The 285,973-nt window shown below is 41.4% G+C and overlaps 23 protein-coding genes, 1 long non-coding RNA gene, 3 other non-coding genes and 1 pseudogene across 44 annotated transcripts; 14 read left to right on the top strand and 14 right to left on the bottom strand.

Annotated features, from left to right (window-relative positions):
• Positions 1-20,198: 20,198 nt before the first annotated feature.
• LOC117229555 (sodium- and chloride-dependent glycine transporter 2-like) lies at positions 20,199-48,240 on the bottom strand (annotated as a pseudogene).
• Positions 48,241-63,190: 14,950 nt separating this feature from the next.
• Pglym78 (phosphoglyceromutase 78) lies at positions 63,191-64,833 on the top strand. The gene is made up of 3 exons (XM_033486202.2): positions 63,191-63,406; positions 63,867-64,364; positions 64,436-64,833. The coding sequence occupies exons 1-3, from the start codon at positions 63,307-63,309 to the stop codon at positions 64,600-64,602; spliced, it is 765 nt and encodes a 254-aa protein (XP_033342093.1). The 5' UTR covers positions 63,191-63,306; the 3' UTR covers positions 64,603-64,833.
• Positions 64,834-65,059: 226 nt separating this feature from the next.
• LOC117229639 (ras-related protein Rab-24) lies at positions 65,060-66,607 on the top strand. Its single transcript, XM_033486234.2, has 4 exons — positions 65,060-65,467; positions 65,808-65,896; positions 65,984-66,258; positions 66,324-66,607. The coding sequence occupies exons 1-4, from the start codon at positions 65,354-65,356 to the stop codon at positions 66,455-66,457; spliced, it is 612 nt and encodes a 203-aa protein (XP_033342125.1). The 5' UTR covers positions 65,060-65,353; the 3' UTR covers positions 66,458-66,607.
• On the bottom strand, positions 66,455-68,990 carry LOC117229623 (mitochondrial S-adenosylmethionine carrier protein). Of its 2 annotated transcripts, none has more exons than XM_033486214.2 (8): positions 68,843-68,990; positions 68,555-68,683; positions 68,131-68,287; positions 67,808-67,917; positions 67,465-67,705; positions 67,230-67,368; positions 66,912-67,154; positions 66,455-66,846 (listed from the first exon to the last, which is right to left on the bottom strand). In XM_033486214.2, exons 2-7 carry the CDS (start codon positions 68,621-68,623, stop codon positions 67,043-67,045), a joined length of 828 nt encoding a protein of 275 aa, XP_033342105.2. In that variant the 5' UTR covers positions 68,624-68,683; positions 68,843-68,990; the 3' UTR covers positions 66,455-66,846; positions 66,912-67,042. The 2 variants fall into 2 exon arrangements, with proteins under 2 accessions (XP_033342105.2, XP_033342112.2); XM_033486221.2 differs by having other exon boundaries at positions 68,555-68,610; positions 68,843-68,985.
• A 347-nt stretch (positions 68,991-69,337) lies between these two features.
• Positions 69,338-71,825, top strand: LOC117229598 (man(5)GlcNAc(2)-PP-dolichol translocation protein RFT1). The gene is made up of 8 exons (XM_076520703.1): positions 69,338-69,478; positions 69,676-69,878; positions 69,962-70,148; positions 70,215-70,499; positions 70,557-70,688; positions 70,762-70,893; positions 70,970-71,470; positions 71,545-71,825. The coding sequence occupies exons 1-8, from the start codon at positions 69,419-69,421 to the stop codon at positions 71,701-71,703; spliced, it is 1,659 nt and encodes a 552-aa protein (XP_076376818.1). The 5' UTR covers positions 69,338-69,418; the 3' UTR covers positions 71,704-71,825.
• On the bottom strand, positions 71,710-73,035 carry Lamtor5 (Late endosomal/lysosomal adaptor, MAPK and MTOR activator 5). Its single transcript, XM_033486422.2, has 4 exons — positions 72,857-73,035; positions 72,450-72,511; positions 72,262-72,376; positions 71,710-72,094 (listed from the first exon to the last, which is right to left on the bottom strand). The coding sequence occupies exons 1-4, from the start codon at positions 72,889-72,891 to the stop codon at positions 72,031-72,033; spliced, it is 276 nt and encodes a 91-aa protein (XP_033342313.1). The 5' UTR covers positions 72,892-73,035; the 3' UTR covers positions 71,710-72,030.
• Positions 73,036-73,597: 562 nt separating this feature from the next.
• LOC117229650 (cytoplasmic aconitate hydratase) lies at positions 73,598-81,912 on the top strand. The gene is made up of 15 exons (XM_033486271.2): positions 73,598-73,726; positions 74,444-74,536; positions 74,619-74,785; positions 74,852-74,997; positions 75,239-75,632; positions 75,719-75,890; positions 75,973-76,190; positions 79,363-79,522; positions 79,613-79,833; positions 79,920-80,076; positions 80,146-80,381; positions 80,467-80,603; positions 80,672-80,819; positions 80,899-81,065; positions 81,201-81,912. The coding sequence occupies exons 1-15, from the start codon at positions 73,720-73,722 to the stop codon at positions 81,451-81,453; spliced, it is 2,676 nt and encodes an 891-aa protein (XP_033342162.2). The 5' UTR covers positions 73,598-73,719; the 3' UTR covers positions 81,454-81,912.
• LOC117229722 (F-box/WD repeat-containing protein 4) lies at positions 81,659-84,555 on the bottom strand. Its single transcript, XM_033486408.2, has 7 exons — positions 83,846-84,555; positions 83,250-83,528; positions 83,023-83,173; positions 82,780-82,943; positions 82,553-82,681; positions 82,313-82,460; positions 81,659-82,243 (listed from the first exon to the last, which is right to left on the bottom strand). The coding sequence occupies exons 1-7, from the start codon at positions 84,043-84,045 to the stop codon at positions 82,088-82,090; spliced, it is 1,227 nt and encodes a 408-aa protein (XP_033342299.1). The 5' UTR covers positions 84,046-84,555; the 3' UTR covers positions 81,659-82,087.
• Positions 84,556-84,710: 155 nt separating this feature from the next.
• On the bottom strand, positions 84,711-92,616 carry LOC117229681 (major facilitator superfamily domain-containing protein 6). 8 transcript variants are annotated; one of them, XM_033486323.2, is made up of 11 exons: positions 92,478-92,616; positions 87,305-87,878; positions 87,074-87,211; positions 86,702-87,000; positions 86,308-86,638; positions 86,048-86,238; positions 85,822-85,958; positions 85,628-85,743; positions 85,272-85,517; positions 85,064-85,210; positions 84,711-84,960 (listed from the first exon to the last, which is right to left on the bottom strand). In XM_033486323.2, the coding sequence occupies exons 2-11, from the start codon at positions 87,315-87,317 to the stop codon at positions 84,890-84,892; spliced, it is 1,689 nt and encodes a 562-aa protein (XP_033342214.1). In that variant the 5' UTR covers positions 87,318-87,878; positions 92,478-92,616; the 3' UTR covers positions 84,711-84,889. The 8 variants fall into 8 exon arrangements, with proteins under 8 accessions (XP_033342214.1, XP_033342224.1, XP_076376815.1 ...); XM_033486333.2 differs by lacking the exon at positions 92,478-92,616 and adding an exon at positions 90,509-90,921; XM_076520700.1 differs by lacking the exon at positions 92,478-92,616 and adding an exon at positions 89,887-90,026 and having other exon boundaries at positions 87,074-87,214.
• On the top strand, positions 91,223-97,260 carry Tsf3 (Transferrin 3). Its single transcript, XM_033486305.2, has 15 exons — positions 91,223-91,358; positions 91,796-91,904; positions 91,963-92,096; positions 92,174-92,301; positions 92,455-92,599; positions 92,658-92,815; positions 93,152-93,270; positions 93,361-93,506; positions 93,725-93,971; positions 94,221-94,369; positions 94,538-94,690; positions 94,772-94,867; positions 94,937-95,055; positions 95,125-95,280; positions 97,007-97,260. Exons 1-15 carry the CDS (start codon positions 91,268-91,270, stop codon positions 97,187-97,189), a joined length of 2,133 nt encoding a protein of 710 aa, XP_033342196.2. The 5' UTR covers positions 91,223-91,267; the 3' UTR covers positions 97,190-97,260.
• Positions 96,008-96,905, bottom strand: LOC117229731 (isoaspartyl peptidase/L-asparaginase). The gene is made up of 3 exons (XM_033486436.2): positions 96,747-96,905; positions 96,432-96,660; positions 96,008-96,372 (listed from the first exon to the last, which is right to left on the bottom strand). The coding sequence occupies exons 1-3, from the start codon at positions 96,903-96,905 to the stop codon at positions 96,008-96,010; spliced, it is 753 nt and encodes a 250-aa protein (XP_033342327.2).
• LOC117229644 (cytoplasmic dynein 2 intermediate chain 1) lies at positions 97,211-102,046 on the bottom strand. The gene is made up of 16 exons (XM_033486248.2): positions 101,919-102,046; positions 100,922-101,602; positions 100,738-100,854; positions 100,487-100,659; positions 100,187-100,334; positions 99,983-100,123; positions 99,780-99,920; positions 99,402-99,710; positions 99,149-99,321; positions 98,856-99,075; positions 98,625-98,776; positions 98,407-98,555; positions 98,273-98,331; positions 98,039-98,193; positions 97,827-97,959; positions 97,211-97,762 (listed from the first exon to the last, which is right to left on the bottom strand). Exons 1-16 carry the CDS (start codon positions 101,928-101,930, stop codon positions 97,640-97,642), a joined length of 2,886 nt encoding a protein of 961 aa, XP_033342139.2. The 5' UTR covers positions 101,931-102,046; the 3' UTR covers positions 97,211-97,639.
• A 590-nt stretch (positions 102,047-102,636) lies between these two features.
• On the top strand, positions 102,637-103,719 carry LOC117229595 (uncharacterized). Its single transcript, XM_076519452.1, has 3 exons — positions 102,637-102,975; positions 103,052-103,256; positions 103,486-103,719. Exons 2-3 carry the CDS (start codon positions 103,061-103,063, stop codon positions 103,620-103,622), a joined length of 333 nt encoding a protein of 110 aa, XP_076375567.1. The 5' UTR covers positions 102,637-102,975; positions 103,052-103,060; the 3' UTR covers positions 103,623-103,719.
• Positions 103,292-104,644, bottom strand: LOC117229736 (uncharacterized). Its single transcript, XM_033486450.2, has 2 exons — positions 104,350-104,644; positions 103,292-104,211 (listed from the first exon to the last, which is right to left on the bottom strand). Exons 1-2 carry the CDS (start codon positions 104,605-104,607, stop codon positions 103,849-103,851), a joined length of 621 nt encoding a protein of 206 aa, XP_033342341.2. The 5' UTR covers positions 104,608-104,644; the 3' UTR covers positions 103,292-103,848.
• Positions 104,645-110,593: 5,949 nt separating this feature from the next.
• Positions 110,594-114,674, top strand: LOC117229565 (uncharacterized). The gene is made up of 4 exons (XM_033486119.2): positions 110,594-111,218; positions 113,354-113,593; positions 113,847-114,028; positions 114,099-114,674. Exons 1-4 carry the CDS (start codon positions 111,110-111,112, stop codon positions 114,306-114,308), a joined length of 741 nt encoding a protein of 246 aa, XP_033342010.1. The 5' UTR covers positions 110,594-111,109; the 3' UTR covers positions 114,309-114,674.
• On the top strand, positions 111,798-111,869 carry TRNAH-GUG (transfer RNA histidin (anticodon GUG)). The gene has a single exon. It is a non-coding gene; the product is annotated as a tRNA-His (tRNA).
• TRNAR-CCU (transfer RNA arginine (anticodon CCU)) lies at positions 112,283-112,355 on the bottom strand. The gene has a single exon. It is a non-coding gene; the product is annotated as a tRNA-Arg (tRNA).
• On the top strand, positions 113,678-113,750 carry TRNAM-CAU (transfer RNA methionine (anticodon CAU)). The gene has a single exon. It is a non-coding gene; the product is annotated as a tRNA-Met (tRNA).
• Positions 114,396-115,048, bottom strand: LOC117229573 (uncharacterized). Its single transcript, XR_004492588.2, has 2 exons — positions 114,935-115,048; positions 114,396-114,828 (listed from the first exon to the last, which is right to left on the bottom strand). It is a non-coding gene; the product is annotated as an uncharacterized LOC117229573 (long non-coding RNA).
• A 655-nt stretch (positions 115,049-115,703) lies between these two features.
• On the top strand, positions 115,704-118,271 carry LOC117229547 (uncharacterized). The gene is made up of 3 exons (XM_033486100.2): positions 115,704-116,306; positions 116,554-116,698; positions 116,812-118,271. Exons 1-3 carry the CDS (start codon positions 116,125-116,127, stop codon positions 116,863-116,865), a joined length of 381 nt encoding a protein of 126 aa, XP_033341991.2. The 5' UTR covers positions 115,704-116,124; the 3' UTR covers positions 116,866-118,271.
• A 2,780-nt stretch (positions 118,272-121,051) lies between these two features.
• Positions 121,052-127,160, top strand: LOC117229525 (uncharacterized). The gene is made up of 5 exons (XM_033486067.2): positions 121,052-121,336; positions 124,607-124,741; positions 124,932-125,209; positions 125,331-125,564; positions 126,083-127,160. Exons 1-5 carry the CDS (start codon positions 121,261-121,263, stop codon positions 126,551-126,553), a joined length of 1,194 nt encoding a protein of 397 aa, XP_033341958.1. The 5' UTR covers positions 121,052-121,260; the 3' UTR covers positions 126,554-127,160.
• LOC117229541 (adipose-secreted signaling protein) lies at positions 126,954-130,231 on the bottom strand. Of its 3 annotated transcripts, XR_013033063.1 has the most exons (6): positions 130,072-130,231; positions 128,304-128,421; positions 128,075-128,212; positions 127,797-128,001; positions 127,569-127,722; positions 126,954-127,490 (listed from the first exon to the last, which is right to left on the bottom strand). XR_013033063.1 is itself a non-coding variant. In XM_076520698.1 (5 exons), exons 1-5 carry the CDS (start codon positions 130,082-130,084, stop codon positions 127,666-127,668), a joined length of 531 nt encoding a protein of 176 aa, XP_076376813.1. In that variant the 5' UTR covers positions 130,085-130,231; the 3' UTR covers positions 126,954-127,665. The 3 variants fall into 3 exon arrangements, 2 of the variants coding, with proteins under 2 accessions (XP_076376813.1, XP_033341979.1); XM_076520698.1 differs by having other exon boundaries at positions 126,954-127,722; XM_033486088.2 differs by having other exon boundaries at positions 126,954-127,722; positions 127,797-127,983.
• Positions 130,232-133,757: 3,526 nt separating this feature from the next.
• On the top strand, positions 133,758-135,496 carry LOC117229778 (general odorant-binding protein 56a). Its single transcript, XM_033486573.2, has 5 exons — positions 133,758-133,915; positions 134,700-134,775; positions 134,851-134,942; positions 135,129-135,234; positions 135,322-135,496. The coding sequence occupies exons 1-5, from the start codon at positions 133,868-133,870 to the stop codon at positions 135,399-135,401; spliced, it is 402 nt and encodes a 133-aa protein (XP_033342464.1). The 5' UTR covers positions 133,758-133,867; the 3' UTR covers positions 135,402-135,496.
• A 363-nt stretch (positions 135,497-135,859) lies between these two features.
• On the top strand, positions 135,860-138,854 carry Srp72 (signal recognition particle 72). Its single transcript, XM_033486550.2, has 8 exons — positions 135,860-136,141; positions 136,255-136,372; positions 136,517-136,772; positions 136,833-137,312; positions 137,405-137,767; positions 137,841-138,145; positions 138,228-138,440; positions 138,509-138,854. The coding sequence occupies exons 1-8, from the start codon at positions 136,042-136,044 to the stop codon at positions 138,642-138,644; spliced, it is 1,971 nt and encodes a 656-aa protein (XP_033342441.2). The 5' UTR covers positions 135,860-136,041; the 3' UTR covers positions 138,645-138,854.
• Positions 138,839-145,719, bottom strand: LOC117229749 (uncharacterized). Of its 4 annotated transcripts, XM_033486506.2 has the most exons (8): positions 145,579-145,719; positions 142,862-143,008; positions 141,921-142,048; positions 141,712-141,829; positions 140,679-141,615; positions 140,369-140,609; positions 140,062-140,298; positions 138,839-139,979 (listed from the first exon to the last, which is right to left on the bottom strand). In XM_033486506.2, the coding sequence occupies exons 1-8, from the start codon at positions 145,656-145,658 to the stop codon at positions 139,915-139,917; spliced, it is 1,953 nt and encodes a 650-aa protein (XP_033342397.1). In that variant the 5' UTR covers positions 145,659-145,719; the 3' UTR covers positions 138,839-139,914. The 4 variants fall into 4 exon arrangements, with proteins under 4 accessions (XP_033342397.1, XP_033342406.1, XP_033342417.1 ...); XM_033486515.2 differs by lacking the exon at positions 142,862-143,008; XM_033486526.2 differs by lacking the exons at positions 142,862-143,008; positions 145,579-145,719 and adding an exon at positions 142,407-142,850.
• A 103-nt stretch (positions 145,720-145,822) lies between these two features.
• On the top strand, positions 145,823-165,678 carry LOC117229786 (uncharacterized). Of its 3 annotated transcripts, XR_013033062.1 has the most exons (6): positions 145,823-145,948; positions 146,070-146,133; positions 158,080-158,469; positions 163,797-163,883; positions 164,582-164,662; positions 164,752-165,678. XR_013033062.1 is itself a non-coding variant. In XM_076520695.1 (5 exons), exons 1-4 carry the CDS (start codon positions 145,862-145,864, stop codon positions 164,632-164,634), a joined length of 291 nt encoding a protein of 96 aa, XP_076376810.1. In that variant the 5' UTR covers positions 145,823-145,861; the 3' UTR covers positions 164,635-164,662; positions 164,752-165,678. The 3 variants fall into 3 exon arrangements, 2 of the variants coding, with proteins under 2 accessions (XP_076376810.1, XP_076376811.1); XM_076520695.1 differs by lacking the exon at positions 158,080-158,469; XM_076520696.1 differs by lacking the exons at positions 158,080-158,469; positions 164,582-164,662.
• On the bottom strand, positions 146,667-149,686 carry l(3)73Ah (polycomb group ring finger 3-like lethal (3) 73Ah). The gene is made up of 5 exons (XM_033486563.2): positions 149,456-149,686; positions 148,575-148,868; positions 148,360-148,505; positions 148,144-148,287; positions 146,667-148,070 (listed from the first exon to the last, which is right to left on the bottom strand). Exons 2-5 carry the CDS (start codon positions 148,849-148,851, stop codon positions 147,945-147,947), a joined length of 693 nt encoding a protein of 230 aa, XP_033342454.1. The 5' UTR covers positions 148,852-148,868; positions 149,456-149,686; the 3' UTR covers positions 146,667-147,944.
• LOC117229741 (fibroblast growth factor receptor homolog 1) lies at positions 150,350-247,295 on the bottom strand. Of its 3 annotated transcripts, none has more exons than XM_033486484.2 (11): positions 246,051-247,295; positions 175,141-175,283; positions 156,676-157,026; positions 155,865-156,242; positions 155,287-155,468; positions 154,014-154,149; positions 153,447-153,935; positions 152,858-153,356; positions 152,634-152,774; positions 152,444-152,549; positions 150,350-152,238 (listed from the first exon to the last, which is right to left on the bottom strand). In XM_033486484.2, exons 2-11 carry the CDS (start codon positions 175,223-175,225, stop codon positions 152,131-152,133), a joined length of 2,475 nt encoding a protein of 824 aa, XP_033342375.1. In that variant the 5' UTR covers positions 175,226-175,283; positions 246,051-247,295; the 3' UTR covers positions 150,350-152,130. The 3 variants fall into 3 exon arrangements, with proteins under 3 accessions (XP_033342375.1, XP_033342354.1, XP_033342363.1); XM_033486463.2 differs by lacking the exon at positions 155,287-155,468 and adding an exon at positions 154,458-154,645 and having other exon boundaries at positions 246,051-247,294; XM_033486472.2 differs by lacking the exons at positions 155,287-155,468; positions 246,051-247,295 and adding exons at positions 154,458-154,645; positions 197,497-197,876.
• Between the last annotated feature and the right edge of the window lie 38,678 nt (positions 247,296-285,973).

Below are 285,973 nucleotides of genomic sequence, written 5' to 3'. Positions count from 1 at the left end.
ATACTCCATATCCGATATCCCATATCTTATATCCCATATCCCGTATCCCATATCCGATATCCGATATCCAGCATCCCGTATCCCGTATACCGTATCCCGTATCCCATATCCCATATCCCGTATCCGATATCCCATATCGCATATCTCATATCCCATATCCCATATCCCATATTCCATATCCCATATCTCATATCCCATATCCCATATCACATATCCCATATCTCAAATTCCATATCCCATATCCCATATCTCAAATCCCATATCCCATATCCCATATCTGATATCCCATATCCCATATCCCATATCCGATATCCGATATCCCGTATCCCGCATCCCATATCCCGTATCCCATATCCCATATCCGATATCCAATATCCCATATCTCATATCCCATATCCCATATCCCACATCCCATATCCCATATCTCATATCCCATATCCCATATCCCATACCATATCCCATATCTCATATCCCATATCTCAAATCCCATATCCCATATCCCATATCCGATATCCCATATCCCATATCCCATATCCCATATCCGATATCTCATATCCCATATCCCATATCCCATATCTCAAATCCCATATCCCATATCCCATATCTGATATCCCATATCCCATATTCCATATCCCATATCTCATATCCCATATCTCAAATCCCATATCCCATATCCCATATCCCATATCCCATATCCGATATCTCATATCCCATATCCCATATCCCATATCTCAAATCCCATATCCCATATCCCATATCTGATATCCCATATCCCATATCCCATATCCGATATCCCATATCCCATATCCCATATCCCATATCCGATATCCGATATCCCGTATCCCGCATCCCATATCCCGTATCCCATATCCCATATCCGATATCCGATATCCCATATCTCATATCCCATATCCCATATCCGATATCCCATATCCCAAATCCCATATCCCATATCCGATATCCGATATCCCATATCCCATATCCGATATCCCATATCCCAAATCCCATATCCCATATCCGATATCCGATATCCCATATCTCACATCCCATATCCGATATCCCATATCCCATATCCCATATCTCATATCCCATATCCCATATCCCATATCTCAAATCCCATATCCCATATCCCATATCTCATATCCCATATACCATATCTCATATCCCATATCTCATATCCCATATCTCATATCCCATATCCCATATCCCATATCTCAAATCCCATATCCCATATCCCATATCCCATATCCCATATCCCATATCTCAAATCCCATATCCCATATCCCATATCCCATATCCCATATCCCATATCCCATATCTCAAATCCCATATCCCATATCTCATATCCCATATCCCATATCCGATATCCCATATCCCATATCTCATATCCCATATCCCATATCCCATATCCCATATCCCATATCCCATATCCCATATCCCATATCTCATATCCCATATCCCATATCCGATATCCGATATCCCGTATCCCGTATCCCATATCCCGTATCCCATATCCCGTATCCCATATCCCATATCCGATATGCCATATCTCATATCCCATATCCCATATCCGATATCCCATATCCCATATCCCATATCTCATATCCCACATCCCATTTCCCATATCCGATATCCCATATCTCATATCCCATATCCCATATCTTATATCCCAAATCCCATATCCCATATCCCGTATCCGATATATCATATCCCATATCCCGTATCCGATATCCCATATCCCATATTCCGTATCCCATATCCCATATCCCATATCCCATATCTCATATCCCATATCCGATATCCCATATCCCATATCCCATATATTATATTCCATATCCCATATCCCATATCCTGTATCCCATATCCCATATCCGACATCCCATATCTCGTATCCCATATCCCATATCCCATATCCCATATCTCAACGACAAACACTGACTAATGAGAAGCGTGCTCGGCTGGCGCGAGGCGGAATGGGTGGAACTTGGCTTCTAGCGCTCGTTGGCTCAGCCGCCCCGCGCCAGCCGAGCTCACCTCTCATTGGTCAGTCTTTCTCGTTAATAACTCGTAAACGAAGCCGCGGATCGCATTTTCGCTAAGGAAAAAATTATTTAAATCACCTCAGGAACCCCTCATTTCTCGCTTGTACAATAATTTCGGGACACCCTGTGTAAACGAGAATCGCGACGGCTTTAATATTCGGATGAGCACGACTGTGGCGTCGGTCATTGAACAGTTTTACTGTTCGAGACACGCCTAATGTCGGCACTTCGATCATTAGAAACATTTCGCGTCGACAAAAAGTAAGTTCATTTTCACAATTCCGTGTATTAATTAATATTCGTTGCACGCGAATGTTGTGCGAGCAAACAGGCGCTCACGTTACGATAATGCAGAGTGTTCTATTCGAGGCCGGAGTTTTTTTACATAAAATAGTTGGTCGAAAATGCGAAATTTAATTTCGCAAGGTTTTTGATTTGAAAGGAAAATCGATGGGGATTGTAATCGCGCTCGATTATAACTCGGTCGACCGAATATGATATCGTTGGTGCCCGTGATACGCCGAAATCGAAGCTTGTCCGGAATATTATATTTTTAATTAAAAATATTCGATATGCTTTTTTTCCGAGCGACCGAACGAAAATGCGCGCGGCCATTGAAACGGCGAGAATAACAAGGTTTTACCATAATTTCACGCGTAAAACACATAAAACGGATCTATTGTTTTCGGGCGAAATCGGTGGAAGAAAGAATCGTCACTGTCAAAGCCTTTCGCGGCGCCCGTCCGTGTTCCTTTTTCGGGATCTATGCTCACGTTTCGCCGGCATAAAACTATGTATACTTTCATTGTGGGGTCGAGTGACACGGCGATACCATTGTGTCGCGTTCACTATTAAAATCTACCCTGCTCGTGTTTCAGATCGATAGCCATCTCCCAAAGATTCGAATTTATCGGACGGCTTCATTGACGCTCGCGCGTGTTTTATAATCCCGCAATTCCGGCGACTCGATCAATGCTTATTTCGAACAAGTTTCGCCCGCCGCGAAGACGATAAATAATTATTATTCGCTGCTCGAAATGCTTGCTGGAAGAAATTGATACCCGTGAAAAATATCGATAAAACCTTCTCAACGATTCTTGGAACAGTTCAATCTGTTTACTAATATTTTTCTATTGCAATTATAATTAGTTATAGGAATAATACAATAATTTCGCTTTACACTGTTCAATTTTCAATCAATACTTTTATTAATTAAACAAGGCATAGAACACGTTTTCCTTTTATAAGACGTCTGCAATGACTAACGCGATTTAACTCGATAAAACAATACAACAGTTGACAAAATAATCGCATCAGATTATTTTTAAAAAATAAAGAAATATGAAAAATAAAAAGCTTTGCCAGATTGATTTTTCTGTTCAACCTATCCGCTGTAACTCAACAATTTCTTGCCGGTAGCTGAGTTCGAAGATTATCATAGATTTTAAATTTCCCGATCAGCTTAACCTTTGACATACCATCTTATTCGCGCAGTTACTGCGATTAGAAACCTTTCGATTGCAATAATTTCCTCGAAGGGAGAAAGAATTTATGCTCATTATATGAGCCGTTTATTTTGAAAGTGGCATAAGTCACTTTTTCAAAAAAATCGAGTTAATGGTAACGCTAATTACAATTGAACGGTATCTTTTCATTAAAAAAAAAAAAAAAAAAAGTGACTTATGCCACTTTCAAAATAAACGGCTCATACAGAGATTAGAATTTTATTCCAATTTTAAAGGGCAGTCGTCGCTAGAAATGTTCACGACGAGTCGCGGGCTCGTCGAAGTACGGCAAAGGGATTAATTAGAATTTCGGAGACACGGCGAGCAATCGAAAGGGAGCAAGTCATTTTTAAATATTAATGCATATTAGCGCAGAAACGTGTACATGCAGAGGGGGGATTTGCGGTGTCGCGGATGATAAGGCGATCGCTGCCGTTGGTCGTATACGTGAGCCCATTGTAGTCGGCCAGGGAAAGCACAGATGATGGAAGCGATGTTGCCGTGAAAGGGATACCCGATAACGAAATAAATAATCTTAATTGAAGTTTCGGGTACACGTCGGAGCCCAAGAGCACAGCCGAATCGTCGCGCTGAAATCCGAACTTAACTTTTCGACTTGTTCGGAACAACGAACCGTGTACTTTCCCTCGGATTACAATTCTATTGCAGCGTTTCAATTCTCTCCCTCCTTCGTACCCTTTCCGACCTAATTTCGCGCAAACTAAATCGCCATTCGAAATCGTTATATACAGTACAGACGGAAAACCGTGGCGTGCGCGCACACACGCGAAAAAGTACGAGCCGGAACAACCGAAACTTCAAACGAAAGTTGTCGCGCGCCCGTGCACGGTTACGAACGGAACGGAACGGACTCGGGACACTTCGAGCGTAAAACCCTAAATTCATTTTTCATTACGATTCTTTTATCGCGATGTAAAATTTTTCATGGCCGCTGTTTCCGTCGTTCCGATTCGTTCCGTATATTAGATCTAAGACGATAAAAATGGGAAAACGCGAATCACATAAGCGAAATGTTTCATCACGAATTCATGTCGATACTCTGCGGTCAGAGTTTCGCGGATCGCGAGCACAACGACGCCGATCTTTTCTGCATTATGTTAATTACATATTAATTATCGACTTGTTTGGGGTTATCCGTTTCTCGGCAGTGCGGTCTACTTTCCAACGTTGCATCAAGTTGGCGCATATAAAACGTTGGAGTTTCTTCACATGCGAACGTTTGTCTCCCTGTTTTCGCGATACCTTTGTTTTCGGCATAAGCTCGTTTATGGTTGCACTGTCCATCGCCGGAGTCACGTTTCAACAAAGAAGATTTTCACAAAAGTGTTCCATTTTGTCATTTGTTTTGAATTTCGTAAGGATATGCAATTCGACCGATATTCGTGTAATTTTTTTTATACGGGTTGTTCCGTCCTGGACGGATCAACACCGAACAATCTGTCAGGTCACTCGAGGGCCTACGGGGCCTAAACTACGACCCCGAGAAAAAGTGCCTGACAGACCAATAAAATAAACCGAACCCTACGGGACAAGGTTCAATATTTCGGATTTACAACAACGACCCGCTGTAACGACATTTTTATACCGTTTACTTTACAGGTTAGTACCGGTAAAGTAAAAAATAAGGAAATAGTTTTATTACTGCACTTTAGCCGGAGACCCAAGGTGGTCTCCAACTGCCTTCCGTCGACTTGCCCTCTTTTCAAGGTCCTAGAGCAACGTCTTCGGAAGTGGCGGCAGGTTGGGGATGAAGCCAATCAGGCTCCAAAAATGGGCCGAACAAAATTGACTCCACCCCGAGCAAGTCAACCTGCAAAACAAAACTTTTTTGTCGAGACCGAGAATCTTTCGGTAACTCTCACGAGAGATGGTCAAGCACTCTCACACAACTGTAAACCTGGACCTTCGTTAACACGTTCCGTGCCACGTGTACCATCGATGGTACACGCTTGCATGTTTACTTAGTGAACTGAACAAATTGTTTACAAGAAATTTAGAACCGAAGAATCAATTTCCACCGCAAGAATGGGCGTTGATAAGTTTTTGTTACGTTGTTATGTGTACGAGAATTAATAATTGCACGTAATACATCAAGTTTTAGTAAAATATCAAAGTGTGAAGATGCGAGTAAAAAAAGCTCGGCACGGAACGTGTTAAATAAAGTGTGTTGCTTTGCATTACGACATAGTTTAAACCTTTTTTACAAATCTACTCCACCGCCATTAAGTTGTCGTTGGAGGCGCAGCATTTGGAGGAACAACTTTCAATCTGCGCATCGTGCGATATATTCGTACGGCCATAACACGAGTATAATAATGCTTGATAACAATTCTGTAACAGCTACACGCAACATAAACAAGGCATTTGGGGAGAATACAGCAGTTTAAAAAATTCCATATCATAGTTTATTGATTCTAAAGATCAGAATTTCTTTAAAAATCAGGCATCAATGCGTCAAAATCTCGTCGGAAAAGGTGTGTCGAAGCAAATGGAGTATATTTTGATTGAATAAACAGCTTTCGAAAAAAGATATATAGTTTCATATATTCGCTTAAACATCCGACATTTCACACGCACCAACCTAATATATTGTATCCTTGATCTGATCGAACTTTCAAAGAAGCATCCCGGCAGATATTCTGTCACCGCACGCCGCGCTCTTCGACAACGCAGCCAAAAAATCCGGTCGCGAGTTCGCGAATCGACGAACATCCACGACCGAAAAAAATCGCGCGATTCCCTCGGCAAAGAAAACCGCCTCGAACGAAACATTTTCTGCGCGTGGTCTTGCCAACTTCCGGGCGAGTTTTCGGGGAAAAAATTGATCCGATTCGCGGAACGTGGCTCCTCGAGCGCCGCCAAAAAATCCGGTCGCGAGTTCGCGAATCGACGAACATCCACGATCGAAAAAAATCGCGCGATTCCCTCGGCAAGAAAACCGCCTCGAACGAAACATTTTCTGCGCGTGGTCTTGCCAACTTCCGGGCGAGTTTTCGGGGAAAAAATTGATCCGATTCGCGGAACGTAGCTCCTCGAACGCCGGCCATGGTATTGGCAACACTCCCTGGTCCGAAAAGGACGCCGGGCAAGACCAAGTTCGAAAAACGGGCTCGGAGCCAAAAAAGATTGAGCGACCGTGATGCACGGGTTTATTAAACTGTATGGAACGGACGGGTCGCCCGGGAAAATTCGGGTCGACGGAACGGAAAAATTGTGCGCTCGTATATATATGTCTCTCTGTGTTTGTGCGCGCGTGTTTATCGTCGATCGGGCGACGGGATCGCGAGAAATCGGTGATGGGGGGGACCAACGACCGGGTGAAATTCTCATTAGCGCCGTAGTTGCAGGCCGCATTCCCGTCGACTGTACATTCCCCATAAGACGGTATACAAGCGGCCGAGACGGCCGCACGATATTGGAACGGCGACGGCGTCGGCGACGGCGTAGGCGGCGAGGACACGAAATTCCTCGTAGCGGAGATGTTCCATCGCATTAATTAGGTGGAAACACGGGACGTTGCCGCGCGACATTCGCAACTTTTCGAGGGCTGCTCGATACGAGGGCCGCAGCCGGTGATCGCGGGGCCGGGCGTCGCGACGCCTCCCGACGGCGACGGGTTTTCCGTCCGGATTGATGCCGCGAGTGTCGCGGAAACAACCGGAAAGCCGAACGAGAGGAAGCGAGCGCGCCCCGGAAGTGGATCCGTCGGATTTTTAATAAGCCACGCCTCGAATTTTTCATGCGTCGGGCTCCGCGCGTCGGCGAACACACCCTGCCCGCCCGTTCCTTTTTTTCCCGTTCGTGTACTTTTAAGTACGCCGGAAACTTTCCGGCCACCCTTTCTCTCTCTCTCTCTCTCTCTCTCTCTCTCTCTCTCTCTCTCTCTCTTATTTCGAGAAGCATAGTTTAATACAGCGGAACGCTGCGCGAACGCCGCCGCATGGTGGTTATTCTCCGTTTCCTTTTTATGGTACTCCTGTCTGCTTTAAAGCCTTTTTACGCTGTAATTGCATAGTTACTTTGGGATCATCTGGATTGAAAAGTTAGAGAACACGGGCTCCGGTTGTTCCGAGTTTCGGAATGGCCATGTTTCTCGCACAGTAATAAGCAAACTTATCGACGGAACGCCACGGAAAAGGGCAACTCTTTTCGTTAATACGCGAACGTATTAGTTCGCCGGAAGTGCCGCGCTCCGGAAGCCAGAGCATTCTGTTCGACACGACGCAGAAACATTCCGTGGGCGGACTTTTCTTAATTAGTTTAGCTAACGAAGTTGTTTTCAGTCGCAGATCCGCTTGGAATGTTCTCAGCGTTCTCAACCATTTTTTGCGTTGACAAAGTAGGTCGGTGACCGGAGATTACAAGTTTTATTTTCGTTTAAGTTCGCTCGAAATCCATGGACTGGAACGTGTAACGCTGTAACATCCTGTTGATGCTAATTAATAGACTTTATGGATTTTTATGCGTTTGTGAGAAAAATGAATCGGTCGAATAGAAAACTGTGAAGACGTTAGGCGAATTAAAGGTTACTGTTGTATCGCATTGAAGTTATTGCTGTTGTTAGAAGAGGAAAGACATTTGCGTTTAGTTTGTATATTTTTCAATTAACTTGGACAATTTTTATTTTGCATAAAGATCCGCAGTCTACTCTTTATAACTGACATACGGCTTTTAAAGATTCGTTTATTTAAACAATAGTTACTTGAACGCGTGCTGGCTGAATATTCGAAGTCGATTCTCTCGACAACGAAGCCTCGAATGAAAAAAACCGAGATCCATTTATTTAAACAATAGTTACTTGCGTGCTGGCTGAACATTCGAAGTCGATTCTCTCGACAACGAAGCCTCGAATGAAAAAAACCGAGATCTATTTATTTAAACAATAGTTACTTCCGTGCTGGCTGAATATTCGAAGTCGATTCTCTCGATAACGAAGCCTCGAATGAAAAAAACCGGGATCCACTTATTTAAACAATAGTTACTTGCGTGCCGGTTGAATGTTCGAAGTCGAGTTTCTTATTTTCGAGTTGCTTTTTTTTCATGTGGAATCGCGATTGTGCTATCGATGCCCTGTATAACACGACACCCTGTATAACTCGAATGTACTAAATACGAAGAAAACGTTCGGCAAATATCTGTGTTACCGAATTGATTAATAGCCTCGATTGCGTATAGTGTATCACTACTTGGCCGGAGCACAAAGGAATTAAAAATTGCATTCAACGTAAGCGGAAAAGATAAGGGAAGGAATTGCGCGCCTTGAATGGTCAGTTGGCGTGAGGTTTCAGTTGCGTGTGTGCAAGATTTATGACCCGTAGGTGGACGCAAAGGTAGGTATCATAAGATTGGTCTGCGCCGCCTTCCTCCGTTTTTTAACACTTCCACTTTTCACTTCTTCTTTAAGACCGCCAGACAGTGTCTCCTGCAGAATTTAGTGGTGACAATGACCAGACGAGCGAACATACGATCTGAAATTTGGTCCATTCTTCATCATAAATCTTGCACACAATCGATCTGAAACCCGGCGGGAAGCCATCTTTCCACGTTTCTCGAACGATCACCTGTACATTCGGTGTCTTCGAAATCACGACAATATACTGTCCGCCCGTTATTTTTATCAATTCGATTAGAAATCGTTCACTTGTTTAACCTCGGAGCGATAACCTATCGAACCTTCTCTCCTGATGATTGTTTAATTAATATCGACGTAAAACTTTTATCGCGTAAAATTCATTTCCTTCACCGGCCCAATGATACCGAATGCTGAATGTGTCGATAGAGTTTTCGAGATTATATTGAAAGGATCGGAGAGGTAAAGTTGTTTTGAACCGTTCGAAATACCACTGTTTAACATTAATGATACAAGGCTTGACAAGTTTCGGGACCGTGACCGTATTTATTAAACAGAAGTTCCCGTAAGATAGCGATCATATTGGAAGTTCTAGACATTATGGCCATCGAAAGCTCCCTTTATGCTGTTTAAATAGTGAAACAGCTTCGGTGGATAGTCGATGTTGACATTAAAATGGTAAATTATTTTATTATAGTCTTGACTACTTCCTGTGAAATTTATTTCAGGCATTTTGTGATCGAAGTTGCATTTTCTATTATTACTTCAGCCTCGACGATTTTCTGTGACGTTTACTTCAGGCATTTTGTGATCGAGGTTTCATTTTCTATTATTATTTCAGCCTTGACGAACTTTTGTGACGTTTAATTCACGTATTTTGTGATTGATGTTGCATTTTCTATCATTACTTCAGCCTTAACAATTTTTTATGACATTTACTTCACGTATTTTGTAATCAAGGTTGCATTTTTTAATATTACTTTAGCCTTGATTAATTTTTATGACATTTACTTCACGTATTTTGTGATCAAGGTTGCATTTTTTAATATTACTTTAGCCTTGATTAATTTTTATGACTTTTACTTCGCGTATCTTATGATCGATGTCACATTTTCCATTATTACCTCAACCTTGACGATTTTCAGTGATGTTCGTTCACGATATTTAGCGACTGAAACTGCATTTACTGTCGATAAAACGTTCGACGAGCAGAAGAAAAAAAAACAGCAATTTGTACAGGGAACGACGTAGCTATAAACGGAATAGGACAGCAAGAAGGCAGCGTGTATACAGCATCGTCACCGGCAATTCCGCCGTTAAATCGACTTAACTTTCTAACGCGCGTTAAATCGCTTTAAACCTGTCTCTAATTAGACGCCGTCTGCATGCTAGCGTTAATACGTCTCGAAATCGATATTACAAATGGAAGATTTCATACGCGCAGCCGGGGGCTAGATAATTGCCGCTCGACACGATTATCCTCGCATGTATAATTGTATTTAACAGGCAATCCGTACGGGATTAACGCACAAAATGTATTAAATACCGGCGTATACGTAAAACGAGAAGATTTTCTTTTTGTAATAATGAATGGCTGCTCGGATGATTTAATAAATCTCTTTCGCGCGCGCGCGCCATTTTCGTTTTCAGGAATACGTCGAAATTTTCGGCCGAATTTTCGGCCGGTCCGATGAATTTTAAATATCACCGTAATCGTCTGGTAATTCGGAAACGCTAATTTTCGCTTTTTAAAGCTGTAATTCCGCGTGCCGAAATATTCCACGCGCAACGATATCATCCGACGGACTCTAGCCGGCTGTTTGCCTTTCATCAAAGTTCGGATGACAGTGAGCCGAGAGGCGACTTGTGACGACGAGTAGTTCGAAAACACATTAGGATCGAGAATCGAAGGTGCGACAAATTGAGGACATCCTATAATGTTTCCCCCGAAACGATGCTTAGGGTGCAACCGCGGGATTGAAACCACCTCACGGCGGCTCCGCAAATATTGATTTTAGCGAAAATTGGTTCGGGTAAACGCTTTATAGTTCAAAGAAACCCGTACAATGCTTCGCTCTCGTCATATCTTCGTGGCAGAGCCGCGCTCTGAAAGCACGCGTCCCCCGCGAATGATGATCGAAGGATCCCGGATTATTTTACCGGTCCGGCAATGCGAGACTTCAACGTTCAAAAATTGCTCGCAGCGTGGCTTGCATCGTTAATTGTAATCGCGATTCGCCGCGAAATTTATATTCGATTCGGGCGAAATCGAAAACATTCAGCGAGCGAACGTTGTTCCGAAATAAACGATGTTCCCGTTAATGAGTCGCTTCTCTGCGAAGAATTTTCCGTGGAAACTGACACGAATGAAAGGGTTGTCCTCCTAAAAGGAGGAAAAAACGTCGCTCGTTCGGTTCGGCAAGCGATCAGCTTGTTTCTCGCGCAAGCTGAGCGTTTCTCATTATTAATATTACCCGGAACGGCGGGAGGGAGGGGGCGGAAATAGAACTCGACGAGCGCGGAACTTGTTTACGATTTAATTTCGAAGTTTGAACGAAAGAAGAGTTCGCGGTTTTTTAGCGAAGCTATTGGAAAATATGGAATGAACTGGGCGCTGTAGCTCTTCGTTTCGGCACAGCGCGCGCCGCGGCGCAGCTAAAACATATTTAAAACTTCCCGGCTGTCTTTTAACGCGCGCGGAACTCTTAATTGTTCCTCGAGCCAGCTCGAGCGAACCGCGCGCGGAATATTTCCGCGAAGCTGGAAGACAGCGCAGGCGTGATCTTTCATTTATTCGTTGTTCGTGGACGACGAATAGGTCGATTAACAAATGTCCGCGAATAACAAATGATTAGACTTATTCGTTATTTCGAGCAACGTTCGCCCGACACCGGTCATAAATTTATTTTTTTTTTATTGAAACCTAATAAGAGCATTGTACCGAATCATTTGCATAGTTTTCTGACCGCATTGGAAGCCATCAGACTGTTGATTGATTTATAAAGCTGATAAAATCGGCTGCGAGAATTTATTAATTTTGAAAGGATTGTTCAATCCACTGCTCTGCTTGTAATTATAACTACACTGCGGATCTCGATGCAAGGTAAAACATTTCGAACGCGTTTGCGAGAAATGCGAATCGAATGGAAATAAATCGTATCTTTCGATCATTTCGATAAGTCGAGAACCAGCGGAACGATATTATTAAATTCTTCGCGTGTCTTCATAATTTCATATCTGGGCTGCACATTTCTCCCATAAATGCATAAAATCCGCGGTCTAATTACAACGATAAATTCTCTTGCTTGCAGGATGGTAATTATGACGTAGGAAGATCTGTGTCGCGACTTTGAGCGCAAAAAGTGGCATCTCGGACAGAAAATGTTTTGAGATTGAAAAATTTTCGACGGTTAACACGCATCCGCGCGGGTGCCGTGTGCGATCGACATCAAAGGAGCCGCTACGGAATCAACATCAAAGAAATCAAATTCAGTTTATTTTCTGCCTCTGTAAATTCATTCTGTAAAAAAATCAACGCGAAACTTTCATTCAATTAAGTTACCTAAAATATTCCGTCCTGCGGGGCTGATTCCTCCGCCGAAAAGTTCGATCGCAATTTTTCACCGATCTGGTATAATTTCCAAATTTTATTTTATTCGATTCGCAAAACGTAGAGACTTTAAGATGATAATCGATGTCATACACAACCTTAGCTTGCAATTTACGGGTGAAAAAATTGTTAACGATTTAATTTCTTAATTTTAACTTTACTTTAACTGCTTTGCAGTACTCATTTAATTAAATAAAATGCTCTAATTTTCTGAAATCTTCGAGCTTTCTCGCGCGGTCGCGTCGAAAGGTGCGTCGAAAAAAGAATCGATAAATAATATTATTAATGATCCCGGGCGCAGCCAGTTATATTTTCGCGGAAAGGGGCGACTCAGTTCCAATTTAGTAAATTGCGACGGACTTTCGAATCGAAATGACCAGGCCGGCGCAGAAAAAGGTGAACAAGTTACGAAACAGGCCACACATTCGGTTGGCCATTGGACACTTCCAGCACCTTGATGGACGCCGTGGACGTGGGGGTGTCGTCGCCTGTGCCCTTTTCCATGGCCGGAACCCCCTACGGCCGAAGCAAACTCCGATCCCTCGGTGAACAATTAAAACGAAAAGTGTGTGAAATTCGTAGAACAACCGGCGGCCGGCCGGAGACCGTCCAAACAATTCGGCCTCAACTTTCCAGACTCGTCGTTCGAATCGGCCTGGCAGATCGTCAACTCGATGAAAGATTCCATGGATTTCGCCGGGGATTCTGTACGTAAATGATTTGCGACCGCCAATGAGAATATCGGAAGCGTTCGGATTCTGAAACGGAACCGGGCCTTAAATGGTCCACGATCACGGAATAATTCATGAAGTGTCCGGTCCGCCTTATAAATGCGCGCTATGGCTGGACTCTATAAATCTTGCCGCCGTTAATCCGCGATAGCGCGGAAGTCAAAGGGTTCCGACGCAAACAAAGTGATCGGAGAACAGGTGCTCGCATCGGAGAATCCGCGCGCGCGACGATGTTTCCGAAAATTTGATTCGCATAAGCGGCGAAGAATGACGAATCAAATGCGAGACGCCGTCGATGCAAAATGCGCGATCGAATGACAATTTAACGGGACAAAGAATTCGTTCGAATGAGAATTTATTCGAGGAAGGAAAATATTCGATTCGAATTCGTGAGGAAAATATTTGATCCGAATAAGAATGGTAGAGTAAAATTACAATTCTATTAAAAATTGCATTATAAAGAATTAAATCGAATAAATCAGTTAAATTTTATTCTTATAAAATTACGTAAGAGCGAACACAGAAGCGAATAATTATTCGCGTTATCGTGCAAATAATTTAACTGTTCGAATAAATAGATCGAATAATTTATGTCGCGAGCAACGAATAATTGTCGTTCGAATGAAAAATATTCGATCGGAAGGAATTTATTCGGATAATTATGTTAGATAAATGTTTCATCGATACAACGGGGAAAGTAAGATTTCACGCAGAAATTCTAAACAGGCGGAATAAATGTTTTCTACGCCATTGTCGCAGACCGATGTCCCGCGGCCCTCGCGAATTTATTACGCGGACGTTTTCGTCGAATCGAGTTTACGAAGAATTCGAAGCAAAGAAAATTTTGATCGGATGGAAATTGGGTGCTCGACTACGGAGTTGCCGCGGAACTTTTAACTTTAAAGCTGATGAACGAGGTCAGGCCCTGTTATAAAATTATTCCGCGGTTTGGGAGATGCTGCCGGTATTTTTGACATTGTCCGCAGCTCGACGCTGCGGCGTTTTTATACGATCATTAACAGGCGCGTGAATTCAGCATTTAAAGAACTGCTTTAAACTCGAACATTTTGATTAAATAACAGATTTCAAGTGTTACACGTGCGTACGAGCACGTGTTAGAATCATAGCGACGTAAGTGACATTTTCGAAAATGTTCACTTGTGTACGAGAACGTGATGCATACGTGCCAAAATGTTAAAAAGACGAGTGAAACGAATCGTTACTATAAATCGACTTAACTCTAAATTATCTCAATAATAAATTTGCCGTGTGAACAGTACAAATCGCTGTTCCAATTCAATACTGTGACATTTTAAAAAATAACGTGACTTGGAAATATTCTACTATTTCATACCAAATAGTACTGGGCTGGCCAATAAGTCATTGCGGTTGCATTGCAAAAGCTGTATTGCTACCTATTGGGAAAAACCGCGATGACTTACTGGCCAACCCAATATTATCTGGATAATGCATTACTGACGTATCTTTAAATGTATAAGGCAAAAGCATTAATCATCATATCCCACTGTTCCATTTCTACGTTCTTTGCTTGTATCCGGAGAAATATTGAGATGTTAAAATATCGATATTTACATAGATTCTATTTTTATTATATTTATTTATATTTATATTTATTTTATTATATTTGTTTTATCATACTTATTTATATTTATATATATCATATTTATTTATATTTATATTAATTGTTGCGCACGGCACAAAATTAAAGCGCCGGAATTCGGGAGGAGACGACACGCGATTTATTTGATTTAGACTCCACAATCCTTTGATTTACAAGCTTTTGGAGCACGGCTCCGTTCGGCGTATGCAGTGTAGCACGGCTACGACAGAAGTATAACAATTGAAGCACGGCTTCGTATAGGCGCAAGGGGCGCTAAATTAAACTTGTCTGTAAGCGATAACGATACTTGGAGAATCTCGCCGTTATCACATTTGCGGCAGTATATATAGACACCTGGCCGATGCTCAAGGTGACGCATCGTCAGGTGTCGAAAGCCGGTCATTGCCTCCTAAGGCAAAAACGCTGCATGTATACATTAGGCCGAGGCGAGCGTTTGACGGTCGGGCCAACGCACGTCGATCGTGTTATTGTCTTGCCGCCTCGCCGTTTATTCGACAAAAACGGCGAGACGGCGTACATCGAAAGTCGAGCGTGCGTTGACCCGCGGTCCGCGATTCGGCCGAAACATTAATTTTATTTCATTTTTTTCAATGTACAAGTGTACAAAAGTTAGTGGAACAATGTTTCATTGTTTTCGAAAACCAAGTTATTATTGGAAAAATAAAACTTTAAATGCCATCTTCTTTAAACTTCGTTAATTAGACAATATCTCAGTATCGAATTAGAGCAGTGAGACAATTAGAAGACAACGACACTCATTGTTTCTCACAATGATAAAACTGTCACTCGCGCCGCTATGATTCTAACCCTTTATCCTTTACTTTAAAACCATAAATGGATTCACATTGATTTCGTGCTTTCCAGTTGTCGTTCGAAGTAAATGAAGGAACAGGTACAGCGGCTAAAATAACGTGCTATTTCGATCGCGATGAGGTACGACTATTTTCGTCCAAATGTAAATAATATTTTCAGACGATACACTGTTATATCGGTGACAAGCCGTGTGCAAACACTCCTCGGATTGTACGAATTCCGCGCAGGCTAAAATATTCTCGTTTCGGACGATCGAATAATAGCGAGTTAATTTTGACTGGTTATTTTAAGAATGAACTTGTCTGTTCGTTTTTCGCGAGATCGAAACGTAAAAATACGGTCTCCGATGAAACGAGCAGTCGAAACACAGAACCGTGAAAGCATTAGAAAACACACAGAAATATTGTTAGATAATTTCCCGCCTAATCTGGTCCCGGTTTCAAAATTTTCACGTTGTCGAAAGATCCATATATCTGGGTGTTTCATTATTATTTTTACGGTTATTTTATTATACCCACGCATGTTCCGCGTGAACGAAGCGAAATGGTCGCTATTATCTCCAAATATGCAGGGCAACATGCGCTTCAGCGAGCCTGCGAGAATAAAACGTTTCGTAAATACAGAGTGTCCCATAATTATTCTGAGGTCATTTGAAGAAACTTTTTCCTTAACGAAAATGCGATCCGCGGCTTCGTTCACGAGTTATCGACGAAAAACAGTGACCAATGAGAGGCGAGCTCGGCTGGTGAGATCGGCTGGCACCAGGTGGCCGAGCCAATGAGCGGAACTAGGCTTCGCACGCTCGTTGGTTCGCGACGCCTCGCACCGCCTCGCGCCAGCCGTTCTCGCCTCTCATTGGCCACCGTTCTTCGCTAATAACTCGTAAACGAAGCCGCGGGTCGCATTTTCGCTGAGGAAAAAGTTTCTTCAAATGACAGGAACCGCTCGTTTCTCGCATGTGCAATAATTTTACTCTGTAGAACGCGTTGCACTCGCAACTTTTAATACGGTTCTCGATGCGCCCGCTGATTGCGAACGCATTAATAATATGTTATTAAAGAGCGGAACGGTACGATAGCAAGGGAATGTTTAATAAATCGTTGAAGCACGCGACCGCCGCGGTGTAATGAAACGTCGAGTTCGGTTGGACGCAAAGGAATCGGGATCGGAATCGGAGAGCGGCGTGCAGGGGATCGAATCAATAACGTTAATATCGGCAGAAAAGGATCACGGTTTCGGAAAGCAAGTGGCTCGGCCGGGCGCGCTACTTTCTTCACGGCGAGGAAGGCGGTTGTCTCCCATTTCGTTTGGCGGGTCATATCTCCGCGAACCGCACAAGTAGTTCGGAAGAACTGTGCTGGGGAATCGGGGGAGGGGGGAGGGCGCCGGGTGGGAGAGAGATAAGAGTAATAGTAAATTTATCGGGTAACACAAAGCGGAAGTGGTCAAGAACGGGGCAGAAAGTACGGCAGAAATAGGTTCGATCCGAACGATGGAGCGCGGCCGAAACTTTTCGTTTCAAAGTACGATTACGTACGTACCGTGGAAAAACTTGTATTAAGACGTTCGAAGTTCGCGGGATTTTACGGCGAATGGGGGCAACTTTTAAAGCGTTGCCCGCCGAACACCGCGGGCGAAACCGCCACTGGACACTGCGCGGCTTTTAAAAAATTTGCAATTCGTCGAACATTGAAATATTACCGCGATATAAGGAAAGTTCGCCGCGCGGCCGCAACGAGTTCGCATATTTCTTGCATAAAAATTTCAATGGCTTTATTCCGGGCCCGGAAGCGAACCGCGCCGCGAACAATGGAACACCGTAGTCCGGTGTACACGTCGCTCCGAACCCGATCCGAACAGCCCCGGTTCGTCCATTTCGAACGGCTCTCAGATATTTTCAGTTTTAACGAACATTATTTTCGTACCGATAATCAGCTCCTTTATCTTCCGTCAACGGGATAACACTGACGTTTGCATAATGTTTCCACGTAACTGTAGAAGAAGCTCGTGTACGTAAAATTGCTCGCCGGTTGCCTTCTATTTGTTGTCGGGCATAACTAGCTTTACGTTTATCGTTTAAGACATGTTAGATGCTTTAAATGTTTTAATTCAAAAATAATGTTCTATTCGATAAATATAATGTTAATTATGCCTGCGTTATTTCGGCACAGAGTATTTAAATCGTCCACGTAATTGCTCATAGAGTTTCTTGAAAAAATATATTTTCATTTGCTGAATAAATTGTTACAAGTATGAGAATTGTTATAAGCAGACCGCGGATTTTTTAGCAAAATAATAATTGTCTTCATTAATCACAAGATGTAGGAACTACGTAGACATTTACTTCTTTTCTCGATCATTATAACGAATTGATGCTAATGCAATAATATATTCAAATTGTACACATGTTTTTGCTATTTTCCATTTAATTTATTTTTTTTTGTCATAACTGCATTAAATCCGCAGTCCAGTTACAAGCGTCGTCGCTAGTAAAATCGTGAGAATGGTCCTGTCGCAGGTCAATGTGTTTTAAAATACAAAATGGCGCTCGTGTTTTACGCACGATACCGTTTAGTATAAATAAAGCATATTTATCTCGATGATTTTCCATCGCACAGCCATCGGTCCGAACGCATTCGAACTCGAACATCTTGAACCGGTTACGAAAATACATTTCAAACGCGATCTACATGCAATATGAAATTTGCTGCGCCGATATCCGATCACCGGAGTCAAGCTACGAAAATATTTCAACGTTCATTTCCATCGTTCGATTCGCCCCTTTAAATATTTTATGGAAAGTGTCGCCGAAAACAGGGAAGGAAGAAACCGTCGATAAAAACGACGCCACGGAAATCCGGCCCCGAAAACGTATTATAACCCGGCACGCCGCTACGATTACGGCCACTTTAAACTTGAGATTAGTCCGGCATAAGGGACGATCGGACCACCCTCTGTCAAGCCAAATGAGACCCGCACACCCGGGAGCACGCCTCAGTAGACGGATCCCACCCCCAAGAACCTATGGCATCGTTTAATTACTCGCGCTATCGTCGCACATTGTGGCGCCGCAATCTTCATCCGGGAAGCTTATAGCGTCGCATAAACGTGCGGATACAGCGTTCACGGCAAGTTCGGGGTATCCAGACAAACGTAAAATATCGAGCAGTAAATACCGGATAGCCTCTTTACTATCGCACCGAAAAAACCGGATTCCTCGCGGTAGCACGGATTTTACGGCGTTCTGTCTTTTAAGAGAGATTCGAGCCAACGTCGCAGCCGATGAGTTTCCTGACAAACTGCTGTCTGATGAATATGCCAGGATCGGGCGAACCTAATCGGCGATGCGCGACGATGATAGTACGGGTTCCGCGAATCTAAGGAAGCTGGTTATTTTTTGAATCGGCTGAAAATTTCGTCCGATGATGTGTTCGGCGATGAGCGAAAACCGCTTCGAAAATCTCCAAGTAAATGACATTTTTCCCCAAAGTTCGCGGTTGAGTGCATTTCGTATTTCCTGATATGTTAAATAAATGTTGGGTGATCTGAAAATATGTTGGTATATTTATAAATTCATATTGTTATATTTCGAAAGAAATATTCTACAATATATTATGTATACGTATTTCTGAAATATAATTAACTAATTATATATTTATAAATTGTTGTTTGAACAGTTTATTTAAATTGTTGGTATATTTATCAATTGTTATTTGAACAATTTATTGGACTTGTTGGTATATTTATAAATTCTTATTATTATACATGAAAAGAATTATTCTACAATATATTATGTATTCATATTCCTTAAATATAATTAACTATATATTTAACAGTTAACTGTTTAATAATCCTTTACAAAATTTCTCTATACAATTACTAAAATCTCCTAATTATCCAAAAAGTTCCGAAAGCTTCGATAATTATGAAAAATTCGCCAAAAAATGGACAAAATTAACCCAAAAAATTAGCAAAAATCAGGAAAAATAGCATTTTTCTCTCTCTCTCTTTACAAATTTATAAAAAATAATCTATATTAATTTATAGAGAATAAAAGAAGCCAGTTAAAATAATCAGAAATAAATAAAAAATTTTATAGCGAATCGTCCCGTACTCTATTTACTATTCCGAAGATCTATTTATCTTCTGCCACGCTGAACAGCCAAATCTCCGACAATCTCGATCCTCAGAAGAAAGATTTGGCATTATCAACATATCGCGAGTAATTCGCGCAACGTTTGATCAGCGCGACCGTTGTTTATCGCGAAATCGCGAGCCCCGAAGAGCATTCCGCGGCGAGCATTCCCGCTCGCAATGGAAAGCGTGTCGCAAAAACAGAGAGCGATTTGCATAATAATCTCTAGTTTGTCGAGCATTATTCCAGCTGATATTTCGATTCAGCTTGTATCCAGCCGCCTCCGCCATAAACTCCGTGATTTGATGGCGCGCAATTGCCGGTAATCGTTCGGCCCGAATTAATGCGCTTATATTCCTACGTAACGATAGTAATTCACGGAGATTTAGTGGTGTCATTATTGGCCACCGTGACAAACTTACCGGTCCTTTCCGCGACCGTCCGATGAAAAAAAGAAAGCCGCGATCGGGCAGCGAGGGTCGACAGTGCCCGTTTCGGTATTCCGATCGCGTTCGCCCAGTCAGGGAATATGTACGTGCCATAATAACCGAACCGGTACGTACATACTTGATACACGTGCGCACCGCACCCTCGGGCCGGAATAAAAAAGAATTGTCTGGTATTTCGTCCGCGGACGCCTCCGGAGGGCACTGATCTCTCGGTACACCGGCCAATTAGGAATTCCGATATTTTCAGCTCGAAAGAAAACGCCGTTCCCCGGTTCTCCCCAGAGCGTGATTGTAGCTTAAGTGGCCGCCGCCGGCTTACGTGGAAATGAACAATTTTTCGACCCCTTTCGCCGATTCACCGCCGGTTTCAATGCCGACCGGCCCGCGATCGATTGAAATTACATACGCGGCTCGTAAACACCGCCGTCCTCCGTCCTGCGCCACCCTTGAAAACTTCGCGCTCCCTTTAAACCCATCGCGGACAAGAATTTCCTAAAATATGGAACACATAAAGATGCACTCCTCTTCGGTACCATACAGAAATGCAGTCTACGCTACGGATAAACGACGAATGTAAAAAATATATACGCCGTCGCGCGGCATCTTTTATTCGCTGTCACGCTTGGGTCAAAGTGTCGCACATCTTTTTCTTCTCGAAAAAGCGACGTTGCATGAGAAGTATTAAATTAACGATTAATTATGTTCTAGAACGTTCAAATTGTATTCTCAACTTTTTGGGTGTCAATGCAGCATTGCTACTTCCATAGCGATTTGATAAAAGTCAAAGCGTCTCACATTTTTCCTTGTAAAAGCGACGTTGTCGAGGAAAAGATTAAATTAGTAATTAACGGTGTTCTAGAACGTTCTAATTGTATTCTCAATTTTTTGGGTGTCGATGCAGCATTGCAACTTCCACAGCGATTTCATAAAAGTCAAAATGTCTCACATTTTTTCTTGAAAAAGCGACGTTGTCGAGGGAAGAGTTAAATTAATAATTAACGATGTTCTGGAACGTTCAAATTGTATTCTCAATATTTTGGGTGTCGATGCAGCATTGCTACTTCCACAGCGATTTAATAAAAGTCAAAGTGTCTCACATTTTTTCTTGAAAAAGCGACGTTGTCGAGGAAAAGATTAAATTAGTAATTAACGGTGTTCTAGAACGTTCGAATTGTATTCTCAATTTTTTGGGTGTCGATGCAGCATTGCTATTTCCTGAGCGATTTGATAAAAGTCAAAATGTCTCACATTTTTTCTTGAAAAAGCGACGTTGTCGAGGAAAGAATTAAATTAGTAATTGACGGTGTTCTAGAACGTTCGAATTATATTCTCAAATTTTTGGGTGTCAATGCAACATTGCTATTTCATGAGCGATTTAATAAAAGTCAAGGTGTCTCACATTTTTTCTTGAAAAAGCGACGTTGTCGAGGAAAGAATTAAATTAGTAATTGACGGTGTTCTAGAACGTTCGAATTATATTCTCAATTTTTTGGGTGTCGATGCAGCATTGCTACTTCCACAGCGATTTAATAAAAGTCAAAGTGTCTCACATTTTTTCTTGAAAAAGCGACGTTGTCGAGGAAAGAATTAAATTAGTAATTAACGGTGTTCTAGAACGTTCGAATTGTATTCTCAAATTTTTGGGTGTCAATGCAACATTGCTATTTCCTGAGCGATTTAATAAAAGTCAAGGTGTCTCACATTTTTTCTTGAAAAAGCGACGTTGTCGAGGAAAGAATTAAATTAGTAATTGACGGTGTTCTAGAACGTTCGAATTATATTCTCAAATTTTTGGGTGTCAATGCAACATTGCTATTTCCTGAGCGATTTAATAAAATACGCGTAAAATACAATTACCAGAGAAGGTAATATCCGTGATATCTACAATATATAATATTATATCCGGCGTACAAATGTAATAATTTCTAAATACCATTAAGCTCGATAACAATTTCACAGAAATTATTACACGCCGGTAAATGCTGGCTCGGCGGAAATGGAGGAGACTTTCATTAACACGCTGCTGTGCAGATCTCTACAAAATTCTTTTATGCCTAGAACATCTAAAAACGGCCGATTAAAAATTCTTTGTGATAATTAATAGACTGCATATTTCGTCCATCAATAGCAAAAATAGATTGCAAATACTGTAACATCGATTGAATAAATCTCGCAAGAGAAACCAAAAAATTTCCCTTAGCATTTTAAATTAAAAAAAGAAAAAAGAACAGCCCGTCGACAAGCAGCGTTCCACCGGTTCGCCTAATCGCGGTTCCGCGATACCGCGGCATCCGGTCCGGTTCCGCGGCGAAATCGCCGAAAAACGATAAAGAGGAAGCGTAATGAACGCGCGCGAGGCAATCGCGTGGCGTTATCGAAAATTTCCAAGTTGGATTGTTTATGAAAATTGGATGACCGATGACCGCAACACGCGCGGAAACTTGTCGGAGGGCGAGCGCGGCGCGATAACTCAGCCGGAGATCACGCTCGATTGGCCGCGAAACAAAGCCCGGCCCGGCCCGGCCGGTTTCCGTTATTTTTCTGGCCGGGCCGCGGCAAAAAGCAGAACGTGATCGAGCGGGGCCGCGGTTCTTTTTCCCTCGGCGATCGATTCGAGCGGTGCGCGGAACAGAAATTATGTTATCGATTAGATCAGTTGTTCGAAATCAGTCGGCGCGCGCGCGCGCGCGGTCCGGTAATGGACGCGCGGCGGAAGGAGTTTGCCGATCGAGTGACGCGATCATTTATTTCGATACGAGCGGCGATCGCCAAAGTGGAACGTGACAGGGGTTCGAGCGACGTCCCTTTTCGCGGGACGAGTAAAAAGAGCCGGGGTGAAGGGGACCATTAACCGGCCCACCTGTACTTTCGCCGGTTTTCCATGGTTATTACTGGCCGCTGTCACGTGTGCCGGCGCGAAAAACAAGTTAACGTTTTCGAAGATCGATGGCCGGGCCTGTCGCCGACTGCCGATTCTCGAGAAAGTCGAGCGACCGCTTTGCGAGAAATTAATCTGAATTCTATGGGGACTGGTCGATCGCCGACGCTTCGTCCGCCGGAAGTCTGTTAATTCGATGAATGGCCGAAATTCGAGTGGCAGAGACAAAGGCTGACGAATGCGATTTCATTCGATGTATCGTGACCGAAACGCGAGCTCAATGGGAATCGAGATTCGGGCAGGAATTCGCACCGAAAATACTTGGTTCGAAGAAAATGGAATGCAACCCTGAATTCGTACGAACATGTTCTTACGAAATCGCGTAATAACGAGCACGATCGATGATTATTCGCGTTATTGTTCGCATAATTTCACGATCTTTGTTCGAACGAATAGATGGAATAATTTATGACGAACAATGAATCGTTTTTATCCGAATAAAATATTGGATTGGGAAGAATTCATTCGGATGATTATCTGATGAATATTTAATCGACACAGTTCTCGGACATCTCTGGAAGAAAAGGATTAGCTACAAGCAGGCAGTTCTACCTTTGGCGGCATTTTTTGGCGGATATTCTGTTTTATCCGTGCTTTCCATCGAAAAACCGCGGTCGTACAGAGTATTTGCAATTATAGTTATTATGTAACGAGGCTATAGAAGTGTAACATGATTGCGTTCGAATTGTTTTTAACGAATTTGCGGTCAACGAACCGAATTAATGCTTTTCGAGTTACAGTAATGTCTCTGTAATTGACGCTGAGATTGTCCATAAAAATGGACAGATACGATAGAGGAGATACGATTATCCGAGTCTTGCGGTTCGTTTTTATAGTTAGGAATTGTCAACAACTATAAGAACGAGTTGCGGGGCTCAAGTAATCGTATCTCCTCTTTCCAAATTGTCCATTTTTGTGGACAATCTGAGCGTCAGTTAGGGAGACATTACTATAATGCTTGACCGATGAATTTCCCGGCGAGGTTGATCTGTAAGTATACGAAAACAACGATGAAAATTGAAAATTTCGGGCGAACATTTGGAACAGATCGATCACATACGCGAACATGATTGGACGAAAATACGGAGGGGATTTAATAATTAACGGTCAATTAAAAGTTCGTCCGATAAATTGGACCGAAAAGTTGAATTCTCCGAGCTTAGGAGAAGTTACAATTGCATTTTCACGCGTGCGCTACGGAATAAATAATTGCCTTATTTTTCAATCGCCTGTACGTCTTTCATTCTCTTACACTTCTTCTTTCTTTTTTTCATTATTGTCTACGGAAAGCGTCCCACGCTTTAAAGAAACTTTCAAAGAACGCCGAGAAACGATAATTAAAGGCGTCCTGGGACAATATTAAGGAAGCGATTAATTAACAAGAATTCTGCTGCGCCGGGTAGCGCTTAAGGTTTTGCAAAAATCGTTCGAGAAAAATGCGCGAACGAGAGAACGGTGTCCAGATGATCAAAGCATCCGAGATGAAGTTGAATCAACAGCAATTATTCGGAATACACCGTGTGGACATTTCGGAATCGTTTCTGATTCGCCAGTCCTCCTCGATCTCGGTTCGCTGGGAAGATTTCACTGGGAACGTTCCGCGCGATACGTGTGTGTGCGTCTCTTGGAATGGATATATGAATTATTGAAAGTAAAAGAACGAGGCTTGCAACTCGAGGCAGAGAAAAGATATTCCAGGCAATGAGAGTTGCGCGATGCATCACCCTCTAGAAAAACCGTAGGAAAGTGAAAAGAATGCGAGCAGCAGTTGTCCCTCATTAAAGCGATCATCCCCCCCGGGCGAGTGTCATTCCAAGCACGCGTGAGCACAAAGGATACGCTGCGCGTCGATGCAGTTTCGCATTTGCAATTGCGACGCCAGAAATAAAACAGAATTATAACACTGGGCCCGAAATGCCTGCCCTGGATAAATTCGAATTATCCTGACCGCGGAAAATCGAATCTGATTCTCTCCCCTCTCGACACCGTTGTTACTTATTAATTATATTAATTCAAGATCGTCAGCTTATTCTGCGAAATTGCTGGCAAAACCTCCGAATTGTAAATTCGACACCGTAAATATTATCGGAGACTCGAAAAAGATGCGCTCTTTCTCTCTCTCTCTCCTTCTCTCCCTTTCCATCTCTCTCTCTCTCTCTCTCTCTCTCTCTCTCTCTCTCTCTCTATCTCTGTCTCTCTGTCTCTCTCTATTTGCAGAATATTCGAGTACGACGACCTCTGATCTCTCAAAATTGAAAAAGTGGCAAAATTGGTGGCAAAATTGTAAATTCGACACCGTAAATATTATCGGGAACTCAAAAAAATGCGCTCTTTCTCTCTCTCTCTCTCTTTCTCTCTCTCTCTCTCTCTCTCTCTCTCTCTCTCTCTCTCTCTCTCTCTCTCTCTCTCTCTCTCTTTGCAGAATATTCGACGACCTCTGATCTCTCAAAAATGAAAAAATGGTGGCATAATGTTCCCTCGCGGAATAAATAATTACTTAATAGGTCGTCCGCGAAGGAATATACGTATATTCGCGGTCGACGCGCGATTTCATTCCAGCGAAGGAAGCCCCGCTGTCGAAAGAAATTTAATACAGAGAGGCAACAAGCAGAAAGGGATTTGATATTTTTTCACGCAGTTCCCGGCTGAACGTGCGCGGTATCACCGAGATATGAAAAAAAAAGAAAGAAGAGAGCGCGCGAGCAAGCATTATGCGCTTTACATGCCATCTGCAGCCCGCAAGAAATAAAATAGGTGTGTATGCGTGTATATATATACCGAGTGTCGCTAAAACGGCCGCGGCGACGCAACTCGAAGAAGAGCGACGCTACATTGAAAAATAAAATGTATTCATGAGCTTCGTTTCCGGCTGAAATAACACCGCCTCGGGTAACTTTATGTGCTTGAACGCGATTGAACACGGGTATCTACAAATAGCCGATGCTCTTTGCGGCACGTTAATGCGTGTAGAGGCTGGCCTGTAATTTTTCGTAGAAGTCCGAACGCGGAATTTTTACAGAGACGCGGCTCTAATTTTAAAGTGCTTCAACTTGAAAATTTGATTCGCGACGCGCGCGTATCCTCGCTTATAAATCGATACAGCGCATGAAAGGAGCCGGCGAAATTCTCTTAGCAATAGATCTTTACGGAACTCGTCAGAACGACGGATCACTAATTGTTTAATTTACGATTATTCGTATCGTAAAGATTAAAGATTAGAGATTTACGAGTTATTTATTCAATTTATATATTACTGTATATTTATACTGTCACTATTTATTTCTAATTAATTTTATTTATTACCATTTATTTTATACTATTGCTATTTATATGTTACAATAATACACTTGTTAAAAATCAGAATAAGTGTCCTATTGTTACTTTTATAAACTAATGTAAAACAGCTGTTTTTCGTGCTCCGTAAATCTAGCGTTAAATACAATGCTCCGAGATGCAAGATTAAAAATCGTCTTTGTTCAAATCATTTTTCTTATCAACAATGCACGCCACGTTCTTTTACTCGATCGCATATTAACAGACGTTATAATACAGACGAGAACAGTAATTTCGATCGCGTTGCGGCGTTCCGACGACTGACGACTCTAAGTAGAAACAGTGAATTATGGTCAGACACGGTGTACCAGCCGTAGTCGAAAAACTCCGTGTACCGAACAATGTTACCATTTCTGTAATACCCTGTATTTATGCACGCTCTATGCATCCTGCAGAAACAGATTTTCAGTCTTGGATTTATTGTTAAGGGAAGCGAAACCGCATTATCGTTAACGTGATATCGCAGAAATAGTGGGAAGGATAATCTAATGTGATCGTTAGTGTCGGTGCAACAATTTGTTACATCAACATTCCCAGCGGCGATCCAATTTTGACAATAACTTGTATTTATGAACACCGAAGCTCGAAATAAAAGTTTAAAAATACACCAAGCCTTGTTTTATCTGACAAAATATATTCTAGCATTCAACAACGATCATCGAACTGCTTAACCCTATCAAACCGATCGTCCAATAAAATGAGATAGTTAATTTCAATTTAATTAGAATTTTAAAATAATAAAATTATTGAATGTTAGCTTTCAACAACGATCATCGAACTGCTCAACCCTATCAAACCGATCGTCCAATAAAATGAGATTAATGAAATAGCTAATTTCAATTTAATTAGATTTTTACAATGACAAAATCATTTTTAACCCTCCGCTGTCACACTTCCTACACAAAGCACGTACGTATTACAATTTTCAAACAATTGTCACTCGATAACTGTCGACACCATCGAGGCCCAAAAATTCGAGAATACAATCTGAGCATCGAGGAACATCGTTTCCCTAATTAGAAGTCGATATCTCGCTTCCAAACACATTAATCGTTAATTTCACATCCTCGAAGAATAAAATACGCATCGTTTCGGCAGCTTACTTTGAATAAATGAGAACAAATAAATAGAATCACATCTAAAACTCCGCGAATCGTGAAGAATATTCTAAGTTTTCTTACAAGGCAAAAGACACGTGACACGTCCGAATGCTTAAAAATATCCAGCGAAGTGGCGAATCGACGGCTAAAACGTTCGAACGAAGAGCGACGGAATATTGATTAATCGATTAATGAGATCGCGCGTCGGGAAGAGTTTCGACGAAAATACGAAATCGTCTCGCCTCCGTCACTTGCAGAAACAAATAAAAGGATTCCCGGATCTGTCTGGACGGTCGGTGGGCAAAGGGTTGTTCGCAGGAGAAATCGAATTGGGTCAAAAATACTCGAGGATCGCGGGAGACCCGAGACAAAAGGAATCAGCGAGGTGCTTCGGCTGGGTAGGCGGGGGCGTACCAAAGTAACCAGTGTCGAAAATGTCGCGCTTAATAAAATAGTCGATCGATCAGGCCGACCTAGCCGTAGTCTAGCTGCTCGGACCCTCGACCGTCGGAGGACAGAGATCGAGTGGGAGGGACGGATCGGTAAAGTGTGTTACTACAGAGGGCCTGGATAACGACGGATCGAAAATCTTCGCCGGCAAGCAAGACCCGCTCGTAATGATGAAAATTGCAAAGGCACACCGTGAGTGAGGATCATTACTCGGCTCTTCGCCCTGCTCGGCTCGGCTGCCCTCGGCTTCCTCCCCGCGGCTCTCCCTCCCCCCCCCCTCCCGCCCCTGCTCGGTGATCCAGATTCCCGCAAATTCGCGTTTGTTAAGAGTGAAGTGCGCGCAATGGAACATAATTATTTAGGCTACGATTTTTTTCAATGGCCCCGCGCGGCACTCGCACGACCGCCGAGGGTTGCGAGGGCGCGCGAGCGCGCGCCACCCCGCGCGCGGCAGATGGGCTGGCGCGCCGAGTGCGAGGTCATTTACTAAACGAGATGCAGGAAAGCCGGTGGGGCCGGAGGGGGGGCGGGGAAAAAAGCGCGACCGGCGGCCGGATAAAGAGACTAAAACAAACGGAAAATCAATAGCGGGAATACGAGCATCGCGTTAAATACCCGCGGACCCGGAAGCGAAACCGCGAGATAATGCCGTCACTGGAAACACTCCGGAAGGCGGGAGGATTGTCGTCTTAACCGCGGAACGGGCACCGTTAAAAAAAACGGCTTCGAGCAGAATCGGCGGGTTCCCGAACACCGGGCACCGGGACTGTTTGATCAGTCGGCGAGGGCTTGATTGCACATATAATTGTGATCGGCCGATTTCACGCGCTCCCTGATCGAACGCTCCGAACAAACACGACCGACGAGGGGTCTTCGATTCGGCCGACGCGCTGCGAGAAACTTCGAATCGTTAATGATCGTGTTTGTGGCCGATTAACGATAGATTTGCGGAGCACTGGAATTTTATGTTAGTTCGGAATTTAGCGACGATGTGACGTTTATTCCGATCTTCGCGCGCGTGCGATAGGTGTTGTAATATTTGCCGCAAGCAACGTGTATTAAATACAACTGAATAATCGTAAATTAACATATTATTATATATTATTTTGTAATAATTATATTCTATATTATTATACTTGTGTTATATTATAGATGTAGCCGTCATTTTCACGGGGCTTCCGTAAATTTGGTATTTAAGCGTTTAAACAATTTCTTTCGCTCGCCGATTTCATTAAATCGAATTTCAGATAAGAACATTCTTGTTAATTAATGCGATCTATTTGCAAAATCTATTTCGAATTGTTGATCAAAGTGTTTCGTATGTAATTGAGCCATCTCACAGAAGTTTTCCGCATCACGAAATCATCATAGATAGTAAAAAACGTTTTAAATAAAATATAATACAACAGGATCGTGAAGGTGATAACTGTGGGATGACCAATTGCTGTGCCCTTAATTAATTTCGCGTTGAATTTAGAACTACAATTTAAGTAACTGTTTGTTTATCACATTCTTTTACTAAAAAATAAACAGAATGAAAGATAAAAAAAGATTTAGCATCCCTTATTCGATAAATAGAAAGTCAATTACACCCGAAAACAAAGCAAAGGCGCAGCAATTGGTCACACCGAGGTAGCCGGCTCCGCTGTCCTATTAGGTTCGGAATAATTACCGTGCTTAAAATAGGATTTCGTACAAAATTGTACTCGTACAGATTGTATAAAACAAAGATCGTTGATCGCGAAATTACCGTAATTAACAGCAGTCTTACCACGTCCCCCGAGAGAGAATGAGTTCTGAATGAGTTCGATCGTGATTGCGATTAACATGGCGCAGCGGCCGATCCTTTTCCTCGAAAATGTTTTGCTTGAAAATGTTACACGAGCGGATTTTTTGTCCCGAGCGTTTAACACGCCGCTATTACAAAGCTTGCGTTACAGCGTTGCGTGCGGCGCGTATATTGCACGTTTTCTTCCCCGTTCACGATTCAGGCAGGCAGTGAGAGTTACCTTTCCGAAAAGTTTCTATCGGGGGGAAAAAGTAGTTTGAAATTCGATCATGTTAGAGAGCACTTTAAGGAAAATTTACTTAACGGCTTCTACTTTATGTATGCTTGTAATAATGCCTTGTGGAATTAAGCTGCCCCGGCTAATTATACTACGAACTTTCATTTATCAAATCAATTACGCAAGGACGCCCGCGTGGCCTCTAAATTTGCGAACTTTGAAAAATGAATATCCACTATATATGTAGATACGTTCGGAAGCTTTCTGGAGTATCAGGGAACAGATATCAATCTGTACGAATCAGGTTAGCTTCGAGACGACTGTGCTATCGATTTTCTCGTGTTAAGTGTGCCCATAAATCTTGTTACACCAACTCTACGATTTATATTATCCATATGATCACTTCAACCTATAAATTATAGTAACTGGAGCAGTCAAATTGGTCGAAAATAGAAACTAGAGAAACTTACAGAATTATCCTCTATTATTCCCAATGCCTGATATGCGTGTATTCGAGTGTAATTGATTTTATATTTATCGAAGAAGACGTATTAAATTTTTGCGTTCTTTAGATAATAGTAAAGATTGAATGTCAAATATATTACCTGCAAAATTAAACAAAATAAAGAACAACGGACATTGAATATATCTTATTCGATAAATAGAAAGTTAATTACGCTCGAAAACACGCATTTCACTTATTGAGAATATTCTAATATTCTGTAACCTTTTCAGTTCATATTTCCGGCCACTTTTCAACATTAAATTAAAATTAAGTTAACAGTAATCAGCTCCGCTTCCTTAGTCAAGTTCAAATCGATGCTACAAATAAAATAATACTCTACCAAACCAACACCGTATCCTCGTAGAACATCAGAAACCACCCCACAGAAAATCACCTTCTCCGTATACATCGTGCCACCATCGCAACGTCCACGGAACGCTATGAATTCGACCGAACCGTCTAATTTCAAAGAACGGTTGCCCGCCAAAGGTACAAACGTCGAAACCGCGTAGAACCGACCCCGCCTGCTTGAGAATGCCGGTTCTCCAACGGATCAGCCAAAATATCATTCCAGTGTTCCCGACACGACGGGAACATCCGCAGTCATCGCGTAGACGCTGTCCAGCATCCGGCCGCGCGCGATGCCTCGCGAGATGCTTAATAATCAGCGAATAACTCGGCGCATAGTTGGGCCGATCGTATCCGAAAGACGCGGCTGCGAGAAGACAGACACGGGCGCGAGAAGGCGCCCCGACAGAAGGCGCTTGTTAAGGCCCCCGGGGCCATGGTGGATGCGACGACTGCGATCCACTTAGCAGACAGGTGATAGGCGCGAGCACGGGCCAGCTGAGCCACCAATAACCGCGCGGTAAACAGCCGAACCGCATTTGCATTTCGGCAATGTTACGCAGGAATTTGTTGCAGCCGTAACAGCAAGCCGGCACGCCGACCTCGCCGATACCGATCAATAGTATCGGCCAAGAAGCGGTGTTTCCAGTCCATCAAGCGCGCGAACAGGTAAATACCGGGCGTCGAACGGCATCGGTAGACCGAGGAGCCAGAGCCAAGTGACGCATATCCCGGGCACCACGTAGCTCTCGTGTTTTCGTAAATCTGGTCGCAGCTCCAATATGGCGGTGTTTATCGCCTGCACGCCTGCGAACTGTGTATCGTAAAAAGTAACGACCGACCGTGTTACTACGGGATTCGATGCTCGCCCGCCGGGGTTTCTCGTTACCCTTTCTCCTTTTTACAATTTTTTTTTGCAACCCCCGCACCGCCGCGACCGCCGCCCCTCCCCGCCGTACTACCCGCCACCGTGCCCGGCACCGGCGTCCTTCTTTTTTTTTCTCTTTCGTTTTTTCTTTTTTTTTCTTTTTTCGACGCAGTCCGTCTTAATTACCCTTCAACGTGCTGGCTGCAGGGAGGACAGAGGAGCATGTAAAAAACAAAGGCTCTTTCGCTCCCTTTTCCCGGTGGCCAGCCGCCGCCACCCCGTTCTATCCGCCTTTCTTCCACCCCCGGAGCTCGCGCCGTCGCTCGCTCGTCTCCGTCTCGCTCGTTTATTCTCTCCTTCTCTCTCTCTCTCTCTCTCTCTCTTCCTCTCTCTGTCTCTCTCTCTCCATGCTCTCTCATTCGAAGGAAGAAAAAAAGAGCGGGAGCAGGGGGAGGGGAAGGAAAGACGAGGACGAGAAGAAAGGTGTGGATTTCAGTGGGACGGCAAACCATAACTCTTTCCATGATATACGAGCCTCGAGGCGAAGAGACGAGAGGCGATGCAAAAGTAACACGGAACGATCGTCTGGCTACTTGCGAGCGCATTCTCGCCCGCAGCTCTTTTGACGAACAGAGAAACCGGCGTTCCGGTTCTACGGGCCACTTGAATGCCGCCTTCTCAGCCGGTTCGGTAGCACGAAAAATTCCTGCGTGGCTCTTCCTCTCGCGCGGAATAACGCCGTACAAAGAACAACGGCGCGCTTTAAAGTTTATACACAACGGGCAAAATACGGGGCCTTTTTCTCGTTTTCGACGTCAACCGCGCCCTTTCTCCTACTCCTACTCCTCCTCCTCCTCCGCCTCCTCCTTCGCCGCGCAGACAGCCTATACGCCATCTGCAACCCTTCAACCCTGGTTCGTACGTTCGACCTTTCCCACGAACCGTCGACGCGTTCCGTTTCTGCGACTCGGAGAAGGTTGATTTGTTAGGCAGCGGAGCCCGTTACTGTTGCCTAACCTTGACCAATTGCTGTGCCCCTGGTTCATTTCCTGGCTTAATTAATGCATTGTACTCGGATGTCGTTGTATCGGCGACGCAATATATTTATGTCAAGGGGTAGCGTCTCTTTTTAATTAATATTTCCTTTTAATTTGCATAATTAAAAGCGCAAAATCTTTTATTTGTCAGTTCATGATGTTTTTTCTTCCGATTCGACTCTGTGTAACGAGATCTCGATCTTTGCAAAATCTATTTCAAATGCAAAGGGTTAACTTCGTGTTTATCGAGATAAATTGAGATAAATTATCGGTCGAGACTTTTTGTATTTGAAGGATAAATTAAATTAAAGGATAAGAAAATTTATATGTATCTTATTCGATGAATATCAAGTCAATTATGCCTGAAAATGTGTGCCCAAAGGCACAGTCACCTTTTGCAGTAATCGGCTCCACTACTGCCCTATTACTACTGTAAAAATTGTGAAAAAAATATTGTAAGTCTTACAAGAGGCAATTTTTATTAATCGCTTTTAGACCTCGGTAGATTTATAGTTTTTAGCTTGGTAGGTTGATAACCCTGACGTAAAATTTTCTTCGCAGTTACTGCGATCAGATATTTTTCGATCGCGATGATTTCTTAAAAGAGACAGAAAATTGATGTTCATCGTGCACCTAAATTTACTCGAATACTTAAATATCGATGACAAGAGATTAGAATTTCATTCCAATTTTGAAGGACCGAATAACATCCATACTTAATAAACTAATACATTTTAATAACAGTAAACTTCCATATTTAACGATGCCGTAATTAATTATCGTCGACGAGAAGTAAAATTCTACGTGGCACTCGCTTTCTTAATGTACAACGACGGGAAACGGGTATTTGCATAAATCTCCTTAATCCATTTGCTAAATTAAATAAAGTCTTCGAGTTATAACATTTTTAAGTAGTTCGCTAACGCGTGAATTTCGTTGTGAGGTACGGCCGGGCAAAAGTGGGTTGCGGTTTCGCGTAGCAAAGTTCGAAAGGAAATTTTCGCCGGTAAATCAGGCTTTGCGAAAAAATTGTGTTCCCTCGCAGGAATCGGTCGGGGTGTAATTTCGCTTTCTAAAACCGGACCCGGATTTAACCCTTTGGCGGTCGAACGACGACCGTAAGTAAGGCGCCGCTACGACTCGCTGCGACATTTTTCAACGTAATTTTCATATCGTCCGATTTCTCTGCGTTTAATAAATCGTTCGAAGCGTCGCGCAACGACAGGATAAACAGACGCGGATCTACAACATGGCGTTCTCGATCGCTCGAACAGGCATTGCAAACGACCCCAAAATGCCGATGTGGGGTCGTGAAAGACAGGACATCGACCACGTACCATGGCAATGCCCGTTATTCGAAAACCAGCGGAACCAACCCCGTCAGAAAATTACGCAAAATGCGATACTCTCTGCCATTGTCGTGCACGGCGTTGTTACACTTTGTAAACCCACTGTAATGGTAATGTAAAACCATAATATAAATCTGTTCGTGGCGCAGTGCGATTGTTTCTGAAAAGCCACGAACTATATCTGGCTGAAATGTTGTAAAAATATGTAAGCTCTCGGCAACGTTTTGTACGTACGATGCGATGTGCAAAATAATCTCGGGAGAGATTGAAATTGCTCGAAATAAGAAATGAAGAAAGAAGAAGCACGAAATGAAAACAATTGTCGAAAGTATAAATACCGTAGGTCGGAAGAATTGTCTCTTGGTCTCGGGGTTACAATAACCGAGTGTAAATGGTTCGTGGTATTTCTAGCAGCAGGGCGCTCTTCCTATCATGGCCGCTTTCTACCTTCCCACCCTCCTCTCTCTCTCTCTCGCTCTCTCTTTCTCTCTCCCTCCCTCTATATCCGTAGTTTTGCTTTGCTTGCGCTAAACCGACTAATCGTCACTCGCGGAGAACCATTCCAGGAGCCGAATCACGCTCCGAACGAAATATTAATTAGATTCGTTACGTAGGCCAGCTTAAAGTGCGAAATTCGAGGAGCCTGAATCCACTCGCTTTAAATTATTTCACTGTTTCGAAGCGGCGATTGTTCTTGCGCAAACACGCGCGACAAATCAACCGAAATTATGCAATATCCAATCATCTTGCAATCGTAACACGAATTCAACCGTTACCTTGCACATACGATTTTACAATCTACCAAATTGAAATGATATTCTTCTAAAATCGAAGCAGATTGTCCCTTTATCGAAATCAAGGGATGAAAACGAACGAAAAGACCGCTGCTCTAATTCGATAACGAAATACAGTAAGTCCTCCCCAATTTTCCTACAGCTTGGAAACAAAAATGGAGAATTTAGGAGAAGAAGATATAATTATAAAAAGATATAGAACAATTATAAGAACAAGATGCGAGGCTCGAATAATCGTGTCTCCTCTTCTCAAATCGTCCATTTTCGTTTACAAGCTGAAAGAAAATTCGGCAAAATTTACCGCACGTCTACATAACGAAGTTTAAAGAAAAAGGCAATTAAAGCTTCATTTTCCCAATAAAATGATGATCGATGCTTTCGCCTTGTACGCTCGACGATATGTCAGCACTGCATTATCTTTAAGAACGAAGAAGTGCAAAGGTTTAAAAGATCAGCGGAACGAAGTTGGATAAAACTTCGTCCTCGAGTGCAGAGACGCCCGAGACACTTTTCCCGGGCCACTCTCTGAGTCCTCGAGCATCGTCGCTTATGCCCCGAAGACGCGGTGCGCGCACCCGTGACCGGGTATCGTCGTGCTTTATCGATGATAAAGGACAATAATAGTAATAAGAGACAAGGAAGTCGGTACGCGTCGCCATACGACCGGAATAGCGCGGCGGATGGCCTTATGTTTAGCGACTTGGTTTCCCTGGCGACGGAAGTAGATTAGGCGAAGACCGTTTTACTCGCGGGTAAAGCCTGGACAGCGTGGCTTTAAAGGGCAACGCTCCGCAACTGCATCGCTCATTGGGCACATTTCAGCTAGCACGAGACCCGAAGGTAAGGATTTTCTAACCGTGCGAGCACCGCGCAGACGGCTTCGTTTCGATTAACAAATCGGACCTGTCGCACGGTAATACGCCCAGAATGCATCGGTGGAATTCGGCAAAATTTCGTTAGGACGACGGATGAGAGATAAAGACTCAACGAATTGGAATTTAATTGGATCCTGACGAATAAATGTCAGACGGAATACAAATTTATCCAAATAACAATCCAGATAACAAAAAAATATTATATATTTAAATATATTATATTATATTATATTATATATTATTATATATTATATAATATTATAATATTATATTATTATATAGCTTATAATATATAATATTATAATAAATATATAATATATATATATATATATAATATTTAGCTAGTTACATATAAAAAATATACTAAATAATATAATATATGTGAACAATTAACGCGGCGTTTTTCTCATATTTTATAAGAAGATACGCGATGCATTTAATACAATAAATACCAATACATGTTAAAAAGAATTAATTCGAATAATTTTTACTATATAAATTTTAGATAAACTTCAAATAAATATGGCAGAAAGATCCGCGGCAATAACAAACATCGGGGGTATACGAACGATCGAGAAACGGGTCGTCTGCGGCGCCGACTGAAAGCCCGAAAATTATCCGGCGCGTCTGCGTCATCGTTGTGCCGCAATAGTTGTCTCGCTGGTTCGCCGTGATTGCTCGCATCCGCGAGCCGTTTACGCGCGCGAGTCACCGACCTAAGCCGCGTATTAATATTTCGCAAACGTCGGCGCCGGATAAGGCCTGGGTATCAGGGCGCAGGTTTCGCGACGCAACCCCGTCTCGCCGTCAGCCGTCGAACGACGTCGCAGTTTAACAGTCGCGTGTGTACGTGGCACGGGGGTAGCGCCAGCACGAGCGCCGCGGGACGTGCTTTCACGTTAATATAAAACGCGTGCGGCGATAAGAGGAACGGCGACGGCAGTTAGGTGACGAGGAAGAACGATTAATGGCCACTAGTAAAAGTTGGCCAGACGGTGCCGCCGGGCGACGAATTATGTTCCCGGGGCGTTTGTTCATTCGACTTGCACAACGCGCGCGCGCGCGCGCGCGTTCGCTCCCGCTGATGATATAATTTCTACAAGCGGGCGCGATGCAACGTGCTGCGAATCGTATCGCCGCGAACGGGGACCTCGGACCCGGATAATAATGCTAATTACTACTTTCAGCAATATTTCGAGAACGTGGACGCGAACCGGTGCGCGGTTCAACCCTTTTTCAGGGGTTGGGAGGCTTCGACGCGTTCGGAAATTAATCGTACAACGACGGCAGATGGAAAGTAAACGTTTGGTTGATGTCAATTTTTCTGGTTTATTTTTGAAGCTTGATGTTTGAAGATTATTTGAGACCGAGATGAAAGATTCGATTTTTTGAAGATCCAACCCCTTAACCACAGTTGGACGGTTAGACAGTTTCATTTTATAAAATTAACAATTTTATTACCAATATATTTACTTATTCGCTTAATATTAATATATACTGTATGCACGATAAACGATTGCTGCTGTAGAGAACCAATTTCGCGACTCTTTTTTCATCTTATTTTTATAACAATGCAAACAACTTCGTGTAGGATTCGCCTCAAAATATTCTAAACATCTCGAAATTTGAGAATACGTTTCCGTTTTCACCAAAATTACAATTTAAATAGCCAATGGTCACCACTTTTTACGACGAGTATACTCGTCGTGACACAAAACGCTGCCGCTTCTCCGTGACGAGTATGCTCGTCGAACACAGCTCAAAAGCGGCATACCGGCACCGATGTACACCGACAAAGCCGGTTTACCTTACGCCCGACGACGAGATCGGCCGAAATGAATTATCGGACCGCCGCGCCGCGGCGGTTTTCGAGCGTGTGCTCGCCGCGGGTGCATCGCGTCTGCATCGCGTGCACGCGTTCACTGTCGAAAATACCGCCGGCAGCGAGCCCGGAAGCCGTAGCTGAAGCATTGTGCTGGGAATTACATCATTAGAAACTCGGCATGGTTAATTCGTTCCCCAGAAATTCCCTCGTTACGGATGTGTTTTCGTCCGCGATGCGGTCGAGCTGTTCGGCCGCGTTCCTGAGACCCGCGGACCGCCACCTTCGCGGTCGAAACTGCAAAGTGTTATCGCCAGGCTGCGAAGTTTTATGCGAAATGCAAATTGTCCGCATCGCTTCTATGGGACGTGAGTCGAACGGAGGTACACTTCGCCATTTTTAATAGTCTTGATAAATTGAGAACGGTGCAACAAGATTCTGCGATTCTTCTGAAAATATGTTAACGAACATTGATGGCTGCAATTAATTGACTGCAGATGTTTATGCAAAATTATTAAATTATTTGGGTTACAAGTACAAGATACAGGAGCACAACGTACACATTAATTTCTTTGCGAAATAATTTTAAGAAGTTGGTAACGACGCAACAGTATTTTTAAACACCTTAAATATTTTCGCAGTTTTGTAATTCGTCTTCTGATTTCTGTCTTAAATGCATAAAATCCATAACCTAATAATTACAAATGATTGTAAGACATACTTAATCATATTTCTATGACAAAAAGTTATAATCTCGATTGTAGGAATTCTTAGAAACTCGTCTGTATAACAATTCGCTGCCCTAATTCAAAACTGAGATATGTCTAAATAATAATATTTAAAAAAAAGGCACTCAAAGCCTTAAATTCTAAATAACAATTTATGGATACAGTGATTAAATATTTTTTCCTTATATATAATACATTTAAAGACATATCAGTATCCATGTACCATTTGGTATGAAATGATATAATTTAATAATTTTTTTTTTTAATTTTTTAAATAGAACAGCGAACTGTTGCTGTAATTATTACAGCTAGAGAGCGTTATCAGCGAGCCGCATTCGATGCCGAGGGAAGTAAAATACTTGAGAGGCAGCATCAGCCCATACATTAGCTTGTCCCAGTGTTGACCAATCGGGGGTGATGAACTAGAGAGGACCCTACTCGGCACCCTCCGGCGTGACACCTGTATCGAGGTTTTATTTAGGGTCTATTCAGGCTGCCGTCCTGCCGGCTTCTTGAATAGTTCTTTGCTGAAGTTTGAATGAGGGTACGTGTTGCTTCAATGATTCACGTCACTTAAGAGCTTCGACTAAGGGGCCGCGAATATCATTGAAATATTGGCTTTTCAGGAAAAGTTTCGTGCCAGATTTCAATATTAATCAAGAAATTCTATGTTAAATCCGCGCGCGTGCAGTTCCCATGATTTTTCTTATTTTTCTTGCGAAAACTCGAAAAGCGTTCGCTTTTGATGCAACCACTCGAATTCAGGAATCAAGATCGAGCGAATGTAAAATTGTAATTGTAACATACGCTAATTAACTAGAGAGAAACGGATTTTACCTGCAGAAATGTGGGAAACTTAGACAAACGTAGAATAAACAGAAAATTTGTCTTCTTATAGTGCAGGATGATGATATTTGTTATAAAATTTTATGCATTTATTATCAATTAGTGCAATTCAAAGCAGTGGACTAAACGTTCAAAATAATTATTAAAAGATCTTCGTATCCATCCGAACGATTGCTAATTTTTATAAAAATATCCACAGTCTATTTACAATATAACTTTGTAACAAAGTAAATATTATACAAGATATTGAAATGTCTATTACATCCTCTATATTTCTAACGCTAGATTTACGGAGCACGAAAAACAGCTGTTTTATATTAGTTTATGACAGTAACAACAAGACACATTTATCCTGACATTTATTCTTTCTTACTTTAACATTTGCAATATTTTAAGTAACATTAAGAAATTGCGACCCGTTATTTTTTCCGTAAATCTAGTGTCAACAACATTTTTTTATCGTGTCGTCCAGACTCTGAAACAATTGTCTACCGCTACGAAACATTCTTTTCATTTATTAAACGAAATGCCAGCCACGCGTAAGTGTTTCGTTCGGCGATGCGACGTTCGATCGTACGAAATTCAACTTCACGATAAGTGAGAAGCAATCCATACCTAATGCGTAATATCGAAACATGCTTGAGAGCCGGCGAAATAATGCAATCGATTGGAAGGAGATCTTTCTGCTATCTCGAAGGTTTCACGGAGAATAATACGATACGGTTGGATAATCCTGATTTTCAGACCGTTCGCTCCGCCGACCGCCTATTGATGAACTTTATTTTTCAAGTGACCATACCGAGAGAAATCAGGGGATCCCGGGGTCGATGGCTCCCGCGGGAGCTGAAAAATAGGGGCTAGAACAATTTGAGAATCGGAAGCTGCAGCTCTCGCCGCCGCGCGAAATCTACGGTGAATTCTGCACACGCTGTGGAAAAATCGGGACTAATCCCGTATGTTTCAACCGAACTCGGCACATTCGCGGAACAATTTACACTAATTTTTCGCTCGGTTCTTCTACGAATCACAAATCGAAATAGCCCATTTCCTTTTTTCTTTTTTTCGCGGATTTATTCAACTCGAAATGGCGTACAGGCCTTCTCCGTTTTATCGCGTCTCGTCGGGCTTTTGCATGCTAAATGCAACGAGTGACAAACATTTTAAAGAAATTTCAGCGTTCGTACTTCATTTCTTTATTCAAACAGAACAAAGATCGAAATAGTAATTGTACGTGACGCGATCGTAACGATTTAAAATCTGCTAAAAAGTATTTTTAGCATAGACAAATTTTCGATAAATATTCGTCGAATTCGACTGACGATAACTCCGCGAAAAATCATCGTAGCGCGATGACTTTGCTTTTAAATTGAAGCTTGAAACCTCTACTTTAAGACAGTCTTTCTGGATTTTAAGGTCTGATGTATCCTTGTGACTGTAACCCTTTCAATGCGAGGCCATGTTTGTCATTTCAAGCTGAACGAAATTCGATTAAAAATTAACGAAACAAAATTGTGATTAATTCAATAGCGTAAATGCAAAGTGCCTCGTGTTATTAACCGGGAGACTGTATTATCAATGCTTTCGGAACAGTTAACCCGATGATAATCCATAGATACCGCGACACACGTGAACGCGAATTTTATATTTTCCCGGGACGGACAATGCAATTTTCATTTCGATTTCGTATTCGCAAATGCAATGTCTATATTGCGCGTAAACCGGCCGTTTGTTTATTAAACGGCCCTGTTACAACAGGACATTAATAAACTGAACATTAACAGATCGCAATATTTTCCGAAAAATAGTTGATGCGTGAGCAACGACTTCCACAACGGGAAACACTGCTTTATTGCGCCCGAATGTAACTTTAATATTTTTGCGATTCGGTCGCAATCATGTTTGATGAATTCCCTTGAAATTGACAAAAATATATTTCGTTTAGGAGACGCGAATACTATTCTGTCAATGCGTTATGCATTATCTATGATGTGACAACGAGGAACATTATTTTTATATTACTCGAATCGATTTTTATTTATTTTTTTTATTTTATTCCGTCGGGCCGGCAAAATAATTTCATAAAAATGAAGCTCCATCAATTATTGCAGTTGAACCAGTACAAATAAAGAAGATAAGTGAAAATCAATACTATAATTTAATTTATGGCTTATTTATAATATATATTACACAATATAATCTATATTATATATTATATATATTAATGTATAATATAAAATTTATAATATAATTTATTTATTTTAACACTGGCAGTTTTCTAATAGCCCTCCTGAAATCGTAACTATGATAGCGATAACAATTCGGATCCATAATCCAATAAATTATTTAGATGAATATAATTGAATGAGTTCCTTTAAGATTAATAAAGTAGTCGTTAAAAGATCTGTCAACAATTTATCCGTCGACATTATTCAACGTCTCCTTAAAAATCGACGATGAGAAGTCGAGCACTTTATAATAAATTGCTCGCATATTAACCCATCGACACTCTCTAAAAGCAAATTATCTAAAAGAAAATAATTGAGATTATTTCAGAGACAACAAGTTACTGTGAAATCTTTCAAGCCAATAAAAATGTGTTGTTCCTGTACCGAGATGACTACAAAATTTTAGATACTTGGATAGCGGAAAGATAATTAAATCGCGAAATTGAATTGCAATGTAATTGAATTAGCCACGACCCGGTCGGCGGCTAAACTATTTACAGGCTTCCGGTAGCTGAATTGTTTACCCTTCGCACTCGAAGCCATGTTAGCTTCAAATGAAAAATATTTTCTCCGAGCCGCGGGTATTTCGATCTTATAAAAAGATCGCTTTCAATATTTTATTTTTTTAAATATAAGCAAATAATGCGAAACGACAATTTAAACGTTATTTCGAGCCGATCGAGCGCGAAGGGTTGATGCAACATTCGTGAAAAAGGAAAAATAGCTTTCCTTTGCATTTCAGAGCGGCGGGGAGCACCTGAAAGTATCAGAAAGAAAGAAAAACTGGACGGACCGCATCGACGGGAGAATTTCCTGTTACTTTGAAAACGTTTCTGATCCCTCTTACCTCGTATCAGCAGCGCCGCGAGCATGACGTAAGGGAAAAGGGCGCGCCGAAGTGGACGAGCTTCCCGACGGAGTGGACACCTTCGCGTCAGGCGCAGAAAGCAGATTATCCAGGTCAGGTCGGGACATCCTAACAATTCCCATCTTATGCCTCCGAAAATTTCCCACGTGGCTCCGTTGCTAGCCCGGCGACGCGCAGCCCCCGTATTCGATCAACGATAACATCCGATCGCGATTACATGTTTTACCTTTCTTCGCGACATTCTCCCTTATCGGTCTGGCACGGGCGCGAGAAAGCCTGTCCCCGTCATCCGATTAGAGTGCTACGCGCGCGGGTGTTAAGCGAAGGAGAACGGGCGAACGATCGAATCACGGCTGTAATAGTTAAGAAAGAAACGATATGGAAATGCATTCGATTATGAAAGTGCATCCGAGCGGGGTTCCCTCGGAGTCCATTAATATTTAATTGCGAGTCTCCGCGCCGACGCGCCCCCAGGAATTTCGAGGAGAATTTCTGTACGACTGCAGAATTTATTTTCAAAGCGCTTGCCCCGGTCTCTCTCTCTCTCTCTCTCTCTCTCTCTCTCTCTCTCGTGAATCGAAGAATTCTATTCGCGACGCGATCACTTCGTTTTAAGCCCGTTGCCGGCTAGGATGTGGCGCGTTCGAGCATAATCGAGATACTCTTAGCAGTCTGATCGCACGTAAAATAATCATAAATATGAGATTTTAAAAAATGAGAAAAAATAAGATGCAATATAGTGACACTGCTCGAAAGATTCGACGATTTTCTTTATGTACAATGTACCACAAAAGTGCATTTCCTGCATACGAGTCGCGCGACTCATTAGAAAATTAATAATACAAAAATCCTGATTGAAGCGAGCGTGTAATAAATATTATCGCACTTTAGAATAATAAACGAATGGACGAACTGTGTCGGGAAACGAAATAGAAGAGGCTCTGTTGCGATTCTTTTCCGAAGATTTTCAGCACAGCGTCGCTTCCCACCGAAACGTCCGAGGGATGAAGTTTCAAGACGCTCGAATTTTTTTACATTCTTCCAGACTTTTCGGAGACCGCGGACGGCTCAACAGTTTCAAGGTTCCGCCGAGTTGATATAATCTCTTAAGTCTTTAAGTATTTTCAAAATCTCCGAAAGTTCCGCGCGCTTTTTACATTAATACTATTTTCGTAGATCCCGGCCCGTCGCGCCGTGAAATTGCATCGAGCCGTTCCGACACGATTCCCACGGACACAGAAGATTCGTTCCGGAATATTATGTGCGCGGGCAGGCTCCAGTTCATAAGCATCGCAGCGAATCCAGTCAGTAGTGCTTCTTGTCCACCGACAAAAAATTCATGGGAATTGTTCACAGTTCGATAAGCGATGTCCTGCAGCTTCTTAATGACGCGATGCAGTTTCAGAAAGTTCCGTGCAACGAAACTTTCGCAAAGGAAATTCTGGACGTAGTCCAGCGTTGCAGTGCTAGCTCGCACTCATAGTAAATATCATCACGTTCATGTAAATGACTTTTAGTTCGGCCAGGAATTGTGCATTTGCATCGAGAACGCTATTGAGGTCTACTTAACTTCGCGACGCGGGAGAAAATATTTTTCTAGCGCACGTTTTGACACGTCGCCGACGATATTTTCCACCGGCGATGTATTCGGCGTGATTCTTTAAAGCGCCAATTTGCCAATTCGAATGGGCGGATATTAAATAATAATTCGGATCGATGAAAATAATTCGCTGGAGTTACTCTGTATCGTCATCTTGTGATATGATCTGCGTTAATAAATGATACGCTTGTATAATCATTGTGAAATTTAACGCTTGTGAACAGGTGCGTGCCGGCAGTTAATTTATAGTTAATTTATACTCGATGTATTATAATTAGACCGCGGGTCTTTATGCATTTACGAGATTTATGAGAAAATAAAATGCAATACAGTGGCACTGATAAAAATATTCTACGATTTTGATCTGATATTCTCGCCGTCGAATTGCAGCAATTTCTCCCGGAAATGCCAAATTTCGGGATGCTGTGAATTTCCATGTGCTAATTCTACGCTTATGTAATTTATTGCTAGGTCGATACAAAGAGAGCTACAAAGTACGTGGCGTGTGATTTCCGAATTGCCTTCGAATCGTGTCATGTGTTCTCCGAATTGCCTTCGAATCGTGTCACGTGGCCTCCGAATTGCCTTCGAATGGTGTCACGTGGCCTGCAAATTGCCTTCGAATGGTGTCACGTGGCCTGCGAATTGCCTTCGAATGGTGTCACGTGGCTTATTTTTTATTTTCTATAAAAACGAGCCACAAGGCCCGAATAATCTTGACTTAGTCTTCCCAGATCTGCCGATTTCAATCGCGACTTCCGAACATTTCCGAGAGAAATCACCGTGATCGAAACTTTCGCAGACCGCGTCGATGCGATCCATGCAGCTTTTATCGTGATAGAATATCGTCTCCGGGAGTCGTTGTTCCGGCAATCTATCTGTTACAAGCCGCTGTAACAATCTGTTCGACGATACGGCTTACGCGAGGTGTATTCAATAGCGTTATGCCGGTTACGCGGTGATGAGAAGGAAACATCGGACCTCTGGAATGGCTATCGCCTCCGTTGGAACGAAACAGCTGTCGTTTATAGTATACGAGACCTCGTCGAGACAGAGGTTCGATTTTACAGGGGATAGTTTAGCTTATGTATCTGCTCGCGTAGGCACTTGGCCGCCGTCGCCCGAGAAACGAGACTAATTACGTTGACGGTGTTTCGTTCCACCTACTACCATTTATTTTAGTGGTGCTCCCGATCATTCTAACGACCTGTTTCCTCGCTGATCGATACCATAGTGTCGGGGCAATACGCCGGTATATAGTTCTTTCGTAGTCGCTAAACTCGACGAACACCTGCTGAATTTTATATAGAGGGTGTCCCATAATTGTTGGCACGACGATTCTATATTTCGTAAAGGATACTTTCGAATTTGTTTAACCCTTCGAAAATACTATAGAACGATGTATACTAGAACGATGATACTTCGTCAAATCATGATTTATGCTTCGAACGAACCAAGCGTGCTCCGTTTGTAATTGCACAGTAGAAAGAAATTTCGAAATTTTACAGAAAGGAAAGAGTACATTTAACAGAATAATAATAATAAAAAAAAAGAAAAGAAAGAAAGAAAAGAATAATAATAGTGCGCAGACTTTTGTAAGCTCCCGTGCGTAAAATATATTATTGTGCAGTCTCTTTTAAATTGTAATATTGTCGCAAGTGTCGCAATAATCGTGGAAACTTCTGTGCGAAAGGAATATATAAATAGATATAGAAGAAAATAGAAAATAAATAAAGAAGAAATAAATAAATAGAAAAGAAATATATATATATTATTCCGCAATAACGCAAACAAAATTCCGTCGAATAATTGAATGCATAATTGAAGTTGCTAACAGCGTTATGACTGTTAATTCTCCCTTGTCCATTTGCCCGCGATAATGCCGTGCTAATTTAACATTTCATAATTTATCGTGTTATTTGTGCATTGAATTCACCGCGGAAATTGCGCAACAACGGACAAAAAAAAGAAAGCAATATTATTCGACGTTCGCGAGCGATGTAATCCCGTAATAGAGAATGAAACGCGTATCGTCGTTGTAACTGAAATAGAGACATCGATAACGCAATAATGCCGTCCTAGTTACGAACGTTCGTTTTGTCTCGCCTTGAGACAATATCGGAGAAAAATCTGCTGTTATCGGACGGATAAATTTCCGTAAATAATCGAGCGTTTTGTGCGCGGTGCGCTCGATCAATTTTTTTTTCGCCAACCGTTCGATATATTCCGGAATAACGTAATCGTCGGACACCGTCGTCGCGATTCACGCGAAATATTTCGATCGTTTCGATTACTTTCGTAATCGAAGCTTCCGGTGCTCGTCGCCGCTTTATTTTTCGTTAAAAAAATTTCTATCGCTCGCTTTAACGGGGAGTCCAACGGGAGCCGCGGTCGCTGTAATAATATTTCGTTCGCCCCGATTGCTTGAACCGTTGCCAACGCGGAAACCTTACTTCAAAGCAATGATTGCCAACAATCTTGGGAACCGTACTCGCCCGATATTGTGGTGTATCTGGAACTTCTCCCGCGGAGAAATATGTAAAAATCGAGCACGACGCTGCACTCGAGCTCGAGCTCGGCTCGTGCCGGAAATCCGGGAGCTTTAACAGCGTTACGACTTTAATGGATGATCCTCTATCAACTTTATCGACGCTTTTTCGAAAAACTTTCGCCCCCGCCCCGCCCCCCGTCTGCGCAATTTCGATCGTTCTCCGAGCACGGCGACGCAACTTCGTGTGAAAAAGGACAAGCTATCCCGCGGTGCGCGGTTTAATTGATCCTTCAACAGGTGTCGAGCACGATTTCATTGAATATAAATCATTCTTTGGGAGAGAACGCAATTCCAGCTTTGGTCTACCTTTCGATTCAGATTCTGCGAAGCGTTCCGTGTCTTCCTGTTTCCGTCAGAAGTATGTTCTTTCTTTTTTTTAAAGGCGACGTTACATATGGTGGCAGAATCGGCGCGATGTATTATTATCATTCTTTAACGCGACCCTTTCTTAGGGAAATACGAAGATCAAGCGGGATTTTATCTTGATATTGTTATCAAGATTCATTAATTGTCCACTGCAACGAAGCGGCTCTGTATCGTTTTAAAATTGCACCGTTGCACATGAAATTGCATCGTTGCGCCGATTCTAGCAAATAAAAAATCATACCCTTCAGATGCAGCTTTTGGTGTTAGCTGTCCTGGTATTTTTGCAAGAGGAAAGCGTCGATTGTTATGACTTTTAGCTTTTTTCAATTTTTAATTTTCAACTTCGAACATTTTTTTGAATCGAACTATTGGATGCATCATATTTATCATTTATGAATTATATAGATATTGTATACATTTTGCATATATTTTGTTATATATACATCTATATATATATATTATGACATTTCTATATTATTTTATACATTTTTCATATATCGTTTATCGAACAGAAAAGTATGGAGCGACGAATGCTAAGACAATTGCATTCAGCAACATTTTTGTATTACATCAGGCTATGTAAAAAGCTCATTCTGTCGCGAAAAACTTAATTTATACGTTTACAGGTATTTAGTATCTCGAGCGAACTATAAGCTAAGCAATAAGAAAAATCGTGGAAAATTGAATTCTTAGTCGGTAGAATCGCGATTCGACCCGCCGCGCGTTGCTTCGAAGCAGAGACGCTGGAAGGATATCCCTCGATTCATGACAATTCTTTTTCACATCCGAGTCTCACGGCATTCCGAGAGTATATTTATTTGAGAATCTCTTGCAAGGCTCTCGCCGCGTAGAGCGCTATTATATTTTCATTTCGTCTCTCCGGCCATTGTTTCCCCCCCTTAAGCATAAACTCTATTTCGAAACGACATCCAACGAAACTCTCTCAGAAATTGAAGTACAACTTCGCGAGGAACGTAGAAACTCGTCAATAAATTCCTGCGCGGCGTGTTTGCTTGTTCTACACGCGCGAAGAAATTGAATTTCGTAGAACCCGTGGCCCTTCGGTCGCGGTTGAATCGTTTAGAACAGTTCCTGGAACACTTTGAATTTTATTGCCGGCGATAAACCGTATGCGCCGCGCGTAGTAATACGTTGGCATTCGCGACGAGACAAGCCGGCTGCAACGAGCAGACAGGAACGTCGCGAATGAAAAATTAATAAATTGCGAACAAAGATCGACAGATAATTGTTCCGCTTTGTAGTCACTGCTCGAATCGAACTCGTTGCCATAACAGGCCCAGCCGAGCTTCGGCATAAACGGGACGAAGATGCGAGCAAGATAGAGAACGCGATCGAGGGCCAATCAGATGTCCATTAATTTCTCGATCTCTTATCGAGCAGTACACCTATTCCACTCGAAGCTATATCAAAGTTTCTAAATGCTTCGTTAAGCTACTTACGACACCTCCCCCGGCGAGATAAAATTATACGCAACCCAATCGAATCTCGATTGTCTGTCTTTTCGATCGTCTCGAGCGCGCGGACTCGACTCGAGCACCAGCGAAATCCCGAAGATTATCGAGGACTTAAATAATTATTAATTGTATAAATTGGAGTGCCCAGAACACTTGCGCGGTGCTCGCTCGAAAGAAATGCCAAATCTGAGAATACTAAGTCACGATTCTTCAAGCACGATTTGAAGGTAATTCGGAGGCCATGTGACACGATTCGAGGGCAATTCGGAGACCACGTGACACGATTCGAAGGCAATTCAAAAACCACGTGACACGATTCGAAGGCAATTCGGAGGCCACGTGACACGATTCGAAGGCAATTCACAGATCACGTAACACGATTCGAAGGCAATTCGGAGACCACATGACACGATTCGAAGGCAATTCGGTGTCCACGTGACAGGATTCGAAGGCAGTTCGGAGGCCACGTGACAGGATTCAAAGGCAATTCAAAAACCACGTGACACAAGTCGAAGGCAATTCGAAGACCACATGAAACGATTCAAAAGCAATTCGGAGACCACGTGACACGATTCGAATGCAATTCAGAGGTCACGTGACACGATTCAACGGTCACGAACCTAGTACCTACCATGTACCTTGTAGCTCCGCGAGTTTTCTTACCTAACTCGCACCCAAGCAGACCATTTTGTATTGTCTTCTGGTAATTCGATGTAGCAGTAAATTACATAGACATAGAACTAGCATAGGGAAATTCACAGCTACCCGAAATTTGGCATTTCCGGGAAAAATTACTGTATATTGCAAGTATATTGGAACCTCTACGATGAAGAAAACTGTTAAAGAATTCTGATTTTCAAGATTCGAGTGTTACTTAAAAAAGATTGGAATGTCCGTAACATAGAAATACTTTTAAGCACCTTTTGAAAATCGTGAAGCACTCACTCCAGGGTTCGTTATCTGTTCGCATAGAATGAAAATACATTTTGATTATAATCACCGAGAGATCATTTGCCTTCGGGTAGTAATCGAAACCCACGAAACAGAACTTGTTTGTTGAAATTGACTCGGCTTCGTCGGTATATACACGTATATATGCCGAAATTGATGCAATCCCTACTCGCTAGCGGGCCGCGGATAAGTAATTATACAGGGTGAAATTCATTTCCGCGTTTTCGCGTGGCGCTGTCGCGAATTAATTGAAATTTATCAAGACCCCCATTGCGGCTGATTAACGGCTCGAAATACGGGCCGACGTGGCGCGTCGAGCCGCGGGGGTTGCGACCGATGGAAAGGGTTAAAACACCGTTGCGCCGTTCTCGTTTCCAATCTTTCATTAGCGGCTGACCCGGCGGAACAATGAAGCCCCATTCGCGTAAATAGGAGAAAAAACACGAAACACAAGGGGACCGAGGCAAGTAAAATAGAATAATTAAAAGCCAAGTGTTCTGAGCACGAGGGGGAGGGGCGGCAGCCGGGCGGTCTCTTTCGACGTTTCGCAAATAAAACCGGCGAGACGGGGCGAGGGACGAGGCGGGGCGAGGCGAGGCGAGGCGAGGACGGCCGTATCAACAGGCATAACCGCACACGCAGCCCAGTCCAGGGAAGATTTATTAAATTTCCTGCACGCGCTCGGTCACAAGCTGCCAAACTACGCTTAATTATTCGAATTAACCGTTTCGTCACGTGGCGCACCCACGCGCGCCCGTTATAACGTTCGGTGGTCTCCGTCCCGCTCTGTCCCGGCCGTGTTTCGTTTTTTTTTCTCTCGGTTCTCTCGTGAAAACGCGGCCGTGGACGAGAATAAATCATTCGCCGCGTAATCCGGTAGTTCGTTTGCCGTCTCCCATCCCCCACCCTGCCCGCCCCGGTTACTGTATGTTCAGCGAACTCAACCGGACGTTTTTCCTCGTGGGCCCGGTTTGCGCGCGGGCGCGCGTGTACACACGCGCCGTAGTTTACATGTACACAGAGGCCCGGTCGCAGGCCGTGTGGCAACACATACGTACCGCCGCCGCCGCCGTCGCCGCTGCCATTACGATATACAAGGTAAGGGAAACGCCAAACATTGCCAATGCCAACGGCATACCCGATGCAGGATAGAACAAACTCGATAGGGTTGGCCCGGACCGCCGCGTTCTGGATTCTGCGGCGGGTCCGCATTGGCGTCGCCGACCGCCGGCGAAGCCCTTTTCGCCTGCCAATAACACGGAGACCACCGCGTCATATTTGCATCGCGCGAATTATCACGGCCCGGCCCGCGAAAGGTAAGAAGCCACCGGAATCACGGGATCCGACGTCGTCGTCGTCGTCGTCGTCGACGGCGACGCTGTCGCCGTCGCGGTCGGAAGAACCTCGTGGGTGAGGGGAGGCGGGACGAATCCGCTGGCTGTTGCGAGGACAATACGGAAACGGCGAGCATAATGCGGACAGCGGGAATGCAAACGCGCCACTGGAGAACCGCCCAAGGTATTTACGTAACGAGATTAAGGGAACGGCTCTCGAATCGGGCCAATTTATCTCGAAAGTCTAACGGTACGAACATTGCCGGTTTAATCTACTCGTGCCATAACCCGCGGCCGGATAAGATCCGCCGCGAACGCGTTGTTCTTTTCCCGTTGGACATTGTTGCCATTGTTCTGTCGCGGTACGTCGTCGCGCGCGCGACCACGATTATGACGCTCGCCGGACGCTCGCCGCTCGTCCTGGGATTCGCGGGGATGTATCGGGTCCGGTTTACCGTCGCAGTGTTACCGCGAGCGTTTTTGTTTTGTTTTGTTTTGTTGTTGTCCGCTCGGAAACGAGCCGGGGATCGATTGTTTATTGGCGTAGTTTGTAGCCGTCTCTCGGCGCGATGCAGCGACTGAGATCGGTGTACGAAGTTGCAGGCATTTTTTGGTGGTTGCGCGGTCATTTGTTCGAGAAATGTTCGGAGGTCGGAATTGAGACCGGCAGATATGAGAATACTAAGTCGCGATTTTTTCGGGCCTCGCGGCTCGATTTTATAGGAAATAAAAAATAACCTTAACTTTTCTATTTTCAATTTTTTCCACGATTTGGAGGCAATTCGGAGGCCACGTGACACGATTCGAAGGCAATTAGGCCACATGACATGATTCGAAGGTAATTCGGAGGCCACGTGACATCATTCGAAGGCGATTCGGAGGCCACGTGACACGATTCGAAGGCAATTAGGCTACATAACATGACTCGAGGACAATTCGGAGGCCACGTGACACAATTCGAAGGCAATTCGGAGACCACAAGAAACGATTCGAAGGCAATTCCGAGACCACAAGACACGATCTGATTTTTCCTATCTGATTCACACCCGAACAGACCATTTTGTGATATATTTTCCAGGAATTCGAAGTGGTAATGAACTACATAGGCGTAGGACTAACACAGGAAAATTCACAGCAACTCGAAATCTGTCATTTTTAATTTTCTTAATTACTGTATCTTCATAACCTTTACATTGGGTTGGCAACCAAGTTCCCAGCGTTTCTTTTAAATTCTAACATTCAGCATGTCATTAAACGTTTTTAGCATAATGTTTTAAATCGTTCATAATGTTTCGTTCTACCGGAATCTATGTTTCGTTTTTTCGTTCGAGTTAACTTATATTAATTTTCAGATCATCCAAACGGAACGTCAAGCTGAGAAAAACGAGCATTTTCAACGCCATCTTCTTTTTGCTTGAAGATCTTGTTGAACGTTGCAAAGAAGTTGTAAACAAAACAAGAGAGAATACATTATTGATTAATTAGTTGTTAATTTTTACTGAAGAATAAACTTTTAACCAATTTTAAAAACAACGAGAACTTAGTTGTGCCAACCCAATAAAAACCATAAATATACCGGTACAACGTCATACAAATATATTTTTACCCTTATTCAAATTCTCAAATCGGTAAAATAAAAAAAAGTACTTTAATTCGCATTGCGTCACGAACGTAACATTATTATCCGATAGCAAAATAGAATGGAATTGTTCCGAATAAAAACCACGTAACATCCTCGTTCAAATTTCAGATTTCATCCCCGTCGCGCGTACATAGATGAATTATACATATTCAGCGTATCGTTGCAGCGAGAATAATCTTCCGTATCGAAAATCTTGATACGGGTCCGCGGTGATCCATTATCAGCGTGCCGCGTCGCGATCCGGAATCAAGAAATACCTCGGTGGCACGGACTTTCCATCGGGCACGAGTCCTGCCAGTCTCTCGGTTTCGCCCGTAAAATGGCAGAATTTCGCAGCGGGCCACGATATTCGTATCACGCGTATCAAACGTCCCAGCGGACACGCGTCCATACGCGCGACACCTGACAGTCCATTGTTTGCCAATGAACGAATTTCCCGTGTCCGTGTTACGCTCGCCGTTTCCCAGCCGACTGGAAACCGGGTGTAAATGGAGCGGGGACCGGTTTGCTTACCTTCGGAGGCGGTTCCTTGGCGCAGGTCACGGTTCGACAACGACGCAAAGGGAATTGACGATGATCACGAAGCCACGACTTCCCGTCGCAGGCCTGCTCGTCTTTGAAATCGCATCCGCGGTCGTCCGAACGGCCTCGCGACGGCTAGACAATTGTGTACAACGTTGATTCATATATGTATATACGTGGTGTCCCAAAAAATGTCTCACAATCCGGAAATGGGGGGTTCCTGAGATCACTTGAAGTAACTTTTTCCTTAGCGAAAATACAATCCGCGGCTTCGTTTACGAGTTATCGGTGAAAAATACTGACCAATAAGAGGCAAGCACGGTCGACGAGTGGAGTTCCGCTCATTGACTCGGCCATTTCGCGCCAGCTGATCCGGTCTCGTATTGGTCGCGGTTTTTTGTTAATAACTCGTAAACAAAGCCGCAGATTGCATTTTCGCAAAGAAAAAAGTTACTTCAAATGACCTCAGCTACCCCTCATTTTTGGCTGTTGAAATAATTGTGGAACACCCTGTATATTTATATGTATATATATTATATATATATTCATGTAAATATTTCGAAGAATGCGACTTTTACGTGCAATAAAGTGGATTTCGGAGGAATTGTTTTGATTAAAAAATTGTGAAACGGTGTTAGAATTCTCGAATTTACATCCGTCGACGCCGCGGCGCGAGAGTCCTCGACGCATGCGTCGCCCACCCCATTCCCTGCTCCGATCCGGTGCGCGATAATAAGATATTAAAAAGCCGGGATATCGGATCGACCAGAGGAACGGATATACCCTAGCGACGATTTTATCGGCGAGGACCGGGATCGCGGAAACACCGGCCATTCGATCATCTTCTTTCGAGTCCCATCGAGCCGGCGATATACACTCGTCGAACGTCAATACGCCAGTCAACCGGCGCGGCACGCTAAACATTGTTTGATCAAATTCTGACAACGATGTTTGAACAGCACCGACGGTATTAATCAGAGCAAAACTAGCGGCGATACGATCGATCCCGCCGCTGATGAAGAAGACGGCCGGGGCTGGTAAAAATTCGTATCTGCCGCGATTGTTTAACAAAACTCCGTCGAGCATCCGTTTGCGGAGCAAATGATCCTCCGCTGATTTCACGAACAGGTTATATTGCTGCCGGCAGATTCGTTGCGCTCGTCTCGCGGTTTTGCGAGTAAATACGTCTTTGTTAGACGTTGATTGATCAAACGGATAACGTTGCTTTTTCTTTTAACAACGAGACCGTGCGTTCCGGCGAAATCTTATTCGAGCTGACGGATAAGGGATGAACAGCGCCGGATACAATCTCATTCGTTAACGAATCAAACGATTTTAAGATTTAGAATACGATTTTATTCGAATAAGAATTTGGGTAAATATTATAGAATATACAGTGTTTTTTTTCGTTCATAGTTCATCGATTTATTTCTTCCATTTTACTTTTCACAAATGTTGTTGAAATTGAAGAGGTTGAGATGTGTTCATATATGTGTTCTTATAAATATATTTTTATGAACATATTCTTATAAATATATTCTCATAGATATATTCTTATAAATGTGTTCTTATAAATATATTTTTATGAACATATTCTTATAAATATATTCTTATAAATTTATTCATGTAAATATATCCTTAGAAATATATTCTTAGAAATATATTTGATACATCGATCATTGATAATAAATAGTAAATATTAATTAGTAACGGCAGACATAGATGTCCATAATCGTTTTTATATTCGATTACATAATCGCTCGGATCGAGAACAACGCAGTCAAACGATAACCTGAGAACAAGCCGAGGCCAGCGCGCGATGACCATTTTTTAATCGATTTCGGAAGTTCGTCCAGGAATCCTGCATTTCTGATTATACCTGAAGTAGAAAAGGGCCGTCACGGGCAGACGCGTGAGCCGATTCTTATTCAATATCACGCGGCCCCGAGAAATTGTAAAATTCGATTGCCCCGGATTTTTCGATTACAATTCCGTTTGCTGAAATTCGAATTAAAATCTGCTCGCTGAAATTCGAATTAAAATATACTTATTCGAAAACGAACGAAACAATGGAATAAGAAAATTTCCCGGCAACCCAGAGAATCCAAGAAACAATACTTAATAAACGATGATCGTTTTCGGGAACGCCTGGGTTCGGCTGCCTTCCGATCACGGTCCCGATCGGCAAGAAACGATCCGTTAATTAACTCGCGGAAAATGTGACGGGCGACGACACCGTTATACTCGTCCGCGCGATAATAATTCCGGACGATTTCCCAGACGACCGGGGCTGTTTGAAATTCCGAAAGTTGAATGCCGAGATGGAGGAGCGTCGGAAAGGAAAAGGGGCGTGCTGTTTTATCGCGGAAATGCTGAACGTAAAAAAAAAAAAAGAAAAAAGGGAAAAAAGAGAAGAAGAAGAAGGAACGGCGGGGAGGGGAAAAAAAGAGGAAGAAGTTTTATATCCGGGAGAACAAGCGGCGGATGATCTCGCTATCTCTCGATCGCGTATGCACGAGTATCGCGGGAAAGGGGGAACGATTTGAATGGGGAAGGTGAACAAATCTGCTCTACGAGTTCCGGATAAACGGGACGATTTGCAAACTTCTTCTCTCGCGGCACACGCGCGCGGAGCCCTCGGTGATTGCGAGACACACAAAAGCGGCTTATCGTTTGTTTTTTCTTTTTCTTTTACAAAAAAAAAGCAGAGAAGAAGGAGAAAGCATCCCGCAAATTTTTGAATTATAAAGCAATACGCCCTGTAAATGCGTCGCGCGCGGTGAAATACCTCGAAGATTTTCTGTTTTAACGTTCCATTACCCTGGTGATCCTTTGCGGCTTTATTTGGTTCTTCCTTTTTCCGCGGCCGCGCTTCCGTCTTCCGCCCTTGTTCTCGGCCAGAAGAAATCATTTGCACTGATATATTTTCATTGTACCGGTGTAAATATCGTCGTGATACAAAATTATTCTCATTCCGAACGAATGAAAGAAAAATCATATTTGTTACGTCACACGTTCAGTCGTCGCTGCGGAAGTCATCCGCATCGATCCGGAGAAAACGCGTAACACGGGGTAAGAATTTTCAAATGAAAATTGCAGAATTTAGTGGTAATTTAATTTATAATTTAAACTGTGTAATAAAAAAAAACATCGAATGAAATTGAAGTGCGATAGCCCACGTCTGCCTAAACATATATATATATTTTAATTATATTATATAAAATTATTATAATATATATTATAATATATTATTATTAAATTATTATTTATTATATTAATATTATATTATATTATATAATATTAATTATTATATATTATTATATTATTATTATATTATATTATATATATATTATATTAATAATTATTATTATTATATAATTAATAATAATATGTGTATATATATGTACAGATATACAGGACATAATTTTCCTTCCAGAAGCAGAAGTAACGGCGCCACGAAATTGTCACGCGGGGAACGGGTGAAAGTCAACGTCACGTGTAAATTACGTTCGTCCCCGTCGACAGGCAAATTCGGCGGGTCTTAAAATATCAAAACACGTTTCGTACGGAGGATAACATCCGGCCAGGTGGTGCCGCGCACGTATTACCGCGGTAGTGACTTATGCCAGCCGAAAGGATAACTCGATAAAACGGTCGAGAGGGACGTTTGTACCGAATAAAACTTCCCTCGCGCACGAGGAACTTCTATGACAATGATTCGTGCACAGGCGAGCGGGTTTACTTTCAGCCGCGTTTCGCATGGAAATCAGTTAATTTCGAAGCAGTCGGTCAAAAAGGCGAGAGAGCGGCAAGTGGGGAAAAACGAGGAGAGAAACGAGAAAAAGGAACGGCGGGGAACAGAAACGATCAACCAGAAATTGTATTCACGGAAGAGCGTTATTGCGAACGTTTCTAATGCGCCGCGCGGTGAGCAAAAATCGTGGAATTGTTGTTCGATTTCGGGACCGATTGTTCGGTCCGATATATCGTCGATCGACGGGGAACCTGTATGGCCCAATTACTGGATCATCGGCACGATTGTTCGATATGAATCGTTGTTCGTTGACGAGTGTTGAAAATCGAGTTACAATTAAACGCACGGCAATTTCTCCCAGAAATCCGCGATTCTTCGAGCCTCGCGGCTCGTTTTTATAGGAACTCGGGGCAGTATAGTAATGCTAGAATAAAAAAGATGGCTTGACTTTTAATTTTTAATTTTCTGCCACGATTCGGAGGCAATTCGGAGAACGCGCGACACGATTCGAAGGCAATTCACAACAACCTGAAATTTCTGGGAGAAATTGCTGCAATTCGCAAACTATTTACTAGGATATCGGCTGATTTGCTCAATATACAGAGTGTACCATAATTACGTTAACACTCGAAAAGGGGTGATTCTTAGGGTCATTTGAAGTAACTTTTTCCTTAGCGAAAATGCGATCCGCGGCTTCGTTTACGAGATATTAACGAAAAACACTGACCAATGAGCGGCAAGCTCGGCTGGCGTAATCAGCTGACGCGAGGCTGCGGCCGAGCCAATCAGCGGAATTGACTCGCCTCGCGCCAGCCAAGCTCGCCTCTCATTGGCCACTGTCTTTCCTCAATAACTCGTAAACGAAGCCGCGGATCGCATTTTGGCAAAGGAAAAAGTTACTCCAAATGACCTCGGGAATCATCTCTTCCCATGCATTAACATAATTACGGAATACGCTGTATACTATTATTTATCGACAAATGTTAAATAACATTTGTTATACCTTAAATACATGAATGATCCCTAGCCGAATCACTGAAAGAGCGACTGCTTTCTGATTTGTTCTCCTACAGTTTTCGATGCTACAAAAATATTTCCAACGGTACAGTAAATTCTCTGAAATCGTTTCTCAGCTTGTAAACGAAAATGGAAAAATTTGAAAGCGAAGATACGATTATTCGAGCCATGCGGCTCGGTTTTTATAGTTTGTCGAGAATGGAACTTCCGTCAACAACGACGGAGTCCGTTGACCGTTGCCCGTTTTATTGCCGGCCGTCGGCAATCGTTGGTCGGTCGCGAAATGTTTTTCCGGTCTGCGAGACGGTGCTCGAAAGCCGGTGCAGATGCGATCAATGCTATCGATAAATTAACCGTTAAATTCGCGGAACGCGGCGGAGTGAGGCCGAAGTCGCGGCGAACTCGCACTGCGAATGAAATTAACAGAAGCGACCACGGCGGAAGGGACGCTTTTGGCAAACTTGGTAAGCTTGCGTCAGGGTCAATATAGCCCTGCGCTACGGCCACGGCTATCTACGTGGGCTCGATCTATATGTACACCGTTTTAAGCTCACAGTTTCAAACATTTGGGCCCGGGTGATTATATTACAAGCTAGTGTACCGGTGCATCGCGCCGGGCCGCTCCGCTCTGCTCTGCTCCGCTCTGCTCCGCGCCGCGCCGCGCCTCGCTCTCGCCGATACGGTGCACTCGAAACAGTCGACGCATCACTGGCTCTGAGCTCCGTTTGATTTACAGCCGTGGTCATCGTTATCGAATCATTCCAGGCAGTGGCGATGCGCGATCATTCGTTTTACATTCATATTTTTCCTGCCGTTCGCTCTGTCCCGCGGCACGGGCACGGCCTTTCAGAATTGAAAGCACGTACATACATGCCCGGGGACCATTGCACGCGCGGCGAAAAAAGGAATTTTCGAGCCAATTCGGTTCCCGCGTCCTCTCCACGGTCCACGGGAAAAAAGGATTCCCCGAAACGATGCTCGTATTCTCCTGTTTTCGAAACCGGTCGCGCGCGAAGGGCTACTCTATGTACGATGGGGTGTCGGGGCGGCGTTCGTCACGGGAAAATCGTTAATTCCACTTCGAGAACCGAGTTATCGAATGAACCGCTTTTCACGGCGCACGGCCTGTTTTGACTTGGCCGATTCCTAGGCGAACTTGGCTAAAGCGTGCGGCAACGTACGATCAGATTTCCGAGCTGCGATTTTTGTTGCAACGAATCGTTTCGTCCAACGTAAGGGGTTCGTTCGTTCGTTCGTTCGTTCGTTCGTTCGTTCGTTCGTTCGTTCGTTCGTTCGTTCGTTCGTTCGTTCGTTCGCCATCGATTTGCCCTCGCTTTCCGGCAACATTTGCCCTTCGTTGCGTCCGGCGACATGAATTTGCGGCTGATAGAATTAGGTTCGCTGTCCCGCGTGTCGTACGTGATTCACGGTTACGGTAATGGCCGGTGTTTGTTCGGAACGTACGCGATGCGAGACTGACGTACGATAAGTAAAAAGACGTCGAACGAAGCGATGGGACACGTGGAAATTTCTCGTGATGGAGATACTGTTTTATAAGTGGATCGATGGAATATTTCGTTTTGATTCTGTTGTCGGCAGATTGCGGATCTTTGAGTCGAATAAAAATGTCACAGTTTAATCGCGAGGAACAGGAATTAAACAGAAATGTGTTCGTTTATTTAGCGCTAGATTTACGGAGCGTAAAATAAACAGCTGTACTATACAGGGTGTCCCAGGTTTTAATGTTTAAACTTTGTTGGTGTATTCTATGGCACAAAGAAAAAAATGTTATGTAAACATAGGTCATATCAAAATCAGAATAAATGTCTCATTGTTACTTTTATAAACTAATATACAGGGTGTCCCAGATTTTAATGTTCAAACTTTGTCAGTATATTCTATGGCACAAAGTAAGAAAAAAATGTTATGTAAACATATGTCATATAGAGCTTTATTAAGAAGTTATAACAAAAATTCAGAATAGGAATAGTAATCAACTTGCTGTTACTACGAGCATTGGCTTGGATAGATCAGCACATGCCGTGTGTTTATGTAAGCTGTGTTTATTAATACATTTCGAAATGTATTAATAACCGTTGTTGACAATACATGATTGATATCGATCGAAGATTTTTTTTTATTTTTTATTTTTTTTTTAGTTGATTACTATTCCTATTCTGAATTTAATAATATATAATAAAGCTCTATATGACATATGTTTACATAACATTTTTTTCTTACTTTGTGCCATAGAATATACTGACAAAGTTTGAACATTAAAATCTGGGACACCCTGAATATTAGTTTATAAAAGTAACAATGAGACATTTATTCTGATTTTGAACGAGTGCGATTGGTAATATTTGCCGCAAGTAACGCGTACGTAGTAGAAATCGCAACGCATGATCGTAACGGCTGATACAACGACACCTGAAATTCAGATGACACGTCGATCGTTGTAAGCTTTCGACATGTCGACGGAACGCGAAGAGTGGCAAGGTGAGATTCCAGATAGTCTTCTCAGTTCAGCTAGAAAAGCCGGGAAGTTGCAATTAGCGCGAGTCGAGGTATTAAATGTCTCGTTAATTGGATACTAATCTACTGATAAGGAAACTTACGACAACTTCGCTAGCAAGATTCGGTTCGTGTAACCACAACTTCGTTCTAGCTGCGCTGAAATACTCGAAACAGAAGGTGGGATAGCATTGTATCATTAGTTCCTTGCGGCGACGCTCGGTTCTCCTCTGCCCGTTGTTCTATCGACCAGATTTATCTCGTTATGCGTACACGTCCGACGATATCTAATCCGATGAAAGAAGACTACCTGACGCTATCAATGCGCCCTTTCGACGGCATTGTGTGCCTCGGGGTGCGCGATTCAACGGTAAACCTATCGTGGTCAAAATTTGTTCGGGTACAGTAATTCGAATAGTAGTAATTTCTCTAGGAAATGCCAGATTTCCGGTTGCCGAGAATTTTCCCGTGCTACAGAAAATTATTAAGAAAATGTATAAATGTCTATATATGGCTGGAACCATTTTCATAGTATCAAAAACCGTTGCAGAAAAGATCAGGAAACAGTCGCTTTCATATATTTATATATTATATATTTATATATTTCCATATATTTATAATATAACAAATATTATTTAACATTCGTCAACAAATAACAATATATATTGAACAAATCAGCCGATGTTCTAGTAATTAGTTTGTGAGTTACTACAATTTCTCCCGGAAATGCCAAATTTCGGGTTACCGTGAATTGCTTTCGTGTCACGTGGCCTTGGAATTGCCTTCGAATCGTGGCAAGAAATTAGAAATACAAAGGTTAAACTTATCTTCTAACTTATTTTATGCATTCGTATAAATATACATATATGTTACCGTAAAAACGAGCCGCGAAACTCGAAGAATCGCAGCTCAGTATTCTCAGATCCGCCGGTTTCAATTCCGACCTCGGAACATTTCTGGGAGAAATTGCAGTGACACGATCTTCTGGTCGCGATGCTTCTACCAAATTGCACACGACGGAATATTTGGAGCACGGTGCTGATTGACTTCCGTTTCTTTTCGGTCGCAGCTCGTAATCCGGCCGTAGTTACAACGTCACGGTCCGGGATTGCGCGAAACCGTATCATTCATAATTTGATGTCGCGCCGGACGCATCCGCCGTTACAATTTATTCTCCGCTTTACTTTCCCGCATTCTCGTTGCCGGCGTATTTTATTTGCATAACGTCGTTCGCGTGGGCATTATACGGCGCCGCGGCAAAGCTTCTGCCGGGCTTCGCCGGCTTTAGCTTCCCTCTTGACTCTGCTTGCACGGTGAAAAGCCAAATGGCACGCTCGGCCGGGGAAGGACCGATCGGGAAGAACGCTTTATGCCCCGTAGACCCGGTGCTTTGCCTTTCGCGATACTGTTACGCGTTAATAAAAGTGGCCCGAACGGTAATCGCGTCGGAGCCCCGGCCCACGAACACGTTTTGTGCCCGGCCGACAGTTTCGTCGGCAAACATAAAACCCTGTTTGCACGACGAAACCGCCGATCTAATCAATAATTAAAAGAAAAAGTTCGAATGTTATCGTTACTACCATCATCCCGCCTCCGGCAGCTTCTCTCTTATTTGGAGCCGGTTGTTACCGCTGTTTACTGCGACCGTTCCAACGGAATTCGAACCGACCATTGTCTGGGAATAGTGGATTAGCGAATTGACTTTTTACCAATAAAACGCGTCGCGCTGGTGCGGCAACGCGTTAGCGAACACGCGCGGAGGATTCGCGACAGTGAAATTTCTATTTCGTTTCGTGGAGAAGATCGCGATTTGCTTTTGACGGTTTTGATCTGTGTTTGGGACTAAAGGAGAGAGAACTTCCTGGATTTTTTTTACCACGTAACAGTGATATTTTTAAGAAAAGCACTGTTCACCTTTACTTTAGAACGTCTGAAGAATATTTACTAATTTTTACGGACCAGAAATAATAAGTAATTTAACCGTGACGGCCGTTTTAATTTTCTAGTGTGCATGACACCTCGCGTGTAACATATGAAATTTTTAAGCAAGGTGTACAGTGAAGGTGTACAGTGACCTTGATTTGATCGTGATTTGTTCAATACTTCGAACGCGGCTCGCGGAGTCTCGAACTTCGCGCCGTCACCTCTCATTGGTCAGTGTTTTTCGTTAATAACTCGTAAACAAGCCGCAGATTGCATTTTCGCAAAGGAAAAAGTTACTTCAAATGACCTCAGCTACCCCTCATTTTCGGCTGTTAAAATAATCATGGAACACCCTGTATATACTAACTGAGGCGGATCGGTTACTTGCGGGAAGGGTCTGCTGGCGGGTCCGGAGGTAGCCGCCACATGCTAATGTTAGAAAATCGGATATAGTAATATAGAGTATGTAGAGAATCCATTTCCTTCATCGTAGATCATTGTCAAATTCGTTAATATAATTTACTATTAATCGATGCCACAGACTTAAGAAGTCTGTGACAGAATGCAGGACAAATGAAGGATCCCGAACTGAGCAACAGAATCTGTTGCATCGATGATATATAAAAAAAGCGGAACGATAACATTGTTCAACATAATTAATTGCTTTTTGAATTTTGATCAACTACTACGTCGATTAATTATAGTCCGCGGTGTTATCATCTGCTTTTTTTCACGCGATATCGATGCAGTAGTTTATACTGAACAATTCTGTGCCCTGGGTTTATTGTTTTGTGCTCTAATTTAACAATAATTAATGTTTTCAGCGACCCTGTATTCTGATAGCGTTGGGCGACTGTGGCGCCTCTTGTGGAGGAAAACTGAAGCTCGGATCGGGGTCCGTACAGCGTCAATTAGTACGGTGGCAAAACGCTCAAACTGTTAACCAAAATCGATTGTCGGTAACTTGGCTAGCAGTTTCAGCGTTTTGCCGCTGTACGGACCCCGAACCGAGCTTCAGTTTTTCTCCACAAGAGGCGCCGCTACGGTGTCCTGTTAGAATCTGGTTCACGAGAAACATTGGAATATCGCAATTTATATACTCTGTGGTATGGGTTTGCGTGAAATTTTAAATAAAGCGCTCGCGGTATCGGATACAGTGACAGGTGGTGGGGGTCTGTGGCTGAAACAGTCGTGTAAAAGTATCGAAGGATCATTGTTCGTGGCTCGAGCTTCTCGTTTTAACAGTATTACCTCTTGTGATACAAAAATGTCGAAATACACGATTGTAATGGTCCGTCACGGCGAGAGCGAGTGGAACAAGTTGAACTTGTTCTGCGGATGGTACGATGCTGATTTGTCTGACAAGGGTAAGTGTTATCGGGATTACGAATGTGAAGAGGATTCTTCAAGGGCAAAAGGTCGATCTAGCAAAATGTCACGAAACGTTAGGTTCCTTTACCCGAAATATTTTTATAGATATTACACGTCAGTACATTCAAGGGTTATTTGCACAAACGTTGGTTATAAAATAAATGGTTACAAGACTTTCCTGAATGCAACGACTATCGGAAAAATGTTTTCGTAAGCATTTGTTTTTTAAAAACATGCAATCATGCTGACCTTTATATTTTGGGAGCGATATTTAACTTGTTAATAGAGTGAATTTGTAATTCTGTACACTTACGAGGACGTAACTGAAGACACGATCAATGAAAATATGTAAAAGAAAAAGAGACAAATTAATAGAAAACTATAATAATATAATAACACAAACGACAAATTAATTTAGTTTCTTAACAGATTAACAATGTATATTTTTAATACTAGGTAAAACTGAAGCAGTGTCTGCGGGTAAAGCAATAAAGGAAGCAGGATTGACATTCGATATTGCACATACGTCGGTACTGACTAGAGCACAAGAAACTCTGAAGTCAATTCTTAAAGAATCAAACCAAGAAAACATTCCTGTTAGTAAGACTTGGCGTTTAAACGAGCGTCACTATGGTGGTTTAACTGGAATGAATAAAGCAGAAACAGCGGCAAAATATGGCGAAGAACAAGTACAAATCTGGAGGAGATCGTTTGATATACCTCCTCCTCCGATGGAAAAAGATCATAAATACTATGAGACAATAGTAAAAGACCAAAGATATGCTGGTGAACTGAAAGAAGAAGAGTTTCCTAAATTCGAGTCCTTAAAACTGACAATTGAAAGAACATTGCCATATTGGAATAATACAATTATTCCGCAACTGAAGGAGGGAAAGAAAATCATTATTGCTGCTCATGGAAATAGTTTGCGTGGCATTGTGAAGCATTTAGACCGTAAGCTTTTACACATATTGAACATATTATAACATTTATAAGAATTGTAATACCAATGGTTTTCCTTTCAGAAATGAGCAATGATCAGATCATGGGTTTAAACCTGCCAACTGGTATTCCATTTGTTTATGAATTAGATGAAAACTTTAAACCTGTTGTGTCCATGAAGTTCTTAGGTGATGAGGAAACTGTGAAGGCTGCAATTGCAGCAGTTGCTGCACAAGGGAAAGCCAAGTGAAACTGAATAACTATGAAACAGAAACTTCGTTATTACTATGAAAAATATTGACTAGTTTATAGTTTGATCATTGTTGCAATATTTATTTTCAACATTAGAAAGATCTTTTGCAGTAAGGGTTCGAAATTCTATATACAATCATAATGTATGATACAAAATATTTATTGAAAATCATTATAAAAAGCATCAACAAAAAAATGTATAAATAAAATGTAATTATTTCCCCTGGCATTTTTCAAATTAAGTACTGAAACCTTAATTATTATTATTTGTTGCACTTGTAACAAAGTTACAGGTGAACGAAGAAAAAAAGGAATATGTACATATAGAATGCCCGCGAAAAGATGGTATATGCAGTAGGTAGATGGGATATCTGGTGGTGGGGGATAAGGATAGATATGTGCAAGTTTCTCTGAACGATCTGTATGCACTGTGTACCACGCTATCTATGTTACTTGCTGCCATCTTTTCACGGATGTACAGTACATTAGTAACAAGTAAGCAGGAGTATGACGCAGCGCAAATAGATTACACCGACGAATAATGTAGCTTTTTTCAAGCTACCCTGTATACAATTTCTGGGATGATTAGTTGATGCGTACTCAGTAATTTACTATGACTAAAGTGAATAAAATGGATCATTAAGCAGTATGCAGTTATAGAGCTTCGCAGTATATCTCGTACTTAAAATTGTTATTGACAATTGCGATAAAGATAGAAGTTATACTTTTAATCAAAATATCAATGAACTATGGAGAACGTTGATTTAAAAATTGTTTTATTGGGTGACAAAAATGTAGGAAAAACATGTCTTGTGACGCGTTACATACATGAAACATTTAATGATGAAATTTCCTTTAAAGGTGTAAGTACAATATACTGTTTTGTTTATCTATAGATTTATTGATAATCAAGTAATTCCATAGATGTTGAAATAATTTAACATCAGATGCATGAAATATTGATTGATTTAGTTGTTTATTGCTTTCATAGCAAATGTTAAATTATAGAAAGCTACTGTATTGAAATTTTGTAGAAATTCATAATAATTTATTTTATAACGTATTGTACTAATTTAGGCTATCTTGTTTCTCTTAGTTCGTGATGTGAAAGGAATATTCTAAGATAAAATCATTAAAATGTATGCTTAAAGTCATGTAAGAGGTGAATATCAAAACAAATTAACTCAGTTCCACTTTCCTTAGACAATAGGCGCCGCATATTCATCTAAGAAAGTAGAGTGTAATGGACTTTCGATTGTCCTAGGAATATGGGATACAGCAGGTTGCGAAAGGTAAACAGTTTCCATAACTCTATAAAAACTAAAAAATTACAAAATGATATTTGTAGTTATTTTATTAGAAATTTTATATTCTTGTAGATACGAGGCAATGACGAGGATGTTTTATCGTGAGGCTAAAGCTGCTATAGTATGTTTTGATGTTACAACAGCAGTTACCTTTCAAAGGGCAAAATTTTGGATCAGAGAACTCAGAGCAGTCGAAGAATCATGTAAAATATACATTTGTGGCACAAAAAATGATCTCCTTAAACCTGACGAGGTTCAATTTTTGGAAATGAGAGCTATAAACAATTATGCTACGAGCGTGAGGGCTAAATTGTATATAACATCCAGTAAGACCGGAGAAAATATTGGTAAGAATCGATGTTAGGTACATATTATTATGATCAATGTGGTATTAATTAATTTATTATTGTAGCTGAATTGTTTAATGTAATCGTGCAAGATTTTGTAGCAACTAATCCTGTTAAAGAAACGAAAGAAGTAGTTACCTTAAATTCACCAAGCAATCATGTTAGGAACAGGTTTAGGTGTTGTTCAAGGCAGACATAAAAGTGTTAGTATATTTTAAGTGTTGTCATTAATTTCAAGTAAGTGCACATTGTATAATGAATTCTAATACATTATTTCATAAACATGTAAAGATATCTCTATATTTAAATATCTTGAATATACTTTGAAATATATTCTCCATTTTTTAAATATTGCTTTTATTTTATTATAACGCTTATATGTATATCCAAAATAAATAACCATTAATTAAGTTTATACTTTCATCATGTAATGTAGGAATGTAATTTCAAAATATAAGTCTCAATCATTTAGATTTAATGAAAAATCAAAACTGATCCAAAGCCATTACCAATTATCTGTAGTACTTATTTAGTATCTTTGTGCAGTGCAAGAGAATTTATTGAGATAGAAACCTTGGTGCCAGCATACTGCAATAATTAATATTGTTATTTACACAGCTAAACCATTGAATATTTTATTATACCGACATTACCTTTCACTATAAAACTCTTTTTCAATATAATTTCTTCATCATCTAAATTCATTGTAATATTCTCAGCTATACATCCAACAAGAATTACTACATTGATATGTATGTTGTTTGTTGCTTGATTATTTGCAATATTACGGTGGTAGCGACGTTATACAAATTTCTCGAACTTTCTCATAAATGCCAAAAAATAAAAATCCACTAAGTGTAAAGCCAACCACTCGGGGAAGGAAACCTGCGAAAAGTCTGGAAATATGCGACGTCGACAAATATTATATGGAAAATATTGATATCATTCAAACAAAATCACTGATGGCATACCCTTTTATACCACATGCCTTGTAAACTTCCTTCAACATTGTAGAGATTTTTACTTCTGTTTTTTCTGCAGAAGTATTTGACAACATTATTCTAGTCTTCGCGACGTCTAAGGGTGTCGTTATAACCGCGGATATAGCCACTTGAAAATTAATGCTTAGATAAATATTTCATTGCATGCAATCAGAGTTTGGCATTTATCCATCATAACTTTTAATTAGACTAATTTTCTTATTACCTGACAACGATCCGCAAATGGCACCTTCTAATGGCATACAGTCTCGTCCCTGACGTTCTTTCCAATAAAGTTTTAAATATTCCCATAGTGGCATTTGAATTAAACCAAATGGTAAATCACGGAGAACAGTACTACCGTAACCGCGGTATAAAGTTCTTAATGGTAATTTATGTTGGTCACGTAAAAGCGCCTGTTTCCTTTGTTTTACTACTTCTACTGGAACTCGAATTACACACGCGCCCTGTTAGCGAAATCTCTGCGTATTTAAATTATACAAATTGATCGATACTTTAAAAAAAAATCCAAGTTTAAAGGTATGCAAATTAAAAAGAATATATTTTACCGTTTCTCCCAATGCCGCGGCGGCCATATGTATAAACATGTGGTACTGCTGGGGTATATGGGGTTGAAAAATTTCTTTCAATCCCTCGTAAGTCACAAAAAATACCGCAGCTAAAAATAATGCATTTGTTAGTGAAAAATGATCGTTGTTAGTTCAGAATACACATATATCTGAAGACAAATATGTACATCCTATAAACATCCAATGTGAAAAAATCGTAGGATTCGAATGTGATCGAAGATATGCATTGTATATTTGCGAATATTGAAAGTAATTAAGGTGCATGTAAACTTTTGTAAGTGGGTTGCATAATTAAAATTTACCCGATGGAGCAGATCCTATCATTACAGGGGCCAGCCCTTGATAAACTCGTTTAAATCCACCAGATTGAACAAAACCATGTTGGCTTTGTAAACGTGTTTTGAGCGTGTCCAGTGGAAAAGACACGAAATCACAAACGATTCCCGCGACAGCACCTGACTGTCGTGTATATAAAATTATTGTAACAATATTTGCATAGCATAATAAATAACCCAGATTATTTAGGGCTTTGATCTTAAGCGATTATTACTTCTACTATAGTCTACACTCGATCTATTTTAAAGTCGTTTACCTATACTCTAATCAATCATGGAATCGAGTTCGTGCAGTCACCATGCAGATTATGTATATCAAATTCGGAACACTAGATAACAAACTACTTTTAATTGTTATCGGAAACTAGTACATAAAATTTCGTCCACTTACAATAAATGATGTTAAAAAAACATTTGTTGCTCTTGAGGTCTCTTCTCCAGAATCTTCTTTATGAAGCATTTTTGGTTAGTAAGATATTTGCTTAATTAGTTAACATTTTCAGGTATCGATGTCTTTATCCTAAATGCAGCATTAATCACATCATCGAATGAAATGACAGATTATTTTTTGAGCGAACGATTGACTACAGCATTGTAGTTTTTTAACAATTTAACGATAATAAATTGTTGGCGATATGTATCATTAGAATTTTCATTTAAAATTTTGTATATTTATTACCCATATGGACGAAGTTATCACACGAAAGTCGGAAACATGTGTAAATTCTCACGCGATGACATCATTCCACTAACGTAAGTTCACTATGTGTTATCTATGTTCCGTCTTGTCGTCTGCTTTCCGATTGTGCTTGACACTCACGAGACCTAACCTACTCCTGCGTGCTCAAAGGACTACATATATATAAATATATATATATATAGATATATATAGCTTTTATACTGTCCTCTAGGTTAGGAATTAGGATTTAGGATGAGATTTTTGTTTTAAAAACGTTTTCTCACTAGTCCAAATAGATGAAGCGTGAGAATAGAGAATTACTAGGTACTCGAGACGTATATATAGGAAATCGCAACGCAATTACGTCATAAAAACTGTTAGATGCAGTATGAGGAAATTCTTGGCTTTTGTATTTGCTACATTTCGGTCAGTCGAGATCACGAATGACATTTCGAAGAAAATGATCGATTCGATGTTTTAGGAACTATTCAGGTGTTCACATAACCTTGAAATTTCATTGACACCCCTTTCGGCGGGAATCTCGAAAGATTTTGTATTCTCGCTCAGTCTGTAAAAATGTCTCAAAACATTTTGAAAAGCAGCTTGGAAAATGCTTCCTTCAATATTATATTTCAGGTATTTTGCCAACATAGCAAATCTTATCACTCTTATTCTACCAACATAATATGTTATTTCATGGTGACTGTCATTTCATATTCAATAAAAAATTAGTGTCGTACTTACAAATCGCAATTATGGCGATTTATTTACTTAATTGTTTTATACTAAGCTACGTTCGAAAAGCAATTAAATGGTCTCCCTTTTTTTTGTAGATACTATGTCGAGGTGTTACATTTGTTTTGAATGCATTTGTTGTTCGACATGTTGGTCAAGCAGTTTTGGGTGTTATAAATGTAAGGCTCCTGTTATTGGAGTCAATGATCTTGTTCTTATCTCGAGAACCATTTATGAAAGCATGCTTAACTAATACAGCAGAACATAATTGGGCACAAGTTGTTAATCTATTATGGATGACGTTAGTCTTTATAGTTAATTTGCTATAAAACAGAAAATCTTTTAAACCCGATAAAGAGACATTTTATGTAAATCTTTTTTCAGGGTTCCTATATGTTGTGTAATGTCTACAATATTTGGATACATATGGCTCTACGTTTTATCAACATCCGAAGAATTACCAGCTTATTATATGTTTGCAGTTTGGGCAGTTGCTCTGTCATGTATTATTGAATTATCATCATTAATTGTTCAATTGGTTGCTAGCGCATTTTTATTTGTTAAATTGAAAGTAAGAGTATGTTGTAGAAATAATGTTATTGATTTAGAACATTTTAATAGCTACTTAATATTTCAGATTGTTCTTGACACTATCATGATTGCTATTCGTACTTTAACATTTGTTCCATTAATACTTTACAATCCAGATAATGCATTATTTGCGTTTGGAGTAGCTCAATTAGTTGCAGCAATCTTTTATACTACTAGTCACTATGGATATTTCCATTACTACATCAAAAATATTAATAAACATAAGTTAAAGCGACGAATGTCATTGAAAGACAGTAAGGATGAGTATGTTGTAAGAGACTTTCCATTTAAAACGGTAATGGATTTCCTACCTGGACAGTTGGAAAATAAAGTATGTGCCAAGATCTACCTTGTTTTTGTTCTGAATATATAACTGTCTATATTTCAGGAATCATGTTTAGATAAAAAGTTATCTATTCTTACATGGAGCTTCTTTAGACAAGGAATTCTAAAACAAATTCTGACAGAGGGAGAAAGATTAATTATGACAGTGATGCCAGTATTAACGTTTACTGAACAAGTATTTAGCACAGAATTATTATTTTGTTATAAATTCTCTTATTAACATTAATCTTGTTTTCTTACTTCTACAGGGAACATACGAAATTGTGAATAATTTAGGTTCTTTAGCGGCAAGATTCATTTTCCGTCCAATAGAAGAAAGTGGGTATTTTTATTTTACCCAAATGATTAAACGAGATAAACCAATCAATGATCAAAATCCTGTAAGTAAATAAAAGACAAAAGTTCAGTGAACATTGATTTAATACGGATTAAATAAGAAAAGTATATGTATTTTAGGTAAAAATTCAAGAAAGTGTAAATGTTCTCACACATTTATGTTCAGCTGTTACTTCTATTGGTCTAGTTGTACTAGTATTTGGTCAATCATATTCAAGTACTCTACTATGGTTATATGGTGGTGCAAAATTAACTTCTCATCTACCTACACTTTTGATGAGGGCACATTGTTTAGCCGTTTTACTATTGGGCATAAATGGTGCCACAGAATGTTACACAAATGCTACAGCTGACAGTGCTACTATAAACAAGAGCAACTTAATTATGATCTACGAATCGATTGCGTTTTTGGTCGCATCATATTTGTTTGCAATATGGTTTGGACCAGTTGGTTTTATTCTCGGAAATTGTGTGAACATGAGCTTAAGAATTTTGCATTCTACTGTCTTCATTAATAGAAGATACAAAGACACGGCATACCGTCCGTTACATGGATTAGTGCCAAAGCCTATGTTTTCTGCTTCTCTTTTTATAGCAGCTTTAATCACCAATCTGTCTCATGTAAAAGAAACAGTTTTTTATACTGTATTTTTTATCAATATTCTGAACTATATTTTAACATTTCTTTGTTCTAGGCTTACTTTTTCCCCGGTGAGAAAGTTCTACACCTAATTACTGGAGTGATTATGTTTATAATTGTATTAATATCATGGATTTACGAGCATCATGACCTAATCAGGCTTAGTACAAATAAATGGTACGAAAGAAGAAATAGACATAAGAAGAGTGACTGACCTTAATTATGTTAAAATGCTGGTTTATTAATATTTACATACAAACTTATTTACAAGAGTGCTGCAATGTGGAAATTATATAAATTTTCTAAAGTTTAATAATTATGTATTTTCTATATTGATACAGTTCAGATCGAGCAATTGCAAATATTCCTATCTCAACGAAATTACATTTAAATTATTTACTCAGAGGCTCTATATATAAATATATATATATATATATAGATAGATGGATAGATAGATATACAATTAACAAAATAATTCTAAACGCAATGAGATTTAGCTTAAATATAACCAGTATTATTAGTTTGGAAAACAATCATTTCTTTACATAGAGATGTCCTTATAAATTGCACCTACCACGGGACCTTGGCGTTGTATAAGGCACTTCCTATAAAATTGTTTATAATATTCTTTTGTATTCCTAATTCAGTACAACTTGTATAGACTTGTTTAGTTTCAATATTGCTTTAATAAATTCTTAATTAATAATTTAAAATTCAATGTAAAATCCTTAGTATTAATAATATGAAGATATTAAATTATTTTATGTATTACCTGCTATCATTTTGAAGGGCTACGATAGCAGTTGGCGAATCTGCCTCCAACTTTGCAACTTGATCAGCAATAGCTGCAATTATTCCTGCACTCTCTGTAGATGCATCTCCTTTAACTTAAAGAAGATTATGATACTTTTATTATTTTATGATATATAGCTTTGAATATCATACACTTAAAAAAATTACCTCCCAAACATAATCCTGTATGATCTGCCAAGATACAACCAACAATACCCTCCATATTATTTCTACAAAAAGACAAAATAAGGTTAACTTGCTATATACTATATGTGTCCTATGTTCTGGTTTATCCGGTTAAATTAATTTCTATCGATTAATACAGATCAATAAAACATATTTTCCTTTAACAGCTGATATTAAAAAGTTTTTTGAAATTGCATACTATAATGTGGGAAAGACGTGATATTTTCATTATTGTTCTAATATAAATAAGTGAAAATTTTATTTTCTAACTGAAAATTTACAGTAGTGTAATTGTTTGCGAAAAACTGCATTATAAGCAGACATGTAAACATTCGTTTATGTACTTTACGTTGAATGAATAATGTAAATTCTTTCGACATTCAACTTACACGTCATCGAGTGTTTTTTCTAAACTTTTTTCCATTTTATTGCTGTAATTGTTTTATTGGATACACTTTCCGAATATTGATAACTTGTTAAAAACAATTTGACATAAGGAATTCACCGTACACCGAGATTTGACAAATATTGTTGCAACAGGTTTAATCGATGAATTCGATATATCATATCGAATCCCATCGAGAATCGTTCGATACATTGTAGTCTGTAACCAGGGTGTCAAAAATATTGTATATATAAATTTTACGACTATGTAATATGCAATACTATACATATACGTAAGTATGTGTATACTTACTTTCTAAGTACAAGGTAAATTAAGAAAATATAATGGCAAAAGGCTTATACGCCGAAACAACATTTTTTATACAAGTAATTAGGATCTTTAAAAATAATTAATTCCATATTTTCTATTAACAAATTTTAATAGAAAATATGAGCAGCAGAGTAAAAAGCAGAGTAAACAATGTAAATTCTCGGATGAATGAATTATTTTTATAGAATCTGTTACACAAATATGTTAATACTTCAATTCTGTACTTACGTTCATTTGTTAAAATTATATTCATGAACGTATAGAAACGTTTATACATATCGTGTGTCTGTATAAAAAAAGAGTTATATATCTCTTATTATTTTAGTTTTTCTTTTACTTATCTCTTATTATTCTAGTTGAAAGAATAAGGGAATTTAGAATTCCGTAATTTAAACGAAATTTGTAAACTCCTGTTTGTACCACCCTATATAAACAATATCTACTTCGTAACCTCGCAACTCGCAACTCGCAATCACAACTCGCAATCGCAACTCGCAAGTAAGGAAACTGGACGACGTGACTCGTACAGTAACAATCATGGCTGGTAAGTCTAACTATCTGCGTTTGTTTCTCCTTAATTATTTTAAGAAAATGTAGTAAATACAAGTATAAATAATGTACTATGATCGCAAAAAATTATATTAATTCAATTTCTACTTATATAAAAATGTAATGCGTTTTATTATTCATATTATAATATTTGTATAATGTTATATTCGAAATGTCCCAAATTTAAGAGGTACCGGATGAAAGATCGTCTTAAATGATATGTTTTTACAATATTCTTTTTATGACAGCATATAAAAATATTTTATTTTCGAGGATTTCATTATATACTTTCAATAAACATTCATGTGTAAATAGAAACGTAGTTTGGCATCGGTCATAATACATTTATGACACCTGTTATATTTGACAAGTTCATTATTCAATTTTATTTTTCACATGTTTTAATTTTATTTATATTTGAAATATGTGAATGTAATAATATTAATTATGCGGATACGAACTAACTTCTTCCATAGATTAATTTCATACATACGTAAATTTAGTTTTTAATTTCAGTTAAATTATTGATAATTTCTTTTAATTCTTTAACAAACAATTTTCGTACTGATATATTTTTTTAACCTATTTACATAAAAGAAATACATTAATTTATTAACTGTATATTTTATTGAAATTTTTTTTATCATATTGTTAAAATATAATTAACAATTAAACAATTTAATTAAACTTTTCATACTTTCTGTATTTTTAGGAGACAATCCATATAATCATCTGCTTAAGTCTATTACCATCGAATCCAAAGATTACAAATACTATGACATCAGCAGCTTTGGAAAGAAATATGGTATGTGCATGGAAATGATCTGTTGCATTATTTAGTATCACAAGAATTATAATCAATTTATACAAATGGTTTGTCTCTGTAGACAGGTTACCGTACTCCATCAGAGTTCTTCTAGAAAGTGCAATAAGGAATTGTGATAATTTTCAAGTAAAAACAGATGATGTTGACAAAATCTTAGATTGGGAAACAATTCAAGCTCTAGATAATGGGGCAGAAATAGCTTTTAAACCAGCCAGGGTGATATTACAGGTATATGAAGACATATAATAAATTGTATGAGATGTATTAATTAAATTTTTTAATATCTGTAATTAGGATTTTACGGGAGTGCCTGCAGTGGTGGATTTTGCAGCTATGAGAGATGCTGTTAAAAGATTAGGTGCTGATCCAGATAAGATAAATCCGATTTGTCCATCAGATCTTGTTATTGATCATTCGATACAAGTTGATTACATTAGAAGGTATTATATACTCGTTATAATATATTTTCCAACCGAGGTGAAGCATGGGAAACACTTATCGAATTATAGAAGATATGAAGTTTTGTTATTTCGTCATAATATAACGATATTATGTAATAAGGTTACAAACGTTCTAATTATAATGAGTGAAACGATAATAATTCGACATTTGAAACACTGATAGTGGCTACAGTAAACAAGGAAGATAATAGTTTTGATAATGATATCATCCTTTTTTTAGCCCTGATGCTTTGAAAAAAAACGAGGATCTTGAATTCGAAAGAAACAAAGAACGGTTTATGTTTTTAAAATGGGGTGCCAAAGCATTCAAAAATATGTTGATTGTTCCACCAGGAAGTGGAATAGTGCATCAAGTCAATTTAGAATATTTAGCCAGAGTTGTATTCAACATAGATAATTTGCTGTACCCTGACAGTGTAGTTGGGACAGATTCGCATACAACTATGATAAATGGTCTTGGTGTACTTGGTTGGGGTGTAGGCGGTATTGAAGCTGAAGCTGTTATGTTAGGGCAAGCAATATCTATGTTAGTACCGAAAGTTGTAGGGTATAGATTAGAGGGAGTTCTGAATCAATATGCTACTTCAACCGATCTTGTTCTTACAATTACAAAGGTAAAAACATAAAATACAAGTATCTTGCTACGAGTGTGCTGTAGACAGTATATGGTTTGTAGAATAGTATTTCTATCTACTTGTAGAATCTACGTCAAATTGGAGTTGTTGGAAAATTCGTAGAATTCTTCGGTCCTGGTGTATCTCAACTAAGTATTGCAGATCGAGCTACGATATCAAACATGTGCCCAGAATATGGTGCTACAGTTGGATTCTTCCCAGTTGATCAGCAAAGTTTAGCATATCTGAGACAAACAGGTAGATCTAGTAAATCTGTTTAGGAAACAAAGCTGTATAATTGTATGATTGTTACAAACTTATTCGTATTCCTTTTTGATAGGAAGATCCGAAGATCATATTCAAAGAATTGAGAAATATCTTACCACTATACGAATGTTGAGAAATTTCGACGATGAAAACGAAAACCCCATCTTTTCCGAAGTAGTCACACTGGATCTAGGAACTGTCGTTTCCAGTGTCAGCGGTCCTAAAAGGCCTCACGATCGCGTCTCCGTGACGGATATGAAGACAGACTTCAGGAATTGTTTGACTAACAAGGTAAAAATTTAAATCCGCCGCAGTTTTTAGTATGGAAACCGTTTTGATACTGTAGTGTTAGCAATGATACATAGACAATATATATGAGGGTGTAAAGCTGGCTGAAGATAAGTCAGTACTCATATGGGACAAACATAACCCAGTGACGTTCAATTATTACCGTCACACTGGATCAGGTTTATCTCATGTTGTACTTCCAGCCATAGGCGGTGCAGAGTCCTAAGCGTGTCGAGGTGCTTCCAGTTAGCGATGGTAGAAAACGAAAGAATCCCAAGTAACTACTGCTGTGATATGAGTCCTAGCTGATGACACATCACAGCGATAGTTACAGCGGATTTTTCCATTTCGAAGCGATTGCTGTACATGCATTCAAAGCGTGTGTGTCGCTGTCCTATTGTTGAAAGAATGAAAAAGGAAAGATTTTACCTTCTCAACGAAGCTGGTCGGCACGAGGATATGTCACGTGCATTTTGCCTTGCTGATCTAGCTTTATGGTCTCTCAATTCACCATACAGTTAGATCACCAAAGAAAAATAAACGGGACGTTTAGGGAGGTGTCGAAGCCGCAAAATCCACGATGATCAGACTTACTATCATGGACGAGTATTTCGATCTAGTCACGACTTCATCCCAGCGTTTCACTAGACGAATACTTCGTCCATGATGGTAAGATAGGAGTAAACTGTTGTATCTGTTCTGATGATTAGAGGCAGACATTGGATGGAATCCCACCCGGTGAGGAGTTATTGAATGCAACCGCACTGAGCAAAATTCCATCCGACAGCACTACCGATGTCTTCTTTGTCAGAGTTCCTTGATCAAATTGTGTATTGCAGAATGTAGTTGATGCGTTTATAGAAAATATTCTAGACTACTAATAGACAACAGTTGATTAATACAGATAGGAAATACAGTTATTCAAACGAATTAAACTACGCGTAACTCACATTGTAAGGGCCGTGTTCACTCGCAGCACTGGTAATTGCACACTGATGATCTTCCTCGTTCGTCAGGCCGCATTTATACATACCCTGGCCGCCCCCACCCTTCGCTCAAGTACCGCATAAGTACTTGACGGGACAGACCTCTGTCCCTACGGGATGGGCCTCTATCCAGTGACGTTTTACGAGGTTCCTAAACCTAGTTGATACATCTCAGGTAGAAAAGGACCCCCCATGGCTCAACCAAGGTTGCTGCCGTTGTCGTTTTGCAATGGTTGCAGTGACAGTATCCGTTTAAATATATCCGTTTTTCAATTTAAATTCTAGCATGCAATGTTCATGCGCAAAATATTAGGTTGCAAAATATTAATTGTATTTCTATTTTGTTTAGGACGTGATTATTTAAAGTATATACAATATATAGTAAAGCATACAAAATATGTAGGTTTAATAACATAAATGCTGGGCATGAACTACATATCTGTAAAATCTATTAAAATGACGTAGAATGAATAGAGATTTGTGAAAATTGTACAAGGGTTATTATACTTCATGAAGAAGAACTGCGACGCGTTCAATCATATTGGAAACAAAAGTCGTGAGAACGTGATGAAGCAACAATGAACGGGACGATTTTAAAAACAAGGGATCGATCGATTTCTATTGAAAGATGTTCAACATCGGAATCACGTTACTGTGCTATACGAATATAACTGTATAGTTATGGCTATATATAATATAATAACTATATATAATATGCTGCACGAATGAAGACTAAAGTTGTTGTTTAATGTTGAGAATAGACCAACTCTCTGTTGGCATTCTTACAAAATATTAAATTCGTTAAATATTTTTTATGCAAAAAATAATAAAAATTGCATAATAAAATGTATAAGCATATGAAAATGAAATCGATTAATTTTGTTTTAAAAAATGCATCCATCATTTTTTTACTTCATAAAATATTCGTACAAAGGATCTAAAAAACTTGTACACTTAATGGTCGTAGTCTAAATTCAGATAAATTTAATTAATAATCCATTTGTTAAATTGAAATGATTGAAAAGGAAGAAAATATTTTGTGAGCCGTCAATGGAATGGGAAGTTATTGATCATGGATTACGGAAATGAAGCAATTTTACATACTTGCCAACGATCGATCGATCCTGAATTTCACGAAGAAAGCGAGCGACTGACTTCGATCTAGCCACGAACGTCGTCTGACCTCGCTTGAAATTGCTGATATGACAGCTGTTCGTTTTGCAAACCTCCACAGATTTTGTTGCAAACTGTTACTTTACGAACAGAGCTATTTCTCCTGTTTCGTATTGCAACGATCGGTATTGCTATCGCATTACCATATCGTTCCGAGTATTTTTCGTTCGCGAATTCTGTACGATCATTCTTTACAAATTGTAAATTACAATTTTCATTCATGATACATACATATATGTATATGTACATACTTTTGAAAATCTCAAATTATTGTGATGGTAAATGTCTTCGAGGCATAGCATCCTCTATTTATAGTTGTTATCTTGAAATTTAAAAAAATGAGCAAATAACAGTACTCGATGCCTGCAGAAATAGCGAAAGCAACCCTCATCACGAGGAAATGACAGGCCGGTGACGTCGACGGTTTTAACTGTCCAAAACAATGCCTGTAGGCTAAGGGGTAGGCTTTAGAAATTTGAGGTACCGTCCAAAGTACATACCTGCAATGACCTCCCAGCGAGATCTTCTGGAGAAATACCGATTCCCGATTTTTCCACGTTTTCAAAATATTTACTGGAATATTTTTGAATATTTCTAATAAGATTTTTTAAAATAAATTGTTACTATTGTAAATGCATGAATTAAAATCTATACAAAAAGCGTTGCAAAGATTCCATTGTTTTTGCGCTTTGAGTGACGTATGTTGAAATAAGCTAGAAACTGCTGGTTTCATGCACAATAGTGCATCCTCAGCGAATCACTTATTGGACAATGAGATGTATGTAAAATGGTCGTTGACACTGCTGGGTCAAGAAACTTTCTGCTCACGAAAGAATTTACGTGTACGACGCGTGAAAAAATCTTTTATGCTTGAAAGTATGTGTGAAATATTGTCTACTCGTTTGTGCAAATAACACGATTTTTAAAGAACAAAGTTTTTAATTTCACGGGAAATCGAAAAGTATGATAAAGCTGACTGTATTTATCTAAGACAATGTATATACTTTCGTTTCAAGGTAGGATTCAAGGGATACGGCTTAAGCCCTAAAAAGGTGGACTCCGTAGGTATGTTCGAGTATGAGGGAAAGGATTATAAACTAAGGCATGGTTCCGTAGTTATTGCCGCTATTACTAGTTGTACTAATACTAGTAATCCTAGTGTTATGCTTGGAGCAGGTAAAATATCATTTATAGAAACTTCAATTTTATTTCAAATCTCTTGAATATTTCATAGAAACCATTTTTATGGTGTTATTAAAATTTTAGGTCTTTTGGCAAAAAACGCGGTGGAAGCTGGCTTAACCGTCGCACCGTACATAAAAACATCCTTGGCTCCAGGCTCGGGGGTAGTTACTTACTACCTGAAAGAAAGCGGGGTGACTCCATACCTGACGGCGTTAGGATTCGACAATGTTGGTTATGGGTGTACGACTTGTATCGGTAATAGTGGCCCTCTTCCTGACGCTATTGTAGAAACCATTGAAAAAGTAAGAATTTCAAAAATTCTATCGCACATTAATTTTACTGAATTCGTTACGTTCAATCTGAAATGTTTTTTTTTTTATTAAATCAGAACGGACTTGTGTGCTGCGGCGTACTTTCCGGCAACCGTAATTTCGAGGGTAGGATTCATCCTCACACGAGGGCAAATTACTTAGCGTCACCGCTGTTAGTAATTGCTTACGCCATCGTTGGCACGGTGGACATAGATTTTGAAAAAGAGCCATTAGGTAAACGAACACGCCCGAACAAAGTATGAGTCACGTGTATGGCCTTGGAATGATATTGAAAATTTCCAGGTCGCCGAGCGGACGGCAGTCCAATATATCTTCGAGATATTTGGCCCACCAGAACGGATATTCAAATAGTAGAACAGAAAAATGTGATCCCGGCTATGTTTAAAGAGGTTTATAGCAAAATAGAGCAAGGCAGTTCCAGCTGGGCCAATTTAATAGCGCCTGAGAACATACTGTATCCATGGGATTCACAGTCCACGTATATTAAGAGTCCGCCATATTTTGATGAGTTACAAAAGGTGATTTACAACGACGGTCTATTGAAATTATACATATGTTATTTTGACATAAAATTAACTATAAAATTGTTTTGTATACGTTTAGGAATTACCAAAAATGAAGCCAATAAAAGGAGCACATGTTCTTCTGAATCTCGGCGATTCTGTTACAACGGATCACATCAGTCCAGCTGGAAGTATTGCTCGTAATTCTGCAGCAGCGCGATACCTTGCTGGTCGAGGGTACGTTTCATTCATAGTTAATGGACATTGTCATCAATATTTATTATACATTATTATTAAATTGTTAGGTTGACACCGAAGGAATTTAATTCTTACGGATCACGTAGAGGTAACGACGCAGTAATGTCTCGAGGCACTTTTGCCAACATTCGTTTAGTGAATAAATTTGTCGGCAAACCTGGACCACGTACAATTTACATTCCTACTAATGAAGAGGTTCGTCATAAATTTATGAATTAAATAGATTTCCAGATAAATTACATGTTTATTGATACAAATCTTAATTAATTTTTAGATGGATGTTTTCGATGCCGCTGAGAAATACGCAAAAGATCAAAAGCCTTTAATCATTCTTGTCGGTAAAGAGTACGGATCTGGATCTTCTAGGGATTGGGCTGCAAAAGGTCCATATCTTCTTGGAATTAGAGCAGTTATAGCTGAATCTTACGAGAGAATACATAGGTAAGCATTTTTTAAAATATATATATATTAATTAAATTATTACTTAAATTACTTATTATTAATTAAATTATAGAATACAGAATTTTTAAGAAAATGACTGAACAAATTTTTGCTTTCATATTTGTAATTTTCTAGGTCAAATTTGGTAGGTATGGGTATTATTCCGTTAGAATACCTACCTGGGCAAAACGCGGATTCCTTAGGATTGACTGGACTCGAATTATATGATATTCCCATCCCTGAAGATGTTCAGCCTGGCCAGAAGGTTATCGTTACGACAAACGATGGGAAGAAGTTTGAAGTAATCGTACGGTTTGACACTGAGGTTGATTTAACATATTTCAAACACGGTGGTATTTTGAACTATATGATCAGGAAAATGCTCTGATATGCATAGCAGACGACAGATGAAGTCTGAATTATTCTATCGAGAAATGTTACTTAACACAATACTTAACTTTGGGTTTGGACTGGCAGCATAAAATGTCTTAGTATATCCATATCCTTTATACTTAGTAAAAGAAGTAAATTAGAACGAATACGATATCGCATCCTTATTACGAGACGTTAGTGGATAAAGAAATAACAATGAATTTATGTTTGATAAATATATATTTATTTTTGAATATTACAAATTCTATTAGAGGAAATAGTTTTATACTTTGATATATTATACAAGGAAGATTAACGTCGTGTATTAGCAATTCGATTAGTTACGATTTACACAGTAAATAATGTTCAAGTTTCGATCAAGTCAAATTTGTTTAATATTTTCTAACAGTCTTTGAAATGAGCTGAGGGGAAATGAATATTTGTTAATATAATAAAATATCTATAAATTGTTTCATTGTGATTCACATTTTAACCTTAGAACTAAATCTTCCAGATGCTTTATATTGTAAAATATCTCATTTTCACGAACCCTGCTATATTTTTGTACAATACCAAAGCCTTTCTTAAAGATTTCCAATGCGCGATCGATTATGCAATTCAACTCGTGCTCACCTGTGTTGCCCATAGTCCTATCTAAGAATGGCTCTGTAATTAGTCTGTTTGTATGAATAACCCGAGAATGCAAGTTCAACTAACTGTTTATCCGTGGCTCCATATAAATGAGCACTGTCAAAAGCCAAACAATAAACAGGGCTTGACATTCTACTATGGTTCATAAAGTAGAGCTGTGAGAAAAATATAAGTATTTTTTATCTGATGAACACTATTTGAAGTATGTATATTCTGTTACTGACTTGCAAATAGTATTTCTGTCTTTGATCCCATAGAACAGCCTTGCTATTGAATTGAGTTCCAGTAACCATTGTATTGTAATAATCTGATGATATACAATATACAATTGCAACCGTTGGATCAGCCCATGAACATACACAAGTTCCAGTCCTAAAGAAAACGAAAAACAATAAAATTTAATAATGTTATATACATAAATGCAAAATTTTGTAGCAAGGCATAAAATTTATTTGTTGTTATACCTCAAGTCCCATTTTCGAATGTAAGTATCATATCCACAAGTGAGCAGAATTTGTGGATTGTCCCAAACCATGTCTAATACCCCTGCTCCCCTCCTCCAATTGTGTTTTAATATATCAGATTCACTGTAACTAAAATGTTTTTATTACACTATTGAATCTGAAAATATATGTTTATTAAGCAATCACTTATTAGAACACATTTATGTTATATGGAAAGTGTAACATACCATTCGAGATCAAAAATATGAAGAGAAGTTTTCACACTGTTTCCAGCCGAACCCACAGCAACCTTTTTACCCGTTGGATCTGCAGCAAGGGACCAAACCCTATCTGCAATGTTCAAAGTAGCCAGAGGTACATTTAAAATTCGCTCTCTTAAAGGTCCCCAAATCTAGATAATAATTTATAATTTGATATTGGATTGCAAAACTGATGATTACAGTTACGTTTATATTATTTGAGAAAATTACCTTTACTATTCCATCCCCAGAACCTGATACAATTGCATCACAGGTTTCATCCACTGCATTTACATCACATGTATGAGCTTTAGGAATACTACAATAAAAGTTTACGTTTTCATCACATCTTGACTTTGTCCAAAACTGTATACTACCATCTCTGAAAAAATTGTTCAGTTTTAAAAGACTACAACGATATTCTTCTTATTTTTGTTATTGACATTTCTATTGCGTACCTGTGACCAGTGATGATACATTGTTTTCTAACAATGAATTTGCATATATCACTCCTAATATTGTTACTAACTATAATACGATTGTTTTCTGGAAAACGATGTGTACGTCTGAAACCGCATAATTTATTCCCACCACTCCACCATAAAACATTCTTGGTCAATTGTATCCATGGCATAAGTTTTGTTTTCTGCGCCAGAAGGACTTTCTTCTCAAATCTACCATACTGCCAGTTGTTTGTAACATGCCATTTTTTACGCAAACATAGTAATGGATTGCACCTATAATTCAGCAATAATACTCGTGATCAAAAAATGAATACTATTATAAAATCTTATTTTGTTGTTTTATTATACATAAATGCATAAGAATATTTTTACTCAACAAATTTGTGTTTTGTTGATTACACGCATAGAGGGAGGTTTTTAGTTATCTATTAATTAATATGGACACTGTCTTGTAAATTAATGTATACCACGATGTATAAGGTATATAAACGTAAATAAGTAAAGAGGGATCATTAAATATGAATAAGAATTCTATGAAAATTACAATATAGTTGAGAGGACAAAAGAAGATGAACTGTAACCTAACAGACCTGTCGCGAAATTTCTCCGATGTTTGATTCGTCGCGACCGGCTGTTTGCTTTTCTTGATCCAAAGTGTATCGCTTTGTACGATATCATAGAATCGTTTGCATACTTCACTAAGTCGTACCAAGTCGAATGCATGACAGTAATTGAAAATTAAGATCAAAACGTCAGACGGCAAAGTGTCTAACCGCCACGCATCTGCCATTTTTGTCAATCCAATCCAATCACGTGTATGTATGTAGCGATGGCAATGGTAAGGATGGTGAAAACGATATTTTTCAAGTCAAATATCGATATTTTGTTTTATTTTTGTAACGATATATTCTACTATCGATACGCAGTTCATGATAACGAAATCCATTAATTAGATATAACGTCAGCTAAACATAAGTCTCTAAATAAGTCTCTCTTATCTAAATTCTTTCACTGACATTATAAATAAAATATTTTACATTTTATAATTGTATTATTTATTAATTTCTTTTAAAAGTGCACGATTTTCGTTTATATTTAACTTGTAGATAAATTTTGATTTAATGACACGTATCGATATATTTTATTCCCGATATCATGTGTATCGACATTCTGGAAATTAACATATATCGATACACTTCGGACGTATTAACCATCACTAATCACGTGACGACCGCGAATACAACAGCTGTTTAATGTTACGCAAAATGTCATATGTAGACAGCTTTCCGTTCATCGATGACTAAGAAAGATTTGTTTTGCAATAGGCGTGCAGAAGCCATCGTATTATGAGACCGACAAATTTACAGTTATGCTGTCATATGATAAAAGTGATTTTGATTCTCGATTGTTAAGCTTTTTATACTTTCCTTGTTAACTTCGTAATAAAAATTTGCGTTTTCAACGTTAGTTTCATTTATTTTAAAAACGTTTCATGATGAAATTTACTACGTAAACAACATGTTACGTTATTTGTCATAATTAATAATATCTGCACATGTTAATGTATGTTAGAAATATTCATAAAAAATTTCATTTTCTTTGGAAATAAGTTCCCGATCACATCTCTCCTATTGTCACGTTTCTGCGGCAACGCATGCATTCTTCGCTTCCTCAGGCGATTTCCATTCCACAGTGCTTTTTGTTTCTATAAATGACAAAAAATAATACAAAATTGTAAGAAATAGAATACAGTTTGTTCAATGAAACTATATACAACTCGTCTGTATAGAAATTTGTTTTATTTATACCTGGCATTGTATGCTTTAGGTACAGCAAATGTAAAATGAAGTACATTAATGCAGCCACTGCAGCAAGTGACGAAAGCAAACGTAACGTTGTAACACCTCCTAATAGTTTGTATAAAATGCCACCTACCAAACTACCAATCGCAAAACCTGAAATGAACCAATTGTTATACTACACATGTAAAAATCGTTGAACAAAAAATTTGTTTACCGAATCCATCATCCATGCCAGCTACAATACCCTGAACAGTAGCTGATGTTCCAGGTGGTGCAATCTTACTTGCATATGCAACTATTGATGTGTAACACAGAGCATAGGTGGGACCTTGCATAAATAATTCTATAGGAATTACCCACCATGGTGTAGATGCCAATGATATTAAACCCAGTCGTAACGCATAAGATACGAAACAAAATGTAAATGTATATCCAAACCCCAATTTCTTTAGAATCTTACCTGTAAAAAAAAGATTTATATATACATATATGTATGTACGTAGATTACATATATTCCTACGATTTCATAGGAATATATGTTTGTATAAAGTATATTATGTGAAACAATACCAGACAGAGAAAAGAATATTACTTCACCACCCAGGGTTTGTGCTGCAACAATTAAACCTTCAATCAATTTAATTTCACTCATATGTCCAGTTACTAAAGCCAAGTCTTCCAAATACCTGTTGAAAATGTATTTATAACGTGAATCAGATCATATATTCAATTTCAGAATGATATTGGAAAATGCAAATACTTACCAAAATAAAAAATAAATTATAAAACTATCTATAATACCAGCAATTGTTGCAAAACAGAGAAAAATAATTATAGGTTTTAACTTCAAAAGTTGAAAGACATCTTTTAATATATTTCCTGAACCAGACATAATTGGTAACTGTAAGAGGCATCTTCAATAAATTACTTTTATTTGAAGAACTTAAAACAGAAATGAGTCAGTTCAAAAATATTTTATCAGATACTCACTTTCAATTTCCTACAGCAAAGTATGTCAAAAAACGAGAAAATAAATATTAGTAGAAACGCGGGTGTGTAAACTTTTATCATTTTTCCCTCGGACCAATAATCTACCGCGTAACCGGCCAGAAAAGCGGCAATTCCAAAACCTATTGTTCCCCATACACGTTGTCTACCGTAGCTCATTTGTCCGCCTTCCCCTAAAAATCATCACAGAAGTATAAGTCATTGAACTAATTCTGTTATAAATATTATTATATAATACATACCAAGTACATCAAAACAAATTGCATCACTTATACTATTACAAACATTAAAGCCAATGTTTCCAAGGGACATTAAAATAATAAAGCCCCAGAAAGTTATGGAAGTATAAAGGCAATGCTTATCATTAAAATTATCACAGCTAACTTTGCAATTATCACTTTTAGAACAATGCGAAACAGCATTTGTGTCTGTTAGGCATGTGTTATTCTCAGTAAAGCTTACTTCTCCTTCAATTTCTTCAAACTGTATAAGCACAGAAAAATTATTGTTGGTACAATTCCAATGGCACGTTGTATACTTTGCTCCCATGCACAAACCTGGCTGCGTGGTGTCCTTGAATAAATATAAAATTGTAAGCACATATTTGAAAATCAAATTTGATGTAATAAAACGTACCTCTGGTGAGCAGTGTTTCAATGAAGCGCAAGACATATTTTCAAACATATGGTTTGGCAAAATTGGTTCTGGAAGAGCTGGCAAGAAGTACATGCAAATGAAAGAAATGCTTGTTGTTGCTAGTATCATTATAAAAATTGTTTTTCTCCAAGAAACAAAGTAATCCACTAGATATCCAAAAGCTGGTTTGGCGATTAAAAATAAAATCGGTAAAACAGCTGTAATGCTGCCCATGACTACTGGCGATACCCCAAGCTGTTTTCCATAAACTGGGAAAAATGGCAAAATTGGACCCATTGCTGCAAAAAAACACAAATTAGTGCAATAAAGCAATATATAATATATCATTAGATCATATGTAGTTATATTTACCTGCCATAAAGAAGAAATAGTGTGCCTTTACAGGCAACTGTTTATAATTTAGCTTCATTTTTTCTCTTTCCGAAGTAGAACAGAGATATCGAACGAAGATGCTCCAATTGAATTCTATTTGACTAATCGTCTGAATGTCTTCTGGAATGAAAGGATACAGTAGAGTAGATTAATGTAGCAACAGTAGAACAAATCGAAAGATACGTTTGCTTTTTACATAAAAATACATACATTCAAGTTTCATGAAGACTGAAACTCGTCAAGATAAAATATAATGTGCCAAAAAAAAAGTAGAGATACTGTATCATACATAAGTATGCTCTTACGACATAGATTATTGATATAAAAATATGTTTACATCATACGATAGAAAATTTTGAAGACGTCTGAAATTTTTAGACGTATATGAGGTTCGATTTATGCTTCGAACGCAGGTTACGAGCTGTCATTTTTGCAGAGAAACATTTGCTCTGTTGATAATTGTTGAAACAACGAGTGTTTTCTGCACATCCATTATCGTTCGACAATGGCATTTCTCTGTGCGCAAAATCTTACTCTGCTGCATCAGAATATATTAAAACAACGTGGAATGAACATACGTGTTTTTTTATAGCAAACGCTCGTTGGAAGTCGGGTCGAGAGGTCGGAGGGACTGTTTTGGATACAATATGTGTGAATATGTGTTCGTTAACTTTCTCGTGTACAGCTGCACCAAGCTGTGTACTATTGATACATAATATTGTATATTTCAAGATTCCTTCGTCCTTGCATCGGATCCAGATTATCGGTCATTCCTCCCGCATCCCTGCAATCAATTGAATAAGATAGTTTCAGACATAATGATTCGACTACACATACCTATTGCTAAATGTATTACAGTATTAAATTTTTTCAACGTTATACGAAAGATGAAAAATGCATGCATACATATGTGTACCTATGTATTAGTGGAAGTATCGGAATCTGACCGACACACGACGCATCTGTATCGCTTAACGAATATTATTCAATTTAAATAGCAGATATGAGCAGCACAATGCGCAATATATGTATACGCCTCTATCAATGCTGATTAAAATTATCTTGTACACAGAGGATCTCATATTTGATACGCTGCTGGTTTCAATGGACAAAGCGTCTGCTTTGTGCAACATTGATGTTTCGGCTCGAGCATAACTTCTGACAATGTGTCGAGTTATATTCGCATAATAATATTTTAAGTAATTTGTTCGTTATGGTACTAATGATATCGATTAACAATGATACATATAGTAGTGTTTAAATACTAAACACATTATGAAAGAAATAGCATTTCGTTGCTTGAATAATATTTCAAAATTAAGTCGTATGTAAAATTAAGATTCTCGCAACTGCCAGTTTGTGAAAATTGTATAGTCTTGATTCCAGCAACGAGAGGACATACGAAGGAAACGTCATCGCAAAGAAGTGCGAGGACACTGCAGAAAAACAACTTTATTACTCACATGCACATACTTGACATTATGAGCACGGTATATCATGTATTAAACATTTTGTATTAGCAGTATTTTTAAATTTTTGAATTTGTAAGATTTCATGTCATTTCCAAAGTGAAATTTCTTGAAAACATTTGTCATATATGTAGAAATGAGATTATCGTAATCTGTCATTTCCAAAGTGAAATTTCTTGAAAACATTTGTCATATATGTAGAAGTGAGATTATCGTAATTTGTAGTATTATTTAATAGCTTTCCACAAGAGAATAATCTAGGACAAATCGTTTGCGCCGTGAAATAACTCCAAAATGACAGTGTTAAAGATGTAAGAGAACTAAAACCTCGAATTGAGGTTTTATCGCCATTGTATCCATTGTCTCTCTTTACTGCACCCTTAAGTGCCCTCCGTTTTTCCTGGAAGAGAAAACACCGCGTTGTCGAGCTGCACGTTGCCAACTCTCGACATTTCTATCTTCGAATATTCTCACAATAATTTTATACAAAATTTTTAGCAATTATGAAAGAGAAACATTCTGGTAGTTTTAGCGTTAAAAATCGTTCTATTCAATGATGGGAGAAACCAAGTTGTAAGTACCTTGATCATTTTCGAGACTACATATTAGAAATCTTCGGAAGATCTACTTCTAAAAACAGAAAGAATGACTTCCGCGCAAACAAGACAATCATAATTTCAGTATCGTGAAATCGTGATTTCACATTCGAGCGGTTTCGTGAGAAGGCGAGTACCGTAGACTCATCCGGAAAGTACGCGGAAAAATGGAGAGTACCGTATCTGCTATAGCCACTATGTTTTCCTGCATTCCATTTATTTTGCAGAGATTCTGCCTGATGAATTGCTATTCTATAAATTTATATTTCAAATGGTTCCATAATGATTGTATTGAAAATCCCCGGATCAGAGTTCCATTTATATCATTCATCGGTGTTAAACATTCAAAAACCATGCGAACCTTGTTATAACATTAAATGAAAAGTTCACAATGTGCTCAAGATTATTTATGGGAAAATTGTATAAACGGATACAAGAAAGTAGTGTCCCGATTAATCGAGCACATCGTAAGCTTGTTATAAACAATTTTGATTTTTTCTTTGCTTGAAAATTCGTGGAATCCGTTAAAATATAAACGTGCACAAAAGGCTTTTTACATATTCACGCTGGGAAAGCCTGAAGGATCTAAGAGCATTTCACGCTAGATAAGAGAGTTCCCCTCATGGAAGGATTCTCCAAAAAAGATTCGAACCCGTTCCCGTCGGTCTCGGCCATCCACGCACACGTTCATTACGTAGTCGCCTCCCACCAAGTTAATTCCGGTTACCTAGTGGTCTTTCGGCTGCATCAGCAGCCACTGGTTGTGTCAGATGAACTTGTGGAAGTCCTCAGTCTCCGTGAACTTGTGCGGGAGCGAGAACGTCGAGAGAACGCCGGGTAACCCCCAGACGCCACCGGTTGGATCCGGTGATCAAGGGAGTCGTGATCGAGTCGCTCGATCCCGCGTGATCCGCCGACCCATTTCCCATCAACGTACATTCCAGTTATCCGCCTTCGAGCTCGTCGGCGACTTCTGTTCTGTCCCCTTGCTTGTTATTTTAAAACGCAGAAATAAGACGAGCGCGCGCTGTGGCCGTGTGTGGGAATTTGAATGCGAAGGTAACGGAGCCGGGGACAAACCGAGAAAGCAAAGTTGTCTCGGCAGCCGAGGATTTTTACACAAAATATCTACAACACGGCGACAGACATCCGGCCGATTTTCTCAGCAATGTAGTGTACATGACGCGTTAATTAGTCATCTCCTGCTCTACAAATGTACGCCGAAACAGTATGTTAGTGTGTGACTGTTGAACCACAATTCCACATTTCACAAAAATTAACAACACGCTCGCTACTAGTATCGCGTATGTGTAAGACACATACGGAGATAACGGTTCATTTGCACTTACCGATACATTGCGAGTACATTGCTGAGAATTTTTACAAAATATTCGCGCGCGTATTGATACTATCGCGAAGAACTTCTGCGCACACATCTCAAGATTTTTAAAGAGACCAACGCGAATGTTCGCTGCGGCAGTAGAATTTGTATTTGTTGACACCGACACAAGAAATTTCTATTAATAGTCGCGTGCATCGTGACGATGTGTATTCACAAAATATCCACCAGTCGTTGAATATTCACGTTGAATCCGTGGGAGCTTTTGCATCGACGAAAATATTGAAAGACTGTTCGCCGACGGCTGCGGTATATTCGTGTTGGTCTGCCGGAGACTTAAATTAAGTCTGATCGGCCGGCCGGTTCGGTTATGCTCGTCCTTTTAATTCCCCCTTTTCTTCGCACGTGATCTTCAAGGATAGGCGAAAGCGAGTGCTTACCTAGCGGTCTCGGTCCTACGGACCCCCCTTCGTGGCGAAACAAGTTGTATCTTCTGTATTGATCAGTTACTGGGGATCGAGAAGTGAATTAGAGGCGTATATGTGCAAGAGGAGAGAGTCAGGCCGGCTATCCGATTTGCGTGCTCGTAACAGGGGCCGTGGACGTATTAAAAAAAACGTTTATCTCGTCGTTAGTAATGAAGCGATAGCTGTGCTTGTGGAAATGTGAACTCACTGATGTCTCTTTCTCCGTGAATATAAATCCTAGCGTTTGAGATGAATAAAGGCCTTGTGCCCAGCGTTGTGTTAAGATTCAGAGTTCAATAAGGATGCTGCGGGACTGGACGAAAATGAACGACCGTTTATGCGGTCTTTTCATCCTGCTTGTGCTGTTTAGCCAGCATATCGGCTCTGAAAAATGTGAGTAAATGGTTTTAGTATTCTTTCCTTAAAAAGTATTTAAAAGTCTTTCCGACCTGATCGTAACTGGAACGATGTTAAATATTTATCAAATTATTAAGCATTCTATGAGAACAATTGTTGCGTCTACGTAATTTAAGGAAGTCTAGACATCGTGAATGATCATCGTTACCTTTTAATTGAATTCTTCTGGCGAACATGTTACTTGTACTCTATACGGAGCTGCGGACCTAAGCCAGAAGCAGCTATGTATAGATTCAGACTTAAACGCACAAATGTCTCGACGTATCGTATAGTGGATATTCTTCGAGCATTGAACTTGCCGATGCACTATAGTCGACACCAGACACGATTAGATCCGTTAAATATGCGATTTCCCCTCGAGTGGTCCAAGATTAATGGAATTACGATGTAAAGCGGCGAAACGAAACTTTCAGTGAAACTATGCGTCGTGGAAAGCGTGCACACGGCGAAAAATATACGTCAGTTTTGCCCGCAATTGAACACACCGAGGAGCATGATAGAGTGTGTCATTGGAAATGACAGGTGAGTGAAATCCATCGCTATCAATCAAAGCTCGACTTAAGGGATTTAAATTGTGCAGATTTAATTGCCTGCGGCGACTGACCACGAACACAGCTGATTTAACTGTTTTGGAACCGGAAGATCTAGTCGCTGCATCTGCATACAGGGAATACAACATTCTAGTCACCAACGAGCTAAGATTATTCCAAATGGGTAATTGATAAGATAGCAATTAATGATCATGCCACTGTCTACGTTCGTCTAAATGGACAATTAACATTTCTTGGTAGAAAAGGAACGCTTCAAAATGGTCGTTCTAGTCAATAAAGATGTGAAGAGTATATGGAACATTAAGGGCAAACGATTTTGCCACCCTGGACTCGACACCACCGACGATTGGACCAAGGCTTTCTCAACGGTTAATATCGCTTGGATGATCTATTACCAACACAGTCGCATCTAGAATCTAAAATCGTTCGTCACATATTAAAACATGATTTACTGTAAATAGGTACACACGCTTAGATGAAGAACGTCTTGCAAGGTAAATAATATTCGTGTCTCGTTACAGTATTTTGACAAGTGGATAATTACCAAAGAATGCGATCCTGAGAAGACGCTACTGGAGAACAGGATCTACGGGTTGTCAAGTTTCTTCGAAGCAGCTTGTATCGCCGGCCCCTGGTCCGCGGACACCGCGTTCGACAACAAACTAAGTAAGCGTATCCTGACACAGTGTCACTTGCTTTTCTTCACTATCTTTTTATCTCGCAGAATCAAAATACCGGAACCTGTGCGGCGCGTGCGACAATCCTCTGGGCTGTTACTCGAGTGACAAGTATCACGGTCGCGAAGGTGCTTTATTATGTCTCACTGATAACGCCGGTGATATCGCATGGGTCCGATTAGACGATGCTCTCGAGCACTTCAAGGTAACTGTATAGACTGAAACCGTTAATGTTTCGTCAACTGTAATTTGGTAATTGATGGAATAGGGTGTCCTCTCTAATTGAAGGGCTTCAAATGTCTCACTTTTTACCGACACTCAAGATCGCGCGAAGGCGACGATGACCTTGAGAAAAATTGTTCGCTTATCATGTTTGCTTCCGTAAACGTAGAGAGTTTCTAGAGAGATATCTAAAGCGACGAAGTTGGGCAAGACACCCGATATATTATCGTTTGTTTGGTTACCTCGTGTCTGTACAGCGGATCAATTTCACGAACCTAACATATTCGTTACGGATCAGTGACACTGTATGATCATATAGGAGGGACAGATCAATAAGGAGAATTTCAACTACCTTTGTCTCGATGGTACTACGAGATCCATGAAGAGTGCACCATGCGTGTGGATCACGAGACCTTGGCCTGTCGTCGTTGCCAGAGCGTTAGTATAATTAACCGCGGAATTCAAGGCTGAACTTGACACGTTTGTTATCGTATTTATCTAGGCAGTTACATATATATGTTCTTTCAGGGAGGTGGCTGAGAAGGTCGAGAAGATGATGACCTCGTCCACAAGTCCTTATTCGAGCATGGTCCTGCATGACCTGCTGGAAAACTACCGGACGACGCCGGTGAGCATTGATACCCTAGAAACGCCAGAAGACTTCTTAGTAAAATGTAATTAATTCATGCATATTCTGTATCGAATCGGTAGAGTGGCAAGAAAGTACAGCCAGGGTACACTAAATGTATACAGCGAGATACCTAAGATATGTTAAATTGAGCGTGTCAAATGCAATTATATGTGTGATCTATAAGACGAATTGGCTGTACTTTAACAATAGCGTTGATTAACGCCGGCACGCTCTGATTGTAGTAGACGCATACAATTGCAGTTAGCGGTTTCATGAGCGCCAACAACCGCGCAAAGTGTCGGCCATCGAGAAGAGTGCAATGGTGCGTAGCCTCGAACTTAGAGAGCCGGAAGTGCAGGTGGCTCAGGGATGCCGCCTTCGTTTACGGCGTCGAGCCTTCCATCTCTTGCAAACAGGAGACGTCGAGGGCGGCGTGCTTGACGGCGATTAAGAACAATCAGGCGGACATATTCGTCGCGCAACCTGAGGAGCTGTACAAGGCCAGAAAGTGAGCGGAGAACGTTCTTCTTTGAGAAAGCGGTGACCCCACGATATGTAGAGCAGTTGTTTTCGATCTTCGAACCGCTAAGTCTTCAAAGTCGATTCATAAGATTCTTCCACAAAATCTTTAGCATCAAATATTTTTAACGAATCGTTGAAAACAATATCGTTTTGTTTGTTCAAAACTTAGACTCGCGTGGTCCCAAAGTTCTTCGAGGCACACTTTGAAAACCACTGATTTAGAGTACCGTTTCAGGATGGGGCTGAAGTCGCTCGTGCAAGCGGTACCCAAGAAGACCAATCAGTTCGACCGAATCGCCGCGGTAGTAAAGCAGGATTCACGGTTCAAGAGCATCAGGGATCTTAGGGGAGCCAAGGCATGTTTCACGGGTTACAGAGATGTCGGTAAGGATAAGCTCAATTTCCTTCCTTTTCACCTCTGCGCGTCTCTACTTAACACGGTAAAAATACTGGTTACAACTAAATAAATAATAACTAATATAAACGTCAGTCTAATATTCTAACGCCGCTTGATGTTAATGTTACTTTTAATGAAATATTCTTCAACTGCAGGCTGGTATACCTTCCTCTCGGTTTTGAAGAATATGACTGGAGGCAGACCAGAGTGTTCTGATCTGGAAGCGGTTGGTAACTTCTTCGCGGAAGGCGTTGTGCCTGGCTTGGCTGACAGTCAAGAGACAATACCTAGTAATTTATATTCTTCAGGTAAGCAAAGTGAATGATCTAGTCATTACATGAAGACAGTGACTGCAACAGTAATTAAATGTCGGATGTAATTTATAACAGGCACTGCTGGAAACGATTTAAGCGCCTTACGGTGTTTAGAGACTGACAATGGAGACGTGGCCTTCGTCAACCTCAAGAACGTCCAAGAAAAAATAGGTAAATAAATCGGTAATAATACAAAAATATGAAATAACCGAAGCCACCAAAAATAAAAAATTGTCATAGGTAACTTAAGATCGGATTCTCGAGACGATCATCCAAATAATAGTGGCTACCGCACCCTGTGCTTCAAGGATACGGATGAAGCAGACATATGCACACTTGCATGGTCTCCACTGAACGCGGTAATTCCAATTGTCAATATTTCAATGCAATTAGAATTGTGAAACGTATGAAATAATTTTTAATTTCAGGTGGTTGCACACGAAAACTTAACGGACATACGACGCGAGGAGATTTACTCGATGCTGCTGGAAATGAACGATCTGTTTGGTAACACGTACAAAGGCGAGGTACCAACGTTCTCCTTGTACGGACCATACGACTCGAATAATAGTGTCATATTTTCGGTACGTAAAAAATGCGTAAACCATAACTGTAAAATGAAAATCAGTATACTTCCAAATTTCGAATTTGAAATTTCGCACTACTCCGTGCGACCCCAGTGCGCCATCGCGGAGTTACAACGAACACCGATGATGTAGTTGTATCAGTGTATTATATTTCATCGGTCATATTTATATATATTGGTGTTTGATACATGTTTATACTTTAAAAAATTAATCATCATCTCCACTGGAGGTGTCACACATGCAGTCCAAAGGCCGCTCAAGTACGGTTACTTTTTCCGAGAAGCTTTCGTTCTGTACAATACCATAATATACATAGCCATAACGGCAAAAGGCCCAAGGGAAGTGCATGCTTTTGAATCCGATGGACGGATCACCTTTCGCGTTCACCGCAACGGCACCTATATGGGATTCGCCGGTCTCCATCTGCAGATTCTCCAATTCCGTGTTCAAAGAATAATTTATGGTCGCATCTCGAGGCAATCTTTCACATATTTTTCGTGCTGGCGCGTAACAGTAGATGCAAGTGTCATTCCCAGAAACGGAAACGCAGCCATGTTCGTTCGCGAACACTCCGCAGCCAATCACCGTGCCTGTTGCGGTCACGTAGCCAATCGGCTTGCCAGAGTCTCCCGCCGTTGACGTGCCGCTTGCTAACCGTCTTTTTCGATCGTACGCGACAGCGCCGACAGCAGCAATCTACATTCGTGTTTTTTCATATAGTTAATTAGTTATTGGAACGTCTGGACGAGATGAAACATGCCTGCAAATTGAATGGTTCGCCCAACAGATCGTCCGAGTCAACCGAGAGATCGTGGTAAGGTTGTTCTTCCTCGTCCGGTCGTATAACAACGCAGTCCGGGTCGCATTCTCTCTGTTTAGCTCCTTCACATTCATCTTCGGCCGATTCCAAGTGACTCACACGATTTGTACATAGTTGAAAAGCTTCTTCGCCCGAATCAAGCAACATTGACGATTCTGGGACATTCAAACTACCCGGCGCGAGAATTGGTACTCCGTTATCCAGCGCGAACTTTTGCGCGCCATTTTCAACGATCAGTATATGTTCCGTCTTCTCCAATACCATTCTTGCTACGAGGTTGATTGTTTCTATTACACGTTTTGATATGTTGTAGCAAAGATGGACAAACCTAGAGCTATAGGATGTTCTATGTCTCGGACAGCACCCACGCACCCAGCGTTTTCTGGAGTAATTATAGCGGCATCTGTAACGACCTCGTCGTTAACGTCCATTGATCCTCCTTTCGCACAATTGAAATACGGCACACTTTCCATGTATGAAATCGCTTTCTCGACTGAATGTACCGCAGAACGACCATCGATAAGATCTTTGTATGCCTCGATAGCTGCATTTTTAACCTAACAAATGCTAGCAGTTATTTTCTCGGTTATAATGTTGCTTTATTCAAGTAACAAATAATTCTTGGGAAGACATTTTCCGTCACCTCGACAAGCATGGGATAACGAATTTTCCGTGGAATTTTTCCGGCTCCCCCATGAACCACTATGACCGGGTCCACATGTATTTGAGGTTTTTTCTCTAACGTAGATTCAACTGTGATTCTTGCCAGGATCTGATCGATCCAAGAACAATAGTCACACATCGTTTAAATGTGTAGCAATCGTGTTATAAGTTCAATATAAATTTTTGTAGAACGACACGGAAAATGAGGTATTCAAAACAAATGCGATATTTTTTTTGCAGGCGGAAACGCAATACCTACAAATGGACGTTCATCAAATGCACACCCAGAGCTACAGAGACATTGTTGATCGTCTTGTAAGACAATCTACTTGCAACGGCTCAAGAAATACAAGTTATCTGTATGGTTATATTATTTCTATATACATTTTGGTTTACGTTCTAAAGGAATTATTGAATGTTTAAATAATAAATATTCTACCATCATTCTATCATTGCAATAAAAACTTTATTCAATAAATCTGTGAATAAAATAATATTCAGTGAAATAAATAACAGAGATCTATCTTTTATTAATTGCACATTATTTAAACAGTTCTTTATATTATAAAACAATGATTTGTATACAATTTATGAACGTATTTATCTTTAAGAACGTGAATACTGTGCAATAAATAATAATACTTTTGTACAAATCGTGGCTTCTGTTCCTTAGATTGATATCATGGATTAAAAATTGTTACTGGACGGATCAGTACATTTCCTAGGACCTTTTCTAGTTTGCAATACAATAATATACTTTGTATGTGGTGTTCAGAAGATTGTCTTGGATTAAATACCAAGTAAATATGCTCTAGTTACTTGCAGAACATAAATATACATTGGAAGTATAAAATAATCATTTCTTTCGATTCTTTACAAAATCGCAACATATCGCATAAAAGTATTCAATTCTTGCAAATAATCTTCTTTCTTAGAGTTACAGAAATCTGGTTTCAATTTATATATTTCTACATTTCCGGTTTCCGTTCCAAACGCCTAAAATACACATTATTGTATACCATACTCGTAAGAACTGTAATATACAGATAGTTGAACATACCAAATACTGATGATTCATATCTTTTTCAGTTTTACAAGGTGACAATTGCATACTATTAATGGATCCAACTTTCTGCATGCTTACTGTATGCTTTGGAGATATGTCACTGTGACTTAAATCCCATATGTGTATCCTAAAACATTATTAGTTGCACGAATTATATACTGTTTGAATTAGTCAAAAAAAGTCTCTGTTTCGTTAAACGCTATTACCGCAAATTATTGTCCAGCACGAAAATAGTGAACGGTTTTGTTTTTGACCACCGTAGGGACTTAATACTGTACGTGTTATCTTCATCTCTCACTTGCAAAATTGGTTTTTCAATATTCAAACAATGTAATCGAATTGTACCGTCGTCACAACCGACCTGTGATGGAAACAAAATTGTGTTAGGATGATTTGCATTCAATAAAGAGGAATGTGCATGTAAGAAAAATGACGCTTACCAAGAAAAATGACTGTTCAAATGGACATGTTTCTATGCAGTTTATGTTCCCGCATGGACCTACAACACACATTAGGTCAAATTAATTAATAATTTATTATTTAGAAGTCATGAGTGGTATACATGACAACTTACTAGTATCAAACTTTTTATACATAGAAGGACTAGCTTTGTTACCAATGCAGGTAGCATGCAGAACATTGCTACTGTTAGTGGCAATATAGAAATTGTTGCTATCAACACAATCCACATGCATATCAATAAAAGTAGCTGCACTGATTCTTCTAAAGAGTTAATGGATGTTAGTAAGATAAATACAAGCGAGTACATATAGATCGTTATAAAATATTTACTTTTTCATATTATAACATGGTAAAAGCAGTTCTTGACTTCTAACGAGTCTTATACTACCCCAATAAGACAGTCCTAAATCATCGATATTTAATCCCATGCTGTGTAAAACGCTCCATATAATAAGAGAACCTTTTTCATTTAAGCTACATATCTATTATATCAGGTAATACAAAAATATTAATATTTCAAGCGTTGTTACCGATCAGCATTGAAAATAAGTTTAAACAAACCTGAATGGGTACGAATTTATTGTTACGTCTTTCGTACGACTTTTCTTCAAGTTTAGATAATATTTGTATTGCAACTATTTGCGAATTATCAGTAATTATTTCTGTATTCGCTGTCGTTGTGTAAGTGGCTATTCGAATTGTCCAATCCAACTCATTGGCCTTATCTGTAACTTTTGGATGCCACATTTCGTCTTCCTTCAAATCCCAAAGACTAATCGATCTGTTGTGTAAAATCAATATTCATTTAACTAAAATGTAAAATATGATTTCACGCAAGTAAAAATGAGAAATACCCATCCTGCAGTCCAGCAAATACAACATTATAATTTGTTAAGTGAAAAGAACATGCGGTAATAGGGCAGGCTGAGTAAAATAGCTTAATGGGCATCGATGGTTCAGAAACGTTCCACACGCATCCAATGCAACAGTCTGTTATATAATCTTGCTTGCTAGTTGTCTCAATTTCCTGTTTACCAAATTATTCTGTATTAACCACTTGCCACGTTATGTTTTAATTTTATGTTGATATGTATTATTAATTAGTACCTCCTCGACTGGAGAATGGATGGTTAGCAAGATCTTACTCAAAATATTCGAATAATGAATTATTGTCACTGCTCTGCCAGCCAAAAACGTGACTGAATCCACAGAAAGTTTGACAAAACCGTCGCTAAATTCTATTTCTTCCTTGCTTTTGAATACATTTCCACCAGATCTCCTTTCTTCCAACAGTGATAACATCACTCTTCCAGCTCGATTTACGAAATCGTTAAGTCTTAATGTATCAAAAGATGGAGACGACAAAGATTTTATAGAATCTAGGTCGTCGATATCATTGCCAACACCATGTTGATCCTGCAAGTTACAATATTTTACTATTATTTAGTTCTATCAACAGAAAACTGTATAAATGATAACACAAACCAGACGAAACAAATCCAAATCCTTTTTAGTTCGCAACTTGCTTCTACAAGTTATTGGAAATTGAGTCCACTTATTTTGAAATGTGGCCTTATCCGTTTGCGTTTCTACGTCTATGTTGTCTTCCCCAGTTTGCGTGGATATCTGTAAAACAGTAAGTAGAAAAATAAAGTAACAAAATAATTATTATTAAGTAATCGACATACTTGCTGAGTATTCAGTTTTCCATAGTTTCTAATGAATTCCTCATATGGTATAGGCAAACACTCTAGCAGAGACCATTCCATGACATCTAATTTAATCATTTCCAGCAATTCTTCACCTCTGCCTATATTTTTTTTTGACTTCTAAAGGCAACAATTACCATAGATTATTGTCAAAATCAATTGATATATTACTATAGATACTACCTTCACTTTTGGAGACTGTTTGGTTTTACGAAAATCAATAAATGAAATTTGCGATAATGGCGGAGACTTTGTAAAATCACCGGAACGACTGTCTTCGAAACCTTCGTCGGATAACGGTAACGATTTATTTTCGCATAATCTGTCCTCGCTGTGTAAAAACAAAAACTTTACTTCATTAATCAAATAAATATTACACGAACGATTATCCAATAAGTGTGCAAATGTTTAATGATTAAATGATACAATGATAGAATACAAGCAATTTAATTCTCTTGAAACTTTATGCTTCTCAGAACAAACCTATAAGTTTTGTTAACTGGTTGCCTTAATTCAAGAAGTGAAGATAGCTTGGGATCGCTCGAAATAGATTCTATCCTTGCCGCTCTCTGCCGAGCTTCTGTAAGTTCATAATGACCAGAATCATGCATATGCTCTTCCTCTTTTTGTTGGTCGGCGCTATTCACAACTTTATGCTACAATAAAATAACATTTTAAAGCAAACGTTTTCGATTTCCATAATCTTCTATAATGGAGTAAGTGATGGTATATACTTGTTTAGCAGTATGCATTTCAATGGGATCCAGTGGAGAATTACTATGAGTGCTTGTTTCCTCGCTAACTTCGCTCGTCTCACTGTCTGTGCACTCTTGAAAATCGGATTCGTAGTCCTATAAAATGTTTTCTTTTTATTACAATGTTCAGCCAGAAGAATTTAACTTAATTAATGTACCTTACCTCAAAATCATCCTCATAATCATCTTCATTGCTCGTCTGATATGTGTTAGTGTTAGGAGATCTCCTCTTACTTTGATCTCTCACCATATGACCCGGTCTGCTTGTAGCTGAATGCAACATTTTTATTTCACTAGGACTCAATGTTCTAGAGAGTTTACGCTGTCTGGACTTAGACCTTGATTTATTTTCTTCTTCTTTTGGTATAGATCTTGTATCTTTACTGACTGATTTAGAACTAAGCTTTGTCGAATGTGATGGTGGCATATATATTGTACTCGTTCCTCTTTTCTCCGAGTAGGTACTCTGTACTCTTCCAGTAGATGATCTGCTTTTTACGACAGTACTACTGCTTGATCTTTTCGGAGGATCAGGTACCATTTTAGATGTTACAGATGTTTTAGAGGCACTAACATTTAACTTAGCAGTAGAAGACAAACTTTCCCTTATGGATTTATTTTGTGACGACCTAACTGTTTGCTTTGTACTACTTTTACTCGATTGTATATTTTGCATTGATCTTGAAAGCCTGCTGCTGCTTCCCATTCTTTCAGACTTTTTCTCTGATTTTGAGTCAATTTTTTCAGGATTCTCTGACTCTTTAGGAGATGTTAAAGATTTTGATTTGGACTTACTGTTTGATTGTAGCACATCTTTGGTGATCGAAGCCTTTCTAATTGCACCCTGAAATGTGGATTCAAATGTTTTAATTGATTTCGAAAAGTTTAAACAATATTTTTATATAATAATAACAACAATCATGATTATGATACATGAAATGGATATATGTGTAAAACTGTTTTTATATGTGATTATCGTGACATTTTAACAAACGTCAATAGATTCGAGGTTGACAATTATAGTGACCGCTAAAGTTTATGTTTTAATACCTCGCGATATAAAAATTCAACTTGTGCGTACAAAGTAAATAACGCGCCTATTTCACGGCTAGAGAAGTAAAAAATTAAAATGATTTCTTTCAAATACAACGCAATAATACCTTGTGAGACATTATTCTTTGATTGATCGGTGTTGACAATTACGATGCCACCAGCCACCATGCTGTAAACTACATACTGTCATCATTCATCAATCTAACAGCGCTACGCGTAGCTGCCTGTTTAACTATAAGATGTCAACAACTTTACTATCTTTTATTGGTAAAAAAGCCAAAAAATCGAATCTGTTGTTTCATACCAAACAGGAGACTTCTTTCGACAGGTGGTGCCACTGTGCTAAACCCATTACCAACTGTAGATCATTTTTAAATCGTTAGATGGCAACACTGTACATAATACAGGGCCTCTTAAAACATTAATTATGGCAAAATTAGGCAACCAAAAAGTAAACCAAGGACACAGAACTGTTCAGAAGAATCTGTTGCGTCGATATTATGCAAGAAAACCAAACGATAACAACACAAAATATAATTAATTAACATAATAGTTAATCAAACTTCAAAGAGCAGTTAATTACGTTTGGCGATGTTATCATTTGTTTTTTTATACGATATCGATGCAGTAGTTTTTCCTGAACAATCCTGTACCTTTGGTTTATTTTCATGTGCCTCAGTTTTGCCATAATTAATATTTTTCGGCGATCCTGCATTGTGCATATGATGGACATTTAGTTCGAGCGTTTTGCCGCTACGTGGTGATAGTGCGCCTGCGCCCGTAAAGAAGCTTAATTACAAAAAATCGTTACTAGCTGTAATTATGGCAATCTATTATATAGGCTCGATGAGTAAAATCATTAAAAGTTCCTTTAGTCCAAATATATATATTAATTTTGAAACACTGGTTGCCAAAATATTTGCAATATAAAATCTGATAAGACGACAACGAAACGTTGACACTTTGAGCGAAAAATTTAAGAAATGAATTTGTAAAAATGACTTCACAGTAACCATAAACCAATCATAAATATTATTTGTTGAGGAGGAGTCCCTTCATTTCGTATTTTGCCGTAAAGAATCGCAATTAAAAACTCCGAATTCCGTCGAGGAGGAGCTGTCCGGAAGTTGAGGAATCAAGAAATTCGATGCAAAAGAAAGTTTGGTAAGATTCAAAAGACTCGACGAAAGGAGCTGAATAATTTGTGACGAATCTTTTTATTTTAATTCATGATAAACAGAGATTAGGAATGCGGCCGAAACATACGGAGTACAATCTTGGACGACTGGACCAGAAATCGACTGTGTCCGAACTTGTGTACAAATATTTGAGAAAAGTATCGCATTCAAATAGCATTCAGAGGCAACGCAACAATGCATGCCAGAAATTTCGTAAATCTAAGAAAAGGAAAAGGAGCATACATTTGCGCGATCGTATGACCGCAGGTATTAAGTAGAAATAGACAAACAGTCTATGCACGTTTCATATTTCTTTAAAAATTTAATAATAATATATTTTCAAAGCAATTTATATCGCGTTCCAGGTGAAAATTACTGTTTCTTTTTTTAAATAATGTTCGTACACAAAATGTTTCTGTTTTCTGCGGAGATCGTACGAGCTTAGAAATTGCGTTTCTAACAGCTAAATTGTTCCTAATACGTTCATAATGTTTAGCGTACAACGATGCAAGAAATTACATACGGGATGCACTTTCATTGGCCGTGAGTTCCGGATATCTAATACCAGCAGACCAAACCGGAAGGATCCTTCGACTTTCACCATCTTTCGAACTACATGGCGGATCATCTTAAATTGTTGTTCGACGAACAATCCTTAACCGAAGATGACCAATTATAAATATCTATGAAATTACAAAGAACGAAAAATAAATTGAGAAACAGAACACAATGTTTTCCTTTCCTTATGATTTTGCATCGTTCGTTACAATCTATTTCCAAACCAATTAACGGAAGAAATGAATTTTAGAAAATTGTTCGTGGACAAGTAAAAATATTGCAAGAATTGTTGATTAGTCGTTTAATTATTCTTCCGCCGTTTCCCTTGCCGCACGCATTCCGCCTGACAGCGTTTTATCCATCGTTTGAGTTCTTCATCGCGCTCGTCCTTTTTCTTTATCCGCAATTGACTCTGATGTTCTCGATGCTCATCGTCAAATCTATCCGATCCTTCGATTACAGAGTCATCTTCCTCTCTATTCCCTGATGTTTCGTCCTTCATCGTCGCTTGCTGTATCCTCGCTTTGCTATTTTCTCCATTCCCGTTTCGTTCTTGAATTCTCGCGCTTCTTCTCCGAAAGAAATTGGCTGGGGAATACGAATGTGGCAATCCCGCTTGCTCTTTACTAAGGAGATACGTTCTGTCGGCGACATCCAATTTCACCTACAATTAAAGAGGTATATAAACGAGAGCGGTCTCATTAAAACGAAAGGAAAGAATACTTCTGTACATCCTAATTACATCATTGTACTATCGTTACGCACGGAACAATATTTTTCCTTAAATTAAATTTTTCCTTACACCCTCATCATCGGTAGTATCATCCTCTTCTTCGTAACTACGATCCTCTCCTGTTTCTACATCTAGAACCCTGGTTCGCCTAGGACGAGCTCTTCTGGAAGACGACCTAGGACGTGCTTTCTTCAATGCTGTTTCTTCGTCAGTGGATTCTTCGCAGATGCAATCGTCCTCCTCTTTCTGACGACGCTTCGGCGGAGCCTTCGACGTTGAGGATAAAAGACAGTCGTCACGTTTGTTCGAGCATGTGACTTTGTTCATCGAAATGGCGCCCGGTCCTACCAGGTGGTACTCATTCTCCAACAGTTCCATCACGAATCTGTTGTAAAACAATTTTATTAGGGGGACCGGAAAGTAATGTCGTTTCTGCGCACGTCAGTATTCCTTCTTTTTTGCATACTAATTTTTGCATACTAAAAATTTGCATACTAAATGAAAGAAGGTTGTTGATAATGAGGGTGATTACATCATTGATTGAAAATAAAAACTAGTTAAAAATTTATCTGTTTGAATTTAATGTAAACAAACGACGTAACTTTCCGGCCCCCCTAACACAATGGTCGTAACATTTAGATACTAGTTCCAATTCGCTAACAATTCCGGTGAAGCAACTGTCAACTTTAGTACAATCCGATTAATAATACTGCAATTTTACTGTTACGTTGGAAGTAGCGCAAGATCCGTGAACCGTGGGCTCAGGATAAGGAAAAGACGGAGCATTAGGGTAACACTGTTGCATCAGCAGAGGAAGGCGTTACAATTAACAGGGTGAACCGCGGGCGGAAATCGGTCGATAGATGCACGGGGTCTTCGAATGAGATAAACGGTTTGCAGTTGCCTTGAAACGCGATCGTGTCTCACGCGAGACACATTTTCGCCTGCAACGCGTGCTATTATTCCGCCGCTTTGGCTGACGTAGAACTAACCCTTGGGAACAGACCTGTTTCAGCGCGGTCCGCACCTGAGCGTAAAGGTCACCGTCGTCGCGATAATTCGCCTCGATATAACCGACTATATCCTCGACGGTGCACGTGGACAGAAACGCATCCTCCTCGTTCTGCAACGATCGCATCGCCTCCATCACCCTCAACGAGAATCTCGACGAGTTCTCGGCGGTTCGCATGCAATCGCAAACTCTCTGCAAACATTAATTATCCAATAAAAATCGTGATCACTGCCGGCGAAATATAACACCGAGAATGACGTGTGATCCTGCAACGGCGTCTCGCGACCCCGGCTGAGTTTTTTTTTTCTGTACGTTGACTTTCACTACTACGTTGCAAATATGAAAGTTCCTCCGAATATTTGTATCGCAGAGGAAGCAGCAGATATCATTGCGGAATTGACAGCTTCGTGAAAAATTAAACGTTAACAATCTCTTGAATTGCAACGGCAATTTTATTCCTGAACGAACAAGCTATCTCGGCCGGCAGGGTCTAATCATATCTTTTAGAAACGATTGGAAACGCGTTTTAGACCCTGATGGAATAATCTCCTTCCTCGCGAGGTGGACAAGAGTTCGATGTGTCCTTGTTTATAGCCTCTTCGTCCTCTTCGAGGATTTTGTCGAGCATCCTCGTCGCCTCCTCGTCCGACAATTCTCTTGGATCGGGCTTCTCCATGATCGGAACGACGACGATGACGTCGACAGAACTTTGATCGAACAATTTCTCCGTTTTCCGCGAGTCGCATGAATCTGCAGACTGTCAGCACCGATGACGCTTCGATATGAATTCGAGTGCTGTTCAGAAATTGTGCTCGTTACATTTGTAATCGGATGTGCTCGATCGAGAACCGCCTTTGTCGCGTTCTTTTCGGGATTCACGAATACACATTCATCACGCGTTTGTCGTTATCGAATACGGTTGCGAGCGGCGTGGATCGACACATCAGATCGGCCCATTTGTTAAGACCCTATCGGCACCATCTCGCCTTCATGTTATTACATGAGCTCGGGAAGTTTTCGGTCTGTGCGACTGTGTTTACCGCGCGGCTCTATCGATTTGCAATTGAAATAACGCTGGCGCCGCGGTCAGGAGGCGGTGTGTTGGGAAAAAATATAGGAGGAGCCTCTGATCGTGGGACGGGGGAATGTGTTTGCGTAAAATATTAATCGGAGCCAACCGCTTGGACGATGTCCGCACGCGGAAGCGTCCTCTCTCTTTTCCAATGGACGCTGCTTCAAAGCGTCGCGCTGCAAATTGCTGGAAATTATCCGACCACCGTGGTATGCTTCAACGATATTAGAATGAAATTACACGGTGTCCACCATCGATCACCGATGTTACTTTCTTTCTGCCCGTCTGTGCACGCTGGAATTTCAGCTTTCTATAGGATTCCTCTTTCACCTTTCGCTCGGACATACGTCGCAGTTTCTTTCCAATGCGACGGCTTCCCAAGAAATTTGAGGACAATGGCGGACACGATCCCCTACACATTCAATCGGTAGTTAATTACGGTCCGTGGAAGTTACATAATTGTTTCGCCCGACTTCGAGTATTTGAAATCTCACCTACGAGCCCTGGGGACCTTCGCCGGCACGCCAGGATTAAATACAAATTCGTTGGTCCCGAAGTGGATTAATTGGAACAGCAATTCCTCAACACCTAAAACTTAATCATTTAGGCTGTTTGGACCCCGCGTACGGTGCGGAAGGCATGCACAACCCTTCATTTCCCAGGCTGTCGGCGAATTGCGGCTTACCGCGCCGGCACGGTTCTTATCCGCACTCGTCAAGGCAATTTTTGGCTCGTCGTTGTTATCGTACGGGAAACAGCCTTCTCCGAAACGCGAGGAAAAAAAAGGAAAGACGTCTGGGCGCGTTCTACTTCGTGTTCTTCGTTTTATTTTCCCACGAAGTCCGGGAAACCTGCAACCATGTACTTCCTTTCCAAATGAACTTCTACCAATGTGAGCTGCTATCTGGTCATCCTGCAATGAGCAACGAGCATTTTCTACATTTTCCGATCATGTTCCTGCATTCATCTTCTAGTTCTCGCGACGTTCTTGCATAAGATCGCATGATAATTGCCGGTATCGCTGAATACATTTGTCCACTCGCTATCGAATAATTTCACGGGATCGATGACTAATTCGAAGATGTTAAACGGAACAAAAGAACAACAGTCTCCCGGACGGAAAGGGTGAATCGCGCGGAGGAAGCGCAAACGAGGTAACCGAACAAGAAAACCGCTAATCGGTACACCTGACACCGAACGTACCCCTAAGGGGGAGGGGGTGAGGCGAGACCGTAAATAGACGAGCGGGCGAAGCAAGAAAAAGTTTAATCGCGTCTTTTGCAACGTAGAGCGGCGAGCTAGCAAGAGGGCTTAGGCAGGGGTCGGCAGGGGGGGTCGTGAGGCGGTAGGCAAGGGGGTCGAGGCGCGTCCTCGTGACGACTTGATGAGATAACTTTGCTCGTGTTGTGAAACAACCGGGCGTCGCGATTCGTGACTCCGTTTGCAGGGGTGCAAAGGGAGCTACGCGAAGGAGGTGAACCGGGACGTAGGATAAAATTAAGGGGCAGACACGCGACCCCCTCGCCACCCTGTCGTTCACCGGTGTAGGACACGGTGTTGTGCGTGACACCCGTTGTTCGTGTTGATTTGCCTTCCAGAACGGAGAACCGAAGTTCCTCGGGACGAAGAGAATACTTGTTGAGGCGGCACCGTGAATCTTCGGCGGCAGAATTCCTTCGTTTCAAAGATTTTGGTCTGCGGGAAACGTAGAATCTCCCCTTTGTTGTTCTAATCTTTCGGCTACAATCTGAAACAGTGGACGAATTGAAAGATTCGGGGTCCAATAATAATAATAATAATGATAATGCGTGCACCTGGCTGACCTACCTTCGAAGAACCGCGAATAAAAAGAGAAAAGGGCGCGGAACTAGATGACGGGCCGCGACAACAGCGTTCGGGTGTGCAACCCGTCGTTTCCAGGACAGCGATTAGGCGGATTAGCTGCGAGGTCGCGTCTCCTCACGGGGGCTCAAGGGGTTTCCGGGGCTGAGGAGGTCACATGACGTGATGTCACGTTACCCGATGGTCGCGAACAGGTGTCCAGGTTCGCACGAGCAGACCAAGCGAGCGAGAGACCGACGAGGCCGGCCGATCGCGGGGGCGTTTGCTATCACGAATCCAGCCACATAATGATAACGAGCGTCCGACGAAGCGACGAGAACGCTGCTCGTAATGTCGGGACAATCTTGATGATTGCTCGCCCCTTCCTTTCGGAAGGACGCTCGATCGAGCGATCCAGCGGCGGTTTACTCAATCCTTTTACGATCTACGATACCAGCGGGTAATTACTCCGCGAGAAAATGGCTGATCCCGATAAGACCTGAAACGTTGAATTACATTACACAGGCATTCAATCTAAAAGATAAGAACCGGCAAAGATGTCCGTCTTCCTATTTTTAAGTGAATAGCTTTGGATGAGCCGAAAGTTCAGGCATTGTTTAACAGTTTTCAAATACCTGCAATCCATAGCTAAATCCGTAGCTTCTTAATATTTTACCTTCTTGTCATATTATATAATAATATATCAATATAATACAGTCATTAAGAAATCTATTAATAGGCTTCCATAGAATGTAATGAGAATATGCTTGAATATTTTTGGAGACTCTAAGAGGAGATTGTGATGGTGAAAGATTTATGAAAAATTAGTTTATGCAATCGTAGCTTATGAAGTGGACATTTAGGGATCTCGTAGCCTCGTTTGCTTCACTGTGAAAAGATCGTGGGTTCTACATTAGCCGAAAAATCATTCGTATCGTTTCTTGTTGCGGCACACCTGCCGAACTTACCGGCAGCTAACTGTTGTTCCTAAGACACCTGTACTGCGGCCTCGTGAGATCTCGGCCACATGGCAGAGGCGCATCACCCTTCACTACCAAATTAGATATTACGATAACAAATGGCGTTATTTAACCCGCGATGCTCGCCCACCCCCGTCGGCTTAAAGAACAGGCAATATACTCCAAATTGCTCGTCCCTTTTCGAGACACGAAACGGGACATGCGGCAACGTAAATCCCCGTCGCACCTGCAAATTTTCCGTGTATAATTACAGATATGTAATTTCTTCGAACTTTCGGTATAAATCACAAACATTAGTTTTGTTATTCCTCCATTCCGTTCCGCATGGAAACTTGAATCGAGCCTGCAAGAGAATGATATAGAAAATGTTCACAATATCGTATCTGCAATTTTAAATGGTTCATTATCTTTCTACCTTGCTACATAGTTGTTACATTGTGTTGCAACCTGCAGGAGGTTCGTCTACATCGTAAAACAATCGATCGTTCAGTCGTTAATTAAAAGCTTGGACGGGGCATACGCGACTGCAACATTGATGAACCCGACTAAAAAAAACAATTCCAAGCCTGCCGCGTACTCATCAATGTTGCAACCCCCTCCTCCGCTTCAATGTTGGTCGTTGTCGTCTAATTTACTTGGTAATAATTACCGACCCATTAAACATTCGTGGGCGGCAGAAACGTGTCAGCTGTCGATTGTCCCAGAGACATTAGACACACGTAGCTTTCTGTTTGGCTGGGTGCAACATCCCTGTGTATGGAATTATAAATACAAACAAGTGAACATCGTGGTAAACGTTGTTGCATGCAACACCATTGCCGTGTTCTAGACACATCCACTACTTGCTGTATTATTTGCAATTTGAAAATTGATTCTAGCAACGATTCCCTTTGCGAACGTAGACTTTTATTATTGAAATAATTTAATTACTGCAGCTTCACTGACTCTACCACTATCAATAGTTTCAAATACTCTTGCATATGATTTCTAGGTTGCTACAACAGTTAGATGCATTTAATTACTGTTGTAATATATGATTAAAATTTTCATTTGCTTATTGTTTCAAAAATGTTGCTCATCTCTTCGATCAGCAAAAGTGTTCTAGAACGATTTTCTTCGTCATTCAGTCATGCAAGACGCAAAAAGCCGGGCGACCTGTTATCACAACGGATGGCAGATTAGGGTCGTGATACGCCTAGGGTGAACAATTGCTTTTCCACGGGATTGGTCAATCCGCCTGGCTTTTGCCTTCGTTGACCACTTGAAGCCCGGCCCGGTTGCTCGCCCCTAATGCTCCAGGGGCGGAACAACCGTTCCGCTTAACGTTGCGCATGCACCGAGGGGCGGGAATCACCCCTCGCGACGGCGAATTGGAAATTCTTCTGGTGGCGAGGTATGCGGCAAAGCAGCACGTGACGCGAAACGTCAACAGGCTCCAGAAACATCGACGAAGACAGTTCGCCGCGAAGACAAGTTGTACTCTACATTGAAGAACGTAACCGAAGGCACCCTTCTTTGAAAATTCTTTGATACCTGCGTCATAAAATACTCTTCATATCAATCTTACAAAATTTTGAATTCGATAAAGACTGGAGAAAGTAGACAACAATATTACTCTGTAATTTGGCAAAGTTGTGTCGGCGAAGATTTTGTTGGACTCTTTTTCTCGGACCGAAATAACTGGACCCAGTGGATCAATCAGCATGCAATGGAGTCAGACATTCTTCAAGACCATTCAGTTGCCTCTCAAGATACTGTTATTGTGAAATCGGGAAAATGGCTTCGTGATTTTGTCACTAAATGGATAGCTTGAAAAACATTTTTACCGCGTAATTCGAACGTTTCCAAAGAATTGGTTGTCTTTCATATTTTATAGTCGTTATCTTTGTTACGGAATTTTGTGGATCTATCTGTGGCCTAGAATTTTAGAGAACTTTAGAAGGAATGACCTCCCACGCACCCGCACGAACGATCTGCACCGGAAGCTCAGTTTCCAGCGCGTTCTCTGCGTTGCATCTTCTAAGGAGTTACAGCTTGTTCGCGCCATCCTCAGGTAATTTATTAATTTTATGAATAGACAGATTCCACATATTTCATATTACTTCACCTGAAATTATGTATCCATTGTTGTTTCCGTACTTTCATTTTTTTTCTTTATTTTATCGCTTCTTGCATCGCATAAATATTTATCACGTTTTATTGTCAATTCATTTAACGTTTATATTCATTTATCTGTAATTTCACTGAAAGTTGCAATCAAAACTTATGAAACTTATTTACGTTCGAAATGCATAAATATTACGTAAAATTTGTTACCATCTGATGCGATGTTCATATTGATATTTCTGCTAGTTCGCTGGAAATCAGACAACAATTTTAAATTGTTTGCATTCTGTGCTTAGTATTTCCAATCATATACTTATTAATCGTTACATAAATGAGAGTTCTATATTTTTTAATTCAGATTTTTTCGTGTTGGTTTTTCAATTTGATATATCTGGAACGAAATTTTACATCCGTTTAAGTTGTAATTACGTGGCACGAGAACTTAAAGTCACGGACAAGTGAACAAGTTGGTCGCTACTATCATTGATGTACGTGAATTTCCAAGTGGTTTCCAAATCCTCCAGTAGCCGTGATCGTCTAGTGGTTAGGACCCTACGTTGTGGCCGTAGTAACCCAGGTTCGAATCCTGGTCACGGCAATGTGCCAATTTGACACATTGTCACGGTGGAGGTTTATTTTTTTCAATTTTTTCATTAGTCTTCTACTCTTGTATCTGTTAACAACATAAAATAGAATGAATTAATTATTTTATGATTTTTATTAACATGACTATATAATTTTTAGTAAAATTTTCCATTACGTACTGTTTCTGTTAATTTGACATACCACGCATTGTTCAGAACTAGTTAATATTATTGCAAACATTAATTATAATAAACAAACAGAAGTTCTAAATTAAAAAAAATACTAGCGCTCTGCAGAACATTCAGTATTTGCATAATTTTCTTCTTATTAAATAAATTGAATTCTTAGCCGATGTTTGAATGGCGATTGAACAAGTGACATAATAAATAGTACTGCGAATTAGAAAAAAAATATATTCAAATTGAATACCCCTGGTGGGACTCGAACCCACAATCCCCGGTTTAGGAGACCGATGCCTTATCCATTAGGCCACAGGGGCTGTTGGTACTCAGCATCTTCAAAATGGATGGAATTCAGCTCTGGCACAATAAAAAAGCAATAAGTTATTTTACAGTCACATTGTATGTCTAAACATAACGAAATTGGTGAAATTTTTTAATTTAAAATACGATGTTCTAATAAATACTAATTAAATTAGTCCCCATTTAATTAGTACAAAGGTATAAAGCTGCTTGCTGCACTTTCTCCTGAAATGTGTATGTGCAATTAAATGTTAAGAATCTGACTTCCGCGGCGTGTTATTTATTTGATCACGCAGCCACTCATGTACGAACTCGTGCAAGAGAAACATTTTTGCAGTTTTTTTTATCTTGATCAAGCTTCTCTTGCCCGTTAATCTCAAACGGTCATCGCCTTTATCAAACTGCGTAGCAGACATATAAAACACGCTCGAGAAAGGGAAAGTGAAGAAAATATATGTAGATGCATCCATGGAGCATGTGCTTCCTGAAATCTTCTGATTTTATCCTACCATAAATTTAGCACATTTTGAAACATTAAAACTCGGACTTATTGTCCGAGAGCAATAACAAATCAATATTTTCAGAACCATTTAAAAGAAAGATACGATAGTATACAATGTGTCAATGCTTAAACTCAAAGCTCGGATTGTGGTGTCTAACGATAACAGTCTCAAGTTACGAGAGGACCCGAGTTTTCTATTTGGAATATCAAATGGTTCCAAAATCAGTGGATGTAAACCTCTAAAACTAATACACGTATATGGCTTTTCTTCTATGTGTGGGTTGTCATAGTGTGCGGCGGCGTCGCTCCCTTAATTAAAGAGTTTCCTGACGCGCCGTGTAATACTTTTCTTTACAATTATTATAGTGTACGCTTCATTTTACATCTATTTCCGATAATAATGAATATACAACACTTATGATTTGTGTCTCGAAGGCTTCTTTAACTCCCTTGCCTGAATAACAAACAGTAAGAGTATTTTATAAGCTGTAAATAATCATATTTAATTATCAGACCTGTGTAGATACGAGCCGTACAATTCCAGAGACTATAATTTGGGGGAGCCTGACATTCTAGCAAGTTCTAGTGCAAGAGATACTACGATTAGACGAACGCCATCTCCACTATCACCTTCAGCGTTGTCTTCGAGTTTCTCGCTTCCGGGTTCCCTACTTCCACCACCATTTTTATCAAGCGTGCCGCCTTTGATGCAATCTATAAGCGTGCCACAACCGTTCTCGAATGTTAATGCTGGTAAGTTAATAAATAAATTCATCGATATACTAAAATTAAGAATTTACCCCTTTTATTTAAATTTAAAAAACATCGCTTTCAACAGCCTCGGTAGCGCAGATGGCAGCGCGTAAGTCTCATAATCTTAAGGTCGTGAGTTCGATCCTCACCCGGGGCATTTATTTTTGTTTCTTCCTAAAAGCAATAAAATAATTATGTATATGAAAAAGACGAATTTTTAACGAATATCAAAATATATGTTTTGATAAAACAGGTGGCATGGTGACCCGTCACTTTTTGGGTACAAACGGAATCACGAGCGCGCAACGACGACCCAGGAGTGAAAAAAAGCCGATTCCCGACGATCAGAAGGATGAGAAATATTATGAAAGACGCAAACGTAATAATCAGGCCGCGAAAAAGTCTAGGGATGCTCGAAAAATTCGGGAGGACCATGTGAGTCGAAAATTAGGAAAATGTATGATGCGTTTCCACGTGTACCACTAATAACATTGCTATTTTATAGATCGCATTACGGGCGACGATGCTGGAGCACGAGAACGCGATTTTGAAGGCACAGATAATAACACTTCGAGAGGAAGCGCAATCGTTGAGACACATGTTAATTAAACAACAAACGCCAGCATTACAATCGATCCAACGCTCGATCACGTCTATAGCACCTGTTACATTGTCACCACCGCATTCTAAGCCGACTTTGGATTGCCAGATCTAAAATTAATTCAATCCAAATAAAATACAAGCGAATTTTCGTTTGCGTGAAGTACGACGATTCATCGGACACGTCCCTGTGACGAAAATGTTTCCAAAACAATGGTTTCATTTATTATTCGTACTAGCTCATACGTTAGCACTGTTAACAAACTCGATTATAAGTCTACAAGTCACAAGTTGAGAAATTTGAAATTCGCACGTAAAACACGTCAAGAACGGCAAAAACTGGTGTCCCTCGAAAATGTCAGCGTGACATTTTCGGACGAATTTTCATTTCTCGGAATTATATAGTCAATTTGTAAATAGTTAAATGATATATTTATTTTATAACTGTTGACGAATAAATAATCTACGCATTACGAATAAATTAGTCTTATCTTTATGTAGCTAGCGCTCGAAATAGATCACATTGAGAGTGTCTCACGAATATTTCTAATAAACAAATACATATATCTATGTACTCGGTTGATAGCAAAACACAAAGTCCACTTGCAGTAGTAATATCATTAATTCCTGGCATCCTGTAAAATACGATTTGTAAAGAGATACCACCTATCAAATTACAATAATCATTATTTCGAATAAAAATGGTAATAGATATTGATTTAAAAACTTTTTGTACCTAACCTTTCGAGTTTTACATTATGCGACAGTGTCGATCGAATATTTGAAATGTCAAGCAATGCAGAAATTAACAAATATCTTAAACAAAACAATGATGTTTCTATATTTATTTCCTTGTGTATGCATTGGTACTAATATGTGCCCCCTCTCTGCTACACGATCATGGTTACAATTTACTGTAGCGCTAGTGTAGAAAATATATGCTCCGACAAATGGCGATAAGAAGGAAATTCAAATGTAAAATGGAACGTTGAGGTATAGTTTATAGATACATGCATATTTTCGTTCAAGCGTAATAGTTTAGAACAGGTAAAGAAATAACATGAGAGTTCCCACGAAAAATTCCTCGACGAGAGTTTAGTTTGCGAGACTCTAATTAAGGGATACAAGAGAAATCACGTAGCCGCTCGAAAGATCTTCTCCAATTTCGTATACACAAGATGAATTGAAATCTCGAGTCCTTTAGATCAAGAAGTCATAAATCCTCAGTTAAGGACTCCTCTCTTTCTTTCTCTCTCTCTCTCTCTCTCTCTCTCAGTACAATATCTCGAAAAAATCCCCAGCCTCTTATAAAAGTCACTAGCCTGATAAAGTCTGACAAAGTTTTTCAGATATTTTTCGAAAACGATAAGTGAGCAATTAAAACTAATTGGTGAGCATTTACGGGTAATTAAAGAGTAATTTTTTGAGCTATGTTTCATTAATATTGGTTTTTCATGGTGAGCCAGCTTCACGCGAGTTAGCTGGATAAATTATAAAGTTTGCATTGGCCAGCATGTAACGGCGAAGTATCAATGGGGGCCCATTTATTTCACATGGGAATCAGTGTTCAGTTTTACTTGGTTATTTAACAACTTACTAGAGAAGGAAATAGATTTAATTTGGCGCAATAAAAGCGATTTGTTCACTAAGTTTGTATGGTATCAAATACATTTCAATCAGAAAAATGTACCAATGAGGTCGATGTGTACTACCGCAAAGAACCAGGAATATCTTTGTTAGTGCCTTCGCAGGGTTGTTATTGCATGCATTCAGATGTTCGAAGAAGGGGGCCTTAGCGTTTGGCGGATGTATGCACCTTCCTACGTATTTTTGTTAACCCGGGAATTCCTGTAAATTCCCTGAAACTTTCAACCGACATTCACGATTTTGTTACATTGTTTTGTGGTTCGCATAAGGATCAATAACGAAAAATGTCGTACGCAGGTGCAGCGTTTGTTGCGCTTGGTGTTGCGTTTGTATCATTTTTGATGTATTATATGAGTGGAGAACGAGAACAAGAACAACAATACCACCAGTCATACTCCAACGGACGAGAACGACAAATATCCAATTCGTCGTACAACGACAAGAAATCATCTTGTTACGGAAATTCGTATGTATTTTCTAAATTTATTAAGTGTTTACAAAAGTTTGCCGAACAGAATAATCTTTTGTTTTGTTAATTTATTTATTTTATTTATACCTTACGTACCTATGAAAAAGAGGTTACAATTTGGTTAAGATGCAATAAGGATCTCCTTAAATTTGTAAAGTTCTGTGAATAAACCTGAATTGAAAGCAGTAAAATTAATTGAAATTCTTGCTGCTTTTTCTATGTTCTCGGTGATTTCGTCGATTAGAGCACAGCAAATGAGAGATAAGCTACGAACAGAAAACTGTACAATATGTTTAGAACCATTGTGTATTGGGTTAACAGCCGCGTTGCATTGCAATCATATGTTTCATACTGAATGTATTATACGTTGGAGAACTGACTCGAATCAGGTAATTTCTAGCTGTAAGCTTGTTCATCTCCTTGAACAATTAACAATATTTATTATATGTCTTTGTATTTGAAAAGTAGATTAGTCGATTAATTTGATTTAAATATTTTACAGCAATCTTGCCCGATCTGCAGAAAAAGATTTACAAGTCGAGACCCGGTTCATTAAGACAACACTTATTAATTAGTGTTGGATGCTAATGACGGAATAAGTGTTCAAGCAGTGCAGCTTTGATGACTTCTTATAAGTAGCTTAAATAACTAATAAGTCTCTAATACAGTTTAAAGTAATACTAGGTAATTACTACAGAGAGATACAGAGCAATTGAAAGATTAATAAGATTTATACCAGCAAATTTCGTGTAGTATAATCTAGTAAATTTTGAAAAATACTGTGTGTGTATAAAAGGATTGAGTTTATTTATTTTTTGCTCCCGTGGTCTTAATTATTGATGTTGGTAAAATAATTTGACAAGAAATGTAGTAAATAATCCTTTAAAATTAACTGGTAATAGCGTGATGGTCGGATTGGTATCGAACATTAGTACAGTGTTCCTGTGTTACAAAAGAGGATGATACAATTGAGTTTGTACAATAACTAAACTCTTACTTTTTGATATTGTAAGTTGTTTATTCAATAAGTTTTTAGTCAGAGAACAAGCTACTCAAAGGTTGGAAAAAGGGGAATAAAGGTTTATGTAAAGATTTTATGTGACGCAAACTTGTTTCATGGACTTAGCTATGAAAATTATTATAGACTGCTACATTTTTATTATATTGGGAATGTTTTCTTTGTCGCACGCAATGAATATGTGTCAAGTAACAACTTTAATATGTAACATCATCTCAAACCTTTAAAATTAAGTCATATCTATTTTCAAAAAAACGCTTTGTTATATTTTTGCAAATTTCGTAAGTTATTTTAAGAAAATCATCATGAAGAAAATTCTTTGACAACTTCCTTTTTGGCAAAAATTAATTATAACATATCTGTAAGATTAAGTTAACAATAATTGTATATCTAATTTTAAATATAGGAACATAGGAAGTTTGTTAGGTATAATAACTATAGGCAGCGGACTTTATACATGTACGACAAAACAGTGATATAGATATTGTGTGTCCATCATTACATGAAAAAATTATTATCTTCAAAATAATATGAAAGTTTTGCATCTATGAAATTATTTTTACAAAAGTGTAACAAAAATTGACCATATATTATTTATACTGTTAATAATAACATTTTTCCCACTTTCGAGGGTACGTCCTCAAATTGTGTTCATCTATCATACAATAAACTAACAGAAATGTTCAGCTTAGTAATAGACTAATATTATCGACATTCATCTTTCGTAGTTAACAGGATTATTGCACGATTTACTTTTTAACTGTTGATCTGAAACTATAATGTAAACTAAATTATAACTTGTACAGTTTGCAATATGGATTACAAAAGAATAAGAAAATATAAATTAAGACTATGCTCTGTATGCAAAACGAACTCTGTATGAACCAGTTAAGTCGCTGTTGGAAATGTTTAAACGTTAATAAATATGTCCTTTTTTAATATCACATCAAGTAATTATTTATCAAGAAATCCTTGTATCTTGGCCTGCCAATACAAGCAATTGTATTATTTTCGAATAACCGGGAACCCGCGTCCTTGACAGTGTAAAAATTACGGAAGAGAAAGCGGAGCTGCGGTAACTTTAATGGTATAACAGTAATTTTACGTGCCGTGAACCGCTTACGAAACCGTGCTTTAGTTAAAACAAACAAAACGAGAACCGAATCAACATGGCGAAACAACGACGTGGAAACGTATGACAGTAAATGAACGGAAAATAATGGGCGCGAAGAACGGTGTGCACACTTGTTGCAAACATACGTGCAACCCGCTTTCCATTTCACTCATCACATATGGTTTCCTCGAATCCCGGCTCAACAATATCACGAACTATCCATCACAATTCTTCTTTTCCATTTTTGCTAAATACATTATAGTAAACCATAAATTGATTTTCATTTTCTAAATGAAAACATTCTTCAATTTTCTTATTTTGTTTCTATTGATACTTTCAACGGTGTTTCGTATATTCTTACTTCAAACCATTTAATTCATCCATCTCTGACATAGACGTCCGTAGTCTAATTATATCGGCATCGACTTTCTATAATGTGAGTGACTATAATAATAATAATAAGATAATAATAAGAGTTAATAATAATAATAATATAATAATAAGAGTTAATAATAACAATAAGATAATAATAAGAGTTAATAATAATGATAAGATAATAATAAGAGTTAATAATAATGATAAGATAATAATAAGAGTTAAATAATAATAAGAGTTATTGCTTTAGACCGTATAACGCGACCCTTGAGCGAAGCTACCAGATACTTTTTAATCATCGAACACTTCAAGAAGAACACCTTAATCAATTCAGAAAAGCCAGGAACGGTAAATCCTTGATTCGAGCGTTCAAATTGCGAATGTTCAAAAGCTAGATATGATTAGAATACTAAATCCCAAAATACAGAACATCTCAACATAATTTATAGTATCCTGACAGCAAATAAGTTCTAGCAATCTATCCTCTCTAAACGTACAGCGAGCTCCTCTTTGTAGCGAAGCCTGTATTGCCAATCATTGGCTAAGTGCAAGCGCACTTTCAGGCGCACTTTCCTCGAAAACGAAGCCTCTAACGCAGTTCGATCATTCTTGACTTTCATTTGATTCCGATCCATAAATTGTCCGACACCGTTAGTCGACGAATGACCGACAGTCTCCCACAGATTAACCCATCGACTGGCAACTACGAGATATCTCGTAAGAAAGCGTCTGTACCAAAACTGCCAGCTACGAGATATCTCGTAGTGGGTGCTGCAAGTTTAAATTGGCTACAAATGGCTATTTGAGTTAGGAACTATTAGAAAGGATGAATGAAAAATGTATATAGTACAGAATGTGCATATTGATTATCAATAAAAAAAAATACTGTAAATGCCATTGCAATATTATATCAGTAACTTAATATTATTATATTTTGTAAAACTTCATGTTTTTTTTTTTTCTTTCAAATAAAACCGGGGCACCCAGGGCGAGACGCGCTAAATTTGCGTGGCAATCAATGGGTTAATCCAGGGGTGTCAAACTCACGGCCCGAGATGAACATTTTTGCGGCCCAGTCAATATATCCGACGCAAAGTAAAAATAAAATAGAAATGTGAATTAGAAATGTTGAAAGTAGTCTCGGCCAATAAAATTTCTCCCGAAATAGGAGAGATAGTATCAGAGAAGAGATGTCAAGTATCAGGACGTAAACAATAATTTAACCCTTCTAGTGCCATGCGAAAAAGAGGTGCCTATGTGAGAATAACCGGCCAAATTTCACGGTTTTACTAGGCTTTGGGAAAATGCTCGTAAAAACCAAACAAGAAACAATATTTACATGATATTCAAAAAGCAGTAAATTAAGGACGAGATAGAGAACAAAACAATGACACTAGTTTTTCTATATTCATTGAAAATTATATAAATAACAAAGGTATAAAAAATCATAGAGAAAGTAAAAGTCCAGTTCTCTCTCTTACAAAACGTATTTGCACATACAAAAAGTCATCTTTTCATCATAATTCTATATAGACCATTTATTACAAAGTATGTACCTTCCGATATATTTTGTAACAAGATAAATAATATTACACAACAAACAAAAAATAAGTGGAAGGTACATGGTAAGCGCCGGACGGATTATCTCTTCCGAAATACGTAATTGTTATAGGTGATATAACATTGCTGAAACAAAATTATGTTGTCATAAATATATTTGTGATAAAATTTTGTATAATACTTCATTATAATAACATAAATATTTATATTTATATATTGTAAATGTGTAAAATTTTGTTATTATTTATTATATATTATATTATATTATATATAATATATATATATTATTTATTATATTTTATATATTATATTATTTATTATTATCCGGCACTAAAAGGGTTAATTTTATACATGTTTATTACAATGTACTAGTCAAAATAAAAATATTTGTTTCTATGAACGTTGATTTTTTTTGCGGCCCACCTAAACTTAAGCATTGTTTATTTGGCCGAAGTTAGCTTTTGAGTTTGACACCCCCGGGTTAATCTGTTCTACGCGCGGCCGGACGGCGGTAACGTGGGCAGCGGGGTCGAAATATCGAGCCGTTAGAAGGGGTTGGCTTGTTACGGTGGCATTTTCCCTCGTAACAGCGTGCCGAGGATCGCGGAAAGGTAAGTGATGGTAATGTTTGTCCGGTGAGCGGCGCGGCGGAACCTGCGAGAGAACCGGTCAGTTACCCGAGAAACACTCCGGCTGGTAGCAGGACGCCGATCGTTAACCTCGAAGCGGGTTTACCGGTGATCAAACGGCGACGGCGGCGGCGGCGTAGGGATGCAAAAGTGGCGGGAAAATGGCGCGTCGACGATAACCGGGCCTTAAAAATTCAAAAGTTTCACGGACTCGCCGACCCGCGGTCGTCAAAATGCGCGTACGCGTCGGATACGATGCAGTGTTTGTTGACGGTTCTGTGTATCGTTCATGTGATCGCCGTTTCCACGGAAATCGTCGAGGAGGAGCGAGGTAAGGGACCCCAAGATATCGGGTTCGAATGACCGCCGCTTTTTAAACATTTGAACTAGTTGCGCGCGCAATCTAACGTTCACAAATTTCACGGTTTATCGTTTTGGAGCCGACAGAGACAACGAATACGGAAAATAACGAAATCCGCGATAAAATCGCATCGCTCCTTAAATACATGGCCTTTCGAATATTCGGAAATGTTGCAAATGCGCAACATTGATCTGCTACGTTACTTGAACAGTTCCGTTTAGTCTTTGCGCATTCGCTCGAAGCCCCGCTGTTATGAAAGTTTCGCATAAAAAATATTATTACTTTCGGAGCGGCCGGTGGATTATCGAAGTTCGAAGATACGAGTAACGATTAAGAATCGTTAAAGCCGTTTTATGTTGAAAAAAGCGACCTCTCGTCGGATATTATTCTGAGAGGTTCCACTTAACGTGAGCACGCTATAAAGGAGCGCGATGGTAGCAATAAAGTAGCAGTCGATGCTAAAGAGCTCGCAACCGGTCGCAAAGCTATCGGTCGCAAAGATTATCGTTTAAAAATTGTTCAGTACCGCGTTAGCTCGAGAAACGAAATCAACGAAATTCTCCGCGTTAAAGGAGTTCGTACCGCGGAGTCTTCGTCGGTCACGCTTTAAGTTCGATTAATTAGAACGTTCCCGATGACTGGCTGCGGTTTTTCCGATTCCGGTTCGCAATTTTTGTTCTCGCGTCATCCAGTACGATCGCTGGATGACCAAGACGGGCTCGTGTGGCTGACATCGAAGCGTCTCGAATCGGGACGCGATCGCTATGGTGACCGTTGGAAGCTGAGAGCCGGTGGATTAACGGTGAAACGGTTTGGTCCAACGGCCACGCGAATTACTGCCGTGAGTTAGCACGGGCCCCATAACGAGACAACAAACGCTCCGGGTTCGGCGAAATCGGCCGATCTATTTTCAGGGACAAAACACCGCGGCCCGTGGATCGCTGCGAGGCTGAAAATCGATCGTCCCATTTCTCGGACCGGTTTCACGATTGTCAGCCAGCCCGAAACAAGTTTCCATTAATCTTCGATTTCGTTCGCTCAGGGACGCTCCCGCTCCACCGTCGCCGATAATTAAATCGATATTCCTGACCTGTCGATTAATTGCCGATTCCATCCGTCCTTCCGGCGAACTCTGCGCCATTGGGGAATCGTAACTGGAACAAGATCCGAACGATATTTCAAAACAATTGCAGCAAAACTGTTAAACTGTCCCTGTTGAAATCCTCTCATTAGACGCAACATAAATAGCCGTTCAGTCAAATCGATCGCTAGAAAATTAGGTTTTTTCCAGCGATAATAAATCCTTTTTTTTCCACAATGAGATCTTTCGTTCCTTGACCCGATTCCTTTTCGCTCTAAAGAAAATTTGAGGAAATTCTAAAGCATTCGTTGCCGAATTCCGATTAAAAATCAGCGTACACAGCGCAAATCGCAGCTTGTATAAAAATACGAAAGATTTAGTAGAATGGTTCGTGGATTCGCGTGAGCAATTACAGAGGATACCGTAACACCGTCGTTCTTTCGCCCGTGCGTTTTATCTCGGCGAGGAATCTGATACGCGTTTTTTTCACGCCTCGGGGAAAGATGTCGCCGGTAATTACGGCACGGTCTAGGGTAACCAACGAAACAATTAACTCTGGGAACAAAGCGGCACCGCTTTGAGAAACCCGTTCCCGTTAACCGACGCGCCGCGCGATCTTTAATTGCGGAAGCATAATGGGCGGCGTGCCGTAACACCGAATATGGCGGGCGTGCCGTCGTCGGTAGCACATGCATAATAATTATGATTTCGACGACGATGAATGGTCGGTGGTGCCGCGTACACGTGGACAAGCAACGGTGAAAGCGTTTTATTGAATGCAACGTTCGCGAGCGAACTGTCCCTTTTTTTTTTCTCTCCAGCACTGTCATTCTTTGTGTCGCTCGGATCATACACCTTGACGACGTCCATACGTGTTATCCAATGGTCGACCTATTTGAGACGTGCTCGTAGGCGGTCGGAATTCGAATTAGGTTCGCGTGTACCCGATCAGTCGATAGTTTCTTCTGTAGTCACGGTTACATTATTAGTCATGTTATGTACTTTGTTTTCGTGAGAATTATCGATGCTGGCCACTCGAACGAAGTTCGATGTATGCGAAAAGAAGTGACGGAAAATACGTAGAACGAAGAAGTTATCTTCTGTAATCGCGGCGAAACTAAACACACGATACAATAACGATACAATGCAGGCAAAGATACCGCTCGCGTTTTGTTTGATCGTTCGCGCAAGATTAACCGAGGACTCTCGTACGCGAACGTCCTTACTATCCTTAGAAGCGATGCTCATACTTCTGTTGAGTGTTGTTTAAATAATATTTCACGTCGATGCGCGTCGAGCGACTTTTGTGGGCCAAGAGGCGTCCATAGCAGTCCAACGTTCGCGCTCAGGTGTTCTCGGTTCAAGGACAATGCGAGGATCGTGAAAGGTCACGCTTTTGGTGCCGGTTCGCTCGGTCACGTGTCCGCGGCACTCGGCAGTCAGATCGAAGTCCGTGGATCGGCCAAAAGCGAACCGTATCGTGAGAACGATGCAACGATTCGACGCAGGTCGCCCGTTCGCAGGCTGCACGTGGGTGCATCCTGGCCACTCGAGACGCAATGAAAGCAGAATCCCCCAAGGCTTTTCGTTTTTTCTACCTAAATCTATGTACCACATACGACGCTGTCGCGGAGGAACAGGCTTTCTAATAAACATATTATATTATTGCCGGCTGGCAGTGACGTTCGTATCGTTGACCGTCATTATCGTGCGCGATATACCGTGGTTATAAAGGCGCGTTTCTCTTCCACTTAACCGGCTCGATTCCAATATACATTCGTACGAATCCCGCTGCCGTACACCATACCGCGGCCGTTCGAGACGTAATTAGTATATTTCAAGTAATCCTCGTCCGATGATCATTCAAAAGCTCGCGCGCGACGCGAGCCGGTTCGGAGAAATCAAACGCGACGCGCGTGTTGCACGAACGACAAAAATTTCGCTGCCGCGGAAATGGCAGTTTCAACTGCCGGGACCCGTTTGTACAGACAGAAGAGATTGCATGTCGCATGTTCCACCGACTTTTAAGCTGTGCTGCTCCTAGAGACGGCGATTTAGCATTTCTCCGGTTAGGATCGCGCTGGTTGCTTACATACATTATTCAAGATCACCGGTCAGGCTTCGGAGAGCAAGATACATTAATCGCGCGTTAATTACAGTCAAGGAATTGGTACGAGACTGGGCGCCCCTGGTGTGGCTGGCACCTGGCGAACTGTTCCTGCCGCTCGGGGTGCCTGACTTCCTCGACAACATGGAGCCCGACGACGACTACCTTCGCACCAGAGTCGACGTAGGTAAATGAGAACGAGGTATGATCGTGCTCGCACTGTCCAACACCGATTTCGATGACCGGTAGCTACGACGATCTATAAAAAAGAAATCCTCTACCGGTCGTGGAAGAAAAGGCAAACAGGGTGGAGATCCGTTGGGGAGTGCGATCGTAGAGATCAGGTGGCGCCGCTAAAATCGTTGAATGATCGACAGAGGAGCTGTTGGGCAATCGGTCCTCGTTCCTGTACGGCCGGAAGCCGACAGAATCGGTGCCGGTTTACGCGCTGATCAACAATTGCGAGGCCGCGGACGCTCCCGTGGACGCCGCGAGCTCGAACACCGTGCGATCGGCCAGGAGGTCGCGGAGAAAGGGGGGCGAGGGCTGGGCGCCGTCGAGGAACTCGATCCAAAACGATTTCGGGTCCCCGACAATCCTGGCGAACAATCTTCCGGGGAAAGCGTGGAGGAGCGAGCCGAAGTCCGGCGGCGAGGTAGGTTTCGAAACCATCGAGTGAAAACTCGAACGGGACGACCTGTCTCTCTCTCTCTCTCTCTTTCTTTCTCTTTCTGCCGCGTCCTGACGTTTGCGGGACTCTGCGTGTGTGTCCGCAGAAAATCGTGGATTTCGAGAAAACGACGAAAAAAAGGACCAGGTCCCGGAAACTGCGCTTTCACGTGACCTATTGGATGTTCTATCCGTTCAGCGAGGGAAAGGCAGTCTGCGTTCTGGATCTCGGATTTTTTGGTACCTGGCCGATACCCACCGTAGGCGGCATGTGCCTGGGCATGCTGAAGGAGTACGGCAACCACGTGGGCGATTGGGAACACATGAGTCTTTATTTCAAGGTACACGATATAGTCGACGTTACGAAGATCCTCGTCGCCGGGTCGATCTATTCCGACGACGATAACGATAACGCTGTTTTAAATGGGCGAAATGATTGATCGTTCATGGTATTTATCCAATTTTCGAGACGTGTCTTGAAAGTGTTCCTCGCAAATCCGTGTCAATCGATTTCGATGGGAGGAACGTATGATGTCATTTAGTTGACGCAACGATTTACCGTTCATAGTTTCATGATTATCCTTTAAAACGCATCTTGACGGTATTGCCGGCAAAATTTGTTTCTTTGTTGTTTCTGATGTATACGCATGCTCATTTAATCAAATCGGCGGGAGTGACTTTGTTCCTTTAGGTCAAAATAGACCCGGGCTCTGGCAATGGAGGGCGTAACAGTTTTTTGTTCCACATCCGAGATGAATCGACCACGATGCTCATAATTCATATTAGAAAGTGTCTTCTGCTCCTCTCATTGGCTTTCAGGTCTTCTGCACTCGCTCAGCTTCCGTTCGAACTGTTCCAGGACGCCAATTATCCTTCGGCGATGTACGTGTCCGCCCACGACGCTGGCGCGTATTATAGATACGATCTGCGGAGCGGCACGTTCGTCTACGAGAGCCAGGAGACGCGAAAGGGCATCTTCCAGAAACCCATATTCCCAGAAAGGGTATTCACCGCTGGCGGTTCTCATCCAATACTGTTCAGCGCGCGCGGATCCCACGGACTCTGGACAGCACCAGGAAAGCATAAGTTCGTCAGGCTGCCCCGTTTGTACGACGAGAGCGGCTTTGGAACTGCCTGGCCTACGTGGAAGAAGATAGAGCTGCTCCTCAAGGAAGAGAACAGCATCCTGCCCGGCTGGATGAGCTTCAGGGGAAAGTGGGGTAACCCGAAGAGCAACTGTCATCCCTTGGCCAGACTTGGCTTCAATATTTGCGAGTTTGTCGATGGACCTACTGGCATTCCTATGAAGAAGACTAGCTTCCGGTGCTGACAATGAATCCCCGCATTTACTAGGTGTGTCTTTGCGGGTATTGAAAATTAAGTGGACTTGTCTGACAAGGGAAGGAGCCCAACTTCAATTTTAACAAGCCTTTGCAATCCGATCAGTACCTCATGATCAATTAAGAAGATTGTAAAATTAGTTCCCGATCCGTGGACTAAAAGTTGTTTGTATCTTGTAAATTGTCAGGTAATTATGACAGTAGAAAGATGCAAAGACTGGTTAAAATCGGAGTCCGACAGAGAGTTCTTTCCCTTATGAGCATCACCGTGTATAGTAACAGATAGGGATGCTTCATTCAAAATGGTGCTACCTACTACATTAGTATATTCACGCTAGCAAAGGTTGGTCGAAAAACGTTGATCAGAGCTTAAATTAAAAATCGACAGAGTCCGATATGCAAGATAATCGTTTAATAAAACGCCTCGTTCGTCGTTAAATTCGTTCATTTTTCAGTGATTGGTTCTCGGCTTAGCAAAGATTTAGAAAAACAGCGTCGACGCTCGCGGCTTCGTAATTGGTATTTGATTAGTGGTTCGTAAAGCCTACGCTCGATGTAAAATGATAGTAAAATACAATCTGGCTTATTATAAATAGATTCGTGAGTGGATATATCGTAGATATAGTATATATACTTTAGGCAATACGTGATACGTCTCGTTGAAGAAGTTAATAGTAGGTGATCGCGATACTTAGCGGTAATTACATATCTCGGTGTGATCCATCGGAAAGGCCGATCAGAGGAACACATTAATTTTCCTAGATCGTAAGGGTCGTTTCTGTAATAGACTTCTGCGACATCGACACGACAGAACAACGGGGTTGTGAAAAGCTCGTCGGTGAACGCTGCGCACTTGATTCGCAAAAGTTATACCGTGCAGTTTGAAGGTGAAACAGCGGATTGCATTAGGCTCGTCTTGGGCGTATCCTACGTTTTAAAGATAAAGAGTCATGGTAAACGTGATTGCTTATATCGACTAATTATAGCCATTCCCTGATCACCGACCAAAACACACTATATCGATTAGGCCGTCCCCTGTTGAATGCTTCATTGCCAACCGGACGCGCGATTTTCCTTCACGAACCTGGCCGCTGGCTTCCGTTCAAGGTTGGTGTTGGCCGTGCGATCTCAGGTATTCTTTAATTTTTGTACCCAGCACCTGTGAAAAAAGAACAACTCGACTCTTAGATATGCGGAAAATATCATTACGTTACGCGAGATCTACTCGGAGACCTCATCTTCCTCCGGCCTCTCCACACCGATGCTGTGAATGCCGTTCCTCAGCAACGGGGTGCCCTTGTCTTTCGCTAAGATACGTGAACTCAGCTGGATTTTCAACGGGCTCCCGGACTTGCAGCAGCTTATTTGCACCTCCTCTTTCAGGATCTTCTCCTTGTGGGCTAGGAACTCTATTTTCAACCTGTTACAGAGGAAGACCCTTGAAAACTTCTTGACCACAACAGTTTTGACTGTTTTATGTTATTCATGAAGTACATTGATAAATGTCTTACTTTAAGCCATCTTTCTCTTGTCCAAAATCAACGATGTGACAATTGGGGTTCTTCACTCCAACAATTATGGCTGGTGCTATGGCTTTTCCTTCGCTGTGCTGACATATATTCCAAGGGATTAGAAATTCCACAAGATACCTGTACAGAAATTGGGATCATGTTAAACTTATGGTTAGTATTATAAAGATAATGAAATAAAAGGGGTAAGAATTTTGTTTGGGCGTGTTACCTGTGATGAAGCTGTAAAAATCCGAGATACGCGTCAATTTGTCCATGTCGTTGTGGTTGTATCATAATATTGTTGTCTTTTACGAGACTGCTTCCTCCACTGAAGTGCACGTGATGCTCTGAAAAAATTTTGTTATTAAGGAACAAATTTTTCTATAATTTTGTAACATTTAATATTAAAGTAAAAATTGTGCTTGAGCATGTAAGTAATAATTTTCATCACATTCAAATGTATAGAGAACGACGAAAAAAATAAGCTAATTCGAATTAGCGCAGGAAAACTAACTCGTCATTCCTGGAAAGTGCTATTTGTGTTTTTCGTTAATGCACTTACTGGAGATATGTACTGTCAGATATAGAATTCATTAATACGAGTTGGCAGCTAAAAATTAAGCGAAACGATCTGCGTTTGTTTCGGTATTTGTCGTAACAATGCAACTGAATAGTTTCCTACACCATTGTAGATTTAATTAAACTATTAATTAGATTATTATTTTTATCAATTAAAATTACTTAACGTTACTGCGTAAATACCAGATCTCTATCATCTATCAAATAATATTTCGATATAGACAAATAATTATAAAAGAATGATAAAATAAAATTGTATTACTAGTGTTTTAAAGAATGAAATTCATTATAATCAAAAATGTCGAATTTTATTTAAACAGAAAACTTATTTTAAAATTGATTTCTGCATGGAAAATCGCCACCTAGCGATTGCATGAAGAATTAGACAATCCCATTAAGGCGGGAAAAGGAATCAAGAAAAACCAAGCAGATATCATCTTTGAATATTTAATCGAAAGCTTCTCTAAACTCAAAATATCATTTGCGTGTATTCCAAAATCACTAATGTAATGTTTAAACATATTTATAGGAAGCACGATAGTGCTTTGGTCTAAGAAAATAAGTCTAGCTAACTGAAGACCTAAATGTCCAATGTTATAATCCCGGATTGGAAACAAGAAACACATCCACGCTGTTTATATAAGTATAGCGGCATATAGAAAAAGATCAAGTGTTATGTGATAGTTTACATAACGAATGAGAACACAAAAAAATACTCATAAAGATCGATATTAAAATAAAGAAATATTCAAATCGAATATATCGAATGTAACAATTCCAAAGTATATCTTTATTTTGATTTTCCAATTGTTTAAACTCCAAACGTGTGTTTTACATTGTTGCAAACTCCCGTTTCGTTCGAACTTTTGAAAAAAGAATTGTTCAAAAACTAGAGATGACAATAATACACGAAATGGTTTCACATTTTGAAACGTCGGAAAATATTACCGAATGTTATCAGTATTGTCTGGCGTTGTTTCATTGATTACCTATCAACTGGCGGTCACACATTTGCTTCCGAAAGGCTATTGAATGCATTGACACGAATCGATCACGGCGTAATGATGAATAAACGCGGAAAACAGAAAAATCGAAATCTCCAATGAAGAATGCAAATATTTTCGTGACAGCTGAGGTGTTCAAAGTGGCGCGCTTTCAAATGACCCAATTACTAGCGTATCCTAACCTAGTACGTCACAAGGAACCGGTCTCGATGAATTGATAAAGACCCGAGCGTTTTATTAACCATTTTCGTTGAATACGAGTCTGAATCGTTTGCATGCTTCATCAATTTCTAGCTGTCGAACTTCAACGGTGATGATATGCGCGAACCAAGTGTCACGATGTTATTTGTCAGTATGATAAAATGATCGAAGGATTGCGGACGATAGTTACATGTTCTTGGAATAATTCGTTACCTTTATCTCCCATGTTTCGTAAGGCAATTTGGCAGTTGTACTTTCATGCTAGGCGAAACTACTTAATTTAATATTCCGTACCGCAATGTTAACTGCACTTCTATATGTCGGCGGTGTGCATCGCCAGTGCATGGTCGTTCTAACGCATCGAATGGTTGTGGCCGTTGACACCGGTGGCAGCACTGGCCTTAATTGGAAATATTTCGATTTCAAATTAGGTTCGAAATTAATATCTGAAAACTAGATCATGATCCTTGATTCTGTATGTCAAATAATTTGAAAGTATTCGATATCACAGATTCGGAGAACAAATTCTGTAAAATCGCATCTGCATCTAAGTTATCGATTACTTCGAAAAAAACTCGTTGATAAAGATGTTTGCTTTCTAACGTTTCGTTCGTATCTTTTTTTGTGACATTTGGTTGCGATAGACTAACGAAAAAATTAATGAAGCGAAACGCTCGACCTTTGATCTACGCCAACGTATTGAAATGAACATAATTGGAAAAGCAGATACGGAGATTTCTTCCAGTTAAAATATTGATAAAAGTCGAAGACACATAATCTTACGATTTCTTTCGATCAGGACTGTATGTATGTGTGCATGTACCAACATGGAAGTTTCTAATAAATCATCTTCATATGCTTTCATTAAATTATGCGCAACCCTCGGCTGCCTTGTTTATTAGCAATTTCCTGTGAGACGATGATGGTCAAATTATGAATAATCGTGGCGTCTGGCGGTCATTGTTGCTCTTCTGGATTTGTTTTTTTTTTTTGTTCATTATATCCGTATTTATTAGTCGACCGAATAAAAAATTCATACTAATCCAACAAGCAGGGTCTATTTCTCTTTCTCGAATGTTGCAACATAAAATATGACGAATGTCGTGGAACTTTTTTATAGAGAAGAAAAAAATGGCAATTTAATGTTGCAGATGATTGATTAATCACCTTTTGAAGTGGCTTTATGCTTGAATAATTAAATGGCGTCCGTGCTCATGTGGAAAGTGAAAGACTTGACAGTATTATGCTCATTCATTATTAATCTGCTTGAGTAACTGGAATCCATGAAATACAATTATTTATTTTTCCGTTAATTTGTTGCATTAACAATTAAGATATTTATTAACTTCGCTATAAATATTTTCAGATTATTATCGATCCCGTTGATCAATTACCCACGATCATTTTACCACATTATTCTGCACCAACAATTGCAACATGAGAAAATAGAAGATTGAGTCATAATAATCGTTCTTCCTTGATCGTTTTCGAAAAACAATCTTGCCACTATACTGTAGCGGAAAGTTCCATGAGAACGTTAGAAGTACTTCATAAATTATTCGGATTCATGTTCGCCTAAGTAACTGTTTGATATGCCGATCGCGTTTAGAAGGCAATTTGTAATTATAGTGTAACGCCAACGATTAAACGCTCTCCACGTAATTTACCGTCTAAATATTAATCTTGAGGGAGTCGCACGATCCGTATCCGTTTTAAAAGATTCAAGTTAGATCAAGCGACTCGATTTATTCTGAGATGTTAGAAAGACCAGTTTCTCAGACAATAAAAATAACATTTTTACAGAAACTGCAATCGGTTGGAGTTGCAAAAAACGTAAGAAAAATCTTTTCTTTTAACAACAACTTTTTTTAACCGAGCCTGGAACGAATATTTAATCGCCGTCACGGTAATTTATAAACACGCTGAAAAATCCGAATCGGCTCGACGCTATTCGCATCTTATCGGTAATCGAAAGGCGTGCAAGAATTTTCAATCAAATTTCGATAGTAAATTTTACTGTACTACGCAACATAAAAAGATGCATGAAGATATCGTTTAATTAGACAGCGGAGGAACGGATTGGTTGATGGTGGGGGTCCGTGTTTCACGCGGCGCGCACTTTATTCGTCCGCGGCTAATTAAAGCGTATAATTGTTTCTTGAGAACCGCCAATAATCCTTCGACGATCCTTCGACGGGAGTATAAAATTACGAAGTTCACCGTGACCTTCGCCGGACGCAAAGATGAATTCACGTGCGGTCACGTATCTGCAAATGAAATTCGATAATGTGCACGCGAAAAGAAAATGGTAACAGAGAGCTGACAACGGTCATCAATTATTCATGCTGCTTGCCCGGCGTGCAATCTTCTCGTCCTTTTTTTTTCGTCGTGTTTACTTCGCCGAGAAGAGATGACCGGTCTGTTTGAACAATGTTGCAACAAGGCCCCGTGAATTTTAAGTAGGGTCGATGGAACGCAAGCTGCAGAAAGGTGTGATATTTCGGGGAACCGTGATTTTATGGAATCCCAACGTCCCTTTCGAGCATCGTCCCTGCGACGACTACAAATCCTTACGGCAATTTCCCTACGGCAAATCCCTACAAATCCCTCCGGTTACGCCTAATCACGCATTTACGGCGATATCTCGTACTTCGTGCAATTTGTGTTGGAATTTATTATTGAGTCTTGTAATTATTATTATTATATAAATAGTATATTACTATATAATAGTACTTATATTACTATATAATAGTATATTATTATATAATAGTATATTATATAAATAGTACACCATGTATTGAACATTTGACGATGGATTTGATGATAAATTGAAATGGGTTCTAGCATCTTCGAGAAGATTAAACTTATTTTTAGCAGCGCCTCATCTAATATTCGATCTAGTAGAGTTTTCCAGCGATTTGAGTAATCTTAAACGGCACAGTTAAGTGGTAAACATCATCGTCATTCGCCGCTTCTCGAACAAGGAAGAAAAAAGAAGTATTCGATCGAAAAGTTGATCGAGCTCCACTTCTGTCGTTGTCGTTCGAATGTACGATTGCGATTAATGGTCGTCGCTGACTTAAACATTTCCATTCTAAACGGTTTGTGAAGTATGTATCGGGCATCGATAGAACCGATTAAATTATTTAAATGAAAACCTTGTGCGCGTTTCCACGAATCCAAAGAAATATGATTCAGCATCTTCGAAACTACATTTTCCTATAATTTATTTATCTTCGGAGGAGATAATGTGGCTAATGGCTGGACATAGTAAACAGCGAGATAACGAGAGTCTCAAAATAGGCTCAAAATACGCACGAAGAAAAATAATATGTGTACACTAGATTACGTTTTATTTCGGTTACGTTAAAATCGTTTCCACTTTTTCTACGTCTTCGCAAAAGATATCGGGGAGCTGTGATATTTCGTCTCTATCGGAAGATATTTTATTCTTCTTTTTTTTCTTGCCTTTTAGAATACATTAGTCGCATGAAATTTCCGTATTCGTCATTTCTTATTTTAAAATTTCGTTTCTCGAACGTGTACTTTCGCTCGACGCTTAAGCATCATCAGTCACGGTTTTTATTTCCCGTAGCTGTAATTTCAAAATAAAAGATTGTTGGATCCAACCGATAGATCATCCATTGGGATTCTCGAAAGGAATATTCGGTTTTTTCTTGTTCCTAACGGGACATGGATGGGTAGGTAGTATCCCCGGACCATTGTCAAAATAATCCATCGTGCGTCCTTTCGAGCGGTCAACGGTTATACAACCGTCGAATATTATGGTAGGCAACCGGGAGGGAAATGTCGGGATATCGTTGACCAAAAAACTCATGCTCCGTCTGTTTGCCGGCCGATGGAAGGAGAAACAATGACACATCGATGGTATATGCCCGCGTCGATCCTATCTGGAACTATAAAAACGCCTGGAAGATCCGATGTTGTGTACAGTTCTCAGTGAACATCATACACCAAACTTCGAACGGACGTCCCGACAGTTGCAAACATGAAGGCCGCACTTATTGTTTTCGCCCTCTTCTTCGTCAGTGCTCTGGTGAGATTTTTTTAAAAAATTCGTTTTTTCCTCTAAACTTCTGGAAATGCCGGCGCGTCGACTGACATACGTACCGAATTTTCTTTTAATTTTCGTAGTTATAACACTCCGCTATTTTTATTTTCGTTACGTGGGTGGTCATCCGTAATTGTTGTCCGATTATTATTAAATATTTTTAATCGCCGATATTCGTTTCGTTTCAATCAAATTTTATGATATCGGGACAACGAGCCCCCCGGTTACCGGTGATCTGCATCCAACAAGTGCAAAATATTTGTGGCAATATTTTTTAATTTGTGGTAACTTTTGATAGTATCTCTCTCGTATTCGTTAAAATTGTTTCTCTTGTTCCCCATTTTGAAGTTTTCGTTTATGTGCTGAAGTTAATACGTTTAATAATAATAATAATAATAAGTTTTCGTGCTGAGAAAGAAATGCTTCGAAGTCGGTTCTCAAAGATGATACACGATGATATATATTAATTATTTGATAACCCCGAAGATCAACGGTACACGTTACACAGTGCGATTACATTCTTAGAATAGTTTTCTGATTGCTCGTGTAATTATTGGTGCTTTATAGTGATTACTGGTTTGTCTTTGATTGGGTGATTACTTGTGGAGTTCTTGAAAAACATAATTCATACAATTTACTGACAATAATTACGATGATTATTTCTTCAGAATTCTTTTGCTAATTCCATGTCTTGATATTGAATAAAATATACTTGAGTGAGTTAAGTAGTGTGCTTTTGCAATATGTTTATAACTTTTATTGTTTCTAGGCACTCACGGACGAACAAAAGGCTAAACTAACGCAGTACAAGAAAGACTGTATTACGGATACCGGCGTTGACGCGAGTAAGTCCAAAAATTACAACTTAAATAATTTATAATGTACTAACAAATAAAGAAAAAATTATATTTACATTGCAGAAACGGTAGAGGAAGCGAAGACCGGCAATTTCAATATGGATGACGAAAAACTGGCCTGTTTCTCCTCCTGCATGTTGAAAAAGATTGGAATCGTAAGTGCAATGATATATTATTTATTTTAAACCTCCGTGATAAAAATAGTAAATTAGAGCAGAAAATCTGTATGAAATATACTCTATTTTCTGTTCACCTCCACGATCTTCTCTATTATTATATTTTTTATTTTAGTTGACAATGAATAACATAACATGTTGTAACAAATAATACTTATGTAACAGATGAATGCAGACGGATCCTTGAACGAAGAAACAGCCAGGCAAAAGGCACCCGCTGAAGTTACAAAGGAGCAGATCGATGACGTTATCAACAAATGCAAGGACATCAGTAAGTAGAATATTTGGAATTATATTGTTGCAATGATGTATTAATTAGATTAATATACATTAATAAATCTGTTATTAATTGTTTTAGCTGGCCCCAATGACTGTAAGAAAGCTGCCAATCTAGTCAAGTGCTTCAAGGATAACAAGTCCTTCAGTGTACTTAACTGAACAGAAGAACTTTGTGCAGTGGCGATTTACTGATATTTCATACAAAGATTGGAACAATGCTTATAGATATGAATGAATAAAATAGTTGTCGCAAACTTTTCGTTTCCCTTGTTTTATTCTCGCAAACTTTTCATTTCCCTTGTTTTATTTTAATTAAAAAAAAAAAACACTACAAGCTGTAATGAATCCCGAAAATATTAGCAATTATTTTATATTATTCAAATTTGAAGCTAGTGGCGCCATCCGCGGCGATCCGTTCAAACTGATACACAATTTAAATTTAAAGTGACACGTCAGATGGCACTTCAATCCACTTTTCAAATGAAACTTTAATTTTATTGAATAATTTACTATTGTGGGATATCAGATGAATCTTTTCGCGCAATATCATCATATGATAGCACATTAAGCTATCTAACAAGTGTAAAATATTTAACTTATCATAAATTCATAATATTTTACGTATTTCTTCATAAGAATATAAATATTTCAAAATTGACCTATTCCATTATCCCATTTAATTAATTTAGTACGTATGAAAATAATGAAATGGAAATTGAATTCATATGATAGCAGTATATCGTGATTCCATGTTTATTCCACAAACTGGTTCCACGTTGGATATGCTAAAGTGAGCAACATGGCCACTAAGGAGAACAATCTGTCAGCGTTGTATGCGGAATTAAATAAATTAGGACAAAACGGAGAATACGAAAGAGCCTTGAAAGTCGCGAATAAAAGTAAGTAATTTATTGAGTCTATTAAAGGAATCGTTTTCTGTTAATTTATAGTAAACATAACCTGTGCGCCGTTTTATTTAAATACTGTGTACTCATATTAGAAAATTATTTAGTTCTAGGACTCGCCCAAGATGAACAAGCTGCGTTCCAGTGTAAAGTTATTTGTTGCATTCAACTGTCAAAGTTTAATGATGTGCTGCAATTTATGGCTAGAAACCAGAAATTGGTTGGGTAAGATTGTTTATCTTGACATCTGGCTACTCATGTACCTAACTCTTCCTATCCTCATCATTTATAAACAAACAAAATTGCTTTTGCACTATTGTAATCACCATAGATTAAATTTAACAACTGAACAAGTACCTCTTTTTGCAGGAACTTAGATTTTGAGAAAGCCTACTGTTTATACCGATTGAATCAACTGCCTGAAGCATTGAAGGTGGTGGACGCTGTTCCTAATCCTTCTTTAAGGCTCAAAGAGTTGAAAGCACAAATACTGTATCGACTTGAGAAGTATGAAGAATGTTTTGGTGTATATAGAGACATAATAAAGAATTCTCATGATGAGTATGAAGACGAAAGGGAAACAAATCTTGCTGCTGTGATCGTTAACTTAGCAACAGAGGACTCTGTAAGTGGTCAATTAAAGTTAAATATATCTAATTATTTCATATACACGTTTTCCTTTCAGAATTTGGAAGTTCCTGCCTTAAGGGAAGACACGTACGAAATGATATACAATGCAGCGTGTAATTTAATTATACAAGGTAGCAATGGAGATAGATCACTTTTAATAGAAGCAGAAAAGAAACTGAGAGCAGCTGAGAAAATGTGCAAGGAAGGTCTTGAGGAAGATGGAGTAGCTGAAGAAGAAATAGAAGATGAATTAGGAATTATTAGGGTTCAGCTTGGATGTTGTCTCCAACTTCAAGGTCGCGAGAAAGAGGCCCAGGCACTCTATACTTCTGCTTTAAAAGCAAAACCAGACGATATAGCTTTGGTAGCAGTTGCAAGCAATAATCTTGTCTGTCTCAACAAGGACCAGAATGTTTTTGACAGCAAAAAGAGGATGAAGAGTGCTACGCACGACAGTTTGGAACACAAATTAACTTCGAGACAAAGACGGAACATTGCTTACAATCAATGTTTACTTGCTCTATATACTGATCAGGTCTGTTTTTTGGAAGAAGTCACCTGAAGTATACGGATAGTCTGCAATGTTTAATATGTTATATTAACAGTATATTAACTGTATATTTACAGGCAGAACAGTGTCAATCGCTTTGTAACAAGCTTGCAAAGGACCACCCAATACTAGCCGCTGATGCGATGTTTATTAAAGCCGTTCAGCTTAGTAAAGATGGCAAAGCAAAGGAAGCCGCGGAACTGTTGACTCAGTATGCGGTTGGAGAGAAAGAGCTACAGATGAAACTGGTCTGTGTGCAACTTCTGCTCAGCCAAGATGAGAAACAAGAAGCGATCGAAATTCTCGAAAATTTGAATGACAGAGACAAGTCACTGCCCGGAGTAGTAAGCGCACTTGTTACTCTTTACATGGCCAACAATAATCGTGAAAAAGCGTCGAGTGCCCTAAAAAATGCTGTCAATTACTATAAGAAAAATAAGGTATACATCATTTCACCCTTCTCCCATTCTTCTCTATTGTTTTTAATTTAATTGTCATTTGGTGGATATTTAGGAAACCACCGATAATCTAGGAGAGTTCTGGCGGCAGGCCGCTGATTTCTACCTTCGTGGTGGCGATATCAAAGTAGCCGCGGACATACTACAAGAAATGGTGGATGCTTCTCCTTCCGACACTAAAACATTGGCCCAATTGGTGGTCGCATATGTGCAATTCTGTCCTGAAAAGGCGCAACTGTTGTCTAAACGATTACCACCTCTTCATGACCTTGCAGAGAAAACAGATGTGGATGCTCTGGAAAGTAGTAATTGGGTAATAGGTACCAAGGTTATTAAGAAGAAAATAGAACCATCGCCAGGGTAATTATTATTATATATTATCTATATCTGTCATATATTTAAGGTACTATTATCATAAATGATCCATAAATTTGTTGTTTAGAAAACCTACTGTTGATGCGACGAAAAAGAAACGTAAGAAGCGTAAGCGCAAGGGTAAATTACCTAAGAATTATGATTCAAATGTAACACCTGACCCAGAACGATGGTTGCCCAGACATGAACGTAGCGGGTTTAGGAAAAAGCGCGACAGAAGGAATAGGGATATTGCTATGAAGGGTACACAGGGTACCGCTGCTGGAGCGAGCGACCTCTAGTACGTATTAAATATTTTTTGTCATTTATAGGCAGATGATTTTACTAATTGACTATTAATTTTAACAGTGATATCACCAAAATGCCTACGAATGCTAAACCTTCCCCTAATCCGCGACACAGTCCAGCTGTGGAGACTTCCGGCCCGCGACAACAACAACGCAAAGTGCAACAGAAAAAGAAAAAGAAAGGTGGAAAATGGTAATCATGGATGCTCGCATTTGAATTGTACTTTAGCAAGTCGTTGTGGTCTATACATGTAAAAACTTTTTATGTACAGTGCATTTTACTGCCATTTTTAAAATAATCCTGATCGGTTGAGATTTTGAATCTACATATAGTATTAGATGGAACACTGTAATTGAATTGCAAGAGTGAGGGAAAATATATGCGATACCGTATGGTACATAAAATATTTTTTATTCTTTTTTTCATTTTGTTTCCTTTGTTAAATTCTTTTGTCAGCGAGCTGACAAAAATTTCGGCAATATAACATACAATATAGGTAACATGTTCCTTGTGTACATTGACTAGGATTTGGCGATACATATCTTTATTCCTCTGTTGGTAACAATTGTATATAAAAATACAATCTGCAGTTCTGTGTTCTCCTTTTTTCTTGCATAATAAGTCTGTAATATGTGTAGATATTATGATTGTGCGTCAGAATTTTAACATTCATATAACAGAAATATATATGTATACAAGTGGCATATATATAATTCACAACTACAATAACTTTTACGTTGCACAGACAATAATAAAATGCCACCTCGTATTTTCATTAATAGTTCCATAGTGAAAATCATAACTCTGTGAAGACACGTTTTGATTACATATCACGGTAGCAAAATCGATGTATGCGCATGCAGTACGCGTGCATGTATTATAGAGAATATTATCGTATTATTTTCTACGATTTCTAACTTATTGTCTCGTATTATCATTGCACAACACAGCATTGTTTATCGTCGTATATATAAATTTCTAACAGAGGCAACTGTCGAGGTAAGAATATAACCGTATCGTAAAACGTTTCTACATCTGTTTCTATAGTTGATCTAATAATAAACGGGACTGAAAACCGCCCTGTCTAAGTATATATCACTTAAAATACTCGATACCTTCTCCATTAGAAAATAGTGCAACAGGCACGCTCGCATTCAACTAGTCTGGACAATTGTGATATGCGTGTATATATAACATGTATAAATGAAAACAAACGCTGGAAAAACTCATTTACCAGTCCTAAGTGAGTATGATCAGTAATCGGTACCTCTGCATTGCCGCACTCATCTATTGGCAAAGGTTACCCCAAGTGTGTTCCCGAAACCAATAGCCAAATCAGTACTCGACAAATGAGTTTGTCAAAGATGAAAAATAGATGAGTAAGGCACAAATGCATGTAAATGTCGTAGCATTTACATATGATGCAAGTAATTCTCAATGTAACATTACATTACCAGCAGATAATGCTACTTTTCGGGAATTATGCCTTCCCAGACGTCTTCCCGTTGTTTGTTCGCTAATCTACGTTTTTCTAAAAAGAGATTATATTTTTCTTTTAACCATTTTATCCCCAGCTATTGAAAGCTATTCAAATATTTCTAAATGGCACTTACCTTTAGCCTCACGTAAAACATTTTTCTCATGTTCACGTTCTTGTCTAGCTGTAGCTAGTTTTACACCTAAAGCACCTGTGACCAATCGCCTGGCCAATGCAGCACAAGTTTCAGGGCGACTTCTGTAAGGCTGCAGAAATTCTGCGCTTCGTCTTGCTTTAGTTTTACTTAACGCCGTGGCTTCGCTTAATGGCCTCGTTTTAACAAACGGATGATCAGACCCCAGTACTTCAGCGGCTAAAAGTACAAGAATGTAAGTACACGGTAAGTTACCCTAGGGCGGTCGACAAAGCATCATTTTAATTACCAACAAGAGGGCTGCTAAAGACACCGAGACAATGCGTGTCGTCTACCCACTTCAATTCGAAGCCACCATTCTTAAAAGGACTAAAAACAGCTGCTAGATCGCTAGTCTTAAACTCTGATGGAAAATTGTATATCTCAATAACGTGAGCAAATTCGTCGCTAGATACTTCGATGTGTTTAGTGAACGACTTGTAATCGCTTTTCGGCTGTTCTATCATAACGTCGCCAACCGCTGAAGTCAACTAAAGAACAAGTGTCTTTAAAATAATTGTCATGATTATTTGCTAATAAATAATTATCATCAAGCTTACCTCTTCTATAAGAGTCGGGTCTAAACAATCGCCGTTGTCGTCGAACAAACTATCCCAGTCGCATTCGTCCCTATTCATCTTTTTAATCGGAGGAGATGGCGGTGGTGCTGGTTTACTTTTCTGTCTCTCGATCTTTTTGATTTTCTTTTCCGGTGGTATTGCAGGCGGGGGAGTAGTTTCCTTAACAGGGAGCGGCTCTTTCTGTTCTACATCCGAGATAATTAAAACATCCGACACCATCTTGTGACCTAACATTTGCGTATTCTTCTTATTCGTTATCTTATCCTTATTGGAAAGTTCGTCATTCTTTCTATTATTATTCGACGTAGACATTGTAACAACATTATCCATGTATTTATCAGATCCTTCTACCTCATCGTTAATATTAACTTCGCTATGTACACACACTTCAACTGAATCTAAGCTAGTCTTATCCTCGCTAGAACTACTAGACGTTTCTTCTTCTTGAACAGTATGCGGTTGAAATGCATTGGTTCCGTCACATTTTGCATCCGGAACAGTGGAACTATCTGGTTTGTTTGGCACGTGCTCATTTTCACTATTCAGCTGTTCCGTTTTTTCTTGATTACAAGATTCTACGTCAGACACGGTCGGAGAACCCGACGAGTCGGTGTCCTTCGTGTCAGTCTGAAGACGCTGGCTAATTTCATTCTCTAGATTTCTCGGACATTTATCGGAGTTGTTCGATCCCTTTTTCACACATTCCACAGTTTGCCGGGTATTATCAGAGTCTAGTTCTTTAACGCTTAAATTCGACTTTGATTGTCTGTGAGGTGTGGAGGACGACACGGTATTTTCCTTGGTTGTTCGACTCGTGCGAGTAGATTCCGAAGGTTGTGGGCTTCCTTCAGTGTCTAGGCTCCTACGAGCTCGTGGAACATAAACGGCACGGTCTGGCCTCCTTTGGCGAGTAGCTCTTTGTAAAGTGTTTCATAAAAGTATGAGATATTAATGTGTTCTGAAATCTGTAAGAATTACCATAGAAATTGAAGAAAAGATTAAGATAACTTACTTTCCACTAGAAGATGAGTCAGTGGATTGCACTTGAACTTGATCTGTGTTTGTCTGTTCACTCCTAGCCCTCCTGGCAGCTGGTGGCCTGTATATCTCAACTGCTGGCACTGTCTTCACTAAAAATCGCCGCGAGAGCGTACGAAATTATTTGTCAATTTAATGTGTTTCGATTATATCGTTAGAATTTGAATGAAATACAGAATTTACCTGGCCTCTGTACTCGTACACGATCAGGCGAAGCGGATGGCGATCTTCGGCCATCAGCACCCATCTCTAGCAGCGTATCAGCGACCTTCGTACTCGATTTACACTGAGCACCATTCAATTTCGGATCCCTTGAATCATAAAAATAGAAAATTAGACGCTGACAAACTTGTTTGGTGCCTCCTCAATTGTAGGCCAACGTTCTTCGAAATGTTAGCCGGTCCTATGATCACATCCGGGGAATACGTTACGCGACCTTGAGCCTGTTAGTTTCACTTTCGTTTGCCTCTGCTACGTCGTAAGAATGCCACCGTGGTAAATTCGTTTCGCAATTATTCGCAAGCATTAACAATTTTCGTGGTAGTTATGCTCGATGTAAAATCAACACCTTGCCAGCCGGTAGTTGATTAAAAATCAAAGTTAAACAATCGAGGATTTCTTAATAAGTTGATCTAATAATACATCTTTACTATACAAACTATTCCTTACAATGTATTTAAAAAAATTCTCCAACAATGTCACACAATTTATATCGGAATTAAGAAATTAATTACACAATAGTCACTCACTTGATCACCAATAAACATCACTGGTTTTTAGAAGGATATACATAGTAGTTGATTTTTAACTCGAACGATCGAAGTAATTAATGGTCAATCATCAAACTATGATTGATTGCTGATTCAGAGTATTTAACTCGTTAGTCGTTAATTGTTAATAACTCCGTTGAAATCGTATGCGATGTACGCTACTAGAAAATTATGCACACGAAGTTTACTTTCACTACACTTTATCGCTTTGACGAGCGTTTTCTCGTGCCGGTCATTATCAACGAATTACCCAAGAGAACTTCGGAATCATTTTCAAACGCTACCAGTCGAATGGTACAAAGGATAAAGTTCTAGTTTCTTCGTGGATGTTTGTGTCACTGAACACCTTGATACCTTATCAAGTCACTCTTGTAGCACACGACGGTCCGTCTGTCAAGGCCCTGACCGATCGAGAACGTGTGCAGGTCGTCGAAACGGTCCTGCACCAGCTGGTGTATGATGAATCTCCGATAGTTGTTTACAGGTGGAAAGACGAGTACCCTGTAAAAGTGAAAAGAACGCGTTACGACCGCGGTTGAAAGTGAGACCGGACCGAGGACGGCCGACACGGTGAACGTAACCGCCTTGCCCCGGGCCAGTTCGCCGTATCCCGCCAGATGAACACGCCGGCTTGGACTTTTACATAACGCTTTGCGCGTTTTACTTTCTCCTTCGTTCGTTTCCTCAAATCGGATTCATCCTTGTATTCCCCGGTACCGGCGTTTCGGCCGCATTCCGGCAAGTCGCACAACCTCGTTTGCATTCCGCATAATCATCGCATTCGATAACAAGCCGGCGGTCGTTACACGTTCGACGCATCAAACGGAAAATTCGTTGGATAATCAAACGCTGTTAACAGTTGCACGATCAAGGCTATCCAATCGGCAGGAATCGATTGAAAATGATGCAATAGAATCTACGGAACAAACAAGCGCAGCTACCCTAGTCTACGACCGTCGCATCCGGCAAGAATGGTGTCGAATTACGTGTACCGTTGGAGAGCTTGATTACCGTTCCAGGTAAGGGGACTATTATTATGACCGGAGTAAAATGGAAAACTCGTCGGTCTGTACAGTTAGAAAGAGAGCTTGATTACCGTTCCAGGTAAGGGGACTATTATTATGACCGGAGTAAAATGGAAAATTCGTCCGTCTGTAACCAGGAAATGAGATTTTACTACACGTAACGTAGAAAGTTCCTCGGGCATTATTCAAATAATGTAACTGAAAAAGGGGCAAAACGTGATGCGTATTTCGTAATAGAGAGCAGGAGAAGTTGCAAACGTTTCGTACCGCTGTGTCCGTAAATTGAACGGTTCCAGGCGGTAAGAATCACTGTAGCATTACAGGTACGTGACCTGTGCCACGCGTTGCACCTGTTAGAAGGCGCGAGCTTCGTCGTAATAAGATGAAAAAGATGCGGGTTTCGCGGAGCCTTTTTGTGCATCGTAAATAAAGGACACACGAACGAGTCACGTTTTCGCCGTACGCTGGCGTTCCACACGTTATGCGATAGGTAAATGATTGCATGCCATGACCGTTCAGGTGGAACGGACCATGAAGCATTACAAATCGTTCCCACCCTCTCCGCGAAAGCCGGTAAAAAAAAAGAAATTGGCTCGAGAAAAACGGCTATCCCCGGCCTGTATCGTTCGCTCGATATCTCAAATGCGATCATCGACGACTAAATCGACGAGCCTTGAACTACAAAGAAGAAACGCAGAGTGGTATCTCGTAAGCGTTGCGTTCGATTCACGTAATCAAGCGTATACGTGAGCGACATACGGCGAGGAAGCCGATAGAGATTAACAGTCACCACGCGCAGGGTCAGTTTTCAAAATAGGATCGACAGGGGATTCCCTTCGCGCGTGGTTCCAGTAATTATGCAATGTTACGCGATGCACACAGCTGTCCACGAAATTTGCCGCTTTCTTACATAACACGCTTTCGACCGTCCCGCGTTAACCTGTTCTGCGTTATCCACAGATCTGCGCGCCGTTAATAGGCAAATACACACATCGATGGCCTTCGCTGGCTCTGTTTTGTTTTTCCGCCGACGGCGGAAGCGACGAGTTCTCTTCCACGAGAACTTAACCTCGAGCATTGCGGATCATTAGCCTCGTTCCCGCTGATGAGGATAATAGGTTCCATTAAATTTTGCATTCCGCGCGAATTTTCCGCGATGGTCGAACACCGGAGTGCCGTTGCTTGTCGAGTGCTACTTAACCAATATCCATGACATGAAAAAAGAACTTGACCGTCGACAGCAACGTAATCTCACGGTAAAGAAATGATCGACGCGCGATTTTGTTCGATTTGCCTTCGGCACATTGCCAGTGGGTTCATGGTTCTTTTATGTTTCTCCAAATGTTATGCAGATTGTTTAAATATAGCATCGTCCGGGGACGGAAAAAACATCGACGTCTAGAATACGCAGGTGACACGCGAGAAAAAGAAAAGACAGCTACGTTGGATCCAGCAAGGTAACGGATCCGTCGTCGTCGTCAAGATACGTGCTACAAGAGTCAGCGCTTGTCACAAAGATAATTACGATTATTAGTCACGTCTTCTCAGTCTGAGATATTTATAAACGTAGTAAGAGTCGGTGAAAGAAGTCGATAAACTGTTGCCCCGTTTGCAACGGTTATATGGCATCTTAACAGTTTCCCGAGATCCAACGGGTTGCCTTAATTGCTTTCCGATTTGAATCAAATCGCGTGTCAAGGATGCAAACGGGAAACACATCGAAATCGTCTACGTCACTTCGACGCAGACCGCTGGTATTCGCGTGAGAATATCGTAAATCGTCGCATTGGCATTATCTGCGACGCGTACCTTCGAACTGTTTCGTGTCAATGACAAACGTAAACGTCGGGTATGCCGTTGCATTTTTTTCGAACAAACGGTTCAATGATTCCACGAGGGAAAGCTTAACGGGTCTCGCTGTTGTAAACATTGTTTAGAAAACGAAAGTTGTGGACAACGGTCGAAGACACGCAGTAAAAGCGTTGCTGGTCTAACCTTTAAAGGCGCGTCTCGCTACATCCAGAAACGTGATCGTTTGGCACGTACCTTTTCCGTCTCTTGTCCCTTGAAAACAGAGTCACGTCGTGCTCCACGTCTTCGGAGAAGAGGCTGTCTTGCAGGCTCATTTATCGGCGAAACTGCGCGTGATACACGCATACGAAATATCACTGGTTTCACGAGTCACATTCATCGGTTATTAATTGAATAAATCGCGTCTGCCGTGCTGCTGGACAGCAGCAACGGTCTCTAGTAGTCGCGCATTGACCACAAACTATTTTAGTATGCACGACGCATGCGCCGGCTTGTTTAACCTGTTCAACGTACACGCATGCGCACTGGCTCGCTCATTCGCCGCCGGTTGTGTAAAGTTGCGTGTTGTGTTATGTCGTGTCCTGTCTTTTTACCATTTATGAAGGTAATTATTGATGATTCCACGTTATAATTATTGAATTTTGCGAAGGCTCTCTTAAGCAGCACGTTTATCCTGAATTTCGTGTCTTTCACTCGAGGTAATTAAAGTTGTGCTTCGTTTCCAGATCCGGAATGCGCCTCGTGCGAAAAATTGGAATGTCAGTTCGACTTCGAATGCAGTCTTCATTGGTATGATTGAAATACAATTTTTTGACATACTTAAATTGATTTCTGGCACTGTTAAGTGTCTTAACTCGCGGGCTCGTTAATTAGTGTGCATTTCGGTGATATGTGATAGGGTCGTTCTACAACATTCGATCGAAATTAGTGTTGTATCGACCATTCACCGTAACGACGATCTATTAATTGTCGAACGTTAGATAATCTATCGACCGTTTCATAAATTCTGATTATCCTATGTAATCACTATATTCAGATTTGTAGTTTTAGTTAACGTTCAAATGTCCATTGCGTGGTTAGTGCTTGTGGCGGCAAGCGCGGTTTAAATGGAGCAGCCATCTTTGTTTCGACAATCGCAATTTGCGAGATATCGAATTTCCGACATATTGAATTCGGGTTGGAAAATGCGGTACATTCGAATTATTATCGTTCGATGTGCACCATAAATTTAATTTTCAACCGATGTGTTGGTGAAACGAGTTAATGGAATTAATGTGATTATAATTGAAAATGTGCAGTTTCGTGTTAAAGAAATTTACTAATACTGTACAAAACATATTTATTTAATAATTTATGGAGATACACACATAGTGTACAACGTACAAGCACTAGCATTCATGAAATGCTGCTACTTTGTAAAGTCGATTTCACTTCATTTCCCTAGAATGTTTATATACAATCACACAGTTGTCTCGCTTTACACTGTCCGATGAAACAAGTTCATTCACTACAAAGCGACAAATGCCCCGCGTTCCGCTCAACACGTCGTTGTTCTTATCAAATCCTTCGAGAAAATATGTCACATCTGATAAAATTCATTTTGTAGCCCGGTATTGAGAGAAATTCGGGGCCGGTTAGAATGTGTACAGTGCGTAAACATACAAAGTTAAAGGGGCCCCAGACCATCCTTGTCTGGGCCCGATTTCTCTTTTTTGTTTCCATTTATCCCTTTTTTTCGTCTAATACAAAGCTGCGCCTACCCGCAATGTTACTCGGAATTCTGTCAAAAATATTCTATATATACAATCGGGGCATGTATCAAAAAACAATTCACGTCTTACGTTTTACGAATAGAAGGGGCGACCTTGTCCTATCGCCGATTATAACGAAAATAAGCAACTAACTTCCATAGATCCGTGGAAAGTCGGTAACAGGCGATTTTGTCTCACGGAACAAATGCTTGAGAAAGATAGTCACGGAAGATTGATACAAGAACACACAAGAGCACAGTGCATCGTCTAATGCTGCAACTAAATGTTTCTTGAAACACGTTCTGCGACACTGCGTGTAAACAGACATATTCTCTCTCCTCACTGTCTCTTGTTTTTCTTTTCCTCCCGTCATTCTCGTGCAACGTGTCGCATTCCATGCTTGATCTACTTAACGCTACTACAATTACACAAAAACCTCTATTCGAGTAAAAAGTAACGCACCGAATTAATAATAAAGAGTCGAGTTAATGTAACTCACTTGTGACAATATGCAAACGATTCGAATCACTAGCTATTCGAAGAGAACAAAGGAAGATATAATCAATTATGTATACTGACGGGATTCCTATTTTTACAAATACGTTGTGCTAAATGACTATTGGTATTCTGCATTAAAGTGATACGGTAGAAAGATATAAGTCTAAAGCCATTTCCTTTCATCTTTCTGTTGCAAGAAACCGTCTCCACATTTTGTGAATTCAATCTGAAGTTCCTGCTGTGTGAGAGCACAGAAATAAGTACTACAATGAGCATACACGAATAGAACTAGGAAACGTATAAAGTAGGTACAGATTCTTTGTGATTTCATCGAACACAGAAATATTAGTCTTAGATGTCTATTCGTGGTCTATATTGTAGCCTTAGGGGTGGGTCCCGGAACCTCCATCTCGTCACGTAAACGAATTTTAATGTGTGGTCCTTACCTAACAGTTCGTCATTGCACAAAATATCAATCTGTAACATGTACATTAATAAGTTAACGACATCTGGGGACAACCGACCTTGTTACAAGAATCTGTTTACTTACATCCCGATATTTTTCCATCCCATTGAGAACTTTCTTGGCAATAAACTTTTTCAAATGTGTAATAGTTGCTTGGGCAGAACACCTGATGAATCTCCGTTTTAGAGTCTTTAAACTTGTATTTATACATTCCAAACACACATTAACCTGAGGAATAAGAATAGATTAATTGAAACGGTAATAAATTAGTAAAAGTGCTAACGATTCATTCAATTGTACCTGTTCATCTGCACGATGATAATCTGATTCTGCATGTGCGTCTGCTGTGGTTTTCTCCTCTTCTACTTCTCCAGCATTGGGCAGAACATCTTTCGGGCAAGGTAGACCCCTTGCTCTATAAAATTCCCTTTCCCTTTTAATTTCATCTGGAGCGAAACATATTTGATTACACGCATATCACTTTGTTTATCCTTGGTGAGAACAGAATTACTAACTCTCTTGAAGATCAGGAACTAGTTTGTAGACAATATCTTGCATAGTTCTGTCGAAGCTTATATATTGTAGGGGATGCGATTGATGTATCACTATTTGACATGCTGGACACGTGTGCTTGTCTTCTAAATGTTTCACTAGGCAACTTTTGCAAAATGTATGTAAACATTCTGTGACAGTGGTGGCATCTATCAAGTAACCCCAGCATATTTTACACGTTATGTGACTATTCAGTGTTTTCAACTTGATTCTCCTCTCCATGGCACTGATAATCACCATTTAATAACTGTAGCTACCTATATCAACATACACATCACTCAGATATCACAATAGTGTCAGAATATTTGACACTGGGTATACTGAACTATTCGATTTAGGAACATTTCCATATATCCTCTCATAGTTCAATTCATTTATACAAAGGTATTTTAATAAATCAATATAATGAAATATTCATCCTTTTTGATGCTCTTTTATTCTTAAAAAGTGCAACTCTTAGTTTTGCTGTATCTATATTCTCATCATGACTTATTTTTACCAACTATAAAGGTTATCAGATGGATGTTCCACAATAAAAAGCTGATAGTTTTAAATTAGAACGAACCGCGATCAAAGGATTAACATTTTAGCAGATATTTTTCAGTTTACGTCGCTTTTATTTAGACAATTTATGAGTCAATGTTGACAAAAATGTTGAGACGAAGTAGTGTTGTCTCAAACGATAAAAACTCTGAAATCATCGAATTTGGGAAAACCCTCCGCGTTATCGCACAATCCGGCATTATCTCTGGTCTTCCACGAACAAAATAAAATCTGGATTCCAGCGACTGACAGATGGAAAAAAATATAGTGCTCCGAAAAAAGTGGGTTATCGGATTCTAACCTGAAATGTCGAGTGGTAGCCTACAACGGCAACTGTCACTCGTGCTATTCGTTTGGAAATTTTGTGTGAACGGTCCGCACCATCCTCCGCATCTTCCGTGGTGGGATCGTAGTTAAGTGGAAGAATAGAAAATTAAAGGTACCACTAAAAACTTGATAAAAACAAATTAGTGTAAATGTGGCTGATGACAACAAAACGAACTGATCCGAGCGCCATCGCTCTTTGGTTAGTCAACTTTTCTCTGGACACGCGGTTCGGTCCCGTGGTGGGGGGGTGGCTGATTTGATTGTGTGTATCCTCCTTCGATCAATCACATGCAAAATAAGCTTTATTCGATCGTTTATATTCATTATGCCAGTTGTATATCTTGTTTAATACCGAGCGTAATTTACTTCACTCGTGTTTATAGCCGTTAGATCGACGCCGATCGTTGGATTACAGTGTAACTCAATTATGCACGCTCGTTATCGTGACTTTGCCTACAAACGAAAGATAATTAGAGGAATTTATTAGTTGCGGGATTGAAATATGGTTTGAGATAATAATCAAGGCAAAGCTTGCAAATTTATGATGAATTTTAACACTTCAACGTTCCCATTTAAAGAGCCGCTATTAGTACAGGATGACCGCGTTTTAGCCAAAGAAAAAAAATGATGAGAAATAAATTATACGCGTTATCGTTAAAATCACTGTTTTATCTGATTCTTAATCAATTTTTGCATAAAATAATCTACACGCCGAATTGTTTCAACTAGCGTTTAAACTACACAGGCAAGAACGTTTTTTGGGGCGTTTAAACTTAAATTGAACTTTTAAGGGTTAAATTGGAATTTAAGTGACGGTCCAATTGAAATTGAAATTTGAACGGTGTTACCGGAATGAAAAGTCGTGCAGTACAGTTCGAATCGTTTTTTATTCGAGATGAAACTCACATTACAATAATAATCCAATATTTACGCAGAAACTATACATACATGTCTACCTTGGTAAATGCTGGTTTACTGGCTACCATTAGGTGCGCTGGGTAACAAAAAGTAGCTTTTAAATAAACAAGTCGGTGCTATATGTACAAAGGGTTAAGAGAACTCGGCGCGTGATATTTTACAAAAGACCGACTCGGGATTCGCCGGATATAAAAGAAACAGAGAAGGCCTTCTAGTGTCCTAAGTAACAATATACAAGGAAATAAATTATCTACTACTAAGCACCTAGTCACGCATGCACCATTTATACAAACGTCGCGTGCGGCGGCAGGCGTGGACGATGATTAACCGATTTTCGTTCGCGTGCAAAATGTTCTCGTAGAAAAAAAAATTATACAATTAATGATCTCGTCAACGTCACCTCCCCTCGAAGAGCTATACATCGCCCGCGTTGGAACGTCGACAAGCCGATCCAACAAGAGAAATATGTATATGTATAACCATCAACACGTCGGCTCGCCGACACGCCAACGCGCACCAAAGTTTTTTTTTTCCTTTCCTCCCTTCTCTCGCCCTTACGGTCTAACACTTTTTCTACAAAAGAAAACAGATGAAGACGATAGATAAAACCTATAAAAACGAAACATACGCGGTTCGCTGCGCTCGAAACTCGCGGTCGTTGTCCACCTAAAAAGGTCGCTATCTTACAGAGAAACGTTCCATGTTTCATCGATTTGACTAGTTTACAAAACACGTTTTGTTCTTTCGCCTCGAAACACGTGTTGTCCCGAAGAATTCGAAGTCCTCCGGCTGTATATATCGCGTCCTCCTTCCGGTTTTTTTCAGTTCTTTTTCTTTTTATCTTTTTACAAAACGAGCCCTGGCCGAACTTCAAACTTCCGCCATCATTCCAAGGCACTTATCAATGGCACGGTATAACATGTAGAAATTGGACGACGTTTCACGCGCTCTAATAATTCATCCGCCACCCCGTTCGCGCTTAGAACATGATCGCCCTGCGGGGCGCGCTGTTCTGGCTCCATATCAAACGGGAGCGACAAGATCGTGTCCCCTCGAGGCACTTAGAAGGAGCAAGGCAGTTCATCTTCTGTCTCCGGCGTCAGTTGCGTCTCGAAGCCGTTGCCCTGCGGGACAATCTAGGACGGTTCCAGGGCAAAGAGTGCTCGTACTTGGTCTAGACAGACGACCCCGGCGGTGTCTGGAATCTGCGAGATCCTCGGACGACGGTCACACCGGTGGTCCGCGTTCGACAAGCTATTCTATCCGCCTGGTCGCTTCGGACGCAGTTTAGGGAGCGCGTCGAAGTCTTTCGTGGGGTTCGTTCTTGCCCGGACGAACCTTGAAACCTGAGAATCGTAGAAAAATATCTGGGAACGACTGCGTTCCAATACTGGGACCGTCCCGATGGCGACGGTCTTGCATCGTCGGGAGCCTAACTTCCCAGGGTGCAACGATACAGGGATAATAAATACAGTGTTCTTCGTTAAGAAAAATCAGTCTCCTCGAAAGGCCGGAGTTGCTTCTCAATTGACAATTGTGTTCTTCCCTTAAACTCTACGAAAAATACGCGCTAACAGGTCAATACTGATTTCGATTATTTGGCGTGTTCGCTGGTCGATCCAGCGGTTTCCTCGATCCTTTCCCAAACGTCCTTTTCGTCGTCGTTTTCGTTCGTCGATCCTCATGGATGGTTTTTCCTCGGTGAAGCCCGTAAGACCGCGTGCGCTAAGCTCAGAGCAGATACGGGAATGTTTCTTCACCGTCGTCGTCCTCGGCTTCGCTGGACTCTTGGCTGGACGGCGGGGTGTCCAGCTGAGGTAGTCCGAGGTCCAGGTATTCCTAAAATTCAGAAAACAATCGATTTAGGGATAATAGGTCCCCGACCTAACTGGGACCTAGTTTAACCCCCCGCGTGGCGAACGTGGTGATTAAGAAGATCAGCCTAGTCGATTGATCGCACAGGATTTTAATCAGATCTCGGCTACTTCCAACCTGACGAGAAGTAGTCCCAAAGTGTTCAGCAAGTTCAGAAGTGTCTGCTTACCTCGTTCGCAGTTATCGTTAGTATCCTATCAAGATCTTCGACCAGTTCCCCGAACATAGGTCGCTCGTTCGGCTGATAGCTCCAGCAGTCTCTCATCAGCATGTATCTGTAATTCGACATCGGTTAATGAGTACGTTATTCCGAGGTATATATATATCTCGAAGAGAACCGTGAAGTCGAGCGCGCTTACATTTCGATGGAGCAGCAAGGTGGTTTCTCCATTCGATGACCGGTTCTCAGCAAGTGGAACAGCTTCTCCACCGAGGGTACGGACGGATAGGGGGTGCCACCCAGCGTCATGATCTCCCACAACAGAATTCCGTACGACCATCTGCGGAAACAATCCTTTATGGAACGATCCTTCTCGTTGAGCGATGTTTTTCAATACACATGTCCGACAAAGACTACACTTACACGTCGGACTGAGTGGTGTAGACCCGATGGAACAGAGCCTCCGGCGCCATCCATTTCACCGGCAACCGGCCGTCCGTGGTCTTCCTGTAGTAGTCGTGGCAGTGGATGTCTCTGGCAAGACCGAAGTCAGCGATCTTCAGCACGTACTCGTCGCTGACGAGGACGTTCCTGGCGGCCAGGTCTCTGTGAATGCACCTACGGCTCGCCAGGTACTCCATGCCCCTGGCCACTTGGTACGCGAAAGAGACCAGGTCCTTTTGCGTGAGGGTCTTCTTCTCTTTGGCGTCTTGGCCTATCGTTGGCTCGTACCCCGAGGAAGGTCTATGGTCCCGGAGGAAATCGCGCAGGTTCCCGTGAGGAGCGAACTCCACCACCACGTACAGCGGACCACCCTGCGTGCACGCACCCAATAGATTGATTATGTTCACGTGCTTCCCGATCATCTTCATCATCTCCATCTCGGAGACCAGGTCCATCATCTCCGCGTCCGTGTGGCCCTCTGCAACGGATTCGTAAATCAATCGACACGTTCTCCGCGCTTCCGAAGCTCATAATGACAACAACAAAAAAACCAGTTCGAAGTTGTTACCTTTCAACATCTTAACAGCCACCACGTTCGGTATTCCAGGCTTGCCGGTGTTGGTCTGCGCTCTGATCACTTTGCCAAAGGCTCCCTCGCCAAGAGTGTTGCCCAAAGCCAAATGCTCCCTGGGCAACTCCCACGCGCTGTCAACAGGAAGCTCGTACTCGGATATGCTGCCTCCGTTGCTGTCCTCGGCGGCGACCGTCGACTTCTGCTTCTCGATCTTCACCACCGGCATCAGCAACGGCTCCTGAACGTTCTGCGCGTTCACCAGATTCTGCTTCTCCACGATCACTTTCTTCGTCCATTGGGTGACCACCGCGGCTCTGGCTGTTTCGATCGCCAGCAGTTTCTTCATCTTCTCGCGCTTCAAGCGATGGAAGATGTAGATCACCACCACGACGCCCACCGCGAAGAAGATGAACAGCACCGCTGCCAGGATGTTCACGAGGATCTGCGGCTTCGCCGGGATTGGCTCCCGGTGATCTTCGAGAGCTGGAAGAACACGATCGGATATAGTCGTTCGTCCGATGGGAACGGATACAAGATTTTCGAAAGTATTTGATCGCTCACATTCGACTACCCTGAGATAGGCGCTGCTGAAGGTCTCGCCCAGCGTGTTCTGAGCGATGCAGGTGTACCAGCCTTCGTCTTTCTCGGTCACGTTGTACAGCTTCAGCACCTCCGGGTTCTCCGCATAGTGTAGGTCCTAAAGACACAACGTTTCATTCGAAATTATTGCAGGCTCCTCCGAGGATCAAGATCGAACCACATTCGAACGGAAGAATAGTTAGCATTCTACTAGGAAGCTCGAGGACATTTACATCGCGACGAGAGACATTTCACGAACTAACGAACAGTTTCGAACAGTTTCGTTCAACAGAGATTCGATGGAGAATTAGTCGGGAGATCGTGACGGTTGTTAGGGAGACAGACAGATTAATCTCGACAACAGAGGATGATGCGCAGATAGGGGCTGAAGCGGTATATCATGCGTATAGTTCTCTACGTGCCCACCTTGACCTCCACCCGGATACTTTGATTGGTTTTGTTCACAGTGTCGAAAGAAGTGTGATAACCGTGATACCATTCTAGGTGACGGTGCGCGTCGGAGAGGACCTTGCAGACCATCGTCGTGTTGTTGCCGATCTGGACGGTCGTGTTTCTCGGCGCCGTCGTCAGTATCGGCCGGTGTTTCACGCTCTCTACAGGAAAAAATAGACCCAACCACCGGTTTTACCGAAGCTCGAGAATCGTGACAAGAAGAGAAAGTTGGGAAAAAACGAGTCCTTCGGGAGCGAATTCATTCATTGGACCCGAGAGCCTTGAACCGATCGATGAATTCGATCTCGACGAACGTCTAACACATTGTAAAGACAGGCCTGCACCTTAGAGGATTACTAGAAGAACCGTCGACGTTGAAGCTACCAAGCAAACGGTGTCACGGGATCCTCGGAGATAGTTGCATCGAGGATTCCGAGGCGATACATCATTCATCTTTGCTTGAAACTTTGGATCAAGGATCGAAATCGATTGGTAGCTCCAACGGGAAACGACGTCGTTATCGAAACACAATGTACAAGATCGATGGTGGTCACAGAGCCGCCGGCAGTCCACCTGGAAATTATGGTACAAAAGAAAGATCGTACAGCTCCTCCACCATGATGGTTAGTCACTAAGAGATGTTTCGGAGTGCAACAGAGAAGCGCCAACCGGAAATCCCCGTGCTGTATTTGTCCACGATTATAATAGAGTGTTTTCGCGAGTTGGTCGCAAGGGCGCGGCGAACTTGACGAGGATACAGGCAAGAACCTCCACCAATGAACGGTTTACAAGTCGCCTGTACCTCCAGCCGAATCCCTTTCGGCAAATTCTCTTGGTCGCCCGGGTACTCGGCCACTCTCAGCCATTGTATATACGGCTCGAGATCGGACACGATCGGACACTTGAAGGTCACCGTGCTGTTCACCACCGCCGTCACGTTCTTTGGGAAATCCTCGTTGATGTACGGCTTGTGCGGAAAACGCTCTACAGATGCGGTCAACGGTTAGCGGACCCGATCACGGAACCTAGATTAGGTTGCAATGCATGCTGGTGGTGGTGTTTCTTTGGTTGCCGAAGTTATTGCTGAAGTTGGAACGTTCCGTTCGCGAATCATAAACGATCATAGTCTTCGAAGGACTTGCAGATCAAGCGGTGAACCAAATAAACTTCAACCAACATCGTCGCAAGCGCGACAATGTTTCACACACGTTGCAACCTAGCTATCTCCTAGACATCGTATCCTCTAAATTGTGGCATCGATATGTCGCAGTGCTGTCCAAACTGTCTGAACTATTCTTTACTAAGACATCGACCTAAACAGCTTCATTTTCGTGGACAGCACTGATACATCGTGGCGCAACGAAAGATGGCTCTGCTCACCGACAATGTCGACCTTCGAAGTCCGATTGATGCAGCCGAGGATGTTGCAAACCACGCAGGTGTAATTCCCGCTGTCCTCAGGGACCAGGTCCTCTAGCCTAAAGGTCCACTTGGTGATGACAACGGTGCCCAAGGTTCGCTTCGGTATCTCGTTGTTCTTGTACCAGGTGATGTTGGGTCTAGGGTTGCCGAAACTGGGACACCTCAGGCGAACCATGTTGCCGGCTGGTTTCACCACCATGTTCGGCATCTCCACGTTCTTGTTGAACGACGGTGCGCGTTCCGGGACGGTGTTATTGCGCTCGCCTGCGGTTTCGTTCTCAAGGTCGCTGTCCACGTTGTCGCTTTCCAAGTGCAACGACCTGGTCTCTGGAAGATCTGATAAGAAGCCGATAGCTAATGTCAATATCGAAGGAAACATTCGGCCAGATCCTGAATACAGATTACGAAAAACTTGAAGAGATAGCCGCGAGAACTGGATAGTTAGAAGAATAGTTTGAACAGATTGCTGATCGAGGCCTTCTGTATTAGTAAATCGCGAGATTGATCTTTGATCAAGATTATGGAGAAGTTCAATTGCATGTTGATGGAGCTCGAGCGATTGGATCACTCGATTAATTTACTCATGACATGCATTTAGACGGTGGTGGTCTTGAGAAGTCGCCAGTAAGAAAAATAACCGATGCAAGCTGATGACCATAATTGAGTTTGCGGACAAGTCACAAATTATGAAATTCTTTGCTTCGAAGCCCGGACCGGATAATTTACGTTTTCCCGTTAGATCTTTAATGGTTCGAAAAAAGGAGCTCACTTCTCGCTTCGTTTTCCAGCTCGTTCGTTTCCTTCTCGGCTCGACGGGCTCCCATGATGGTGCCCAGTTTGTCGACGTCGCGCTGGTAGCCGTCGTTCTGCAACTGCTCGATTCGTATCGTCACGTTCCGCCATTCGGCCGTCGCGTTCGATTCGACCAGGCAAGCGTACGAGCTCGCGTCTTCGGGTTCGATATTCTTGAATTTCAAGGACTGCTTCATCAGCCGTACCCTCGGCGACGGTGGCCGGAATATTTTGTTATCCTTGTACCAGGTCGTTTCCCCGCTCATCGAACATCGCAGGATCAGCTTCTCGCCGAGCGACACCACCACCATCTCAGGATGCTCGAGATCTGAAATTAGAATTACCATTATTCCCGTGAGATTGTATGATAGGCCGAGGGAGAATAGTGAACACAGTGAAAGATAGGATCGAGCATTGCTGGCAGAAGCATAAAAATTCATTGGGAACACAAGCCGAGAGAACCTAAGCCTGTCGCTAAAAGATTTAGATCGTAGCAGTTTCCAAGATACCAAGGCTCATTTTAAACGGTGTACGAACACTTTGTGCATCGACTGTATCTGAAAGGTGAGCAGATCCTGCGATATCGGGAAAACGTGTAGACGTCCAATTATGTTGAACGATAAAAAGGAAAGGCCTGCCCAGGAACTAACGACTGTATCTGACGTTACGAAGATAAACTGAACTGGCCGCCGCTTGGCAGACGTCCGCCTCTTCTAATTCGATTCTTCCGCGAATCGTTGTTGCGATACACCCTGAAATCCTCGCAAAGAAAACGTCTGTGTTTTATTCAACGTCGAATTGAAAAACCGGCGGAGTGAGAAACTCGGCCCTTTTTTTCCACTATCGAAAGCTATCGGACCTCCCAGCCCGTGCATCTGCCAGTAATTATTTCAGCATAATTACATTCCAGCAACGATCACCGATTCAATCTGCCCATTCAACTGGACGTTATACCCTTTTACGATAAGCTCTTAAGTTTTTTGTTCTTCCCTATTACCCTTTAGAAAATATTACTATTACTCTTACTCTCTAAAAAAACGCTTTATATTCTTGCATTTTTATCCAAATCAATTAATTTTCGTATGAATTCCTGTACGAGTAAATTCGAATAAAATTTTATTCGAACAAATGTTTGTCTAGATGAATTTTCATTCGATTGAATATTTATTTGAAAGTGTCGCGAATGAAATTTTATTCGAATACAGTTTTATTTAGATAAATTTGTATTCGATTCAATATTTATTCGATGGCGTTGAATACAATTTTGCCCAACTCTGTGGGGACTATAAGACATAAAAACTTATATATATATACAATTTCTGCCAACAGAATCGTTTACGTATATATATGTCAACTAATACGTAAACGATTCTGTTGGCAGAAATTGGTGAACGAAAGGTTCGCCGACGAACCCAACTTGACCCTGAGGACCAAGGCGAAGAAGGATGTCGCGAGACGAAGAGAGCTCGACACCGAAAGCGTGGCCGGCCGGTCTCAACGAAAATCGAGCTCGCCTGGCCATGGAAACTCATTTTCCCGGTCCATTCATGAATTCGGCATCGAGGTGTCGCCGTTTGGCCTCCGGCCAGAAGCGAATCGCGACACTGTCCCTTCCGACGTTCCATCTGGAATCGTCTCGACCCCCTCGGGCCCCTCCTGTCGACGTCGATTCGCGTCTTCCTCGTCGTCAGAACGCGTCAGACTAAATTTAGAAGCCTGTCGAGGGTGTTCTCTCCGGTCTGCTCATGGTTTGCGCACCGGTTGCAGTTTGGTAAGCCTTGCGAGCCAGGTCCGACGTTTTTTCTTCGTAGAAAACGGCATAATCCACGCGGGTCAAGTAGCACAGTTATAGAAACGGAATTCGCGCGTTCACATTTCCGATTCGCGAATTGGATTTCCGTTTGTCGATTTACGACTAGATCGCGGTGCTTCGTGCAAAATAGAAACTTTATATAGAACAGAATACAAATAAAACTGTCTTTTCTTTTAACAGTAAACGTACCACCGTAGGTCGAATGATTCATATATTTTATTTTAAATATACTGAAATTATGAAGTAGCTTCCATTGGACATCGTTGTAAAAACTGAGAGAAATTTAAATAAATTCAATTTGGTCATTTGTGAAAGGCGACACATGCAGGGCACTTTAGATCTCGGTACGTTTAGTGTTAAACAGTTCCGGAATGGCGATAACAATGTAACAACGTACTTAAGATTCTTTTAGAATTAATGAACGCATAAAATCCGCAGTCTACTTATAACACAGACGATTCTCGACTGCAGATGAATTCGTTGCAGACGATTCAAGGCAGTGAGGCTTACCGACGGTAACAAATGGTTATTGTCGAGGAAGCACGATTAATACTTCATTCTGAAATATCGCATGCATCAACGTTAGGCGTTACAAATTCGCTGTTCTGCATAATCGCAGGCTATCCAGAGCCGAGTATCATTGAAAACGCAGCACCAATGAATCAAGCAATCAAATATTAAATTATAGAGCGAGCTTTATAAACTGTGAAATAGACTCCGTTCGTTCGCTTTCGCGAGGCGGATTAAACCGGCGCGTCGGCGAGCATCATTTCCATATCGTCTAGAACTCTCCGTTTCGTGTAATTAACGGACAGAGACGCGTGTTTATCATCTAATCGGACACAGACGACTGAATTCCATCTCGCCCACGATTTCCTGGTGTCTCGGTGTTCCCCGAGAGTCCTCGGCCGCTTTAATTTCCACGCCGGTCTCCCCAGATCTTCCACGGACGGTCTCTTAATCCGGTCTTTAAACATCCTTAGCAGCCCGCACAAATGACCGATTGTCCCGGAGTGCTGCTCCCGACTTCCGTCGATCGAGTTTATTGTCTTTCGCCGCGAGTTCCGTTCACGCTTCTTTTTTCGGACACGCGGCTGCGTCACGTGCCAGCTTCGTACGCTCGCCAGGCTCATCGAACGACTACTATCGTCAGCAGATACCGATTCGAAATCGGACAACGGATGCGGTCCGTGTCTTCCGGTAGACGATCGTCTTCGTAGACCAACGCTGTTAACGTTGCTAGCCGAAGTACATAGTTAGGAAAAATTTGATGTTCAACGATTTCTACATGTTCATCGAAATTACGTTTTCGTGCATCGCTTTTGTAATACGTACATTCATTTTACACGTTTCGATTCATTCTAGATCTTTCTAACTAACAAGTACATATTTCTGTCTTCTATTTAAACTGCCAAACGACGAATAATTTTTTTATTGAACTCTCCGCTATCACACCACCTGTACGAAGCACGTATACGTCATACGATTTTCGAACAATTGTCGCTCAAAAACTAATGATACCATTGGGATCCAAAAATTTGAGAATATCATTTGAACATCGTAGAACGTCGTTTTCTTTATTAGAACTCGATATCTCAATTGCCACGCTCGATTTCGCATCTCAATTCATTGTTAATCTCATTTCTTCGAAGGATGCAATGTGGGTCATGTAGTTAAATGATGCACAACTCTGTCTGCGTGCTGAACAACGAGTGTACTTTTTTACGCGTCTCTCGGACGATATTCCACATTATCTTCGTGCGTGCAGCTCGATTTTTACGGTGAAAAGTACTGTAGAAATTTTAAAGCGCTCGACCTCTTGGAAAACATTTTTGTTCCTCTATTTCCGTGGGCAACGACGAACGATGGCAGGATGAGAGCACATATTCCGTTCCAAAAAGCAAATAGCCGAGACAGGCAACGAGAATACTGGCTCGATTCGTTCGGGGGAGCGTCGGCCATTAGCTAATGGTAGCATGAGCGCGAGTCTCCCTCGTTTGACAACGCGACCGAGCTGCGCCGGTCGTTTATTTGCTCGTGTCTCCGGACAAACGTGCACCTTTTCACCGTCGCTATTCTCTGCGACCCGTCGACTCTCCTCCTGTTTTCTCTTTGTCGACCGGGATCAAAGGGCTACCTGTTTACGCGGGACCAAAATTCGAATTCGAATTAGGCTTCGTTGGATCGTTCCAATAGAGGGACCGTTCCTCCATGTCTCGACTGCCAAGTGACGCAGCTTTTCGGTCGGAGCGTTTTTCAAATTTAATTTTTCTATTTTCTCCGACGTATGTATTTCTTTCAACGATATTTTAAGAAACGTGTTGCGTCATTATCCCCTTTAATATCTTTGCTAATACCGCAGGCATAATGTGTTCATCTTTGTCTTCGATATTTAGTTCGAAGTGGCTCTTTCTATAAGTTCAAAGAAAACTTTGGCATAAATTCTTTGAGACAGTGCTTTTCTTCTTCTTCTTCCAAGGTGCATCATCGATGCATAAAAGCATCGCCTGTAACATTCGCTGACTCCAATCATCATTGTCACGCTGAGAATGAATCCCTGACTCACTGATCCATATTCCTGCTGACCTATAGCTGGACACACAGTTCTACAATGCAACCGCTGTCACGGCTAATTACAGACTGATTTACATCCGAGGCATACAAATGTGCGCCGAGGCAATAAAATCGGACACGTTAACGAGCGCGATAGAAAATGTCTAGAATAATTATCGATAGAATTAAGTAAGCCACCTGCTGTTGGGACATGCGAAAAATAAAACCGAATCGAACAGTTCTTTTCACCGAGTCGTTTGAAATGTCTCCGGAGAGTGTTTAGAACCGGGGCCGCGTTCTGCCTGGTAGCCGGCGGATACAGCGAGGCGCGCGATAATGATTTACGCGAAACGGAGAACTAGAAAAGTAGACGGTCGTCGTCGACCAGTCCAATTAATCCTCCGCGGGAGCCGCGCGTTGCTTTAGATAGTCGTTCGCTACGCGTAATTTATGAACGCCGGTTTTCACCGTATCCAGAAGCACGCTCCTGGCCCTGTCTCGAATTCTATTCGCAGCGACACGCCGGTCCGAGACTCCGCCGTGTGAGAAAGCTGTCGATAATATTGTGTCGCTGGCTAACTGATACACGGGCTCCGAGGCTCGGGGCATTAATCCCGTCCAATAAATCTCCGGCGCTCGTCGGAAAAAGGCCCGGCGCGATGTGTTCTCGGGCCGGGGCTTGTCGGGAATAGCACGCGCCGCTCGTAAATTAATTTCAAAGTTTTCGCGCGAGCGGCGAGCGAGGCTTCCGCGAGGCGGTCGCGAGCGGCGGTCGTGACCGGTTCTCAAAATATTTTCCGCGGCGGCGCGAGAGCCGGTCCGATTTAGAATCGGGCGCACCGTCGAAAATCGATCGAGATCACACGCCTGGATCGCTTGGGGGCAAGATCCCTTCCAGCTTCGACGAAAAGTTTCGCTTAGACTCAAGTTGTTAATTATACTACTTGGCGTTCACGTTGTATAATCGTGGGAAGCGACGAACTTATTTTATATTTATTGGCTTGAGACTTGTCGAACGTACGATCATATTTAATACTAATTGTAATATTAATTATCGTATAATAATTTTATAGTTATGTTAATACCCGGGAAGGGTGATTCCTGAGGTGATTTGAAGTAACTTTTTCCTTAGCGGAAATGCAATCCGCGGCTTCGTTTACGAGTTATTAACGAAAAACACCGACCAATGAGACGCGAGCTCGCCTAGCGCTAGGTGGGGCCAAGTCAGACTGAGCTGGCGTTCCATTGGCCAGTGTTTTTCGTTAATAACTCGTAAACAAAGCCACGGATTGTATTTTCGCTGAGGAAAAAGTTACTTCAAATCACCTCAGGAATCAGCCCTTTCCGGGTGTTAACATAATTGTGGAACATCCTGTTTGTAATTAATGTACAAAACTCTAATGTTTATTTGTACGATTTGTATAATCGCAGAATAAAAAAAATAGGAGGATCCACGGTGATAATTTGGAAGGTAGAAACGAAGGATAGTTGCAGGTGTAGAAGCACGGAAGATGGATTGCTCGGAAAGCGTGCCAAAATGATTTCGACTCGCGGGACCGGTGGCCTAACAATAATGGCACACGTGTTCACCGTCCACCCGACCAGAATAAACAACACGTAATTGTTCGGCGATCGGACCGAATCGAACTTGAAGAAACGTTTCTAAAATCCGAGCGAATTTCGTGCACCGAGATCGGCGTCGAAGGGATTTCTATTTCGTGGGAACCGTTGAAGCACCGATATACATATTATTTTTATAGCGCGAGTTACGCTGCCAAAAACTGATGCACGCTCCACAATATTACGGCAAAGCGAATGCTACGCAGACCTCTGGCCCGAAGTGTAAAAGAAACAATCAAAATCGGTGGAGTTTACGCGATCCGCCGCGATTTCCAGGCACTCAGCGCTATGTTTAGAAACGGCATAGCATTTCGTTAGACACGGAGTCTGACCAGCGCACCTTGGCAACTATTTTAATGAAGCGAAAACAAACCCGTGAATTAATCAACTCGAGCTCAACGCGCGCCCGACGCGGGACTTTTCTATTCGAAATGTACGCGGACGAGTTTACAGCGTGTTTACACCGAGACCGGCTGTCCGCCCGATGTCCGTCGTGTAAACTTTTTAATTAGTCATTGCACCAACTGGCCGCGCTGTGTTTCGTTCATTTTCGGCTCGCTCGTTCGCGACTGTTATCGTCGATTTTCACAGCTCTTCGATTCACCGAAATTCTTGCTATTGAATGTTCGATGCGATTTTAGCATCGAATACTAATTAATTACAGTGTTAGGACACAATGAAACAATTTATAATTACGACACAATGAAACTTACTTGTGTAGGCTGCGGATTTTATGCATTTATGGAAAAAATGGGGTAATTGAAATATGAAATAATGTGAAAATGAGAAACATTTTAAAACGTCGATCATTTATTAGATTGCGTCGTCGTGGCTATTTTTAATCTATTAAGATAATCTATTAAGATCTATTAATCTTCAAGGTACAATAAATTTTGCATAAATATATCATGCGTTCATGCGGAAAAATACGATATGAGAGTGTGAGAAAAGTATCGCAGAGTTGGGCAAAAATTAATCCGATTAATTGATTAATCGATTACTGCCAAACCTCTGGAGTTCAGAATCTCTCGAAAAACATTTTCGAAAATAATGATCAATTAAATCGGTCGAGAGCCGGGTGCACAATTAATCGTTTTTAATTGGTCTTACAGAGGACGGTGGCGACAAACTTCTCCGGATCCAGGGAACGGACTGCAATCTGGATCGCCGAGGAGGTCCGGGGGTCTGCGTGCAATTCGGTGAGTTAGCGCCATTAAATCTCTCATTAATCAGCGAAGAAGGGGCGCGTTCCGCGCGATGACATTTCCTCGAAGTAATGAGAACCGATGGCCGGGCATCGTCCAGCCACGCGTCGAACGACGAGTCCATTTTCGTCGACGCTGCGTGACGAATGGTCGGTCGGTTTAATCTGGTCGCGGTGCTCCGTCCGGCTCCGTCCGAGAGCACCGGCGTTAATCTCTTCAAACGCACCGTGAACCGAGTCCGGTGGTCGCGGACCGCGAATCACCGTCCAAACAAGATGTTCCACAGAAATTATGGCACCTCCGTGCCACTCGTTTCGCCGATGAGAATCGTCGTTTTAAATATACTCTGAACTGGGGGACCATTTACGCGGACTGGTCACTTCGGTGGTCCCGATTCCGAACGCGAGGCAAGGGACTTTAATGGGGCTCGAGCATGAGGCAGTTTGTGACAAATTAGGGGCAGTTCGAGTCATCGTTTCGCTCGTTTTCAATTTTTTTGTGCGATCAAAATCGTTGTTTCAAAAGCGACTGGAATTCGGGAGCAATTAGACCTTCTGGGAAGCGGATTATGTGTAGTAGACGAGGGATCTTGAGGAAATTTGAACATGATATAGTTCATGCCAAATTAGGGGTAGTTTAAGTCATCGTTTCGCTCAGTTCAATTGTTTTAACCTATGACAATTTCTTTTTAAATATATTCCGCATAGGGAATCAATTACGTGTTCAATCATCTGGATTCTGGTAATGGTACAAGGGATTTTGATGAAATTCAAGTATGATATAGTCCTTGTTAAATTAGGAGTAGTTTAAGTCATCGTTTTGCTCAGTTAAATTGTTTTAACTAATGACAGTTTCTTTTTAGATATATTCCGCATAGGGAACCAGTTATGTGTTCAACCATCTGGATTCTGGTAATGCTACAAGGGATTTTGATGAAATTCAAACATGATATAGTTCGTGCCAAATTAAGGGTAGTTTAAGTCATCATTTCGTAGTCACATAGCAGTCCAACCTTCCAGACTTTTTTTACAGATAGTCTAATAATAAATTTAGGTCTATGTAAATTGACAAAATCTTCACAAAATCTTTAATCGGTGAAAACTGGCAATAAGTCTAATCGGCTCGTATAATTTGACAGAAATTTTGTGTCGAACGATTTGTGTCCCGCCGCGTCGAGTTTTCAAAGCCGCGCGAACTATTCGCGAGAAAGACGGGGTTCCGAGGAGGAAAGGCGGGTTCAGAGAATGGCTACGTGGAAATAGCGTTCAGGGACATCGTCCGCGGTCCGTCGGAGTATCCAACCGCGTAAACAACCCTCCAAAAATATTCGGGACTTCTGCACGCAACTCTTTCATCTCGCGCAAACATCAACAGCCGCGAGGAACGAATTGCTTCCTCGACTCGCCGCGAAAACTTCGCTGTGCTGCCCCCCATTTTAGCGTAAACAGTTATTTTTAACGATCCGCCTCGAATAATATTCGCCGCGCAAAATTCCTCGCTGAAAAATTAGGATCTCTTTGACCCCGACGGAGTTGCCTGTACGCTATAACGCTCGTCACATTTAAAGAGTTCCCTTGATGGGGGTGCGTTGAACTTAAAATCGGGAAACATCATCGAAAAGTAGAGGTTTCAAGCTTCAATCTCGAAAGAAGATCATCATCCTACGATGATTTTTCACGGAATTGTCTTCGGTCAAAGTTGACCAATTTTTATCCAAAAATGTTCTCATTTTCTTTAGTAATTTATTTTAGCAAATAGGTGCAATAAATTCGGATGTGTTCGCAGATAAGGGTTGAATTACGAATCGAAAACAATTGCAGTCAATTTTCACGAAATTCTTAGACAAACATAGCGTTACGCGTTGTTAGAAACATTGTCTGACTCCACGAAATTCGAGTAAAATTAAAAATCTCCTGAGAATGATTTTCTTATCCTGCTGGCACGCGGTGAAGTTAATTTCCACTATAATTCTGCTATCATCCTGTGCCAGAGATTAATTCGTCGGGGCACGTGCTATATCTCAACCGAGTTCCAGAGGCGAAGGGGGTGTGCTCGAAAGGGTAATAGAATTCGACGATGCGCGCGTCGGTCTCGTATTACTCCGATATCCGACGCGGTCAGATCGTATCTTGGATTCTTAATCCGACGACGATCTGATCCAGAGGAGTCCGCTTTTCGCCGATCTACCGGCTGGTATTAATCTCTACAAAGCGGGAACTCGATACTGCCGAACCCTTTCACCGTTTTTTCCGTCCCGGAACAAGGGGCTCCGACGAACAAGTCGTCGCTCTGATGAAATCATTTTCTTGCCTCCCGAGACCTAGCCGACGATGTGTCGGTCTCGAATTCGAGAGGATTAAGAGCCGCGATCGGCGTATCACAATACCCGTTGGATATCACCGAGCGATTGTGCAAACCGGAAACTAGATATTGGAATCGGGAATGCGTTCTTCTCGTTGCAAAACGAGAAACCGATTTCCCAGTCAGCTTGCTAGAATTTCTCGTCGGTATCGCCGGGCTTAAATAGCTTCGCATTAATTCTAGAATGACACTGAAACACGTGTACTTTGTTTTCTTACCGTGGGATCAAAAGCGTGTCTACTTCTTGCAATATAATTTACAACCGCTGGAACACTTTTCCTCGGCCGACGACGAAGATTAGAGCATGCGTCTGCGTTCTAGTCGCGTTTAATACGGATTTTACAGTACAGTTTTACGTACAATTTTATAGCGATTCGAAATTCATATAAGACAAGGGTGTAAAACTCAAAAGCTAACTTGGGCCAAATAAACAATGCTTAACTTTAGGTGGGCCGCAAAAAAAAATCAATGTTCATAGAAACAAATATCTTTATTTTGACTAGTACATTGTAATAAACATATATAAAGTTAAATTATTGTACACGTCCTGATACTTGACATCAAAAATGTTCATCTCGGACCGCATGCGGCCCGCGGGCCGCGAGTTTGACACCCCTGATGTAAGATTTCAATGCTAAAATTTGTTCCGTCTATTTATTTGTTCTCTCTCGTAAAATGATCGTAGAACGAGAAACATATTTTTACCTAGCCAGCTGAGACAAAATTTCTCTTTTCGCTCTAATCGACGCTCTAATCCTAAATCAAATCGTTAAACTCTAAAATCGACTTTGTTCGCTTCAGGAGCTATCGAACACGAAGATCTAGTTTATTATTTGGATCAGTCATTCGTGTGTCACGGCAATCGAACGCGTCGTGTCGTCATTCAGATAAATACCGCGTCAAGTGCATCGAATTCCAATTAGCCACGAGATTACTCTGTATCGAAGACAATAATCGGATACTGTCTGTTCTCGCCGGTTGTTTTTCCGTTTCGACGGCTAATCCTTCTAATGAAACAGTCGTCTGCGCGCATTCGCACGGATGATATATTACGCACGATTAACGGGGGGATCACCGGGGGAGCATCGTTCTTTGTCGAGTAATTCGAGAATTTGGTCGACGACACGCGAATCATCGGAGCATCTCGTAAACAACGGACGACGTTCGATAAGAGCTCGATAAGACTGTGAGAACCGTATCGGGCACACGCTGTCTTTCCGCGTGAAAACTAATTTCTTGTCGATAATCGAGCCTCTTTTAGTCGACAAATGAACGCGAGCGTCCCGTTTCTCAGCACAGCAAATACTCTGCAATTATTCCTCGGCTTGCAAACGAAAATGGACAATTTAGGAAGAGGGGGGGGATATGACGAGGCATTTAAGAAGAGGAAACGTTCACTCCGTCGACCGCGAGAAACACGAGTTAAATAGAACACGTTCGCTTTTATCGTCATACACGTACTAATTTCTCTCGTGAATGCAGAAAATCCGCAGGATCGGTTTCAAGCTAGAAGCAACCTGATTTAGATCCCGGGCAGCTGGGAGTAAGATCGTTCGAGGATATACGGGCTCTAATCTGGTCTAGGCTCCAATTAGATGGAAATCTCGGCGGTCGGTGTTAGAGACCTTTGAGAATGCGTAACTCCGTCTGAGCTTCGGTCGCTAAAGATAGAAAACTCGATCTAAGCCGCGCTGGACTCTAATAACGAGTTATAGGAGATCAGGATGCTCGGCTCAACTCGGATTAATATTTCAGCGGCCGTGGGCTTTTGAGAGCGCGTATCGCGCGGCCTCGCCCAACGATAGAGACCTTAGGAAACACCGTAGTTCACTCTAAACTATCATGTATACACCTTAAATAACAAGTTCTTGGAGAGCGGCTAGTTTGTAGCAACCGGAGACGACTTGGCTTCGCCAAAGCCTTCGGGCTGGAAGCATCGAAGGAGATCGCCTCCGGAGCTCCGTCGACCGGTGATTGAGACCTCAAGGGACACGCGGTTAAACCTAAATTGGTGTTTAGAAGCCTCAGATAAAATGTCCCTAACGGCTTTGCTCGCTCTGCCGCGGTCGCAGACGTAGACTTTTGTATCCTCTGGCTAGACACCTCGAAGATACTTAACTCGGGCTGCGTTTTACCGTCTTAGACAGCGATAGTGACCTCGAGGGACACGCAACTCGATCTAAATTAGTGTTTCGAAGCGCAGATAAAATATTCCTCAAGACTAGCTCGGTCGTTCCTGGAGATACAGCATCCGGAGACGTGGACTTTTGGTGTCCTCTGGCTAGGAACGTCCAAGATTCCAGACACAGGCCACATTGTAGCCTCCTAGAAACCGACAGAAACCTCTCAGGGGACGTACAGTTCAATTTAGATTAATGTTTTTAGGAGCATCACGTGAAATGTTCCTGAAGGCTAGCTTGTTCCGTAGCAGCCAGAGCCCGAGATTATGATAGATTCTAGCTAGGAACTTCGGAGGTCACCTGTCCCAAACTGCGATACACAGTAATGTCTCTCTAATTGACGCTTAGATTATGCACAAAAATGGACAGTTTGGGAAGAGGAGATACGATTATTCTTGCCTTGCAATTGTAATTGTTGACAATTCGTAATTATAAAAATTAACTGCAAGGCTCGAATAATCGTATCTCCTCTTCCCAAATTTTCCATTTCTGTGGACAATCTAGGCGTCAATTAGAGAGACATTACTATACCGACTTATCCAGCAGAATCGAGTGAAAAGAAATCCGATTAATGATTATTATTCGTTAACTGTTACACCTAATTTCTCGTCACGTTGATTATTATTTCTCTTTGCCCAATTATTATAAATCAGTCGTAACAACCGACGTAATCGTTCATCATTGATTAGTCTAATTTTTGGGGCCAACTCTGTCGTTCAAACTCTTAGGGAACTTGCTGTTCAGTCTATATTAGCGTTTAGCAGCCTCGGTTAGAATGTTCCTAAAAGCTAGCTTACTCCAGTCAGGTTATAGAAGTCAGAAACAGAGACCAGACTATGCTCCGGCTAGACATTTCGAAGACACTCGGACGAGGTATCGCCGTGCCATCCCATACAGAGCTCGATGGACGATCGAAACTGGCGCTTAGAGCCCCTAGATAAAAAAGCCGGTGCTAGACCGTGAGCCAGAGGCAGAAGAGGACGTATAAGTGGCAGTTCGGACGAACGTCTCCGGATAGAGACATCGGGTTGTCTCGTCCCGGAGACGCTTCGGACGTTCTAATTAAGATTCCGCTGCGGCTCCGGGTCGCTCGGTTGTTTGATATAAAAACAAATGCACCGGCGGATAGAAAAAAGGCCGGCGAGGGAGAGTCCGCTGACAGATAGAAACGTTCAGCGGTTTGACGCCAGTGAATTCGAGTCTTTGCTCTGGCTGCCAGGTACAAAACGAGTCGAGCCGGGAGGCGAGGCCACGACGGGCCCCGACGTCCCCGGGCTGCATAATTATACCTTAAAAAGGATGATCCCTTCGGGCAGATTAAGGGACACCGCTTAAGACCGACTGCTATCTTAATGAGCGTATGGAGGCTCGCTCCGGTTCGCCCGACCACGCTACCACCCGATGCCAGACAATCGTAATTAAGCGTCGGCGGGTCAAGTGTGCGTGCACCGGCCCCCCTTTCGCGTATTGCTGGAAGCCAGATCGCGGGACCAGTGCCAGATTACAGTTGGCGTACTTCTTGGGTGCCTCGAGAAAACGCTTCTCCCTGGGAAAACGTCATGGGAAAAGCCGCGGGAAATAGTCGAGTCCTTGGATCGAAGTCCTGGGATATCGAGCGGCTGAAAATCGCGGCGGCGTTCGCAGAGATGCCGACTAGAGATTAATTATACCCGAGCTTGTTAATGAGCTTGTATTCGGCAAAGCAAAGATGATTTCTTATCGCTGGATACACGATGGTCGAGACGTTTGAGTCGGACATGATGTATTATGCGTGCCGCGGCTCTAAAACAGGCGTCCGAAATATTTTTTGGCCGCGGCTCAAAATCAACGAAAATGTGACTATTAAGAAGACGCCTCGGGTCAGCGGTATTTTCATCTTAGAACGGTCTCTTAGCGAATAATACGATCTATATTATCGAGAAATCAATTACAATGCGCTTTTGAACTCGAAACATAATTCTCCTCTGTTCCAGTCGGAAGTTTCGAACAGCGAAACTTTTCCTTTGTTCGAGTTTCCTCGGTTCGAACAGCGAGGCTTCTCTTTTCTTTGATTTTGTTAAGTTCGTACAACGAAGCTGCCTCTTTCCTTTGATTTTGTTTAGTTCGAATAGCGAAGTTTCTCTTTCCTTTGATTTTGTTTTGGTTCGAACACCGAAGCTACTCCTTTGTTCGAGTTCGGTAAGTTTGATCAACGAAGCGTTTCCTCCGCGTTTTGATTTCCATCGAGAAATCACTCTGCTCGAAACAAAGTCGAAGCTAATTGTGAGCAGAATTTGGAATTCGAGGTCGGAGTTTTTTTTTTAACAAGCGTTCTTGAACTTGGACGTTCGAGTATGGTCGAGAGGCGGAACGTTTGAGTTCGGATAGGGAACGGAGACAACGGCAAGATCGTCGCCTCCTGACGAAATCTTGAATGTGTCGGTGATCCCCGACGGGGTCAGGGCGACGGGGGACGGGCGAGGGGATGGAAATCGCGGTCCGCTGCCATCTCTTTCATTGTCCAATTGGTAATATCAGCCGCTATTACCCTGTTGAATACATTTAATAGACAAAAGATTGGCAGGGGCTCTCATTTCACCGTGTGATCACGGACACGCGGCCCGGCCCGGCCCGGCCCGGGCCCGTGGAAACGCGGTCGACCCGGTTGAGAATATCATCGACGGTTCGCTAATAACGGGCGAGCCCGGCTGTACATATGGCATTCAATGACCGGGCAATTGGACAATTGAGCTCAATCATAATAATATACAAACGTGCACACCTATGTGGATTTATATGTATATACAATATATGCTTGCATACGTACACACGCGAGCACTTATATTTATATAACGTCGCAGCCCTAGCATTTCGGACGGTTATCAATGAACCGCGTTTGCCGGAAAGTAAATTTCGACTGTCTCGTTTCACTGTGACGTTTTCGCCACGGTGAATCGGCTGTAGTACATCAGTAGTCGCGGTAACTTCACTGTCCATTGTTTTACTCGCATTTTGAACAATTTATCAGATACAGATTATGATAACGGAAACATTCTTTTGAGAATTGGTATAATAATTTTCAGCGGTGTCTGAGAGTAGCATTTCCAATTTCACAGCTCTGAATTCAATCCTTGAAAAATCAGCTGCTAGAAAATTGTGTAGAGATCTGCAGATTATCTTTTTTATTAGACAAACAGTCTAATCAAAATTATTTCTGAATTTAATAATTGTCTTTGTTTCCCAAAAATCTAGAATCTGTAAGAAGCGAACTCTTAAGTTACAACGCCTGTTTCCACCAATTAGATCGCTACGCCTATGACGATTCTTCTGAAACCAGAACTACGGTATTTGTTATTTAGTTAACAGTGAACATTATTCTGGTCGACGATACGTTTACGGCGAATTTATTGGACAAGTTTATTTCCGTGGATCGAGTAGACCCCTTGTTTTTACAGAGAAACGCAAAAAACGGTCAGTCTCTGTAAAATCAGCGTTACGACAAACATGGGAGCAAAGTTTTCGAGTTTTCCCCGGGGAACAATAAAACGACTGGTGCTACATACTTGTTCCCGGCCCTCCAATAATGGTCCTTTGAGCGTTCTGCAGGTACCATAGAAAGTATGGACAATAGGCGAAAGGTGCGCGTGTACTGCTCGGTGATTTATTGCCTTTTAGGGATTGTAAAAATGGCGGCGGGTCTCTCTCTCAGGTAGCCCCGCACAATGGCCAGGCTTGTACACACTTTTACCTATATTAACGGCCACGCACGTGTGCAATTGCCGGAAACTCCCGAACCGTGCCCGTTCGTTCGGCTTCCAGCTAAATACCGTTTAGAGAAAGCAGTTTTAATGCTGCGAGGCCAACAACCAGAATCTGTGCACCAGATGTTCGCCGGGCCGCCCACTGAAATTCGACTTCGACCGTTTTCTTCCCGGAAAAACCGTCGTTTTCATTGTCCGCCGGGGACCTTAATGGAAAAATGGTAATGGCGGCGGCGGAGGGTTCACGGCCGTTCGACGGCTCTGCGATCAACGATACACGATCGATCGATCCGTGATTCGGATTCCACGTCACGTGGAATGGATCAAACGTTTCTCGATGTTCCCACAGAAGAATCGGTCGCTTTTGGTCGCAGGAAATGGTAGAAATGGTCCAGGTGTGCCACGCATTGAAATCGCAGAGCGATCTATTTCGAGAAATGTCACGGAATTATTTCCTTTTTCGGGACTGGAACGCGTTCGTCACGGCAGTTACGAATTTACGAAATCCGAGAATTGTTTTGATGTCGCGAGAGATTCTTTTCGTTTACGGAGGAAATTCTCCCATTTGTACACGGAATTCCCATCGGGGCGCCTCGGAACGACTCCTTTATTTTTGTCTGGCGTCTATCCTTTGTACACGGACTTTAAAAATACTCGATTCCGCCGGCGAGTCGGTCCCGTGTCTGCCGATTAGAGGCGTGTCGGGCCATTTTTGCACCTCCTGAAAACCTGTCCTCTAATTCTATCCTCGAGCCGATCGATCTCGAATAAATCCCCGCGCAAGAATCGCCGGTGATACATCGACTTTTGCAAGCTGAGCCGAGACTTTAGAAATCGTTCGAATCAAATTTGTCATCCTCGGACAGATTCCCCAAATCCTCATTGACCGATTACTTAATCTTCCTCTGTCGTTTCTGTAACAATTGAGAGACACTCCGCGATGATTGAGCGATCCTACGCGAAGATCGAGGAGAGACATCTCGTGAAACTCGTGAATTCTTTCGCGGCAACAATTTCAGGCGCGCTTCGTTAATTGTCTGTTGGCAAAGGAACTCCTCTATTTGCCACTTCGCAGTGAAAAGTAATTAATTTCTAATTTTCTCCGTTCGGTTACGCGTCGCGGAGTTTCACCGCGGGCACCAAAATGGCGACTGTGGGGCCAGTTGCAAGAACGGCTGATTAAATTGTAACGGCGTCGACCGGAGCGAGGAATTACGTGACTGGAAAAAGGCCAAGTTTCGTGTCCAGGTGGCGAGGAGGGGAACGGTTTTATGGCGCTTCGATCACGGGCGTGTTGGTACCTCGAAATTCCGTCGCGTAGAGCCGCAGGCACGCGCAAAACGCGGTCTTTCACACGCGTTCCAACTGGTTCCCGACGATCGGGGACCTCGATGACAGAGAAACGAGCGGGGGAAAACGATTCCGACGATGGAGACGGCCCCGGCGATTTTCGACCTTCCATTTTTCACTCTCTTTTTCGACTCGAACGAAATCGTCGTCAAGACGAGTACGTTGCTCCTTCGGGGGTTGTTTTGCAGGAGTATTTGATCTTTGTCAGCGAGATACTCTGAAAAAATCTCGAGTTTGCGTAGACAGACCTACAAACTCGGTATGAGAATTATTTCATCGGAAATATTCGATGGAAATATTTTATAAGTGGGAAAAGCGTGCATCAACCCTTGCGTTAGCAAACAAATCAGTCGGTAAAATTGAAGCCTCGGTGGCCAAGGTTATGCGAATAAATCTTCAATGTCATTGCACGAACTTTATGATATTTTTTAAGGAACGCAACGATTTTTTTAAATTATAGTAAATGAGCACCGTTGGCAACGCGGGGGTAAAAATATTTTTAAAATATCTCCGAAAGATGATCGAGAAAATAAGCGTGAAAGAGGCATTTTTTCGAGAACGTTGTCCGAAGAGATCCTCCGAATGAAAGATCCTGCGAACGAGGTTAATTCGAAAAAACATCTTCAAAGCAAATAACTTTGCAAATAGACGGCAGTTATCCTATAATGCGCGGCTTTTGTCCTGCACGCATCAGTCTCGCCGTGTTCCCTTTCATCTTCAGAAGGAAGTTATAAATTCTTCGGAGGGTTGATGTTCGAACCGCTTCGAGAAATGATCGGTTTATTCTATGCGGCTCGTATTTTCGGATATTATACAGCGGAAAGAGAAACCGTACGATAGGCATCCTTACGTTCGAAACGCGCGACCGTGTTAATTTTACTTCTTTCGCGAGACACTTCCCTGCCACCCTCGCGGCTATATTTTTTTTCCACGTTCCATCCATTCCGCACTCGTAACTTTCTCTTTCGCGAGATCATCCCTCCCCACCCTCGATCGCCTACAAAAATATCGCCGCTTTCTTTTACGATTCTAGGGGCCCGTACCACGTGTCCCGTCGCGACATTTCCTCCCTCTCGTCGACTTTCTTCCTGTCTGCTTCCTCCGCTTCTTCCTCCGCTTCTTCCTCCTCTGCCGGACTTTATTTTTTCTCGCGCTTCAAATTTTTCGCTTCGCTGTTCACCCCTTCCGCTCTCGCTCCGCTCGCTCGTCTTTAATTATAGGAGAGAAGCAGCCGTTGCGGCTCCGGCTAAGAACCGTCGTTTATCGTCGGAAGAACAAATTTTCAAGTATTATTATTATTATTATTGGTTCGAGATTCTTCGTGCGAAGCGGAAAGTTTTCCAAATTGTCAGAAAAAGAAGCGAAATGAAAACGTGTTTTCCCTTTCAATAATTTTAGTCGGTCGAACATAGCCTAATCATTTAGGCTACGTTTTATTTCATTTAGGCTACCATTTTCATAGCCCATTCCTACCTCGCCTAATCATTTAAAAAATAACCTTGACACAACAACTCGATTCTTGAACTCTATCTGTTGCGAACATCTCGCCGAATTAGGTCAACTTATGTTTCTCCAATTTTGCTCGTAATCTCGTCGATAAGGTGCGAGACGTTTACTCACCTAATCGAACCAGCTGTCCCTGCGTAGACCGATCGATCTGCAGGATCAGGAGTATCCCGATCATGAGATACTTTACGATCGCCATCCTGATTTCTTCGACGACAGGTAGCGGGTCTGGCTAGTGACGCGGCATTTGTGACTTTCTGAAACGGAACATGGAAAGATTTGTTTATTCTGTGTCTGTCTCTGGTGGTTCGATGACGGGATCGGCTGTTTTGGGAAACGGGCGGAAACGCGTCGAAAACAGGGTCGAAGGACAAATAATTTTCTCGCCCCGCTCCGATCGGGACATTCGATCCCTTATTTACTACTGTGGACACAAACATTTTTCTTCGTCTGCTTTCCCAACACGAACATGAAATGTCATCTTGTAAACAATATTTGCATTGGGCGCGTTCACACACCTGTTACTGTTCATTAAATCTGATGGTAAACAATATTTTGTTAAATACGTCAGTAGCCTTGTCGCTGCTGCTTACTAGTTTTTATGCTAAACAATAATTCATTAAATAGTTTTTGCTCGTTGCTCTTGTGGGCAATTGAATTTTTTAAAATGTTTATTCAGAATATAGATATTTTTTATTATATTATATATATTATATTATATATATATATAATAAAATATATATATATATATATATATATATATATATATATAAATAAATATAAATATTGTATATATCATACATATAATATACACATAATATACGTATATAAATATAATTTCTGACAGAAATGTAACAAAGTATGTTAGTTTGATATACTAACACACTTTATATTTGCAATATAAAATCGTATCGTTCAAGTTACCTATTATTTATAGCAACGAAAAACTTATAAAACATCTCAGACAATTTTCGTTTCTCATATCAGAACGAAAGAGGATCGTGCAAACAATTTTCTGATAGGTGAAAGTAACGTATAAGCCGACAGGTTTTGAAAATGGAGACGAAATGTTCGTAGACTCGAGGAGGGGGTGTGTCCTAGTGTCATAGTCCGTGCACGTGATCTATGAGGATCGAAAGTGCATCGTGAGGATGTACCGGACGTGTTCTGGTGCAACGAAATCCAGGTCTGGTTTCGAGACCCCGAGGAGCAGCCCCGGCCATGTGTTTCTCTAAGGCCGGCCGTGGCACGGTCTATTATTCTTTACGGGGACACACCGTGCACCCGATAGTACACCATAAAATATCCTGTCGGCCGTGGGCTGCCTCGTTCGCCAACCGATTTATGACAATTCGCTGTGATGGCGAAAAAAGGGGCGCCCGCGATTCTGATGTTACTTTATTGGACCCCTTAGAAACCGGTCCCCGTGGTTACTTTTAAACGCCTCTATTTATAAAGATACTGGCTGGCTAGGGTTCCCATCGATCCTCGCTGGAAACACGCGGTCTCGGATCCATTGAAATTATTACTATTCTTTCGTCGATTAGAACTTCGCTTCGTTCATTTCGAAATACAGGACTGCGCGCGACAGTGACCCACGCAAAAATGTTCCATAAAAATAACCTCTTGATACTCGATAATGTTTTTTTAGAACTAAACCGAATGACCGGGATTTTGTTTTGAGACGATGGGACAATGGGTTAAATACTCCTTTTTATTATTATTACTTGGAATGAGCTATTATTATATTATATATTTATTATATTATTATTAGCTATTATTACTTGGAATGAAACACAAGAAAATAAGTAAAATTCTTGTCATAAGTGCATAAAATCCACGTTTACGAATTTGATGTATTTGAATGAATCAATTTTTGGATTAAGTCTAATAAACTGTCGAAGAAATAATTTCCTAAGAAAATAATTAAAGAATTAAAAAATTAAAATAATTCTGCTATAAAATTTTTCCTTTTATTCGAAGCATTGAAATTCCTCGGAGATTTATTTGCTTTTCTATGCACACTTAGGAAAGGGCGGAGATAGCTATATATTTACATACTATATTCACTAAAAAGTTTACTATGATTATGATAGCTATAAAAGATCAGCTGTTCTTGAGACCAATATCTCGGGCACCGTAGTCTCGCCGGAGCCTCTTCGAATTACCATCGACGATGATTTTTCTTAATCGGTAAACGTTAATCGCACGCTACGCGGCTTCGGCTCATTGGCCGGAACGGGAACAAAACATATTAGAGCTCGTTAGACGGGCATAAAAACAATTGTAACCTGTCCGAGCCCATCGGGAGAAGTTATCTGTATTATCAATAAGCCAGCGAACCGGTCCACTTTATCTCGACCCCACCTGATTGAAAATTATTATACGGTTCTTGTGTGTGTGTGTGTGTGTGTGTGTGTTGACCCGCGGTTATGAGGATCGCGCGCGCACGCCGCCGCCTAATCTAATTCCCGGCACGACGCTATAAACATGGAATTAACGAGGCCGGAACCGCGACAGTTCCTGCCCAACCGGGGCCAGATTGAAAATAGTTTCAACGATTCCGTGCGATCTGCGTTCCGTAAATCGAGCCGGATAAACCGCCTCGAAAATGTCCCATGGAACACGCTGCGCGCCACTGAAACTCTATGTCCTATTGTTCCATCATTTCTCCGGCTCGCGGGCCTTGTGATTGCAATGTACGAGCATCGAGTCTCTTCGTCCGGCGAATTTATGTCGAACGAGTCCTCGGGTTCTTGCGATTTTTCTTACGTTTAATCAAGCTTGAACTTCTACCAAGAATCTGCTATCATTGAAATTTATAATGATAATTCGTTGCAATTAAATTTTACAGAAAAAAATCTACTATGCTCGGTTTCACTCCTTTTTAAAATTGATTGCGATTTAAATTTCTGTTAACGATCCACTGTAATTTCAGTTTATTATCAAAATTCATTATAATTGAATTTCACCCCTATTTAAAATTAATTACAACATAATTTGCTATCAAAAATTTACTGGTATTTGAAATATTATAATTTAAAAGTTCTATTTATAAATTCCTACGGAGAATCTGCTAAAATTTCATCTTCTATTAAAAACGTACGATATTTTAAGTTTATAATAAAAATTCATAATAATTCACGTCACTCCTGCTTAAAGTCGATCAATTTAAATCTCACGTTCCAAGCAGACTTCGGGCAGTTTATTTTCATAAATTCACCGCAACGTTTCGTAATTGTTACATCGATCTCCACCATGTTGACGCAAATTTAATTCCATAAGGCTATCGATACAAGAAAAATGAATACACTCGGGCTCAATTTGCAACAAGTTCTTCTAACAGCCAAAAACGACTTCCACGGATTAAAATCCACGAGATCACGTGCACGTTCTCCGCTAGCTGCTACGAGATGTATACTAAATGATCCGTGCAAGGTTCTGCCGTGGCCATAAAGTGGCGCACACCCCATAGGCTATCCAGAAAATCAAGGAACACAGCTTCGGTCTCGGGCAAGCGGTTTTAGAGCAGTTTCCCTGGTTCCGCAATTAGCAGCGTTATCAGCGCCTCCAATTAACGGAACAATGAAGCTAATGCCGTTTCCGTGTCGACGATAGCGCCGACTCGCACCATCTTGGTCCCAGAAAAGTGGAAACACGGGCGAACCCGCGTTTTTATCCGCTTCCAGCCATAAAATCCGCTTCACACGGGACTGAACGCGGAGAACGATTGATTTACACGCTTTCGACGGTGAAAAGCCCTTTGCCTCGGCCGGGGCCTCCCCACGAGGGCCCATTTCCACGGTGCCCGTCGGTGACCGTCTCTTTCGATATCTTGGAAGATCTACGCGGCACCCGGTCACCGCAGCCCGTGCCCCCCCCCCCATACAAATTGAATGAAATCGCTGGAACCTGTTCTACCCTCGACCACCCGTAATTATAGTGACGTAGGTCGGGAATTTGGTGGCGTTCCAGGCTGTAATTTGAAGGTCGACACCGACGACCGTCTCCCCCCGGTGTTTTATTGAACCGCGCCGGAGAATTAATTACCCCGATACGCCCCTGACTCGCCCCTTTTACCGAGTTACTATTTTGTGGCAGAAAATTGTATCACGCTCCGGTGCCCGATCGTGCCGGTTTATTTGCCCGGTGTCACTTCGCTCGGCTCGTAATTACGGTGTTCAGCTCTGTGGGAACGCAAAAGTGGAAATTAAATGTCCGTAGGAAATTAAATCCGAGCGGCTTTCTGCGAACGACGTCCGATCGGATTTTTGGAGCTGCGAGGCAGATTAACCGCTGGCAAAAGTCGATCTTCTTTTATTAACAGACTGCAGATCTTTCATTCTTCCTGTTGTATGTTATAGTTTCTATATCATAAATTATATCATGGTAGACCGAATTTACAAATCCCACAAATTGAAGCTGAAGGGTTGATTATATAGAAATAATATTATTGTAATAATATTCAAAAATTTAAAAAAAGAAAAATGAAATTAAGAAATTAAGGACACTATTTTTATAGAAAATTATACAGGATGTCCCAAAAATGTCTCGCAATCCGAAAGTGGCGGATTCCTCAGCTCATTTGAAGCAACTTCCTCCTTCACAAAAATTTTCTCCGCGGCGCCGTTAACGAGTTATCAACGAAAAACAGTGACCAATGAGAGGCAAGCTCGGCTGGCGCGAGGCGACCGAGTCAATGAGCGAAACTGGGCTTCGCGCGCTGGTTGGCTGAGCCGCCTCGCGTCAACCGTACTCGATTCTTATTGGTCACTGTTTTTCCTTAATAACTCGTTAACGGCGCCTCGGAGAAAATTTTTGTAAAGGAAGAAGTTGCTTCACATAATCCGAGGAATCCGCCATTTCCGGATTGCGAGACATTTTTGGGACACCCTGTATGTTATATATTTCATAGAATTACATGTTGCATAGAATTTAAATTTAGCACATCTGCATTTGCCATAAATGCATAGAGATCCGCGGTCCGGCGAATGCAATGATAAGATAGGATAAAGACGAGATAAGAATCGTGAAAAATTTCACGATAAATATCGCGCGTCTCGTCGCGGCACGCATAGCGTTCGATCGTTCGAATTCCGATCCGACTCGGCTAATTTTTGGAAGTCCGAAGATTTTTCCCCCCGAGGGGGGAAAAAAATTCTTCGAGGCCGTGTTCGTTCCGCCGCGGCTGCGGCCGGACTTTTCGAAAAAGCACGGGTCTCCAGCCTCGCGTTGGCGATCAGCCAGGCCCGAAAACGCGTTCGTCCGAATCGGGGAACGGCCTCGGACGTGCCAAATTGAAACACGTCCCTGAATGCACGCGGCGTTCACGCACGTGCTGCGCCGACCGCGGCCGCATATAATACGCATAATGCCGCGGAGGCGACGCGCGGGGACGAGAAACGAGCGTCGTCGTAAATTTTTATAGACCAGGGGCGTGTCGATCGATCGTACATCATTGCCTCGCCGCCTCTTTCGCCGCGCCGCGCCGGTGCCGCGGCCGACGCGTTGTAAAATAAGTTGTTACACATTCGCCGCGAAATTGTTTCGACGAGCAACACGCGCTCGCGCGCGCGCGCGACCGGCCGAGTTTATTTTCTGCCCGTGGAAAATTACGCGGCCAACCTTGCGCGCCCCGAGCATAATAAAACGACTAATTGACTGGACGGCTCGGAAAATAATGTAATTTATGAATCGCGCGCGTGCAACGTGAAATTAATGGGAGGTTGCGCGGATCGCGGGAAAAGTCACGCCTCCGACACGTACCGGTCGAATGCAATTAACGGAAAAAGCGGCGGCCGAATGGTCTTGCTGCGATCCAATCGGAAATCAACGGCAGAAGCTATTCCCTGGGAAATTTATTGCTTGCCGGGAAATAAAAACTGCGATTGGAGTGCGATTGAAACTTGCACGAGGGAACATGTAACATCTAGACCGCACATGATTTTCTAATTTTTTCTTATTAATTTCCTAGTTCTTTGGGAAGCGGTAGTAAGTGGAATCTTATTTTCAATGGTATCAAACGGTTTAATTAATTTCATTGGAAAGATTGAATTTAAACGGTACGTAAAATCTTGTTAATATTAGTATGTAATATTGTTACAATCCTTTAATTATCATCTTAAATATAAAATTCTCATAATCATTAAAGTAATTCCAGTTCCCAATTATAGTTGCTAATAAGACTGTTATAAAATAAAAAGAAATAATATTAAAACTGAAATAAAAATTGAAATTAAAAATTAATAAATATTGCATTCGATGCAGTATTTTTTAAAAGTTGTTTCTGTGAATTTTTCTCGAATACAAAGAAGTAAAAATCCCTCTGAAACTTATGGCTAAAAATCCGTCAACCTACGAGAGGCAACCCTCGGAGGTTCAAAGGGCCAAGATTTATTTTTCCGACGCCATCCGCAGACCTTTTCCGAAATTATCTTCGATGGGTGCCGATTGTTTTCCTTCAGACATACTAACGACCGACGGAGCCTCTAAGAAAACACACCGAAACTCGAGAGAAAAAGAAAATCATGAATCCTGGCGACGATTAATATTCTCTCCAGGGGTGGGAAAGTCTAACGGATTCACAAGGGGGTGGAACTCGAGGACGGTCACCTGTTCGATGGAAACTACCATAAAGACGACCGCTTTCCGCCTACGATCTCCGTCTTTCACCCATTATTTTTTCTCTGCTGAAGAAATTCTTGTGAAGTTACCCCTGGGGTTAGGGACGCGAGGCGTCTTTGGGAGTCAAGTTTCACGTTTTCGCGGACCTTTTGGTTTTCCCATGGAGCAAACATGGTCGCCAGATTGTCGGAGGCTCGTTTTCGTTGGGACAGGAGGAAGGTGTTGAGAACCTGTTGAACACTTGTTGCACACGATTTTTATTTCAGTTTTTATCTACGATTTTTAGAACTTGCGTCATTAAATGTTTAGAGAATAAAAATAGAGAATACAAAATTATAGGGAGTAAAGCATATAATTTAATAATAATTATAATCTAGTATAAATTTTAATTTAGTAAAGATTACAATTTAGTATGGATTATAATTTAGTAAAGATTATAATTTAGTATAGATTATAATTTAGTAAAGATTATAATTTACTGTAGATTATAATTTAGTAAAGCCTATAATTTGCTAAAAATTAAAATCCTGTCGAATATTTACAGAATAATTGCAGAATATTTTCTATGTTTGAAATTAAATATTGTGCATGTTTTTTAACGCAGTGTTTTTGGTGAACATTACAAGCAGCAGTCGAATAAATCGTTGTAAAAATTATTATGGAACAAAATTAAATCGACGAACCATGGAAAAACGCTATATTCTATAATTTTTATTCAAATCGATTATTTTCCGAATTAATACCTGGACAAATAAATTTTTATTCGTATAACAAATAACCTCTGTAATAAACATATATTCTTACTCGATTGGATATCTTGGAAATTTCGCCTAACTCTGATGGACAGTCGGCCAGGACGAAAGTCGCCGATCATCCCCCGAGGAATGTAAATTTGGTTAGTGGCAGGATCTTTAGGCGGACCACCCGAGGGGTTAGGTTCACTTAGCATAAGTTTCGTGGATGGGCAGGTCCTCCCGGCGAGATTTGTCGAAGGAAATCGGCTGATTTACGCGCGGTGTGCCGCATCAAAGCGGCCCGTCCGCGGCTCTTCAGAATTTATTCCACCCTACCGCGACAATTAATGACGCTGCTCGTGTATCAGGCGTCGCGCGTCGTCGGTTCGATGGCTGCGGACAAATTGAACGGATGGTAGTCATCTGGTAAACGGCAGTGAAAAATTCCGTGGCTACTATTTTATCGCCAGATACCTCTTTCCCTAAAAAGATCCCCCAAATAGCCCGACCTTCGAATATTTTCTTCAAATTTCACCCGAAGACCTAAATCTATGCTACCAATTTTACAAAATCTACTGGCAATAATGTGACTTTTATAACAAAAATACAATTTTTCTGGGTCAATCGCAAGGAATATCGGAAAAATTAGTTCTCAAAATATCGAAAGAGGGAAGGGGGTGAAATTTTATCCTGAGCAACTCGTGAGCGTTAAATGATTTTAACGTCTCAGATTTCATTTACTAATTTGTATCATTAACGTATGAAATCTAGTGACACTATAGTTATTGATAGACGGTTGATTTTTATGCAAAATAAAAATTGTCTAAATTGATTATCAGAAACAGGAGACAAATGAATAAGTTTTAATGTAATAAATACATTTTAACAAGTAGAAAATAATATAAAAATATTTCCAAATGCTTCTCGCGGCTTTGCTATCTTCTTTTTGATCTAGTCATTTTAGTCGATAATTTATTTCGCAATGAAAAGAACGAGAAGAATTGCCGAATCGATTCGGTGCAATATTCGAAGAATTTCGTCGATTACCGTTTATCCCGCCGCACAAATGTTGATTTACTGCATCGATCGATTGGCAACGGCGCGGGAACGTAAAAAACGGCCGCTGAAACTTCGGAGCCGCGCGTGGGCGGCGAATTAAATCTCGGTCTGGCTTACTATTAACATCCCATTAAGTATTCCAAAACAACGGGATAAACGTATGCCTCCTAGATCCGGGGATCGATAGGACGAATTATAATAAAGACACCGGGGCGACGGTTCTACCCAATCGAACAGGTGAAAAGGGCGAGGCAACCGGCGCGCTGGCAATAGGGACCTTAGATCAACGTTACTAACCGTGAATAGCTCTTTAATCTTATCAGATAGACGAGGGGGAGACGAAGTGTGTGTAGCGTAGCGCGACAGGATCGAATACATTATCCTATTTGGAGGCAGATCTACGGTCAGAGAATTTAACGCTCGATAAACCGTGGACGCATAAATTGGAAGCCGAAATATTCCATTTCCGTGACGCCATAATCGTGAGTGACTCGCCTCTCATCGTCCTATCGAAAATTGAAATTTCATTTCTGTTCGGTCGCGTTCATGTTGCTCGGTGATATTAGTTGTTGGAGGATCGATACACTTTTATGTTCACACACTATGTGTGCGGAAGAGGTGTTAATACCTTCTTGAAAAATTTGATCCCTCTGTGAAATCTTAAAAAACCTCGTTATGTCTATAACAAGTTATCAGAATCTTATTTATTAAATTCAATGTTTAGTAATTGAATTGATGATTTAATAACTGAATTGATGATTTAATAATTGAGTTGATAATTTAATAATTGAATTGATGATTTAATAATTGAGTTGATAATTTAATAATTAAATTGATGATTTAATAATTGAATTGGTGATTTAATAATTGAGTTGATAATTTAATAATTGAATTGATGATTTAATAATCGAATTGGTGATTTAATAATTGAATTGGTGATTTAATTGAGTTGATAATTTAATAATCGAGTTGATAATTCAATAATTGAATTGATGATTTAATAATTGAATTGCGGATTTAATAATTGAGTTGATAATTTAATAATTGAATTGATGATTTAATAATTGAATTGGTGATTTAATAATTGAGTTGATAATTTAATAATTGAATTGATAATTTAATAGTAAGATTGATCATTTAGTAATTAGATTGATAACTTAATAATTTAATATGTCACAAGTATTGATTTTTTTATTAATAGTATCGTTTTTTTAATTAACAACCAAGGTTACGAAATCCAGGAAGGGAGCAACAAGCGATCTGAAAACCATGTATACTACTCTTTAACGTCACGCTGCTGGCGACAGAAATAAAATTAGTCGCTGTGACCAATACGTTAATTAACAAGCTCCTCCTCCTAGCACCGCGAACGCTACATAATCCAGAAACTGAATAATCAGAAACTCAAAAACGGCGTCTATTACTCCGTATAATCTCGTTGCCAGTCGCAAACGGTGTCCCACAGAGAGGCCCCACTTTAATCCAACAGAGCCATTCCTCTTCCCGAGAAATCCACGAAATTCGTAGGCAGGACCCCGATCAAACATTTAATAGGGATAAACATGATTAATCGAGGCCCGAGACTCAGGTGTTCCCGAAGGAGCAGGAGGTGTAAAGTCGTAAAGAATGGGTCCGATTTCGGAGGACAAAGCGGCCTGCTCCCTTCCACCTGACCGAATTTATGAACTGATTCGTATGCAGTGGGGGGGGGGCGGGCGCGGGGGCGGGGTGGTGGCTCTCGTTGTGGTCGCGTTTTCTTTCTTTTCTTTGGTATTCTAATCGAAGTCGTTACGTTTAGGCTCTCGCGGCTCGGAAAGCTCGTTCACCCACCGCGTCGGTGTTTCATCAAAGGGGAAACCGAAATGGGAGAACGAAAGGGTGGGCAGCGTAGGTACGGTCTGGTTTTCTGGAAGGCTGGGCTCCTGTGAACCGTGCCCAGGGCCCATAAATCCTTAACCATAAACCGGAGAACGGGGTGAGCCGTAAACCGGAAGCACGTGCTCGACGGGAACGTCCCTCGTGTCCGTGTGTCACTGCTTCACGCGAGGACGCGCGCGTGAATCCTTTATCCTCGCGAGCCTGATTTTCAAGGACACCGAAGTTCCATGCATTTTTCAATCGTTGCACTCACGGTTGTATCGTGGAGAAGGTGATTAAAATTCTACTCGTTGAAATACGCTGCTAGAAAAATATTATAGCGTAGACAAATTTTGGATGAAGATCGGTCAACTTCGATTGACGACAACTCCGCGAAAAATCATCGCGGGATGATGATCTCTTTTTTAAATTAAAGCTTGAAACCTCCGCTTCAAGACCATATTTTTATATTTTAAGTTTGACGAACACTCGCCATCGCAAGCTCTTAAATGCGAGGCCATGTTCGTCACATTGAAAATTGCCAAGGTTTGTGATTTTTATAAATAGAATCCGCTGTCTAGCGATTGATTCGAGAGACGAATAGTTCAAAAGCATCGTCATTCCTTTAGAATGTCGAATAATATGTGCGCGTGTCATTTTTCGTTTTGCATTTCCATTGTAACGAGGCTTTTTACGCCCCGCTTGATTTTCGACTTTCGCGGTACAGTTAATCATCGGCGCACAGAACGAGGTCACCGTAGAAAGAGAACGAATTTGAATGGTAAAATGTATTCTTGCGAGTTGACGATTCCATTCAGTGTTCCCGGTTCGCTTGGGTCCTTTGTGCGGTTTTTGCGCGTCCACGCCGCGAGCAGCTCGCTCTTGAACACCTTTAGAGAGCAGGTTTTCAGAGCTGACACCTCGACCGCTGAGAAGTTTCCTTCCGGGAGGGGGAAAAAATCGCGTCGTCGAACAATTCCTCACAATCAAACGATGATTCAGTGCAGCGTGGATAATCGTTGTCTGCTCCAGCCAGCTGGCAACTATAATAACAATTCCGGCTTTCAAAGTCAACATGCGCGAGCTGCCATAACGCTATGACCGCGCAACTTTCCTCTGAACGTTATATTTTCAAACTGCTTTGTATCATAACAAATTCCCACGCGTTGCACAAAAAAGAATAATCTCCTGGTCCAATTTCGAATTTTAAAAAAACGTCTTCGCATTTCAAGCTAATTTCTCTCTTCGATCAGCTTCGATTCATTCGGATTAGGCTTGTGGATCTTCGTGCAAAATTCTTTGATTTCCAAACGAATCTATGATCCCAATTTCAAAAGTTCCATTATTATATTGCCCATTTTATGCAACTGGTAAAATAGTAAAAACATTTAAAGAATTTAAAGACACCGTTCTATTATTCTAGACTTTTTAAAATGATTGAGAAAAGAGATAAACGGCACCGTAGTTCCCGCGTATCTTTCAATCGACGAAGACAATGTTCATTTTGCATAGAAATCGTTGCGATATTCGTTATCGCATCGGTTTCCTAAGCTCCAATTAGTGCGATTTTCATCCAGCCGAGTCACGGGCCGTCTCGCCGAGAAAATGATCCCCGGAACAGGTTGACGCAGGTTAGTGTTATCCGAAAATATCCGGAAGGGTGTCGATTCTTAAACTAAGCCGCTTACCAGTACCGGGGATATCCGTTCCAACCCCGCGAGACTACACAGAAAGTTGCAGTGTCTGTGGCGTGGGTGGTCCGAACCGTCTCCGTGGCTCGACTTCACCGAAAACAAAATAAATAACTGGTCCATTTGACTTCAGCCTTCAGCCTCCGCCACAATATGTTTCTACGCATTTCGTTCCCTTCCCTGATACAATTCCGACGTGGATCTTTATTATTCTCTACGCCCCCTTCATAAGAGAGAATTCGGTTTTATGTGCTTCCTAATTACGTAGGATGATTACGGTGCAATTATTTAACCGCCCGCATCGGAATGGCGACGACGAGCCACCAAAATATATTATTCTACGAAAGAATTTTTACGCTATTAAAATTTATATCCGATAGGTTTTTAAAGATGCAAGTTATCAGATAGACAAGGTTAATGTTATTAATATTATTTTCATAGAATATATCAGAAATTATAATCATAGAAAATGGAAATGCTATTGCAGTTCTTTTAAAGACAATTTCATATTTATAATAAAAATCCCTCCAAATTGAAATCGCTACTGTTTAAAATAAATTAAGTTCTATTAAAGATCTATGATTTTAAATGTATAATAAAATATCATTGTAATCCAATTTTAAAATTAATTACAATCTAGATCGCTGTTAAAAATCTATTACAATTTCAAATTTAGAATAAAATGTCGTTATAATCCAACTTTACGTGAAAAATCTATTACAATCAACTTCACCCCTATTTAAAATCAATTACAATCTAGATTTCTATCAAAAATCTACTGCAATTTAAAATTTCTATAGAGAGTACTAAAATTTAAGCTTCTACTGTAACATTTGCGCGCGTACAGGAGCATGTCCGAGCGTTCGAGCTATGTTTTCATTGGAAAGGAAAAGCACGAAAGTAGGAATGATACGAAACACGGACAGCCTAAAAGCGAAGCAGTGAATCACAAGGTACCCTATCGAGAACTCCACAAACAGAATCCATCGTTAATTCCGTGGTATAAAAGCGCTGCTATCGCAAAGCGGTTCCCGACCTTCCGATCTCTGCCTCTGTTTTTATGGACCGAACCACTATTTCCGACTATTCCTTCGATTTTTTACGAGGCGCCGCTTAAAAGCGTCGCTTGAAAATGCGCGGGTACGAGAAGTAAAACGCGATCGGTGTTAAATTCTCTCGCGGCCCGAGAGATCTATGGTTCTCTTTGTTCTAAAAAGTAAATGACGCGACACCTTTCTTTCCCCGTCTGGTCGTTTCAAAACGAACGACTCTCGCCGGTCTGAGAGCTTTTTACCAGTTAATTAACACCAGGTTTACGGAACACTGAGAGCAGCTGTTTTCGTAGAAAATAACAAGCACACATTTGTCCAGACATTTATCGATTTTACATTATTATGATACAAGAAACAAATTCATTAGAATAAATTCCAAAGAGATTGATCTTTGTAATCTCAATAATCGCGGGTTTAAACAACTTGAAACGTGTCAAAATGACGCGCACCGCGTAAACCTATGCGGTGTTAATGCAGTTTTAATTTCTTTTTCCATCTTACCTCAAACAGAAACCCTTTTCTCACTTTCCCACTAAGTTTGCTCGAACTATTATTTGGTTTAGCATTCTAGAATGGAGATACCGAGGCGTATCGAGGAATTTCTTCTAATTTAATATCTCGAGCTCAGCGCTCCGGGTTCCTTCTTTCGGTTCGAATTCGGCCAGAAAGCTCGAATGTGACTTTTTCGGCGATCTTGTGCGTTCGCTCGAGAAAGGAGACTTTCGAGTTACACGTGACAACGCATTCCCCGGCCGTCGAGTGCACGGCAAATAGGCGAACGGCCTATTGTAAACAGAATGCCATCGGGGATGGACCGCGCAGGTTTCATTGTCGTGCACACGCGGCTGTGCGAAAGTTCGCGCGAAACGATTGTTGTTCGGTGGCTCGCCGTTTCTGTCGCGGGCGAAACCAGTCGCGACGGCGCGTTATTGCCGGATCGTGACTGCCTTTTCCGACCAGGAAAAAAGATGGCTGAACATTCGAAGGCTAATTGGTTCCGTTTAACGCTCCGCTGCTAAACGGTCAAGCCGCCGCTAACTCTATTGCTTCCTTAATTGTCGAATCTGCCGGCCGGTGCATTTTGCACAGCTGTTACGCGCGTCGATTTTCCCCACAGAATCGAAGTAATTTCATGGACACCACTCAAAATAGAAACGCTAAAATTTAGAGTGAATTGCATCTCGTTCAAACATCCTAGTAACATTCAGCTTGCTCGAATATATTGCAATGAAAGCGAATTTTGAAAATTAGTTAAAATTCTCCCTAATTTAGGGAAGGGAGGGAGATACGATTATTCGAATCTTGCATCTCGTTTCTATAATTATTGACAATCGGCAACTATAAAAAAAAAGCTGGAATAATTCTGGAATCTCCTTTTCTCGAATTGTCCATTTTCGTTTACAAAAAAAATTCGGGAGAATTTACTGCAATTCGTATCGAGCGCATGCGACCGACTCGACGTGTTAAGTGGTCAGAATGTAACTTCTTCAACATGCTAGACCACGAATATGTTAAAATCTCGAAATTGTGTGCGTCAAGCTGTAAAACGAGGTCGGTAGGTTACGTTTTCAGACGCGACTCCTGCGAGAAGATCGAAGGTGTCGGCTCCGTCCCATTCTCGGCCGTAATTCATTACACCGTTTCGGCCCGCTTATATTACACACACCGGGGTGCGGCTTGTTCGGCCTCCCCGGCCACCCTAATTTAATGCCGGTATTTAGTCTACGAGCCGCAGCACGCGCCAGAAAAGAAAGAAACAGCCCGATCTTATTCGTGGGCCGAAATTTAAAGCCGATCGTCGGAACGATTTCGATGTCGATGCTCCGACATGCGCGCACAGGGTGTTCCCGGACCCTTCGACGCCGTCATCTTTACATTGGCAAATTTTTCCGCTTCTGGGGAAGATCTCCTCGCGGGAGATCGAACCCGCGCGAGAAGATTCGAAGAATTAAGGAAATAATATTGCATTATTTTCAACACGATGAGACAATCGTAGTTCGCAATTCTCCGCAATTCTCTGACAATAGTCCGCGACCGAGGCTTTTTTACCGCGCTTCGATGCATCGAAGAGCGCAGAGTGGCGAGGAAAGAGCAACAAAGGAACGGCGAGCAAGCGCCGCGAGTGGTTCCCAAGTCAGTTCTGCTCCAGCCAGCGCACGTTCTTCCCGAGAAAACCGATCGACGGACGATCGACGGACGATCGGCTTGTATTTTCGCGGCGATCCCGGCTCGCGCCGTCGCCGGCTCCTACGAGGAGACATTCCGTTCGCAATATATAAATATTCCAGGGACGTGTTTCCCTTCCCTCCTCGCGAGGCTCGGCACGTTCCCAAAACGTATCGCTATGCGCATCACGGGATTTTCTATCGTCGCACGGCGATCGCGAGAACCGCCGAAGATGGCGAACCAGCGTCGGCCGAACATGGCGAATCCGTGGAGACACCGTGACATAGCCGGGGATGCTCAAAACGACCGGATCGAGGCCGTCGATCTCGAGAGCCTTTTGCGACCGGCCGACTCTTATGTAAGAACGATTTGACGAACCGCCGCGTCGCGGACGCGACAGAGACGTCCGACGATGCCCCGTTCGTGGAATCGATGGGACACGTCGGCCACGAGGCTAACTGTCCCCTGGAGCACCCTCGGGGATCCTTAAGGACTTTAATGGAGAGAGGAATGGCGGCTGCGAAGTTTCACGCGGTTTGTAATCGATACTTCGGCTTGTTCTTCGGTTCTTCAGGCTCGATGCTGCTCCTTCTTCTTCTTCTTTTGTTGAACAGACTTTTTACTTTTGTTCTGATGTTATTCAGGCTCTTCTGCTTTGTATTTTCTTGTTATTCGGATTCGACACTTCTTTGGACCCGATAATTCTTTTTATTCTGTTGTTATTCAGAGACTCGATACTTCTTCTTTTTATTTTGTTATTATTATTACCCGATACTTTTTCTTTTTATTCTGTTATTATTTAGACTCGATAGTCCTTCTTTTTATTCTGTTATTATTCAGACTCGATAGTTCTTTTTGTTCTGTTGTTATTCAGGCTCGACACTTCTTCTTTGTATATTTTCTTGTTATTCGGATTCGACACTTCTTTGGACCCAATAATTTTTCTTTTTATTCTGTTGTTATTCAGACTCGATACTTCTTCTTTTTATTTTGTTATTATTATTACTCGATACTTCTTCTTTTCATTCTGTTATTATTCAGACTCGATAGTTCTTCTGTTTATTCTGTTATTATTCAGACTCGATAGTCCTTCTTTTTATTCTGTTATTATTCAGACTCGATAGTTCTTTTTATTCTGTTATTATTCAGACTCGATACTTCTTTTTATTCTGTTAATATTCAGGCTCGATAATTCTTCTTTTTATTCTATTATTATTCAAACTTGATACTTCTTCAGACTCAATCCTCCTTCTTTTTTATTCTGCTGTTATGAATCAGAATCTTCTATAATCTGCTTGTAGAATACGCTTCACGTTTTCATTTTATGAAAACAAGCTAAATTCATGAATGTCTACGCTCGAATTTCAAGGACTCGTTGCTAATTAAATGGAAAGAAGGCAGAAAGAAGTCAACAATGCTTTCTCTTCGCCTCGCTCACAAATACAGTCAATGCTTTCTCCTCGTCTAGTTAACAAACGTCACCATGTACGATCCTAACACAATCTGAACTGAAGACGTCGATCGACAGATCCGAGAACTTCGCGCACCCTCGACAACGAATCCATCAGAGAAATCCCCTAAACGATTAGCAGCTCCCAACAAATTCCAACGAACCAAAAATTGTTCGTCACAGAAAAATCGTCGTGCGTTCGTTCCGCCGCGCCTGGCGAAGGGTCCTTCACCCTAATTGAAAATTTCAACAGTTCAATCGTGTTCCTCCAATCCGTTGGCTCGCGTGTGACAAGGGGCCGAGGGAAACGTATCAAGGATCACGATCTAAATCTCTAAGCGTCTTCTTGTCGCAGGGACAAGAAGAGGCGCCCTTCCCGCCCCGTTTAATGTGCACCTTTGCCTCGATACGTGAAGAGAGAAATAGAAAAAGAGAGAAAGAAAGAGAGAGAGGCTGAAAGAGGACAAGGAGAGAAGAGGAGAGAGAGAGCGCCGCGTTCGGGTGGCAGTTTAGCCGAGCGAGCGGCTAAAAAGGGACGCACGCTCTCTCGCCGATGGTACCCGCGTGAATAACAAAAGCCCGGTGGAACGTGCGTCGGTTCCGAAAGAGAACGAAGGGATCGGTGAACAGGGAAGTGCGCCGCGTGATAGTGGAATATTCATTCGAAGCCCACGATCGTCAACGCGATGAATTCACCGGCGAATTAACGAAGGAAAACGGTCCCCACGGGGACCATTTCTCGGCCTTCGCCGGGCAAGCCTCGTCGTCGTCGTCGTCCGAGCACAAAGGCCCTCTAACTCTACGGCCCTCTTTCATTCCCGTCGTTACTTCTGTGTTTTCTCTTTTTTTTCGAACGAGGTCGTAAATCAATGAAACGTTTTTCTTTTCCCGAATCAATGACGCAACGTTTCTTTTCAGGCTTTCGGGGGGCTCGGATCTCCTGCTCGCGCGCGCGTGCTGCTTCGTAATTGCTCGTAATTAGGGTTAGGAGTTCTATCGAATCCTTCTCTGCTTGTTTCTGATCAGCGGAGTTTATACATTTTTGATACGAATGAGTGGCTGAGATAGAAAATTGTGGAGAAAAGGAAACAGAAATTTTCTAGGATTTTATATTATCTCGAAAATGTTCCTTGCAAGTGGAGATATTATTATAAACTACGTCTGTAAAATCTAAATTCTCCATTAAAATTAGATCTTTTATTAACGGACATTAGGGTAGAATGCTGGAGTTTGATAATTTGGAATTTAATCATTATTAATGGTAAGTGGCGATGATGCCTGCAAATGATTTTCTGAACTCTGGGCGGAGTTTTAGCTTTTATTTAAGATTGGGTGCGGCAGGCATCCAAGGTGAAGCAAAGTTGTTTGCAAAAAGAACACAAGATTGCCTCGCCATAGAAAACTATCGTTTACTTAGTGACCACATTCGAAACCGTAGGAAAAATTGATGCGAGGCGTCTGATATTTGCCTTATCAATTCTCGTATCAACGTTTGCATAATGTTAGTCAAAATTAATGTCACATGCCAATGGCTATCGTCAATGCAAACTTCAACGATAAATTCTTGAATTTCGATATCAATTTACAAGTAAACACTTGATTTACTGTGTGACACTAACACTTGACTTTATACCTTATTTAAACATAAAATATAGTAACCTCGTTTAACGAAACGTGTGAGTTATAATAATAATATTTTATTCATGCATACGGGTTAAAGTGCTCTCTGCCACAAAAAGGAGGAATTCGAGGAAAGAGATTTTGTACAACCGGCGCACGAGTGCAATAAAAATAAAAATATTATATATAAATAAATATATCCGAATCATCTATGTTATGAATAACCCTGTACGGTACAGAGTCATTATTTACACTCGATATTCTGACCAGGAATCGGTCGAAATATTTTTTTTTATCAAATCTTCCACCTCTGGTTTACTCAAGTGAGGTTTATCATTGGAGTTATCACAGGTACGGTGCCCGCGGCTGCAGGTACGCATTCGAGCTATCGTAGTTTCCGATAGCGTTATCGGCCTAGCACAAGAACGACGGCGTGGCCCTTGCAGGGTGCATTTTTCTCGGAGGGTTCAAGTTCAAGCGGTAACAGTCTGGCTTCTGGTGCCGTTTCGCTCGAAAAATATTAAGGTAATTGAATATTATTCAATCCTCGTTCTTTCATTTTGTACACTTCTAATTTCATCCATTAATTAGATTATCCCAGACTACGACCATTTATTAAAATAATTATTTAATAAGAATAAGATATTGTTACAACAGCGATAGACTGTTTCATTCAGGAAATTAATTTCTACCTAAATTGTATTTCAGCTAATATCGAACCAATTTTTATCAGATTTTCGATTATATTATTAGCGATAATATACGATTTTCAATTTTATTATTGACTATTCTAATAGACTGTACAGGGAAAAGACAGGCTCCAGGGATTTTCAACCTCTGATCGAATTTTTCTCGAGTATCCGATCGAATGATTAAGATAGCTCTGCTGAGACAGCTTCATCGCATTTACATATGCCAATGAATCATTTTAAATGGATGTGCTGCGAAAGTACAGTATCGGGACACGACTTCTCAACCCCCCAATTTTCTCACTGTCTTTCAATCACACGATTTTTCCGATCGACAACACTATCGCGAACGTTTATTAAAGTAATCGTCCCTTGAGGGCACGTTCGAGTTATAATAGTACTATCTCGTATAAATTCACTGGATAAATATACGTGCCCAGCCCCCCCATTTCCTCTGCCTATATAATCATACGATTTTCTGGATACTTGCATAATTTCTCATTATGCAACGCGCTCGTATAAAACCGTACAATAATACAGCGATGCAAACTTCTGCCGATATTATCATGGTTTCACATTTCCGACAGATTTATTATCGATTCGTAAATTAAATTCGTCCGCTAAAAATCAGAAATTTCCGCAGACAGTTTCGATCAAAAATTGCGCCGATTTTTCACGTGGCATGCGACATGCTAATTGATACAGTCGTATCTGATCTAAATGCATAAGACTCGCTATAAATTTCTCCCGTTTGTACGATTTCGTTAGAAATTCACGAAACTCCGGGTTAAATAAAGATTCCGCTCGTCGTCTATATACGCAAAAAAAGTCGCTGCGAATTCAGCGCGCGCGCGAGCTTTCTTCTCGTGGTCGCCGCATGTTCGGAACGTCTTCCTCTTCCTCGTGGTTTTTGCGGGCCTAGAAATCCATTTTTACGGGCCGCCGGCGCCTCGTGGGCCCCGCTTCAGGGAACGGGCACCCCGGTGACCCGAAGTCCCGCTTCCTTCGGCCTCGGGACATCTGCTCGACGCAGAAGAACACCAGCGCCAGCATTTTTTCTTGCATTTTCGAATTGTAACAGGCCGACGACGGAAGGAACAGAGGACGCCTTATACCGTGGAGGGGGAGTAAAAAAGCACGGAATCACTTCGTTACCGACAGAAATATATACTTCTCGGGCTCATTAGCGACAAGAGCGTAATATGGGACACAGAAGCGGGCCCGGGGGCTTTTTGTCGCGAGAAATTCATTAAATCCGGCCAGACTCTGGCTTCTTTCTCGATCGAAAATTAGTCCCGCCGCGGAAAAAACCGTGTAAATTGCTGGATTTACACTGGTCGCTTCGGCGAAGCTGTTCGATCGCTTCGAGATGGCTGCACCGAAATCAAAGAACATTTTAGCTTTAACGTGAAAAACGCGCGTCTATTTAATTATTAAAAGATAATTGTCGACGAAAGTATTGTTAATGAAACATTCAAAAAATTAATTTTATTATTTAATAGGTTCAGAACGTGTGTATTTATTTATTTATGGTATCTCGAGCCTATGTTTGGACAGCGACGATGCACAATGACGACGAATGGAGAGGAAGTGGAACGTGTTGAGTGTAATGTGTGAGGGTGCGAAAGGATTAAATAGGTCAGCGGAGCGTCGCGAAAAACCAGTCGAACAACGGGAACGCCAGATGAGTTGCAACACGGTTAGTTATTTTATGGATTCGAGTAAACACCGCGCCGCGGCTTTACAACTTCATCGCGGCGAACGTTCTTCTGCCTTCTAAGCAAACGAGATACTTCGAGTGTGAACCGCGAGAATTCCTCCGCAACAGTTTCGCAATCAAATTCAAGAAAAATCGCGCTTCGAATGGCTCTCTCGCCGCGAGATCATTCTAACGATCGGGAAGAATCTTTAATCAACGATCATCAATCGATTAATTCATCCGTCGACTTTACCACTAGCGCCTTTAATCCTTCTCATCGATCATTCGACAAAATTACAAAATTCTGATCGATTCGTGCTTTGACACTGTGACATCTAATTTGTTCATGTTTTCTTGTCAAATGTGTGCGAACACGTTTCACGAAAATCTTAATTGAAGTTGCAAAGAGAAATGTGAAAAATCGATTTTTGAGATAGTAAATAGACTGTAAATATTCTTATCTTCTCGTGCGCGCGCGTTTAATACAGAATTTGGGGAATAATCTATTTTTTAAATAATAGTTAAAATAGTATATTATTATTTATATTATGATATATATATATATATAATATATTATTTATATTATGATATATATATATATATATATATATATATAATATATTATTTATATTATATATTTATATTATTATTATATATATTTCAACTATATTTGAAACTTTGTTTCTTTATGTAATCATTATTAAAAAAAAAAAAACGTTAATTCGCCAATTCTGTGTGTCACACGAGGAGATAAAAATATTTATTTACCATTTATTTACGATCTATTTCTCCCCAGCACTGACAGTAAGACGAGCTATCGTCATTTCTCCAGGACGAGTATACTCGTCGTATACGATTCCACGGTTTAACAGGATGAACGTTCTCAGTTAGGGAGACCGATGTAAGTGTTTTTATCGAGTGTCGTTTCTCCCGCTTCTTGCGTCCGGTTTGCTCGATAAGAAGCGATCTGGAGGCGCGAGAAAAACGAATGGAGTGCCGTTGAATGAAGTCGCACGCTTTTCCACGAGCCTAGCTGCCGGCTAACTGTAATTCTGAATAGTCCGCGGTGATTCGCGTAACGCGGTACCGTATAGTCCAGCCCCTTTACGGAAGAGATTCAAATGCGACGACAGAACCGTGGAAATTCAATTTGCGAGCGAGCGAGCATTATCTCGTCCCTGGCCCAACCTGTTGGCGAGGACGAGTTAACTCGCGCTGGGACGGCCAGACGCGCTGCATCTCCGCGGAGACTTCGATGCCCGGTGGCGCACGCTCGCCTAATGCCTGCCGCGAAGCTGTTAGATTATAGACTATAGTATTATTTATTATATATTATTATATATATTATTATTTTTTTATATAGTATAGTATTATAGTTTTCGGGGAGTTTCGTGTCATTGTGCGATTCATTTTTGAGCAATTTCTGCGATCTCGATCTTCGATGCTCTTGAAACAATAGCTTCGAAATGAAATGATTTTTCTCCGGGTTGTCCCACAAGCGAATAATAATAATTTATAAATTTAATTAATAAATCCGACCGCAGCGTACAAGCTCGTAGACTCCGATCGGAGGTTTCAACGTTTCTTGCGCGTGAAATGCATCGAAACAACAACAGCAGGTAATCTTATCGGAATTTCTCGCGTCAGATTATTCGGAATCTTGTGCGACCGATTTCATTGACCCGGCTGACGAATTATTCGAGACCGACTCGCTCGAAGTGACTTGCAATCGATAAACACGGTTCGATTCCGACTAGAAGAGAACCTCGCGGAATAAACAAACAACACTGTGGCCACGGAAGTCACGTAAATCGAGAAATCCTACTCACCGGGCCCGATGATAAGCGTTATCCCTCCTCATTGTCAAAACCATTCACAAACCGCCGGAAAGCACTATCGCAGGTTTCCACGATACAAGGTCCACTGCTTCCTGCACAGACTGTTCTCGCGGACGATTGATCGAAAATAGTGGAACAACAAACAACAGCGTTTCCGCGCCGGAAGGATTCGTCGAAGGGGGCCCGGTCGGCGCACGTGCGCGGGTTCGACGCCGAACGCACCAACAACAAAACGACAACAACACTGCGGCTCTCGATGGACTCGCGGCACAGGCCGAACCCGGAGAGCGACGACGACGACGTTTCTTCGCCGACGGCGCGTTTTCGTCTGACAGCCCGAGGCACGCCGCGTGCCGCGGCCGCACGCACGCACGCGCACTGCACCGACCATCCCCGTATCTCGCACGCCGATTGGCCGAACCTTCGGTGCACGCGACTCGGTTCACGTGCACCCTGAAACACCGCGGTCCCGGCTACTGCGCGCTCCGTTCGGGCTTCGAACGGGGGTGGTGGTTTTCGTTTCGGTGCACGGCTATTGTCCGGCATACCGGTGCATAGTTTTTGGAGAGAGTCAATTTTATTTATTTATTTATTTACTTATTTATTTATCGGTTCGATTGTTTACGGGTTTGTATCCCCCTGTTTCGAATAATAGAAAATATGTGTCTATATATATATATATCCAAAAATATATTTTTATATATTATTGACTATAATTATATTATATTATATTATAATATATTATATGTATATATATATATATATATATCCAAAAATATATTTTTATATATTATTGACTATAATTATATTATATTAATAATTATAGTCAATAATTAAGTATAACTGTAATAAATTATATAATTATAATGATATAATATATTATAACGATATAAATATGTATACATCGTATAGATGCACGTAAAAATATATCAATTGTATGAATGATGGCATTGTTTTTAAATGAAAGCACGCGCGCGATTAGAAATGCAATCGGCGAGAATGACGTGATATAGTGCGGCTCTCGTAAAGATGCACGAAGCGGCCCGTTTTGCAACGGCCGCCACCTACAAGTTCTCTCGCGTATCGATGTTTGTGTAACACGATTACACGCGTCGAACGACCAGTTTTATTGTCAGCTTGCGAAAGTGTCAATTCCTGGTCGCTGTGTTTTAACAGCGTTGGCGTTCTTCTTGACCTAGCTGAACAATGCAAGCGGAATCGGTGTGAACGACCGTCCCGGTGCGTCCGAACCACGCAATTATCGGTCCGCGAAGAATCCTTTCTTTTTCCATTGATCCCGAGCCATACATGGCGATTTCCAATATACCGATACACGGATTTCATTTCGCTCTCAATCTCGGAGCGTTTTGGACCGTCGTCGGCCTTCGATCATAATAGAGCCGACGCTAAATTAGGACGATCCACAAAATTCCCGTGTAATCGCAAAGGTTTCACCGACGATCACGACGTTTCCCTTGTCTTCTCGCTTCGTCTCGTTCCTCTCTCGTTTCTCTGTCTTCTGAAAAGACTTTTCGCATCGTCGACGATAACGATCGTAATTGGACTGCGGAGTTTTATGCAAAAAAAAGGTTAATTGCATCAACTGCAAGAAATTGAAAGAGAATATAAAGATCTTTTTTCGTTTAATCATTTTAATGGATTCGAAATAATACATTGACGTCTTAAAGTTCTTTCGATCTTTCTGCTATTCTAAATTGTAACTAGTCGATGTCTCATAAAAGCATATAAATTATATAAAATATATAATCCGCGGCCTAACTATAATGGATCTTGATACCATGTCAGGGAAATCTACGGTCACATTTTGCCTGACAGTCTCGACACGTCGTCTTCTCTCTGTCTCTCTTCCCTCCCTCTCTCTCTCTCTCTCTCTCTGTTTATCTATCTATCTATCATCCTATCTCCAGAAGGTATTGTATCCGTTGACAATATCGTACCGGTTGACAGCGAACGTGGCCAGAGGACGCCATTGACGAGTTTAACGGTCCCGTTGTTTTTCGGTCGTTGATCGTCCCCGCTCGGAAAAACTGAACAGCATCGGCGAACGGGTTGGTTCCCCGAACGCAGCCGAATGAATTAGAAAAACGGCGACGCACGTGCGCCGTTTCCGGCGTTGCGGCAAATCACGATGTGCTTCCGCTGGGTGCATTCGGCTCGGGGACGAGCTACCGACGCCGACGATATATGCCCGACACGGAACGCGCGTCGACGCACTTTTTTCTGAATTACGTGAACGCATTCACAATGGCCCGGCCCGGCCCGGACCGGCCCGAACCGGCGAGATCACCGGACGATAAGGGCGCGAGCCACCACCAGGGCTCCGCCTTGATACTCTTCGGAAATGCCTCGTCCGAATCGATCAGATAAACCCGGCGCTATTAACTGCCTCGGCTTCTTTCGAGCACCGCTGAGATTCGCATGGCACCCTTTCGCTCTTATCTCCGACGATACGCGCAATTTATTAGCAATTTCTCATTGTTCGAAATTGATCGGCGACGTATTGGGATTTCGCCGTTTCGTTCGTTTCGAAACAACGAAGGAATCTCGTTGATGTTATTGCTGTAATAAATAGCGTTCTTTTATTTTTTATGTTATTCTTCTGTTAATTGCTTGTGAATCGATTGAAATTAATGTAACGGTGTTCTTAAATTCTTCGAATATTTTCACTATTCCTGAATTCCTCTTATCGATTTTTACAATAAATGTACTAAATGTGCTAAAAGTATTTTGAGCAGCGAGCGAAATTTCTTTCTCGTTCCTGTCTGTTGTAATCCGCGAAGAGAGTTTCCATTTTGCACGAACATCCGCTGTTTAGTAATCACTTCGTACGACTTATGCAATTATTATAGAATAATTTACCAGATAACGAAGATTCTTTTTCGCACGAACAATTCTTAAATTACCGAATCAACTTGATTCGGTCATCCGGGTTCGATCGATTCTCCTAAACGAAATCGCGAAAGGACGCCGCACATCGCGTTCTTTGGAGACTTCAACGCATGGCAGCAGACGCAGAACGTTTCTCGCGCATGCACCGACGCATCGTGCATCCGCAAACGACGCTAAATCGTCGCTAAATCGTTCTCTGTGCACACATTTCTCCAACAATTTTAACTCCTCGGTAATCGATTGTCTTGCGAAAATCTGAATTATCTAAATTATTTTCGGAAAATCGTTAATAATGATTCGATCGGACAAGCCGGATTAATTGAAAGAGAAAAATGCGTTTCGTATAATTTCACGAGTCCCAGCCGAGTTCGTAACCGAGTCAAGAGCATTAAATTTTTGCGTGGTCGTTTAGCAGGCTGGTGTAAACGTCGCGGGCGCGATCAGGTGCAATGATTCTCGCGGTCGTCCTTATACAACGGCCGATTAACAAGGGACAAGCGTCTCTAAACCAGGCCCCGGGTATCATTCGAGCCTATTCCCTTCGAGATTCATTCGAATTGCCCTCGCGTGAAACGAGCGTAGGACCCACCGTGCGTTAACTACCTAATCGATTAGGCGGCCGATGTTCTTCGGGATACTTCGATATCGCTTGGCCCGAGTTACAAGGGAGTTTCGAGGCGAGCAATCCGAGATAAAAGCTCCGGCCGGAGCGAAGGACGCGACACGGTGCAGCATCTGCTGTGCGTTATTCCTGGGAGGAAGGGAGGAACAGAGAGAGAGAGAGAGAGAGAGAGAGAGAGAGAGAGAGAGAGAAAGAGAGAAACAGAAAGTCACAGAAAGAGACAGGTGAAGAGAGAAACAGGGAGTCACAGAGAGAAATAAAGGGAAACAGAGAGTCACAGAGTAAAATAGAGAGAAACAGAGAGTTACAGAGAGAAATAGAGAGTAACAGAGAGTCACAAAGAGAAATAGAGAGTCACAGAGAGGAATATAGAGAAACAGAGAGAAACAGAGAAAAATAGAGAGAAATAGAGAGTCACAGAGAGAAATGGAGAGAAGTAGAGAGAAACAGAGAGTCACAGAGAGAAATAGAGAGAAACGTAGAGTTACAGAGAGAAATAGAGAGTAACAGCGAGTCCCAGAGAGAAATAGAGAGAAATAGAGAGAAACAGAGAAAGAAAGGAACAGAGAGAAATAGAGAGTAACAGAGAGAGACACAGCGAAACGGAGAAAAACAGCGGGCAATACATAAAAACATGGAAACGTTGAAAAACAGAGAGAAAGAGAGAGAGAGAGCGTGGATTCATTAGAGGACTTCCTCCGTGATGGTAGAGCCACGGTGCACCGTGAATGATTTTCCGACAATGCCGGGACCCTTTGATAGAGCCGGTCGTTCTCGGAACTTTACAAATTACGCGCAGATGCACGGTGAAATATAATAATAAACGGTTTCTGGAAAAATCCGACGTGGCCAGCGGCTTTTATTACCCTCCCCACGGTCCGACGATGACTACCACAGCTTTAATGGCCGCGGAACGCATAAAGACTTCGTGAGCCCCATAAGAATGTCAATTTTTCGCTATCATAGATGCTGGATGGCTCGTTTGCTCGTCAAGTCGTACCCTCGGCGTGGACATTTTTACCGTCTTCGATACCGCCGAAGAATCGGAAAATAAAGGATTCGAATAAACACGATGGAAAATAAAGTGTTGCTTTCATTGTTTATCGATTTACATCTTTATAATATATTATAGAATTATTCGAGCAAATAGATCATCACGAATAGCGAACAATCGTTTTTCCTATAAAATATTCGATTAGAAAGAGTTCATTTGCATAATTATACCTCGATGCCCAACTCCAAAAACGAGATGATTCGTACAGAATTGGAGAAATCTCTGTGATAAGAGTACCGCGTTTAAATTAAGCTACGGTATTTAGGATGGACAAGGTGCGAGGAACTCGAGGAATCCCTCATTATCGTTACGACGTAACTTTTTCGACGAACTCGTTCGAGGTTGCCGGGCAAAGTGTTGAAGCGTGGCGCAACGAAACGGCGCGTCGAGGCACCGGCAAATTTTCCCCGACCGGTGTATAATCGAGGCGAGTGGATCAGCTATCGAAAAGAACGTTTAATCGAGCCGTGACTTCACGGGTCGAGGGTTCGCCACGCGATAAACGTTCGCCGGGCAGCGAACGGTGGGCGTTCTATGCTAATCAACCGGAGCGTTCCGCTCCTCGAAGGACCGCCGCCACCCGGAAAGCAAAAATCCTGCCACAATGGCCGGACACGCTCGTGCTTTCACTAGCGGCGAGCATTATCTATGCTCGAAATGAAACCCTCCTTCGGTTCGTTCCGCTGGGGTCGCCTTGGATAACGTTTCTTCTCTTTCTCTTTCTCCCACCTCTACTCGCCCTCTCTCTCTCTCTCTCTCTCTCTCTCTCTCTCTTCTTCTCCATTCCTGGCCTTTTACACTCTCGCTTTTTAACTCGTTCGCTGTTTAATTCGTTCACCCCTCTAGTCTCTCGATTCTTCGCTCTTTCTGTTTTCTAGTCCTTCGGTCTTTTATTTCCTCCAGCGTTTCAGGTTCTCACTGTTTTAAAGCCTTGTACGCTGTTTCGACGCGTTGCCGTTTGAACTCTATACCGTTTTATTGCTACGAAGTTTTATCGCTTCGGCCTTTTACTATTTCTATTTTTATTCTACTGTATATATATATTTTATCCTATTTTTGTTTTACTTCTACGCTTTCTTTATACTTTAATTTTTCACTGTTCTACTGTTCCAGTTTTTCACTTTTTCGGTCTCTTACTGTTTCAGTTTCTTATTTCTTCTTAATTTTTCATTGTTTCAATTCTTCATTTTTTTCATACTTTGATTTTTCACTGTTTCAGTCTTTTACTCCTCCATTTTTTTAATACTTTGATTTTTCACTGCTTCAGTCTTTTACTTCTATTTTTTTTTAATATTTCAATTTTTCACTGTTTCACTGTTTCAGTCTTTTACTCCTCCATTTTTTTAATACTTTGATTTTTCGCTGCTTCAGTCTTTTACTTCTATATTTTGTTAGCATTTCAATTTTTCACTGTTTCGCTGTTTTAATCTTTTACTTCTCCATTTTCTTATTCTTTTCATTTTGTTCTGTTTCACTTATTTGCTTCTCCAGCATTTCGCCGTTTCAATTTTTCACCGCTTCGTTCTCTAGTTCGCCAATTTTCTAAACTTACACAATATTTTAAGCGTCTCGGTGTCCCGATCTCTGTTTTCGATCTCAGTCCCTAGCACTCTCTCTTTTCCCGTTCGCGTGCACGAGCTCCGATATACAAGAGCTGATTGCAGCTCATTGAGAATTTCACCCGGCCCGCTGTTCAGGGAACGGCCTGCTTAACCCCTAAACTTTAAACCTCGTACCGTTCGACCTCTCGACCTTTGATCCTTCGAGTCAACCGCCAAACACAAACGTCTTTACCTTATCCCTTCAGGTATCAAGGTGACCCGACCGCTTCATTAGGACGAAGTTCACAGTCCTTCCTACGAACTATGCACGCTCTAACCGCAATTTTACATCCTAAATCAGCTGTGAAGCAATTTCGACACCTAAACTGTATAAATTTAAAAAAGAAAAAAACACTTATAAAAAGAGTTTAAAGAACTCAACATTTGCTTCTACAATTAAAACGAAATCGGTCAATGACAATACGAATATTCTCATCGTTAGGACATCGCTCGATTTCTACGACCACTGAATTTGATTTACGGCGACACGCGCCATTCAGAAATATGTCCCCATAATTCCCGTGGCGCGCAAATCATAGAACAGCCACAAAGGCATCGTTTGCATAAGCATCCGCAGCGATCACAAAGAAAAGAGATAATTATGGCCGTCGAGTGGCATTCGATAAAGGACACTTTAAACGTCCTAGTATTATTAATCTCCGCGATGGTAGACAGGCGTCCTATTCTAAGCGGCCGTCTTCTTCAGGGACACCTTGTGCATCATCGAAAAATCATGCTGCCCCCATGAGAGACCACTTAGTCGCAAGATACTTATTTTCCGCCATTATCGCCGGAACAAAAGCCTGTTACCAGCGTCGTGGATCGTTCGCGAAATCGTGCGCGCCGCATTAAATCACTGTTAATGCACGGTCGCGGTCAAGAAAGTCGGGAGAGAGAGAAAGAGAGAGAGAGAAAGAGAAGAGAGAGAGATCAGAGTTTGACAGGGTTAGAAAGATCACCGCGACAAATGATCCAACCGACTATCTCTCGCGGCGAGAGGCTACCAACAACGCTCCGTTCCTCCGCTTGTAAACGGCTTGTCGCGCGCTGACAACAGTATTTGTCTCTGCAGCCTCGATCGGAGAGATTTATTCTCGCGGAGCAGACGCGGATCACTGCATATACTGTGGTGTTCCCTGATACGGTCACGGTGAACACGGCCGCGACATTATCGGCGGCATAGACTCAAAAATCCTGCATTGTTTCGCCTCGTCGCGTTGCAGCGAACGGCGTTCCGGAAAAAGGCAATTTATGGGAAAAACACGATTTTTGTCCGTATTTTCCAGTAGTAAGAACATTTTAGAATAGGAGGGATAGAGGAATATTTATTATTTTAACACATTAGAGGAATATTTTTGCTTTTTTAACATGCTGAGCGCTATATCAGTTACCGGTGATCGGCGATTTACTATTTAGTAAATTATTAATCTTGCACGTAAATCAGTTTTAAATAATTTGGAGATTATGGAAGGATACACTTGAACATTCCTTGTCGCCAAAAGACACTTTAATTTCGATTTTAATGCAAAATAAAAATTTTTTGTATTAATTGCATGGAATAGAAATCAAGTTGCAACTTCGTTCTTCCTTTAGTCAGATTAGCAGACACGAAATAATACATTGACATTTTAAATGCTTTTAATTTTGACACTGTTTTAAATTGTGACCATCCAATTTCGCCATAAATGCATAAAATCCGCGATCTACTAATAAGACTACAGGAAATATCTTCAAAAATACGTTTCGAAAAATTGCTGAGAAAGCCTGGAATTATTAATTAATATGTTAAACGTGTATCTACTTTTTCAGTTTAAAAAAAATAGATCACATATTAGCCACTATTATCCGAAATAATAAACATCCAATCATCCTCGAGAACAAATATGAATCCAAATGAATTTAGTCAGAAACGATCGTCGAGGTCGGTCATCAAAATGACCGGCAAATGGTCGCTGTCTCCGAATCGATTCAAAATTACGCACAATTCATGCTCCCCGAATACATTTCCTACAAAACGAAAAGAAGCATTCGGAGCGAAAGACAGGGAGAATGTTCACAGAAAGTGTCACCGATTCGAGCTGCATCTTCCGACAAAGCGTCCGCGCGCGCGCGCCAGGGAGAGGCTGACTCTCTGCTCGGGACCAATCGCGTTCCATCGGGCTGCTGGCACTCTGATCCGGCGACAATGAACCGTAAAACCAGGCTTTTACATCAGAATGAGCCCACATGGGACACGAGCACCGAGTCCTCGACGTAACGCCGGCACAATGACCGATTCACGGCCGCGGTACCATGCGACAATACGCGCTTGTTTGCCGGCACAATGAACAAACGGCAATTCGATGGCCCGCCGCGGACAGCTGCACGTGAGAAAATATTTGGGAAACCTGCGGACCATCCGCGCGAATCTCGTGCGAATTCGCGGGATCGTTGGCTCGTTACCGGGCGATCGAGTCGGTGCGATTTACGGCGGACTCGAGTCAGAGATTATTATTAGGATAGATTTTTAGGATAGATCAGCAAGACTTAGATTTCTTGTTTTGTAATTCTTTCAGAAGAGATTACTGAATAATGAGGACCACGAGGTGAGAAGATTTCAGAAGAAATAACTGAATAATGAAGACTACGAGATCAGAAGATTTCAGAAGAAATTGCTAAATAATAAAGAATACGAGATCAGAAAATTTCAGAAGAAATTACTGAGTAATGAGGACAACGAGGTCAGAAGATTTCAGAAGAAATTACTGAATAATAAAGACTATAATAATAAAGACCAGATCAGAAGATTTCCGAAGAAATTACCAAATAATAAAGAATACGAGATCAGAAGATTTCAGAATAAATTGCTAAATAATAAAGGCTATAAAATCACAAGATTTCAGAAGAAATTACTGAATAATGAAGACCAGATCAGAAGATTTCCGAAGAAATTACTAAATAATAAAGAATACGAGATCAGAAGATTTCAGAATAAATTGCTAAATAATAAAGGCTATGAAATCATCAGATTTCAGAAGAAATTACTGAATAATAAAGACTATAATAATAAAGACTATGAGATCAGAAGATTTCCGAATAAATTGCTAAATAACAAAGACTATGAGATTGCTAAATAATAAAATGTACGAGTTCCGAAGAGATCGTTAAATCGCGAAGATTTACAATTCACTCGTCTGCGCGAGGAAAATGAGAATCGTCCCGACGGCTCTTACGACGAATGAAAAAGGAGCGTGCAGAATGCATCCGGAACGCGGAGGGAACGTTCGCCATCGAAACGGAAAGTAGTTGATCGCAGGGAACCGTTAAGGGGAATCTCGCGGCGGAGCCGGAGGATCGGTCCGCGGTCGTTCTTCGTTTTTCGCGATTGAATCCGCCTCCGGGACCCCGGTGTCTTTAACGAGGACACATGGAACCGGTACGTCCTCGCGTGTCGTCTTTACTCATTCAGAGAGAAACCAGTTTTCATCGCGGTGGTCCGGCTGACGCGGCCGATCGCGATGCAGATAAATAAGCCCTCGGGAGAGGTGACGCGACGAGGGCGATGCAGTCGCACAGCGAAATCCAGCGAAATCCATGCGAAATGCGGCAAAACGCCACGGAATTGGTCTCCGCGTCGCGGGACTCCCGGTGAACGGTCCCCGCCCACCCCTCTCGTCGAGACTTTTTTTCGGTCGAACAGCAAACGAAAGTGAACATTTATCGGAGAACTCGGCAGCCGGACACGCGAAATTAATCGAGCGTTTAATGCGACACTTAACTGAGCTATCTGGAACCGAGAATGACACCGAGACCGATGTCCGTTGATTGGGGCTTAATTAATTGAACGCCTTCGCCGCGATAGCCGCTTTAAATGCCCGTTTATTTGGATAATGCGGGAAATTATGTTCCCACGAATGTTGTTCCGGATCATGTTCGCCCCCTCTCTGCTTCTCGTTCGAAAATTGCGGTCTTGTTCGAACGTGTGTAACGTTGCCGCTGTGTAAGACGCGCGAAGATCGGTTTATCGATTTCCGATGCATGTTCGCAGATTTATTTCTTACGGTTTTATTAAGCTGTGCGAATTCCATGTATTATCCACACCTTGTCTTTACAGGACTGACGCTTCTCAGCGTTGCATTCGCATTTTCGTCGAACCGTGGACATTTCTATCTGAATCTTCTGGATTCTGTACATTTTGTTAGACTGGCGGATATATTGTTGGTCGAATAAATATTTATAATATTTAATAATTATAATATTTAATAATAATTTAATATTTTTATAATTCTACGCAGTCGAATATTTTATTCGAACAACGATTATTCATTTTTTCGTAGCAAATTATTCTATCTATCTGTTCGAATAATTCTTCAGTTTTTATTTGAATAGTTCTTCAGTTTTTATTCGTATAATTCTTCAGTGTTTATTCGAATAATTCTTCAGTTTTTATTTGAATAGTTCTTCAGTTTTTATTCGAATAATTCTTCAGTGTTTATTCGAATAATTCTTCGTTTCTTATTCGAATAATTCTTCAATTTTTATTCAAATAATTCCTCGTTTCTTATTCGAATAATTCTTCAGTTTTTATTCAAATAATTCCTCGTTTCTTATTCGAATAATTCTTCAGTTTTTATTCAAATAATTCTTCGTTTCTTATTCGAATAATTCCTCGTTTCTTATTCGAATAACTCTTTGTTTCTTATTCGAATAATTCCTCGTTTCTCATTCGAATAACTCTTCGTTCCTTATTCGAATAAATTATTACAAGATGCCTTATCACAAATTATCACAACATGCCAGTTTCCATTCTCTGCAACAATTCAATTAATTACTGTTCGAACTGCCGGGAGAAATGAAGCTCGAGGATGGCGGTCTTCGAGTCGAGGGAAATAAAAGAGTTCGACCGAGGTCTGGGGACTCGGAACGCCGAATATTTTCGGTGCGCCACGCGCGAACGTAATTGAGCTAATCGCGCCTTCGCCTTGACACAGGAGTTGCGTCGCGGCGACGAAAATATCCGGCGTCTGCCGTGAAATTGGCTCGTTGCGTCCAGATTGGAGCGGTTCGATTCTGGTCGCTTTTGTCGGAAGTTTGATAACAAATAGTGAGACAGCGGAGCCGGTTACTGTGGGCTGGCCGATCGCGTTTCCTTTGTTCACGATCATGGTTAACTTTATATTTATCGAATAAAAAGACATTAAATATTTTCAATCTTTTATTTGGTTTATTTTTTAATAAAAAGAAAACAGAATATAGAAGAGAAAGTCGTAGTATTCGTTCTGAAAAAATACGACGATATTGTTTACGCTAACTTTATCTACAAGGGAAGGGACTTTTTCCTAATTTTTTAAAATCATTCCTTCGATTTGCATGTTCGACGGACAGTTTTTTCTCTTCCATATATTCTGAACGAAATTTTCTTAGAATTTTCGGACAACTTTCATCAAATTTGTAATAATTTTTGATAGCGAACAGGCGTTGCCGAATCGAATATCTCTTCACTTTTTGTTCGTCGCAATGTTTTCCATTGGTCTGAAATGTCAAATGATATAATGGCAATCCGTTGCAACAATTTAAACGTCGCGTAATTGAAAAGTAACGCTCAAAAAATGGAGCTTCCTTTACAAGAAATTATAAAAGCATCCACAAGTTGTTTCGAACGCCGGACACCGCCGGACAGAGAGAGAGAGAGAGAGAGAGAGAGAGAGAGAAAGAGAGAAAAAAAGGAAACAACGACGCATCGCGCGGCGAATCTGCTCGCTCGTTCACGTGTTCGCCGTGTAGTTCGCGATCAACGTTAATTAATGCCGGGCTCTCTAGATCAAGAATTATATTTTCGAGAAGCGAACACGCGCACTGAATTTCAGCCGCAACGAATCCGTACAAGGAGATTTCATTAAAAAATGATTCGACCTTTCGTTTAGCCTATCCCGCGGAAATCAGCAAATAAACAATGCCGAACACGGTCGGTCGCGCGAGAAACAAAAACCCGACTAAAAGCATCGCCGTCCGTATCTTTCATCCTGATCGAGTTCTAAGTACATGCACGCGCATCTGCGTCGGCCGCGGAAACAACTTAATCGCCCGAGTCCATAAAAATTCAAGGAGTCGTTCATACGCCGGCTCGCGAGAGCCGTTTATTAACCGGCGGACAAAATTTCGCAAACTAAAAAATATGCCTGAACGGCTCGAACCACTTTCGTAATCATCGGCAAACATCTCTCCCCGTGCGTATTAATACGAGCATTCGCAGACGTTCCCGAGCGGCAATTAGCCACCGAGCGAAGGGTACACGCGTTTCCCTCGCTCACCTGGTCGCAGTCGAGTTCCTTATTAAGCCCCAATTTCTCTGCTGAACGTTCCGAGTGCACCGGCAAAGAAACCGTCTCAAGGTCGCCGCTTTTTATCCGAAATCCTTGCCGCGCCGACAGTTCGCCGAACATCTAGAATCCCCGTGTAATTAGGTTATGTCACGGAACGACCGGTTTACGTCGAAACCTTATCGATGCATTCTGCACGCGAACCTGTGCAACATCAAGGTGCAATTAAACAATCATTGCAGAGTGATAATTCGCGAAAGAGCAAGGAACTGCGGCATGCGTGTCGCGTCGAACGAGACGAAATTGCTGTGCGATCGTTCGCATTATTCGGAAGCTGTGCAAGATAATTGTTTGCCCTAATTTATTTATTCATTTATTTATTCATTTATTTATTGAATATATACGGGCAAAATTGCAAGACTTTGTTTAACAATCTTCGCAAGTTTTCATTCATCTGTTCGTTCTACAAATGCACGGAATATCCGCAGTTCATTATTTAAGATATTATTGACACAATTTGCGCGGGAAGCTGTAATATTAAAATATAAATTAAACAACTTTTTTTATTTTCAACTGATTTTCAACTGAACAAATTTTCAATTTTATTGATTTCTTTGCGGATTACAAGTGGTCCTTAAAATAGATAAAATGAAGCAAGAAAATAAAATAGATAAAATAAAAAAATAAAATAAAATAAGATAGACTAGAGTAGAAAAAAATACAATAGATCGAACTGTAATAAAATACAATTCACAGAACGACGAGAGAAAATTAAGTAATTATCGTCGAGCGACGATTCACAAAAAGAAGGAACTGCAATCTTTTCGCACAAAAATCCGCGATTTAGACGCGATATTTAATCGACAGCCTCGAATACAATTATAATCGTTAGTCTCCGTCTCCCATCCGCCGTCCGAACGAAATTCTGACCGACTCTGTATGGTATAGTCCCATTGTACATCATCGGGTGGTCAACACCTACCTTGAATACCGAACGAGCCACGAAACGAGGATCGTAATTACCGTACAGAAATAGACGACAATGTCGTCCGCCGGCAAACGCAAAAACACGCAGACCAGCTCTCGGAGCTTAATCGAGCGCAGGAGTAATCTGCAAGAATCTCCGCGGAATAAAGAGATCAACTGGAGCACCGGGGAAAACGTGCCGCCATCTTGATCCCGAAGGAAGACGGCACCGGGGCCGGACGGAGATCGTTTCATTATCGGATATCGAAAAATCCGGCCGCATGTAATGAAGCAATCCGACGGCGATTGCGTTCCAAGTTAAACGCCAGTGTCAGCTGGAAACGTGACGATAATTGTACCTGAATAATTGCGATAAGCGGAGGTCGATCGCGATCGGCGACCGTCTCGCCGCCGTCTCGGCCGCCTTGTTTTATTCTCTCTCTCCCTCTCTCTCTCCCTCTCTCTCTCCCTCTCTCTCTGCCTTTCGTCCTCCTTTCCCACTTTATCTTTCGCAGCTGGAACGCGGCGTTATCGCCGGTACGCGTAACGTTTCTCGTGTACAGCTTCCATTGATAAGATCCGCCGAGAAGATCGCAAGCCGAGCGCCGCGCTTCTTATCTCGGTACACGAGCTGCCCTCGAAGAGAATCCAGTGCGGCAGGCCTGGCCTCACCTGATCGAACACCGGAGCACTCATTGTGTGCTGAAACCTCCGCACCTGGCCCAAGGTCGCGCCATTATCGCGCTCGAGACGAGTCGAAACTTTTCCAGCAAAAAATCAAAGATATCATCGTCGGCTGCGTCGAATGCGGCGGCCGATTTTCTGCGTTTATGATGAAACTTGATTTAACAGCGATCTCTGGATCAGGTAGATCAAGGGAATTCAGAACTGTCGATTTATTAAAATTAGAATCTCGATCATCCGGATCTCCGTGTCTTAAATTTTTTATCATAGAAATCGCGCGAAGTTTAAGCAAATCCAAGCATTCCATTGTTACAAAACGATATACATCGGTCGCGTTTAGGGTCGGCAGTTCGAGTGTTAACCTTCAACTGGTGACGTAGGTCAATGCGACGCGTTATCGGTGTACGAAACAAGCTGTAAAAAATTTGGAAGCAAGAAAGCTCGAAGAAAGAAATCTCTAAGCGACTCTCTCGCGTCCAGCGACAGACTCGCAACTTTTACATCGGCCGGAAGATCCGCGATCTAATACGTCCTTAACGTTCATAAGATCGTCTAATGTTCTCGGTGTATCCTGTAATTAACCTCGCCGCTTTTGCCGAGAAACGCGCGAGCACCACGGACAGCTCCAGTTTCATAAAACGTTCAAGGATGTCGATCCGGCGGCCACGTGTCCAGCAAATCCACGGTTTCCGGCAGCATTCCCTCGTCCCACGAATGTCTTCCATCGGATTGGTCAATTAGGTCACCGGTCGGAGGCTCGATCGAGAGGGGATCGACGATAAATCCGCGCGGATACCTCCCAGAAGTCAGCCACCCGACGAGAAGCCACCAGGCTTCTCTATTTCTAGCCGCGATAAAATCTCGCGCGTCCGGCCGTCGGACAGTGTTTCATAGGGAAAAATCCCGGAGGAGTAAATCGACGGAAAAAAGAAAGGACACCGTCGATGTGTGGGAACGCGCGCGCGCGCGCGTGTGGTAGCCAATGGGACGTTATCCGATGCCGATCGAGATTAAGGTGGCAGGATCTACGACGACGCGGCGCGCGGCGAAACGCCGGCTACTGTGTCCCGGCTTTAATGATGATTAATGCGAGCCGTCGGTTGTTTCATCGTTTCGGAGAACAATCCGTGGATAACGAGGAATGCCTGGATCGTCTTGTTACGGGCGTGCCACGCCGCTCGAATTATCGCGACTCGCTCAACCGGCCAATTTCTTCGCCGTAACCGAGGCGAATTCTCGCTCGCGTGGAACATTTCAACTGGATTCGCGGATCTCTTCGAAGGACGACCGAATATTTTAGCTCGATCGTCGCTCGGGGAGCGAACCAGGGACTCCGACGAGTGTCTTGGAATTTTCTCACATTTTTTTGAACACCGACACGACGACGAAGTTGGCTTTGAAAGAGGGAGAGACGTTAGGGAGAGGCTGTAGCATTTTTCATGGGCGAACGAACGAACGAACTAATCCGAGGTATTTGTAGGTATTTTCCGAGTATATTCGTCGTTCTGCTCGAATATTTTCCAGTGCAATTCGCCCAAAACATCGCCAAAAAACCTAGACCGTCTCGCGCATTTGTATAAAAATTGCATCGATGCATTTGCGGCGAGAATCGGCGAATGAAACTGAAAACGACGAAGCTTCTTAAAAGAAGCTAAGAATGTCGGGACCGAGACAAGAAAGAGAATTATAATACTTGGCTCGTATGTCCCGCAATTGATGCAGAATTTCAGTATTTCGCGCGAAGATCCGCGAAATTGGAAACGTTCGGTTTCGCGGCAGAGATTCCGCGGAGCTCGTTAATTGAACAAAAGCTGCGGGACACCTTGCCCGTAAATTCGCCGATAAAATCGCCATTTCTCAAGGCGCTGTTTAAATATCAAGTTAATCGGTGCTTTCTTCTCGATCCCGGTCGATGAAGAAAAAAAAAGAGTCATCCCGAGGCAAACGCGTTCAAAAGTACATACATATCCAGCCGGTAACGAGCCGCCGCCTAATCTATATCTGCATAACTGCCTCGAATTTCTGTTCGGAACATCACGGATTATCTGCCGTTGCCGGGCCGAGGAAAGAAGATCGATTTTTCGAAGCTGTACACGGCGCAATGGTAAATGGGATTCTGCTTTAATCGGCCGATTCCTCTCGCTGTCCGCGTCGCGGAGCCGGCCGGGGTAATCTGGCCGGCGATTTTTCATCTCGTTGAGGGGATCCGCCGCGGATCCGGTGTTCCACGTGTCCCTTAAAAGCCACCGGCAACAACATTCCTCGGTTATTAGCGGGACTTAGCGCGCGAGAATCCGAACCACCTCGCGGAGATATACGAGCGATTTCGTTTTTCCGAGGATCCGAGCCACGGCCCCGTGTGTCCCTTCGCCGCACTAAATATCGGCGGATCGGCAATTTGTATCGTCGGTTCGCGCCTCTGCACGACTACCTGCGCGGAGCGTTTGTTAACAAGATCCACGTTCCGCCGAGGATTCCACGTGTTCCACGCCGATAAATCCTCTCGGCGATGCTCGCCGCCTCCCTCGGCTCCCTCTCTCTCTCGTTCGCCGGCGACTCTGATACGAGATTAATCGGGCTCTATGAAAGACGCGCCGTAGATGTTCCATCCTTTTCTTTCTTTTTACTCTTCGTTAAGCATCCGGAGCCTCGGATTAGCCGAGTGCGTTTCGAGCGCACGGGTGTACCGCCATTAATTTAATTACACATTAACCCTCCTCCCGGCCGGCGGTTTTTCAAACGAATCGATCCGAGAAAGAAGCATCGATGTATCGGAAGCATGAATAGTTAGATCCTTTAGAATCCTTCGTTAAACCGGCGAGCCGATATTCCTGGCAGGTTTGTTCGCGTTATACGAAAGCTCAGCGAAATAATTGTTCGTTCTAATTGCCGGACTTTCTTTAATCGGAAGTTTTATGCGACGCATCGATGTTTAAACGTTACTGTAATTCTTTTAATACTGGGAATTTTAAGTATGTTTTTTTTCTAGAAAAGCATAAAATTTCCACAGTTTATTTCGTAGCAGAGGGGACGACATTTTATTCTGATTTATCTAAGAGATGAAGACTGACGAATACAATTTTATATTCGACACTGACGAATAAACATTCAATCGAATAAGAATTTATCCAGATGAAGATCCGGTTAAAAATCTGTCCAGATTACGATTTATCCACACAAAAATTCCTCTGGATAACAATTTATCCGACCAAGATTTCGATAAAAACTTCGACAACGATGATCTAATTATCTTGATAAAGAATTGTTCGCTTACAACACACATACACGCACGTTCATGCGACGCCAATTTAAAGGCATCGTCGATAAGGTCAGCTTCGGAATTACCGAGTTACAATCGCGTCTGCTTCCTTCGCAAGAACAAACCTTCGGATAAGAGAGAGAAAGAGAGAGAGAGAGAGAGAGAGAGAGGGAGAGAGAGAGAGAGAGTGCCCGTTGTACGTCGAATCGTAGTCGCCGGTCCGCAAATCACGGTGACAAGTTCCTTCAACGAGAATCAACCGCAATCGTGGCCGATTAAGGTCCTAATCACCCCGGATTAGCGGAACGCCGAAGGGGGTCTGGCCGTCGATGGGCAGCCACCCCGAAGAAAAATGGCTCGGCCGATGCGAAACGACAAGATAACGTTTCCCCTTTCGTCGAGGAGAGATATCTGTCGATCATAATTCACGCGCCGCCGGAGGAAACGGCGGCGGATAGGTGGGAGAAGACGGGGGCACCGGGTATAGAGAAGCGAAAGCCACGGTCGAGGTGTCCGGGGGTTCGCGCGGGCAAAACGGACTGCTCGCAATCTTTTCTAATTATCTCGTTCCAGTGGGTATTGCGAGCCGTAATCGGATATGCTAATGGCGAACAGGGAAACGTAACGATGTTACCTATCTTTTTATGTCGCCCTTGCGCACCCTCGAGGAACACCCTTCCACCTGACCGTTGCGCGGCCGATCCCCGCACGCCCCTCGCCAACCCAACGCCGCCTGGTTCTCCCTATCGTCTGGCTGTTGGGAGCAGCGACTCGCGACGCGACCGCGGCCGTGATCGAAAGAACGGCTCTTCGCGGCGAAGTAATTACCGTATCCGTAAATAATAACCGTTCCGTACGCGCGCCTGTAATTAACCTTCGATATGAAATATCGTCGCGTCACAGACGCCTTCGTTTTCCCGTTAATTGGCCAGTTTCGATGGACACCCTCGTCCCTCTTCCCTCCTTAAGCAGCGTATCTTTTTACCTCTTTTCTTTTCTCGTTTTGTCCTTGCGTGTACGAGCCGGCGACGTTAACGACGTCGCGCGAGCGACGCAAAAATTCGGCTCACCTGAGATCTGTTGTTGATAACGAGCGACCGTGCGACCGAGCGACGCCCTGCTAATGGCGCTCGCGTACGGATCCGGGGCGGGGAGGGGCCCTGTCGGGGACCGTTCCCTAGACCATTTTCAAGATAGAACTAAGTTGCCAGACGAGGGAACATCGCTAATCTCCGAGCACTCTTGTCATAAGCGGCTCTCGTTAACGATCCTGCCGGGCCCGGAGTTCTCGGCCACCGACGGGATCCGCCAGGCCTCCGTGGATCCGGCAAGTTATGGTCGCGATGGGACCCCACGAGGTGTTGCGGATTTTCTGAAATATTGTTGTCGCGGTCTCGAGGCGTCTGGGCGTCTGCCCAGACTTTTCGGCGATTTGACTCGCGCTGGAATGCATCGGCGTTTGAAAAGTAATAATTTCGATCGCAAAACTCGCGAATTCGGACGAATTCGCAGCACTTTTGAGATCTTTAAGATCAAAGATAGAGGATACAGAGGACTTTGTGTGCAGCGAAATCTCGACACCTTATCGAATTGTCCAAATCGTAGAAGGTTTACGATGACATGCTTCCGTGATAGTAGCAACGATGCCTTAAGTATCAGATTTACGCTTGAAGAACCTCTGAATCATTTTTAATCGAATCTAGATCTCCCGGAGATTAAGCCGGATTAGTTGAGCCGATAAGGAAGATACGAGCGATTCAAAGGTCGATGATCGATTGAAACTAGTCGGCCGAAGTCCCTGCGATCTATAAACTTCCTAATAAAGGCGACCGACGATACTGATCTAACGATCTTCTTGAATAAGTTATTAGCAGGCTGCGGAGTTTTACGCAGGCTTAACACACGGAATATGCAAAGTATAATAAGTAACACCGGGATCGGTTGCCTTATTTAACAGTACATCGTCGTTATGCATGCGAATAGCGAATATTTAACTAGCTAGCTGGGTTTTGACGAGTGTACTCGTCGTAATACAAAACGTTGCCGTTTCCTTATTACGAGAATACAGATAACTGAACGATACTCGGCCTAACCGAGCACTCTGCGAGCACTGAATCCATCTAGAACATCCCGCTGTTCTTATTATAACGAACGCTCGAATTAGGACACTCGTTTGATCGTTTCGTATGAATCTGAGTCTTTGTAATCTTTGGAATAAAAAAATGTTAAAATAAAAAATGCGAATTCATTCTAATCGCCATTCTAATCGACATCGTAGTTTCACCGTTAAACCGCAGATGCGGTTTGCACCTTCTAAACGAAAAATTCCGTGTACGAAAGAATTCGCTGAAATATCCAGAACATGAAAAATATGCAGAACCTGTATAGTACGCGGAACATGGAAAATATTATAATAAAATAAACGGCACAGTTTCGAGATCGTTAAATCACAAAATTTCACGAAATATCCTGGAAAGTCCGTGCCCGTGGAACGATGTATTTGCATGAGCTTCCGTAGTCAAATGACTGGTAATTAGCTCGCGCTTCTTTGCTTTGTTAAACGCGTACGGAGATAGAGATCTCGCGGCGTGTTTATATTTGCCCGAGGCTGCGGCGCGTCTGCTTCCGAGAAACCCTACGGAACGACCGATCCAGATCCTTTTGTCTTCCGCGCGCATGATCCAGCCACGCATCGTCGCGCAGTAATTGGCGGAATGAGCGCAACGAGGTCGAGTGATTGGCGAGAGTCTCTCTTTCTCCGAGCGAGGCTCCTTCGAGCCTTCAAGCTTCGCTCTTCTGCTTCTGCCTCTGGCTCCCGTGCCGAAGCACGGTAATTGCCTTGCGATTCCGTTGTTCGTTCCGTGAATTGACCCTCGGGGATACCGTCGACCAGGGTCACCGCGATTCCACCGTTTCGAGGCGCGTCGGCTTGATAGATCGCAGGTAGCCTCGTTTTTTTCAATAAATGGATACATCGACGTGCCTTCTGGCAGCATCGCAGGAATGCGAATTTTGTATTCTATTTGGAGAGACTCGAGCGAGTGTCTGTGAGCAATACAATGACGGGGGGGGGGGGGCAAAAGTTATGAGCAAGAACGAAGGACAACATTGAGGGACAAAAATGGAGGGTACAATCGGAGAACGAAAATTAGGAGCAGTAATTGTGGGCAAGAATGAGAAGCAACGATGATGAGCGAGTATTCAGAAGGAGAATGAAGGACGAAATTGTGGAACAGATAAATGGGAAACAGAAATGAGGAGCAAAGATTATGAAGAAGATTTATGAGCAAGAATGAAGGACAAAATTGAAGGACAGAAATGAGGAACAAAAATGGGGAATGTAAATGAGGAGAAGAAATTGTGAGCAAGAATGAGGAGCAAGAATGATGAGCAAATATTCAGAACAAGAATGCAGGACAAAGATAAAGAGTAAAATTGAGGAATGAAAATGAAGAGCAAAAATTGTGAGCAAGGGTGAGAAGCAAAAATGATGAGCAACTATTTATTAGAATGAGAATGAAGAACAAAAATGGGAAACACAAATGAGGATCAGAAATTACGAAGGAAAGTTATGAGCAAGAATGAGAAGCAAAAATGATGAGCAAGTATTCAGGGCGAGAATGAAGAACAAAATTGTGGAACAAAAATGGAGAACGCAAATGAGGAGCAAAAATTGTGAAAAATTTATGAGCGATAATAAAAAACGAAAATGAAGAACTAAAATGAGGAAGAAAACTGAAGAGCAGAAATTAGGAATAAAAATAACGAGAAAGAGAGAAAGAGAGAGAGAGAGAGAGAGAGAGAGAGAGAGAGAGTCCACGAGCATAAAATCCAGCTATCGATATCTCCTGGAGCAATTAAACATTTTTATGGGAGTTTTATGGATCCACAGTGGAAGCACCGACATTGTGATAGGATGTAAAAATCGTAATGGCACGCAAACGCAGTATTTTAGTATGTTCCCTTTCTGGCCGATAAAGTCGAGTAACGACGGAGCCCGCGTTCAGTTTGATTTCTGTTTATAAATTTATGCTAAAAAAATTTGCATAGACATCCGCGCGGTCTAATTATACGTTACGGATGGATTATGAATTTAATGCATTCGTAGGATCGGCGGGTATGTAGATTACGCGAAATATTAGAGAATGTTAACGATGTTCGGAACTCGTTTAGGCAGTAGATGTACAATTTTAGACGTAGGCCGAGTGCGTTTAATTTGAATTTAACGTTCGGATAAAGTTAACGAATAATATTCTCGGTTGCACGGTTATGGAAACTTTAATAAGAAGACGCAATCAAAACCTTGACTCCTCCGATAATTAGCGATACAACCTTTATTTCATTCTTACTGTTTCATTGCCGGCAGGAAATTATTCTGCGGGAACGATGTTCCTATACGCGTATTTTTAAATCTGATTTAATGGTGATTAAATAGTCCCAACGAGAGACGATCTCAATTTATCCAGGAGGCAAGAACTATTAAAATACCAACGTCGAACATAAAAGAAAATATCTCGAATATTATCTAATGTCCTCAAAAAAAAAAAGAAAAAATTAAATCGGGGCATAAACATATTCCTCGGCGCGGAAAATTAAAATCTGTGAAAATAGTTCGACGTCCTTGGATATGAGATTCATCCGCAAAAATCCTAAATCAAAAATTGTTCAAATATACAAGTATTGATCTGTGTATAAAACAAACATTCCCCTCGGATGCTATTTGTTCACAATGCAACGAGAATAACTTCGTCCCGAGCGAACGAAAGCCGTCGTTGGTCCAACAGAACTCGACAACGACGCTCGGATCTCCTCATAGTCGACCATAGAGAGAAAACCATAGAGACAGACCACGGGGTGCAAAAAGGAGGGGGAGAGGAAAGGAGCGATCGGGGAGTCACCGAGGCATCTCTTATTTGCGGTGCGCCGCAGCTGCGGTCGGCGTCATTACGCAATCAGACTATTAGGAGCTGGTATTATCGGTCCCCGCAAATAGCTCCGTAAGGCGTTCCTCGCGGTCGCCGACTATAAATATTGATGATCTATCGGCGGCACCGCGCGGGCACAAAAGATCGATCCAGCCGTTTTCTCCGACTGTCTCTCCGTCGATCCGATCTGAAACGCGATCGAACGGCGCTCGCGTGCGGCCGCGGAAACGCGGCGGAAAGTCGCCTAATCGCGGCCGATACCGGAATCGCGTGCACGCTCGAGCGGAACGCGCGCGCCGCGCGGACATTGTTATCCGGAATCTGTTTTGAGGAACAACGCGCTGTGCCGTGATCTACGGCAGGCGATGGCAACGATCGATGCTCAATGGACCGTGCACATTGCACATGCCGGCACGTGACGTGCCGCGAAACGGAAAACTTCCTTGTACACAGGCCTTCGCCATAGGCGGGACGTATCCGACGTCCTGGGCGAACGTGGCCGCGGTTTCTCGCAACGATGTTGCGCGAGCATGAGGTGTTGCTGGCTGATAAGGCCCCGCCGCCGTACGACCCGCGAAAAAATTCTGCCCCGGCAGAACTCGCTTCTGTAGTCGCGGGGCCCAGAAGGAAATGTTTCGTCGATTTGTTGGTCACGTTTCTCGACCAGGAAGCCTTTGGAATTTCTGATGAATGGAACAGCCTGTACCGTTCGATTCTTGTCCAGCGATTTTTCGTTGTGCGGAAGCGTGACGGAGTCGCTTTATGGAAAGGAAATAGCGTGAATTTTTGCCCGTGTACAACACGTTGTTTTTCTTGTGTTTCGTTTTTCTTTTTAATTAACGTTATTATTTTATGTTAAGTTCAATTACATGATCTTGGTGGCAACGGAAGCTCAGGGCGCAGCAATTAGCTAATAACCAGTGGTGTAGATTTTTCTTTTTCTTGCATTCTATGGTCACAGTTTTTTTTATAAAAATGTATAGACGGGACTATTTTTCTAGTTTACTAGTGTTGGTGGGGATGTTAGGCTTGGGCTATTATTGTCTCTATTTTTCTGATTTATTCATGCTAATAGGAATGTTAGGTAGGGCCATTGTTATCTCCACTTTTCTAATTTATTAATATTAGTATTTATTAATATGACTGTTCCATTTGCTGTGAGTTTCAAAGACACGCCTGCATGAGGAACGTAAAAGAATCGGCGTACGAAGATCCCTTTTAAAAAGTCAAGGTTATTCAAAAATTACATATTAATATAATATATTTAGATATTAATATAATTAGATATTATATAATATAATTTAACCCTTATATTATATTATATAATTATATATATATAATTATCCCTTTTAAAAAGTCAAGGTTATTCAAAAATTAGATATTAATATAATTTAGATTAATATAATATATTTAGATTGATATTAATATATAATATCTAATATATATCTTATAATATGTAATATCTTAATATAATATCTTAATTATATATAATTATATAATATAATATAAGGGTTAATTATATAATATTAATATAATATTATTAATATATTGATATATTATTAGTATTCAAAAATTAGATATTGATATATTAATATTAACATTAATATTAGTATCTAAGTTTTGAATAAGTTTGACGTTTTAACAGGGCCCTTTGTACGTCGTATCACGCGCATCCTTTTCCGTTTCCTGTCTCTGAAGCCCGCGGCAAATGAAACAGTCTGTACATTCAACTGGAAATGATTTGCATATTAGCAAGAAGGACATTCTGCCATATAAGCGATCTTGATGCCGCTAATATAAATGGAGCAGTCTGTAAATTCGCACGAATAATCCGTACTCTCTCTCTTTAGTCTTGTTATTAAAGTGTAAATGAAACAGACGTCCCGCGTATTAATGAGCAAGATATTTTCCTGCATTAAGAAGCGATCTCGATGCGGTTAATAAATGGATCGGCCAGTTAATTCACACGAATCATTTCCTACTTTTAGTCTTTTCATTAGCCCGTTTGCCGTGCATTAACCGGCAAGCACTCGCGGCGGTGATTCCTAGTAATAACCTGTTAAGTATGAAACGCCGTTCCGTTCGTTTCAGACCGGTATAAAATTCTGACCTTCTGTCCATCCGTATTTTAAACATTTAAGTAAACGCGGCGAACACACGCGATAAATATAAATTGTCTGTTCTCTTCGTGGATATTATTAAAATCAGGACTTCCATATGCGCGCGGGGGCAATTCTGACACACGGTGAATAAATGAACCGGGCGACAGATTCGCGCGAACAGTTTCCTTTCTTTGGAACTATATTTTCCATATAAGCGAGCGCGTTGCGTGCTGCCGATCTTTCCGTATTACAAACCGAGAAAATTAACGTATTTAACGAGTACGTTTTACTGCGCGGGCAATCCTGACGGAACCGTCGAACTGCAGCCACCATCTTATTTTATGCCAATAACTTCTTATTACGAAACGTTTCATTTCACAGAGGATCATCATGCTAATTATTCTCTATATTATATTCTTCCCTATATCTTTGAGGGCACAATTTCAATGCCGTTGACGAAACAAAACCTGTTTTATCAACAACAACAAAAATAAATAAAAATAAATATCGGACAGCCCTTGCTTTATGTAAATAGCCCGGCGGTTAATAAATGGAGCGGCCTGTACAGGAAGGCTAAATAATTGCCGGGCCTAGAGCGAGGCATCAATCTTCGAAACGGAAGATAAATTCCGAGGGACACACGCCGGTGCCATCGCGATGGATCTTCTCGTGCCGGCCGGTTCGGTGGCCGAGGCGATCGGGTCGTGTAACCGATTTCGTGTATGTAACACTCGCTCGCTCGTAAAAATACGGCCGCGGCCACCGAGTAACGAGAGGAAGTACTTAGCCGGCGAGAGAGAGAGAGAGAGCCGCGTGTTGATTTAATCGTCGGCTTCGTTTCTTTTCCACGGCGTTCTCGCCCTCGTTCGGCCGCGAAAAATAATCCCGGGTACATTCCCGCGCGGGCCAACAGCCGTATTTCTCTCGGCGACACGTGTAACTGCATTGTAAACAGAGAACAAGACCCGAGATAATAAACTCGCGGGATCGCGTTCCACCGAACCTTGGAAATATACTGCCTCTTGGCTCGCGAAACCGCTTTCGCGTATCTCGCGCACCCTATTCACCTTAGTTCGCATCGATATTGCTTCTAAAAAAGTGATCGTCGACTTCTGCAACGGTGCGACAGCTCGCGGTTCGAGTTTCTTTTCGGAAAGTACAGTAAATTCTCGTTAATCAATGCTCAGATTGTACAGAAAAGTGGACAATTTGGGACGAGGAGATACGATTGCTCGAGCCTTGCGGCTCGTTTTTTATAGTTAACGATTCGTCGACTACTGGACCGATGCGACAGCTCGCGGTTCGAGTTTCTTTTCGGAAAGTACAGTAAATTCTCGTTAATTAATGCTCAGATTGTACAGAAAAGTGGACAATTTGGGAAGAGGAGATACGATTGTTCGAGCCTTGCGGCTCGTTTTTTATAGTTACCGATTGTCAAAAACTATAAAAAAATTACCTTGAGTTGCGATTGTTTGCGAAGTTTAATCCTTTGCACTCGAAGATATTTCGACTGAAAATATAAAACTTACAGTATTTCTATTTTATATGAAAAAATGCATTTTATGCATATATGAAAATTGACTCTTGGGACTCGCGCAATAGTTACAAAGTATATATTATTATAGTAGTATAAGTAGTATAAGTAGTATATATATATATATATATATATTACAAATATAAACTTTGTTAATATCAAAATTATGCTAAAAGGTGATATAACAAATATTAGTGGTGCCTCAGAGTCGCCACTCGAGTGCAAAGGGTTAATTTGCTTCGATCACTGGACCTGCGAATTTTATGCATTCAGGACAAAACTGAATAAATCGAATACAAAACTGCAACGAGATTGCAAACGTTTCGAGAGATTCTCGCGTTAATTTCGATTGTTAACAGTGCAAAGACGCTGTCGGCTAATTTACATTTTTTGCGATTAAAACTGCGGACTTATGCACTTATGACAAAAATCAATCGATTGAGAAACGAAACACAATAAATTTTCCCTGATCGACGCACAGCTTCTCTACACAAAAATGAACAATTTGGGAACAGACTAAAAATACAATAACCTTGCGGCTCGTTTTTATAGTCACCGATCGACAACAACGATAGCTCCAGCATCTTGCAATTATGATAAACAATTCGCACTTGCCATAAAAAATCTGCGGTCCAGTAATTACACGGCATACTAACGAAACAAAAATTAGTCTATTAATTTTTTAATTAAAAGTCTATTATCATTCGTGCTTATTTGCGTTGCTGCAAATCCTCTCGAAATTTCTGGAAGCATTAATATTAACGTCGCTCCCCGTAACTGATATTTCAGGGCTAATGCAATTAAGAACCTGGTAACACGCAGAGACGTTTTACCTAAACGTAGCCCGCGGACTAATTAATATAGCACGTTATGTTAAGACAGTCCGTGTAACAGCGTTATGATGGCCCCGTTGAATTGCAAACTCGTCCGGGAACGTCCCGATGCAGTCTCCCGAACTGTCCAGCGTGCACCGACTTTCCGAGAATTATACATATATATATATATACCGACGAACGTAAAACCCGCGCAACCCGCAGCAGGATTTATAATTGCAAATTCACTGCCAAAGAACAGGAACTGCGTAAACGGTTAGGCGCAACCCCACGCGCGCCGCGCGGCAAGCGTAATTAATAGTAGAATAAACGTGGATATTTGATCGTGATAGGCTCACGACATCCTTTTCATTGCAAACAAGCAATTTACTAACGTAAATGCGGCCATTTACTGCGAGCCTCGCGCAATCTGTTTCATAGTTGACCATCAGGACGATGAAACTCTTAAAACGGCAGTAAAACTGCCTCGCCAGAGGGTTGTACGGTTGTGTTTTTCCCCCCTTGGGACAGGAGAAGCGGGTAATTATGCTTGCATTTTACTGCGGTTGCCTGCGCTCTATTTCAGAATTCACGATTTCGTTATTGGAACCCTTTCTTTTTTTTTTGGAAGCAGATGAATATGTTTTGCGAGGCTCCGCGACGTGTTATATTACAATTTTCTTTTTGTTTAAACCGAGCGAACACCAGCAGTTCGCCGTGATAACTGATAATTCGGTATTTTATTTCAAGATTAACGATCCTTCTGTTGGGATATTTTCGAATGAAATAAAACCCTGTCCCGGAGGAATGCGAAGTTGGAACGCGAACGGGTAATTTGCCGGCACTTTAACGTAGTACGTACCTGCATCCTATTTCGGATGTCACGATTTTATCAATTAAACCTTTTTGAAAGGGAATTAATAGGTTTCGCGCGAAGGGTTGCAAAGTGTTGCAATCGCATTCTTTGAACTACGGAAACCTGCACCTTCGCTGTAATAATTGATATTACATTCGTATTTGGTTTCGTGCTTTAGGAGGACAGGCAAGCAATTTAATACCAACTTAACTGCAGTTAAGTCTCTCTAATGATACTTTTTAGAACGAAGAAAATAGAAAGAAAACGTCATGGCGGCTTACACACGATTTTTAGCAGAAAACTTGGCAATTTTCAATACGACAAACATGGCCTCGCATTTCGATGCTCACAGCGGCGAGGGTGCGTCGAACTTAAAATCCAGGAAAATGATCGTAAAGTAGAGGTTTCAAGCTTTAATTTAAAAAAAAAGTTGTCCTCTTAGAATGATTTCTCGTGGAATTATCGTCGGTCGAAGTTGGCCAATTTTTATTCAAAATTTTATCCGGAATTTTTCTAAGCAGCTTATACGTTTAGATTGATAATAATGTTATTAAGAATAATGTCATTAGAGTGGGTAATTGTTAGTTTAACTGCTATAAAATTTAGTTATTTTATAGTCGCGTTCCGTGAGATTGGAAAGCGTTACGCGAAATTGTTGCTATCCGAAAATCGATTGTTACCGGAAGCTCGCGGAGGAAGATAAAAATGTCCGACGCGAAATTGCGAAGTGTTACGCGACGTTTAGGGCAACCGAGGGCAGCGTGGCACACCGATGTCGAGTAGCCGTGAAAAATTCGATTAGCTCAGCCCCGGCTTACGCGTATGTCGCTACATTTCGTCGGCAGGTGGGCCTCTTCACGGCTCTCAGCGCGTGCCGCGAGAAGAATGCCCCACCCAGCCCTCGGGAGGGTCGTTTCGTCGGCTCGGCGAAACAAACAGACGCGTTTCCAGGGCACCGTTACAAGGTGTCTTGAAAGGATCGTCGGATTTGTTTGGACAAGAATTATCGTCGGCGAACCTGCTCAAACCTTGGTACGTAATATTGCCCGGTTGATTCTCGGCCGCGTTTACCAACGCGACAAATAAGCAGCGAGTGTCTTTGCTGCTCTGCACCCTCGTAAGATAACAGCAATAAGGTGTTAAAGTGAACGAAGGAAATAGCAATGCGCCAGTTACAACAGAATGTAATTTTATTTTATCTTTCACTGTAAAATGATAGAATACACAAACTATTTTCGTTCAACCATAGTTAACCCTATAGTTATAGAGTTATATTATAGTAATATAATAGTAATATATATTATAGTAATATAATATATAGTAATATATATTATAGTAATATAATATATAGTAATATATATTATAGTAATATAATATATAGTAATATATATTATAGTAATATAATATAATAGTAATATATATTATAATAATGTCTCTCTAATTGACGCCCACTTTGTCCACAAAACTGGACAATTTGGGAAGAGGAGATACGATTACTCCAGCCTTTTGGCTCGTTTTTATAGTTATAAATTGTCAACAATTATAAAAACGAGCCGCAAAGGCTCGGATAATTGTATCTCCATAATATCTCCATATCTCGACCACAAGTGTCGCAATACAATATTATAAATATTTTTTTATTATATAAACACTATAGAAGACGCTTTTATTTTATAAAATTAACAATTTTATTACTGATATTTACTCATTCGCTTAACATTAGTATACATCGCATACATAAATAAACGAAAAACGCAGGGAGAATATTTATAAAATATTTTCTAAAAATTATATATAATATTAATATTATATAGAAGATATATAAGAATATATAATACATAATATATTGTATAGAAGAATATATAGATATTTTATAATATAATATAAATATCAAATATTTATAAAAGTTAAAAATTCCGTGTGGTATTTATCAAAACAAAGTGCGCGATTCTTTTCCAATCTTACTCATATTTTTCTTACCTGCCTAAAATATTGAAATCTGAGAATATATCTTCGTTTTCACTGAAATCACAATTTAAATAGCGAATGGTCGCTACATTTTTTTTCTCATGACACAAAATACATACCGCCACATCTCCATGACGAGTATACTCGTCGAACACAGCTAATTGGTTAATTAGTCCGAATGAAATTTAACCTGATCCGTACGTATCGCACATCAAATCTCTTCAATTGCACCCTTCAACATACTTTTCTATACTCTTCTTCTTCGCTCCATGGTTACCATAATAATCGGTATTACGGTATTATCACAGCATAAAAGGTACACCTTTTCCTTGCTCTTAATTCGATAAAATCGATGCAACAGGAGAACCGATCCCCCGGTAACCACGAACGAGAGTCTTTGTTCCGACATCGGGACCAGATCTCGGCTCGCGAAATCGTTCGCTTTCCGCGGAAGAGGCTCGCGATGCAGGAAGGGCCTTGCAGAGTTCCAGCAAGTTCCTCGCTTTTAGCCAGGCTCGCGTTTCCTTCCGCAGCATCTAGGCCCGAAGGCAAGGCTCTGTCTCGTGGTTCCCCGATCCGCTTTGTCTCGCACGCACGCCTCCGGTGCGCAGGCAGCGCGGCAATTAGCGAATTCAGATTCCGGCCGATAAATTAAACCGCGGCTCGGGTTCGTGCCGGTGCCGGTGCGTGTCTGCGGCTCGCATGAGTGCGCGCGCGTGCACGTGCGCCCGGAAACCGCGCCGCACCGCGCCGCACACCGGCGGCATGGTGAACACCATGACGTTCTTCCCCCGCGAGATCCAGCCAGCACCGATTTCGCCGGATCATCGTGCCTCCCGCCGCGACGGGACCGTTTCTACATTTTCGTCATTAGTCGGGATGACTCGGAATCGTACGCACGTGTGTTGCCCCGCCGCCTTCTGGCAACATCGAATCCACCCGATCCCATTATTCCGATTTCTCGCAACGCGATGCAAAGTCTTCTTCTTCTTCGACCACTTCGGTTTGCTGACGCGGCGGTGCTCTTTGTTCCTGCGCTTTCTTCGGTTCGTTGGGCTGAGATTTACGCGCGTTTTCCGTTGCGATAATGACCGCGCGTCATTTCCAATTCGGCGAAACAATGTCGTGGCCTGTGCGCATGACCTTTGGCCGAACGATAGCTCTTCTTGCTTCGGCAGCCGTGCCGTGAGCACGCATTGTAGACACAGAGCGAAGTTATACAGGGTGCCGTAGTTAAGGGTGACAACCCTTCTCCCTCCATTATCCTGTTTAACTCTTTGCACTCGAGTGGTGACTCTGAGGCACCGCTAAAATATTTTTATATCAACGAAGTTTAGATTTAAAAAATTGTTGTAAGTGTAACTGTTGTACGAGTCATCATAAAACTCAATTTCACATGCATAAAATGCACTTCGTCGCATAAAATGGAAATATTGTAAGTCGGAAATATTATTTTTGATTTACAGTTGAATGGCTTCGAGTGCAAAGGGTTAACACTAAATTTATCACGGTTTTTCAATTCAAAATCAACGCCGTTTCATTATTTTGAAATTTTGCAAAGTGCGGACACTCTATTATAGAAAATGATCGAACAAATTACATCATTGCAGCAAGTATTTTATTATTTATTCAAGCAGTTTCCATGGAAGAGTCTCCGAACTTTGCAGAATTGCAAAATAAGGTGTCAATTCGACCGCGGTAGCTTTAGCGTCGATTTCCAGAAGGTAATAAATTTTTTACGCGCGCTTTGAACGGTGTCACGTGGTCAGTCCCCCACAGGTGTTGTTTTTTAAAATGCCGTTTCCTTTCGCAGTACAGTAATGTCTCCCTTACTGACGCTCAGATCGTTCACAAAGATGGACAATTTTGTGAAGAGGAGATTCGATTACCCGAGCCTTGCGGCTCGTTTTCAAAATTTTTGACTAATTCGTAACTATGAAAACAAAACGCAAGTCTCGAATAATCGTATCTCCTCTTCCCAAGTCGGTTAGGGAGACATTACTGTATGCATAATAACGCTGTATTGTATAAATATCATAGAATACAAATACAGAAATTTCTCTCGGAAATGCCAAATTTCGGGTCGCTGTGAATTTCCCTGTGCTTGTCTTTGAATCGTGTCACGTGGCCTTCGAAATATCTTCGAATCGTGTCACGTGGCCTCCGAATTGCCTCCGAATAATCGTATCTCCTCTTCCCAAATTGTCCATTTTTGTGGACAATCTGAGCGTCAGTTTGGGAGACATTACTGTACTATGTAAGACAGATTTTTATACTGAACAGTTCGTGTATAAATATTTTTCTCGTAGCCTCGACCCATTCCGAGAGATATTTATTATACAAGGTGTCCCAAAAATGTCTCGTAATACGAAAATGGGGGGTAGCTGAGGTCATTTGAAGTATAACTTTCTCCTTAGCGAAAATTCAATCCGTGGCTTTGTTTCAATCTAAACGTCAGTAAGGCAGACATTACTGCATTCAATTACAACGATACATTCGCAGAATTTCCAATGTCTCGCAGCCAATACTTTCGCTCCTGTTTCATAATTTTTTCGCATCGATTTTTAGCATTCGGGTTTGCCAAAGATTCATGAATATCCGAGACACAGAGACTGGTGGCGAGACGAGCAGGACAGTCGGAAAGAAGCGTGCCGGCGTCGCTGACAGACGGTGACCGGCAAAAAAGGAACGGCCGTGGTTCAACTGGACGTTTTCACGCGACGAGTTTATTAATCGGCGGGCCCGCGGGGCCCGGGGAATGGCGAGGGTCGTTTGTCAGGGAATTAAAACGTTCCGCGAACATAGTGGTTGAATCAGAAGTCATCTGTCTTCGGTTATGTGTCCAGGCTTGCGCGTCCCGCGCGGCGCATACGTGATTGCAACGGGCGCGCGCGCGCTCGCGAATGCAAGCTGCAACGACGACGCGTCGTCGCGGCCCGATGCAGCAGCCGTTGCAGGCTCCTTGGGCCGACGCCTCGATAAATTAACGACGTCTGTTTAGTCGCAATAAGTTCGCTGGGAAACACTTCGAACCTCGATCAGCGTGTCTCGGGCCGTTTGTGCCCGAACCGTTCCTACGCGCGCATGTCGCAAATTGATGGCCGCGGGCCGCGATCGGAATTGCAACCGCGTTGAAAATCGATCGAACAACCGGGCGCAAAAGTGATAAATCGGGGACAAGAGAGCTTAACTCGGGGATCGTTAATTAATCGCGCCCGGACACAAGCGTTTAATCGTGTGTGCACAAGCGTTTAAAGACGCGTCGGGGCCAGCTTTGATCCGCGCGGAATTCACTTTGTTTCGCGCTCGCGGAACACGTTTCTGCAGGTGCACGCGCGCGGTTATATTTATTGGCACGATAAATAATTTCGCGCGGTTTTTCTTCTACGCGAGGGACTTCGTCGATGCGGGTTTCGTTAGCTCGCAGATTTTTGTCGACAGAAAGGCCAACGCGCGAGGACAGGTGCTCGGATATATCTATTATTATCCTGAGCCCAGGATTTTTCAAGGATTGCGTTTTCAAGGGAAATATACAGCTGATTATTTTAAACTTAGCGCAATCGAAATCAACCTCCCTTCGGCCACCGTATAATTACGCTCCGATCAGATCTGGAGCGCTGCCCTTTGTTTCCTCGACGCGGGACTGTTTTATTTCGCGTTTCTCATTTTCTGAATTAACTGTGGACAGTCCTGGCGCGATAAAGTCGCGCGGCGGCAATTAGGCTGCGCATCTTTACGCATTCGTGGCGTTCTGTCCAGATACCGAATGGCTTTCGGAAAAGTCGGTCGCGCTTATCAGTTTCACTGAATGCAAGTTTTTAATTGCTGAGATTTTACGGACATTTTCGATTGTTACAATTTAACGAACGTATCGTCCACTCTTTCGTGAAATATTTATCGATTTTTCTGTTTGCTGTGCAACGAAATTTTACATACGTTTTTTCACGTTATAGTTTACCAAACGTATCGATCTCTCTTTCGCGAAATATTTATCGATTTTTCTGTTTGCTGTGCAACCAAATTTTACATACATTTTTTCACGTTATAGTTTACCAAACGTATCGATCTCTCTTTCGCGAAATATTTATCGATTTTTCTGTCTGCCGTGCAACAAAAATGTGCAACGTGACCGTACACACTCTGCAACCGGTAGCGCAAGTTGCGTTCGGCTCGCGTGTCTGTTCATGGTTGACCAAATCTACTTGCGTCAACGTATGAAAATGTCCGAGCAATGAACTTGTTAGATTCTCGTTATAGGCTTCGATAAAAAAAAGGTTGAAGAACGAGAGATCTTTGTTTTGATCTCCCTTTCGTCGTTCCAGGGACTAGCAAAATTAAGGAAAGATATTTCAGTCGTTGTCTTGAATCATTGTCTGTCATCTAAAAACGAATTCGAGTGATTCGGTCTAGTTTTGAAAAAGTTAGTGTGCCGATACATTTTCGGCCACTGCATACAATCCTGAAGTCGTCCTGACGTTAATATTTATCTTTAGAGAATCGATCGAGAAAAAATTGCGAAATTCTAAGGGCCGTATTTCGGGAAGAAATTCAAAGCTAGCCGAACGATGACTGAAACCCTCCTTAGAATCGCGGGCTCGGTACAGTACATCATCCTGAGCGAAATCCCCGTCACGGACTGCATAATATTAGCGCAGAGCTTGAAATATTGACCAGGAGGTTTACTGGGCCGATGAACGCGCGTGTTGTTCGAACGCGTCGCAGAATAGCCGGAGTGGCTGCTAGAGAAGAGGGGTTTAATTAGAGTCGTATTAATTATAGAGCGCTCGGTAGCCGACGGTTCCTAAATCATCCGTTGCGATGTTTTTTGTGATCACCGGCGGAAAACCGACTCGCACGAATGCAAATCGCCGCGACGCTAATGCCGCTTAAACTCACGGTAATTGTCAGCACGGATGAGACAGAGAGAGGGGGAGAGAGAGAGAGAGAGAGAGAGAGAGAGAAAGAGATAAAGAAAGAAACAAAGAAAGAGAAAGAGAGGGAAAGAAAGAGACAGAGGCTGAGAGAGAAAGAGAGAGATAAACAGAGGCTGAGAGAGAAAGAGAGAGATAAACAGAGGTCAAGAGAGGGAGAGAGAGAGAGAGAGAGAGAGAGAGAGAGAAAGGGAGACAGTGGCTGAGGAAGAAAGGGGGAGAGAGACAGACGCCGAGAAAGAGAGAAAGACAGAATCTGAGAGAGAGAGAGAGAAAGAGAAAGAGAGAGAGAGGTCTAGGATAATTTATCGCGGCACGAGATGCGAGCGGAACGGAGCCGGTGTGGCTGCGATCTAGAGGGTGAACGAACGTAATCAATTAAAAGTGGATGCTGCAAGAGGCCTGCTTCTTGCATCCGATCATGCTGACGTTCCAGACGGTGCTAAGAATTGTTCTTGAATTTTCAATATTTTTTAAGGCGTGTTAACAAGCAATTGAAAAGAAAAGAACCACCCATTTTGAATTTAACATTAACATTAAAATTTAATATTCTATGTTCTTTCTCGCTCGATTTTCTACTAACCTTTACATAAAAAAAAATTCCATCTCTGTATCAAATGACTAAACTGCGGATCTCTGTGCAAAATAAAGTTTGTCCACGACAAGAAATTAAATATAATTGCGAGAAATTAAATATAATCGCAAGAAATTAAATATAATCGCAAGAAATTAAATATAAATAAATTTCAATAATTCCGATAAATTGGAAACAGTGTGACGATATTATTGACATCGTTTTCGCGTTTTCACAATTCCATATATCAGTTATTCATTTTTGCCATAAATGCATAAAATCCGCGATCTATTAATCACTCGCAGACCTAGATGTCTAAAGCCGCATCTTCCTCGAATAAAACCAAGAATAATGTTTCTACCGGCCGGTAATACCTGACAGCCGCGTCACTCGAAGCGGCAAATCCGTGGTGAGCAGAACCGGAAAGAGATACGAAAAATCGAATCGGATCATCTGGCGAGCTCGAAGCGATTACTATGGCACGAGGCAATCTAGATGGTCGGGAAGCGCTTAGTCCAAAGTGTATCATCGTGTTGGAGGAGAGAGAGAGAGAGAGAGTGAGAGAGAGTTCTGCTTAATCACTGCGAATTTTCTCAAATCATCTCTAACATTCAGCCGCTCCGACGGTTCTGTCATTCTCCTGCCTGCTTATTCGTGTTTTTTGTCGTCGTCGTCGTCGTCGTCGTCGTCGTCGAGGAGAAGGAGGAACATGACCAAGCAATCGGGGAACGATAAGAAAGACGTCGATCGGCCCCGGCCATTATCCATCGAGTTATCGGCGAATTTAACGATACCGATCTCGCCGCGGGCAGCATTACGATGACTTTGTAGCCAACTCTCTCCGATCATCGTCATAATTTCAGAGGGCGAATCGCGGGTCAGATCGATCGAACGATCGCTCGCTCCTATGCACCGGCTGATTATTCCCACGACGAGCGACGAGGAATGAAAAAGCGAAACCGCTGGTAGAGCTAATTGATTCCGCGTCGGCCGGGAAAAAGCGTCAGCTGCTCGCGAGACCGGGCAATTTAATCGTTTGTCTTATTAACTCGCTGCTAGTTGCGCCGGCTAGCGCGACCGGCTTCCGGAAGGAAATGGAAACCGGTCCAAACCGCCGCCGCGTTATAATCAACGGTAACGGCGTAATGAACTTATCACGGTCGGATCGATGTCTGCTGTAACGCGCATGTTTGGACAAGCATATCGCCGCCGCTGTCTTCGTGGATCCCGCGAATCGTCGTTCGGACTGCACCTGCGAAAATATTTGCGCCTCTTCGACGTTTACATCGCGTTCGGACGCGCGTCAGCCGATTCCTCCACGCTCCGCAAATTCCGTCGAATTTCCATACGGATATCGGAATTTCGCCGCTTTCGCTTCGCCGCGACATTGTGGTCTCTATTTTACTATCTTTTTACTTTGATTTTATTTCATTTCCATTTTGTGTTTCTCGTTTCTGGTATAAAATCGCGTATATCGTGCGAAAACTTGCCTTCGTTAATTGCGAGAAATAGAAACAGAATAGAAAGTGTCCCCTTTCGCGTGATTATTTCAATGGATTCAAGAGTAAAGCATTGATATTTTTACGTTCTTTCAATCTGTCTGCTACTTCGAAATCGCAGATATTTAATTTCGAACGCAATAAAATCGGCGATCTGAATCGTAACTTCATGTTCTAATTTTAATCTTCGAATTCCTAATCTTTCGCCGGCAATATTTTCGTTCCGGTGTCATGGGAGGCGAGATCGCGCCTGATAAATTGTTATAACCGTGAACGCTGTTGTTAAAATAAGCGTCATCGGCGAGCGGTGTTAACTATAGCACGCTTGATATACGATTGTCGTTCGCCGTTCAACACGAAGCGCAAAGGCGGCGGCGGCAGCGTCGGCGACGAAGAGAATTCGAGGATGTGAAAAATGCGAATAACGCGTGACTTCAAAGTCAATGAAATCGCGGCTCCTTTCTTCCGTCGTCGAATATCTTCTTCCCGGAACACCGCGTCCGCGCGCGCGCGTGCTGCCTTCGTAAACACATAAATAAGCGCGCGTGTCCGTCGGTTATTAATAAATTTCACGGGTCCCGCGTTTATTTTCGACACCACAAATCTCGCGAGGACGCGGTTCATTAAAAAGCCCTCGGCCGGCTAAAAAGCCGGCTTAATTGATACCTAACGAGCTGCTACCTTGACGAATGGAGTGGATGATCGAGGTGTTGACCCCTCGTTTTTACCGAGCCACGCTGTTAATGGGTCTACTGTCTTGGTAGTGGTCACTGGCGATAGTCGAACAGACGCGTATCCGGGACCGCAATATTTTTCGGCAAATTGTCTTTTATCGTTAATCGAAAATCTAGCTTTATTTCGAGGCCGACTGTTTTGCCTGGAAATGCAGTAAATTCTCTGTAATTGGTGCTAGGACTTTTAGGACATTTACGAAAGACTTGGGACGCCTACGAATTTTTTGGGATGTTGACGAACATTTTGGAACGTCTAGGAATTTTTTGGGACGTCTACGAGCATCTTGGGACGTCTAGGAATTTTTTGGGACGTCTATGAACATCTTGGGACATCCACAAATTTTTTGGGATATCTGCGATATTCTTGGCACACCAACGAATTTTTTAAGGACATTTACGACAGTCTTAGGACATCTACGAATTTTTTGGGACATCTACGAACTTTATGGGAGGTCTACGAATTTTTTCGGATATCTACGAACTTCTTGGGAAGTCCACGAATTTTTTGTGACATTATCATTAATCAAAAATCCGTCTTCATTTCAAGGACGCTTGTTTTATCTGGAAATACAGTAAATTCCCTATAATCGACGTTATAATTCTCTATATATAGTTACCGATTGTCAAAAATTATAAAAACGAGCCCAAATTGTCCCCCCAAAACCCCTTTTTTCCAAATTGTCCATTTTTGTGCACAATCTGATCGTCAATTAGAGAGACTTTACTGCAATTTCCACTATTTTTCGCTCAACTTTACAATCGTGATAACTAGACCGTGGATTTTTATGAAAAATAAGAATTATCGTGACTAAAATAGAGGAAATTAGACGAAAATATCTTTCCTCTCTTTAAATCATTTCAATAAGTCGCATATACCACAGAAATGTTCCCAAATTCTTCCAATATTTTCACGTCAGTCTCGTGACAAACATAACGATATTTCCTTTCGATGCTAGAAATTGATGACCGAAAAGTATCCAAAGCAGCAAAGAAGTCTCGGGGATAGTACAGACGAACTGTTAGGGCAACACTCCAAAGTCAATAACAGCAAAGACGAAGAAGATATTTCGAATTTTTACGAATCCAACCGCTGAAGACGATGGGAGGCTATCAACCTTGCTCTCTTCTTACGTAATACTCCGAGTGGGCGTGGTTACGTTGCCCTCGCGATCTCGTAGGTGCCGGGGCAATGCCCCGAGGGGCAATCCGTGCCAGCACCTGCTCGAACATGAGTGCACAATCAATTATCTATTCGATCGCGAACGCTGAGCCTATTCAGTCCCAAAAATTCCAGGCACGGTGGCGAACATATAAATGGTAAATTGCATATATTGAGTTGTTGCAAAAGTAATTTCGGTTTTCCAAATAGATAGCTCGCAGAGAAACTGAAATTACTTTTCGACAATATGTAATATATATGTAATAACTTTTTCAAAATTGCACCACACGACTCAAATTTGTTTCAGATGTTAGACTAATTAGTTTATTAGAGAACGAGTAGCAGTAATTTGCCAGTAATGTAGTAACATTTAGTAGTAATTTAACAGTAAACGAATTTTTTAAGTTTCAAGCTCAGATAAAAATGTCGAAGAAATTCCTTCATCATTCCAGCCAATTAAAAGGTAAAGAAATTTTTGTGCACGCATTATTCAACAAATCAGTCGGTCTAACGTCTCAAAAATGTTCCCAACAAATTTGTGGACCAATCTTAAAAATCTTATTACTAGCCCGCGGATATTATGCGTTTGTAATAAAAATGTCTAGACGAAGCTGAAAATGACGAGCACATTAAAACCACGTGCATTATTTGGACATCCCTGAAACGATTGAAGCCAGAAAGACATTTCGTGTGTTGGAATCGATGAAGATAGCGTTCCTTCTGCACGAAGTTCCCTTTTATCCCAATACACATATGTGCTCGGAAGTGCCGTTCCAGTCAGCGATAAAATAAAAGACGGCCATTCGATCGACAACGGTATCTTTATCGCTAAAAATCATCGGAACCCTTTCCTCTTAGAGTACCGTGGCCGGTCAATATTTAGGGTCCCAGCACGCGGTCGCAGCGGCCATTTCCTTCCCACGGGGAACGGCACCTTGTCGAGGAAACGACGACGAGGGAACCTGCGCCGTCCTCCGGTGGTGCATCGTGCCCGACGAAAAGTGGTCCTTAACCGCACTTGACTTTCGAGACGAAGGCCAGAAAGGCCGGAGGGGCGGGGGGAGGGCGGAGGGCCGGGGGAAGAGGGCGACGGTCCGGTCAAAGGAGGGATAGAAACGTCCATTATTCTATTCCGACGAAGTGAGGCCGGCAATCTGGCCTTATAAAATAAACCACTCTAGCGCTTGCGGCTCGCCGCGATCTGTCAAATAAATCGTAGCTCGTTTCTTACGAGCTTACTTAGCCGTCGACCTCCCCTGCCCTCCCCCCGCACCGTCCGCCTCGACCGCCCCGCGGTCTCTGTACGAGATTTCGTCCCTCTTCGACCACGGCTCTAGGCTCCCGTTCGTGAAGCAACGCCTCGGGAACGGCGCGCGCGGAGATCCGTCTTCGCGCTCGAGAGGAGGATCAAGAAGCTCGAGGGAAATCTCGAGGGACAATGCGTCCCTCTGTGTATCGGCAGTGATCGTACGCGCCGAGGCGCTCGGCGTCGTCCCTTGGACCCTTCATTGGAACGCGCCGGGACCGCTTGCTTTCGATTAACTCATTTTTTCGGGATTTTTCGGTGCCCTGGGAACCGGCCGACGCCTATGGACGGTAGCGAGGAATCATATTAGGTCTACCGGAAAGTTCTGTCCGTTTTTGAATTGAAATATAACACAATTTTCATACGTTTGATAATATTTATTGTAGAATATACTTTCCATCGTTACTTATGACTTCTTACCAGCGTGACGGCAACTTGTAAATGCCATTTTTAAAAAATGATTTATTTTTAGAGGCGAGGAACTCAACTAGTGCTTGGTTGACATCAGCTTCAGTTTTGAATTTCTCTTTCCTGTAAAAGGTTTTGCAAAGAGAGAAACAAGTGATAATCGGAGGGTGCTAGGTCTGGGGAGTATGGTGGATGCGACAGAATTTCCCAGCCTAGCTCTGCGATTTTCTGACGAGTCGCCAAAACAGCATGTGGTCTGGCATTACTATCGGTAGCCATGTTTTCACGATCGCGTCTCACTTAATAATGACACGAGACATCTTTGTTTCAGTTTATTTAGGAGAGTACATGTGTGCAAATGCAATGATAAAGAGAGATGGTCATATATGTCTCAAATCAACATGTGCATATGGACTGAAACTTGAAGTGACACTATCGGACAGAACTTTCCGGTAGACCTAATACATTCTGCGAAATACAAATTTTCCAAGACGATTATTGCAGGAAACAGAAAAACTAGATAAATGGAAATGATTTTTGTTTTTATTATTTTGACAAGCTGCTGGAAAAATGATATTAAATCCTTCTTATATCTTCACAATATTATGTTCTCAATTTTCCCGTAAATGCATAAACGCCGTAATAAGTTTAATAACAATAAGTTTAGGGTCCACTCAATAATAATAATAATTCTATCGTTAATGATTCCATTCTGCTCAGTTCTGGAGTTCCTTTCTATAAACAGAATGTCCACTTAACGATTAATTCGAATATTAAATCTCTGGTCGCAAATTAACCCGCAATTTTTCTACGCTTAGGATTAAAGGTTTTCGGGCCACGGGATCCCATTTCGCACGCATTGATGTAGCAAAAATGTCGGCAGAAGTTAGCAGATTGTATCCCGTGAAGCATTTCAACAGCAATACTCGCGACGAGCATAATATTCCACTTAGCGTCGCTTCAGCGCATATTTATCAGCCGAACACCTCGGTCCAAGCCCTCCTTAATTGCCCCGGCAAACAAAGCGAACCCCCCCGAGCGTCTGCGGAGTCACTTTTAATATCTTAATCGTTTGTTGCCGATTCATCTTCGTGACGACCCGAGGCTGCAGCTTCCGGTGTGCCCGTGGGTCGGATTAATTCGCAACGGCAGAACGTCGTTAGGGAAAATGGTTTTTCGCCGTTGGTAACGCGGCAGAAATTACAGGCCGCGTAATCCCGCCGGGCGGAAAAAGGGTGCGCAAAAAACGGCCACTTCATTATACCAGTGATTTATGTTTTAGCGGGGTTCCCCCGGCTGATACGGTGGTTGTGCGCGCGGTTTTTAATCGAACAGTGGAAGAACGTGCAGAAACGCTGCTCTCCCTCTCTCTCTCTCTCTCTCTCTCTCTCTCTCGGTTCCAGCCGTGTCACCGGAAGCAAGCAAAATCCGCGGCCGTCCACGCGATCACCGTGGAGCTAGGTGCACACGTACACGTCGAGGAGAAAAAAAGAAGGCACGCGTAATTCGTCTCGCGTGTATATTATCATTTGCGCGGAACCGGCCGCATCCGATCCGCGTTTTGCTCGCGTAAACACCGGAAGCGGCGCGACGCCGATGCCGCCGCTGCTGCGGAACAATCGAGCAGTTCTTGGGACGTCCACGAAATACTTGAGGGGTCCGCGAGTTTTTTGGGACGTCTACGAACGTTTTGAGATGCCCGCGAATTTTTTTCGACGTCCACGAACTTCATAGAACGATTACAAAATTTGTTGGAATGTCTTTGATATTCTTGGCACGTCGGCAAAATTTTTGGGACGTCCACAAAATTCTTGGCACGTATACAAATTTTTTGGGACATCTGAGAACGTCTGAGGACGTCCATGAATTTTTTGGGACGTCCACGAATTTCTTGGAACGTTTACGAATTTTTTGAGACGTCTACGAACGTTTTGAGATGTCCACGAATTTTTTGCGACGTCCGCGAACTTCATAGAACGATTACAAAATTTATTGGGATGTCTTTGATATTCTTGGCACGTGCACAAATTTTTTGGGATATCTGAGAACGTCTGAGGACGTCCACGAATTTTTTGAGACGACCACGAACTTCATGGAACGTTTACAAAATTTATTGGGATGTCTTTGATATTCTTGGCACGTCTACAAATTTTTTGGGATATTTAGGCACTTCTTAGGACGTCTACGAATTTTTTGGGACGTCTACGAACATCTTGAGACGTCCACGAATTTTTTGGAACATCTACGAATTCTTTGGGACACATCTACGATATTCTTGGCACATCAATGAATTTTTTAAGGACATTTACGAAAGTTTTGGGACGTCTACGAACATCTTGAGACATCCACGAATTTTCTGTGACATCTACTCACGAAGAAGACGAAAATTAGTCAGGATATAATAAACGTAGCTATAAAACGTATATAGTCGAATTAATCTAAAGGCATTATTAAACATCGCCGTTACAGCAAAACAATCTCGAAACATTCGCAACATTGTTATAATCTGTTAAAAGTTGTCTTTCTAAGTATTCGTGAGCAGAGCTAGATGGAGGAAACGCAGACAACTAATCCCGTAATTTTGATTACTATCGGACGGAATTTCTCTGGAACGATTTAAAGCGGCGGTTTGCACGGAAACCGTGTCGAAATTACCCCAATTCTCGTCGTTTAGCCACGACCGCAGCGGCCAGAAACGATTCGGCGGTGAAAGAGGGCCGGAGGGGGCAGAGGACGCTGCGCAACGGAGGGCAAAGAGACGAGAGAAAGAGGAAAGGCCGGGACAGAGGGGGCGGGAGCGAAGGATAATTTATTCCGGCTTTATTTAATCTCTTCCCTCGCGTCTCGTCGACGCGACTTGCTAAGCTCCTTTAATCCAGATTCTGGACCGAGAAACCGAGAAGCGGTCTCGTGCTCCCGCCACTGAACAGAACGTCACAATTTGTTTGCACTAATCTCTGCCGACCGTCTCTCGTCGAATTCGATTATCTTTCTTTTTCTGTTTTTTCTCTTCCGCGGCGCGCACAGAGAAAGCAATTCCGGGGGAGCCGTTATCGCGAAACTGGGCCGATGAAATGCGACGAATAACGTGACCCGGTGCCATTTTTACGACAAATTGTCTTTTATCATTAATCGAAAATCTAGCTTTACTTCAAGGCCGATTGTTTTGTCTGGAAATACAGTAAATTCTGTATAATTGACGCTAGGACTTTTACAACGTTCACGAAAGTCTTGGGACGGCTACGAACGTTTTGGTATGTCTACGAATTTTTTGGGACGTCTACGAACATCTTGGGACGTCTACCAACTTTTTGGGACTTCTACGAATATCTTGGGACCTCTACGAAATTTTTGGGACGTCTGCGAACATCTTGGGACGTCTACGAATTTTTTGAGACATCTACGAATTTTTTGGGTCGTCTACGAACATCTTGGGACGTCTACAAATTTTTTGAGACGTCTACGAACATCTTGGGATGTCTACGAATTTTTTGGGACGTTTATGAACATCTTGGGACCTCTACGAAATTTTTGGGACGTCTGCGAACATCTTGGGACCTCTACGAAATTTTTGGAACGTCTACGAATTTTTTGGGTCATCTACGAATTTTTCGAGACGTCTACGAACACAAGCAATTCCGGGGCAGCCGTTATCGCGACACTGGACCGATGAAATGCGACGAATAACGTGACCCGGTGCCATTTTTACGGGGGCCGTTCACGAGATCTTTTTCTCGTTCATTCGCGCCGTATGTTCCGCGAAAGAGAATTCGCAGACGCCTCCTTTCTTTCGGCGCCCGCGTGGCAGTCGATTCGTGCTGGAAAGTCCGGCGAATCGCGAAACAATCGATACGGTGTCTGGGGACCGGCGTTTAATTAATGAAAGTCATGCGGCTCGGCGTAAACAGTCTCGGAAGGCATTGTCGATTGTTTTTTTTTCGGCGAAGCGATTATCTTCGAAATCCCCGTCTCTCCCGGTGTATTCGAACGTCGCGTCGATTACAATTGGGTCGGCCGATAGCCGATTTATTATAAATAGATCGTGACGCGTGTTTATTTAGATGATTTCGGGAAATGTTTTCGTCGATCGGGATCTGCGACGTTCCTGCTCTATTTTGAACGCGGCGCTGCCTTACGTTTGGCAAGATCGATTTTCTTGTTCTTATTATTTATTCGAAAGGATTCGCGCGGATCGTCGCGCGAAATCTGCCGCGTCCATTTGCAATGGAAACGTGCCGTTTTCTTTGGCAAAGCGGCGTTCAAGTACTCGATAATATACAGGGTGTCTCGCCTGTAAATCGAGTACGGTCGTGACGAGAATAAGAAAATGGCCTGGTTTAAGAAAAAAGAGAAACAAATTGACCTTGGAATATCCTCCACTATTGTACGATTGGAAAAATTGTTAATACTATGTAAGACAGTTTTTTTACACTGAACAGTTTGTGTATAAATCTTTTTTGTAGCCTCGACCCATTTCGAGACATTTATTATATCATATTATTATATTATAAATTTATTATATTATATTATTATTATATTATATTATTATTATATTATATTATTATATTATATTATATTATTATATTATATTATATTATATTATATTATTTTATTATATTATATTATATTATATTATATTATATTATATTATATATATTTATATTATTCCCAAAAATGTCCCGTAATACGGAAATGGGGGGTAGCTGAGGTCATTTGAAGCAACTTTTTCCTTAGCGAAAATTCAACCCGCGGCTTTGTTTACGAAATATCGCTCATAAATTGCAACAGATGCATTTGTCGTGCATGCAACGAACGCGATGCATTTGCCGATATTTTTAGACGACGAACGAAGATCCATTCCGTCGAAGGACGACGGAACAGGATCGTTCGCGTAACAGCGCGAACATTCGCGGAACAATGAAACTTTTAACTGCAACATAAAAATTGCTTGTGCGAGCGATTGAGCGCGGCGCAGGGCCCGGGTGTCCATTTGTTTTCGTATTGAGCGTTGACAGCGTTAACCGGTCGCTACCGATGCGTCGCGCGGCACGTCACAATTTAATGTGCCCGATACCCCAGCGCCCGTGATGAAAACATGCGTCTTAATCGATCGGTGGACACCGTCGAGAGATCCACGATTAAATCACACGCCGGTCAGTCTATTTTCTGCCGGCCGAATGACGCACGAATTTTCGTCCCTCATTTGCACCGACGTTTCGAGCGAGAAATTGACCGTCCAGCGACCGGAAGCGCGCACCACGGGACCGGAAATGTGTTTTCTCTTGTCGCGGCCGGAGGGCCTCGCCGCGTCGATCGACCTTTCGATTCGAGCCTGTCGATCGATTCCGCGCACGCCGTTCAATCGCACGCTATCTATTTTCGTTCGGATCGACGCACGCCGTCGCAGATCAAAGTATCGTAACATTCGAGTCGAGTTCCTCGAATTCCACGGACTTATCTCCCGTTAATTAACGGTCTCTTAATACGATTTTAATCGGCCGATTCGTGGGAAATCGGTGGCGTACTGGATTTATCTCGCGCGTGAGAAGTAGCGACGAATTGGTTGTTTAAATTGTGATTTTAGCGAGAACACAAATATATTCTCAAATTTCAAGATGTTTAGTGTACAGTAATGTCTCCCTAATTGATACGATTATTCGAGCCTTGCAGCACGTTTTTATATTTTTTTTTAGCAGAAGTTGCCGATTATTTTAGTGCAATTGGGTAAGTACGGGTATTAGTGCGAAGGTCTCAAATACTGCGGCAAAGTAAGTAATGAAATCTAACATTTTATAGTGTGTGATCTTCTAAAAATGAATTTTACAATTTTTTTGTACGTTTAATATTGATAGTTTATGATATGCAAGTAACTCGCGGTAATAGATGCATAACCGCAGTAATGTATGCACACGTATGGTTTCTTTACATCGCGCTTTTTAACGAAATCTGTGCTTTCAGAGATCGAATATTTTGAGAAAAGTAAATATTCAAGTTAAAGAATAACAGGTATAGCTCAAGCTATCAATTTATTTCCGCGAAAGGTTATTTATTTTTTCTGTCAAAGTTCGCCATGATTGAGAAACCGCAGTACAGTAATGTCTCCCTAACTGACGCTCGGATTGTCCACGAAAATGGACAATTTGGGAAGAGGAGATACGATTATTCGGAGACAATTCGGTGGCCACGTGACACGATTCGAAGACAAGCACAGGGAAAATCACAGCGACCCGAAATTTGGCATTTCCGAGAGAAATTTCTGTATTTGTATTCTATGATATTTATACAATATAGCGTTATTATGCATACAGTAATGTCTCCCTAACTGACGCTCAGATCGCGCACAAAAATGGACAATTTGGGAAGAGAAGATGCGATTAATCGAGCCTTGCAGCACGTTTTTATAGTCGTCGACAATTCGTGGCTATAAAAATGAACCGCAAGGCTCGAACAATCGTATCTCCTCTTCCAAAATTGTCCATTTTTGTGGTCAATACGAACGTCAATTAGAGAGACATTACTGTATTTTGAGACTAGGTGAGAATACAAGAAATAAATACAAAATATGAATAAGAGATTAGAAAAGAATCGCGCACGTTGCTTCGCTGAATATCGCAGTCTACAGCAGCAATTTAAATTCTTAATTGTTAATTTCATAAAATAAAATCATCTTTTTCATCCAATATTGCAACAGCGTCGTTTACTCTGTGTTCGACGAGTATGCTCGTCGTCATTCTTCCTCGTCGTCGCTCGATTCTCGCGACGCTGCAGATACGAATCAATATTTTGCCGGCCGGAATTTGTTTGGCCGAGTCGAAATCAATTTGCAGACGGTGAATCATCGATACGCGAGAGCAGCGAGCGAATTACGACGATGCGGTTTGATAAAAAGCGTCGAACGAAACAATAAGCGGCACGAAATATTTTCCATTCGAGCTCGCATAAATAAAACGAGCTATTCCCGGGAGGATCTTCGAAAATATTCTCGGGACATCAAACGAACGGCGCTGCAATTCCTCCGCCTATCTTTTACGCTTGTACTAGGATACGACAGCAAGTCTCAGAATTCCTTTGAGAATTACTGGCCCTTTAGACCTATTCCAAATCCCAGAATACCCTGCAGTCCTTGATCCAGATCGCCCCGGGCAGAACGCTGCCGACACAACATTCTCCGTTTCAACTGCGATTAACTTCCAACATCCCTCAGTCGTTTATCGGTTTATCGGGAAACATCCTCGAACAATTTCCACAACTAGTCACAAATCCACTTAATTATATCCGTAAATTAAGCCACGCTGATTATAATACTAGAAGTTTGGCTCATTCGAACTATGCGCGACTTATTCGAACTCAATGACTCTTGATTGACTCCCGACGAATTCCTTCAAACTCTTTCAAACCATTTCGAACTCGTTCGAACAATTCTCAATTTACCGATACACAAATAACAAACCACCTAGCTACCTTAATTTTTATCTGCTATTCTAAAAAGCCAAGCTGACATTCCAATCGGACTTGTCAAATTATCAAACAACCATTTCTCCATATTGATCGATTAATTAACCCTTTGTAGTCTACTCGATCATTAAAAATCGTTCTATCACGTTCCAAAATATTTTTGATATTATCAAATTTTATTCTTGTAAATATATATATTCTTATATATTCTTATATAATATATATATATATATATATATATATATATATATATATATATATATATATATATTATAATATTCATATATAATATATATATTATATATTCTTATATAAATATATTCTTGTAAATAATAAATAAAATGCGAATAAATAATAGTCAAGTCTCGATTACGCCAAACAATATCCCCAGAAAGTGAAAAAGTTCCACTCATTCAGTATCGTAAAGACACTCAACCCTTTGCACTCGTCATATCGTGTTCGAAAAATATTGTCAATTAAATTCGTTCGTGTTTTGAAAAAGAAAAGAACTGCTAAAATCGTAACAGCTGCACGAGTGACAAAAACTCCATTTCACACGTACAAATATACGCGGCAGAGATTTATACAAAATATAGAAATACCCGAGATAAGAAAAGCTATTTCGGTTAAATGGTTAACCGTTTAATCACCATCGATCCAATCAGTGCTCGCCGAGCCCACAGCGCACGATCAACAATCCGGAACATTCCCGGAAAGCCGCGTCGTCGGCCTACCGGCAGCGTCGTAACATGCCCGGCAAACCGGAAGACGATCGTCCCGCCGACGCATCGGTCAACAAACGCCGACAGTTTCGCAGGTCCGCGCGCGGCAAGGTGTTCCGCGAACCTGTCAGCCGAACGTAAGAAAACGCGCAAACAACAACTCACCGGTCCGCGATCTCCTTTCCCAGAAAAGCTCTCCTCCTCCTTGCTGGCGGACAAGCCGCGCCGCGGCTCTCTCCCCCCGGCCGTCTGGCGTCTCTGGCTTTTCTCAATGCTCGTCGAAGGAGAAAAAAAGAAAGAAAGAAAGGGGAGCGGGGCGGGCGCGCGCGCGGTAGCGGGATAGATCCGCGGGGATCGCGAGCTGGGCGCGTGAAAAAAGGAGATCGACTGTCGGCTGCGTCGGCGGCGGCGGATCCAGGAGGATCGCGCGTGGCGGCTGTCAGGAAACTCGCACTCGGAGGAAGCTGATTCAGCGGCCGTGCATTCCTGCTGTTATTTCAGGCGAGCCGCCGGCCGTTATAAATCCTCCGGCGCTGTTGTCTCGCCGCGGCCATCGTCCGTGAACCGCAATCCCGAGGAACCCCGATGGAGAAAAAAGAAATCCTCCGCTCGTGTTCACCGGCTCGCGAAAAACTCCTCGAAAATCCTCCTTGTCGATCTCGCGTGTCCTTACAAACTGGTCACCGCACCCGCCGGAACCACCCCCTTCTCACTGACACTCTCACTGATACTCTCTAATCGATCCACCAAAGGCGAGAAAATTCCACTTTCCCAAGAAAATTCGGGCCGGCCGGCTCGACGCTTCGCGCCGCGACGGGGTCGAACAACCCCCGATCGATTATCCTTCGCCACGATCCCTTTCGAATTATACGGTACACTGTCCGCAGTTGCTATCGTTTCGACGACACTGTCGCGATCGAATTCGGGTGACCGGGTGCTTGTCACTGAGCAGGGTGAACCACCCCTCGATTATCCTTCTGGTTTAATACACCGTCCGTGAACTGCTGTTCGTGAGCTGCAATTATCGTTCGGCACTTTTCGGAGAAATTTATGTTCGCGATGGATTCGCGGGAGATCGTCGATCGACCACTGATCAGGGCTGACGCGCAGGAGCAACCCTTCGGGGCCGCGGCTCACCGTCGAGCAATGGTTGCTCTGCTCACCGTCCCGGCGACGCTTCGTCGAAGGTGGAGGAAAGCGATCGATGGATTCGATGGAATCAGTGGTTGACACTGGCCGCGGACGATCAACCCCCGAGACGACCGGTCGTTCGGTGGCACGCGAGAGACACCCCTGCCGGGACGAGTACACGGTCCACAGTGCGGCTGTTGCTGCCGTCGCGGCGACACTGACACAAACTACGCGCGAGAGAGGATGCGCTCGAGGAAAGCTCGGGGCGAAGTGCCAGAAGAGTCGTCGCTTGAAATAACCGCTCGTCCACGGCCTCCCTCCAACCCCGTTGCTGCTCTCTCGTTGCCGTACCCCTCCTCCCTTCTCCCCGCTCTCGCACTCTCCCTCTTCCTCTCTCTCGCACTGTCTCTCTTTCTCTGTCGCGCGCACTCTCTCGTATTCTCTCTCTCTCTCGCTCTCGCTCTCTCTCTCTCTCTCTTTCGCCCTGAAACTCGACTGCCTAGCCGTCTACTCGTTGCACACCAGCGAAACTTGACCCCCACCCTCTCTCTTTCTCTGCTCTCCTATATGTTGTACTCGGTTTTTCTCCGTCCCTCGCGCTCTATCTTTCCTCTCCGACTTCCCTGCTCTTCTTTCGCACTGTCCGCGCTGCGTGCAGCAGCGCGCAGAGCTCCCTCGGAGCTGCGGTGTGCACGCGCGCACGTGCGTGCCCGCGACGAGACGCGACGCGACGCGGTGTTTTCGCGCCACTCGCTCGGGCCCAGCGCCGACCAAGTATTTACTGCGTTGCTAATGGGAAATGGAAACGCGGATGGGGAAACGGGGATGTTGCGGGAGCCGAACGGGAACAGGAAACGGGCATAATAACAATGGCTGTTTTATTGCGGATTGTAAAACCGGACGGGGTGGTTCGGCGATTAGGCTCCGCTGGCTCGCGCGTGGACGACGTTGATCGCGCGATTACCTTGGGCGAGGTTGCTTTGGATCGGAGGGTTGGAAGAGTTTGACTTATAATAATTTGATTTGTATGTGGAAGGAATATGTTGGTCCCTTGGTGTACTAATGGGTCGTTCGGAAAGTTGTTTCGTTCTTTCGCGAGATAATGAAAGACGATTTTTTCAATGTTACGGGTAAAAGCAAACTTTTTGACATTTTTCTGGTAGCTTTGAAATCTTATTGCTTTACATTTGGAGACATACTGAATCACGTGTTTTTTGACACCCTTACAAAATGAAACAACTTTCCGAACGATCTAAATATTTTTTTCACGGTTACGACTGCGATTTGAAAATTTTCGATTGCGAACATTTCTTGGGAGGGAAAGAAAATTGATGCTCATCGTGCGCCTAAATTTACTTAATTTTTTAATTCACGATTGTTCATATCGTAAAGATACATTTATTAGAGGTATTTATTCAAATTATACGTTACTTACGTTACAGATGTTACAATAACGCTTGTTAAAAATCAGAATAAATGTCTTATTGCTACTTTTATAAACTAATATGAAACAGTTGTTCTTTGTGCTCCGTAAATCTAGCGTTAAAAATATCTGACGACAAGAGAATAGAATTTTAGTCCAATTTTCGAGGACAGAATGACTTTTATACTCGACGAGTTGTTGCTAGAAATTTTCGTGGCAAGCACGACGAGAGATTAACTTAAAGATATCGCATTTTTTAGATCAAATTTGATCTATAATTTTCATTTTTTGAATTTCTGATACAAAGTGCGACGTGGCTTTGTCTTGATCTTGTCCAAACGTTTAGGAAATAAGTTGCAAACAGAGATGAAAAAGATGCAAAAATGATGCTTTCGAAAACAGAATAATATAATAAAATTCCAATGAATTATAATAATAATATTCATGAAATAGAACGAAATTGCAGAAAAGCTTTACTTTGATCCTTTTGGTAAAAATAGCGTTAAATCGTAATTATTAACAAGCGTTTCTCGACACCTTCGACAGAAATAGCATATTAAAATTAGAAATCTTTGATCTGGGCGACTTAATAAGCGTTCCTCTGTCTAATTTACGAGAGGATGCATCGAAAACCTATCGCGCTTCGAACACCCGGATTGTTTGCTCGCGTACCTGATACATTCATCAGAGCGTTAACGATAACTGCAAATCATGTCTTATCTTGCGCAATATTCATCGATAAAGTAAGAGCCGATCTGTAAATATTGCGCGCGTGTAACGACCAGCCTCTTGCTACTTAGGCGATTATTTTCGTACGTTTACGTTACGCATAGACCGTGTCCGAAAACATGCGAACCTCTCGGAACACGTAGATCCGTTGCACCGTCGAGCCAGAACAAAGAGTTTTCGAATTCAAATTAAATCTAAGATCCACCGTCCGGTGTTTAAAACGATTAAAAAGCGATACAGATTCAACGCTGGAACTGCCAAATCAGTCGAAATGACCGATTTCCGATTTTTTTTCTCACAGTTTCCGACGCTACAAAATTGTCTTTGTCACAGACATTTTTATCCGAACTTCTTTATCTAAGCATTCATTGTAATAAAAATCGTTATATTGTAATTATAATGTAATATTGTAATGAAAAGAAAGTTCAAGTCGAAATGACCGGTTTCCGATTTTTTCTCTCACAGTTTCCGACGCTACAAAATTGTCTTTGTCACAGACATTGTTATCTGAACTTCTTCATCTAAGCATACATTGTAATAAAAATCGTTATATTGTAATTATAATGTAATATTGTAATGAAAAGAAAGTTCAAGTCGAAATGACCGGTTTCCGATTTTTTCTCTCACAGTTTCCGACGCTACAAAATTGTCTTTGTCACAGACATTGTTATCTGAACTTCTTCATCTAAGCATACATTGTAATAAAAATCGTTATATTGTAATTATAATGTAATATTGTAATGAAAAGAAAGTTCAAGTCGAAATGACCGATTTCCTATTTTCTCTCTCATAGTTTCTGATGCTATAAAATTGTCTTTGTCACGGAAATTTTGTGTCCGAACTTCTTCATCTAAGAACTATTGTAATAAAAATCGTTCTATTGTAATTATAATGTAATATTTTAACGTATATTGTAATTATAAATAATCATATTGTAATGAAAAGAAAGTTCAAATAAATCCAATCTTGTCGTCGTTACTAAATAATACACATTAATTGCGTTTAGGGCACGGTAGTGTTAATTAATTAATCAAACCTGCCGAGACTGAATCTACTTCGACCTTGCGTTATTTTTACTACGATAATTTACAGAATTACAGTAAATTCTCCCTAATTTTCCTTCAGCTCGCGAACAAAACTGAAAAATTAGGGAAGAAGAGACGCGGAAGATTCGAGCCGCGCGGCTCATTTTTATTAAAGCGAAGCGATCGCTCATTTTTGTTTACAAGCTGAATGAAAATTAGGCCAATTAATATAGGAATATTGACATAAGGAGTAGCTAATATAAAATATTAGCATAAGGAAAATTAACCAAACCGAATTTATCTCGACCTTTTATTTATTTTTACCACGAGAACGCTCGAATAGAGAAATTGATAGAATTATTTCCTACGAAGAGGAGACCTTGTAACCCGATCAATTTCGGACGAAAAAAAAGGTGTCGTCACGGTAGATTTAGTGTTACACAGACGCCGTATATACATATACATATATCCGTGGCGGTCCGCAACAAAACCGCAGGAACGCCGAAGTGTCGCGCGCGAGGACACCGTAAACTGCGCCAGGTGATCCCTGAACCACCGTGTCAATCGCTTCAGAAATCCGTCAGCCAGTCTGTCCCTAATAATAGTCGTTCATACAGCGCGCGCGAGTCATCGCGATCAAACCAGTCATCGTTTCTTCCTATAAATAACCGACAGAGAGACAGTGGCACGGGACGTAAAACGAAGAAAAGGGACGCGGCGAGGACTACGACGAAGACGAAGAAGAAGACGAAGATGAAGACGAAGAAGACGAAGAAGAAGAAGAGGACAAAAAGAAGAAGAAGACGACTACGAAGAAGAAGAAGAAGAGGAAGAAGCGGGAATGGTGTGCAGCCTCGAGGTCCCTAGCAGTCTGTTCCAGTCCGTAGTTCCCCAAGTTGGCACGGTGTTGGGTGTCCGGAGGGGAAACGGTGGTCGTTCGTCGGGAACCGCGCGTATCTCGCCAGCGTGTCCCCGGGGCTAGACGCCGGGCACGCTAAGAACGACGGGAAAATAGGGGTTGAACGTAGGAAGCGGCTCGGCCGAGCAAGGTTGCCGTTTCTGCTCGCGTCCGTCGAAAAGTCATCCGCCGGGACGCGATCATTGCCGTTATTAGGCGGGAGTCGGCAACCGTGAACCAGCAGGCGGATCGCGAGCAGCCTTCGATGCGATCCTATGACCAACGAGATTGAACGGTTCACCCTGTTCCGATCCCGGGAACCCTGCAATCGCGACTCGCGATCGTAACTCGCGCGCCGGCTTCTCGATACAGTAATGTCTCTCCAATTGACGCACGGATTGTCCACAAAACTGGACAATTTGGGAAGCGGAGATACGATTGTTCGAGCCTTGCGGTTCATTTTTATAGCCACGAACATTCGTATCTTCTTTTCCCAAATTGTCCATTTTTGTGCGCGATCTGAGCGTCAGTTAGGGAGACATTACTGTATGCATAATAACACTATATTTTATAAATATCATAGAATACAAATACAGAAATTTCTCTTGGAAATGCCAAATTTCGGGTCGCTATGAATTTCCCTGTGCTTGTCTTCGAATCGTGTCACGTGGCCTTCGAAATACCTTCGAATCGTGTCATGTGGCCTCCGAATTGCCTCCGAATAATCGTATCTTCTCTTCCCAAATTGTCCACTTTTGTGTGAAATCTGAGCGTCAGTTAGGGAGACATTACTGTATGCATAATAACGCTATATTGTATAAATATCATAGAATACAAATACAGAAATTTCTCTCGGAAATGCCAAATTTCGGGTCGCTGTGAATTTCCCTGTGCTTATCTTCGAAACGTGTCACGTGGCCTTCGAAATACCTTCGAATCGTGTCACGTGGCCTCCGAATTGCCTCCGAATAATCGTATCTCCTCTTCCCAAATTGTCCATTTTCGTGGACAATCCGAGTGTCAGTTAGGGAGACATTACTGTACTGCGGTTTCTCAATCATGGCGAACTTTGACAGAAAAAATAAATAACCTTTCGCGGAAATAAATTGATAGCTTGAGCTATACCTGTTATTCTTTAACTTGAATATTTACTTTTCTCAAAATATTCGATCTCTGAAAGCACAGATTTCGTTAAAAAGCGCGATGTAAAGAAACCATACGTGTGCATACATTACATTACATTACTATAAACTATCGATATTAAACGTACAAAGAAAAATGTAAAATTCATTTTTAGGAGATCACGCACTATAAAATGTTATATTTTATTACTTTCATGAAACACCGCAGCATTTGAGACGTTCGCAGTAATACCCGCGCTTACCCAATTACACTAAAATAATCAGCAACTTCTACTAAAAAAAACTATAAAAACGTGCTGCAAGGTTCGAATAATCGTATCTTGTCTTCCCAAAGTACCCATTTTAGTGGACAATCTGAGCGTCAGTTAGGGAGACATCGCTGTAATGGGGGCCGCGAGTGGCAGCTTCCTCTTCTGTCGCGATTTCCGATTCCGTGGACGTTGCTCATCACGTCTCGCCGCGACCCTAGAAGAACGGAAGAAGAGGGTGGAGATTTTTGGCAGCTCCCACTTTGTTCCGCCGTTTCTCATTCCGCAGCTGGAAGTCGTATGCTCGTGGCCGAACAATACTCGCGGCGCGAAGATCGAGGATCGAGTGACGTTTCGACCTTTGAGCGGCGACCTTACGGCCGGTTTTTTCGACTCGGATTTCAACCGACTTACGCCCCCCGCCGTTTCCGGTCCGAATCTTTCTCCCGTTTCTACGGAATCGCTGGAAAGAGTCGCGTAACTCATTAGAGGTCGGAGAATTGGAGAGTCGTCGTTGGAATGTTTTCTCTTGGAAATGATGAACGATATGCGCCATTTTTTTTTTCTTGAAAAAGGTATTTTTCGGACGGACAACGTTTTCAGGTTAATTGTAAGCAGTCCGATAACTGCGGTGTGCTGGGAAATGAAAGGGAAACGAATAAGGGATGAAAATGGTAAATAAAAAAATCTGTTCATTTCTTAAAAAATTATACTGTTAAATCGAGCGCTGTATTAATGTTTAAAGTCGAAGGAGAAGCATGAACAACGTCGCGAAGATGGTCAATTACTTGTCGATTCGCTGGAATTAATTTACAACGAACTATCATCTCCTTTCATTAAAAAAAAAAAGAAGAAAATGGCAACTATTCTCGCAGAACGTCAGAACGGAATGCGAAACCAGGATTCCACGATGCGGTGGAAAAGGTAGCAAAGACCACGGAAGCGAACGAAAATGGCTGATCGAATTCCAAGATGGTTACGACGCAGCCGGGCCCAAAGAAATGGTAACCGAGAGTAACGTTTCCATTAACCGGCCACGAGCGACGATAAAATTCTCGGCGGCCGAAGCGACCGCGGCCGCAAATCATCGAATTACAAACGACAGAATGGAGGATTACAAAGAGACACAGTTCGACTCCGTGGCGAAGAGATAGAAAGAAACGTGGAATAAATCAAAGCGGCTGGACGGGGGCGAGAAGGGTTGAACGCCACTCAGCTTCTCCCGGGTGGACACGAATCGCGTTAATGGCTTGCTCTACGATGATTTATGGCCGAAACGGTGTCGTGCCGTTCGGGAATTAATGCCTCTATCGGGGGACCATTAGAAAATCTTTTCTTGTCTGCCTCGCGGCCGTAAAAGTGAATTCCGTGAGCGTTGCGCCGCGTCGTAACCCGGCGGCCGTTAAACTGGCCGTTTCGACGGAATTATTGGACACGTGACCGTTTAATTGTTTTCCTCGCTTTGTCTTACGTCGTTGGGATGCACGGAACCCTGTCGGAATTCATTCGGTTTCAAATCTGTACAGGGGCGAACGACGTTTTAACAATTACCGTGGACGTTCGTCTAATTTCAGCTTGGATTAGGGTAGTTCGTTGTACTGCTTCGTTCTCGGGCATGATTAGCTTTATATTGATCAAACAAGAGGCAGTCATTCATCGAATGTTCCTTTATTTCGTTTATTTTGTAATATGAAAGTAATATGAAAGTCTCGCGCGATACGTTTTATTAAGAAATTAACCATAACGAAAGAATAAAAGGATTCGATTCTTATTCGATAAATATAATCCCTTTATTTTGTTTCTTTTCGAGTAAAAAAATTTATGCAATATGTCTTGTCGTGTCCGGAAACGATCCGAAAGTAATCCCCACAGTATCTGGCACCGGTATTCTATGGATTAATTCCATTGAACATGAATTTTCGCCGTCGTAAATTAATTTCCGAAATACAGTAATGTCTCCCTAATTGACGCTCAGATTGTCCACAAAAATGGACAATTTGGGAAGAGGAGCCTTGCTAATTCGAGCCTTGCGACTCGTTTTTATAGTTACCGCTTTTCAACAATTATAAAAACGAACCGTGAGGCTCGAATAATCGTATCTCCTCTTCCCGAATTGTCCAATTCTATGGACAATTCGAGCGTCAATTAGGGAGACATTACCGTACTAGAAAGTTCAGTGGTTTAGTATCGTTTCTATTGGGTTGGCAACTAAGTAATTGCCGATTTGTTCAATGAAATAACAAAATTTTTTTTTACTTGGAATGAAGTTTAATCTGTAATGTATTTTCCATTTTGTTCGATGACCTTTTGCCATCTCTCTGACAACTTGAAAATTCCACGCTCGTAGAAAGCCTGATCCTTTTCGGCCAAAAACTGAGTTAAGTGAGATTTTACAGCGTCATCATCGTTAAAAGTTTTAACACGAAGGGAGTTGTCCAGGGATCGAAATAAGTGGTAATCCGATGGCGCGAGATCGGGGCTATATGGTGGGTGTAACATCGATTCCCAACCAATATCCATCAATTTTTGCCGAGTGGACAAAGACGTGTGCGGCCTAGCATCGTCCTGCTGCAAAATAACACCTTTACGATTGACCAATTCTGGTCGCTCTTCCTTGACCGCTGCATTCAATTTGTCCAGTTGCTAACATTCACGGATAATAAAAAATAATATAATAATAATAATAATAATAATTTTATAATATAACATTTACGGATATCATAAAAATGGGAGTGAGAGACATCTATAACTGAAATCGGCAATTACTTAGTTGCCAACCCAATAATTTGATTCTCCATCGAATGTTGTGACAGAACGTCGGTGACATCGTCTTAATCGACAAACCGGTCCCGGAAGATATTCGTGCGTTCGAAAACAAAGGCTGACGACACCCTCGCTCTCGATAGTTCGCCGCGAGAGACGCGGCTCGACGAAATAGTTTTTTCTCGCAGCGAACGCACGCGCCACGAAGAAAGGAGGATTATCAGCGGGACCGGTGTATCCTACTAATTAGTACACGTCCAGCGACGGGAACAGCTGATATAAAGCCGGTCCCCCCCGTCCGTCCGTCGTTGATCGAGAACACCTTAAATCCGTCCCCCCTGGCTGCCTCGGGGGCCGCAGGAGGAACGAATTAGACGGCGGTATATTAATAGGAACGGCGTGACAGTGAACCGTGGGTGCAACCTCCGCCGCGCATTCCATAAACCTTCGAATTCATGGCAGATGGCTGCTCGCGGAATAACGAGCCGCGAGACGCGAGGCGCGAGACGCGCGTTCTCCTTTGTCCGATTATTTGTTTCCGAAATAATAGCGGCGTCTGAAGGTCGTTGCACGCGGGTGCATCTTCCATTGCGCAACGCACGACTGCTGCTCGCATTCTTAGGCGAGCTTCCGTGCGAGATTGTTCGCTGATAAAAACGTCGAGGATGCCGGAGAATCTCTGCTTTTTCTAAGGAATTTGTTTACGGGTGTTTTTTTACATTGCTCCGTAGGATGCTCGATGATTTCTTGCGCGAGACCGCTGCACGATAGCGCATCTTCGGTGCACTTTTAATCGATTCTCTTGTGAAATAGTGCACTTTTTTGTACACATACTTTCGATGATTTTTATTGGTCCAGCTCGTGCTCTTCGTATCGTTTCGTCGATCGTTATGCAACAATTATGTAATTGTTAAATATCGAACGATTACACAATAGTTAAATATTGGATAAATACACGATTCATAAATATTGAACAATTACATAGTTTTTAAATATTGAGAAATTACATAATTCTTAAATATTGAGAAATTACATAATTTTTAAATATTGAACAATTACATAATTCTTAAATATTGAGAAATTATATAATTCTTAAATATTGAACAATTACATAATTTTTAAATATTGAACAGTTACATAATTCTTAAATATTGAGAAATTACATAATTCTTAAATATTGAACAATTACATAATTGCTAAATATTGAACAGTTACATAATTCTTAGACATCGACCAATTGCATGATTCTTAAATATCGAACAATTGCACAATTCATAAATATCGAACAATTGCATAATTCTTAAATATTGAACAATAAAATAACAAAAATATCGCACAATTAAAAAATAAAAGAAAAATAATTAAAATAAAAATGTTTCGCGTATCATCGCGCACGTCCCCTCGGCAACGAAAGCAATTATGCATTATCGACCGAGGATTTTTTATTAACGGACGGCCGCAGCTGTGTTTACCGTTGGCATTCAATCATCGATCCCCGCAATCGGAGTCCGCCGCGGCCGAAAACGGAGTCGCAATAAAATCGAAGGCTGCGCGATAGTTGATCGCTGGATCGCGAGCGGTCCGAGTAAATTTAGAACATTGTTTTCCACCCGCGGAGTGAATTCCGTCGTGAGTAACAGGCGGATCGCCTAAATTCGGCCGCGCCTAATCCCTTAGCAACGGCGCGCAGTGGTCTCGAACATCGTTTCTGAGTTCGAATAGTTTATGTTTGTTCGGAGCAATCGGAAACGCGTGAAAAACACGCTCGAAAGAGATCAGAACGTATCGGAATAAATGAAAGAAAAATTAGCGGACGGTCGTTTCTTTAGAAATACGGAGGATCGACGGTGGAATAAGAATGGTACAATGTGTTTCGAATAGCGGGCGCAGGTTTTTGATTACGTTGAATTAATTTTGCTGGCCACGGTCGGCGAAGCACAGAACTCTGCATAGAGACGTCTCTAGAGAGCCAGCTGTTTTCGCGGGATTGATCGGCGCGCGTGGTTCCGGCGTGTAAATGGAGAATGACAATGATTATACTGTCGGCTGCGACTTAATGAGCCGTGAAATCATGGCTCATTGCTGGCCACCGGTTCGGTGACACAAAGTGAAACGGCCTCTCGGCTCAGAATTCAGTAACAATCGAGGGGAGAACCGGCCGGCCACCTAGAGATCTCGAGGGACGCGGCAGCCGACGTCGCCGGCTCTCGGAATCGGAATTTGGAGTCGGATCAAGAATATCGCGGAACTCCTTTATTTGAATTTCTATGGTGGAGTCGGAGGATTGTAATGTACACAGTGCGCCACGCGAAAATAGAATGCTATATAGTAGACGATCCAGTATTCGCGGAACCAAGAACTATCCGAAACAGAATGCCAAGAGCCGCGGTAACAATAGTTTATTTGATATCGCGCGCGTTTCCACGAAGAAATCTCGGCAACGCGATTTCTATAAAAAGATCCACGGTAACAACTTGTAGGAAGCGTTTTCTGTAACAATGTTTATGGCGGCGATTTTTGGTAACGGCTTGTAGGAAGTAGTCTCTGCAACGATTTCTATGAAAAGATTTTCGGTAACAATTTGTACGAAGTGTTTTCTGTGACAATTTTGTTGGCAACTTGTTTTTGTGTGACAACTCGTAGGAAGCATACTCTGCAACAATTTCTATAAAAAGATTTTCGAAAATAACTTGCAAGAAGCGTTTTCTGTAATAATTTTTTTAAAACGATTTCGAGGCAACGTTTTAACCCTTTGCACTCGATTGGTGAGTCCGACTCACCGCTTAAATTGTTGTATAATATTTCAAAATAATTTTAATGTTATCAAATTTGTTTATATCTTAAAAGCTGTCAAAAGCGCAATTCTTGCACGAGTTATAAAAGTCAATTTCACATATATAAAATGCGCTTAAGTTGTACAAAATGGAAATACCGTGAGTTAGAAAAACTATTTTGAATTCAGAGTTAAAATGGCTTCGAGTGCAAAGGGTTAAGAGAAGAATCTTATGCGACAATTATTATAAAAATATTTTCGGTAACAACGCGCGAAAGAAATCTTTTTTAAAACAATTTACACGAAGAATTCTCTGTAACAATTTTTACGAAACGATTCTGTGTAACAGCTTACACGAAAAATTGTATGTAACAGCTTGTTCCAAACACGTGTGTGTAAACCTTTATGCAAAAAGTTGTAGCAACCGCGAAGATCTTTTTCGATACACGTTAACAATATTGGTAATTAAGCGAGGAAAAAAGTTTCTTGTGATTGACCGTAGTTTCCGATACTTGCTCAAGGTCGCCTACAAATTGTCTGTGATCGATTATGGTTGTTTCCGATCAATTATCGTCGGTTGTACCGAGGTTTCCTCCAACGTTGAAGAACAAAAAAATGTTTGACCGCGATCTGTCCGGAATTGGATGTCGTTAATTGTTATTCATTGTTGCTTGTAGTTGTCTACCGTCGTCCGTGGACAATCATAGTCGGTTATGGTCGTCGATAAAAATTAATATCCGGCCATTCTCGGATGAGTTTCGCCGATGGGAATTCCGGAACGACGAATTTCGCGTCGAAGTGTCGTCGCCACGCGTCGTCGAACGACGTTCTCGAATCGAAACGGAGCTCGTAAAACGTCGGCCGGGGGTGATAAAAATTTGAAATGTCCCGGAAATAAGCTGGGATCGCGATTGAACAATATAATCGCGGTAATAGGCTAATCTTAATGCCTGGTTCTCTGATTCGAGCCGCTTATTAAGCGGACGTTCGGCGCGCCGTATTTTGAGACGGGCTGGATCGTCGATTAAAAAGTGTATCAACGTCGAAGAAGCGGGTACGAACAAGCGTACCGTCGCGTTATTTCAATTTAAGGCTGATAGGTGGATCGGTCATAAATGAGTAACGACGGAAAGGAGATATCTGTTCGACGATCGGGAGCTTCCGGCGATCGAAAAGCGAGCCGGGACGCGGACGAGTTAATTTCGTATTAATTTCGATCCCCGTCGGCCGGCCGATTCTTAATGAGTGCTACAACCCGAAGATGATACGCGGTGAAAATGATTATCGAAAGGAGAGAGTCGTGTATCGCGGCGGCCGATTAAATCGCGAAACCAGTATCATGCTCTTAATTATGGACGGTCCCGACCCTCTGAAAAATAATCGTCTGTTTGCTCTTCGGTTGTTGCACGGCTCGCCGCAGACAAATGGGGAATTAATTTCGACTTAATTGAACCGACACGGGAAATTCGATTATCGATGTCCGAGTCGAGAAAACTAATTGTTGCACGCGTTCGCTCGTTATCCGCCGACATGAGAAACCCATCTGATCGGTCAAAGATTGGGACCGACCTATAAAGCAATCTCTGCGCGCGTCGATCGTAAAGGACACATTAATGATCCTGTTCCAATCTAAAATTAGATTGGACGGCACGCAAGGAAAATATTCTCGTAATTTAGAAGATTGCGGTTCATGGGTTAACGACGCCAGAATTCGCGCGCTTGCGTTGCGCGCGCTTCGTGCTTCGCCGCTCTTGCGGCATACAATTTGTTTAAATACGAAGAAATTTGTACTCGCAGAGATCGCTATCGCGATTTCATTTTTACCACCAGGGTATCTGGTAGATAACGGGAGAAATGTTATCGTCGCAGCGAGTTTCATAAAAGTAGCTATTAACGGGGGAAATTTGTGTAAAGAGCCACGGTTTAACGATTATGGCGCGGACGTGTTCGCGTCTCGCGGAACATAATTATAAAAGTGTCACTGTGAAATCGATTCGGGGTTAATTCCAGTAACAAACACATCGTATTAATTATTTTTTCATCGGTGTTCTTCGTAGTAATCGTTGAGAAGTTAGTCCGAAATCGCAATTCGATATCGTACAATTCTTTGAACGATTTTTTCATTAAACGATTCGATGTCTTATCCGCGCGATAAGGCGCTCCTCATTAATAACAATTCATTGTATTCGAAGATGCTGGAAAATTGTGATCGATCGTGAACGGAATTATCAACAATGGGACAAAGAACGCTCGGGAATAAAGCCTCGAAAATAAAATTGACAGAAATTGGTAATTATTTATCGCGACGGTCGGCGAAAGCTCGGCGTCGTTCTCGATGTTTCACGGAATAAATCAATATGTATTTCTGCGTTTCCAAGCAAATACGATTTACGGTTTGACCCAATAATAGTCGGGGCACGGTGCAGAGGTTCGCGGGAATTCGTTTTGCAGCGGGTTTCTCTGAAACGATCGCAGGATGCAATTAACAGCGGATGCTGGGCCACTTGAAACCGCGAGAGGAAAAAGAACAGCGCTGGAAATACGAGCGCGAAGTAGCCACTTCGCGACCACGCTCCGTAATCATTTTAATAACGTTTCAATAACGCTGCCGAAATTCTTTGCACGCGCTCCTTGCGTCGGACAAACAAAATCTCCCCTTAAATCCTCCGATTTCTATTAATGAAATCCGAGATGAATTATTATCTTCGCGAAGTAGCCTTGCACGAACAACGTCGCTCTTTATTTCCAATTAATTTCTCATTTTAGTATTACTATTTTTATAGTATTATAGTATATATAGTATAGTATTATTATTTATATATATATATATATATATATATATATATATATATATACTAAAAAAATAAATATATAATACTATACTATACTATACTATATATATAATATATAGTATATATAGTATAGTATAGTATAGTATAGTATAGTATTATATATTTATTTGTTTAGTATTATCTATAATTACAATTACTTGCAACTCTGACCAGAATTACTTGTAACTATAAAAAAAACAAAAACTTCGTGAGATCCATTCTTCTCGGAGACGATAAACCAGTGGATCGGCTTACGAGCAACGTTTGTTTTTCAATTTTTATTGTGCAAGAATTATTCGAAGGTTGGTGGAAGCTCAGAAAAATGATTCGAAGAAGGGAACAGCCTACGGCCACGATCTTCGGAGTCGAGAGGAAGGAAAATCTGTCAGTGGGACACTTGGTGGCAGCTCGGCTGTCATCGGGCTGCGACCATGAATTGTCTCACGCTCCTGGGAACCCGGTACTCGTTCTTCCCGCCACTTCCTCTGATTTTTATTTTTCCTGGACACGGTGACGATTTTCGAGAATTTTTACTCGGTACCGTACCGAAAATTTACAGCTCGCTGTGCTCTCAGAAATTTTATTCCTGGCTGTCAAATTAGTCTGAGAATTATTATTCTTGGCTATTAAATTAGTCTCAGGATTTTTATTCTTGATTATCAAATTAGTCTGAGAATTTTTATTGCTGGCTATCAAATTAGTATCAGAATTTTTATTCTTGATTATCAAATTAGTCTCAGAATTATCATTCCTGGTTATCAAATTAGTCACAGAACTTTTATTGCTGGCTATCAATTTTGCTGGCTCAGAATTTTTATTCTTGATTATCAAATTAGTCTCAGAATTATTATTCCTGGCAATCAAATTAGTCTCAGAACTTTTATTACTGGCTATCGAATTAGTCTCAGAATTATTATTCCTGGCTATCAAATTAGTCTCAGAATTATTATTCCCGGCTATCAAATTATTCTCAGAATTTTTATTGTTGGCTATGAAATTAGCTTCAGAATTTTTATTCTTGGATATCGAAGTAGTCCCAGAATTTTTATTCTTGGCCATCAAAATGGTCTCAGAATTTTTATTCTTGGCTGTCAAAGAGTTAAAAGTGGATCGTAATCGTGCCGTTTATTTTTTCAAGCAGCAGTTTATTTAGAATTCTCAATAACAGTCGCGGAGGAGAGGGGTTTCAAAGTAATTTCCATCGATGTATCTATAATCGTCGACCGGCTAAGATTAGAGACGAACGTTACAACAATCTCTAACACAGGATGTAGACACTAGATATAATAATAGTGCTCACGATCTAGGAATGCAACAATCGAATGTTTATTGAAGAAACGAAGACGGAAGTTTTCCAAGGAAGTGATTTGCTGATCTCGGTGTGTTCAACTGTTCGCACGCACGGTTTATTTTCTGGTTATTTAATTTCGTGGACTAGTTTATTGTACAATATTATATATATATATATTTATTTATTTATTTTTATATATCATTATAATTATATTTTTTATATTATATATTTTTATAATTATATTTTTATATATCATTATATATCATTTTTATTATCATTTATTATTATTATTATATATATATAATATTATATTATAATATATTATCATTAATTGCTTAATTGTTAGCGTCTTATTAGCAAATCGTGGATTATCGACACTAAAGATTCTGCCGACTGGAACAAACTCAAACGCGATAGCGTATTGACTGTGATCGTTGCGCATACACGCAGCGTTTATTATTAACTCTTTTCGAATTTAGATACAAATCCCTTTGAGGAGCATGGCGCTGGGCAGAGCAATAACAGACGGAACAGCGTTTCCAGGTATCGAGCCCGTGAAAAAGCGCGGTTCGACTCTTTCCGACGAGGACGATGAACGCACTGTCATAATACAGTGGAGTCGCAGAAACTCCGAACAGTCTCGAGCTTTCCTGGAATCCGCCATTTTGACGGACGGTCGGTCAACAATCGGGCCTCCTAATTCCATTGGCAAAGAACCGTGTCGTACATCGAGACGATCGAAAATAATCAAAAACGTGGTCTTCCATTCTACGATTCGAAATATTTTTTCGGACCTGTTCTACTTGTCCGAATGCGTCGAAATATTTTCCTTGTGCAGCTGCAATTGCTGCAGATCGTATTCGATTCAATCTTCGTATTTAAATTGTACATAATTTTACATGATTAAAAATTTCTGTTTAAATTTCTATTAAAAATTTGCTACGATTCCATGTTCTATTAAAAAGCTATTAAAATTTAAACTTTTATTAGAAATCTAAAATTCAAAATGCTGTTAAAAATCTACTGAAATTCAAACTTCTATGTAAAATCTACTAAAACTCAAACTTCTACTAAAAATAAAATATTTTATATATATAATATTATATATTTATATATTATATTATAATATTTATATTATTTATATATTATTGTTATACATATATTATTATATGTTATATTATTATTTATATCATTATATATTATATTAGGAATCTCTAAAATTCAAAATGCTATTAAAAATCTACTAAAATTCAAACTTCTTTAAAAAATCTACTAAAACTCAAACTCCTACTAAAATTAAATATTATATATATATATATATATATATATATATATAATATTATATTGTATATTATATATATAATATTATATTAATAAATATACAATATTAAAATTCGAAGCATAGTGAAATTTCGAATTTATCAGAGCGCAAGCTACGCCCAAAAAATGTCACCACCGTCGAAACGCACATTCCAACAGGACAATTTCAAGCATCGTCGACTGCCACGCCTGAAAAAAAAATCAACCAAGTCCTCCCAGAAAAATCTAGCAATACTCTCTTCAAAGGACTCCCCGGGGGAATCCCAGTTAGAGCCTAATTAAAAACGTCACCAACTACGGCGCGGAGAAAAAAGAGAGGCACAGAGAATGGCTCGGAACGGGAGGAAATCGAATTGAGGTTTCCAATGTTCGGAGTGAAATAGCGAGCCGGTTCGATCGTCGTACCGTGAAATCGCTTCCTGCGCGACGACGCGCCAATGGACCAAAACCGGCCGACCATGTGCCCCCGCGAGTGCCGTGCCGGCGCAAATATCCACGCTTTTTCCCATGGGGCTCGTATGCGATCCACCTGACAGCGTGACGGTCGCTAGCACGGGGACAGGTCATTAACGATGGAAGGAAGCAACGAGAGTGACCGGAAACCACGCACGGAGATGTGACTTCGCGCGGCCCGCGGCTTCTGTCGGCGTTCGTCGGTCAACAACCGAACGTATCGCGTTTCTGACGGGATTAGGATCGTGCGTTTTCTTCGAAATAACTGGCACGCGGGGGAGAATAATATTTTTTTTCTCGAAAGCCTCGGGAACGCTGACAAATCGCAAGTTTCAAGGTTGGAAGTGAAAAGTGTAAATTGGGACAAAGCGATATGACATTGGACATATATTTGTATATTTCGCATTATTGGAATAGAAAGATGGTAGTTTCGTGTTTTCTGCGTTTTGTGTGTTTCATTAAGAAGTAGCATTTTGATCTTGGATGGTGATCTTGATGAACTTGGACGAGTTTGCCGTTGCAAACTTTTTGAAAAGCGTGCAATTATATTCTAATGTGTTTGATTTTCTTTGACCGTTGTTTAAGTACGTTACTTTTATAAAATATATAATTTAATAAAGAATATTTAAATTGCATATTTTATATTCAGTTATACATTATTTAAATTCTACATTCTAGGGTACAGTAAACGTTTTAACAAATCTTTTTCGTTGTCAAAAGTTACACTGTTAAAAACGATATCTTTCTCAATTGTATATTAGATAAATATATTAAATATATTATGTTAGATATATTAGCAATATTATGTTAGATATATTAGCTATATTATAGTAGATATATTGGATTTATTATATTAGATATATTAGCTATATTATATTAGATATACTAGATATACTATATTAGATATATTAGCTATATTATAGTAGATATATTAGATTTATTATATTAGATGTATTAGCTATATTATAGTAGATATATTAGATATATTAGCTATATTATATTAGATATACTAGATATACTATATTAGATATATTATATTAGATATATTATGCTATATATATTAGTAATATTATATTAGATATATTGTAGTAGATATATTAGATATATTATGCTATATATATTAGCAATATTATATTAGATATATTATATTAGATATATTAGCTATATTATAGTAGATATATTAGATATACTAGATATACTATATTAGATATATTAGATATATTATAGTAGATATATTAGATATATTATGCTAGATATATTAGATATACTAGATATACTATATTAGATATATCAGATACATTATATTAGATAAATTAAATATATTAAATATATCATATTAAATATTATTATCAAATTACAACCAGTTATCTGGCGAATAAGAAAGAGATACTATACCATAAAATGAACATCGAATAATCAAATCCAACAGAGCCAGTTCGCCAAGATACACCGCGTTAAAAAAAAGAAATTGACACAATTGTTATGCGCGCAGCTTATGCGGCGAATCGAGTTGCAGTATGAAAATTTCATCGTCGCGATCGGTTGTTTCTTTTTCCATGGCGGCGTGGGAAGGTGGGTCCTAAAAAAAATTTCGAATGCAGCCCAGAAGGCCGCTGGGGGAGCGCAAGTTTTGGGGACTGATTGCGATGCAGCAGCCATGTTCGTGGATACACATCGCTTCCGGTTCGAGCCTCCCCTGCTACCTTCGTCGTCGATCCCTCTCGATCTCTCTCTCCCGATCTCCACCGATCGGCGGATAGCTGGTGGATGTCCTTGGGACTTCGTGAGGATACTCTTGAGAAGATGAAGCGTTTTCCAAGTACGCCGGAGAGCCGCAGGTATATTATATACACCTTTCACGACACCATAAATCTGTTTTCGCTCCCTCCGTCCTCGGTGCTCGGATCCTCGGCTGAGACGGAGGCGCGCGCGCGCGCGCGGCGTTTTTTCTTTTTTCTTTCTTCTTTTTTTCATATTTTTAATGTATTCGCATCCGCCCGAGCGTTATCACAGATATTCGAGCCGAGAATAATGCCCCATATATCCTATTAAACGGTCTTATGAATTCAAATTTAATTAACGCGAAGATCGCCGGGAAGATTCTTCTATAGCCGGACTTTTGATAAATTGGCCGGGCTATTTTTAGACCGGGCATTGTTTATGCGTCTCTTTGGTCGTTGTACGTACGTGTACATAGTACGTTTCGGGAAGACTTTGGCCGTCCATGGAGGGAAAAAATGCATTACGGAATGCAAATGCTGCGATTATTTACTGCGCCGTTTTGATATTTATGAGGGATAACGTCCGTTCGTGATGTATCGGACGGTCGGAAAAGCAATTTCAAGATGGAGATGAACGGATCAGTTTAATGCGCCGCGGATGCATTCTACCGGCCGGACTCGATTCCTTAATTGTTCATTAATTATTAATGAGTCGTAATTCTGCTTAAAAACGCTGCTATGTTTCTCCATAACTCGACAAACGATGAACTAAGAATTCTTGGACAAATATCGCGGAATAATATTCTCTTGACGTCTCTGCGCTAAATAAAATAATTTCTCCCTAATTCGCGCTAAAATTGTGCACAGAAGTGGACAATTTGGGGAGAGGAGATACGATTATTCGAGTCTTGCGGCTCATTTGAAAAATAAAACGGAGCTGCAAGGCTCGAATAATCGTTTCTCTTCTTCCCGAATCGTCCATTTTTGTTCACAGGCTGAAGGGAAATTAGGGAGAATTTACTGTAATGACTAACAAAAAGAAAAAATAATACTTTTAATACGAATTACAAAATGATATTCTGCTATTCGCAAATCTCTCGTTAATTAAGATGTTCCAAAATGTTTTCAGGCGGAGTAATTCGAAAACGTTTCGACGAACACCAGTTCGAAACTGTTTGAACGAAAACTACGTTCGACTTTGCTTAATGAAGCGTTCTTAAAATATCCCGAGAATGTCAGGATGACGCACGATAGTCTCCCGTTCGGATTTTTACGGTATTCACCGTGGGATTTCGTGGGCGTATCGAGTTCTTCCGCGCGGAAACCGGCCGGAAGAGAATTTTTCCCACAAAGGTCGCAGCAGGACGACGGTCCATTTCGTCGCTCGAGTGTCGATGCTGCACCGGGCCGGAAAAGGTCCTCGGTCCGCGTGCTCGTTTCCCGAAAAAATGCCCAAAACGTCGCGTCGTTCGGGGGAGGAAAAAAGTGTGTGGGACCGAGGCACACCGTGAAGCTTTCCATTAGGCGAGTGTCGCCTTGTTTTCCTCTCGTTAACTAGCGGCCGATTCGCTTCGCTTTCCAGCTCTCTGGAAATTATGTCTCCGATCGCTAACAAGACAAATCGATGATCTGGCGATACTGTTACATTCGTAAAAAAATTGCTTCGAAATCGGTCGACGCTCAGTCAAATTACAGCCATTGAAAGATGTAAAAATTACGTGTTTTCGCTTGAAATTCGCGGAAAACTGCAGCTTTCGCGATCTTTACAGCTCGCGTTCAGGTCAATCGATCTCGACAAAAAAGTTTAAAAAACATCATTCTTTAATCCTTCTTTAATTCTCCAATTAATTGCAATCTGGAAAATATACTGTATAATCTATATATAATATATAATATTATAATATATAATATACTGTATATATAATATATATATATATGTATGTATACTGTATAATATACTGTATAATTATTTCAAAGAAAATTAGTCGATTTAACGCCTCAAAAATATTCAAGTCTCTTGAACCAATTTTAAAAAAGTTATTCTGTTCGAAAATGTGTTATGTCACGAAAATGATTCGCCCTGCGAGGATTAACAAGCAATATTTTCAACGCATAAAATTCAGATGGATTCTCGTAACAATAATCTCGAGCGTATAATGTTTAAATTGTGCGAGATGGAAGAACAACGTATCTTCTCGACTCCGATAATGATAAATAAAGAAGCGATAAATAAATGAAGAAGTTAGTGCCCGTTTCTTGGCTTCCGTTATCGAGGGACCGGGACAAATGTTTGTCCAACTCCGCGTTATCGTCGCAGACGGTGGAACGCTTATAAAATAATTTATAGAAATCGGAAATGATCGTCGAGGGAGGAAACGCGCGCGCATTGAAAAAATATAGTATAAAGCTGTCGCAGCGTGGCGGTCGTCAGCCGGTTGTCATCGCCCGGATACATTTCGTCCACCCCCACCTCGTTTTTCTCGAGATCCGAGGATCCTGGAGGACCGAGAGAAGCAAGGGCCGGTCTCCAATTTCACGTTTCACGCCGCTTTCCCGATCGCAACGAGCACGGCTTTTCCGCTCGAGCCTCGCAGGAACAATCCAAACATCCAGTTATTTGTTTTCGAAGCCACGAAGTCGTGCGGCGATGGTCAACAAACAGAGATTTGACAAACCGTTCTTCGAGAAGTGGCGCCCAACGATTTTTCTTTCTTTTTTTTTAAATCGTCTCTCGGCTTTCGCAAGCTGCCATGTATTTGATGTAGCAAGTTTTATTTGATTAAGAAGCACTAATTTATGTTTTCTTGCGATTATCCGACTCGAGAAATTCGGAACTCACTTTTTTTTAATGCATTTCAAATTAAAATCGAAGAATGCTTCTCTAAATTAAATGCTTCTCGTTTTTTGAAAATCTAGAATATTTACACGTTCTAGTTTAAAAATATTTTCTACTTTTCTGAACGTAGCCTTTTTTTTAAATAGGAAAAGACGTTCCTAAATGCAGTACCTTTCGACAGTGAAAAATATTTATATATTTTGGCGTCGATATTTTTTAAGAACGACGAATATTTTTATACAATTTAGTGCGCGGTTGTTTAAAAATGAATGATTTCTACTTTCTTGCATGCTTTTTTGAACGTGGAGTCATTTAAAAAGGAAGACGTACAATTTTTCTGAACTCAGTCTTTTTTAATACTTACTTTCCGAACACAGTACTCGCCCCTTTCAATGCACCCCCCTTAAAGAATAAATTGCGCTTGCATTTCTTAATATGTACGCTCTCGAATGCACCCCCCTTAAAAGATAAATTGCCCTTGCATTTCTCGTTGTACGCCTTTCGAAACGCTAAACGTGTTCACCCTTGCCCCTTTCGTGGCAAAAATGAATACAATCTGCTTATGAATAGTATCTTAACGACATCAACAACTTACCATACTTTGACGAGTCTGACACGTGACGGAGATATCTAGTGATAATCTGTTAAGCATGAAATGCCATTCCGTTCTCTTTAGTCTGAATAAAATCCTAATTATATATTGGGTTGGCAACTAAGTAATTGCCGATTTGTTCCATGAAATAAAAAATTTTTTTTCACTTGGAATGAAGTTTAATCTGTAATGTATTTTCCATTTTGTTCGATGACCTTTTGCCATCTCTCTGACAACTTGAAAATTCCACGCTCGTAGAAAGCCTGATCCTTTTCGGCCAAAAACTGAGTTAAGTGAGATTTTACAGCGTCATCATCGTTAAAAGTTTTACCACGAAGGGAGTTGTCCAGGGATCGAAATAAGTGGTAATCCGATGGCGCGAGATCAGGGCTATATGGTGGGTGTAACATCGATTCCCAACCAATATCCATCAATTTTTGCCGAGTGGACAAAGACGTGTGCGGCTCAGCATTGTCCTGCTGGAAAATGACACCTTCACGATCAACCAATTCTGGTCGCTTTTCCTTGACCGCTGCATTCAATTTGTCCAGTTGCTAACATTCACGGATAATAAAAAATAACATAATAATAATAATAATAATAATAATAATAATAATAATAATAATAATTTTATAATATATAACATTTACGGATATCATAAAAATGGGAGTGAGAGACATCTGTAACTGAAATCGGCAATTACTTAGTTGCCAACCCAATATATTCGTCATTAATATTTAAACGTTTCAGTAAGTGTAGACAAACGATGAATATAAATTGTCTTTTCTCTTCGTAGAAATGATTACAATCGAAAAACTTCTAATTATCGAAATTGCGAAGAAAATGGTGCGGCAAGGGGTTAAAACGCTCTCGAGCGTGTCGCGTGATATTTTCCTCGCGGGGGCGTAATACAGGGTGACCCGAAAATGTCTCTCGAGACAGAGGGATCCCATGATTATTGTTATTACGATTATTTTCCGGGACGATTTTCCCGTTCGTGTAAGCGCGCGTCCCCCGGCATTGCTATTGTCCGACCTAAACACCCCGTGGCCCTTCTCTCTCTCTCTCACGGCGCTCTCTCCACGCAATTAAGCTGCAATTAAACGGTGTTTCCCGGCGGAGCAGCAGCGGTTTGCCTGCGTAATCGGCCAATTTGTTTCGATGGACGCGCGTAGAATCGCCGGGAAACGGATTTCGTACGCACTCGTACGTGTTTCCATGTTTCCATCACTATAAAAGCTAACTTGCCGATTAGTAAACAGATTGTAAATTTAACTCGTTCATTACGTCCATTTGTTGCGCCAGAGCTTGTAATCGTATAATTTATTGACTGCGCCGCGGCACCTTTTATGAAATACTTCATAAAAAATCCCGCAGCCACGGTAATCGTCGCAGCCACCCGGAATCTCGCGCGAAATTAACTCCGTTCGTTTACGTTTCTGTTCCGTGCACACGGCTCGACCAGCGAATTATTTAATAATTCACGGACGTTTCTATCTCGACGCCGATTGTAAGACGATTCTCTTTCATTTCGCGTCGCTTGGCTCTCTAGTTATACAACTACAGTAATGTCTCTCTAATTGACGCCCAGATTGCGCACAAAAATGGACAATTTGGAAAGAGGAGATACGATTACTCGAGCCTTGCGGTTTATTTTTATAGTTATAAATTGTCCACAATTATAAAAAGCGAGCCGCGAGGCTCGAAGAATCGTATCTCCTCTTCCCAAATTGTCCATTTTAGTGGGCAAACTGAGCGTCAGTAAGGGAGACATGACTGTAAATGGAATGTTCATAGATCATTTTATTCCATTAACCCTTTGCACTCGAAGCCATTTTAACTGTGAATCTACAACAATCTTTTTGACTTATAGTGTTTCCATTTCATATGACAAAGTGCATTTTGTGCATACGAGATTGGGTTTTGTGACTCATACAACGGCTTCACTTTTAATGATTTCTTCAATTTAAACTTTGATGATATAAAAATGATCTTGAATCGTGATATAACAATTTCAGTGGTGCCTCAGAGTCACCACTCGAGTACAAAGGGTTAATATAATATCAAATGTCACATTGTTCCGATTTCGCCAAACTCGACGGACACATAAATCCGCTCAACAAAGCCACTAGGAACTGGTAAAAAAAGAAAGATAATAGCCAATCGACCTTAGATTTGTCTAAAATTATTTTCTTAATCTTAGCAGGTCTTCTTAATTAAGAAAAGCTCATCGTGATGCCCGAATATAGATCTGGGCTACGCGTAAAAGCCTATGGATCTTTAGCACTGAAGGAAAGGGTAGCGAAGCGGAGCGCGTGACTAAGGTTACTATTAATGCAGTTTATTCAAATGCTATCGATGAGCGCGGGCGCGACTAGCGTGACGTCGTAGAACTAGGAACTTAGAACAGACTGAGCTCGAGGAGTTGCGCGTTTGTCTATTTTCTACTGGAAGAGAAGAAAGGAATAGATGGACTTTCGTAGGAAGGGAGAAAGTTGGGAAAGTCCCGTGCGGGTCGAGGTGTCCAGATGTGAGGAGAATTGTTTTATTAGGGGTGCGTGTTTTTTAGGGAATTTTGAGGATTAGGACCGGTACTTGTTTGATTGCTTGCGGCCGCGCTCAGGTAGAGGGATGCGACGCCACAGATCTTATATCAGCTGATTGAACTCATGATTCAGATTGCTGATTTATGTATTTTATATATTTATGGAGAAAAACAGAATATTCTGATCAGCGTTAAAAAAAATAAATGAAAGTGCGCATAAAAATGGAGAATTTAGGAAGAGGAGCCTCGCGCCTCGTTTTTACAGTTATTAATAATTTGTAATTATAAAAACGAGCCGCAAGGCTCGAATAATCGTGTCTCCTCTTCTGAAATTGCCCGTTTTTTTGCCCAATCTGACTCGGCTATCGATCCTCTTGTCCCAAGTCCTCGCGTTTTACGCGACTCGACGACGAAAAAACTTGGCTCGCGTTCGACGAGCGATTTTCCAAGTAAAAACTTCCACGGCGAAAATCTTGTTATCGGCAAGTTGGAGGAACTTGTTCGCCGTGTTAACAAAGCTCCGTTTGTGCATATGCATGACCGGTATCGGAAGCAGACAGCAAGTATTTCCTGCACGGGAATTCATTAAAAGGGACGAGAGCGGTTTGTAAAACGCGTGTTAATTTACGAATTTCGCATATTATCGCGCGTCCACGTATAAATACTGTAATCCGGCGCGGACTGATTTATCTGCGGCAGCGGCACTTTAATTAGTTTTTAAGTTGCGCATCCTTCCCGATTAAGTTTCGCGTGCGTACATTGTTCACTTTCGCTGCGCCGGCCAAGCAAAATGGTTAATCAGCGCTGCCCGATCAGGAGACTGGCATCGTTGGGGAGGAAACGTGTAATATTTGTAAAACATGCGAACGGAAGCCCGCCGCTGGCCGCAACTCATTTCCAGCGAAGCTGCAGATTAATTTTCGTTTTGCTGCACCGTTCAGGGTCTTCCCTGAAGGAGAGAACGCCGCCGTCTAAGTGGGGGCTGCGGAATGAGCAGCAACCCCTCTTTCAGCCATATTCAGCTTTAATGATTATTTATTAGCCGGCCCAAGGATATTTACGCGACCACCGCGCGAATAAACCAATCCCGTTTGATTTCGCGTTACCGTTTTTAATTGCGGCCGACGCGGTCCCGCCGCGGCGGCGCAACAAGACTTTTATCTACGTACTTCTACTTTGATTCTTTTTTCTAAGCCAATTATTCTTCCCCCGACTACTTCTTTCCACTTCGTCTTGTCTTCTATATTTCTCATTATGCATCCAGGCGCCGACTTCTTTTTTACTTCCACATCTTCGCTTCTCCGCATCTCGTTACCACACACACACACACACACACACACACACATACACGCACACATGCACGCGCTGGCTTCCTTTTGTTCCACTTCTTCTCTTTTATAACTCATTAGTCCACTCCGACGTATGTATTTCTACCGCCGCGCCGTCATCTCATTTATTTCTCATTAGCGGACCACGGGATTTTATGCATTTACGAAAAAATTCGATGCAGCCGCGGCTTGAAATAGCAGAACCATCGGGAGATTGTGAAAATGTCAAAATGTATTACTGGGTTGGCAACTAAGTAATTGCCGATTTCAGTTATAGATGTCCCTCACTTCCATTTTTGTGATATCCGTAAATGTTACATTATAAAATTATTATTATTATTATTATTATTATGTTATTTTTTATTATCCGTGAATGTTAGCAACTGGACAAATTGAATGCAGCGGTCAAGGAAAAGCGACCAGAATTGGTCAATCGTAAAGGTGTTATTTTCCACCAGGACAATGCTAGGCCGCACACGTCTTTGTCCATTCGGCAAAAATTGATGGATATTGGTTGGGAATCGATGTTACACCCACCATATAGCCCTGATCTCGCGCCATCGGATTACCACTTATTTCGATCCCTGGATAACTCCCTTCGTGGTAAAACTTTTAACGATGATGACGCTGTAAAATCTCACTTAACTCAGTTTTTGGCCGAAAAGGATCAGGCTTTCTACGAGCGTGGAATTTTCAAGTTGTCAGAGAGATGGCAAAAGGTCATCGAACAAAATGGAAAATACATTACAGATTAAACTTCATTCCAAGTGAAAAAAAATTTTTTATTTCATTGAACAAATCGGCAATTACTTAGTTGCCAACCCAATATTTGCAACGTATTAAATCTTCTCCACCGAAGAAGGAAAGAATTTGCCGTTTAGTTTCTATTTCTTTGCAATCGGTGGTGACGATTTTTATGTTGCATAAAAATCCACGGTGTTCTCATCACCGTATGTATGTACTCCGATATTTCTGTATCTCTGTTCTTAACACACCACTCTAATTTACTTCTACCGCGACTCTCTCATTACCATACTTCGACTAATCTTATTTTCTGTTCGGACTGTTTCGTACTCGGTTCATCGATTATTTTATTCCGATTCTGTTCGACTTCTAATCTGATCAATTCCACTCTCAAGGACGCACTCGGCAACATCACATTATAACCAGTTAGCTGTGGCGCCTCCTTTTCAGGGCGCGCATCTGTCTGTGTCGCGTGAATCAAGCGATGACGAGTATACTCGTCGAACACAGAGCAAACTTCGCTGTTAAAAAACATTGGATCGAAAAGACGGCTTTATTTCATAAAATTGAGAATTTTATTACTAATATTTACTTATTACGTGTTATATTATATATTTATTTATTGTATATTATATACTATACATTTATTAATGACATAACACAGGAAAAATCAAATATTTATGAAAGTTAAAAATTTAAATTGCTGCTGTAGAGAGTGGTATTCAGCAAAGCAAGGAACGAATTCGTTATGCGAACTGATAAGCTGCTTCAGCCAGTGCATACGGAGATAATTTATCTCAAATTATTCATATTTTTTATTTGTTTGTTTTATTCTTGCCTGGCCTCGAAATGTTCTAAACATCTTGAAATTCGCGAATATGATTTTGTTTCCACTAAAATTACAATTTAAGCAGCCAGTGGTCGTTACTTTTTACGCACGACGAGTATACACGTCACGACATTTCTCCATGACGAGTATACTCGTCGAACACAGTTAACTGATTAATACTCCGCTCTAAGTTACTTCTATCGCGGCTCTCATTACCATACTTCGACTATTTTCATTTCTACTCGGACTATTTCACATTCGGTGTTCACCGATTATTTTATTCCGATACTGTTCGACTTGTATTTCGATACTGTTCGACTTGTACTCCGATACTGTTCGACTTGTATTCTAATTCTGTTCGACTTGTATTCCGATAACTGTTCGACCTGTATTCTAATTCTGTTCGACTTGTATTCCGATACTGTTCGACCTGTATTCTAATTCTGTTCGACTTGTATTCCGATAACTGTTCGACCTGTATTCTAATTCTGTTCGACTTGTATTCCGATACTGTTCGACTTGTATTCTAATTCTGTTCGACTTGTATTCTAATTCTGTTCGACTTGTATTCTAATTCTGTTCGACTTGTATTCCGATACTGTTCAACTTGTATTCCGATACTGTTCGACTTGTATTCTAATTCTGTTCGACTTGTATTCTAATTCTGTTCGACTTGTATTCCGATACTGTTCGACCTGTATTCTAATTCTGTTCGACTTGTATTCCGATACTGTTCGACCTGTATTCTAATTCTGTTCGACTTGTATTCCGATAACTGTTCGACCTGTATTCTAATTCTGTTCGACTTGTATTCCGATACTGTTCGACTTGTATTCTAATTCTGTTCGACTTGTATTCTAATTCTGTTCGACTTGTATTCCGATACTGTTCAACTTGTATTCCGATACTGTTCGACTTGTATTCTAATTCTGTTCGACTTGTATTCTAATTCTGTTCGACTTGTATTCCGATACTGTTCGACTTGTATTCCGATACTGTTCAACTTGTATTCCGATACTGTTCGACTTGGATTCTAATTCTGTTCGACTTGTATTCCGATACTGTTCGACTTGTATCCCGATACAGTTCGACTTGTATTCCAATTCTGTTCGACTTGTATACCGACCAGTTCCACTCTCTCGAGTCGAAGGCGACAGGCTCGCGGCGTTCAGGTATAAAAATGCAGCAGGAAAGAGGGAACGGATTTTTAATTGACCCCGGTTGGTAGCCCTAAATACCATCAAACTTTTCATCTCCGTCGCAGCCCACGGTCTTGCCTTTTTTATTCCGCTTGTTCGCCTCGTCGGTGATGTAGAGCCAGTGTCGTAGGCATTGACCGCGGCTACCTTTTTGGATGCTTGCCTGGTGGGTGGCTCCGAGGGGAACGCGGACAGGTGAGCGAGTACCGGTAATTATCGCGTCATGCTCGAAGATGCCCACCTGCCCGACGAAACAGAAACCACGGCCGGCGAACGCGCCACGGCCAACCAACGAACGAACGAACGAACGAACGAGAAAGAAACGAGCGTTGTGACCGAGCTCGCGTGCGCTCGCAATTAACCGCGCGCAATTACGTCCGCGCGTTTACCTCTCGTGAGCGTATCGCGGTGACCTCCCGCGCGAGTGTCAGGTTCACTGTTAATTAGCGTTAACCAACGACGATTGCCAGGGATCTCGCGTCGACCGGCCGAATTCCATTCTCGAATCGCTGGAAATCCCTGCGACGACATCTGTTCGATATTCGAAATTCAATTATTCGATTTTATATCTTGCTATTCTTTCTCCTTTCAATTTTTTCCGTTCCTTCGAGAGTCTTCCGTCTTCTCAATTTCTCTGTCGGAAAATTATTTCCGTTCCACGATCTCCGTTATCTTCATCCCATTCTTCTTTCTTGCAATTTTCAATTCAGCGCCGCTCAACGCGCTCGCCGGCAGCATTAATTTCGCTGCTCGTCTCGACGCTATCGCGATGGAAAAGCTCGTAAAATTGAAAAATTTCATCAAATTGAAGCATTCGATTCGGTCAAATTGAAATTACAAAGCAAACTTGTGCGACGTTGATCATCTCTTCGACGTTCGTATCTGTTGAAAATCTTCGTAAAATCAAGAAATTAGAACGTCGATCAGAATAAGAATTAATTTTTAGAGATTAAATTATAACAGAAGGAAAAGTGTTCGATTGAATAGCGGAAAACTGCGGGCCAACGTTGATCGATGACAGCATAAAAAAAAAATAAGCAAAACGGGGGCCACCGATTGCTAAAGTAAAAATGGAGGATTTGCCCTTTCGATCATCGTGTGCGACTTAATTGTTGCAATAAAGGAATTAATTGTTGGAATATTTTATTGAACGCCTTAATATTGTACGAATTTTCATTGCAATTTTCGAAAAAGTTTCGGAGACTCGTACTGTCCTGCGACTTTGGAATTATTTATTATACAGTATTGTATTTTTGCAGAGCCTCGCAGAAAGTGTCGTTCGAAAAAACAATCGTATGTTGACCTTTGTGCGCGCCGCAGGTGCACAGACGACTGACATCATTTGTTATCGTAACGAGGGTCCGATCTGCCAGGTATCCGCAGCTATTTAAACAATCAGGTGCGTAAAGGGGGCTCATGTTTCCTGGCGCACGCGTTCTCGCAATAATTCTTGGCCCGATTATGAGATTCAATACGCAGACGTTCGCGTCCGTTTCGCCGCAATCACTGTTTCCTGTCGATTAATTGCCGGTGTCTAGCCGCGTATGTATCGCGAGCCCGGCGTAATTCGTTACCGACTGACGGAGCAATTAAATTGCAAATGGTCGACGGCGTTCAGGATCTCCTTGCTCGGGACTCCCTCTCTCTCTCTCTCTTTCTCTCTCTCTCTCTCTCTCTCTCTCTCTCTCTCACTCATATACCACATATGCTCTCTCTCTCACTCTTTCTCTCTTTCTCTCTCTCACTCTTTCTCTCTCTCTCACTTTTTTCTCTCTTTCTCTCTCTCTCTCTCTTTCTCTCACTCTTTCTCTCTCTCTCTCACTTTTTTCTCTCTTTCTCTCTCTCTCTCTTTCTCTCACTCTTTCTCTCTCTCTCTCTCTCTCTCTCTCACGCATACATCATATATGCTCTCTCTCTCTCTCTCACTCTGTCTCTCTCTGCAAACTTGGCAGGGACGTTACAGTTTACCCGTCCGGGACAGGTTTCCTCTTTTTCACTCTCGTTTCTGCTTCTTTTTTTCCTCCGCTCCTTTTTCGTTTCGCTTAACATTCAGAAGGAACATCTGCCTTCCACGCGAATAATGGAAACTCATGAAAGGAGGCTCTCTCTCTCTCTCTCGTCCTTCGCCGCGGAGCTGACGCGAAACCGGCGGAGGGTCGCCGAGTTGGTTTTTGCCATCAGGAGCCATCGCAGGAATCCTTTCTCGGGACGACGAAACCCGTGGGCGCGACCCTCTAACCCAGTTCACACGAACACCGTGCTTTGTTCCTGCTTGGCCAGGGAAAAGCGCGTTTTTGTCGGCTCGCTACCGCCGATCCGACCGAAGTCCCGATCCAAATTGGACTACGCTTCGAATCCAGCGAACGCCGTTGCCGGCACTCTAATTGACCAGTTGCCCTTGCGATTCTTGCATTTAACGCTTCATTGTCTTTATTATGGTGTTACCGGGCTCTGCGCGACATCTGCACGCAAATACCCGGTGAACGAAAGTTCACGGTTCGTTCGTGTCTGTGAGTCGATTTAACGTTGCATTCTGTGCGTAAGAAATAAATATATAAATATCGCGTTTATTGGCTGCGTAATCTCTGAGCGTGTAAATATATAAATATGTAAGTATATAAATTTATAAATACGTAAATATATAGATACATGAATATATAAATGCATAAATATATAATATATAATAAATACAGAAATATTACAGCATACACAAATCGGTAAAAATCGGCCAACTTCGACCGACGACAACTCCGCAAAGAATCATCGTAGGAAGATCACCTTTGCTTTAAATTAAAGCTCGAAACCTCTACTTCAAGACGATGCTCCTGGATCTTAAGTTCGATGTACTCTCGACTCTGCAACCCTTTAAACACGACCCTTTAAACGCGAAGCCTCGTTCGTCGTACCAATGATAGCCAAGTTTGACGAAATGCACGGACTCCGTACAATTTTTTCCAGCGATACCGTTTATAGTGGAACAAAGTTCGATCCTTCCCCTTCAATCCGATAAAAAAGAAACGCGACTGCGATTTTTCTCCGCGAAGTTACAGCCGTTCAAAGAGACCCTTGCGTCGTACGATGATTTCCCACGAATTTCCCTCGAGTCGAAGTCGACCGATTTTTATGCAAGATTTTTGTGCAATTTCGTCGACACGTGAAATAAACGAAACGTTTGCAAGCATGAAATTTTAAAACGTAAATGAAAGGTAAATGAGACGTAAATTTCGGGTCAGCAGCGTTAGATCCGGATCGTTGGGAGACTCAAACCCACGAACATCGAAAATTCGAAGATTTCGCGAGAAGCGAAATTCAGCGACGTCCGCGGCGTTCCAGCGAATCCGCTCGATCCTCGACGATTCTAAGATGAAGATCCGCTCGCTTCGGGGATTCAGCGGATCGCGACAAAACCGTGGCTCGCAAGTACGAGGTACGCTGATTGAGATTGTCCGTCGTCGGTCCGCGGCCGTCGGTAATTTGAGTTTCTTTGGGGACGGTTTCGAAATGAGATTCGTCGGGGCACGTTTTTCCCGCATTCCGTCCGCCTCTCGCCGGTGATGTCGGTTCGTCGCTGATCGTCGCGGGCAGCAGCGTCCCTTACAAATAAGGCCTAGAACACTCTGATGGAACGTCACCGGGGCAACAGGTTGCAATTCCTTCTGATTTACGGGCGCGCCGGCGACGTGTAATCATTGTGTTGGTTATGGGCCGCGCGCCGGTGCCCGCTTACACGCTGTCAATGAGGTGCTCACCTTAATTCACCGTTCGACTTTATCGCGTAATCGCCCCGTGGAAACGCGACCATTCACGGGCCCCGTTCACGGGCCCCGTTCGAAGAGAGAACTTCGAACAGAATCAATTATCCGCGGCCCGAACGCCGAACACCGTCGAAACGGACAGCTGGAAGGAGCCGTTCTCCAGTCGACGAATCCTTTTTCGTGCTCTCCCGAAGTTACGATTAGGGCCTGATAATTTATTGGACAGCGCCGTACGGTTCTGCCACCTTTCTCAATTAACACGTTCCGTGCCACGTGTACCATCGATGGTACACGCTTGCATGTTTACTTAGTGAACTGAACAAATTGTTTACAAGAAATTTAGAACCGAAGAATCAATTTCCACCGCAAGAATGGGCGTTGATAAGTTTTTGTTACGTTGTTATGTGTACGAGAATTAATAATTGCACGTAATACATCAAGTTTTAGTAAAATATCAAAGTGTGAAGATTCGAGTAAAAAAAGCTCGGCACGGAACGTGTTAATATTCCGCTCGAATATACAGCTTGTTGTGCCTTGAGAAACGCGCGAAACACGCCGAGATGAATTAATTTACTTCCACGGTGCGCGCAGAACGCAGACACGTCAATTTTTGGTCGAAATAATATGCTCTCGATGGAACTGTGTATTGTCTTTTTCGTCGTGTTTGTTAACCGATACTTCCGTTGTGTATATATTGCCACGCACGGAACACTGTGATATACGTTGATTTTAATGATTTCCGAAGCACGCGGATCGCCTTGAAGTCAATCTTTTTAGTAGAAATAATTTATACCGTGGAACTGTTGCCTTCGACGCCCTGTGAATACTTCAATTCAGTGAATACTCTTGCATACTCTTAGTTTCGAAAGAATACAGGGTGTTTCAAAAATGTCAATTTGTTCGAACAGTTTTGTGGTGTATAAAGTGACTCGAAGATAATTTTTAATTTGGATTGAATTGAACTGCGTGTTAAAATTAATGTTATATTATATCAAAATCGTACAGGAAGCTGTTATTTTACTAATAATAAATAGACTGCGGATTTTATGACTTAGTCCAAAAATGGACTATATTAAATGCCAAGCAATGAAGACATTGAAAGGATTCAAGAATGTTCTCTCGTACATCAATGTCTCTCTAATTGACGCCCAGATTGCGCACAAAAATGGACAATTTGAGAAGAGGAGATACAATTTTATTCGAGCCTTGCGGTTTATTTTTATAGTTATTAAATGTCCGCAATTATAAAAACGAGCCGCAAGGCTCAAATAATCGTATCTCCTCTTCCCAAATTATCCAATTTAGTGGACAATCCGAGCGTCAGTAAGGGAGACATTACTGTACTCCTGAATTTATCGAACTTATTAAAATAAGTACATTTTTATTGAATCTTCTGTTCTTTGTAAATTCTTGAAGAGAATTTTTATTTCGCACAAAGACCTCTTAATCTAAGATCGATCGATGGGTCTAATAATAATAAGGTCTAATAATCAATATTTCAATAATTTCGTGACAGTATTAAATAGTAGTAAATTCTTGAAGAGAACTTTTATTTCGCACAAAGACCTCTTAATCTGATCGATCGATCGGTCTAATAATCAATATTTCAATAATTTCGTGACAGTATTAAATAGTAATAAATTCTTTAAGAGAATTTTTATTTCGCACAAAGACCTCTTAATCTGATCGATCGATCGGTCTAATAATAACAAGGTCTAATAATCAATATTTCAATAATTTCGTGACAGTATTAAATAGTAGTAAATTCTTTAAGAGAATTTTTATTTCGCACAAAGACTTCTTAATCTGATCAATTAATGGATCTAATAATAACAAGGTCTAATAATCAATATTTCAATAATTTCGTGACAGTATTAAATAGTAGTAAATTCTTTAAGAGACCTTTTATTTCGCACAAAGACCTCTTAATCTGATCAATTAATGGATCTAATAATAACAAGATCTAATAATCAATATTTCAATAATTTCGTGACAGCATTAGACAACTGATTTCAACAGTGCGTGACAATAGAAACATTCGCGGTTACTTAGATTGCCACAGGCCGCCGTCGTCGTCCGAAATTGTGTCACCGATCGAGGAAAGTCGTTCGTAGAGGCGTTTAGGAGGCTTCCGGCAGGCTTTCGACCGGAAGTGTAGTAACGTGGACGGCTGGCCGTGTAAGCGAATGAGCCTCGCTTCGCGGCTCGAGCTACGATTATACAATAAATCGTAATTGGAAATCGGACTCGGAGCTGTCGCGGATAATATCTGGAACATTGGTCGCGCGACCGATCGCGATAGATCGTTAATTAGAGAAAGCGGCGTTGAAATGCGGAATGATTTAATGAGCGATCGCGCGCCGGCCCGTTGATTTCCGCGCGGAACGTTACAGGCGAAACAGGCCGTGTTCCGTGTCATCGAGCCGATAACTCGGCGCGGCGGTGGTCTCGAAACGGGAAAATTGATTTCTAGGTTAGCGAGATCTTTCCGTCGAAATGAATAAACATGAGCGGCTAACGAACGAACGAACGAAATTATCCGCTGGGAGGATCTTTCGTATCGCGAAAGTGTCCCGGGCGACCCGTTTCGATTTCAATTAAGCGATAAGATGCGCAGATATCCGGCGACCTTGCCGGAATGTCCGCCTTTTTACGCCACCTCGCGCCTCTTATCCGCGCGTTTATCGCATTGTCGGAAGCAATTTTCCCCGACGATCATTATTCCGGGCGAAAATTTAGCATAAACGGCGGATCGCGCAGCCTCGGATCCTCGGAGGGTTGAATTGAATAAAATGCGATTAATATTAATGACGATCGTTAGTCGTTCTTAATTCGTGCTTCTCCGGCGATGATAAAACAAGGGAAAGTAATGGAATAATGTTCGTGTGTTCAGCAGTTAATGAAATGGGTGGATTGAAAAAGCGGCGCGTTTTAATTGTGTGTACGGCTTCTAATTGCGACCTGACGGTTCAATAAATATTTATGCGTGAATAATAATTGAACATTGATGATTGATATTATCTTGTTGCGTGTTTATGTATAAAATCTAGATTAGTCATAAGTAGTGTTCGTATTTTCCATTTTATATTCTCACTGATATTCTATCTTTTCTGATATTATATTATTTTATTAGATTTTCTGGTATTATATTACGTTATTATATTTTCTAATATTATATTATTTTATTAGATTTTTTGATATTATATTACGTTATTTATATTTTCTAATATTATATTACGTTATTATATTTTCTAATATTATATTATTTTATTATATTTTCTGATATTATATTATATTATTATATTTTCTGATATTATATTATTTTATTAGATTTTCTGATATTATATTACGTTATTATATTTTCTAATATTATATTACGTTATTATGTTTTCTAATATTATATTATTTTATTATATTTTCTGATATTATATTATATTATTATATGTTCTGATATTATATTACGTTATTATATTTTCTAATATTATATTACGTTATTATATTTTCTAATATTATATTATTTTATAATATTTTCTGATATTATATTATATTATTATATGTTCTGATATTATATTATTTTATTAGATTTTCTGATATTATATTACGTTATTATATTTTCTAATATTATATTACGTTATTATATTTTCTAATATTATATTATTTTATAATATTTTCTGATACTATATTATATTATTACATTTTTTCTGATATTATATTACGTTATTATATTTTCTAATATTATATTACGTTATTATATTTTCTAATATTATATTATTTTATTATATTTTCTGATATTATATTATATTATTATATTTTCTGATATTATATTATTTTATTATATTTTCTGATATTATATTACGTTATTATATTTTCTGATATATTATATTATTATATTTTCTAATATTATATAATAAATATATTATATTCACATGTTCTCCGTCATAAAATATTCCCAGATATACTATATTTTATCTATAGCATAATATACTATAATAAATATTTCAATCAAATTGCAAAATACAACTGAAATAAAAATAACAAAGCGGTGTTGTAAACAAGATACTACAATCGCCGGACATTTTTATCACGTGAATTTTTTAAGTCGATCAGCAGCGATACAGAAGTAGACCAACGAAGATCCAGCAAAATATAAAAAAAAGAAAGAAGGATCGCGCCATATAACGCGCAAGGCGAACGTTTTCGTGGAAGCCTGAAATTGACTCGGACAGCCGTCGTCGCAATCAGAAGCGTCCAAAAATGGCGGCGGGGCAATTTCGCGCGGACAGTGATTCAGGGTTAGATAAATTTCGCCTCTGCCTCTGCGGAGCCTTCAATATATCAAGGACGTCGAACATTCGACTCTGAATAACGAGCGGAAAATGGCGGCGCCGCGTCCAGGAAGAATTCCTGAAGCGGTGAACGCTTCATCATTGCCTCGACCGAGCTCGGTAAGTCAGCGTGGAAAAAACGATCGAAACCGTGGAAACGGATGGCGTCTACGGACGCGTGGCGCCTAGAGATTCTCGTCGCATATCCCGTCCGTCGGATTCGGATCGACGATCGGATCGACGATCGGACCCGGCCACGGACGGCGGCCATTAAAATTCATGGCCGTCGAAATTGAAACTGTCGCGGGGGCCGCTTTTATCCGACGATACCCGAATCCCGCACCGAATCCGACGGCACTGAAATAAATGTAACCGATATATTCTCGGCGGTTCGCCGAGTTCAAGGACGCGCGGACGCGCCCCCGCCATATTCAAGATCCGTTCGAACGGTTTTTCGGCCGCGAAGGGGCTGTGCGGCTTGAAGGATCGCGACGGGTCGTTATACGACATAAATCTCGCGAGGCCGCCCACGCGAAATCCTTGACGAAGGGCCGCTGTGCCAGAAGGGTGGAGGAACACGGAAATAGAACCGCGACGGCGATAATTATCGCGGGCAATGCCGGCCGGCCCACGTAACTCATTCTTTCACCTCGTTCTCATTTATTTTCGCCCGGACCGGCCGCGCGTCGTTTCTCGCAAATCATGCCGCCTTCGGCGTTTCTTGAAAAAAAAGGAAACATTTCGCGCGCTACAAGATCGAGGACAGCCGGAAAGAGAAAACAACGCGCACCGGGGGCGTTCGAATTGTTTCGATCCTTCAGAGACACGCTTGTAATTAACTGCCTGTTAACAAGGTGCAGCATCGAGGTACGTTCTGCCATAGCTGCCAGATTTTTTTCCTTTGATGTACGACGCACGGTGCGGCACTTATGCGAGCATCCGGGAGAAAAATCGTAACTTCTGAACTCATCAATTTTCGACCAAAATGCCATAGTAATTTGTCGAAGAAAATACAAAGGTGCATCGATTTGAATAAAGGAATTATATGATTTCATGAAAAAATTGTTTATTTTTTTATTTAACAATCAAATTTTATGTTTATGCCAATCAATATTGAATGATAAAATTGTATGTTAAAGCTGTTAACCGGCTATAGCTAGATATTTTGTTAAATGACTATGAAAATCGCGCAACTTTTCGCAGAAAAAGTTTTTATACCATCAAAATTTATTATTTAACGAATATGTCGGAAGAAAAATACCTTACCCTATTCTTACCCTATCTGAAGTGTAGGGCACGGTTAATCAGGTCGGCAGGCTTAGGTCATGATTATGTCACAATTATGTCACGGTTAGGTCAAGTAATAAAAAGTCTTCTTTAAAGTGTCCGAATATAAGTCGAACTGAATTATATCACTTCGTGTTAATTATTATATTAAATACAAGCTTTACAAAAAATTGTTACAGATGAATTACAATCGTATTACCTCTGGCCATCATTTACGATAATATTATAGTACCATATTTATTATAATATCATATCACGATAACAATCTTTACGGTGGTATATTTTTTATATTTTTATAATATTCAAAAATCTGTTAAAACTCTACGAATTCTCATTCTCATCAGCATAGAAATTTGTTCTACTTGACGGAAAAATAAATAAGTCCGGAAAAATAAATCGACAGATTTTATGAGATATATCGTGAGTTCAATGGAACAAAATGGCCGCGCATCCGGCTGATTTCGAATTCCGGTCTCACCCGTTGGCACACGTTGGTTTTTCGAGTGGCCCTCCGACCCCTTCCACGAACCGATCGATCCTGATTTCTAATTCGACGGGGGTTGGACCCGTCCCGTCGACGTGACGATCCTGCCGATCCCGTCGACGAGATCCGCAGAGAAAGATCCTCTCGCGTATCCTCCCCCGTTTCGCGGACCGTCCAAGTGAGAGAGAAGAACGCCTCCAAGGACGAATTATATTTAGCCTCTACTGCTGGGACACGCGTCCAAGGATGCGTTTTATATTGACGCGCCGTGTTTGATTTACCGCGTGGGATCGAACATCGGCGATCCGGCCGACGACGCGCTGTCGTCGATCTCGCGTGACCGACTCTGACAAAGAGATTTTCATTACGCGGTGAAATCCCCGCGACAGATCGCCACGCCGCGCGGAAAATAACAC

The sequence above is a fragment of the Megalopta genalis genome, chromosome 3, assembly GCF_051020955.1.
Source record: "Megalopta genalis isolate 19385.01 chromosome 3, iyMegGena1_principal, whole genome shotgun sequence".
Taxonomy (NCBI): domain Eukaryota; kingdom Metazoa; phylum Arthropoda; class Insecta; order Hymenoptera; family Halictidae; genus Megalopta; species Megalopta genalis.
This window is presented reverse-complemented; position numbering and strand designations above follow the sequence as displayed.

Coding starts and splice junctions, on each gene's coding strand:
- Pglym78 (XM_033486202.2), top strand. CDS start 63,307: ATGTCGAAATACACGATTGTAATGGTCCGTCACGGCGAGAGCGAGTGG. Junction 63,407..63,866: donor TGCTGATTTGTCTGACAAGG/GTAAGTGTTATC, acceptor TTTTAATACTAG/GTAAAACTGAAGCAGTGTCT. Junction 64,365..64,435: donor CATTGTGAAGCATTTAGACC/GTAAGCTTTTAC, acceptor TTTTCCTTTCAG/AAATGAGCAATGATCAGATC.
- LOC117229639 (XM_033486234.2), top strand. CDS start 65,354: ATGGAGAACGTTGATTTAAAAATTGTTTTATTGGGTGACAAAAATGTA. Junction 65,468..65,807: donor ATGAAATTTCCTTTAAAGGT/GTAAGTACAATA, acceptor CACTTTCCTTAG/ACAATAGGCGCCGCATATTC. Junction 65,897..65,983: donor GATACAGCAGGTTGCGAAAG/GTAAACAGTTTC, acceptor ATATTCTTGTAG/ATACGAGGCAATGACGAGGA.
- LOC117229623 (XM_033486214.2), bottom strand. CDS start 68,623: ATGCTTCATAAAGAAGATTCTGGAGAAGAGACCTCAAGAGCAACAAAT. Junction 68,288..68,554: donor TTTTTTTAACATCATTTATT/GTAAGTGGACGA, acceptor TATACACGACAG/TCAGGTGCTGTCGCGGGAAT. Junction 67,706..67,807: donor CCGCGGCATTGGGAGAAACG/GTAAAATATATT, acceptor TTTCGCTAACAG/GGCGCGTGTGTAATTCGAGT.
- LOC117229598 (XM_076520703.1), top strand. CDS start 69,419: ATGTCTCAAAACATTTTGAAAAGCAGCTTGGAAAATGCTTCCTTCAAT. Junction 70,149..70,214: donor TTTTATTTGTTAAATTGAAA/GTAAGAGTATGT, acceptor TTAATATTTCAG/ATTGTTCTTGACACTATCAT. Junction 71,471..71,544: donor TAATCACCAATCTGTCTCAT/GTAAAAGAAACA, acceptor TCTTTGTTCTAG/GCTTACTTTTTCCCCGGTGA.
- Lamtor5 (XM_033486422.2), bottom strand. CDS start 72,891: ATGGAAAAAAGTTTAGAAAAAACACTCGATGACGT. Junction 72,512..72,856: donor GAAAAAACACTCGATGACGT/GTAAGTTGAATG, acceptor GTCTTTTTGTAG/AAATAATATGGAGGGTATTG. Junction 72,377..72,449: donor TACAGGATTATGTTTGGGAG/GTAATTTTTTTA, acceptor ATCTTCTTTAAG/TTAAAGGAGATGCATCTACA.
- LOC117229650 (XM_033486271.2), top strand. Junction 74,998..75,238: donor CAAGTTGATTACATTAGAAG/GTATTATATACT, acceptor TCCTTTTTTTAG/CCCTGATGCTTTGAAAAAAA. Junction 80,820..80,898: donor ACATTCCTACTAATGAAGAG/GTTCGTCATAAA, acceptor ATTAATTTTTAG/ATGGATGTTTTCGATGCCGC.
- LOC117229722 (XM_033486408.2), bottom strand. CDS start 84,045: ATGGCAGATGCGTGGCGGTTAGACACTTTGCCGTCTGACGTTTTGATC. Junction 83,174..83,249: donor TGTATCATCACTGGTCACAG/GTACGCAATAGA, acceptor CAATTTTTTCAG/AGATGGTAGTATACAGTTTT. Junction 82,244..82,312: donor GACAGAAATACTATTTGCAA/GTCAGTAACAGA, acceptor TTTTTCTCACAG/CTCTACTTTATGAACCATAG.
- LOC117229681 (XM_033486323.2), bottom strand. Junction 86,239..86,307: donor AATTTGTTTTGATGTACTTG/GTATGTATTATA, acceptor GATGATTTTTAG/GGGAAGGCGGACAAATGAGC. Junction 85,211..85,271: donor TGGCATGGATGATGGATTCG/GTAAACAAATTT, acceptor GGTTCATTTCAG/GTTTTGCGATTGGTAGTTTG.
- Tsf3 (XM_033486305.2), top strand. CDS start 91,268: ATGCTGCGGGACTGGACGAAAATGAACGACCGTTTATGCGGTCTTTTC. Junction 93,972..94,220: donor GAGCTGTACAAGGCCAGAAA/GTGAGCGGAGAA, acceptor GTACCGTTTCAG/GATGGGGCTGAAGTCGCTCG. Junction 94,691..94,771: donor TAGTAATTTATATTCTTCAG/GTAAGCAAAGTG, acceptor AATTTATAACAG/GCACTGCTGGAAACGATTTA.
- LOC117229731 (XM_033486436.2), bottom strand. CDS start 96,905: ATGTGTGACTATTGTTCTTGGATCGATCAGATCCTGGCAAGAATCACA. Junction 96,661..96,746: donor GTTATCCCATGCTTGTCGAG/GTGACGGAAAAT, acceptor AGCATTTGTTAG/GTTAAAAATGCAGCTATCGA. Junction 96,373..96,431: donor AGAACATCCTATAGCTCTAG/GTTTGTCCATCT, acceptor TCAACCTCGTAG/CAAGAATGGTATTGGAGAAG.
- LOC117229644 (XM_033486248.2), bottom strand. Junction 98,556..98,624: donor CCATGTTATAATATGAAAAA/GTAAATATTTTA, acceptor TTAACTCTTTAG/AAGAATCAGTGCAGCTACTT. Junction 97,763..97,826: donor ATATGAATCATCAGTATTTG/GTATGTTCAACT, acceptor TGTGTATTTTAG/GCGTTTGGAACGGAAACCGG.
- LOC117229595 (XM_076519452.1), top strand. CDS start 103,061: ATGCGGCCGAAACATACGGAGTACAATCTTGGACGACTGGACCAGAAA. Junction 103,257..103,485: donor GCGCGATCGTATGACCGCAG/GTATTAAGTAGA, acceptor CATAATGTTTAG/CGTACAACGATGCAAGAAAT.
- LOC117229736 (XM_033486450.2), bottom strand. CDS start 104,607: ATGAACAAAGTCACATGCTCGAACAAACGTGACGACTGTCTTTTATCC. Junction 104,212..104,349: donor ATACTACCGATGATGAGGGT/GTAAGGAAAAAT, acceptor CTTTAATTGTAG/GTGAAATTGGATGTCGCCGA.
- LOC117229565 (XM_033486119.2), top strand. CDS start 111,110: ATGACCTCCCACGCACCCGCACGAACGATCTGCACCGGAAGCTCAGTT. Junction 111,219..113,353: donor CTTGTTCGCGCCATCCTCAG/GTAATTTATTAA, acceptor TTTAATTATCAG/ACCTGTGTAGATACGAGCCG. Junction 113,594..113,846: donor GTTCTCGAATGTTAATGCTG/GTAAGTTAATAA, acceptor TTGATAAAACAG/GTGGCATGGTGACCCGTCAC.
- LOC117229547 (XM_033486100.2), top strand. CDS start 116,125: ATGTCGTACGCAGGTGCAGCGTTTGTTGCGCTTGGTGTTGCGTTTGTA. Junction 116,307..116,553: donor TCATCTTGTTACGGAAATTC/GTATGTATTTTC, acceptor TTCGTCGATTAG/AGCACAGCAAATGAGAGATA. Junction 116,699..116,811: donor GGAGAACTGACTCGAATCAG/GTAATTTCTAGC, acceptor AATATTTTACAG/CAATCTTGCCCGATCTGCAG.
- LOC117229525 (XM_033486067.2), top strand. CDS start 121,261: ATGCAGTGTTTGTTGACGGTTCTGTGTATCGTTCATGTGATCGCCGTT. Junction 121,337..124,606: donor AATCGTCGAGGAGGAGCGAG/GTAAGGGACCCC, acceptor CGTTAATTACAG/TCAAGGAATTGGTACGAGAC. Junction 124,742..124,931: donor TCGCACCAGAGTCGACGTAG/GTAAATGAGAAC, acceptor AATGATCGACAG/AGGAGCTGTTGGGCAATCGG.
- LOC117229541 (XM_076520698.1), bottom strand. Junction 128,213..128,303: donor TTTTTACAGCTTCATCACAG/GTAACACGCCCA, acceptor ATTTCTGTACAG/GTATCTTGTGGAATTTCTAA. Junction 128,002..128,074: donor CAAGAGAAAGATGGCTTAAA/GTAAGACATTTA, acceptor GAAGTTTTCAAG/GGTCTTCCTCTGTAACAGGT.
- LOC117229778 (XM_033486573.2), top strand. CDS start 133,868: ATGAAGGCCGCACTTATTGTTTTCGCCCTCTTCTTCGTCAGTGCTCTG. Junction 133,916..134,699: donor TCTTCTTCGTCAGTGCTCTG/GTGAGATTTTTT, acceptor TATTGTTTCTAG/GCACTCACGGACGAACAAAA. Junction 135,235..135,321: donor CAACAAATGCAAGGACATCA/GTAAGTAGAATA, acceptor TAATTGTTTTAG/CTGGCCCCAATGACTGTAAG.
- Srp72 (XM_033486550.2), top strand. CDS start 136,042: ATGGCCACTAAGGAGAACAATCTGTCAGCGTTGTATGCGGAATTAAAT. Junction 137,313..137,404: donor TTGCTCTATATACTGATCAG/GTCTGTTTTTTG, acceptor GTATATTTACAG/GCAGAACAGTGTCAATCGCT. Junction 137,768..137,840: donor ATTACTATAAGAAAAATAAG/GTATACATCATT, acceptor GTGGATATTTAG/GAAACCACCGATAATCTAGG.
- LOC117229749 (XM_033486506.2), bottom strand. CDS start 145,658: ATGAGCCTGCAAGACAGCCTCTTCTCCGAAGACGTGGAGCACGACGTG. Junction 143,009..145,578: donor AGGGACAAGAGACGGAAAAG/GTACGTGCCAAA, acceptor TCACTTTTACAG/GGTACTCGTCTTTCCACCTG. Junction 141,830..141,920: donor TGTACGAGTACAGAGGCCAG/GTAAATTCTGTA, acceptor GGCGATTTTTAG/TGAAGACAGTGCCAGCAGTT.
- LOC117229786 (XM_076520696.1), top strand. CDS start 145,862: ATGCGCACTGGCTCGCTCATTCGCCGCCGGTTGTGTAAAGTTGCGTGT. Junction 145,949..146,069: donor TCTTTTTACCATTTATGAAG/GTAATTATTGAT, acceptor CTTCGTTTCCAG/ATCCGGAATGCGCCTCGTGC. Junction 163,884..164,751: donor GGGGGTCTGCGTGCAATTCG/GTGAGTTAGCGC, acceptor GTTTCTTTTTAG/ATATATTCCGCATAGGGAAC.
- LOC117229741 (XM_033486463.2), bottom strand. CDS start 175,225: ATGGCGATCGTAAAGTATCTCATGATCGGGATACTCCTGATCCTGCAG. Junction 154,150..154,457: donor GTATCCGGGTGGAGGTCAAG/GTGGGCACGTAG, acceptor TTGTGTCTTTAG/GACCTACACTATGCGGAGAA. Junction 152,550..152,633: donor CCTTGCTGCTCCATCGAAAT/GTAAGCGCGCTC, acceptor GTCGAATTACAG/ATACATGCTGATGAGAGACT.